This window comes from Apodemus sylvaticus, chromosome 11 (genome assembly GCF_947179515.1).
Source record: "Apodemus sylvaticus chromosome 11, mApoSyl1.1, whole genome shotgun sequence".
Classification (NCBI taxonomy): Eukaryota; Metazoa; Chordata; class Mammalia; order Rodentia; family Muridae; genus Apodemus; species Apodemus sylvaticus.
In genome coordinates, this window is record NC_067482.1 from 104,906,711 (window position 1) to 105,187,517 (window position 280,807).

Consider the following 280,807-nt stretch of genomic DNA (forward strand, 5'->3'; position numbering starts at 1 on the left):
ACTGTCTTAGGGTTTCTATTGCTGTAAAGAGACACCATGACCATGAAAACTCTTATAATGGAAAGCATTTAAGTGGAGGTGCCTTACAGTTTACAGGTTCAGCCATTACCATCATGGCACGAAGCATGGTGGGACACGGGCAAACATGGCGCTGGAGAAGGAGCTGAGAGGTCTGCATCTGGATACACAGGCAGGAGGAAGAGAGAGACATTGGGCCTGGCTTGAGCATTTGAAACCTCAAAGCAGCCCCCGCCAGCAATACTCTTCCTCCAGCCAGACCACACCTTCTGACAATGCCACTCCTTATGAGGTCATGGACACCATTTTCATTCAAACCACCACATACATGTATATTCACTTACTTTCTTCCTTCTTGTTTTAAATACAGAGAATAGTGTTCTATAAGTATTGTTTTACACTTTGCTTTTCACAGGTGATAATAATATTTCTTAGAAATTAGCCTGTGTTCATTCATGGAGATCTGATTCTCCTTTTCAGCTCTGTAGTATTTCTTTCTGCTGCTGTACTATGGTTTATTTAATTATACCACTGGGAGTTATTTTTAAATTATATACAGCATGGGGTTGGAGAGGTGTTGGAGTGGCTAAGAGTACATATCTTTGTCTTAGTCACTGTTCTATTGCTATAAAGAGACACCACGGCCAAGACAACTCTTGTAAAAGAATTTAATTGAGAGCTTGATTACAGTTTCAGAGGTTAACCCATTGTCATCATGGCTTGATGCATCGCAGCAGGCATGGCAAGCCTGGTGCTGGAGTTGTAGTAGAGGAGATGCTGGGTCTGACACGTGCTTTAGAAACCTAAAAGCCCACCCACAGTCACACCTATCCTCCAACACCTCCTAATCCTTCTCAATCCGCTCCACTCCCTAGTCTCATCTAGCAGCAAAATCACTTTATGTAGGATATGTACATTGGATTTTCATATATACTGATAAACAGTCTTGCAAAGCATCAGTGTCCTGTCTCATTAGCAATGTGAAGTAGGCATTGATTGGCATCTCATCATTGGTATATCCATTTAACTTTCAGGCAGGTGTATAATGCTGTTTGCTGTCCTTTCGCTTTGAGTTTTCCAGATAGTTAATGAAATTTAATATCTTTTCATATGGTCTTTGATAATCTTTGTGGAGAAACCCCGCTGCTCAGAGCAAAGTCTAGCATTACCAGAATGCCCCAAGCTCAGTGCAAAATGGCAGACTCCCTTTGTCAGCAGAGCTTCTCCTTCTCTGAACTTGTCTGGGAAGTTCAAAACCCCATACCCTCTCCCTGTGGAATATCACATAGCCTTGGTTAGATTACAGGTTCAGCTTCCTTTCTCCTGATAAGAACCCATTTAGCAAGCACTTGACATTCCTGGAATGACTCCCCATTGAAATAAAGCATCTCAGTACCTTAGCCTTCAGCCTTCAGCCTTTGCCCACCATGGATATCCCTACCAGCACCCCCAAAACTATGGGGACTAGGCTCATCTCAAAGTTGATCTGTCTCCCCAAAGCTGATCCCAAAATATGTTATCATTTCTGTTTATACTGACTGGCTGTCTGAAACCCTGTTCATCGACTCAGCTCCTTTCAGCCTCGTGGTCTGGTGGCCAACAATGGTGGAGGAGAAGGAAGACCCACAATTTTGATATCTTCTTTTATAAACTATGTATTGAAATATTTTCCCATTATCTGATTAACTATCCCATCTGTCAGCATTTAAATACATATGGCACCTTCCTCCATCTTTAAACATCACAAATGTACCATCTTCAGTATTTCTCACACCTGGAAGGACACACACTTTTCCAAGGGCTCTTGTAATAGCATTGAGGCCAACTGGAAAATGTAACCTAGCCTTCTCATTTAAGGACACACAATTAGCTCTGAAAAGTATTTTTCAGTTTGCAAGGTAAAATATTCTCATGTTTCAGGGACTGGATGGAGTACCTGTTTGTAGATTCATTATTCTCCCTACAACATACATGTAGACATGGTAGAAGCTACCTGGGACTTACATTTCTTTGTGAAAAGGTTTACACTGTAAGGGTCCATGATATGCTAAAGATAATACTCAGGACTTAAAAGTATATAAATACTAAGAGTGTTTTGTTCTGCAGAACCAAGTGTGCTGGCAGGTCCAATTTAAAGCACATTAAGGCATTCTAGAGTAGGTGAGTTCTATGTTCATCTGTACAGACATTCCATTACCAGGGTGTGGGGGCTTCAAACTTGCTAAGAATGTCTGGAAATTGTTACTGAGGAAGTAGCCAAGGAAGTCTGGAAAGTGCTGCTGACCTATTGTCCTTGTCTCAGGTCAGGTGGCGGGGCAGCTTCTGAGGCCTGGACTTGCCTGGAATTGCCCAGTTCTTGGAGACAGAGATTTAGGCCTAGTCTCCTTAACTGCCAATTTGAAGCCTGTCGTGGAATCAGCCTGGCTTTCTCAACACTAATAACTTTTTTTCCCCTTGAGACAGTGTCTTGCTATGTATCCTGGGATGACTTGAAATACATTGCATAGAGCAGGCTGACTCCCAACCCTGAGCCCTCCTGATTCAGCCTCCCAAGTATTGAGGATATTGGTATGTTATTGGTATGTGCTACCATGCCTGACTAATACATTTATTTAATAAATAAATGACTGTCCAAGGTTTATTTTTTATTATGTCAGTTTTACAATTTCATCTGGACTTTAACCATTTTCATCTTAACTAAATGCTAGGTCATTCATAAAACTCTTGGGGTTTGAAGCTGAAGAGATGGGTCAGGAGTTAAGAGCCCTTGCTGTGTTCCGATTCCAGAACTGAAGTTTGGTTCACAGTACACACATTATAGGGCGCACAACTGCCTGTAACCCAGCTCTGAGGCATTTCTGACCTATTTCTGTACACTGCATTCACCCACACAGACACATTCACATAAATTAAAACTGCATAAAAATAAATGTTTTTTTAAAGACAGGCTTATTAATAACATTCCCTCTAAAAGAGCAGCTGGTGCTCTTACGCACTCAGCCACCTCCCGACTCCTGACTTGGTTTTTGAGATAACATCTCTCGAAGACTGGGGTCACATAAGACTCAAGACGAAGCAGAGGCTAGCCTTGAACTTCTTGATCTCTTTCTTTCATCTCCTGAATCCTGGAATTATAGGCTGTTACCTATAGAATAGAGTCATGATGTTTGGCTTTTCTTCTTATGTAACCCTAAACTGTCATTTCTCACCATTGTCCACCTTTGACAATGACATGTCCATTCCTGATACCCATAAGGCTGCTCAGGGTCGCCCAGTGCACTGCACCCTTCTGTGTTTTCCTTCTCTCTTTCTTTTACACTGGCTTTTCCTGTGAGAGACAGGAGTGCTTTTGGTGGCTTCTCATTAAACGAGAACCTCGTTAGTCCTGCTAGAGCACACAGCACTGCACTTTCTAGTGTGTGCACCATGAGGGCTCACATAAAAAATAATAAATTGTCCTGTTCCTGGAGCCTGACTTACAGAAAATACTCCCATCATGTGTTCTGTGAGTGAACAGAGGAAAGAAGCTGGACAGTAAGCCTTCGTGTTGTTCTAACACCTTGGCTAAGACTGTAGACTGACACTGTGATTGAAGCTTGTGAGCGTGCTAGTCACAGGTTCAGACAAAGCTGCCATTACTAAAAGATCACTTTGGATTCCTTGGAATTTCTTGTTAAGTTTTAATTTCCTTATGACTTCTTAGTGGCCAGCATAATAGCTGGTGATGCTTTAGTGCAGATACACGATATCAGGTTGCTTGAAGTTCTTTGGAAATGTTGAGTAATACCAGGACATTTAATTTCTAAAACAGGTGGAATTCTACTTTCCTGCCTCTCTGGAGACAGAGATGATCTATATTGTGTGTACTCAGTCTATTCAATAGCCAGTTGTAGTCTTAGTTAGGTCTGTCTGCTGAAGTTAGTTTTAGAGGGTACAGCTAAGGAAGAAGGACATATTCCTTTCATAGTTCCACAATGCTCACACTGAATGTCTAAAAACACATGATGTATATAATGAAAAGTAGACACAGACGATATTTTGTCAAGGTGATTATTGCTCTACCATCTGCCAGATTTGCAGTTGGTTAAAAAAGAAAGAAAAGAATTGGTTTGGCAGGATTTACTCTTACAAAAAAAATGTTGATTTTTGCCAATTCTATGTAATTTGATATGCCTGTTGCAAATTGAGTTAGAGGAAAATGCTTTCACATTGTGCTCCAGGAAAAATATGACTATTGTACTTATGACCCTTGGGGTATGTGTGTGTGTTGGGGGAGGTGTTAGGTAGGACCCTAGTAAACATAGGAGACTGAGATAGCTCATTAACCAATTCATAACAACCTTTATTTAAGAGCCATCTGTGGCCAGCATTATGTCATTGATATACTATCACATATCTTAAAATAAAAGCAGGTGTTGAGATTTAACATTAACAATAGGCTGCCTTCAGAAGTTAAAATATATTCGGTGCAGAATCTGGCAGCCTGTTTACTGTACATTGCCACATAAAAAGAAAGCTTTGTATACATTTCTGAAAGGTAAAATTTTCTTCCTCATTTAGAAATAAAACCTTCCTGCATCTTGTGATCACGCCTGAATATGCCTGTACTCACAAGCTCCTTTTCAGTGTCCTGTGTGAGGACAAGCAATCTCCATAATTATGACCTTGAGGATGGCTTCAGATATGGTCTTCCTCACCCACCCCTCAAGTGTACAATTCCACACAACAGAAACCTCACCAGCAACACTTCATTCAATGTTGAATTATTTCTCTGGTTTATTTCACCACCTGTATTAATGTCTGGAACTTCTGCAATAAATTAATGCAAAGAAAAAAAGAAATAAAACTTTCACATAAATTATGTACTTTAAAACACGAATTTAGTCAATTATTAGAAAAACTAAGTAAATTTGTTGGCAGATGCTGTCCAGCTCAGTCAACATTCCAGCTAGCAAGTACACTGCTGGCCTAAGTTGGGTTTTATCAACTATAAGTAGTGGAGGGGCTATATAGATATACCTCAAGATTAAAAACAATGACTCTTCTTTCAGAAGACTCAAATTTGATTCCCAGGACCAACATGACAGCTTACAACCATCTGTACTTTCAGTCCCAGGGAATTCTGTACCTTCTTCTGCCCTTTGGCCAAACCAGCAGGGGTGCAGAGTACTCAGGCAGAAATGATGGCAAAATATCCATACACATTTTTAAGAGTTTAATCTGAAAGGCTGTGCTGCTTGGTGTGTTGGAGGTCTATAGCGGGGCTCTAAGCAGGACCCACGGTAGTCTCAGGCGTTATCTGCTCTGCAGTCTTTCCTTGGTTTCCGTTCCATTCCCTGCAGTCTGCGTCTCTAAGTTGCTCTCTCTACAAGCGATACTCTGAACAATTTCTTCCTCTGTGCTTCCCATAGGGCAAGTAAGAACACACTGAAAAATACAGAGCTCCTTTAGACGCAAGGGAAGGATGGTTAGGAGTATGAGTAAGTACGGACGGAATGGGCTATTTGCCTGTTTTCTGGGTCATGATTAGAGAGTGGTTCTGTGATTTGTGGGTACAACTCCATCCCAGAAGCCTCTTTTCTAAGCCACTGGGTGTTTCAAGGTTTTAGTAATAGTTTCTTCCTCTTGTCCCTTCAGACTTAGGTTAAGAATAGTTCCTGACATTGCTCATTACTGGGCAAGTCTCTCACTAATGTCCCCACTGTTGGGGTCCAGGAGTCGCCACACAAACACTGATCTCAGTCAGACAGGGAGGGTTTATTTAACACACACCTAAAGACTGGTTGACCAGGGCAAAAGCTGAAAGCTGTGCTCTGGACATTTCTCAGGGCTAGCTTATAAAGGCTAAAACCCCCAAACCCACAATGAGCCCATGTGCAGGTGCTGGAAGAGCTGCCTGGTGGTCTGCCCTGAGTCAAGCCATTTTATACATAATAGTTCATGATGATCTTTAATTTGATAGGTCCTATGTGAAACTTATAGTTCGGGGATTTCTTAAGATTAACAAACCTCATAACATATAGAGCATGACCTTTCTCTGAGTCAAGTTATTTTCTGTATCAATGACTGGCAGGCATATCACAGCAACAATGTGAAATGGCAGACAGGCATGGAACAAAATGGCTACAGTCATGTTGGGGGAAAGGGCAGGCCTCAACATCCACATCTCTCTAAAACATCTTTTTATTGATTCTCCTCAGTGAAACACCTTAACTAGCCTCTCCAGTTCCAAATAGAGCTCAAGAAGATTAAAAAAAAAAAAAAAGAAAAGAAAAAATAAGCACCACTAAGAGAAAAGCTTTCAACAATATGATGGCTCCTCTTTGTTAACTTCATCAGGTTGTCAATCATTTCTGAGTGGTTCCAAGACACTGTTAGCTGAGGAGGGAAGAGCTACCTTGATTGCGAATAACACTGCCCTGATGTTGGGGTCCCAGATGAATAGAGGGAGGGAATGGTGGGAGGGATAGTGAGCACCTGTTGGTGTCCCAGCTGACTCCTGTCCACATCCCTCCCACCACAGTGGACTACAGTTCTTCTTCAGTGTGAGCCCCAATCAATCCCTCTTCCCTTAAGTTGCACCTATAGCTATTTCCCTCATAGTCATGAGAAACCCAATCCCAATGGCAGGTAATGGCATCAGAAAGTGACAGCTGTCTGAACTATATCTGGTGTACCTGAATCACGGAATTCAGCTTCCAAGCAACCTGGATATCTCTGGAAAATAGCTACACAATATTGTTGAGGATTAGTTTAGTTGTTGCAGGATATTTGATCACATCGTGAAAACTAAGATTCCTGTAATTTATTGGAAAGACCTGTTTTAGCTGTGGTGTGGCTCAGCCTTAGCACACACCTCTAATCAAATAGGTTTCTGCTTGAATATTGTAAACAGGATTAAATAAAGTCAACCATAGGTCAAGAGACAGAGCAAGTAACCAGTTGACAGTAAGCGATTATAGGAATATTAAGAAAACAGAGAGTAAGAGGGAGTCAGGAGGAGAGATAGGTGCACAGGAAGTAAAAGGGAAGGAACTTCAGTTTGAAAGTGGTTTTTTGAGATGGCCTGAGAGAAGGCCTGTTGTCTGGGACCTCACTGTGGAGGAAGGGCATCTGGGTACTTTTTCTGCCTCTCTGTGCTAGCATCTTCATTGGCTCCCAGGTCTTCATTGGTAAAACTGAACAATTGGGATTTTGTTTTTTTTTTTTGTTTTGTTTTGTTTTTTTTTTTAATTTAGTCATTTGTAAAGTTAACTGGTTATTTAGGGAAACAAGTCAACCCTGCTTGTTTTCTTTGCATTTAATGCATCCATATAAGTTAGAAGTTGACAGTCTATTTTGTGGGGACCACACCCTGTCTATTGTAAGTAGACTTTAGCTATGCCTATTTCTTAATGTTGTACAGAGTTTAGTAACACAGGCCTTATGTCCCAGAGAGCCCCAAGTATTTACTAAACGGTCTTTTACGAAGAAAAGTTTTACAAAGAAAAGTGCCAACCTCTGAATTAATTGAATGATCTGTCGTTATTTCCTTTCTCCCTTTTTAGATTCAATTCTTTCTGTGTCTTTTATGATGAACATATTTGTCTTGCACACATGTGGTCACAGTAAGAAGTGACCAGTAGAAACAGCCAGGCTGTAGTGACCGAGTTTACACTCTCAATGTTACTTTACACTCAGAGGAAGCATTTGGTCCTCTACAGAGCTTACTATTCAAATTTAGCATTATTGTGGGAATTAGCATTTGATGTTTTAAATTTTTCTCACCAACAGCTGGGGAGATGGCTTTGGGGTAAAGACACGTGCCACTAAGGCTGATGACAAGTTTTGACTTCAGGAACACACATGGTGGAAGGAGAGAACTGGCTTCTGCAAGTTGTTCTCTGTCATCTACATGCACACAGACAGATCTTACCCACAGCCACTCATACTTGCACACAGAAAGAAGCAAGTGTAATCCAACATTTCAAAAAAGCTTCACCAGGAATTCTACACACATAATCATTCACAAAATGGCATTAAAATTCCATTTATTGAAGAATTCAAACTGAGCAGCATGATTTAGAAGCAAATTTAGATCATTCCTGAATTTTCCAATGATCTCCTGAGAGTAGTACAATTCACTTAAATATTATAGAAAATTGCAGGTTTTGTCAATCTGAGAATAAAAGAATTATACATTGTTTAGTTGCTTCTTAATACATTGCTGTTTTTTCCAGTTATGACCGTAAAACATTATAGTTGTAACAAAATGCACTAACTCGAGAGGCCATGCAGGGTCCCTGGCAGGAGACAGTGATGGAAAGAGGAACAGCTTCATGTGTGTAGCCTGCACTTGCACTTGAGGCCAAGCTGGTGTTTAGTCCATGCTGCACCAAGGGGCACACCTGGGTTCATGGCTCTGCCACCGAACGAGTCTGTGTGGATGTCCATGGCCCATGTTACAAACAAAGGCCATATAGAGATGTTTGTGCTCTGGGCTGCCTCCTGGGGCCATGTTAGTGTCTGAGGTCTGAGCTGAGCTGGCCCTGCCCCTCGCCTGGGCAGTACAGGAAAGCTGGCAGGCTGACCAATTCAGTTACCACCCAGACCCAGACCCAGGGCTTTGAGCTGGTCTACCCCAACTGCAAGAGCTTGGGAAGAGGCCTGTCCTGCAGATGCGAATCTGCAGTATTTCTATGATGCAGGGCAAGTCGCGGTGAGGATCCAGTATTGACAGTATAGCAGAAGCCAGACATCTTGAACCAGGTGACTCATTTGCAAGTACAGCTGTATGGACAAAAGGGTTTACTGTGTAACACGCTATGATACACTGTAGTTTCCATGGAGAGGTTTTTTTTTCTTTCCAGGGGGAAATTGCAAGTGCCCAGGGTGATTTTGCAGCACCTGGGAGATGAATGGGATTAAAGTGCATGATGTGAAATTCACAAAGAAACAATAAAAAATAAAATAAGTTTAAATATATGAAGCACAGCTCAATTAACAGAATATTTCATATTATTAGTTTAGTTTTAGAAATTAAAAATTAATCTTTAGTTTACAAAAGAAGTGGGAGTTCCTGCGAGTTTCTCCCAGCTGTGAACATCTGGGCTCTGGCCTCTGTCTCCCAGCCACCTCCCTCCAGCCATGGCCCTGAAGCTGCAATCTGCAGTCCTGCCTCAGCACAAGAAACCCAGACCAGCTGCTGCCCCGAAGCTGGAGGACAAGTCGGCCTGTCCAGGCCTGCCGAAGGCCTTACAAAGTTTCTGTAAGGCAAAGGACACTGTCAATAGGACAAAACGACAGCCACAGACTGGGAAAAGATCTTTACCAACCCTATATATGATAGGGGGCTAATATCCAATATATGCAAAGAACTCAAGAAGTTAGACTCCAGAGAACCAAATAACCCTATTAAAAAATGGGGTACAGAGCTAAACAAAGAATTTTCACCTGAAGAACTTTGGATGGCAGAGAAGCACCTTAAGAAATGTTCAACACCATTAGTTATTAGGGAAATGCACATCAAAACCCTGAGATTTCACCTCACACCAGTCAGAATGGCTAAGATTAAAAACTCAGGAGACAGCAGGTGTTGGCGAGGATGTGGAGAAAGAGGAACACTCCTCCACTGCTGGTGGGATTGTAAGATGGTACAACCACTCTGGAAATCAGTCTGGCGGTTCCTCAGAAAACTGGGCATGACACTTCCGGAGGACCCTGTTATACCACTCCTGGGCATATACCAAGAGGATTCCCCAGCATGCAATAAAGACACATGCTCCACTATGTTCATAGCAGCCTTATTTATAATAGCCAGAAGCTGGAAAGAAACCAGATATCCCTCAATGGAGGAATGGATACAGAAAATGTGGTATATTTACACAATGAAATACTACTCAGCAATTAAAAACAATGAATTCATGAAATTCTTAGGCAAATGGTTGGATCTGGAAAATATCATCCTAAGTGAGGTAACCCAATCACAAAAGAACACACATAGAATGCACTCAGTGATGAGTGGATATTAACCCAGAAGCTCTGAATACACAAGACACAATTCATATATCAAATGATTCCCAAGAAGGAGGAAGGAGAGGGCCCTGGTCCTGGAAAGGCTTGATGCACCAATATAGGGGAGTACCAGGACAGAGAAGTGAGAGGGGGTTGATTGGGGAATGGGGGATGAGAAGAGGGCTTATGGGACTTATGGGGAGGGGGGAACCGGGAAAGGGGAAATCATTTGGAATGTAAACAAAGAATATAGAAAAGAAAAAAGAAAAAAAAGAAGCAATTGAACATATTGATAAAAGTACAAAATGAAATAGACAGATTTAAAGAACAAGCCAGTGAGGAAATTTTGAAAGTAAATCAAAAATATAACAAACTCTGCCAACCATTTTTTTCAGAAGAGGTCAGAATTGATCGCCAAAATACCAATTTTTGGGTAACAACATTTGTCAATCATCCATAAGTGTCTGCACTGCTTGGGGAATGTACTGGCTGGTTTTGTGTGTCAACTTGACACAGGCTGGAGTTATCACAGAGAAAGGAGCTTCAGTTGGGGAAGTGCCTCCATGAGATCCAGCTGTGGGGCATTTTCTCAATTAGTGATCAAGTGGTGAGGGCCCCTTGTGGGTGGTACCACCTTTGGGCTGGTGGTCTTGGGTTCTATAAGAGAGCAGGCTGAGCAAGCCAGGGGAAGCAAGCCAGTAAGAAACATCTCTCCATGGCCTCTGCATCAGCTCCTGCTTCCTAACCTGCTTGAGTTCTAGTCCTGACTTCCTTTTGTGATGAACAGCAATGCAGAAGTGTAAGCTGAATAAACCCTTTCCTCCTCAACTTGCTTCTTGGTCATGATGTTTGTGCAGGAAAAGAAACCCTGACTAAGACAGGGAGGAAGATGAAGAGGCTCTGCATTATTTGACCAGAGTTGAAGTAACAGAATTTGAAGACATTAAATCAGGTTACAGATTAGATTTTTGTTTTGATGAAAATCCTTACTTTGAAAATAAAGTTCTCTCCAAAGAATTTCATCTGAATGAGAGTGGTGACCCTGTCTTCACAGTTCACTGAAATCAAATGGAAATCTGGAAAGGATCTGACAAAACGCTGAAGTCAAATTCAGAATAAGGCCCCAGGAAGAGGCAGCACGAAGAGCCAGGGAGCTTTACCTGGTTACTGACGATTCTGACGCAGGTGCTGACAAGTTGGGAGAGGTCATCAAAGATGATATTTGGCCAAATCCCTTGCAGTACTCTTTGGTTCCTGATACGGATGATGATGAAGGAGAGGCAGAAGATGATGATGATGATGATGGTGACGACGACGATGACGGCAAAGAGGAGGAAGGGTTGGAAGATATTGATGAAGGAGATGAGGATGAAGGTGAAGAAGATTACGATGAGGATGAAGGGAAGGAGAGGAAGAAGAAGGTAAGGATGGCTAGCTCAGGAGATTAATGGATCCCAACCTTCTTTTTTATTTTATTTTTATTTTTTAATTTTCTCCAGTCCCTGGGAGCAAGTTGCAGTCCTTTCCCTCCGTTCCTCTGTGCTCAGTCGCCCTGTTTCTGAGGTCTCAACATCATGGTTCTCAACCAATTTGGGGGAAAATATCTTGAGCTAAATACAACCGGAAAAGAATCTTCACATTTCTGTTCTAAATTCATTTTTATCCTTTCTTGTCTCAAAAATGTGTGGATTCAACACCACCACCAAGCTCTGTGGGAAAAACAAAAAGCCCTCCAGTTCCCTCGACTCCCTGGATGCTGGAGGGTGTTAGGCCCCTGTGGAGTACTGCATACAATTCTAGCTTTTTTCTTTTCTCTGTATATTGGGCTCAGAGATTACACTGTGTCTCTGTGTGAATATGGACAGTTAGCATTTACCAACATGTATCTGTCTGCATTCTCTTGCTTAATAAAAAGAAAAAGAAAAGAAAAGGGGGGTTATAGATGGTGAGCAAGGGCGAGTTTGAGGTGTGTGTGGGGTAGGTGGGCATCTGACAACATGGCTTCTCCTTTGGCATGTTTAATTGTGATGTTTAATGGACATCCTTGCAGTTTAAGGTGACACTTTTAAAATAAAATAAAATTCTCTCCTGATAATCACTTGAGCTCTGACACTCAATGGGAGAATCAGCAGAACCTTAGGGTTTTACTTGGAGTTGACATTCTTGGTTGTAACTTTATTTTTAATTTTTCTTTTAATTTAAATTTTTCTCTTTTCCTTCTTTCTTTCTTCCTTCCTTTCTTTCTTCCTTCCTTCCTTCCTTCCTTCCTTCCTTCCTTCCTTCCTTCCTTCCTTCCTTTCTTTCTTTCTTTCTTTCTTTCTTTCTTTCTTTCTTTCTTTCTTTCTTTCTTCCTCTTTCTTTCTTTTTGGTTTTCCCTGGAAGTAAAAGGATGCTCATTCTAAATGTTGAGGTGCACAAGTTGCTTTGTTACAATAAAATCAACATGCAAAAAAAAAATTCAATGTGTACACAAGGAACTGATGCTTTTCTGTCAGAACAGATGCTCAACAGACCTTCCAAGTTTGACTTGCATAATGACATCATGTCAAACTTTGTCTCCCTATATTTGCAGTTTTTGATACACACTTTGCAGGATGACCTCAGGGCTGTGCAGGTTGAGTTAAAAGGATTTGAATCATGTCTTAACATTTCCGTAACTGAGTGTGGGCACAGCTTGCTGCCTTGGACTTGGACCCTTGATTTTTATCTCAATTTGGCTTTTTTTTTAAGGGCCTTTAGTTCCCCGGACCTCAGGGCAGCACCTGCTCCCACTGTCACTGCCCTGTTGCCCTATGCCATCTCTGAAGGAGAGCTGCTGGTGTGCTTGGCAGTGTGCACTGGCCCAGAAGGTGGGCTGTCAGGGAAAGCACTCGGTGTGGCGGTATCTATCTCTCACAGGTATGTAGCGGAAGCTCTCAGTGTGACTCTGAACTGGGTGGGTGGAGAGCTGTCTGCTCAGCGCCACTGTGCAGAGAGTAATGTTTGGGAAGCTACCTGATGCACAAGCTTTTTAATGCTGTAAGACAGAGCTAAAGTTCAATGCCACTTTTTCAGAGATGATTGATGGACAGCCTGGGTAAATTCAAAGCTTTCTGGTGTATAAAACGTTATAAATGGAACTATTCCATCGATAGGCAATGTGTAACCAAAATCTGTCTAGATGATAGTGTGTAATTTCTGCACAGGACTCTGTTTAGTAAATACATCACTGTATACTTCAAGAATCTTACTCCAATAAAGGAACATAAAGTTTTTTTTTTTTGGAAAAAAAAAAAAAAAACCAAAAGTAGCGGAATAAAACTGAATCTAAGAACTCCTCCGAAGATAATGTTGTAAGAAAATAACCAACTGGTGTGTATAAATTAAAATTTAGAAAATCATTCACTTACAAAAATTAAAGTTTCACCTGAATTTTAGTTTTTAACAGTAAAGTAAACCCTTACTATATAGTATAAAGTATGTCTCCTCATTGTTATAGCTAGTCAACTAAGGAACGAAATGTCTTCAGATACCCTTGTTTGTAATTGAAAAAAATAATGTGTGTGTGTGTCTGTCTGTCTGTCTGTCTGTCTGTGTGTCTATATGTCTGTGTCTGTGTCTGTGTGTATGAGGCATGTGTTCACTGCTCACAAAGGCCAGAAGAAGCTCAGATTCCCTGATACTAGAGTTACAAGTGGCTGGTCCTAGGAACCAGACTTGGGCTCCCCGGAAAAGCAGGAAGTACTTTTAGCCTCTGAGCCATTTCCCCAGCCCTGCAAAAGTTTTTTAATATAAAAGTAGGGCCTCGTTTTAATTGTGATTAAAGGCACTTAGTTATTTTAATCTACACTTATTTTTAGTGCTTTAAAGTACGAGCGGTGGCTGGACAGGTGGTACATGCCTTTAAAATCTCAGCATTCTAGAGGCAGAGGCAGGCAAATCTGTATGAGTTTGAGGCTAGCCTAGTCAGCAAATAGAACTCCAGGTCAACCAAAGCTACACAAGAGACCCAGTCTCAAAACAGAAAACTTTATGTGGAAATTTTTATATGGAAATCTGCCTTTCTTCCCCTCCCTTCCCTCCCCTCCTGTCTCCTCCCCCCCCTTACTCTTTTCTTCCAATTCCTTCTCCTCACCTCCATCCTCCCTCCCTTTGCCCCTCTTTCTTTCCTTCCTCTCTCTTTCCTCCTTCTTTAAGGGGCTGGGAAGATGGTTTCGCAGCTAGGAATGCTTGCTGCTCTTGCAGAGGACCCGAGTTTGTTTTCTAGTGTTTATGTTGGGAAGCTTACAACTGCCTGCAACTCCAGTCCCAGGGGACTGGATGCACTTTTTCCCTCCTTGGGCACTACATGCACAAAATATACAAACATACATTTAGATACACACACATTCATTTAACACAGAAATATTAAAATTATAAAAATGTTATTTAAGCAGTTTTAATCATATGTGTTCCTAATATTCTAAAAATACTTCTAGAAAATTAGAAATAATAAATTTAAATGAGGACTGAAATAGATAGAGATATTGTCAGTTATTTCAAAGATTATATGACACTTATGTATACATTTAAGGTTTTATTTAGAAAAAAATTGCAGAGACTTGAGTAAGGCTTTCCTGAGGGATTTTCTTTTAATGAATTCAGTGTCCTGGGGCAAATCATTTTGTCTTCTAAATTTACTTGTAAGCAATAATCTCTAGCTAATGTCTCCTCAAGGTCATCAGCTAGTTACAAGAGCCCTCAGAAGTCACTGTGCTAAGAGCTTGTTATGATGTAGACCTTAAATCCCCCCAAAGGCCCATGTGCTAGAGGACTGGCTGCCAGTTTATTCTGCTCTTAAGACCAGTGGAGCCTAGGGCTTGTGAGATGGATTACCAGGTAATGGTGCTTGCAGCCAAGACTCACATTGAATTCTATCTCCTGGACTTACATGGTAGTAGGAAATAACCCATTTTTTAAGTTGTCCTCTGACACACACACACACACACACACACACTATCTCCTAACACAAAATAATAAGAGGATTTTTTTGTGGGGTGAGACAGGGTCTTACTAAGTAGTTCTGTTTGACCTGGAGCTTGCTTTGTAGACCACGCTGGCCTCACACTCACAGAGATCTGCCTGCCTCTGCCTACAGAGTTCTGGGATTAAAACCAGCACACATGGTAAAATGTGTAAGTTACACACACACACACACACACACCAGAACCATGCAACTATGGAAGAGAACCTTTTCCTCATTTTTCAGTTGGTCTTCTTGGTATTGTGTCATTGAGACAGAAAAACCAACTTACATAAAACTGGTGATTATTAGGATTATTTTCCTCTTTCTTCTCCTCTTTCTTTGTTTTGATTTTTTTTTTTTTTTTTGCAACAAGGTTTTGCTATATAACCCCAGAATTGTCTGGGACTTGCTATGTAGTCCAGGCTAGTATTGATTTCAGGGTCTTCTGGCCTCAGGCTAACTATCATGAATGGGAACTGGTAATCTGACTGAAAAAGATGCTCTAATGCTGTGGTGGGTTGAATGCTTGGCCATAGAGAGTGGCACTGTTAGGAGGTGTGGCCTTGTTGGAGGAAGTGTAGGTAGGCCTTGAGGCCTCCTAAACTGAGCTTCTGTCCAGTGTGGAAGAGACCCTCCTCCTGGCTGGCTGAGGAGAACAGTCTCTGATGCTGCCTTTGGATCAAGATGTAGAACTCTTCCAGCTCCGTGTCTTCCTGGATGCTGCCATACTTCTCACCATGCTGGTAATGGACTGAACTGTAAGCCAGCCCCAATTAAATGTTTTCTTTTATAAGAGTTACCTTGTTCATAGTGTCTCTTCAAAGAAATGAAACCCTAGCTAAGACAGAATCCCTGATGGAGATGCTTATTACTGAAAAGCAAGACTTAGGGGTGTGACAGTAAGCAAAGTGGAGCCCCTTAGGAGAAGAGCACGTGCCGTTCTAAACGGCAAACATATGCCATTTAGAGCACTGCAAAGAGGAGTGCTTCATTTGCCTGTGATAGACTCCTTTTGGGGAAGATCTCAGAGGGTGGATAGGCATTTCCCTGGCTAACAGGCAGTGAAGGGCAGTCTGGGGCATGCACAGTGGCACAGGTGCAGGCGATGCTATATTGAATTTGAGACTGTTTGCTTTGGACTATGTAATTAGGGCACTTGGTAAGGACAGCTGTCACTGGATTGAGAGGATTGGTCATTTCTTCTCTGTCATTTATTGTTGCAGCAATAAGTTCGGTGGTTTAAGCATATGTGCTGCAGGATAGGAAGCCCGGATGCCCATTTTACAACTGAGGGAACTGGTGCTCAAAGAAGTTAAATAATGTGACTAATTTTGATCTTTCTCTTTCAAAAATTGGGTTGGATAGTTAAAAACATATCCCATATGTGTTGTTAGTTGAGCCTGAAAACTTGTTTCTTATATCAAGGGGCTCTTTGAAAAGTCTACAAGAGACCTAATTTCTCCTCCTCTTCTTTTCTCTTTCCCTCTTCCCTTCCCTCTCTCTTCTGTCTTCTCTCTCTCCTCTTTTCTGTTATGTTTTGCCTCTGTCTCTTGCTCACTTTCTCACTCTCCTTCTTTCATAGGTCTTAACATGCCGTCAATGATAGCTATAAACTCACTCTTAGACTCACATGATCTTGTTGCCTTAACCTCTCAGAATGCTGAGACCACAGACACATGCTGTCTTAGTCAGGGTTCCTATTCCTGCACAAACATCATGACCAAGAAGCAAGTTGGGGAGGAAAGGGTTTTTGAGCTTACACTTCCACGCTGCTGTTCATCACCAGAGGAAGTCAGGACTGGAACTCGAGCAGGTCAGGAAGCAGGAGCTGATACAGAGACCATGGAGGAGTGTTCCTTACTGGCTTGCTTCCCCTGGCTTGCTCAGCCTGCTCTCTTATAGAACCTAAGGCAGCCCAGGGATTACACCACCCATAAGGGGCCCTCCCCCCTTGATCACTAATTGAGAAAATGCCCCACCGCTGAATCTCATGGATGCACTTCCCCAACTGAAGCTCCTTTCTCTGTCATAACTTCAGCCTGTGTCAAGTTGACACACAAAACCAGTCAGTACACATGTTATAATGCCCAACTTGAGAATGGGTTTGTTGACGATACAAGCATTCCTTTCATGAGGAAATGACACTGTTTCATTTTAGAAAACTTTACTGAGATGTAATTTATATCCCACGCAATTCATTCATCTAAGCTCTGCAACCCAGCGGCTTTTAAACATACTTATAGAGTTACCTGTCTACTACTGACATTGGTTTTCTGATATTTTCTTTTTCTCAGAAGAAATCCTGTACCTTCCCCCATAAACACACCTCTTCCATCCTCAACAGACATAAATCTTTATGCCTCTCTAGCGCTGTCTCTTCTGGACATTTTCATAGATGGAGTCATACAGTACAGTTATCCACTCCTTTGTGGCTGATTTTTCAGTCAGCATAACACCTTCCAGTTTCATCCTTGGTGTAGCGTCTCTAAGTGCCTCATTTTATTTATTTACCAAAAAAATTTCTGTTTCATTCACATATTCAATTGACATTTCAGATATCTCTACTCTGTAGAGAATATTAAATGATGGTGACATTCTACTTCTTATAAAAGTGATTATTTCTTCAAATCTGTTTCGGAAAAGTATTTGTTTCCAAGGAGGTTGGTTGGGAGCAAGTCTGTTACTTCCTGTAGCATAGATCACAATGCACACGGTTGTAGTAGGTATGGGACTCCTGGTCTATGGCTTGTGTTATAGACGTGTAAAGTGTGATGGGAGACTCAACTGTAGTACATAGGATAGAACTTTCTGTAGTGACTTTTCAATGGCACACTTCTACTATTTAGTATTGTGTGAAGAGAGCTGGTCAAGTAACGTAGATTCTAACAAGATGACATTTTTTTCTAATGTCTTTTCCTGTCTGATTTAATATTCTGAGAAAGGATAGATGGAAAATGTCTTCAAAAAAACAAAACCGAAAGAACTTTTAAAGAACTTTGAGAAATCTCTTCCTAATTGAAAGGAGGATAGAAAGCTTTTGGATTTCATCTTACAGGATGTTGCAATGCAAAGACTATTAAATGGTGCATAATGCACAATCTGTCTTTTGCTAGACAGAGAAGTTTCCTGATTGCACTCTTGAGATATTATAAAACATTTCTAAGGCTGCTGCTAAACTAGAGAATTATAAATTGGTAGGTTTTCAAATAAGTTCCTGCAGACTTCAGTCTGGTCTAAAGTTTCCTGTTTTTACAATTAACTCCTCATGTTTCTTTTTTGGAGTGTGTGTGTGTGTATGTGTGTGTGTGTGTATGTGTGTGTGTGTGTATGTGTGTGTGTGTGAGTGTGCAGGTGAGTGTTTGTGTGGTGTGTGTGTGAGAGTGTGTTTGTGTGTGTGAGAGAGAGAGAGAGAGAGAGAGAGAGAGAGAGGGAGAGAGAGAGGGAGAGAGAGAGAGATGGAGAGAGAGAGAGAGAGAGAGAGAGAGAGAGAGAGAGAGAGAGAGAGAGTCAGTCTTAAAGATAGACCAGGAAACATCTGGGCCATCTGTTTCCAGAGGGGAATCCAGATTTCTGTGAGAGATGGGTTGGATACTAAATGTAAACTGGATAAATAATGCTAAGTTAATGTAATGTTCCTGTTTTAACCATTCAGTCAACACTGCCCACGATGTCTTTGGCCTGATGTGCTTGGTATTAGTTCTATATGGTTTCACTTTTAAGGGAACTAGATCCATTTGTCTCACTAACATAGGTATGGGTACCTTCATGTTGTCAAGTTTTTGAGACACTACAAAGAAAAGGAAAAATGTCAGGTCTCAGAGCTCCTAAAATCCATGCTTCCATGTGGGTGCAGCCTCTCCCTCTGCACCTCCCTTGCTAAGCAAAGAAGCGTGATGAAGAACGAGTCAGCGAGAGCAGGAGGGAAAGACTGCAACCAGGGTGACTCAGGATGTGTGGACAGGCCAGGAGAATGCAAGGCTGTGCGCTGCACTACATGAATGCTGCCCAAGCTGAAGCGCCATGATTCTCAAGGCCATTCATTTGCAGATACTCCCGAAGCAGGACATTTCTTTCTGCTGTTTCAAGTGTTTAAGAATTCACATTTGGGGGACCAATGACTACAATGCTACCGCTTGCAGTATCAGACCGTCTGCCATGGACTGCCATTTCATGGGTCCTCCTTGGTTTTCTTGCTTTACATATGAACAGAGTGGGGCTGGAGAGATGGCTCAGCAGTTAAGAGCATCGACTGTTCTTCCAGAGGTCCTGAGTTCAATTCCCAGCAACCACATGGCGACTCACAGCCATCTGTAATGAATGAGATCTGATGCCATCTTCTGGTGTGTCTGAAGACAGCTATAGTGCACTCATAAAAAAAAAAAATATGAAGAGAGTGAAGCACAGAAGGTTCAGTAATGTGCCTAGGCTCACACAGCTAGCGAGTCTTGCCATCACAGACCCTGGAGTCGGGCTCCAAGGAATTATGGTGTTTAATTTAGTACATGATAAAACATGTTCACTGTTAACTTAAAATATGAGAGCTGGAGAGATGACTCAGTGGTCATGAGCTCTGGTTGCTGGTGCAGAGGACCAGGGTTTGATTCCCAGCATCCATGTAGTGGTTCATGGCTGCCTCTAACTCCTGTTCCAGGGAATCTGGTGCCCCCTTCTGACCTCCACAGGAACCCATGCACATAAGTGGGGAACAAACACATCCAAGGCAAAAATTCATACAATCAACGTAAAATAAATGTACAAAAAATAGACATCATTTAAAATATGAGTAGTCAAAGAGGATACATACTTGTAAGCACCATGCAAACATAAAATGCCTATATTGTTTTTGGGAAAAGGTGTTTTCTATTCCATTTCATCCTGGGCATGCTATGGGTATAAGGAAGAATAACATCTCATTTGCTGGAGAACTGTCATATTTTGATGGACCCACTAGTGCATAACATAAATGATTTTTAACAAATGTTTGTCACACAATTTGGATGATTTCTAAATATTTTCTCTTGTGGTTCTCAGTTTGGATATTTTTTCAATGACCAAGAAGTCAAAAAATAGTGCCTGCATCATGGAAGCTCCAGTCAGTGCCCCCTTCTGACCTCAGGAAATTCCATGTTGAAAGGCGGTTTGGTTTTATAAATATATATATATTATAAATATATAAATATCAATATTTGGTTTTATAAATATATATATATTTATAAAACCAAACCGCCTTTCAACATGGGATATATATATAAATATATATATTCCCTTATTTTATTATTATTTTATTAATATATATATTATATATATTTATATATATATATAAAATAAGGGAAAGACAGGAAAACAAAACAACCTCTTTTTCCGTACCCCACCCCCCAAGATGTGCTTTTGCCTTTTGCTGCAGCTTTCCTAGGCCTTTTAAGGGGCGAGAAAGCATGTTTAACAGAGCAAATCAAAGTGTCCGAAAGAGGATGTCTGCATCCCTCGTGTTTAAAAAAGATGGGTTTCGTTCCCTTTCCTTCACACATCAAAGAAGGCGCTCCGGGAGGAAATAAACCATAATTAGGCATGAGCGAGCAAGCAGACAGACCCGGTCCTCAGTCTTGCCCTTGCCCGCCCCCTACGCCCTGGCAACCGTCCGGAGCGCGGGCTCGACGCGGGCCCCCGCGGCAGCTGCAGCGCCCGCGCGTCCACGCTCCGCCAGAATCTGGGCGGCGGCGGGCCGGCCGGGGGCGCGCTCGCGCGGGGGTGCGCTCTTGCAGCGGTTTTCTTCTCCCACAATCCAGAGGCAGAGGCGCGGGAGGGCGGGGAGCGGCGGAAGGATACCGGCGCGGAGGGAGCGGCGCGCTCGCCCGCCAGACGGGCGACGGGTGTGCTGCGGCACTGCGGTTCCGAGGCCGTTACCCCAGCTCCTCCAGAGGGCGGCGGAGGAGGGTGGAGCGCGGCGGCGGCGGCGGAGCGCTGGGGTGTCGCTGAGACACACGGAGGCTGGCGGGGCTCCGGCAGCCGGACGGTCAGGGACACGCCTCGGAGTTCCCGGCCCCGGGCAGGGCCAGGGCGCTGAAGCGAGCACGAGACCGCGGAGGGATGCTGAGCGCCGGGCGGGCAAGGAGCGAGCCGCGCCTGAGGCTCTGAGGCTGTGAGGCTGCGGGGCGGACGCTCCCGGCTCTCGGCGGCCGGAACGCCCAGAACCGCTCGCCCAGGTCCAGCCCGGCCCCCTCGGCCCCCGCGTTGGGCTTGAGTCCTTGGCGGCCGCTGCGCTGGCCGGCTCCCTCCGGGAGCGGGGCAACCTTGACGGGCTTTTTGTCTCGTGCCCCGGCCACTCTCCGCGTCCTCCTCCTCCAGATGCCTTTTTTCTGCCCCTCCTCACCGGGTGCAGACTGCCAGCGCCGGCTGCGGCTCGGCGCGGGATTCGGGCTGGTTCTCCCGGGGGGGGCTGAGGACGGACAGTGCTTCCCCCTCTTCGAAGGGATTTTCCTCCCCTGCCAGAATGGACTTTCATTGATTCCGTCTTCTACGTTTACTGACCAGTTCCCTGGGCGTATTTGTGGTACTTCCTTCCCCTGCCCCCTCCTGAATATATAATCTGTAAAATGGAGAACGAAATCTTTACTCCCCTTCTGGAGCAGTTCATGACCAGCCCCTTGGTCACTTGGGTAAGGAAGATGTCCTTTATGGTGTATTTGGCCGTGCTATTTGTGGCTGCGGAGATGGAGGTGGGCGTTCACGTTGTGATAATCCTTCTGTTCTAGGTTAAAACGTTTGGACCTCTGGCTGCAGGAAATGGGACTAACCTGGATGAATATGTGGCTTTAGTGGATGGGATATTCTTGAACCAGGTCATGCTCCAAATGTAAGTGTTTTCTTCTTTGTCAATAACTTACTTTCTTTGAAAAATTACATACTTTGAACTTAGATTTCACGACTTAAAATTTGGTTCTTTGGCCAGAAAAAAAAAATCAGGTGGTTTAATTGGATCCTACCCCATTTTTCACAACCAAATTGTTATTCCTGTTAAAATTGGGAAACTTTATCTGTGACTTTGCCAATCCTGTCTGTTTTGTCATTTATTGTCTTGAGTGCTGAATTACAAAGTACATCGTGTCATCTTTGGTAATTTGGCAAAATGGTGGAGACAGTGAATTCTTGTCTACGATAGGAAAAAGATTTAACTGAAGTTATGTATGCATAAAGATGGTTTTTATTAACGTTTTTAGTAGAATAAATGGTTCAAAAATTGAAACTGGTGAACTAACATGTTTCAGAAGTGAAAAATTGAATTAACATTGCAATGGGTCAGGAAGACTTCTGTAGCAAACAATTTAAATATCGTTTGACTAGATGGCTTAATGTGTTATTGATGAATTATCAAATGAATATTTGAGGAATTGTTTAAAGATATTTTGAGTTTTATAAATAACTGAAGTCTTGAGAGCTGGGTTAATTAGTTAAATCTTTTGTTTGCAATATTGAATTTCTGTTAAATAGGAATGTGTTCTTTGAGATAGAAGTTGAATATTGAAAGCATATCAGTACCTAGATCAGAGTAATACAAATGACTCCATTTTATTGTTATGGTCATTGTAGTGCAGAGTCTTTATGAGTACTTTAGTGGTTGTCAATTGCTGAAGATTTAGACTTCTTGAAGATACTCCTTTTATATATATGAGAAATTAATGCAGTGTAAATACTTGTTATTAGAGTCTGTATAATATCCTGTTAATTTTACATATATCAATTCTGTATTTTACAGGAAATTATTTTTCTTTTTAGACTTTCTATTTTAAGAGGTTTGTGATGGTTAGGTTTTTGTCCCCTTGACACAAGGATCTTCAGGGAATAAAGGTAACCCTCAGTTAGAAAATGCCCCTGCCCTTTTTACCTGTAGGCAAGTCAGTGGGGCATTTTCTTGGTTGCTTGATGTGGGAAGGCCCAGCCTGCTGCTGACAGTTCTGACCCTGGGCAGGTGATCATCCTTTGTATAAGGTACCTAGTTGAGCAAGCCAGAGGGAACAAGCTAGTAAACAGCATTTCTCTGGGGTCTCAGCTTTAGTTCCTGCCTCCAGCTCCTGCTGTGACATTTTTTTCAGTAATGAACTGTTACCTGGAAGTAAGAGAAAATACTCTTTCTTCCACAAGTTGCTTTGGTCATGTGTGTATCACAGCAAAAGGAAGCAAGCCAGGACAAGGTTAGAAGTCAACTACAGAAGGATTATCCAGTGCTAACTCTGTGTGCTCAGAGGCTTGGACATTGTTTTCATGAAGTGTGTCTCTACAGGAAAGTTTTAGACCTTTTCCAAGGAAAATTTGGATATGTGAGTTAGCTAAAAATGTGTGATTTTTTTCCCCATTAGGAGGGAAAACAAGAGTGTAGACATTTTCAGGATTAGTGCATTCTTAGCAGGTATTTATGGAATTACTTTTTGTTTGAAATACCTATTTCCTAAGCAAAATGATAAGATAATTTAACTACTCTTTAGGAATGGACCCTATTATAATACATTCAGTTTTCTCCTTATGTCTCTTTATTTGCTTAATTTTAGGCAGGATAATTTGAATTTTGTGTACCAAACTAGGAAAATAACATTACTTTTTCACCTTAATGTTTTTTTCTAAAGAATACTTCTGATTTTTTGAAACCTGGTACTTGAGTGAAGAGTTAAAACACATTAGCCCTGCCTTTTTCTGAAGAGACATGGAGAAGTGGATTGGGGGTGGGGAAGTGGGGTAGGGGAAGAGACTAGGAGGAGAGGAGGGAGGGGAAATAGCAGTTGGGATGTGATATATGAGAGAAGAATAAATAATATTTTTTTTAAACTACACTATCTGTTTTCTCTTTGGCTTCACACTTTGATTTAAAAAGATATGGGTATATTTTGAAAACACTGATGTTCCAGAAGAATAGTTGCTAGGTTCTCCCTAGAATCTTGGAAGGGAGGGCCAGCTGCTTTCTAAACCTCAAATCTACTTCTGTGTTTTCAGTTCCATTTCTCAGTTTCTCTAAAAGATTTTTTTAGTGTCCTAATTCTGTTCTGAATGACCTATATAAGGGAAAAAGAAAGGAAAAGAAGTATTCTTTGCTTAAATGAATAATTTGTAAAATTGGGTCAACACAAATGTAGTTCGATTAATTATATAAGCGGTAAAGCAACAAAATACTTATTACTTTATTTATTATTTTTATGTCCAGAGTCTATATGTATCTCTCGCTGACCTGGAACCTGCTGTGTAGATCAGGCTTGCCTAGAACTCTTAGCCACCTGCCTCTACCTTTCAAGCCTGGAATTAAAAGCATACCTCACCATGTCTTACCACAATCCATTATTTTTAAGAGCTATATTTTGCCAAGTTTGAAGCAGTTGAAAATTGTGCTACATAGTTTACTCAGTCAACTGTGTGACTTAGGTACTCTATTAAAATACTAGTTGAAATTCTGTGCCATGAAAAGACTGTTAACCTAAAGATGAATCTTAATTTTAAAAAGTTTCTACATTATATTTCGTTATAGAATTTGTGAGCAAGAACCCTTTATATATGAAATGATATACATTTTTTTTTGTGCTCCTTGTACTTCAAGTTTGTTGAGCTTCTTGACTCTGGATTTCATTTTTGTCAAATTTGCAAAAATGCAGCCATTTTTCAAATATACTATATTGGACTATACAGACTACAAATGCAGTATTGTGAGTGCTGTATACAAACACTCCTCCTTTTGGAAGTCTTTTAGCATGTATGTTAGTTTCCTTAATGTGGTTTTAAAGCTTACTAATGTTCATCGCGGGTTTGTTGCTGTTGTATTTGTTTCTTTGAATAGTCTTTTGTTAATCTTTTGTTTAGTCCTACCTAGCATATATTTCATTTCAGGCAGTTTACTTTATAGAAAGCTTGCCCAGTATACCTTCCATGTTCAAATTTTTCAATTTTATCTCTTTAGATTTTTAAACATGGAATATAGATACAATTGTGTTATTTCCCGTGTCTACTGATTTTATCATTTCATTAAAATGATTTGGATTGATTTTTCTCCTTAATATGTGCTACATTTCTCTGCTTTTGTATATCCTGATGATTTTTATTTGATGTCAAACATTTGAAATTCTAACTTCTTATTGAATATTGATAGTTTAATTTTCCATAAAATACAGATATTTGAGCTTTTTCTGAGATGCATTTAAGTTACTCAGAAACAATTTTAACTTTTCAGAATTTGCATTTGTATTTTATTTTAGTTTTTGAGACAGGATCTCTTTATGTAGCCCTGACTTTTCTAGAACTTAATGTGCAGACCAGAATGGTCTCACAGAGATCTGCCTGCCTCTGTATCCCAAGTACCGGGATCAAAAATGTTTTTTGTTTGTTTGTTTGTGATTACCAACCACAGTGGCTAAAAAGTTTTTTTAGGCAATACTATGACATTGAGTCAAAACCCATCCAAGTACTGTGATTGGTGGAAACATTAACTGCTTTGTGTTGTTACCTGAAATAATTTTTGGTGCTTTCAATGGTTTTTGCATAGTTTCTTCCACTTATGTACTGACAAGAAATTACCTGAAGTCTGCTGCGATGCCCTCTGCATCCTTTTCTTGCTCAGCTCTCCTCTATGACACTCTGCCTTGCATGTTTGTTACCTCAGGCTTAGTCCCTGTCCTCAGCTACCTGGGTTACTTCCTCCCTCTTCATAAACTAGGGATCTTTCAGGCTGTAGTTGGGGTTAGCTTTGTTTCTCATCTGTCAAGGATCATGGGTTTTGTTACCTCATGTCTACTGCATGCCAGGTATGTCCAGTCCAGGTTCTTACAGTTCCTTCTCCAAATTGCTGCTACTTTGCACTCATCTGTAGTGTAGTCCATCTGAAGGACAAGGCTTTGGGGATAGGTATTTGTGAGGTTGGCTTAAAAGTATCCTCTGCAAAAGAGGAGTTGGTTGTCTTGGGTATGTATCACTTTGTTATGTGGACTTCTTGCTTAGTGGAAGTATGTGGTCCATTAAGGCCAAGAGTGGAATTCAGAGCAGAAATCTGTTACCAGCAACCAGATAAAATACTGGGTGAGATGGATGGAGAGTTCATTCAAAGGTAATTTCAATAAGTGGATACTTTCTGAGTGCTGTCTCCTAGATAATAGGATATGGTGATTTCTCTACCAGTAAAGTCCTTTACACTAAGGGGTAGAAGTAGGGCCTTTATACAGTGTTGGCCTAAAGAGGCAAATGCTGTTTTACATGGAAGAACTTTTGTAGGACTAGGGAAGTGGTTAGGTAGCAGAGTACTTGCTTAGCATATAGAAGCCCTGAGTTCGATTCCCTACATGGCAGGGGAGGGCGGAGGTGGGGAAGAGTTCCTAAACTGAACTCTGTAAAAGTTTATTAGAAATGACCAGAGTGAACAGGAAGAGTCATAAACAGTGGAAGAGATGAGACAGGAAGGCATTTTAAATGTGCAATAAATGAAAAGCACTAAGGTGTGACTAAAAGTGGTTAAACCAATAGATTTGAGGAGAATGGAAAAATGTGCAAGATTATTGGTGAGAAAACACAAAGGAAGTTAAAGGTGAAGACAAGTGTTGTAGTGAGGGCAGGCCCATTTGAAGTTTGGAAATCACATATTCACATAAGAAGAGCCAGTAGCCATGGTTGGCTAAGCAATAATCTTTAGCTGCTCAGAAACTGGAATAAATTTATCTGTAAAATTTATTTAGAATATGGGATAGAAGAAAATAGATTATAGATTCTAAAGTCAATAAATTCCTTTTTACATATATTTTAGTTTTGGTTATCATACATCATGGTTTCATTAAATCATTTTATGCATAATAAATCAAAGTCATTGCACTTTGCTCCTATTTTATTCCCCGCTATACTCCATCATCCTCATGCCTTCCCTCTGACTTCTGCCAGTTAGTTCTCCAATAATTGAATTCTTTAGTAGTAGTGTGTGGGCATTAGCTGAGGAAGAATGCAGATGGCGTCAGAGGGAGACTGATAGACTAGAGCAGAACTCAGACTTTCCCTCTCATGAACTCTTTCCACTTGAGAAGTTTTTCCATGAGCTTAGCTGTACAGTATATAAAACAGGTACACAAACCAAACATTTAACAATAAATCATTTGATAATGTATGTTGTAAAACATGATCAGTATTTTGATAGGACCATTAGAAATTCTGATTTTTATCCCAAGTCAAAATTCATTGAATGGTTTTTTTAAATGAAACTCAAATTAGCAATTTTTTTAAAATCAAACACTCTAATACAATACAACATAAAAATACACTAATTTGACACATTTTGAAGAATCACAGTAGGGAAGTGTTAATTGTATTTGTTTTCCATAATTAAACCATCATTGGTTCTATAAGAGCAGAAAGCATCTTATATCCATTCAAAACACAGACATTTATAACAGTTTTTTGAATGTGACCTCAGATGTTGTAGGCAGTGTGTTCATTGGCATTGTGTGGTGTGACAACATGCACAATGCACTGGGCGTGTTGTTTAGTATCAAGGCTGAAGTGCAGTTTCATAACACAGTGCGGTAAGTGCTGTCAGAGACATCTTGGTTTCATTACAGGTCTTACTTTGAATTAAGTTTTGAATGGTCCATATTCAGAAACCTTTTACTGTTGGCCAGATTTTTTTTTGACCCTATATTTAGTTGTGTGGCTTTCATATGAGGTTGCAATTCACATTTTTAAGAAGTTGGGCTTTAGTAAACATCTTAACAGTTTCTTACAAAACTAAACTTTGTCTTACCATATGAGCTAGCAATCCACTTGGAATTTGTCCAAATGAGGTGAAAACTTGCATTTATACAAAAGACAGCACAAACATATTTATAGGACCTTTATTCATAGTTTGCCCAAACTAAAAATAACCACAATATTCTTTGAAAGATAAATGGATAAGCTGTGTTGTATCCATACAATGGAATACTGCCAATAATTTGCAAACCCTGCGTTCAGTTTTATTACTCCAAATGGGGCTGTAACTCAAAGTTGAAGAAGTTGGGACTAGCTGTTGCAGTAAGAATAAAGTAGGTTTTAGAAGAAACAAAATGAAAGCAAGTAGAAAATTGAAGTCAGGAGGACTTTGAGAATTTGAAATTTGAGTAGTGATTAAGGCCAAAATCAGACAGTTGCTAACATAAGTTGAGTAGAATAGAATAACCAAAGTCAGAAGTGTAGGCTTGCTTTGTGTGTGTGTGTGTGTGTGTGTGTGTGTGTGTGTGTGTGTGTGAGTGTGTGTGACTTTGTTGGGTTCTTATATCTACTACCACCCTTCTAAACCTTATTCCACCCTGATCCCTTCCAACCCCCCAGCACTAGATAGGAGAAAAAGGGTTAGAGGGAAAAGGAGGTGTAGACCTTTTCAAAGTATTTTCTGCTGATTAGGGGCATTGAGTTCCTTGGGGCAAGTCCAGTGCTGATCATCAGGATACTCAGCTTCTTGTCTCTTTGCGCATGACCACTTGACAGACTGTACAGCAGGAACCAGCAGCAGCCTCCTTGGTGTGTACCTCCTGCCCTTTTCAGGCTTAGCATTTATATACCCTCTGAAAAGGTTCCTGAATTCCAAAGGTCATACACTTGCAAAACCTCTCTACAGCTGCTAAAACCATGTGCCTGCCAGAGCAAGACAAACCACAGTCACCTGCTGTGAAGCAGCCTCTTATCCCACACCTGAGATTAAAACAAAATCATAGTCACATAACATAAGTGGATTTTTAAAGACACCAAAATTCTCACTACAGAGAAGGAACTAAGCTTATTATTCTTTATGGAGTCATGATCTCTCAGTTACCACTAGATGTAGAAATGAGTATGATTAAAAATTAAAATGGAAAACAAAATAATAATTAACTAATGTAACAGTGTTACTAAACTAATTTTGTATAAAAAGAAAGGTGGTAATTTATACGTTTTTAAACATCTTTATATTGAAAAATAAAAATTTGCAGAGTATTTCAGTAGTGCTTCAGGGAAAAAATTGTTAGTGTAATCTTTTAATGTGACTTAATTTCCTAATAAAGGCAATTTCAAGAAGTTGAAATTCACTATGCTGTTTACAACATAACCATTTTCCCACAATGGACACTGAAAGAACAGGAAAGATGCTTTAGATTTAGGTGGTGGGTCTTACTTAGTTTTATATTAAAACATGGGTTATTTTCAGAGAATGAGGGATAAGAAGTTGTATAGAAATACATATTTACAAAGTCTGAATTAAAAAGGATGAGTGAGCTATAGTAAAATGCCGGAGTATGCATGGTGGGAGTAAGATCAGTGAGCCCTGAAATTTACAAGGTAGGTTTGGCTTGTGGAGGGAGTGTATTCCTAGAACTCAACACATGGAAGAATTTAGATTTGAATTAATCCTTGAAGGATAACTGGATTTGGATAATTATAGAAAAAGAAGGGTATTTTACACACACATACACACACATAAAGTTACACTAGATTATGGCAAATTTGAAAATTAGCAGAGTTTTGGTTGTATATCACAGTCATTTTAGAACTATTTGCAGTTTCTTTTTTTAATTTATTCGATATATTCTTTATTTACATTTCAAGTGATTTTCCCTTTCCTGGGTTCCCCCTCCCTGAAAGTCCCATAAGCCCTCTTTCTTCCTCCTGTTCCCCAATCCACCCCTTCCCACTTCACTGTCCTGGTATTCCCCTACACTGCTGCACTGAGCTTTTCCAGGACCAGGGGCCTCTCCTTCCTTCTTCTTGGGCATCATTTGATATGTGCATTGTGTCTTGGGTATTCCAAGCTTCTAGGCTAATATCCATTTATCAGTGAGTGCGTACCATGAGTGTTCTTTTGAGACTGGGCTACCTCACTTAGGATGATGTTCTCCAGTTCCATCCATTTGTCTAAGAATTTCATGAATTCATTGTTTCTAATGGCTGAGTAGTATTCCATTGTGTATATATACCACGTTTTCTGTATCCATTCCTCCGTTGAGGGATATCTGGGTTCTTTCCAGCTTCTGGCTATTATAAATAGGGCTGCTATGAACATAATGGAGCATGTATCCTTATTACATGCTGGGGAATCCTCTGGGTATATGCCCAGGAGTGGTATAGCGGGGTCCTCTGGAAGTATCATTCCCAGTTTTCTGAGGAACCACCAGACTGACTTCCAGAGTGGTAGTATCAGCTTGCAACCCCACCAGCAGTGGAGGAGTGTTCCTCTTTCTCTACATCCTTGCCAGCACTTGTTTTCTCCTGAGTTTTGATCTTAGCCATTCTGACTGGTGTGTGGTGAAATCTCAGGGTTGTTTTGATTTGCATTTCCCTGATGACTAAGGATGTTGAACCTTTCTTTAGGTGCTTCTCAGCCATTCGATATTCCTCAGGTGAAAATTCTTTGTTTAGCTCTGTACCCCATTTTTTAAGGGGGATATTTGGCTCTCTGGAGTCTACCTTCTTGAGTTCTTTGTATATCTCGAATGTAAGCCCTCTGTCGGATGTAGTGTTGGTAAAGATCTTTTCCCAATTTGTTGGTTGCCGTTTTGTCCTTTTGACAATGTCCTTCACCTTACAGAAACTTTGCAGTTTTATGAGGTCCCATTTGTCAATTCTTAGAGCATAAGCTATTGGTGTTTTGTTCAAAAAATTTTCCCTAGTGCCCATGTGTTTAAGGCTCTTCCCCAGTTTCTTTTCTATTAGTTTCAGTGTGTCTGGTTTTATGTGGAGGTTCTTGATCCACTTGGACTTGAGCTTAGTACAAGAAGATAAGAATGGATCAATTCGAATTCTTTTGCATGCTGACCTCCAGTTGAACCAGCACCATTTGTTGAAGAGGCTATCTTCCATTTGCAGTTTCTTAATAGGAGATTAAAGCATTATTTTGGAATATCATTTCAGCCTTAATTTACAAAAATAGATTCAGTGTGTAATTTAGTATATATATTTGATATTTAATATATAACTTTATTTAAACTAATTGAATAAATCACAGTTATTAAATACTGAGGCTACATCAGTAAATGGGTTCATTTTAAATTGTAGCAATGCTTGAAGCTGAGGTGGGGACAGGTAAGAACAAGCAAGTGGAATGGTAAGTAGTGTGGTGGTGGGAGGGTCCTAATCAGGCTGGGATTGTGATTGGGGAATGAACAGATGAAGAGCCCTAGTCAGGCAATGGATAACATTCTAGATCACATGTGTAAATGACAGTGTGAAAGATGATGCCAAGGCTAAAGTGGAGTAAACAGGTTTTTTAAAGTATGTATCTACAGAGGAAAATGTTAATTTTAAAGAAAGTGCTTAATTTGTTATAATTTGCAACTAAGAACATTTAAATGTGTAAAACATCAGTATCCCTAGTTTTCTTTGAGAATATTTCAGTAGCTATGTGTCATAGTCTGTATTGTATTGCTGTGAATAGACACCATGACTACAGCAACTCTTAAAAAGGAAAGTGTTTGATTGAGGCTTGCTTACAGTTTCAGAAAGTCAGTTATCTTCATGGTGACATGTAGGCAGATATAGTCGCTGAGAGTGCTATGTTCAGATGTTGGCAGCAGGAAGAGAAGATACATTGGACCTGGCTTGAGCTTTTGAAATCCCAAAGTCCACTTCCTCCAACATGGACACAACCATTTCCCGAAAGGCCACACTCCTAATCCCTCTCAAATAGCATCACTCCCTAATGACCAAACATTCAAATATATGAGCCCACAGAGGCCATTCCTAATCAAACCACTACCCTGCTTATTTGCACATTTCTTTAAACTTTCTAATAAAAGTGCTTATTTCACTTTCAAATTTATTTAATGAGTAAGAACTTTAAGAATGTACTATTACAATTATTCTTCAGGATGTTGGAATACTTTCATGAGTCTATTTATATAATTTATGTAAGAGACAACAGTTTTTTAGGAATTAATTTGCATTTTATAAAAAATTAAATTATCATTATTGTGGAGTTTAGAGGACAGCTTTGTGGAGTTAGTTTCCTCCTTTGCTTTTACATGGCTTGGCATTGAACTCAGATGTCAGGCTCCGGTTGTTGGTCAGCAAGCATTTCTATCTGATGAGCCATCTTGCAAACCCAGCTCATATTTTAAGTTTGTAACTAGTATCTTTGTGCTGTACTTTTAAATAATTGTGAAGATTCAAAGTTGTATCTATGCAAAGAGCTGTAAAGCTGCATTTCAGACTTAGGGCAGTACTGATTTCAGTAAATTTTACTATATTGAAAGACTCAATCAGTCTGTTTTATAAATATTCTGTAAACTGTAAGTTGTATACTTTGTTGGTTGTTGTTTTCAGAGAAAGACTCGCTGTGGAGCCCTGGCTGGACTGCATTTCACTCTGTAGCCCTGTCTGTCTTCATCGATGTCTGCCTGCTGTAGTGTCCTAGAATTAACGTATATACCCCCAGACCCAGCCCATAATTATTTTTTTTGAGTTATATTTCTGGAAGAAGATTCTGGTAGTAGTTTCATAGTTAACCAGAGGGTTGTGTTGTCTACAATAGAGAAATTTGTTTCCATACTGAATATTAAAACTTTTAAAAAGCTGGGCGTGGTGGTATATGCCTATAATATGTATTAGAATGTCTGATTCTTTTTTTGTATATATGATTTTGAGGCAGGGCCTTACACTGAGGTCTAGGTGGTTCCAAATGTTGGGATTTACATGCATGAGCTATCACACTTGACCTTTTAAACAGATATAGCCCAGGCTGTCGTCCTACTCATGATCTTCTTGTCTGTCTCCAGTACTTTCCTTACTGGCATATACTATCACAGCCAGCACACTGAAAACAAAACAAAACAAAACAAAAGGGGCGTTGTTGTAGTGACAATTTCGGAGTTTTAGTTTCTTTGAAAAACATAGAAAGATGGGACTATGTTTTCATTTTAACTCCAGGTGTGGGATGCGGGGCTGCTTCAGACTGTCCACAGCAGCTGACTATCCTTTGCCTCGTGCTCTAACAGGGGCATGATGTTCCCAGCTGTGGGTAGTTTCTTCAGTTGTGTGACATTTGGAATTCTGGGGACTTTTCAGAGGGGATATAAATGCCCCAGGAGGTGAGGTGGGTTGTTCTTGGTGTTATAGGGTTTGTTGGTTGCTGTAGGTTGTGGTTTGTTAAGCAGTTATATGCAGAGAAGAAAAAAGAAATTGGATATCCTGATGGCAGAGATCAAACTTGCTCCAAGGACTCAGTGCCCCTAATCAGCAGGAAATAGTCTAATGATAATGTTGTCCTCTTTCCCCTTATCCTTTTTATCTCCTGTCTAGTGTTAGGGTGTTGAAAAGGTGAGAAAGGGGTGGAGAACGGTAGAAGAAAAAAGAACCCACAAAGTAGCTAAAAGTTAATTGCATTCTCTATCTGGGTCTATGTCTCATGTGGATGCTCTCAGAGACCAAAGAGTGATTTGAATTCTTTTGGAACTGGACTTGTTGGCCATTGTAAACTGCCCTACATGAATGCTAGGAACTGAACCTCAGTCATCTATCTGCAAGATCAGTATGTGCTCTTAACTCTTGGGGGGGGGGATCTGACTTAGGTTCACTAGAGTCACAGAACTTAAAGAATGTCTCTCTATATAAAGGGGATTTATTGTGATGACTTATAGTCTGTAGTACAACTAACTCAACAGTGGGGAGCTGTGAATGGAAGTCAAAGAGTTTAGTAGTTGCTCAGTCCCACAAGGCTAGTTGTTTCAGCTGGTCTTCTGTAGAAGTAGATTCCAGTAGATGTGTTTGCAAGTAAATGCAAGTGGCGAAGAAGAGCGAATCTTCCTTCTTCCAAAGTCCTTGTGAAGGCCTACAGCAAAAGAAGGTGTAGCCTTCAGATTATAGGTGTGTACCACCAGGCATAGATTTAAAACTTCCTTGGTCCCAGGCTGACCTTAAACTCAGATCTGCTTGCCTCAGTCTCCTGGAATTAAAGGTGTGTACTCCCTTGTCTGGGCCTAAGAGTTTCATGGCCACTATGCCTCAAGATCTCCTTGTCAAGATCCAGGTCAGAAACCTGTGTCTTCTAGCCTCATAATCTGGATCGCAGGTGTGCCCTCTCTTTCTGGATTATAGATCATTCCAGATGTAATCAAGTTGATAAGCAGGAATAGCCATCATAGCAGCCTACTTTGTTTTCTTTTCAACATTGTGTGCATCAGTTTGGGTGTCATCAACTCATTTGAACACATTATAAATCTTGCATCACTTATAAACTAGTAACTCATTTTAGTAGAGTGGAAGTGCACCAAACAAGTTCTTTCTCTTGTAGACTCTGCTGCAACTTTGTTTCTGTATGTGTAGCTTTCCTCTAACCTGTTTCAGTAAATCATAACTTTTCAAGTATTGCACTTGTTTGTCTGGATCTTTTTGTTTAATATTTTATGTTTTTATTATATTTCTCTTTGCTTTTTTTTTTTTGCCTGTCTTTGGCAGTATTTTAATAAATATCTTTTAGGGCACAGGTTGCTCTTCCAGAGGACTTGGATTCAATTTCCTGCATCCACATGGCAGCACACAGCTGTCTGTAACTCCAATTCTAGAAGATCTGACATCCACATCCACACATACAAGCAGGCAAAACACCAATGTACATAAAATAAAAATAAATTATTTTTAAAAAACCTTTTATCTTGTCTTAAATTGGTGGCTTTATAATATAGTTAATATTAATCTGTTTGAAGTTCTTTACTGGTATGTTGAAAATGACAAACCAATTTTTATATCAACAGCCTTTACATTTGTTGTCCCTAGACTAGATCTGGAGCACATATATATCCCAAGTTACTAATGAAAACAAACCTTTCTGACTTTATCTTAAGTTTCAAGATGGTGGATTAAAGAGCAGGCCAAGAACATAAGTTGATTTGTCTAATGTAGTGGTTCCCAAGGTGAGATTGACAAAGCCCTGCCACTTTAGAGTCTGAAGGTTGTCTGAGGTCACAGTTATTTTTACACTGTTAACATGCTCCCACACCCTATGAAAGCTATGAAAGCACTGATCATGAAATAAAGGTTGGGCTCCATATGTGAGTTAAGATATTTGAGCTAATAAAGAGACTCTGCCTACAAATACATAACACACATAGATGCATACATGTGGGTGAAGGATGTCACCTTGGCATGATCAAGGAATTGTAGCACATTGTGTTTGTGGTTGATAGATTCTTCACACTACGTACTTGTAGTTAAAATTTGCTTTCACATAAAAATGATGAAGCAGTAAAGTTACTCTTCAGAGTTCAAGCTTGTCTTCTGTTTGAGACAGATTCTTGCTTTGTGGCCCAGGCTGTACTGTAGCTCACTGTAGCCCAAACTGGCCTCAACTTTATGGAGATCCTCCTCTTTCCATTTTTTTAAAATGCTGAGATTACAGGTGTAAACTGCTGTGTCTGGCCAAGCTTGTCTAATTAAAATATGTATTTTAAAAATATTTATTTATATTTTGTGTGTTATGAGTGTTTTGGGGTACATGGTGTGTGTGTGTGTGTGTGTGTGTGTGTGTGTGTGTGTGTGTGTGTTGCCCACAAAAGTTAGAACAAGGTTTCTGATTCCCTAGAACTGGAGTTACAGACAGTTGTGAGCCACTGTGAGGGTATTTCACATCCTTTGAAAGAACAGTCAGTGCTCTTAACCATTGAACTATCTCTCTAGCCCCTAATTAATGTTTAATATGTCTTTTTAAGGAAACTGTCTGAAAAATACTTGTATTACATAATGAAGTATTGTTATCTCTACGAAATACTTTATGAAATTTTGAATTGCTTAAGTCCAGATTTTGTGGGACAGTATTTTTGCTTGAAAGAACAAAGAATAATTTTCATTATTTGGGACAGACTTATATTCCCAAATGCCTTAAACCAAGCTTGTCATTGTATTTGTTGCTAAGATGAGGTTTGAGTTATGGAAAACATTAACATCTCCATATATGTCAATGTTAAAGACTTACTTATTTTTATGTATCTTGAGTGTTTTACCTCCATGTGTGCATGTGTAACATGTGTCTGGTGCCTAAGATCAGAGGAGGTTGAATTCCCTGGAACTGAAGTTAATGGATTTTTGTAAGCTACCATGTGTGTGCTGAGAAGTGGTCTTGAGTCCTTTTCAAGAACAAATGTGTGAATTTTTAAAAGGCTTCTAATAAAATGTCTAACCATTTAGAATATCTGTATAATTCAATGTATCAGTTTCTGTTTTGACACAGTTTCTCTAGATAGCACTTGCCACAAATTTGCTATAACCCAAGGTTACTTTAACTCATGGTTTTCCTGCCTCAGCCTCCTAGGGCTAGGCTTACAAGTATGTCCCACCAGGCCCAGCTGGTGTATTTAAAATCCCCTGAGCAATAAGAAGCCCACATGTATATATTCACTTACCACACTAGCTAGACAAGTGGGGCTGCTCTTTTCCTCCTTCCTCCCACCCTTCCCTCTCTCCTCTGTTCTTCCTCACTACTCTTACCCCTCTTTCCTTGCCTGTATTAATCCAGTGCATGGCATTGGACCAATAGATCTTCATTTTAAAGTAAGATAACTTACGTTTCATTAAGTATCCATATTACAACTAAATTGGTAAGACAGTACTTCTTACTGGATTTTGGGAGTATCCAATAATAATAATATCAACAGTTTGAAAGGCTATTTTATATATATATATCAGCATCTTTTTTCTGGTTGCCTATTTGCATAAAGATAGATCTTCTTTTTACACTTTGAGCAAAACAATGTATCAATACATTGAATACAGAAACAGATACAATCAAGACAAACACTAAAGACATTTACTTGTCACCTTCTACTAAAAAGTAGTTATCACTAATAGTATTATTAATAATTGTGTTATATACAATAAGTGTTGTTTTAGGTGAAGTGATAGTTTTAGAAATTGCCAGCATAATATTAGATGTATAAATCAGTTATTTAAAATGTTTCATAATTAAATATAAGTGCATTTAAAAATGTGAAATTATCACAATAATGAAAAACAAAAATTGTATACAAGTAATTTTAAGCTAAAGTGGCAGGATCAGAAGTATGCACACATGTTGCTAAAGCACTGTTGAGTTTAAGTACAAACACAGAACAGATGGGCCGAGGGGAGACATGACAGGCTTGGGGTCTGGGTAGAAGAGCATAGCGCCATTAAAACGATCAGATTTCTCTTTTCCCTAGTTACTCGCCAATGAATAAATAAAGATATAATTCTGGTTTGTACCAGCACAGATTTTAAAGTATTCATGTCACAAATTTGCCAACTTTTTCTTTATATTTTTCTTAATAATAAAATATATGTATGCAGTGGAAAGATAGCATGTTTACCTACCTGAATATTCCTTAATTGAAGCTAATGCAGCGTGTTGTAAGTAGGTCATTTATAAATAGCTTGTTTAAGACTCTGTTTTACTACTGGTAAATTGTTTTAGCCTCTTATTAGACAGATTGACCTGTATTGATAGGCTATTTGTAACTTAAACATTCTTTTTCTTCTTGTAAGAAGTACTGGTTGGCGCTGGGCGGTGGTGGCACACGCCTTTAATCCCAGCACTTGGGAGGCAGAGGCAGGTGGATTTCTGAGTTCGAGGCCAGCCTGGTCTACAGAGTGAGTTCCAGGACAGCCAAGGCTACACAGAGAAACCCTGTCTCGAAAACCAAAATAAATAAATAAATAAATAAATAAATAAATAAATAAATAAATAAATAAATAAATAAAATAAAAAGAAGTACTGGTTGATTTGCAATTATGTTGGTTTGGAAATAGCTGTGTTTGATTAGAAAGGTTCTTGTTTATGCTTCACATGCATAATGTTTAGTAGTTAATCCTATTTTAAATGCTTTTCCAAAGATAATTATTTTAAAAAAACAATATGCTTACAAAGGGGTCCTTAAAATCTTTTTATGATCATTCTAAAATAATCTTTTTACATTGGAATTATTAAATGCAGACTGTAGAATACTTTATAGGCTAAATTGTTTTATTTTAAAAACTAGAGTATTTTTAAGAATATTTTACTGAGGTGTATATATATATATATATATATATATATATATATATATATAGAGAGAGAGAGAGAGAGAGAGAGAGAGAGAGATGTAGATATATAGATATATCTACACACACAAAATATATGTTTAAATGACAAACTGCAGAGGAACAGGCATATTTATGTCTATTTAACATGCAACATGCATTCTTTACAGATTATTTATTAGTGTCTTGGGACTCTAAATTCCTAAGGACAGTAATCATAAGGCACAGTATAGTTTCATTAAATATGCACTTCAGATATATATCAGACAAAATTTCTAGTATTTGCCCCTAGAAATAAATAAAGTGGATAACATTAATAAAGCAAAAAGACTTTTTGGTTGCTTTTAAGACTTTTAAAAAAAAAAGTATTTTTACCTGGTTAAAGGTCTATAGTGAAAACCAGTGCTCCTCATTGCATCTCAGTTCAGTTCTCCAGCAAAAAAAGTTGTAGCTTTTTTTGCATACAGTATTTTTTTTTGTTACTAAGCACACACAGATGCACACACTCATCATGTATCCTTTTAGTCTTTTATTTTTTTATACTAGTAAATGATACATTTGTATTTCTGCTTACCCTGTCCTTCTAACATGGTTATACAAGACAATAATCATTATCTACATTATATTACTACTATACAATGTTTCATACACGCCTAGAGTATTCTTTTTCTTGAAGTTACTGAGATCAACATTTTTGTGTGTGTGTGATTCTCTGTAGATTCATTCTTTAATAGTAAAATATTTTTCATGGGTGTAGAACTTGAGATTCTTGTTGGGTGTTTTACCCAAGAGCAGTGTTTATCACATAAAGATCCTATCCTTGGGATGGAAGGTTGTTTTCCCTGCCCACCATATGGCAGTATACCAGGAAATTAGGCATCCTTCACATCAGAAACCTGAGCCTTAGAATTGAAAGTTTATTGCTCTTTCCACTCATGCCTAGAGGGCTTAGTGACCATCCTGTCTTCCAAGTCCAGAAAATTTGATTTTAGAACCAAGATGTAATATCCACTTATTCTAAGAAGGAACCTCAGCTCCATTTTCACAATAAAAAGCATTCAGTTAGATACAGGATAGATTGGAAACTAAAACTGTGGGGTTCAGAGTGCCTAGGTTATTTATTCAAGCAGTTCTGCTTTCTGTTAGACTTTTAACAAGTTTTCTAGATCATAGAAAATTCCTCAGATCTCATGTGTGTACTTAAAAGATTTGTAGGTATAAAGCAGTTTAAATAAAACAAAATAATTTTTCCCATTTCTTGAAGATCCCTAAAGGTTAATATTAAGTATTAAAGTAATTTCCCTTCATCCTTCCCCCCCTTTTTATCATTTTCTAGCTTAAGTTGTTGTTTTCATTTTCCCTCTAGTTTCTAAAGTAACTTTTATGTCATATCATTAACATATTAAATACAGTATTAGGGATGGTGAGACTCTGAATACTCAGGAGGCCGCGGTGGGAGGATTCGGAGTTTGAAGCTAGCTTGGGCTACATAGTGAGATCATATGTCAAAGAAACAATTCCCCTTATGGATATCTAGAATTATCACGATTGTTAAAAAACAGTTTTGCTCAGAAGCTAATTAAAAAAACAAAACAAAAAACAAAAACCTTAAAACCTAAAAGTTATGTTCAATGTAAGTTCTTAAAAAGTTTTACTCATACCAGAGCTGAAGGTATAAATAGGTGCAAAATCTTAGAAGAGCAAAAGAATGTTGAGATTCCATGTATAAAGTGCCAGGCATAAAATTTAAAAAGAAGTTTCAAACTTTGAGATCTGGGTAAATGTTTGTCATGTTCAGAATTATACTATAATGTATATGGGATTATATGCTAAGTATGTACAATATTTTAACATCTGTACATTTTCAGTGGTGATATTGAAACTTTATTGCTAGATTTAAGTACGTATATTCATAATAAAGCATCACTGTGATGAACTAGCAGGAAAAAGCAAGTACATCATCATTAGCTTAACTGCTTACTGTGAAACAGAATTGGAAGAACTCTAATAATACGATAGACAGTGATTTATTATTTACTTGGGCTTTATAGATAACATTGATGGAACCTTCCCATTGGCCTTTTGTTTTCCTAAATGATTTTGTAAAAGACAAAACCAAGAGAAAATAAACTAAACAAACTTAGTAGATCTAAGCAGATTATAAGTTTGGAATTCAGCTTTCTGATTTATATTATATCTAGGTATCAATAAAAGTTTCTAGTTCTAAACAATGCCAATGTATAAATATAAACAGATAAGAAATGTATAAAAGGCTTCAAATATATAATACAAATTTATATGAAAGATGGAAGGTGGGCTAGAGAGCTACTGTATTTACTCTGAATGCTTATGATTTCAAATAAAATTTGTGTTGTGTGTCTGTTTACCATAGGTGTATTTAAACATTTTGTTACCAGGTTTGTTTCCTAATTAAAAATACACTTTTATACACTAAGTAATAATGACCAGTATAGTAGGTATTTAAAGAATCTTCTTTTCTTTTCTTTTTTAACTTACTGACTGAAAATGTTTTGGAATTGAACACACAGAACAATATTCCCCTCCAGATTTCTGTGATTTTACCAGTGACTTCCTGATCATTTTTCTGTTTGTATTTGTTTGCTATGATATGTAATCTGACTTTTGTGACAAAGCACCATTATTTTTTATAAACAACTAGTTCTTATTGGTATTTTTACTTCAGAGACTTAACAGCTCTTCTATTTAAATTCTCATTTGCCTTGGGCCGTTTGGCTGTTCATTGTTTCCCTTGTAGTAAGCATGAATCAGTCACAGTTAAGGTTTAGCCTGTCTTAGCACTATTCAGTATTTCCTTTGCAGATGCCGTAACTGTGGTTTAGGAATCTTGTTATTCAGTGGAATAACTGTCTTCAACAATTACTCTGTGTGAGACACAAGCTTGAGTGGGAATGACTATTGTAGGTTGCCAAGTAGATTAAAGAACGACAAATTATTCATTGGTTTTAAAAAAGCAACTATTAAAAAAAAAGATAGAAAACCCTGTGTGGGATGTGTGTGTGGGGGGGGGGGGCACACTTTTAATCCTAGCACTTGGGAGACAGAGGCAGGCAGATTTCTGAGTTTGAGGCCATCCTGGTCTACAGAGCTAGTTCTCACAAACCCTGTCTCAAAAAAATGAAAACAAACAAACAAAAATTAAACCCTTGTGTAGTCAGTGGTTACTTATTTTTATTTATCCCACAATCTTTGTGTCTAGAATTATGCTATCTCCTAAAAATAAAATGTTAATAAGATACTTTGTTTCTGTCAAGAAGATTTAGGGTCAGAAAAATATAGGATAAAATTATGTTTCAAATCAGGGAATAATTATTATACTATGTCTTAGACCTGAGAGAATGTATATTCTCGAGATTTTGAATATCTGTTTTAGGAAATGTAGCAGTATAATTCTCCATATTAACATGTAAGAATTGGAGCAGGCCCTGACAAAGAAAAGTCATGGTTAAATGTGTGTTATTGATAAGAGCTGGCCATTTCAAGGACCCTAGAGCCTCAGACCATGGAGGAATGACAAAGCCTCTCGTCTAAGTGTAGATGTTGACAGTGTATGCAGAAAATGTCTTCCATGGTTTTCTCCCCTTGGATGTCTATGCCCTAAAGACTTCCTACAGAGACTGCTCTTATCAAGAGCAGCTAAACCCTGCCTTGTTTATCTGTATGTAATAACTCTACCTTCTTGTTCTGCTGTATGCAATAACCCCACCTCTGTAATACGTTCCATCTGAGCTGGCGTGTTGAGCTTTCTCTAGTTGAGAACCCAGAGAACCAACCAAGTTCTCTTGTCTGTCTGTCTGACTGTCTTTTACCCATTATCTTCTTGTTTCCCTGCCCCCAGTTAGATCTATCCTGGAAGCCATACTGGACATGGCAATAACATACTAAAAGGAGAAGGATCAGACTAGATTTCAAAATTAGACCTATATGTGGGAGTTGGGTATATCACTAATTAATAAATAGTGTTGAGGTAATTGGCTATCAATATAGAAAAGCTACAAATTTCCTTTAGGAACCTTTAAGAAGATTGACTAGTAGACAGTGTGTAAGAATCAATTTAGCTGAATTGCTAAAGAACATTACACAAAATTTGATTGTATATATAGTGATATTCTACTACCTCATGCATTAATTACTTTTCTTTATTCTGAGACCAGGATACTCAAGGATGAAAAGGTTTCTCTTAATTTATGGTTTCTGAGCATTCTGTCAATGTTTGGTCCCATGTTCATTGTGGCACTGGGGGTATGTTATGGATGATAGCTTTTTATATGTTAAAGCAGAAAAATAAACCAGGTATAATATATATGAAAGGACCTGCCCCCACTGATAGAGTTCTCCAGGCATGTTTCACCTCCCAAAGTTTTCAGAACCTCCCAAAATGACGTAATTAGCTGGGAATTATGTGTTCAAAACATGAGCTGGGGGGAAAACACTTGGGACTAAAACCATAATATTCTTCCTTATGCACCCAGTGGCACATGGTCATCTCATAATGCAAAATGCATCTAATCTCAAACACTCAACATTATTCAAATTCTCCTCTAAGACTCAAGGCAAGCATGCATAAAAAGATATAAAAGTGGACGTACTTGTTGAGAAGGGTTTCCTAAACTGATTTCCTTACTTCATTCACTTGCTTTGTTACTTTATTTGAGTCATCAGTGTATTCACCTCCCCACCCCTTATGTGGGTCTGTGTGTTTGCATTTGTGTGGGAGTAGTTTACCTATGTGTATGAATACACACCATGTCTATGGCTGGTCCTCACAGAGGTTAGAAGAAGGCGTTGGGTTCCCAGAAAGTGAGTTACAGATGGTTGTTAGTCATTCCTATGGGTGCTGGGAACCAAACTAGGGTTCTCTGTAAAAGCATCAAGTACACTTAACTGCTGAACACCTCTCTTCAGGCACTCAGTAATCTCTTTTTAAATTGGGAATTTGAAATTTTTTTTCTTATTTCAGCAACCTTACTTTGATATCTAGTGTTGAGTTGTGAACTTGTAGAGAAGTTATTCTGGGCCTCACTTTATTTTATTTTTGAGCATCTGTATCAACGTTTTTCCTAGTGAAAAGGGGGAATGGGAAGTATAGAAAAGAGAGTATAAAGAAAAAATTAGAATGAAAATATTTGAATTGTAGGTGTGAGAAGTAGTAAAGAAAGTTTTGTACAGTAGTTGAAGAGACAGTTACAGAAATAAATGCCTTCTCATACAAGATTCAAGTTAAAACCGGACCTAACAAAGTACAGCAGTGAGTGTTTAAAAAGTAAACTGAAGCTGAGCAGTGGTGGCACACACCTTGGCCCCGCGGCGCCAGGAGGCAGGGAAGGCTGACACCTCTGCATTTAAGGCCAGCTTGCTCTACGGAGTGAAGCAGCCAGGGATGTTACACAGAGAAACTCTGTCTCAAAACAACAACAAAATAAAAACGAGTTGTGTTGCAAGATATTTCCTTTCCTATCCATCCACATTGAGGCAAGAGAGGCCAGTGATTGGAGGAGAGCGAGGAGGAGGAGCTAAGGGAAGTTAGAGAGAGAAAGGAAGCCTGGGGCCAGACAAATAATAGAGCAGAGAGGGAGCCGTGGCTATCCAGAGGGCTTGAGATGTATTTCTGGTGTTTTTGGTTAACTATTCAAGTTTGAGTCATACTTGGCTGAGTACTTGGAAGGAGTGGTGCAGAGGCCTGGCAGGTAGTAGTCTTTATTACTACCCACTACAGTGTTTGTTTGTTTGTTTGCTTTTTAAGAGTAATGAAGAGAAATAGAAGTTATTGTAATCTTAGTCTTCATCCCTTCCTAATTAGGTGATGGTTTTCCCCCCATGGACTTGACTTTTTCATCAAATTCTCTACATGTGTGGGGGGGTGGGGGTGGAGAGGCTGCTGTTTGCAGTAATGCAAGCAAGTTAAGTAAGCATGTCCATGCATATGAGAGGGATTTCTGTGATCAAATTTTACTTTTGTCAGAATCTCCCTGTCTAAGATCCCTGCTTGCAAATTATAACCTTGTCTTTGGTGTTCTGAGAAATATTTTTCACAAGTTTTATTTTATTTCATGACTGAAACTCAGAAATAGTATGAAATGCTTGCTCGCCTACATTTCTGTTTGTTATTGAGAGGTCACTTCCCTTGCTGCTGCTGTACCACACTTCACACCATACCCTGAACTGTTGGTAGCTTATTCAGGCAAGTGATAGTGACTGGCGAACAGGAAGTTGCCTTTTCTGAGGCATTTTTCCTAGACAATTTGAGAAGCTCTGCTTGAGGCTCTAGGGCCACATGTCTGTCTCCACAGCTGCCACTGCCTCAGCAGTTTCCGTATATGCAGCCCATGTCTCACCTGTAACTGTATCTGTAGTGTGAAGTGGTTCTCATGGTGCCTGGAGGACCATTTCCTGGTACTTACTGCTGACTCTGCTGGCACGCGCAGCTTGGTGTCGCTAGGTGTCAGTTGGCTGCAGCTTTGCAAAGAAAGTCACATCTATGCTTACTTTCATTGGCTTGTTTTTCCGCTTCTAAAAAATATTTATTTTTATTTTATGTCTGAGTATTTCGCTTGTGTGTGTATTTGTGTACCATGTATGTTCATTGCACACAGAGAGCATTGGATCAGCATGAATTTGACTTTTTTATTAGATATATTCTTTATTTATATTTCAAATGCTTTCCCGTTCCAAGTTCCCTCCTCCCTGAAAGTCCCATAACCCCTCTTCTCCCCCACCAACCCCCCTCCCCCATTCCCCAGTCAAGTCCCTCCCACTTCCCTGTCCTGGTATTCCCCTACACTGCTGCATCCAGCCTTTCCAGGACCAGGGAACTCTCCTTACTTCTTCTTGGGCATCATTTAATATGTGAATTGTATCTTGGGTATTCTGAGCTTCTGGGCTAATATCCACATATCAGTGAGTAAATACTATGTGTGTTCTTTTGTGATTGGGTTACCTCACTTAGGATGATATTTTCCAGTTCCACTCATTTGACTAAGAATTTCATGAATTCATTGTTTTTAATAGCTTAGTATTTCATTGTGTAAATATACCACATTTTCTGTATCCATTCCTCCGCTGAGGGACATCTGGATATTTTCCAGCTTCTGCCTATTATAAATAGCATTGCTATGAACATAGTGGAGCATGTGTCCTAATTACATGCTGGAGAATCCTCTGGGTGTATGCCCTGGAGTGGTATAACAGGGTCCTCCTGTAGTATCATGCCCAGTTTTATGAGGAACTGCCAGACTGATTTCCAGAGTGGTTGTACCACTTGTACCAGTGGTACCAGCTTGTAACCCCATCAGCAGTTGAGGAGTGTTCCTTTTTCTCCACAACCTCGCCAGCACCTGGTGTCTCCTGAATTTTTGATCTTAGCCATTCTGACAGGTGTGAGGTAAAATCTCAGGGTTGTTTTGGTTTGTATTTCCCTGATGACTGAGGATGTTGAACATTTCTTTAGGTGCTTCTCAGCCATTCAATATTCCTCAGGTGAGAATTCTTTGTTTAGCTCCGTACCCCATTTTTTAATAGGGTTAGTTGATTCTCTGGAATCTAACTTCTTGAGTTCTTTGTATATCTTGGATATTAGCCCTCTGTGGGATGTAAGGTTGGTGAAGCTCTTTTTCTAATTTGTTGGTTGCCCTTTTGTCCTATTGACAGTATCCTTTGCCTTAAAGAAGCTTTGCAGTTTTTGAGGTCCCATTGTTGATTCTTGATCTTAGAGCATAAGCTATTGGTGTTCTGTGGAAAATTTCCCCTATGCCCATTTGCTCAAGGCTCTTCCCCAGTTTCTTTGCTATTAGTTTCAGTATGTCTGGTTTTATGTGGAGGTCATTGATCCACTTGGACTTGAGCTTAGTACAAGGAAATAAGAATGGATCAATTTGCATATTTTGGCTTGCTAGCTGCCAGATGAACCAACACCATTTGTTGAAAAGGCTATCATTTTTCCACTGGATGGATTTAGCTCCTTTATCAAAGACCAAGTGACCATAGGCATGTGAGTTCATTTCTGGGTCTTCAATTCTGTTCCATTGATCTACCTGCCTGTTACTGTAGCAATAGAATGCAGGTTTTAACACTAATGCTCTGTAGTACTGCTTGAGATCCAGGATACTGATTCCCCCAGAAGTTCTTTTACTGTTGAGAATAGGTTTCACTGTCCTGGGTCTTTTGTTATTCCAGATGAATTTGAGAATTGCTCTCTCTAACCCTATGAAGAATTGACTTGGGATTTTGAGGGGGATTGCATTGAATCTGTATAATGCTTTTGGCAAGATGGCTATTTTTGCTATATTAATCTTGCCAATCCACGAGCATGGAAGATGTTTCCATCTTCTGATTTCCTCCTTCAGAGACTTGAAGTTCTTGTCATACAGATCTTTCACTTGTTTGGTTAGAGTCACACCAAAATATTTTATACTGTTTGTGGCAATTATGAAGGGTGTCATTTCCCTAATTTCTTTCTCAGTCTGTTTATCCTTTGAGTATAGGAAGGCCACTGATTTGTTTGAGTTAATTTTATATCCGGCCACTTTGCTGAAGTTGTTTATCAGCTGTAGTAGTTCTCTGGTGGAGTTTTTTGGGTCGCTTAAGTACACTATCATATCATCTGCAAATAGTGATAATTTGACTTCTTCTTTTCCAATTTGTATCCCTTTGACCTCCTTTTGTCACCTAATTGCTCAAGTACTATACTGAATATATATGGAGAGAGAGGGCAGCCTTGTCTAGTCCCTGATTTTAGTGGGATTGCTTCAAGTTTCTCTCCATTTAGTTCGATGTTGGCTACTGGTTTGCTGTATAATGCTTTCACTATGTTTAGGTATGGGCCTTGAATTTCTGATCTTTCCAAGACTGTTAGCATGAAGGGATGCTAAATTTTGTCAAATGCTTTTTCAGCATCTAAGGAAATGACCATGTGGTTTTTATTCTTTTAGTTTGTTTATATAGTGTATTACATTGATGGGTTTCTGTATATTGTACCATCCCTGCATCCCTGGGATGAAGCCTACTCGAACATGGTGAATGATTGTTTTGATGTATTCTTGGATTTGGTTTGAAAGAATTCTACTAAGTATTTTTGATTCAATATTCATAAGGGAAATTGTTCTGAAGTGTTCTTTCTTTCTCTGGTGGTTGTATGGTTTTGGTATCAGCATAATTGTGGCGTCATAGAAAGAGTTGGGTAGTGTTCCTTCTGTTTCTATTTTGTGGAATAGTTTGAAGAGTATTAGTGTTAGGTCTGCTTTGAAAGTATGATAGAATTCTGCACTAAAACCATCTGGTCCTGTGGTTTTTTTTTTTTTTTTTGGTTGGGAAACTGTCAATGGCTACTTTTATTTCTTTAGGGGTTATAGGACTGTTTAGATGGTCTATCTGATCCTGATTTAACTTTGATAGTTGGTTTGTCTAGGAAATTTTCCATTTCGTCCAGATTTTCCAGTTGTGTTGACTCTAGGCTTTTGTAGTAAGATCTGATGATTTTTTGAATTTCCTCAGTTTCTGTTGTCATATCTCCCTTTTCATTTCTGATTTTGTTAATTTGGATACTGTCTCTGTGGCCTCTGGTTTATCTATCTTGTGGCTAAGGGTTTATCTATCTTGTTGACTTTCTCAAAGAACCAGCTCCTGGTTTGGTTGATTCTTTGTATTTGTTGTTGTTGTTGTTGTTGTTGTTCCTACTTGGTTGATTTCAGCCCCAAGTTTGATGATTTCCTGTCATCTACTCCTCTTGAGTGTATTAGCTTCTTTCTGTTCTAAAGCTTTCAGGTATACTGTTAAGCTTCTAGTGTATGCTCTCTCCAACTTCATTTTGGAGGCACTCAGAACTATGAGTTTTCCTCTTAGCACTGCTTTCTTTTTTTTTTTTTTCTGTTTTTTATTATTTTTTTTTGTTTTTTTTTGTTTTTTTTATTCGATATAATTTATTTACATTTCAAATGATTTCCCCTTTTCTAGCCCCCCCCCACTCCCCGAAAGTCCCGCAAGCCCCCTTCTCTTCCCCTGTCCTCCCACCCACCCCTTCCCACTTCCCCGTTCTGGTTTTGCTGAATACTGTTTCACTGAGTCTTTCCAGAACCAGGGGCCACTCCTCCTTTCTTCTTGTACCTCATTTGATGTGTGGATTATGTTTTGGGTATTCCAGTTTTCTAGGTTAATATCCACTTATTAGTGAGTGCATACCATGATTCACCTTTTGAGTCTGGGTTACCTCACTTAGTATGATATTCTCTAGCTCCATCCATTCACCAATCCTACATCAGATAGAGGGCTAATATCCAATATATATAAAGAACTCAAGAAGTTAGACTCCAGAAAACCAAACAACCCTATTAAAAAATGGGCTACAGAGTTAAACAAAGAATTCTCACCTGAAGAACTTCGGATGGCGGAGAAGCATCTTAAAAAATGCTCAACTTCATTAGTCATTAGGGAAATGCAAATCAAAACAACCCTAAGATTTCATCTTACACCAGTCAGAATGGCTAAGATTAAAAATTCAGGAGACAGCAGGTGTTGGAGAGGGTGTGGAGAAAGAGGAACACTCCTCCACTGCTGGTGGGGTTGCAAATTGGTACAACCACTCTGGAAATCAGTCTGGCGGTTCCTCCGAAAACTGGGCACCTTACTTCCAGAAGATCCTGCTATACCACTCCTGGGCATATACCCAGAAGACTCCCCACCATGTAATAAGGATACATGTTCTACTATGTTCATAGCAGCCCTATTTGTAGTTGCCAGATGCTGGAAAGAACCCAGGTATCCCTCAACAGAAGAGTGGATGCAAAAAATGTGGTATATCTACACAATGGAGTACTATTCAGCCATTAGAAACAATGAATTCATGAAATTCTTAAGCACTGCTTTCATTGTGTTCCATAAGTTTAGTTATGTTGTGCCTTCATTTTCATTAAATTCTAAAAAGTCTTTCATTTCTTTCCTTATTTCTTCCCTGACCAAGGTATCATTGAGTAGAGCATTATTCAGCTTCCATGTGTATGTGAGCTTTCTGTTGTTTTGTTGCTATTGAAGACCACCCTTATTCCATAGTGATCTGATAGGAGGCATGGGATTAGTTCGATCTTCTTTTATCTGTTGAGGTCTGTTTTGTGACCAATTATATGGTCAGTTTTGGAGAAGGCTCCATGAGGTGCTGAGAAGGAACATTTTTTTGATTTAGGGTGAAAAGTTCTATAGATATCTATTAAATCCATTTGGTCCAAAACTTCTGTTAGTTTCACTGTGTCTCTCTTTAGCTTGTGTTTCCCTGATCTGTCCATTGGGGAGAGTGGGGTGTTGAAGTCACCCACAATTATTGTATGAGGTGCAATGTATGCTTTAAGCTTTAGTAGTTTGTTTTACGAATGAGGGTGCCCTTGTATTTGAATCATTGACATTCAGAATTGAGAGTTCTTCTTGATGGATTTTTTTCCCTTGATGAATATGAAGTGTCCTTCCCTGTCTTTTTTTATGACTTTTGGTTGACAGTCTATTTTATTGGATATTAGAATGGCTACTCCAGCTTGTTTCCTGGGACCATTTGCTTGGAAAACTGTTTTCCTGCCTTCTACTCTGAGATAATGTTTGTTTTTGACACTGAAATGCATTTCCTGTATGCAGCAAAATGTTGGGTCCTATTTACGTATCCAGTCTGTTAGTCTATATCTTTTTATTAGGGAATTGAGCCCATTGATGTTAAGAGATATTAAGGATTAGGGATTGTTGCTTCCTGTTATTTTTGATGTTATTTTTATGTTTGAGTGGTTATCTTTTGGGGGGTTTGTTAAAAGAAGACTACTGTCTTGCTTTTTCTAGGGTGTAGTTGCCTCCTTCTATTGGCATCCTCCATCAGTTAATCCTTTGTAGGGCTGGATTTGTAGACAGATATTGTATAAATTTGGGAAACAATAAAAGTAGTATGAAGAGGAAAACTCATACCTCTGATTGCCTCCAAAAAGAAGCTGGAGAGAGCATATACTACAAGTTTAACAGCACACCTGAAAGCTCTAGAACAGAAAGAAGCAAATATACCAAAGAGGAGTAGAAGGCAGGAAATCATCAAACTCAGGGCTGAAATCAACCAAGTAGAAATAAAAAGAGCTATACAAAGAATCAACCAAACCAGGAGCTGGTTCTTTGAGAAAATCAACAAGATGGATAAATCATTAGCCACACTAAACAGGGGGCACAGAGACAATATTCAAATTAACAGAATCAGAAATGAAAAGGGAGTTATAACAACAGAAACTGAGGAAATTCAAAAAATCATCAGACCCTACTACAAAAGTCTATACTCAACACAACTGGAAAATCTGGAGGAAATGGACAATTTCCTAGACACATTCCAAATACCAAATTAAATCAGGATCAGCTAGCCCATCTAAACAGTCCCATAAACCCTAAAGAAATAGAAATGATCATTGAAAGTCTCCCAGGAGTGGCAGCGGCGGCGGCGGCGGTGGCGACAGTGCAATTCAGATAGAGGGCTAATATCCAATATATATAAAGAACTCAAGAAGTTAGACTCCAGAAAACCAAACAACCCTATTAAAAAATGGGGTACAGAGTTAAACAAAGAATTCTCACCTGAAGAATTTCGGATGGCGGAGAAACATCTTAAAAAATGCTCAACTTCATTAGTCATTAGGGAAATGCAAATCAAAACAACCCTGAGATTTCACCTTACACCAGTCAGAATGGCTAAGATTAAAAATTCAGGGGACAGCAGGTGTTGGCGAGGATGTGGAGAAAGAGGAACACTCCTCCACTGCTGGTGGGGTTGCAAATTGGTACAACCACTCTGGAAATCAGTCTGGCGGTTCCTCTGAAAACTGGGCACCTCACTTCCAGAAGATCCTGCTATACCACTCCTGGGCATATACCCAAAAGATTCCCCAGCATGTAATGGAATAAGGATACATGTTCTACTATGTTCATAGCAGCCCTATTTATAATTGCCAGAAGTTGGAAAGAACCCAGGTATCCCTCAACAGAAGAGTGGATGCAAAAAATGTGGTATATCTACACAATGGAGTACTATTCAGCCATTAGAAACAATGAATTCATGAAGTTCTTAGGCAAATGGATGGAGCTGGAGAACATCATACTAAGTGAGGTAACCCAGACTCAAAAGATAAATCATGGTATGCACTCACTAATAAGTGGATATTAACCTAGAAAACTGGAATACCCAAAACATAATCCACATATCAATTGAGGTACAAGAACGGAGGAGTGGCCCCTTGTTCTGGAAAGACTCAGTGAAGCAGTATAGAACAAAATCAGAACAGGGAAGTGGGAAGGGTTGGGTGGGAAAACAGGGGGAGGGAAGGGGACTGATGGGACTTTTGGGGAGTGGGGGTCCAGAAAAGGGGAAATCATTTGAAATGTAAATAAATATATCAATAAATTAAAAAAACAAAAAACAAAAAAAAAAACAAAAAACAAAAACAAAAACAAAAAAAAAAAGAAAGTCTCCCAATCAGAAAAAGCACAGGACCAGATGGTTTTAGTGCAGAATTTTATCAGACCTTCAAAGCAGAACTAAACACCAATACTCTTCAAACTATTCCACAAAATAGAAACAGAAGGAGCACTACTCCACTCGTTCTATGAAGCCATAATTATGCTGATACCAAAACCACACAAAATCCCACAAAGAAAGAGAATTCAGAACAATTTCCCTTATGAATATCGATGCAAAAATACTCAATAAAATTCTGGCAAACCAAATCCAAGAACACATCAAAACACCAATAGTCTATGTTCTAAGATCAAAAATTGACAAATGGCATCTTTTTAAATTACAAAGTTTTTGTAAGGCAAAGGACACTGTCAAAAGGGCAAAACGGCAACCAACAAACTGGGAAAAGATCTTTACCAACCCTACATCCGACAGAGGACTAATAGCCAATATATACAAAGAACTCAAGAAGTTAGACTCCAGAGAGCCAAATAACCCTATTAAAAAATGGGGTACAGAGCTAAACAGGGAATTCTCACCTGAGGAATATTGAATGGATGAGAAGCACCTAAAGAAACATTCAACATCCTTATTCATCAGGGAAATGCAAAGCAAAACAACCCTGAGATTTCACCTCACACCTGTCAGAATGGCTAAGATCAAAAACTCGGTAAGTGCTGTTGAGGATGTGGAGATAGAGGAATACTGCTCCACTGCTGGTGGGATTGCAAGCTGGTACAACCACTCTGGAAATAAGTCTAAAACTAGGCATAATACTACCAAAGGACCCTGCTATACCACTCCTGGGCATATACCCAGAGGATTCTCCAGCATGTAATAAGGACACATGCTCTACTATGTTCATATTATCCCTATTTATTATAGCCAGAAGCTGGAAAATACCCAGATGTCCCTCAGTGGAGGAATGGATACAGAAAAATCTGGTATACATATACATACACACACACATACACACACACACACACACACACATACACGAGATGAAGTACTATTCAGCCATTAAAAACAATGAATTCATGAAATTCTTAGACAAATGGATGGAGCTAGAGAACATCATCCTAAGTGAGGTAACCAAGTCTCAAAAGATCAATCATGATATGCACTCACTCTCTGTATCACTCAAAGATACAGAGAGAGACAACTGGTGGAGCAGACTCTGAGGGAAGGACTATCCAGAGACTACCCCACCCAGGAATCCATCCTGTATACAGTTACAAAACTCAGACTGTGCTTGCTGTGTGCCCACAAGTGCTTGCTGACTGGAGCTGGATGTAGCTGTCACCTGGGAGGCTTTCCTAGTGCATGAGAAATACAGAGGGGCCACCCTCAGCCAGCCATTGAACTGAGCACAGGGTCCCCAATGAAGGAGTTAGAGAAAGGACCCAATGTGTTGCAGGGGGGTTGCGGCACCACAGGAGGAACAATAATATGAGTCACCTAGTATTCCCAGAGCTCCCTGGGACAAAACCATCAACCAAAGAGCACACCTTCAGTTACCCATGGCTCTAGATACATAGGCAGTGGTGTATGGTCTTGTTAGACACCAAAGGGAGGAGAGGCCCTTGGTCCCGGAAAGACTTGATGCAGAATTGTAGAGGAATACCAGGACAGAGAAGCTGGGGAGGGTGATTGGGGAAGGAAAGATGGATTATGGGATTTTCAGGGGATGGGGGGAACCAGGAATGGGGACAACATTTGAAATATAAAAAAAGGATATATCTAATAAAAAAGAAATGTAAATAAATAAAATAACCATTAAAAGTTGACATAAAAAAGAAAAAGGAAGTAAAAACATTTTCTGATAAATTTGAGGATTTACATGAAAATATTTCTGATAATATAGAAGAGATATATAGAAAAACATTAAAATTGACAATTTTGATTAAAAATTAAAGAGTAAAATGGTACACATGAAAAACATTGTTAAATTAACTGAAAAGGGAAACATATTATGATAGAATTGAAAGATTCTATGAAAGAAACACATGATAGAATTGAAGTTTTATGTGGTAAATATTTCTGATAAAATTATAGAAAAATGTAGAAAAACATGTTAAAATTGAAGATTAACATGGAAATTTTTATATAGCTATAATAATGATAGGCATAAAAGTATTCCTAAGTTGATTGAAAGTGGAATTATAAACATTTTCAACAATAAAGTTGAAGATTTGCATGGAAAATATTTCCATGTAAAATTGAAGAAGTGTATAGAAAAACATGTTAAAATTGAATATTATTATGGAAAATTATACAGATAAAATGGTAGACATAAAAATAATTCCAAGTTGAATGAAAGTGGAATTATATACATTTTCAGGTAAAAATTGAAGATTTGCATGGAAAATAGTTCTGATAAAATTGAAAAAATATATAGAAAAATATGTTAAATTGACTATTTCATGGAAACTCAGATAAAATGGTAGATATAAAAAACCTTTCTAAATTAATTGAAGGTGGAATTAAAAACATTTTGTGATATAATTAGAGATTTACATAGAAAATATTTGTGATAAAATAGAAGAAATATATAGAAAAACCTGTTAAAATTGAAGATTATCATGAAAAATAATGCAGATAAAATGGCAGACATAAAAAATTATTAATTAAAAGAGGAATTACAAACAATTTCTGATAAAATTGAAGATTTACATGAAAAATATTTCCATTAGTCTATGTCTTTTTATTGGGGAATTGAGTCCATTGATGTTAAGAGATATTAAAGATTAGGGATTGTTGCTTCCTTCTATTTTTGATGTTGTTTTTATGTTTGTGTGGATATCTTCTTTTGAGTTTGTTGAAAGAAGAGTACTTTCTTGCTTTTTCTAGGGTGTATTTTCCTTCCTTGTGCTGGTGTTTTTTTATCTGTTATCCTTTGCAGGGATGAATTTGTGGGAAGATATTGTGTAAATTTGGTTTTATTATGGAATATCTTGGTTTCTCCATCTATGGTGATTAGGAGTTTGGCTGGGTATAGTAGTCTGGGCTGGCATTTGTGTTCTCTTAGGTTCTGTATGAGGTTTGCCCAGGATCTTCTAGCTTTCATCTGCTCTGGTGAGATGTTTGGTGTAATTCTGATAGGTCTGCCTTTATAAGTTACTTGCTCCTTTTCCCTTACTGCTTTTAATATTCTTTCTTTGTTTAGCACATTTGGTGTTTTGATTATGTGCCAGCAGGACTTTCTGGTCTGGTCCAGTATGTTTGGAGGTCTGTAGGCTTCTTATATGTTCATGGGCATCTCTTTCTTTAGGTTAGGGAAGTTTTCTTCTGTAATGTTGTTGAAGATATTTACTGGCTTTTTAAGATATAAATCCTCACTCTCTTCTATACCTATAATCCTTAGGTTTGTTCTTCTTGTGTCCTGGATTTCCTGGATGCTTTGAGTTACAAGCTTTATGCATTTTGCATTTTGCATTTTCTTTGACTGTTAAGTCAGTGTTTTCTATGGCAACTTCATCCCCTGAGATTCTTTCTTCTATCTCTTGTATTCTGTTGTGGATGCTTGCATCTATGACTCCTGAATTCTTTCCAAGGTTTTCTATCTCCAGAGTTGTCTCCCTTTGTGATTTCTTTATTGTTTCTACTTCCACTTTTAGATCCTGGATGATTTTCTTCAGTTCCTTCACTTGATTGTGTGTGTTGTCCTGTAATTCTTTAAGGGATTTTTATGTTTCTTCTTTAAGAGCTTTTACCTGTTGACTGATGTTCTCCTGTATTTCTTTAAGGGAGTTATTCAAGTCCTTCTTGAAGCCCTCTATCAGCATCATGAGATACGATTTTAAATCCAACTCTTGCTTTTCCGGTGTGTTGGGGTTTCCAAGACTTGCTGTGGTGGGAGAACTCAGTTCTGATGTTGCCAAGTAGCTTTGGTTTCTGTTGGTGGGGTTCTTGTGCTTGCCTTTCACCATCTGGATATCTCTGGTGTTAGTTGGTCTTGCTGTCTCTGGCTGGAGCCTGTCCCTCTTGTGGGCCTGTAAGCCTGTGTCTGTACTCTCTTCTGGCAGGGGCTGTGCACAGAAGGCTGTGGAGCCACCTGGCTCCCTGGAGCAAATGGCAGCCTGAAGACTTCTGTCCCAGCTGCTCCACTGATCTTATGCCCTGTGTGCTCCTAGCTCTTCCCCTCCAGAGAGAAGGTGGAGACCTTACCTCCATGCTCAGAAGTGAAAGTGCTGCTTGGAGATCACTCTCTCCTGGCATGCTGGGCACAGAAGGCTGTGGAGTCACCCAGTTCCCCAGTGCCAGGACCATTATATTTCGTCCCAAAATCTTGTATTTAGACTCTGCCTTTCAATGAGTGATCAGTATCTTTCTTTAGGTTGTCTTACTCACCTAATAAACTAGCTTATAAGTTCTGTTCTGGCCATAATCTTCTACTCTAACCCAACCATTTTTTTTTTATGTGTATGGGTGTACCATGTATGTTCTGGTGCTTGGCAGAGGCCAGAAGTTGACATTTCTGGGACTGGAATTACAGTTGTGAGCTATCACTGGGTGCTGGGAATCAAATCCCAGTTCTTTGGAAGACTATAGTCAGTACTCCTGACTACTAAGCCATCTCTCCAGGCCTAGTCCCACTTTTCAGTTTCTCATTTTTAACTCTGCTTTTCTACTATTTTTCTTTAAAATATATATTGTTTTGTTTTAATTAAAAAAATTTACACAAAATAAAGGTTCCAACTTTGTCATCTACTTCATTCATTTTTTTCTTTAAAGTTTTTCTGGGTTATTTCCTAAAGAATAGAATCCACATTACTGAGTGAGGATAAATAGCCACTTGGGTTAATAGCCTGTATTTTGACTTCTTTGTATACGTGGATTTATTTTGAGAGGATGGAATTAGGTGGCTACTTCTTCCAGGAATTAAAAAGTAACAGAAAAACAGTTACAGATGATTTGGTTTCAGATATATATACCAATTAAGGCATATTGGATATATTGATATTAGAAGCACAGAATATATAAGAAAGATGTAATTTGTTGTCATGTATCACTAATTAGCACAATGACTACATAATCTTTAAAAGAAACAGTTATATTTACTTTTAGTTGTGTTTCTCTATAATTAAAAAGTTTTTCTTCCCTCAAAATTTCTTTCAGTAATCCTAAATCGGAGAGTCAACGAGTAAATAAAAAAGTCAACAATGATGCTTCACTTAGAATTCACAATCTGTCCATTTTGGTGAAACAAATAAAATTTTATTATCAGGTAAGTCACCTTTTATTTTTAAAATAATATTTTAATAACATTGTACATATTTATATTTTAAAATTCGTTATTGAGGACTTGCATGAATGTTAGCCCACTTGAATTACATTTTTGATGTATGGTTTTTAACACTTAAGTTGAATACATATGTCAGTTGAGCATTATTTTTTTGAAAGTGTAATTATAAACATGTTCTGATAAAGTTGAAGATTTACAGGGAAAATATTTCTGATAAAATTGAAGAAACAGAAAAATGTTAAAAAATTAAGATTATCATGGAAATTATACAAATAAAATGATTGTCATAAAAATAATTCTTAAGTTGATTGAAAGTGGAATTATAAACATTTTCAGGGAAAATTGAAGATCTACATGGAAAACATTTCTGATAAAATTCAAGAAATATATAGAAAAACACATTAAAATTTACTATTTTTTAGAAAATTATATAGATAATATGATAGATATAAAAACCTTTCTAAGTTAATTGGAGGTAGAATTAAAAACATTTTGTAATGAAATCAGAGATTTACATGGAAAACATTTCTGATAAAATAGAAGAAATATATTTTAAAAAGCATGTTAAAATTGAAGATTATTAAGCTGGGCATGGTGGCACATGCCTGTAATCCCAGCACTTGGGAGGCAGAGGCAGGCGGATTTCTGAGTTCGAGGCCAGCCTGGTCTACAGAGTGAGTTCCAGCATAGCCAGGGCAACACAGAGAAACCCTGTCTCGAAAACTACAAACAAACAAACAAACAAAAAAAAAAAACCCTGAAGATTATCATGAAAAATAATGCAAATAAAATGGTAGACATAAAAAAATAACTAAATTAATTGAAAGAAGACTTACAAACAGTTTCTGATAAAATTGAAGATTTACATGAAAAATATTTCCATTAGTCTATGTCTTTTTATTGGGGAATTGAGTCCATTGATGTTAAGAGATATTAAAGAATAGGGATTGTTGCTTCCTTCTATTTTTGATGTTGTTTTTATGTTTGTGTGGATATCTTCTTTTGAGTTTGTTGAAAGAAGAGTACTTTCTTGCTTTTTCTAGGGTGTATTTTCCCTCCTTGTGTTGGTGGGGTTTTTTTGTTTTGTTTTGTTTTGTTTTTTTAAAGATTTATTTATTATATGCAAGTACACTGTAGCTGTCTTCAGATGCACCAGAAGAGGACATCAGATCTCTTTACAGATGGTTGTGAGCCACCATATGGGTGCTGGGATTTGAACTCATGACCTTTGGAAGAACAGTCGGTGCTCTTACCCACTGAGCCATCTCTCCAGCCCTGTGTTGGTGTTTTATATCTATTATCCTTTGCAAGGATGAATTTGTGGGAAGAAATTGTGTAAATTTGGTTTTATTATGGAATATCTTGGTTTCTCATCTATGGTGATTAGGAGTTTGGCTGGGTATAGTAGTCTGGGCTGGCATTTGTGTTCTCTTAGGTTCTGTCTGAGGTCTGCCCAGGATCTTCTAGCTTTCATCTGCTCTGGTGAGATGTTTGGTGTAATTCTGATAGGTCTGCCTTTATAAATTACTTGCCCCTTTCCCCTTACTGCTTTTAATATTCTTTCTTTGTTTAGCGCATTTGGTGTTTTGATTATTATGTGCCAGCAGGACTTTCTGGTCTGGTCCAGTATGTTTGGAGTTTTGTAGACTTCTTGTATGTTCATGGGCATCTCTTTCTTTAGGTTAGGGAAGTTTTCTTCTATAATGTTGTTGAAGATATTTACTGGCCCTTTAAGTTGGAAATTTTCACTCTCTTCTATGCCTATAATCCTTAGGTTTGGTCTTCTCATTGTGTGGATTTCCTCATTCTCATTCCTAGATTTCCTGGATGTTTTGGGTTATAAGCTTTATGCATTTTGCATTTTCTTTGACTGTTGAGTCCATGGTTTCTATGCTATCTTAAGCACCTGAGTTTCTTTCTTCTATTGTATTCTGTTGTTGATGCTTGCATCTATGACTCCTGAATTCCTTTCAAGGTTTTCTATCTCCAGAGATGTCTCCCTTTGTGATTTCTTTATTGTTTCTTTTTTAATTTATTTTCTATAGTCTTTGTTTATATTCCAAAAGATTTCCCCTTTCCCGGTTCCCCCTCCACCCCTCCAACCCCACTCCCCCTACTCCCCCACCTTCCCACCCCCATCCCTGTAAGTCCCATAAGTCCTCTTCCCTCCACCCATTCCCCAATCACCCCCCTCCCACTTCTCTGTCCTGGTACTCCCCTACAATGCTGGATCGAGCCTTTCCAGGACCAGGGCCCTCTCCTTCCTTCCTTCTTGGGAATCATTTGATATGTGAATTGTGTCTTCAGTATTCAGAGTTTCTGGGCTAATTAATATCCACTTATCAGTGACTGCATTCCATGTGTATTCTTTTTTGATTGGGTTACCTCACTTAGGATGGTATTTTCCAGTTACAACCATTTGCCTAAAAAAATTCATGAATTCATTGTTTTTAATTGGTGAATAGTATTCCATTATGTAAATATACCACATTTTCTGTATCCATTCCTCCATTAAAGTACATCTGGGTTCTTTCCAGCTTCTGGCTATTATAAATAAGGCTGTAATGAACATAGTGGAGCATGTGTCCTTATTGCATGCCGGAGAATCCTCTGGGTATATGCCCAGGAGTAGTATAACAGGGTCCTTCAGAAGTGTCATGCCCAGTTTTCTGAGGAACCACCAGACTGATTTCCAGAGTGGTTGTACCATCTTGCAACCCCACCAGCAGTTGAGGAGTGTTCCTCTTTCTCCATATCCTCGCCAACACCTGCTGTCTCCTGAGTTTTTAATCTTAGCCATTCTGAATGGTGTGAGGTAAAATCTCAGGGTTGTTTTGATTTGCATTTCCCTAATGACTTTGTGATTCTAATATCAGATAAAATTGACTTTCAACCTAAAGTCATTTCCTTACTTTACTTACTTACTTATTTATTCATTCATTCATTCATTCATTCATTCATTTATTTATTTATTTATTTATTATCTGTATCGGTTAGCTATTTTCATACACCACAGAAGAAGGCAGCTACCATATGGTTGCTGGGAATTGAACTCAGGACCTCTGGAAGAGCAATCAGTGCTCTTATCCATTGAGCCGTCTCTCCAGCCCCCATTTTTATATATATATAATTTTTATTAGATATTTTACTTACATTTCAAATGTTATCCCCTTATCCCCTTTCCTGGTTTTCTCTCGGAAAACCCCCTATTCCATCCTCCCTCCCCCTGCTCACCAACCGACCCTGCTTCCCTGTCCTGGCATTCCCCTATACTGGGGCATCGAGCCTTCTCAGGACCAAGGACCTCTTCTCCCATTGATGCCCAACAAGGCCATCCTCTGCTACATATATGGCTGAAGCCATGGGTCCCTCCATGTGTACTCCTTGGCTGGTAGTTTAGACCCTGGGAGCTCTGGTTGGTTGATAATTTTCATTCTTCCTATGGGGTTGGAAACCCCTTCAGCTCCTTCAGTCCTTTCTTCTCTAACTCATATTGATATTCTTGATTGTCTCAGTTTTCACTTAACTCCATCTTTTCACTTTCAGTCTTTTTTCTAGATAGAGAAGAGCAGAATTCTTCTTAATATAATAAGCTATTTTTGTGTGCTCATATTGTGTATTGATACTGTGTATTGAACCCAGGACCAAGTGCAGTATCACTCTGCTATGTCCTCAGCCCTGGAATGCATCTTTTTTAATTTAATTAAGACCATGTAAATGTAGTTGTATTATTTACTGGCTTGTTGCCTCTTGTTTTCCTCTTTGGTTTGACACAATTTTTTCTCTTTTATCCTCAGAGGTTTGGTATTTTACTGAATTGGACATATTTTTATTTGTTTTTGACATTTGTTTGTCTATCCTCTGAATTTTTTCTTCCCTAAAATCTAAACCTTTTTGACTTTTTTTTAAAAAGTACCCTGTGTAGTGTCTTCTGCAGTGTTGGCTCAGTAGCTGTGGGTTGTTTTAGTGTGTGCTGTACTTTGTTCTAAGTATTTATTCTACTTATCTTTTAATTTCAAGAGATAAATCTGTTGGATAGAGTCATGCTAAGTGGTAGTCCTTGGAAGGTGTTGTCTGTACCCTTGCCCAGGGAGGCTTTTCTGCTGAGAGGCCTTATGTTATGCTGATGAGTTTTTCTTTGTTCATCAGTTGGCATTTTCTCGTGCAGCTGTTAAAATTGTTTCCTTCTGTGGTTTTAGCATTTTGACATCATGGAGAATTTCTGTTGTGGTCATGTCTGAAAGGTTCTTCATGGATCCTGTACTGGGATATTCATGTTTGTGTTAGATTTCGGGAATTTTCTGGTATCTCTCTCTATAAATTGTTTTCTGTGCCTTAAGTTTGTGTTTTGATATCTTTTTAAATACTCACTGGAGTTCATTTTCTTGGTTGTGGCCTAAATTTCTTGATAGTTTTGGTATTGTTTTTATTTTTGTTTGTTTTTTTGGTTTTTTTTGTTTTTGTTTTTGTTTTTTGTTATGTGGATGCAATATTTCTTTTTATTGATGGATTTTTGTTTATTTGGTGTTGCTATCCACTGTAGTAATTTATGTTGTTATTGGTTTTTAAATGCATTGGTTTGTTTTTCACATGTCTGCTTTTCTGGATTCATTTTTGTTGCTTGCCCTGCTGTGTTATCTGTCTCCCTGGTGGGTTTGCCATCTGTATGCATCCTGTGTTGTCAGGGTCATGAGTGTGCTTCCTTCCTTTTCTCATCTGCTTGTTTTAATTCTCTTTGAGGTTATTGATTGGTTTTTAAACCAAAGTGGTGTGTTGTTTTACATTTTACATTTTCTATATCTTTCAGTTCATTCAATGAATTGATTATGAACTTTTAAAAAAAAAATTGTTGGTTAGAGTTTCACTATGCAGATTGGTGCATGCCTTTAAACCAGCACTCGGGAGGCAGAGGCAGGTGAATTTCTGAGTTCGAGGCCAGCCTTTACTGGGCTCTGCTAGGTTTGCGTGGTGAGTTACAGTGTGTGCTTGCAGTTCTAGCTAGAGTTCAGGTGTCCGTCCTTGCTGTATTGACAAGTTTTTCTGCATTGAGCTTTGTGGACTGTAGCTTTCCACATTTTTTCTCACTCTAGAGAATGTCTCCCCTCATTTCTGTACCCTAGATATGCTTGCATCAAAGCTTAAAGTGTCCCTCAGTTTCAGTGGGTAGTGAGAACTGAGAGGTCTTATGACTCTGTATGACAGTATTAGTGCCTCCCCAGCCAAAGCAGCATGAGACATGACAGAAGGTAAAGGTTAAGCCGGGTGGTGGTGGCACACGCCTGTAATCCCAGCACTCTGGAAGGCAGAGGCAGGCGGATTTCTGAGTTCCAGGCCAGCCTGGTCTACAGAGTGAGTTCCAGGACAGCCAGGGCTACACAGAGAAACCCTGTCTCGAAAAAACCAAATCCAAAAAAAAAAAAAAGAAGAAGAAGAAGAAGGTAGAGGCTATAGAAACTGAGCAGTGCAAGTCTGAAGTGCTGGCTTGGAGGTTAAGAGGGGTTCCTGTTTTTGCAGAGGGTCACAACTCCATGTTGGCTTACCACTGCCTCTAATCCTATTTTGGGAAGCTAATCCTCTCCTGGCTCCCATAGCCTTCTGTGTACATGTGTTGCACAGAATTCATGTAGTCACACACATGCACATAAATTTAAAATTAATATTTAAAAATGTAAAGGGATGAGGATGTGGCTTAGTTGTTGGAGTGTCTATCTAGCATACACAAGCCCTGGGTTAGCTTCTCTAGTCCCTCATAGACCAGGAGAGGAGGTACAATGCCATGAGAAAGCAAACGTAAATACAAGTGACGCACAGCATCTGGACCCAGAGCTCCCAGTCCTGCCCGGCAGCAGACCACATGTGGCAGGGAAGGAAAGTACTCTAGTGGCCACACTTGCAGGAATTAGTCTTCTTTGTTACCTTCGGGAACTTATCACAGTGTGCAAAGCCACCAGTGCTTCTGTTATTCAGAGCCTAAGGCTGCTGAAAGTTCTCACCAAGTCCAACTATCCATTTTACACATATGCCTCTCAGTGACCTCCCTTCACCTAGATACAATGGTAGGATATCTTCAGCCTCCCATGGTTGTGATGGTTCTTTGTTCTGAGGGCCTCAGAGTAGCACTCTCAAACAATAGGCACTTTCAAAATGGCACCTGGTCTTAGAACTTTGAGATATAGGTGAAAAGTCAGTGAGAAGGGAAGATAGACAAAGGATGCTCACATTGTTGACAATACAGTTTGGGAATTGGGAAAAGAGGGATGTCTAATAATCAGCCTGTTATTCACTTAACAAGCTAGGTTAGTGTTTTAGGCCAGAAAAGTAGATTATAGGGGAAGGCTGAGAAGGGGGTTGAAAGTTTCCCTTTTTCGCCTGTGATTGTACATTGCTAAGAGTAACCAATAAGTAGTCAGCTAAAGAAGGTTAGCTGATGAATAAGCATCGTTGCTGACTGGCTATTGCTTGGGTCCACAGGGCAAGATAGTAAAGACTCTAGAGAAACAAGTTAATTTATTTCTAGAAACCTTTACTGTAGTTACTGGAATCGTCACAATTCCAGCAAAATTAAGTAGTATATACAACAGTGTGGCCCTGGCTAACAGTAGGGAGTGGCAAAGTTGATTTTTTTTTTCTCCTGTACTGGGTTACCATGCAGACAAAATTGCTGACACAGGAGTTCTTCGGAATGCTGGGCTAGGACTGCCAGTGCTGCCTGCCTGGCCACCCTGTAGATTTAACTTTGGCCTTTCCCTCCCTGAGAGAGAAGCCTGGAGCCCTGCTTTTTGCTTTTTGCTTTTTGCTTTTTTTCAGATATTTGCAGTATTTACATTTCAAATGCTATCCCCTTTCCGAGTTACCCCTCTGAAAACCCCCTCTCCCATCCCCTCTTCCCCTATTCCCCACCCCCAATTTTCTGACTTGCATTCCCCTGTTCTAGAGAATCTAGCCTTCACAGGACCAATGGCCTCTCCTTTCATTGATATATGAAATGGTCATCTTTTGCTACATATGCAGCTGGAGCCATGGGTCTGTCCATGCCTACTCTTTAGTTGGTGGCTTAGTCCCTGGGAGCCCTAGGGGTACTGGTTGGTACATAGTATTTTTACTCCAGCAGGGCTGCAAACCTCTTCAGCTCCTTGGGTCCTTTCTGTAGCTGCTCCGTTGTGGACCCCATGCTCAGTCTATTGGTTGGCTGTGAGCCATGGGTATTGCGATCCACCTTCTAATGAGGATCAAAGTATCCACACTTTGGTCGTCCTTCTACTTGAGCTTCCTGTGGTCTGTGAGTTGGGTATTCTGAGCTTTTGGGCTAACAGGTACTTATCAGCAAGTGCATACCATGTGTGTTCTTTTGTGATTGGGTTACCTCACTCAGGAAGATATTTTCTAGCTCCATCCATTTGCGTAAGAATTTCATGAATTCATTGTTTTTAATAGCTGAGTAGTATTTCATTGTGTAAATGTACCATATTTTCTGTATCCATTCCTCTGTTGAGGGACATCTGGGTTCTTTCCAGCTTCTGGCTATAATTATAAATAAGGCAGCTATGAACATAGTGGAGCATGTGTCCTTATTACATGTTGGAGCATCTTCTGGGTATATGCCCGGGAGTGGTATAGCTGGGTCCTCAGTACTATGTCCAGTTTTCTGAGGAACTGCCAAACTGATTTCCAGAGTAGTTTTCCAGTTTACAATCCCAGCTTACAAGTTTACCAGCAATGGAGGAGTGTTCCTCTTTCTACACATCCTCTCCAGCATTTGCTGTCCCCTGATTTTTTGATCTTGGCCATTCTTACTGGTGTGAGGTGGAATCTCAGGGTTGTTTTGATTTGCATTTCCCTGATGATGAAGGATATTGAACATTTCTTTAGGTGTTTCCCAGCCATCTGGTATTCCTCAGTTAAGAATTCTCTGTAAGAGTTAAGAATTTGTCAGTTAAGAATTCTCTGTACCCCATTTTTAATAGAGTTATTTGGTTCTCTGGAGTCTAACTTCTTGAGTTCTTTCTTTGTGTATATTGGATATTAGCCCTCTATCTGATGTAGGATTGGTAACAACCTTTTCCCAATCTGTTGGTTGCCATTTTGTCCTATTGACAGTATCCTTTGCCTTATAGAAACTTTGCAATTTTATCAGGTCCCATTTGTCAATTCTTGATCTTAGCCATTGGTGTTCTGTTGACGAAAGTTTCCCCTGTGCCCATGTGTTCCAGCCTTCTCCCAACTTTCTATTCTATCAGATTCAGTGTCTCTGGTCTTATGTGGAGGTTCTTGATCTACTTGGACTTAAGCTTTGTACAGGGAAATACGAATGGATCAATTTGCATTCTTCTACATGCTGACCTCCAGTGGAACCAGCACGATTTGTGGAAAATGCTGTCTTTTTTCAACTGGATAGTTTTAGCTTTTTTGTCAAAGATCAAGTGAACATAGGTCACTTAAGTTTTGGGTTTTCAATTTTATTTCATTTTATTTCATTGATCTTCCTGCCTGTCTCTGTACCAATACCATACAGTTTTTATCACTATTACTCTGTAATACAACTTGAGGTCAGGGACTGTGATTCCCCCAGAAGTTCTTTTATTGTTGAGAAGAATTTTTGCTATCCTGGGTTTTTTGTTATTCCAGATGAATTCACAATTTGCTCTTTCTAACTCTATGAAGAATTGATTTGGAATCTTTTTTGTTTGTTTCTTTTGTTTTTTCGAGATAGAGTTTCTTTGTGTAGCCCTGGCTGTCCTGGAACTCACACTGTAGACCAGGCTGGCCTTGAACTCAGAAATGTGCCTGCCTCTGCCTCCCAAGTGTTGGGATTAAAGGCATATGCCACTACCGCCCAGCGATTTGGAATCTTGATGGGGATTGCATTGAATTTGTAGATTGCTTTCAGCAAGATGGCCATTTTTACTATATTAATCCTACCAATCCATGAGCATGGGAGATCTTTCGATCTTCTGAAATCGAAGATCTTGTCATACCAAGCTTTCACTTGTTTAGTTAGAGTCACACCATGATATTTTATATTGTTTGTGACTATTATGAAGGGTGTTGTTTTCCCTAATTTCTTTCTCAGCCTGTTTATTCTTTGAGTAGAGGAAGGCCACTGATTTATTTGAGATAATTTTATATCCAGCCACTTTGCTGGAGTTATCTGGTTTAGGAGTTTTCTGGTGAAATTTTTGGGTCACTTAAGTATACTGTCATATCATCTACAAATAGTGATAAAGTATCTCTTTGACCTCCTTTTGTTGTCTAATTGCTCTGGCTAGGAATTCAAGTACTATATTGAATAGGCATGGAGAGAGGGGGCAGCCTTGTCTAGTCCCTGATTTTAGTGGGATTGCTTCAAGTTTCTCTCCATTTAGTTTGATGCTGGCTACTGGTTTGCTGTTTATTGCTTTTACTATGTTTAGATATGGGCCTTGGATTCCCTATCTTTCCAACACTTTTAGCATGAAAGGATGCTGAATTTTGTCAAATGCTTTTTCTTTTCTTTTTTTTTTTATTTTATTTTATTTTTTTTTTCAAATGCTTTTTCAGCATCTAATGAAATGACCATGTGGTTTTTTTCTTTGAGTTTGTTTATGTTGTGGATTACATTGATGGATTTCCATATATTGAACCATCCCTGCATCCCTGGGATGAAGCCTACTTGATCATGGTGAATGATTGTTTTGATGAGTTCTTAGATTCGGTTTGCAAGAATTTTATTGAGTATTTTTGCATTGATATTCATAAGGGAAATTGGTTTGAAGTTCTCTTTCTTTTTTGGATCTTTATGTGGTTTTAGACTTAGCAAAATTGTGGCTTCATAGAACAAGTGGGGTAGTGTTCCTTCTGTTTTTCTTTTGTGGAATAGTTTGAAGAGTATTGGTGTTAGATCTTCTTTAAAGGTCTGATAGAATTCTGCACTAAAACCATCTGGTCTTGTGCTTTCATAGAGTTACAAAGGGGAATTTGCAAATTCATCTGGAATAACAAAAAACCCAGGATATCAAAAATTATTCTCAACAGTAAAAGAACTTCTGGGGGAATCAGTATCCCAGACCTTAAGCAGTCCTACAGAGAAATAGTGTTTAAAACTGAATGGTATTGGTACAATGACAGGCAAGTAGATCAATGGAATAGAATTGAAGACCCAGAAATGAACCCACATGCCTATGGTCACTTGATCTTTGACAAAGGAGCTAAATCCATCCAGTGGAAAAAAGATAGCCTTTTCAACAAATGGTGCTCGTTCAACTGGAGGTCAGCATGCAGAAGAATGCAAATTGATCCATTCTTATCCCCTTGTAGTAAGCTCAAGTCCAAGTGGATCAAGGACCTCCACATAAAAGAGACACACTGAAACTAACAGAAAAGAAACTGGGTAAGAGCCTTGTACACATGGGCACAAGGGAAATTTTCCTGAACAGAACACCAATAGCCTATGCCCTAAGATCAAGAATTGGCAAATGGGACTTCATGAAATTACAAAGTTTCTGTAAAGAAAAGGACACTGTTAATAAGACAAAAGGGCAACCAACAAATTAGGAAAAGATCTTTACCAACCCTACATCCAACAGAGGGCTAATATCCAATACATACAAAGAACTCCAGAGACCCAAATAACCCTATTAAAAATGGGGTACAGAGCTAAACAGGGAATTTTCACCTGAGGAATACTCAATGGCTGAGAAGCATCTAAAGAAATGTTCACCATCCTTAGTCATCGAGGAAATGAAAATCAAAACAACCCTGAAGCCAGGCAGTGGTGGCACACGCCTGTAATCCCAGCACTTTGGGAGGCAGAGGCAGGCGGATTTCTGAGTTTGAGGCCAGCCTGGGTCTACTGAGTGAGTTTCAGGACAGCCAGGACTATAGAGAGAAACTCTGTCTCCAAAAAACCAAATCCAAAAACAAAAACAAAAAACAAAACAAACAACCCCTCCAAAAAAACCCAAAACCAACCCTGAGATTTCACCTCACACCAGTCAGAATGGCTAAGATCAAAAACTCAGGGACAGCAGATGGTGGAGAGGATGTGGAGAAAGAGGAACACTGTTCCACTGTTAGTGGGATTGCGAACTGGTATAACCACTCTGGAAATGAGTCTGGTGGTTCCTCACAAAACTTGGCATAATACTACCAGAGAACCCTGCTATACCACTTCTGGGCATATAACCAGAAGATACTCCAGTATTTACTAAGGACACATGCTCTGCTATGTTCACAGCAGCCCTATTTATAATAGCCAGAAGCTGGAAAGAACCCAAATGTCCTTCAACAGAGGAATGGAGACAGAAATTGTGGTATATATACATAATGAAATACTATTCAGCTATAAAAACAATGAATTCATGAAATTCCTAGGCAAATGGATGGAACTAGAAAGTGTCAAACTTTAGGGAGGTAACCCAATCACAAAAAACACACTTGGTATGCACTCACTGATAAGTGGATATTATCCCAAAAGCTCAAAATAAACAAGTTACAATTCAGAGGCCCCAGGAAGCTTAAAAAGAAGGAAGACCAAGTGGGGGTGTTTTGATTCCTCTGAGAAAGGGAACAAAATACTCACAGGAGCAACTATGGAGACAAAGTGTGGAGCAGAGATTGAAGGAAAGGCCACCCAGAGACTGTCCTACCTGGGGATTCATCCTATAAACAGTCACCAAACACCAAAACTACTATGGATGACAGGAAGTACGTACTGAAAGGAGCCTGTTATGGTTGTATTGGGGGTGGGGGGGGGCCCTTGCCAGAGCCTTACAGATACAGAAGCAGATGCTAGCAGCCAACCATTGGACTGAGCGAGGGGTTTCCAATGGAGGAGTTGGAAGGTGGGCTGAAGGAGCCTGGGGAGTTTGTAGCACCATGGGAAATAATCCCATGAATCCTATCAGATAACCATAGACTGACTGGTCTTCAATAACAACAACAAAAAAAACCCACAAAGGGCACATACACATGGAAGCAGAATAATGCAATGATAACTTAGTCAAGGAAGAAATAAATTAAAGACTTTTTAGAATTTAATAAAAATGGAGGTACAAAATATCCCAAATTATGCAACACTATCAAAGCAGTGTTAAGAGAAAAATTCATAGCTCTGAGTGCCTCCAAAAAGAAAATGGGGAGAGTATACACTAGCAGCTTAACACCACAGCTGAAAGCTCTAGAACAAAAAGAAGCAAATACACCCAAGAGGAGTAGAGGCAGGAAATCATCAAACACAGGGCTGAAAGTAAACAAATAAAAACAAGAAGAACCATACAAAGAATCAACCAAACCAGGAGCTGGTTCTTTGAGAAAATCAACAAGATAGATAAACCCTTAGCCAGACTAACCAGAGGCCACAGAGACAGTATCCAAATTAACAAAATCAGAAATGAAAAGGGAGATATAAGACCAGAAACTGAGGAAATTAAAAAAAAAAAATCATCAGCTGGGCAGTGGTGGCGCACGCCTTTAATCCCAGCACTTGGGAGACAGAGACAGGTGGATTTCTAAATTCGAGGCCAGCCTGGTCTACAGAGTGAGTTCCAGGACAGCCAAGGGCTATACAGAAAAACCCTGTCTCAAAAAAAAAAAACAAAAACAAAAAAAACAAAACAAAAAACAAAACAAAACAAAACAAAAAAACCAAAAGACCAAAAAAACAAAACAAACAAAAAATAACCCCATCAGATCCTACTACAAAAACCTATACTCAACAAAACTGGAAAATCTGGATGAAATGGACAATTTCTAGACAAATACCAGGTAATAACATTAAATCAGGATCATATAAACCTTCTAAACAGTTCCATAACCCCTAAAGAAAGAGAAGTAGTCATTAAAAGTCTCCGAACAAAAAGTTCAGGACCAGATGGGTTTAGTGCAGAATTCTATCAGACCTTCAAAGAACACCTAATACCAATACTCTTCAAACTATTCCACAAAATAGAAACAGAAGGAACACTACCCAAATCATTCCATGACGTCACAGTTAAACTGTTAACAAAACCACACAACGACCGAAGAAAGAAAGAATTTCAGAATAATTTCCCTTATGAATATTGATGCAAAAATACTCAATAAAATTCTTGCCAACCGAATCTAAGAACACATCAAAACAATCATGTAGGCTTCATCCCAAGAATGCAGGGATGATTCAATATATGGAAATCCATCAATGTAATCCACTATATAAGCAAACACAAAGAAAAAAAAACACATGGTCATTTCATTAGATGCTGAAAAAGCATTTGACAAAATTCAGCATCTTTTCATGCTAAAAGTGTTGGAAAGATAGGAAATCCAAGGCCCATATCTAAACATAGTAAAAGCAATAAACAGCAAACCAGTAGCCAGCATCAAACTAAATGGAGAGAAACTTGAAGCAATCCCACTAAAATCAGGGACTAGACAAGGCTGCCCCCCTCTCTCCATACCTATTCAGTATAGTACTTGAATTCCTAGCCAGAGCAATTAGACAACAAAAGGAGGTCAAAGAGATACAAATTGGAAAGGAAGAAGTCAAAATATCACTATTTGTAGATGATATGATAGTATACTTAAGTGACCCAAAAATTTCACCAGAGAACTCGTAAACCAGATAACTCCAACAAAGTGGCTGGATATAAAATTATCTCAAATAAATCAGTGGCCTTCCTCTACTCAAAGAATAAGCAGGCTGAGAAAGAAATTAGGGAAACAACACCCTTTATAATAGTCACAAACAATATAAAATATCATGGTGTGACTCTAACCAAACAAGTAAAAGATTGGTATGACAAGATCTTCAACTCTCTGAAGAAATGGATGATTTCAGAAGATCGAAAGATCTCCCATGCTCATGGATTGGCACAATTAATATAATAAAAATAGCCATCTTGCCAAAAGCAATATACAAGTTCCCACTTCTTTAATCATGTTCCTATTTCTTTGATCATGATTTTCTTTAGATCTAGATGAAATTCTAGGGGCCTGGTAATAATGCAATAAAGCTTTAATCATGGCAGTAAATTTTTGGGTAGATGGATGGATACTCAGTTTCTACCTAACATTGGGTGTCCTGAACTCACTCACTATATAGATCATGCAGTCTACAGAACTCAGAGCTCTGCCTGCCTCTGCTCTGCCGACTGCTGGGTCAGAGGTATATATCACTAAACAAATATACCTCTCCTGTGTAGGCTACGTTAGCCTTCAACTTGCAGTAGTCCTCTGTCTCAAGGTTTGGGGTTTCAGGCATGTGCCGCCATCACAGCTTATGTTGTAATGTTTTAAAATACTACTTGTAATACTATACTAAGGAAATAGGTGGACATTTTATAAAAACAAAACTAAGATCCAAATTACCCTCTGGAAGGCATAAGGTAACCAATTAGAAATTGAAGGTTACAAATGTGACCCATCATGCTTGATCCTTTTAGTCTGTTAGACTTAGAAATTTAATTTATTAAAGGTGCAAAAGAGACCCTCTGTACATTTATTTCTGATATAGCACACCTACAGAAGAGTGTGCAGTTCGAAGTTATGACTTGGTGAGTGGTTACACAGTCAGCATCAACCATGCAGTTACTGACTTCTGAATATCATTTTACAGGAGACTTTGCAGCAGTTGATTATGATGCCATTGCCAAATATCTTAATCATTGGCAAAAATCCCTTTTCTGGTAAGTTTCAAGTCTGTATGATGTGATAATAATGCCTTATGTTTGTGTTCATGTTTACCAAGGCCTTGATTGTTTATCTCAGTTCTCAGGCTTTCTACAACCTCAGTTAAAAAGTTGAGGATAATATTCCTGTTTGTAAAGAGAAAAGAAGCTTAGAGGTTTTAAGTTGTTGGTGAGATGTACACACTCAACACTAAATTTTTTCTACTGTATCCAAATGGTGCTTTTTGGTGATGGTTGATTTCATTATCTCATTCTAAGCAGTGGTGTTAGAAAGAGATGATGTTGAAACAATCAAACTTGACATTTACATGCCTCTTTACTGTTGACAAAGTTGTTGACACTGTGGAATTGTTTTCTCTTTTGTTTACTAGTTCACTTTTGAAATCATATGTAATGACTCTTGGTCCTGATAACTACTAGCCAAACGCCTGTATTATTGAGCAGGAATCCAGATAAGTTGAAAGTTTTACTGGTGAACATTAATTTATATTAAACTGTATCTTAGTGGAAAGATGAGAGGATGTTTCATTTATTTAGATTATTATACTCAAAAATTGTTATTCGTTTACTAGAATTTTATTTTTATTTGTATTTTGCCATTTATGGAACTTGATCCTAGGACCTCACCTACACCAAACATTCACTGTAACCATATACCCTAGAATTTAAAATTTGAACAATTGAGTAACGAGCGGCTATAAATCATTTCAGCAAAGAACTTAACCCTTGTGGCCTACATGATATTAAATTGAATATATCTTTTCTAACCTGAGACAAAAATAAAATCCAAATAAAATGTAACATGTAAGCAGTTGTTCTCATCGAGGAAACTAGCAATTAGTTTGATTGTCTAAGTAAACAGAAAGATTAGCAAGTAAAGTATGATTATTTCTGATTCTGTATGTATTTAGTAAGTAACTACCAAGTCAGACTGTAGGCATGGCTAGCTTATGTGCTAGAGGTCCTTGTGGTTTGGTGAGATCATATAATTCATATGGCAAAGACATGTACCAAATGCTTAGACATGTAAAAACACTGTTGATTGTTCCTTAAATTGCCAGTGTTAGGGTTACAAACTGTGGTGACTGGATCAAGAAAGACCACACAGATGTCTGATGTATCTAGGGTGATGGGAGAGATTGACTGCAGAAATGAGGGAAGGACAGCAATGTCCAACCAGAGTTAAGACAAAAGCGTGTGTGTACTTGCATGTAATAACTATTAAAATTGCTCCAAGTCTAGAAGGATGGATTAATGGGAAGTAAAAGGAAGTCTCTAATATAAAAGTGTAAAATTCATCACAGGTACATTACCTTGATAGTAAAAAAATCTTTCTGAATATTACATGTTTGTGATATGTTCAACTGAATATTTAAGGCAATTTTAATTTGAATGCTGTTGACTAGGGTTGTTCTTCAGTTCTGTTCTGGACTGCTAACTTTTATTCAGTTTTTTACATATATTTTTCTTAAAATTTATTATTGTGAAATAAGATCTTACTCTGTAGCTTCAAGCTAGCCTGGAACTCATTGTGTAATCCAGTCTAGCTCACATAGTTCTTCTACTGTAGTCTCTTAAATGCTGGAATTACAGGTGTGAACTAGCACACCCAATTAAACTTACTGTGATAGGCATTTAAGGTTCTGATCCTCATAAACCTGTGCAGAAAGAAACATGTTTAAATTATACCGGTAGATGAGCTCTGTTTGTATTTTAATAAGAAAACAATAAAAAGAGGAACCGTCCCATTAGCATGTCGTTCTGTCTGCATAATGTAAAAGGCTGGTATAACACAATCAATAGGAAAGGAGGAGATGCAGTTAGTTTGCTTAGCTTCAGCTTATTATATGCACTGTTAACTCTTTAGGAGGGATATCCTTGCCTTGTCTTCTGCAATCATCACTTTGTGCACACATAAGCTACATGTGTATATTCCACCATTTGGTTACAAAATTCATCTTTTTGTCAAGTAGTGATGAGTGTTTTCTCTAGAATTAATTGTTCCAGTGTTTGAAAGAGTTATAAACAAATCTAAATGCTGTACTTACTACTGTTTTTTATTTCAGAACAAGGCACAGAGGAAGTTAAAAAGTTGCTTTTACTCTTACTTGGTTGTGCAGTTCAGGTAAGTTAAAATAGTTCTTTATATTTTCATTCTTTTAAACTGAAAGACTGGGTAATCTTAACTATGTCACCTTATAAAGAAATTATGTTGAATATTTCTTTTCTTTCAAAAAATCAGTTATAGCATTAATGTCGTGTTTTAAATGCTTTGTTCTTTTCTTTTTCTATTTAGAGGCTTCTAATGACAGATCTTTATGCATCTTCCATACGCTTCTTCTGGTTTACTTGTACAAGTTTATGCTTTAGTATAAAGCGGGATTAGCAGTGAGAAAGGGTTTGGGGCTAGAGCTATAGGTTAAGAGTATTGACTGCTCTTCCAGGAAGACCCACGTTTGATTCCCAGTACCCACATGGCAGTTCATAGCTGTCTAAAACTCATTCTCATGGAATCTAACAACCTCTTCTAGCCTGTGGGCACTAGGCACACCCCTGGTGCACAAAAATACATGCAGGCGAACCCTCACATAAAAATAAATAAACTTTAGAGAATTTGTGGGAAGTGTTTTTGTATGTGGTATTTGGGTATGTACGTGACTGGGAAGTGTGTCCATGTAGGCATGTGAAGACAGTATCATATGTCTCTTTCACTTACATTATTTCTTGAAAAAGGGTATCTCACGGACCCTGAAACTCAGCAAGTCCCAGCGATCCTGTCTCTGCCTCCCAGCACTGGAATTACAGGTCCCCACAAATACACCCAGCTTTTTGTTCAGGTGCTAGGGATCTGAATACAAGTCCTTTTGCATACTCAGCAAGCACTTTCCTAGCAGAATCTCCCTTGGCCCATTGCTCCTTTATAGATGTCCATATCAATAATGATAGCCAAGGTTTATTGAATACATAGTTTGCCATGTGTTATATTTTATATAGGTTTTTAAACAATCTTTTTCTCAAATAATATTAGCATTGGGTAGATATTTTCAGTTATTTAAAAAATTAGATAATTGTGAGTTTAGTATGCTGCTTTAATAATTACAGTGGGAAATATCTTCAACAAATTGAGATTTAGTTCTGTTTGCTAGTAGGTTAAAGAACACTGGTCTGACTTTCAAATCTACTATACTAGATCTTCCATTTAATTAACTTAAGAAACAACAGGGCACGCATGTGTGTGGGTATGGGTGTGTGTGTGGGGGGGTGTACATGAAGATACCATGACATCCTTGGGGAAGTCAAAGAACAGCCTTGTTGAGACAGTGTGTCTAATTTGCCTGCGCCTTTAATAGCATTTATGTATGTATGTATGTACGTATGTATGTATGTATGTATGTATGTATGTATGTTTCTGGAGTTCTTCTGTCTCTGCCACGCAATCTCACTATTCCTATAGCACATTATCACACTTGCATGGCAAGTACTTTGCCCATTGAACTATCTCTGAAGCCCACTACTTTTTTTAAAGAATGAATTATTTAAATGCACAGTTCTTCATAGAATGAAGTATTGGCGGTTTTGCTTTAAGATATTTTTTTTTTACTTTTGTTTTCTTGGGTTTTTTTTTTTTGGTTGTTTTGTTTTGTTTGCTTTGTTATGTAGCTCTGGTTGACCTTCAACTTGTGATTCTTGTGCTTCACTGTTCAGTGCTGGGATTGCAGATGTGCACCACCACTCCCAATGGATACAGGGCCTGCACTTGCACCTTTGTGTTCATGTTTGCAAGGCAAGCACTTTTCCAACTGAACTACAGACCTACCTATGAAATGAGATTTTTGTAAACAATTGAATTCACTAGTAATATTTCACGTTTATATACATACATTTTTGATTCTAGAATTTGTTGGCTTTCAGAACTGACTGCTTTGGAGATGTAATATTTAATTTACATATACTTTTAAACATGTATAAGGATCAATATTACTGTGTATACATATATTCAATGTATACATATACATGATAAATAATGATCAGGTCACGATTATTCATATGCCTCAATACATTTATTTTTTTGTTTTAAGGGCATACACAATCCTACTGTATTATATATGACATTACATTTTATTCGTTTATTTCTGTACTTGTATGAATTAGCAATCCCCTGTTGTAATTTATTTCTACTCTAACCCACCACCTTTCTCTTCTTAATATCCTTTCTAGCTTCTAGTAACCACTGTGGGGGCACTATTCATATATAAATTAAGTCATTACATTTCTATAATATTTTGTACATGATTGTTTATTTAACAGCCAATTAAATATTTAGATAAATATGTTGTTTGTTACTGTTGCTATTCTAATTTGGTTATCAGGTCTTTAGTTGGAGACACTTTCCTTACTCATTGATAACTACTATACAGTGCACTGCATTTAAAATGCCTTATTTGTGAGTGTTAAAATAATCAGTTTACAGTAACTATAACTGGTTGAGTATCTTAAGGTGATGCTAGTGAAGAAACAGTGACTTATAAGACTTAGAAAATGAAATGTATATTTCTTTTTAAAACTATAACAGAAAACCATAAGACAGTTGGATTAGGGTACTGAGAATGAATCTTATTACATTTCATAATAACCCTGCTATTTTTTTCTGGTGGTCTAAAAACTATTCAGAAATCAGTAATTATCAAAATGTTAAAAGGCTGGGGTTACTGTCCCTGTAAAGCTGCTCTATACATGCTATAAATATACAGTTAGAAAGTTAATTCATTTGTTCTTAGAAGACCTGTTTAATATTGCCAAGCCAAAAAAGATTAGTGTTTTTAAGCCTGTTGATCCCAATTCTATTCCTTCCAAAACTTTTCAATTCCTACTCATAACTAGAAATTGTGCTCTCCTGGTAATTTACTTTTACAAATTTGTATATCATAGTAATAGTTTAGTTTTCACTGAACATAGAACTCTAGGTAAAGTATGGATTACGTTCAGATGAGTGTATAATGACAGCAGTAGAGCATTAGAAACATAACTTGAATCAGAGCTTTGTAAGTTTCTTAATGATCAAAGAGCCAGTTTTTCTTCTCGAGAGCTTATTGTCTTTGTTGGCTCTGTAATTGGCCCGGGAGACACATCTTAGCTGGGCACAAGTCAGCACTGTCTATTTTGTATGCACCTCTCATTTGGTGCATACAAAATACAGTTGGATTAGCAGCTGAATTGCAATATAAGAGATGTAGACAAAGGCAGAGATGAAGATGTGGGTTATTTAATTCTTATTGGGAAAAGATCAGATTCATATGTTATGTTTTTAGCTAAAATAAAATTTTTAAAATGTTAACAGTAAGGAATTTCTGCATTATTCCTATTTGGTTATATATGTGTATTAAATTTTGCCTCTGGTTACTTTGTTACAGTAGAAACAAGCCAAATATTTATTACCTTACAAATGTTGAACTGAGCCGTCAAAGTTTCTTTTTTTAAGATTAATAGGATGAATATGAAAGAATAAATTGTAAGCTTGAAATAAAAATTGCCTAGTTTCTTTTCCTCAAGAAGAAAGGCAGTGTTGTTTGGTGACAGTCGAGGACTGACTGAGCATTTTGGCAGTATTCCGAATTCTGCCACTGACTCACTGTGGGTTTTGGCAAGTAACTTGTTCCCTCAGAAACAAGTTCTTGATTCTTTACTTCTCTGTTTGTAAAGTTAGCATAATAATATCCTGACCTCAAATGTGTTGTGTAATATGTTCCTACTTTAGAACTTTCTAGCATAAAATAGTGTAGATTTCAGTCCCTGGCTCCTAAATGTTTCAAAATTATTACATCTTCATTAGGTAAGTATATCTGAAAGACTATTTAAATGTAGAACAAAACCCTCAGTGTGCCATTCAAATATAATGCTTAGTGCGTTTTTATTTTTATATAGTATTTTAAGGATAATACAGAATCTGAATGGTCTCTCCCCCCTCTCCTTATTTCAGTGTCAGAAAAAGGAAGAATTTATTGAAAAAATTCAAGGTTTAGATTTTGATACAAAAGCAGCAGTTGCCGCACATATTCAAGAGGTAACAAATTATATATATGTATATATATTAATTTTTATGAAGTTTACAGTGTATTTTCTAATATTATCTCCCCAAATAGTTAGTTACAGGATGAACAAGAACAATTAAAGCTCAAATTTAAATTAACCTTTTATATTTATATCTTCTTTCTAGAGCTGGATGATTTTATAAGTGAATTTTATTATGATAGTGCTTGCTGTACATTTACTCTCACTATTGTCTATGAGGAAATGAAAATCTTGAGGAATGAAGTTTTTATCTTTATTAGGTAGCACAGAATGGGCCGGAGAGATGGCTCAGTAATTAAGAGCACTGACTGCTCTTCCAGAGATCCTGAGTTCAAATCCCAGGCTCACAACCACAAAGTTGTCCTTAAGTATATGCCATGGCACACATACATACCTCCATGTGTACACACACACAATATAATAATAATAATGATAGTGATAATAATAATAAATTTGCTTAAAATATTTAAAGTAATAGGTAGCACAGAATGAATGATAGGAGTAAGATAATAAGCTTAGTCTTTATGTGCTTTTTTTCTTAAATGAATGATCATTTTTATTGTGCTTTTATTTGAATTATACAAGTACATTGATTTAAAAATATTTATATAAAAATCTGAGTTATAATGTACTGTCAAATTATTGGTGTTTATTAAAATTTATTTTAAAAGTTGCCACTCCCATAACTATTTACTCATGAGCTTTAAAATCTCATGATGTCTTTTAAGAATTAGGCTATAGATCAAGAATTGACAAATAGGACCTCATAAAATTACAAAATTTCTGTAAGGCAAAGGACACTGACAATAGGACAAAACTGCAACCAACAAATTTGGAAAAGATCTTCACCAACCCCACATCTAACAGAGGGCTAATATCGAATATATACAAAGAACTCAAGAAGTTGAACTCCAGAGAGCCAAATAACCCTATTAAAAAATTGGGTACAGAGCTAAGCAAAGAATTTTCACCTGAAGAATTTCGAATGGCTGAGAAGCACCTTAAGAAATGTTGAACTTCATTAGTCATTAGGGAAATGCAAATCAAAACAACCCTGCGATTTCACCTCACACCAGTCAGAATGGCTAAGATTAAAAGCTCAGGAGACAGCAGGAGTTGGCTAGGATGTGGAGAAAGAGGAACACTCCTCCACTGCTGGTGAGGTTGCAAGCTGGTACAACCACTCTGGAAATTAGTCTGGTGGTTCCTCAGAAAACTGGGCATGACACTTCCTGAAGACCCTGTTATACCACTCCTGGGCATATATCCAGAGGATTCCCCAGCATGCAGTAAGGACACATGTTCCATTATGTTCATAACAGCCTTATTTATAATAGCCAGAAGCTGGAAAGAACCCAGATGTCCCTCAATGGAGGAATGGATACAGAAAATGTGGTATATACACAATGGAATACTATTCACCAATGAAAAACAATGAATTCATGAAATTCTTAGGCAAATGGTTGGAAGTAGAAAATATCATCCTAAGTGAGGTAACCCAATCACAAAAGAACAGACATGGAATACAGTCATTGATAAGTGAATATTAGCCCAGAAGCTCTGAATAACCAAGACACAATTCACATATCAAATGATTCCCAAGAAGGAAGGAAGGAGCGGGCCCTGGTCCTGGAAAGGCTTGATGCAGCATTGTAGGGGAGTACCAGGACAAAGAAGTGGGAGGAGATTGATTAGGGAATGGGTGGAGGGACGAGGGCTTATGGGACTTATGGGGAGGCTGGAACCGGGAAAGGGGAAATCATTTGGAATGTAAACAAAGAATATAGAAAAAAAAGAATTAGGCAATATATTAAATTTTACATGTGGGGAAATAATTTTAAAATTGTGAAAATCGGTAGTACTTTAAATATTCTCAGAGGATTGTATTCAATATATCATTTTTCTTAGCGCCTAGATGAGAATTTATTTAAATTTAGTTAAAATGTTTAGGATGCCATCATTAACTTCAAATCTCCTTTCTGCTTTTGTAGTTAATTTTGTACTAAAATGAGATCCATAAGCATTAACCATTCTTTGATTATCTATTTTCTTGCCTCTGTAAAGGTAACTCATAATCAGGAAAATGTGTTTGATCTGCAATGGATGGAAGTGACAGATATGTCTCAGGAAGATATAGAACCACTCTTAAAGAATATGGCATCACATCTAAGAAGACTGATAGATGAGCGAGATGAACATTCAGAGGTTAGTAAATTTATCTTATCATGAAACTTTGTTTTCTTAAAAAAAAAAAAAACAAATTAGAGAGTGATGGCACACGCTTTTAATTCCAGTACCCAGGAGGTAGAGGCAGGAGGCTCTCTGTTAGTTCAAGACCAAGTTTCAAAGCAACCAGGGCTACACAGAGAAATCCTAATTTAAAAAATAAATACCCATTCCCCAATAAACAAAACAAGATAGTTTTCTAGAATTGATACACTGTTTATTAGGAGGAGGTAATAAACCATAATCATCATCCTTTGGTATCTGTGGCACATACTGGTTCTAGGACCTAGGACTTTCTTGACATACTAAAATCACACTTGGGAGACCCAGGAAGGCAGATCTGAGAGGCTAGCCTGATCTAAAAAGTGAGTTCCAGAACAGCCAGGGATACACAGAAAAACCCTGTCTCAGAAAGCATTTTTTTAAAAAAAAGGGAAAAATCCACACATCAAATGAGATACAAGAAGAAAGGAGGAGTGGCCCCTGGTTCTGGAAAGACTCAGTGAAACAGTATTCGGCAAAACCAGAACGGGGAACTGGGAAGGGGTGGGAGGGAGGACAGGGAAAGAGAAGGGGGCTTACGGGACTTTCGGGGAGTGGGGGGGGGGGGCTAGAAAAGGGGAAATCATTTGAAATGTAAATAAATTTAATAAAAAAAAGGGAAAAAAAGATGCTAAAAGTGAATACTCAAAGTCTCTTTAAAAAAATGGTACAGTGTTTATATATAAACCTTCAAATATCTTGAATAAGTTAAATAATCTTTTATTTACCTATAATAATGAATAGTATATAAATAATACACAGATCTTTGTTATGCCGTATCACTTAGGGAGTGGTGAAAAGAAAAAGTGCAGTGTAAACGCTGGGATTTGTCACCCCTTATTATTTTTTGTCCACACTTCGTTTAACTTGCAGTTATGAAAACTACATGGTATACCAACGATAATGTCTTTCTTTTGTTTTTATTAGTGGGGGTGGGGTAGGAATTTGAAAGGAACTAAAAGAACTTCAGATTATTAGAATAAGCAAACTATTCTTTTTTCTTTTTAAATTAGTGTTATTCAGGTTTTGTTTCTGTATGTTTTTCAAATCACTCCTGTTACTTTGGCAATAGTGCAGAAGTGTAAAACTGAATATATAGTTGATGTAACTGGAAAAACCATTGCCTTGAAGCACAAGAATTTGCTAACATTCTTGGTCTGCCTGTTCGATCTCATGTTAGTGGGGAAGTGACCAGTAGCGAGGGAATTCTGCACAAGCATCCTTTTGTTTTTGTTCTTTAAACTTATTTCACAAGGTCTCTCATACCCCAGGCTGATGTCACAGTTAGGAGATAGCTGAGCATGACCGTGAATTTAATTTCTCTTCTTGCTTCTACTTCCCAAGTGCCCTGATTTTAGGTGTGAGCAACCAGGGCTGCCTCAGAGACCTTCTTGTCAAATTTAAGCAGCTGACAGATTTAGAGGAAAGCCCTTAAGCTGAGTTTACCTGGAATCCATTTTTAAACTTATTTTTATCTCATCTGTATTTGATGAGATAAAATTTAGTATCTTGAATATTACTCAGGTACCTTAAAAGCTGTACTCATAAAAATTATCAACAGAAACAGTTACAACCAAAGAAAGTTTAGCAATTCACAAAACAGTTTCATTAGTTTTATTGCATACATTATTATTATCATCAGGACTCATCATTTAAACTGCTCAAAGTTTAAAATATTCAGGTATGTTTATTTATATGCAATATGATGGTTATAATATAATTGGTAAAATACCTAAGTCTGAAAAATTTATCATTACTAATAATTTTAGTCTAGTTGATACAAACTTGGTATTCTAAAATTTGTAATTTAGGAAAAATGTATGGTGGAGGAACAAAGGAAGAAGCCAGGCCAGCAATATAAGATTTTTGTGTACTTAGTTTAACTATCAAAGAGAAATTTGGATTCATTATAGGTTTAGACCTCTTACAAGTTTCAAAAACAGTCATAGTCACTAAAAATAACTTGTACTTCTTGAACAAGTGCATCTCACATATACAATAGGAAAAACATTTATTTAATGAAAGCAAATGTATTTAGACCATGTTTCAGATAGCTAAGCAGATGATGCAGTCCTGTTAGCTGAATGGTGATGAATAGGACTGACAGGAAAACCCAGAGCTTTATGACTGTTTAAGATCTAGATACAATGCATATTATATAAAAAGAGCACTTACTTTTTATCTTTGGATATATTACACTTATGTCCCTCTAATGACAAATTTCCATAATGTCATAGCAAAGCTTATTAAGCCTCAGACACAGATACATCTATAAATATATAGGTACAGTTATGTAAGTATGAGATAGAAAGGTAGCAAATATAATTCATGTATGTTCAACCAATTTTAAAGATTTTAAAACAGGATTAAAATTGAAATCCCTTTTAAGAATTATTTTCTCAGGGATGGAGAGATAGCTCAGAGGTTAAGAACACTGACTGTTCTTCTGAAGGTCCTGAGTTCAAATCCCAGCAACCACGTGGTGTCTCACAACCTTCTGTAATGGGATATGACGCCCTCTTCTGGTGTGTTTGAAGATAGCTACAGTGTACTTAGATATAATAATAAATCTTTAAGGAAAAAAAGAATTATTTTCTCTAAATAATAAAAACCTAAATTTCTATGGAACTCACAAGAAATTACCTTAATAAAACAAAATCTTAAGCCAATTTACTTGTAAATATTGGTAAAAGTAAACCATTTTAAAGAAAACCTTGCTTTAATCAGAACATTGTGTCCTATTTGCATATTATTACATTATATTTTGACTGTGTTTAATAAAGTATAGCCCCAGGCTGCCCTGACCAGTTGATTATTGGTTTACACCACCATGGACAGCTATATTCTTTTCCTTGTTCTGCATTACTTGTATATTAATTAGTTAAATTTTTTTTACTACTTTTTCTTGTGCTAGATGAAAAAATAAAATGAAGGAGTAACAAAGAATATTTCTGGTTTATTGAGGGAAAAGTCTTCATTATTTGCAAGTAGAAATAAAGTCTACTATTAACTAAGTACTAATATGTTTGTGTAGGAATCAAATACTAAATATTATTTGTTTATTATAATACTGTTATTAAATATTAATTTTATACTTATATATCACTAATATATATTAATGAATTAAATATAATACTGACATTAAAGTCAGGAAATGTTAAGAAAAGTAAAGGTATTTAAGAAAATAGAAAAATGAAAAAAATGTTGACTCTCTAGGAACCTTTGCCCACTCTGTAGAGACTTCATCCACTATGGAGAAAACGGGCATTGTCAAAAGAGATGGGGAAATTGGGATGTGCTTCAGGGTGGGAGATAAGTATGTGTCAAGAACGTGGAAAGTCAGTCACAGGGAAGGAATTTTATGTGTTTACGTAGAAAAAGCTGTGTACACACATATCTTTGAAAAACAGGAAGGAAAAATATAGGAAAGATATTGAAAATCCTATATTGAGGAGTATATTTTGGATGGAAAACAGTTTTCTCCAAGAAGACGCCCCTCCACCCAACCCATTCCAACCTAGCCCTCTTGATTTTCCCACGCTGGGATATCTATCGAGCTTTCATAGGACCAAGGACCTCTCCTCCTCCTGCTGGCCTTCCTCTGCCACACTTTTGGCTGGAACCATGTGTACCCCTTGGTTAATGGTTTAGTCCCTGGGAGTCCTGGGGCATCTGGTTGGCGGACATGTCATTTTTCCCATGGGGCTGTAAACCCCTTCAGCTCCTCCAGCCCTCCCTCCAGCTCCTCCATTGGGGACCCCACACTCAGCCCAATGGTTGGCTGCTAGCATCTGCCTCTGTATCTGTAACTCTCTGGCAGGGCCCCTCTGGAGACAACCATAACAGGCTCCTTTCGGCAAGCAGTCCTTGTCATCCATAATACAGTCGGGGTTTGGTGACTTTATAGGACGAATCCCCAGGTAGGGCAGTCTCTGGGTGGCCCTTCTTTCAATTTCTGATCCACACTTTTTCACCACAATTGCTCCTGTGAGTATTTTGTTCCCTTTCTCAGAAAAACCAAAGCACCCACACTTTGGTCTTCCTTCTTCTTGAGCTTCCTGTGCTCTGTGAATTGTAACTTGTTTATTTTGAGCTTCTGGGCTAATATCCACTTATCAGTGAGTACATACAATGTGTGTTCTTTTGTGACTGGGTTGCCTCACTCAAGATGACACTTTCTAGTTCCATCCATTTGCCTAAGAATTTCATGAATTCATTGTTTTTAATAGCTGAATAGTACTCCATTGTGTAGATATAAGACATTTTCTATATCTATTCCTCTGTTGAAGTACATCTAGGTTCTTTCTATCTTATGGCTATTATAAATAAGGCTGCTATGAACATAGCGGAGCATGTGTCCTTATTACATGTTGGAGCATCTTCTGGGTATATGCCCAGAAGTGGTATAGCTGGGTCCTCAGGTAGTGCTATGTCTAATTTTCTGAGGAACCACCATACTGATTTCCAGAATGGTTTTACCAGCTTGCAATTCCACCAGCAATGGAAAAGTGTTCCTCTTTCTCCACATCTTCTCCAGCATCTGCTGTCCCCTGAGTTTTTCATCTTAGCCATTCTGACTACTGTGAGGTAGAATCTCATGGTTGTTTTGATTTGCATGTCCCTGATAACGAAGGATGCTGAACATTTCTTTCTTTCTTTTTTTTTTTAGATATATTCTTTCTTTTTTTTTATTCGATATAATTTATTTACATTTCAAATGATTTCCCCTTTTCTAGCCCCCCCACTCCCCGAAAGTCCCGTAAGCCCCCTTCTCTTCCCCTGTCCTCCCATCCACCCCTTCCCACTTCCCCGTTCTGGTTTTGCTGAATACTGTTTCACTGAGTCTTTCCAGAACCAGGGGCCACTCCTCCTTTCTTCTTGTACCTCATTTGATGTGTGGATTATGTTTTGGGTATTCCAGTTTTCTAGGTTAATATCCACTTATTAGTGAGTGCATACCATGATTCACCTTTTGAGTCTGGGTTACCTCACTTAGTATGATATTCTCTAGCTCCATCCATTTGCCTAAGAATTTCATGAATTCATTGTTTCTAATGGCTGAATAGTACTCCATTGTGTAGATATACCACATTTTTTGCATACACTCTTCTGTTGAGGGATACCTGGGTTCTTTCCAGCATCTGGCAATTATAAATAGGGCTGCTATGAACATAGTAGAACATGTATCCTTATTACATGGTGGGGAGTCTTCTGGATATATGCCCAGGAGTGGTATAGCAGGATCTTCTGGAAGTGAGGTGCCCAGTTTTCGGAGGAACCGCCAGACTGATTTCCAGAGTGGTTGTACCAATTTGCAACTCCACCAGCAGTGGAGGAGTGTTCCTCTTTCTCCACACCCTCTCCAACACCTGCTGTCTCCTGAATTTTTAATCTTAGCCATTCTGACTGGTGTAAGATGAAATCTTAGGGTTGTTTTGATTTGCATTTCCCTAATGACTAATGAAGTTGAGCATTTTTTAAGATGCTTCTCCGCCAAATCTGGGGGAGTCAGTATCCCTGACCTCAAGCAATACTACAGAGCAATAGTGTTAAAAACTGCATGGTATTGGTACAGTGACAGACAGGAGGATCAATGGAACAGGATTGAAGATCCAGAAATGAACCCACACACCTATGGCCACTTGATCCTCGACAAAGAGGCTGAAAACATCCAATGGAAAAAAGATAGCCTTTTCAACAAATGGTGCTGGTTCAACTGGAGGTCAGCATGCAGAAGAATGCGAATTGATCCATCCTTGTCTCCTTGTACTAAGCTCAAATCCAAATGGATCAAGGACCTCCACATAAAGCCAGACACTCTGAAGCTAATAGAAAAGAAACTGGGGAAGACCCTTGAGGACATCGGTACAGGGAGAAAGTTTCTGAACAGAACACCAATAGCATATGCTCTAAGAGCAAGAATTGACAAATGGGACCTCATAAAATTACAAAGTTTCTGTAAGGCAAAGGACACCATCAAGAGGACAAATCGGCAACCAACAAATTGGGAAAAGATCTTCACCAATCCTACATCAGATAGAGGGCTAATATCCAATATATATAAAGAACTCAAGAAGTTAGACTCCAGAAAACCAAACAACCCTATTAAAAAATGGGGTACAGAGTTAAACAAAGAATTCTCACATGAACATTTCTTTAGGTGCTTCACAGCCATTCAAGTTTCTTCAGCTGAGAATTTTTGTCTAGCTCTGTACCTCATTTTTTAATAGGGTTATTTGACTCTCTGGAGACTAACTTCTTGAATTCTTTGAATATATTGGATATTAGCCCTCTGTGGGATGTAGGGTTTGGTAAAGGTCTTTTTCCAATCTGTTGGTTGCCATTTTGTCCTATTGACAGTGTCCTTTGCCTTACAGAAGCTTTGTAGTTTTATGAGGTCCCATTTGTCAATTCTTGTTCTTAGAGCATAAGCCACTAGCGTTCTATTTAGGAAATTTTCCCCTGCACCCATATATGCTCAAGGCTCTTCCCACTTTCTTTTCTATACACTTCAGTGTGTCTGGTTTTATGTGGAGGTGGTACTTGATCCATTTGGACTTGAGCTTTCTACAAGGGGTAAGTATTGATCAATTTGCATTCTTCTATATGCTGACCTCCAGTTGATCGAGCAGCATTTGTTAAAAATGCTGTGTTTTTGCCACTGGATGATTTTAGCTTCTTTGTCAAATATCAAGTGACCATAGGTATGTGGGTTCATTTCTGTATCTTCAATTCTATTCCATTGATCTTCCTGACTGTCTCTGTACCAATACCATATATACAGGTTTTATCACTATCGCTCTGTAGTAGAGCTTGAGGTCAGGGATGGTGATCTTTTGTTGTGGAGAATAGATTTCCCTATTCCAGGTTTTATGTTATTCCAGATGAATTTGCAGATTGCTCTTTCTAGCTATATGAAGAATTGATTTGGAATTTTGATGAGGATTGATTGCATTGAATCTGTACATTGCTTTCGGAAAGATGGCCATTTTTACTATATTAATTCTGCCAATCCTTGAGCATGGGAGTTCTTTCCGTCTTCTGAGATCATCTTCAATTTCTTTCTTCAGAGACTTGAAGTTTTTCTCATATAGATCTTTCACTTGGTTAGAGTCACACCAAGGTATGTAATATTACTTGTGACTATTGTGAAGGGTTTCATTTCCCTAATTTCTTTCTCAGCTTGTTCATCCTTTGAGTAGAGGAAGGCTACTGATTTGAGTTAATTTTATATCTGACCACTTTGCTGAAGTTGTTTATCAGCTTCAGGAGTTCTCTGGTGGAATTTTTGGGGTCGCTTAAGTATATTATCATATCAACTGGAAATATTGATATTTTGACTTCTTCCTTTCCAATTTGTATATCGTTGACCTCCTTTTTGTTGTCTAATTGCTCTGGCTAGGACTTAGAGAATTATATTGAATACATAGGGAGAGAGTGGGCAGCCTTGTCTGGTCCCCGATTTCAGTGGTACTGAGTCAAGTTTCTCTCCATTTAGTTTGATGTTGGCTACTGGCTTGCTGTATATTGCTTTCACTATGTTTGGGTATGGGCCTTGAATTCCTGATCTCTCCAAGAATTTTATCATGAAGGGATGCTGAATTTTGTCAAAAGCTTTTTCAGCATCTAATGAAATGACCATGTGGTTTTTTTCTTTGAGTTTATGTAGTGGATTATATTAATGGATTTCCATATATTGAGCCATCCCTGCATCCCTGGGATGAAGCCTCCTTGGTAATGGTGAATTATTGTTTTGATGCATTCTTGCCAGAAATTTATTGTGTATTTTTGCATCAATGTTCATAAGGGAAATTGGCCTGAAGTTCTCTTTCCTTGTTTGGTCTTTGTTTGGTTTAGGTATAAATGTTGATAGAATGAATTGGATAGTGTTCCTTGTGTTTCTATTTTGTGGAATAGTGTGAAGGTATTAGTATTAGCTCTTCTTGGAAGATCTAATAGAAATACCCTCTAAACCCATCTGGTCCTGGGCTTTTTTTGGTTGGGAAACTATTAACAACTGCTTCTATTTCCTAACGACTTATGGACTATTTAGATGGTTTATCTGATCTTGTTTTAATATGGCACCTGATATGTGTCTAGAAAATTGTCCATTTCATCCATATTTTCCAATATAAGCTCTTATAGTAGGATCTGATGTTTTTTTTTTTTTTGAATTTCCACAGTTTCTGTTGTTATGTCTCCCTTTTCATTTCTGATTTTATTAATTTGGGTAATGCCTCTGTGCCCTCTGGTTAGTCTGGCTAAAGGTTTATCTATCTTGTTGATTTTCTCAAAGAACCAGCTCCTGGTTTGGTTGATTCTTTGTATAGTTCTTTCTGTTTCAACTTGGTTGATTTCAGCCCTGAGTTTGAGGATTTCCTGTCTTTTACTCCTCTTGGATGAATTAGCTTTTTTTTTTTTTTTTGTTCCAGGGCTTTCAGGTGTGCCCTTAAGCTGCTCTCTCCAGTTTCTTTTTGGAGGCACTCAGGGCTATAAATTTTTCTTAGCACTGCTTTCATTGTGTCCCATAAATTTGGATATGTTGTGCCTTCATTTTCATTAAATTCTAAAAAGGTTTTGATTTCTTTCCTTATTTCTTCCTTGATCAAGGTATCATTGAGTAGAGCATTATTCAGCTTCCATGTGTATGTGGGCTTTCTGTTGTTTTGTTGCTATTGAAGACCACCCTTACTCCATAGTGATCTGATAGGAGGCATGGGATTAGTTCGATCTTCTTATATCCTTTGAGGTCTGTTTTGTGACAAATTATATGATCGATTTTGGAGAAGGTTCCATGAGGTGCTGAGAAGGAACATTCTTTTGATTTAGGGTGAAAAGTTCTATAGATATTTATTAAATCCATTTGGTCCAAAACTTCTGTTAGTTTCACTGTGTCTCTGTTTAGTTTGTGTTTCCCTGATCTGTCCATTGAGGAGAGTGTGGTGTTGAAGTCACCCACAATTATTGTGTGGGGTGCGATCTGTGCTTTAAGCTTTAGTAAAGTTTCCTTTAAGAATGAGGGTGCCCTTTTATTTGGAGCATAGACATTCAGAATTGAGAGTTCTTCTTGGTGGATTTTTCCTTTGATGAGTATGAAGTGTTCTTCTCTATCTTTTTTGATGACTTTTGGTTGACAGTCTATTTTATTGGATATTAGAATGGCTACTCCAGCTTGTTTCCTGGGACCATTTGCTTGGAAAACTGTTTTCCAACCTTTTACTCTGAGGTAGTGTTTGGCTTTGACACTGAGACAGTGTTTCCTGTATGCAGCAAAATGTTGGGTCCTGTTTACGTTTCCAGTCTGTTAGTCTTTGTCTTTTCACTGGGGAATTGAGTCCATTGATGTTAAGAGATATTAAGGAATAGGGGTTGTTGCTTCCTACTATTTTTGATGTAATTTTTATGTTTGTGTCATAATCTTCTTTTGGGTCTGTTGAAAGAAGATTAATTTCTTGCTTTTTCTAGTGTGTAGTTTACCTCCTTTTGTTGGTGTTTTGCATTCATTATCATTTGAAGGGCTGGATTTGTGGGAAGATATTGTATAAATTTGTTTTTATCATGGAATACCTTCATTTTTCCATCTAGGGTAATTGAGAGATATGCTAGATATAGCAGCCTGGGCTGGCATTCGTGTTCCCTTAGGGTCTGTATGACATCTGCCCAGGCTCTTCTGACTTTCATAGTCTCTGGTGAGAAGTCTGGTGTAATTCTGACAGGTCTACCTTTATATGTTACTTGACATTTTTCTCTTTCTGCTTTTAATATTCTTTCTTTGAGTTTTAATTATTATGTGACAGGAGGAATTTCTTTTCTGGTCCAATCTATTTGGAGTTCTATAGGCTTCTTGTATGTTCATGGGTATCTCTTTCCTTAGGTTAGGGAAATTTTCTTCTATAATTTTGTTGAAGACATTTACTGGCCCTTTAAGATGGAAATCTTCACTTTTTTCTATACCTGTAATCCTTAGGTTTGGTCTTTTCATTGTGTCCTGGATTTCCTGGATGTTTTGGGTCAGGAGCTTTTTGTATTTTGCATTTTCTTTGACTCTTTTGTCAATGTTTTCTATGGTATCTTCTGCACCTGAGATTCTCTCTTCTGTCTCTTGTATTCTGTTGTTGATGCTTGGATCTATGACTCCTGACTTCTTTCCTAGGTTTTCTATGTCCAGTTGTTACCCTTTGTGATTTCTTTATTGTTTCTACCTCCATTTTTAGATCCTGGATGGTTTTGTTCAATTCCTTCACCTGTTTTGTTGTGTTCTCCTGTAGTTCTTTAAGGGAGTTATTTATGTCCTTCTTGAAGCCCTCTATCAGCATCATGAGCTGTGATTTTAAATCCAAATCTTGCTTTTCTGGTGTGTTGGGAGTATCCAGGTCGTCTTGTTGTGGGAGAACTGGGTTCTGATGGTGCCACGTTGCCTTGGTTTCTGTTGGTAATGTTTTTCATTTGCCTTTTGCTTAATGGTTATTTTGAGCTGTTCAAATTTTTATTAAATACCCACTTATGCTACTGGCTATTTACTCTTTGGGGTTTTTTGTTTGTTTTTGTTTTTTGTTTTGTTGTTGTTGTTGTTGTTCAGACAGGGTTTTTCTGTACAGCCCTGGCTGTCCTGGAACTCACTCTGTAGACCAGGCTGGCCTCAAACTCAGAAATCCGCCTGCTTCTGCCTCCCAGAGTGCTGGGATTACAGGCGACTCTTTGGTTTTCTTTCCTGTGTCTTTTATGCCTTTCCAACAGTTATTATCTAATTATTTTATCTTAAATGATTTCTTTTATTAAAAAAAATCTAGGGAGAGAAAAGAAAGTATTGATGTATTTTAATGTTATTGCTAAGTAGCTCATGCTTGAGCTGTTGAATAAAATTTAAAGTATCAGCAAATATGACAAAGTTAAAATGTTTTTGTTATTGTTGTTTGTTTTGGATATAGCCTGGCTGACAAACTCACTAGTTAGCCCCAGCTGGTCTCAAACTCACATTGATCCACCTGTGTCTGTCTCTGCCTCCCAAGGGCCAGGTTTAAGGGCTTCCACTATCATACTTGGCAAAGTGGAGATGCTTTTGATCAGTGAGTTTTATTTAATAAAATACGTAGTGATTAGTGTTACTGTGTATAGGTTACTGATGTGTAGAACACTAAACTGATTCTGTGTTTACCCCTTTAATTCTTAGACTATTGTAGAACTCTCTGAAGAGCGAGATGGTGTTCATTTTCTACCCCATGCTACTTCGTCTGCACAGTCACCCTGTGGTTCTCCAGGCATGAAGCGAACAGAAAGTCGGCAGCATCTCTCAGTGGAACTGGCTGACGCTAAGGCCAAGATCCGAAGACTTAGGCAGGAACTGTAAGTCTGATTTTCAGTATTCATTGAAATAATGTGGTCACAAGGATGACCTTAACAGTATGACAATAGACCAGTTGTCCCCAATTGTTAACTTTTTATTAGTGTTTGTCAAAATGAGAAAAATTTGCCCATAAGCCCAGTTCTCGAGAAGTATAAGCAGGAGAATCTCAACAGTTTATGGGCATCCTGAGGTACAAAGTAAGTGTAAACTCAGTAATAATGACAACGTTGTTTTCAAAGACTGAATTATTGGCATATGATATTACAAAAATAATTTTATATATATTGCCTACATTAAGTCATTGAAGTGCCAGTCATCTATTTAGTAAAATATTCAGAATTTATTAGCACTGAAAAACTGTACTTAGTTATCAAAGTTCATTACAGAAAATATGGTATAAATTTTACATATTCATTCTTGGGTGAAGTTGAAGTAAAAGCATGACTGATCTTTTCTGAAGGTTTTGAATTTTATTCTTTAAGGAGAACAAAAGATTTTTGATTTATGTATTTTCTTTCTTTAAAAATTGTTTTCTTGGAATTTGAGCTTCAGAATTTACATTTTAAATTTAAATACACAGTATAGTCCTTATATTTTATTATTGATTATTTAAAGTAACTTAGAAAAGTGAAATAGATATGCAAGGTAAAAAAGCATTAAATAGTCTGCTGTAAAAATTTTTGAAAACAAAAAAAATACAGCTTTCATTTGTGGATGTCTGCATTATTATGTATCTATTGAAGTGAATACGCCCAGGATATTCTATAAACAGCTGCACTAGGAAAATTAGGGAAGAGATTGCTGTTATTAGTTTGACTGGCAGTTAATGGATAGCCTAAACAGTGAACACTAGTTCTTTCCATATAATTTAGCCCAATCTTCTCTAGTCTTTAGCTGAAGCATGCAATTAGAATTGTACTGATGGCTGTGAATTCATTTAACATTTTGCATTATGTTAGAATTTAATTTTCAAAAAGGAATTTATTTGGCCTTGGAATATATTAAAAATTCAAACAACCTTGAGAAGATTGACAAAAATTGGTTTCACATGTAATGTTTTGAAAATGTAAGTGTATATTTTTAAGTGAATGAAGATACCAGATGCATGCAACAAATATATTCAGTAACTAACATTTCATCAAATCCCATATAATATTTTTAAACATGTATTCTTTTGTATATTTCTTAAGGCTGCATATAGTAAGGGTTTCTTTTGTTATAAAGGGGATAGATATTTCCTGCAGTAGATTAGCTGCAGAAATCTTGATTTTTAAAAAAAAAAGCCTAGATCACTTTAAACCTAAAGGAAACTAAAATAAATAATTAGAATATTATTTTTTACTAATATTTACTAATAGTTTTACTAATATTTAGTAACTAATACATGCTATTTATGAGTGATACCAAATAATGTAATTGATTTTTATTTATATAGTAGAAACATAACTTATGATTAGATGAAATAAATAATTCTTTATAAGTTAAACATTTTATACCATAGTTAATATTACTGAAGACTTTTTTGATCTTTCTGGTACAGTTGATTCCATGTTTTGAAATTTCTTTAATATAGTGATTATTTTGTTAAAAAAGAAAATACTTTTTTACTAAGATGTAATTCAGTATCTAACAATCCATCATTTTATAAAGTGTACAATTGAATATGATTTTAAGTTGTGCATTACATGGAAAACCACAATAATTGAATAAAAGTGTCTTTGTTTATCCTCTTTGCTCTCAGACCTTATAAGGCTAATCTCTTATATTTTCATGGTTTTGCCTGTTTTTGACACTCATATAAATAAAACATATACTATATAGCCTTCTTGTTTAGTATGATGTCTTCCAGGTTCCTCTGTGTTGTAGCATGTAACTGATGTCGTATTAAAGACAAAAGCAATAACTTACAGAAAGTTAAGGAATCAGAGCGCCAGCAAGATGAAGCTGGCTGTTAAGCTGGCAAGCCGAGTCTGGTCAGAACCTACATGGTGGAGGGAGAGAACCTTCTCATTCATGTTGTCCTCTGACTTCATCCGGACATTGTGACACTCAGCTACCCTCCTTGAACAAATGAATAAACAGGATAGGAAATATAGGGGCTAATAATTTACAAATAAGACATTTAAGTAGCACGTCTCAGTATTTGAAAAATAAAAAATAATAATGACATTTTGGCTTCTTATAGCCACCTTTTGAAAAAAATTATTGAGTGTGTTCGTGCATCATATGCTGGTGCACATGTATCCTAGTGTCTATGGAAATGAGAGGACATCTGGGAGGAGCCTGGGGATCAAACCCAGGTTGTCACACAGGAGAACAAGCACTCTTTACCTGTTGTGCCATCTTGCTGGCCATATATAGGCACCTTTATTCTCTGCTGGATGTTAATAATCCCTTAGCCGGGCAGTTTGGCAGTAGATATCAAGTACTCTAAGGATTGTATTTTCCTTTTAGAAGTAATTTCCAGACATATAATACATGCTTTTTAATAATGACTCCACTAAATAAAGCATTATTCATTATACTGAAAACTGAAACCTACTTAATAAAGTATATTTCTTTTACCTAACAGAATACCTTTACCATTAAAAATTTTGTGTGTTTTGGATCCAGGGAAGCATTTGAGCATATATAAAAGTTGGCTATGAGCCGGGCAGTGGTGGCACACGCCTGTAATCCCAGCACTCTGAGAGGCAGAGGCAGGCGGATTTCTGAGTTCGAGGCCAGCCTGGTCTACAAAGTGAGTTCCAGGACAGCCAGGGCTATACAGAGAAACCCTGTCTCAAAAAAAAACCAAATCCAAAAAAAAAAAAAAAAAGTTGGCTACTTTGTGCCGTGCATTCTATTATTAGACAGCAGAAGGCAGAAAATAGTAAGCACTGGCTTACTTTGAGAAGGCTAGTTCTCATGGAGATACATAAGAGATAAATCAGTTCAAAGAGAAAGAATAAATAAAAATTTAGATATATTGCTGGGCATGGTAGTACATACCTTTAACTTCAGCACTTGAAAGGAAGAGAGAGATGGATCTGAGTGAGGCCAGCTTGTCCACATAGTGAGTTCCTGGGTAGCCAGTATTACACTGTGAGACCTCTGTCAGTGTATATCTATGTATGTGTATATCTATGTATGTGTATGTATGTATGTTGCAATGTGTTAAACAATATGAAGTAGAGATTTTAGGTATATGTATGGCAAATTAGTACGTGTATGGTTTCCTTTAGGCCATTTTAAATGTAGAAAATAGTTTGGAATTCCTTATGAACAACTACTCATACACAGTATTTGGTAAAAAGAGTCATTCATGCTTAATTGCTATTGATTATGCAGAGTGGGAAAGGGCAAAGAAAGAAAGCGGGAAAGGGTAGGAAAGATGAAATAGAAAGTGAATATGAATAGAATATGAAGAATAGTCAGGGCAGAGGACTGGGAGGGAGATAATGGCTGGACTGTAAAAAAAGATTAAAGAATAAAAATTAAAAAAAGAAAGTATATAATAAACTATAGGATGGGAAGTTTGATATCATCTAGTCATGTATCCATAGTATCTTTTTCTTGCTTGATTCCCTCCCTGTGTTATAATTATGGTTAATAACTCCATTCACTTTGGTTTTTGTTTTGTTTTACTGTAAAATCCTGGAAATTGCTGCATACAAGCTGAGCTTGAACTCAGAGATTTATTTGCCTCTGTCTCCTTAGCGCTGGGATTAAATGGAAGTGTCCAGCAAAGATTTACTTATTTTTATTTTATGTGTATGAGTGCTTCTCTGCAAGTATATATGTTATTACTGTGTACTAATACCTGCAAAGGCTAGAAGAATGCATTGAGTTCCCTGGGAATGGAGCTACAGGCAGTTGTGAGCAGCCATGTTGATGCTGGGTACCCAACCCTGGCCCTCTGCAAGCACAGCAACTGCTCTTAACTGCTGAGCCTTTGCAGCACTCAGTTATGAAACGGTCACCTGAGTATATTAATGTGATGATCACAGATTCTGTAACTAGTACTTGTATTCTTTAATAAATATCTTTTGACATTTAAGGGAAGAAAAGACTGAGCAATTACTGGACTGTAAACAAGAACTTGAGCAAATAGAAGTGGAATTGAAGAGGCTGCAACAAGAGGTTTGTACATGGATCATTCATACTGGAGCATGAAGTAGTTGGAAATTGAGTTTCCTCCTTGTAATTTATAACCGGGATGTCACTACTTTAAGTCAAGTTACCTCATATATTTGCATAAAGTCAGTTAACTTTTTAGTACTTTTATCAAAATGCAGAGCCAAAGCTAGAAATCAAGTCTTTAGACTTTTGTCTTTACTATTCAGAATTTTCCAACATTCAAAGTAGTCCTTTTGTACTGGGGTAGTTCCTCTTTTTTATGTATTTGTCTTCTATCACTGAATTACCTAAGCTCCTCTATCAACAATGAATTGATCTGTTTATGGGTTTTGGCTCCCCCATAGTGATTATATTAGGTTTTATATATATATATATATATAATTGAAGATTAGATAGATAGATAGATAGATAGATAGATAGATAGATAGATAGAATGTTTTCATGCATTAGCCTCCCTTTTTTACATCATCCTGAATCAAGTGGTAATAAGAATTTTTTTGAGCAATAAAGAAGAAGGGAATAGAGTAGGTGGGTATAAGAGTAAAAGAGACTGGTGAAATGGTCAAATTATAAACATGTATTAAAAATGTCACAACATACTAGGCAGGAGGGGCACAAGCCTTTTATCCCAGCACTGGGGAGGCAGAGGTAGATGGATCTCTGTGATTTCCAGGCCAGCCTGGTCTACTGTGAGTTCCATGATGGTTGGGCTACACAGAGAAATCCTGTCACAAAAATGCAAACAAATAAAAAAACTAAAATATCATAGTAAAATCCATAATTTAATTAGCATGTTAAATCTTAAAAGCTAGTAACAGCAGTTTGGGGGTTGTTTTTGTTTTTTAAAGAAGTGATTAAATGTCTTTTAATCACTGTTTTGTTGTTCTCCATTTGGGTATGTAGATCATAAATGCCAAGGATTGGAGTAAGGCTCAACAGTTAGGTCTTCCCTAACTAACTTAGCTTGCCATTTTGATGTCAAGATTTATATACAAGATTATAAATTGAGACCATTCTGGATGAGTGAGCCAAGAAGTGATCATTTTTATTTCTCATGTGCTCTGGCTCTTATTGATAACAGAGAGGTGGTGTGTGTGTGTGTGAGAGAGAGAGACGGGGGTGGGAGTATGTGTGTAGTAGGTCACATATTTGAATAAAAAACATTTCTCTAAAAATAGTGATTTATTTTATATCACTTAGCTCTTCTATATACTTATTATCTTGTATTTTACCTTTAAAATATATATATTAATTTTGTGTGTCTGAATCCTTTGCCTGCATGTATACCTATGTACTACTTGAGTGCAGTGCTCCCAGAGGCCAGAAGAAAGCAATAGATCCCCTGGAACTGGAGTTAAGATGGTTTTTTAACCCACCATCTTGGTGGTAGGAATTGAACCAGGTCCTCTGGAAGAGTAGGCAGTGTTCTTAATGATTATTAGCCATTTAACTTTTAAATTTAAATTTAATTGTGAATGTTGTATAAATTAGATGTTAACTTTATTTTCAATACATTTAAAAATTGCTAATAGAGACCATTTTGTAAGAAATTGTATATAAACATTTTTAAAACCCTTTTGTACTTGGTTCAAGGAAAAGACTTAGCTTGTCTTCATTTTTCAATTATCCTTTATATACTATACAATTTTCTTTTAAAATATTTAATTTATTACATTTTATTAAATTAATGAAGTTATTTGGACAAAGAATGGATTAAAAGGGAAAGTTTATATTCAAGGCATTATTTATATTTATGTTTATATTTAGAACATGAATTTGCTTTCGGATGCTCGATCTGCTAGAATGTACCGAGATGAATTGGATGCCCTCCGAGAGAAAGCAGTCAGAGTTGATAAGCTTGAAAGTGAACTCAGTAGATATAAAGAGAGACTACATGATATTGAATTTTATAAGGCAAGAGTTGAGGTATGTTACATAATTATTCGTACTTTTTTAAAGTGTTAAGATTTGCAAAATGCATTTTATAAACAAGGAATTTAATTTAGAGGTAACATTAAGCTCTTTGAGGTGTTTATTTTAAATATCTTCCCACATTATGAAGTTTAATGATTCCTTTAGAACACTCTTACACACCACCCACCCCACTCCTACAATTTAGCATTGTACCTGTGGAACACTTTTGAAGATCATCTCTAACACTCAAAATAAAATATTTATCTCTATTAATTTCAAGCTTGTTCCCAGAAATAATGGAAAATATTTTTCTGATTATTGTTTTGTTTTTGTTTTTTCACTTTTTTTTTAGGTATTAGTGTATTGAGATCAATGAAGGCTTTGTATATACAAAGGAATTAGGAAAAACCACTTTTTTTTCTGAGTTTGACATCCCTTGCATCCATTCCTCGTTTCTGTTAACTTCCTTATTTTCAGCAAATATGGGATTTTGTTAAGTTTCTCTATGAGGATGAAAAAGAGAGTATGTGGAATCAGGAAATAAAAACAGGAAGGGTTTGGCTCCGTGGGTTGAAGACACTGCTGCCAAGGCTCCTGACTAGAGGTTAAGTCCAAGGATCTTCAGGTTGAAAAGCTAGAGCCAACCATGGCAAACTGTCCTGAGTTCCATCTGGGTGCTGTGGAATGTGCCCATACACATACACTAATAAGTAAATAATAAGTGTAATTTCAACATGGGAAAATAGGACATCTATTTGTTTTACTAATAATTCATTTATTATTCTACTGAAACTTGAAGATTCTGAGATAAAATACACAGGTGTACAAACATATACAACCATGTGTAATATGCATATTATATCTGTCACGAATGTCATTGTCTTAAAGCATGATGGTATATACCTGTAACCCCAGCTCAGGAGACTCAGATCACTGAGGCCATTCTTGAATACATAGTGAACCTTATCTCAAAATCCCGTAGAACAGTGTATTTTCTCTGGACTTTATGAAAAGTGGGCATTATTTAGCAAAATAATAATTGTGAATACAGACAGTTATCTGAGGAAAAAGATTCCTTAGATGGCTTATTTGGCATGTATCATAAGGACTGAGGATTAAGCTCGCTGTTGGTATCTTGCTACACATACACAGTGCTTGGTTTTACCCCAACAAGAAGGACTGGAAAAGCACAGCGGTGCCTGACTTTGGACCTGGCTGTCTGGAAGCAGAAGCAGGTGGATCTGTGCGGTTGGGACCATCCTGGTCGACATAGTGAATTCTAGGCCAGTCAGGCTACATAGTGAGACCTGACTGGAGGGAGGGAGGGAGGGAGGGGGGGGGCGGGGAGAGAAGAGTGAGAGATCATGCAGGGTTATAAAAAGCAGAATGAGAGGTAGACTCGAGAAGCACCACAAGTTTGTACACAGCCTGGGCTTATTGGCTATTTAAGAAGAATCTGTTTCAAAATAATGATAAATTAAATTAACAAGATTTGTTTTATCATTTATGTGAGTTGGGTCATAGTTTTGTAGTGTAAAAGCCTGTAACAAGTCAAGTTATTCCTCTATAGAGGTAAAATTTTAAGTCTCTTTCAGTCCCAGTAAGTGTTAATTGTATGAAATTTGTATCTCTGAACCCTGTGACCCACTTAAATGTATTGCATCAGTTCCCGTGAAGTTACAGTGGTATGGCTTATTCTAAAGCTTACATATTTTGAATGTATAACATGTTTAGTTCTGGGACAGGGAGTAGAAAGTGGGTGAAGCCAAAAAAAAAAAAAAAACAAAAAACAAACAAAAAACAAAAAGAAAAGGAAACATACAGTGCTGAGTACCTTTACCCCTACATGAAAATGTGACAAAAATGGTGTAGTGTGTCATTTGTAGTGATGCATTGTTATCTTTTAAGCTTCAAAAAGACAGATATTAGAACATTTCTAATTAATTTTTAAAAGCCTATTTTAAATGTTTGTAGGAATTAAAAGAAGATAATCAAGTTTTATTAGAAACAAAAACTATGCTGGAAGACCAACTAGAAGGAACTCGGGCTCGTTCTGACAAATTACATGAATTAGAAAAAGAGAATTTACAACTAAAGGCTAAATTGCATGACATGGAAATGGTAAGATTTATGGATTCACCAGTTTTCCTGGTTTCTGGGGAAGAATTTTCCATGACTCACCTAAATTCCCTGTCATGACAAGGATGGCTAGAGTTTTAGAAAGGCTTTAACATAGACTACAGAGCTCAATAATTTTAAGATATTTCCACCATTACATAAAATAAATATACAGTAACATTTTTTCTGTTTCAATTATAGATGAATATTACATACTAATTTTTGCCTTTATAAATCAGTAAATCTATTTTACAAGCATGTTCTTTAAAATGCAAAAATATTACAGATATCTGATAAAATTTATCAGTGGCCATACTATTTTGTTAAATGACTGAAATTGCTCGCGTGAAGGAACATTTTCATTTTGTCCCTAAAAATTATTTATATCCAAGAATATATGTACAAATTGAACTTGATAGGTTTAAAAAAAAAAAAAAAAAAAAAAAAAAAAAAAAAAAAAAAACGAACACAAAGGACACAGTCCTAGGCCAATGGGCAAAAAGGAAGGAACTTAGGAGAAGGTAAAAGAAGGTGAAAACAGGCAGAAGATATAGAAATTCCCAAAGAACTAAGTTTTGAAAAGATCATTTTAAAAGGATATCAGGTACATGATCAATATTGATCAGTGGTTATTACTATAACAAAGTATTGTCTTTAATGAAGAAATTTTAAGGAACTAAAAACATTCCATTTAAAATTAGTAAAAATAAATGAATAATGGATGGAAATTACACTATTTCTTAGCTTTCTTTTCCTATTGTATATAATTGAAAAGGAACGAGATATGGATAGAAAGAAGATTGAAGAATTAATGGAAGAAAATATGACTCTGGAAATGGCACAGAAACAAAGTATGGATGAGTCATTACACCTTGGCTGGGAGCTGGAGCAGATATCCAGAACCAGCGAACTTGCTGAAGGTAGTCTGAGTTTTGTTTCCTTTAAGTAGATTAATAAATGAAGATTATTTATATTTCTTTTCCCTAGCTAAGAACCCACAAGACAAGCAGTTATCTCCAAAATTATTATCTCACAGAGTAATATCTTGTTTTTTTGTTTACTTTTTTATAACTTAAAACTCAATTTTACTTGTTCCAGGAGAACGGCTTTTTAAAAACCTGAATCCTGGCCCTTTTCCGTTTAAAGTTGTATCAAATAATTCTATTATAGCTTCATTTAGTATGTATAATGTACATATGTACATTTATGTGTATATAATTTGTATATACATACATTTTTGTGTATAATAAAAATTATATAAGATAATATATAACTTTTTAGATGTATACAATTAGTTTAAAGCACAACTTCAGTTTTGTGAATTCAATAAGAGGTTCGTTAGGCAATATTTCAAGTTACTATCACAGGGGATGGAATTCTAATGTATTGATTTCTCTTGAGAACTATAGTCTTCCATTATTTAAACAGTTGTTTTATCTAGTCAATATGTTCTTTGAATGAATACAAATCAAGCTAGGATGTCAGAAACCTAGTAAGGCGGTCAATCCTAAGGGTGAGCATGTACTCAGAGTGAAGAGGGTCAGGGTTTTCACGGCTATGGCTGCTTACTTAACAAATATAAGTGAATAAATTATCTGTACCCGCTAGTTCATTGCTGGGGATAGTGAAAAACTGCTAGATAAATTTGTAACTGCTTCCTGGGTGCAGTAGCACACATCTTTCTTTTCTTTCTTTTTTTTTTATTCGATATATTTTTTATTTACATTTCAAATGATTTCCCCTTTTCTAGGCCCCCACTCCCCGAAAGTCCCATCAGTCCCCTTCCCTCCCCCGGTTTTCCCACCCAACCCTTCCCACTTCCCGGTTCTGATTTTGCCCTATACTGCTTCACTGAGTCTTTCCAGAACAAGGGGCCACTCCTCCGTTCTTCTTGTACCTCATTTGATGTGTGGATTATGTTTTGGGTATTCCACTTTTCTAGGTTAATATCCACTTATTAGTGAGTGCATACCATGATTGATCTTTTGAGTCTGGGTTACCTCACTTAGTATGATGTTCTCCAGCTCCATCCATTTGCCTACGAATTTCATGAATTCATTGTTTCTAATGGCTGAATAGTACTCCATTGTGTATATATACCACATTTTTTGCATTCACTCTTCTGTTTTACCTGAAGAACTTTGGATGGTGGAGAAGAAGCATCTTAAAAAATGCTCAACTTCATTAGTCATTAGGGAAATGCAAATCAAAACAACCCTGAGATTTCACCTTACACCAGTCAGAATGGCTAAGATTAAAAATTCAGGAGACAGCAGATGTTGGCGAGAATGTGGAGAAAGAGGAACACTCCTCCACTGCTGGTGGGGTTGCAAATTGGTACAACCACTCTGGAAATCAGTCTGGTGGTTCCTCCAAAAACTGGGCACCTCACTTCCAGAAGATCCTGTTATACCACTCCTGGGCATATACCCAGAAGATTCCCCAGCATGTAATAAGGATACATGTTCCACTATGTTCATAGCAGCCCTATTTATAATTGCCAGAAGCTGGAAAGCACACATCTTTCATCCCAGGGCTTACTAGGTAGATAGAGGTTGGCAGATTCTGATTTTGAGGCCAGCATGGTCTACATAGTCAGACTCTGACCTAAAAAAAATAAATTTGTATTGTGCTTTTTTTTTTTCCCAGACCCTTTTTAAAGTGTCTTAAACTTAAATTCATTACATTTGTTCGCAGTATATGCTTGGGTATATTATTGCTGTTCATACATTTTGTTCATTATAACTATTTCAAATTTATTCAAAATAAATGAGTTCTGCAACTTCTAAATGACACAGTATTTGATTATTTTACCTGGTTTTTTTGAGCAAATATTTTTTAAACACTTGCCAAATATAACACACCATAATGGATGGTGAGCACATAGTTATCGGGTAACAGGTAAACAGAGTACATAGATATAAGTTCTGAAAGAATTTCTAGTTTAGTGTATATAAATAGTTATACAGATAGATGTTTCATCCTGTATATTATCTATTAAAGTTTTCTGGTTTTATACTTGAGAACCTAATAATCAATTCCTATTCCTGTGAACTGACTTAAATAGTGACCTTGTGGAAGTTTATTACTTAAAGTATTTGTATAACTTTTAATTGTACTTCTATAAATTGAATTACAAAGAAAGCAGCTCAGACTTCAGTTTTCTGATACTAAAAAAGCCTGTATGTGTGTGCTTACCTATATGTGGGGACCAAGGATATGGTAGTTTAGATGAAAGTATATCATAAAACTGTAAGTGTAAAAAAAAATTAGTTCAATAAAGATGAGGTATATAAAGTCAAAATAGTATTTTCATACATTAACAAAAGATTATTGAAAAAATTCAAGGAAAAATCACACTTGTAATATGTATCTATGAAGAAGAACTGGTGGTGTTACACACCTTTAATAACAACCCTCAGGAAGCAGAGAGAGGTGAATCTCAGAGTTCAGGGCCAGCCTGATCTACAGAGTAAGTTCCAGGACAGCCAAAGCTACACAAATTAACCCTGTCTTTAAAAAAAAAGAAGGGATAAGAAGAGGAAGGAAGTCCTTGAGGAGAGAGGAAGAGACAGAGAAATAATTATCATGATGACTCAGTAGTACCTGCAACCATCAATCCTAATGACCTGAGTTCAGTCTCCAAGATCCACACAATAAAAAAAGAAAAACAGCACACACATTTTTAAGTGTAAGTTAGGCCTGAAGAGAAAGTTCAGTGGTTGAAAACACTGGCTGGTCTAGAGGAACCTTGTTTGATTCCCACTACTATATGGCAGTTCAAAACTGTCTTGAAGGGCTGGAGAGATGGCTTAGCGGTTAAGAGCACACTGACTGCTCTTCCAGAGGTCCTGAGTTCAATTCCCAGCAACCACATGGTCGCTCACAACCATCTGTAATTGGATCCGATGCACACTCTTCTGGTGTGTGTACGAAGACAGCTATAAATAAAAATAAATAATATTTTTTTAAAAAACTGTCTTGTAACTCCAGTTCTCAGGAACCTACTGTACTCTTCAGGCTTTCACAGGCACCAGGAATGCAAGTGGTTCACAGACACAGGTGCAGACAAAATGCCTATGTAGATAAAGTAAAAATAAATACTTAAAAAACTAGCTTAAAAGTAGACATTTATACAAACAAAATAGCATATTAGCGCCAACAAAAGCAAAGTAGTAGACAACTAAAGAAATGAAACAGAATAGCAAGCCCAGAAATAAAGCTATGCATTTATGCTCAACTGATTCTTGACAAACATGACAGAGAAGTGATATAGAAAATGATAATCCTTTCAATACATGGTGCTGGGAAAACGCTGTTTGATTGTAAAAGAATGACTTATACTCTGATTTCGCACCAGTGCAAACAGATGAGAGATGTAAATGGAAGACCTGAAACTATGAAATTATCAAAGAACATCATGCTGTGTACTCTAAATATTAAGTTTATTTTTCAATTAAAAATATTACATTACTAACATGAAAACCAAAATAACTTACATGAAAATGCACATTTAAGATTATAACATAAACAGTTTTCATTAATTCACAAACTTTTGTCATTCTTCAGTGACAGTTATGAAAAAGTGTATGTATTATTTCCTAGGTCGCATCATGTTATAATTGAATAAACTGTGCATAATGACCTCAGACAGTTTTTAATGCAACAAATGAGCTTGTTTTGTTCTTGTGAAAATATGTAATTCAGGTTGAACTGACAGAGGTGCTGTACTAAATGCTGAAGAACTAAAATTACAGCTATTGGAGGAGTGTTTGCCTGTCAGTGCAAGCTGGTGGAGAGGAGTGACATATTACATTGTTACCATGCTTGGAAACAATGTTTTAATTTATGAGACAAAGCTAGACTTGCAAAATGATACTAATGGATTTTTATATGTTCATTATACTCAGATTATTCACTTAAAAATTTTTTACCCAAAATGCAAAAGGTGATATCGTATTTCCAGAAGTATATTTTAACCCTTCACTAGGTATCATTCTGAACAATGTATCTGTAAGTTTACAGTTAAAATTTAAGTCATATTGTTTGTTTGAGTTAGGGTCTAATAAAGCACAGGCTGTAGTCAGACTCAACAAGTTAGTCCTTGAAAGTCTTGATTCTATTGACTCTACCTCTCATGTGCAGAAATTAGAAATGCGTGCCACCATGCCAAGAAAAAGTAATATTTGGGAGGGGGGAGTAAAAGCATCATAGACTGAAATATCAACAACAAAATGTATGACAGTCTAATTGGATTTTAAAATTCTGTGATAATGTAATAAAAAAGTACCAATGTGATATCTAGAACAAATAGTTTTTCTTTATTTATTTAAATAATAAGATGTTTTATTAAATAAACAGTATTATTTAAATAATAATACTATATCCAATTTTGACCAATATTTAAATGTGCTAGAGACATTTTCTTTTACAATGATGACTACAGATGAACAGTTGAGAAAGAGGGACATGGAAGAGTTCAATGACAACCCTACCTGCACCCCAACCCTGCCCATCTTCCCTACCCCCTAAAATAATAACAGCCTAGAAGACCTGGGAGAGAACTGTCAGGAACTGTGGTAGGATGCTGAGGTGTCACCTCCATGGTAGATGCCTTCCAGCAGGGGTGTGGGAGGGGAGCTCCAGCCGGGGTGTGGGAGGGGGGCTTTAGCAGGGGTGTGGGAGGGGGGCTCCAGCAGGGGTGTGAGAGGGGGGCTCCAGCAGGGGTGTGGGAGGGGGGCTTTAGCAGGGGTGTGGGAGGGGGGCTCCAGCAGGGGTGTGAGAGGGGGGCTCCAGCAGGGGTGTGGGAGGGGGGCTCCAGCAGGGGTGTGGGAGGGGGGCTTTAGCAGGGGTGTGGGAGGGGGGCTCCAGCAGGGGTGTGAGAGGGGGGCTCCAGCAGGGGTGTGTGAGGGGGAGACTCCAGCAGAGGTGTGGGAGGGGGGACTCCAGCAGGGGTGTGGGAGGGGGTACTCCAGCAGGGGTGTGGGAGGAGGGGACTCCAGCAGGGGTGTGGGAGGGGGGGACTCCAGCAGGGGTGTGGGAGGGGGGGACTCCGGCAGGGGTGTGGGAGGGGGGGCTCCGGCAGGGGTGTGGGAGGGGGCGCTCCGGCAGGGGTGTGGGAGGAGGGGACTCCGGCAGGGGTGTGGGAGGGGAGGACTCCAGCAGGGGTGTGGGAGGGGAGGACTCCAGCAGGGGTGTGGGAGGGGGGCTTTAGCAGGGGTGTGGGAGGGGGGCTCCAGCAGGGGTGTGAGAGGGGGGCTCCAGCAGGGGTGTGTGAGGGGGAGACTCCAGCAGGGGTGTGGGAGGGGGGACTCCAGCAGGGGTGTGGGAGGGGGGACTCCAGCAGGGGTGTGGGAGGAGGGGACTCCAGCAGGGGTGTGGGAGGGGGGGACTCCAGCAGGGGTGTGGGAGGGGGGACTCCGGCAGGGGTGTGGGAGGGGGGGCTCTGGCAGGGGTGTGGGAGGGGGGGCTCCGGCAGGGGTGTGGGAGGGAGCATCAGGGCAGGTCACACAGAGAATGTGAGCACTCCCAGGGAATTTACAGACAAATTTGACTTTTGGTTTTTGTTTGTCTGTTTTTTGCTGGGGCAGGCAGAAAGGACTGAGGGGAGAACAGGGCAGGACTGAGAAGTGAATGTGACTGGTGTGTATGATGTGAAATTTCGAAAGAATCAATAAAAATGCTGGGAAAGAAAGTTATGTTAAAGGTGCTTTCTCATAACAAAATAACCAGATATTGTTCTTTGCTTCTAAGTTGAGCACTGACTTCTTTTATCAGAAGAATATATATGAGCAGCGTGGTTCATATAATAATATGAATCAAATAATTTATAAGGATTCTTCTCTAGCTACCTTTTAATTTTTGAAGTCACTTCAGAATTTTAAGATATGGTTTTTATTTCTTGAGTTAGAGGGATCTTGTAAAATTGCAAGGCAATTTCCTACAGAACTAGAACTCTGTAGTCTCTTCAGCTTAAGCTGCATATGTTAGAAGTTCAAGACTTAACTTTGTTTCATTAATTTTTTAATTGTATCTCTTAGATAACTTAAAATTTTATGAAGTTAAATATCAGGCATAGTCAATATTTTTAATAGTTTTATTAATGACATTTTTTAATATTACAGCACCACAGAAATCCTTAGGACATGAGGTGAATGAATTAACATCAAGTAAATTATTAAAGTTGGAAATGGAAAACCAGAGTTTGACCAAAACTGTAGAAGAGCTTCGGAGTACTGTGGACTCTGCAGAAGGCACCACTTCCAAAATCCTAAAAGTTGAAAAAGAAAACCAGAGACTGAATAAAAAGGTAAGCTAAAATTTAATGTTTATTATAATGTTAATTTCTATCAATAACTTGTATTTTTCATTTATAATGTATCTTAATATTGTTGGATAAATGAACCAAAAGCATTATGGCTATCAATCAGGTTCAATAATAGTGAACTTAATTTTGGGCTGGGAATATCACTCAATGGTAGAGCACTTGCCTGGTATATAGAGTGTTTTTTGGGTCAAAAATGTGTTTTAAGAAAAACAAACTTGTTGCTGGACTCAACTTCATTATTATGTCATGTGCCTTCCTTATGGCCTTGGGTCAGTGTATCATTTTAACAACAAAGCATTAAAATATAAATCTCTAAAAGGTAAGGAATTTTTAGAACACAAGAACAATGATGTCATACCAAAAATTAGCTTTTTAAAGCTTTTATTATATATTATATCATACATATTATATTATAATTATAGAATATATATATATGAATATGTGAATATATATATATGTGAATGACTGTTTTGTCTACATGTGTTATTGTGTAGTTCATGTGTGAGGTATCTGCAGAGCCCAGAACAGAGCATCAGACCATCAGACCCCTGGAACTGGACTTACAGACAGTTATGAGTCCCCTGTGACTGCTAGGATCTCAACTCTTGCCTTCTGCAAGAGCAGCTAGTGCTCTTAATCATTTAACCAGGTCTCCTAGCACATTTTCTGCTGACAGAATTGGGTTGTGTGATAATTGTGTAATTCACAATGTAGATTTCTTACTTGCTTCATTTGTTCTACACTTAGCAAGTTTGTCTTCTGTATTTCTTTTTTCTACAAGCTTACTGTGCTTTAAAATTATTTTTTTAAACCATGGATATTTGTAAAGTATGTATATCTCATTTGAGTGGCATGTCTGCTCATGATGTTTGTGATGTTATAGAAAGTTTGTAAGTTAGTTTCTGTAACTAGTTAGAGGTTTAACAAATTCTGGTATTCTAATTATATTACTTCATAGTTTGTTTTTTTTCTCAATTTTTTTTATTGATATATTTTTTATTTACATTTCAAATGATTTCCCCTTTTCTGGGTCCCCACTCCCCACAAGTCCCATAAGCCCTCTTCCCTCCCCTTGTTCCTCCATCTACCCCTTCCCACTTCCCTGTTCTGGAATTCTCCTATACTCTTTTTTTGTTTGTTTGTTTTTGTTTTGTTTTTTTATTCGATATATTTTTATTTACATTTCAAATAATTTCCCCTTTTCTAGACCCCCACTCCCCGAAAGTACCATAAGGCCCCTTCTCTCCCCCTGTCCTCCCACCCACCCCTTCCCACTTCCCTGTTCTGGTTTTGCCCTATATTGCTTCACTGAGTCTTTCCAGAACAAGGGGCCACTCCTCTGTTCTTGTACCTCATTTGATGTGTGGATTATGTTTTGGGTATTCCACTTTTCTAGGTTAATATCCACTTATTAGTGAGTGCATACCATGATTGATCTTTTGAGTCTGGGTTACCTCACTTAGTATGATGTTCTCCAGCTCCATCCATTTGCCTAAGAATTTCATGAATTCATTGTTTCTAATGGCTGAATAGTACTCCATTGTGTAGATATACCACACTTTTTGCATCCACTCTTCTGTTGAGGGATACCTGGGTTCTTTCCAGCTTCTGGCAATTATAAATAGGGCTGCTATGAACATAGTGGAACATGTATCCTTATTACATTCTGGGGGATCTTCTGGGTATATGCCCAGGAGTGGTATAGCAGGATCTTCTGGAAGTGAGGTGCCCAGTTTTCGGAGGAACTGCCAGACTGATTTCCAGAGTGGTTGTACCAATTTGAAACCCCACCAGCAATGGAGGAGTGTTCCTCTTTCTCCACATCCTCGCCAACACCTGCTGTCTCCTGAATTTTTAATCTTAGCCATTCTGAGTGGTGTAAGGTGAAATCTCAGGGTTGTTTTGATTTGCATTTCCCTAATGACTAATGAAGTTGAGCATTTTTTAAGATGCTTCTCCGCCATCCAAAGTTCTTCAGGTGAGAATTCTTTGTTTAACTCTGTACCCCATTTTTAATAGGGTTGTTTGGTTTTCTGGAATCTAGCTTTTTGAGTTCTTTATATATATATTGGATATTAGCCCTCTATCTGATGTAGGATTGGTGAAGATCTTTTCCCAATTTGTTAGTTGCCGATTTGTCCTTTTGATGGTGTCCTTTGCCTTACAGAAACTTTGTAATTTTATGAGGTCCCACTTGTCAATTCTTGCTCTTAGAGCATACACTATTGGTGCTCTGTTCAGGAACTTTCTCCCTGTACTGATGTCCTCAAGGGTCTTCCCCAGTTTCTTTTCTGTTAGCTTCAGAGTGTCTGGCTTTATGTGGAGGTCCTTGATCCATTTGGAGTTGAGCTTAGTACAAGGAGACAAGGATGGATCAATTTGCATTCTTCTGCATGCTGATCTCCAGTTGAGTATTTTTGCATCGATATTCATAAGGGAAATTGGTCTGAAGTTCTCTTTCTTTGTTGGATCTTTGCGTGGTTTTGGTATTAGCGTAGTTTGTTAATTGGATTATTACAAAGAAAACTTGCTTTTGAAAAGTCTTGGTTTTTCTTACGGTATTAATTTCTGCTGATAGAGGAACGCCGGTGTCCCTTTACTTTCCTACCTGATGGCGGATTGTGAGCTGGTCTCACATAGCCTCCTGTGATAAAGCTAATCTGTTACTTATTTTAGTGGGCTTGGTTTTTTTGTGCTTGTTTTGGGGTTTTTTATTTTGGTTTTTTTTTTTTTGAGCTTGTGTATTTTAACATTTAAGCTATTCTTGCCTTCTGCATTTATTTTACTTAATATCTAAGTGTGGGCCTTCTTTAAAAATATTTTTGAGATTATAATATAATATCACTTGCTCCTTCCCTTTCTCTCTCTAAACCCTCCCATGTATACATCTCCCCTTACTTGCTTTCAAATTCATGGTCTTTTTCTTTAACTGAGGGGTGTATGTTCCTAAATTCATAAATATAACCTCAATCTGTATAATGCTATTTGTATGTATATGTTTTCAGGAATGACCATTGATATTGGATGGCCAATTGTGTGTTCTTCTCTGGGGAAGATTCTTTGTCCCACTGCCAATATTCCTTTTGTCTGTGAGCCTCTCTCATGAGGCCTGGTAAGCGTCTGCCACTCCGTGACCATTGTTAGCATCCTTGCTTAGCTGCTCTTTGGGCATCCATGTTGGCGAGACTTAAGTGGTGTAGTTTGTCATTTATTTCTAGGACACACAGTCTTACACCAAACTCCCTTTTGAGTCTTAGGTGCAGGAGTTGTGTTGCAAATGTATCAGTTGGGACTGCTCTCCACAATTTGATTGGCTTTCATTTTCCGTAATAGTCACTGTGTGTTGCAAAGAAAAGTTTCCATGACAAGATATGAGGACTGTTTTTATCTATGGGTATCAAGACAGATATATTTAGGATATAACTAGTGATTTTGGTAATATGTAAGAGACTGTTTTAAAACTATGTTCAGATGCCTTGGTGCTAAGGTTTCTTTCTTTCCTTCCTTCCCTCCTTCTTTTGGTAGGTGTTTTTATTTTAAAGCAAGATTTTTAATTTGCAGCTCTGTCAGACCTGTAACCCATTATATAGACTAGGCTGATCTTAAACTCACAGATTTACTACCTCTGCCTCCCCAATACTGAGTTTTCACGTGTACAGCAACAAACCCAGCACTAAAACTTACTTTTAAACCATTACTCCAAGACATTTTAGAAACAGCCATTTTTCCAAAAATGTTTCTATTTCTTTTAGTGGGAAATGAGTTTTTTTGTTGTTTCATTTAGTTTTTTTTTTTTGAAACAATATCTCACAGTGTCATCTAAACTTTCTGGGAATTCCCTGTGTAATATAGTCCAGACTGTTCTAGAACACACTGTGGTCTTCATGCCTCCTGAGTGCTTGGCTTATAGCCATTTGCTATCACACTTGGTGAGAAATAAGACAGACCACAAATTAGCATTATGAAAACTGAGTTTTTAAGATTTATTCTTATGTATATGTTTGTGTTTGTGTTTGTGTGGTGTCTGCCATGTGCATGCTGCTGACTGGGAATCCTCTAGCACTGGGGCAAGAGGGGCTGTCGTGCTGCGTGACGGACGGGTGCTGGGAGCTGAACTCAGCTTTGGGAAAATAGTGCATACCCTTAACTCCTACGCCATCTCTCTCCATCCTGTGGACTTTAATCAGACTTCCATTGAATACAAATATTGAGTCGTATAACCAAGTAGTTTATTTTGTGTATTTTTGCGGTTTGCATGGCATAATTCTGTGTTAAGTAGTATATCAAAAAATTGGCTATAAGTGGACTCAGGACATAGCCCAGTTGGTCTCACATGCATGAAACCCTTAGTGTGTTCCCTAGCACTGCACAACATGGATGATGTGATATCACAGCACTTTGGATGTAGAGGCAGGGCTACAGGAGACCAAGTCTCAAAATCATTAACAGTAGATACAGGGAGATAGTAAGATTGCTCAGTGACTAGTATATATTATATTGATGCTCCAATAATATATAAATGAGAATTTCTGTTGATGTGGAGATATGCCTTTCAAATACAAGACTGGCATTTTCAAATCAGAAACCAGCAGAAAGCTTAGCACTTAGTTGGGTACTCAAGATATTAGCTAAATTAGATGAGTTTTAAATGAACTTTTTTAGTGTAGAAAACCATATTCCACAAAGGCCTAACAACCCGAGTGTAATCCCCACAACTGAAAATGGAAGAAAAAATTCCCAGGCGTCATCTGAGCTCCACATGTGCACTGTCATAACTCCGCCTATACACAGGCATACATCACACACACAAAATTACTTCTTTTTTTATTAATTTTTTTACACTCCAGATTTTATTTCCCCCATCCACCTTCTGACTGTTCCACATCCCATACCTTCTCCCCACCACCTGCCTCCACAAGGATGTCCCCACCCCCCAACTCCCACCCCAACTGACCTCTAAACTCCCTGGGGCCTCCAGTCTCTTGAGGATTAGGTGCATCTTCTCTGATTGAACACAGACCTGACAGTTCTCTGCTGTATATGTGTTGGGGGCCTCATGTCAGCTGGTGCATGCTGCCTGTTTGGTGGTCCAGAGTTTGAGAGATCTCGGGGGTCCAGAATAGTTGAGACTGCTGGTCCTCCTACAGGATTGCCCTTCTCCTCAGCTTCTTTGAGCCTTCCCTAATTCAACCACAGGGGTCAGCTGCTTCTGTCCATTGGTTGGGTGCAAATATCTGCATCTGACTCTTTCAGCTGCTTGTTGGTCTTCCTGAGTGTAGTCGTGCTAGGTCCCTTTTTGTGAGTACTCCATAGCCTCAGTAATCATTTCAGAACTTGGGACCTCCCCTGGGCCTGTCACTGGACCTTCTTTTCCTCAGGCTCCTCTCCATTTCCATCCCTGTAATTCTTTCAGACCAGAACAATTACTACTTATTCTTAAGATATTTCTATGTAATACGTATCTTTCTGTCTTAGAGACTTGCTTTGAGAACCAATGCCTTAGATTTTCCAAATAGACTCTCGTTTTTATGCTAGCTTTTTGTGTGGTTGTGTGGTGTTTATACATGTTTGTGTGTGCATGTATACAACCTTATCACTACAATCCCTCACAGAAGCCTCTCAACAGATTCTCAAGCCCATCAAATTGTTAGGTAGCACTAAACTATCATTACATACTTCCATATGTAATAGGTAAAAACAGATTATTTAATTACCAGTAGGTGAAAAAAACTATATCCAGGAGCTTGTGGAGGAGCAAAGCTGTTCACCTTATGACAGCTGGGAAAAAAAGGAGTAGAAGGAACAGGGTCCCAGCTTCCCCCAAGGGTAGGCAGTGATGTAGCCTGGCACTTGTACTACTTCTGCAGTTCTAACACCACAGACTGGAAGGATGGTCCTTGGTTACAGAAGTGCTTGCTTAGTATGCTCAATGCCACAACACCGTGGATTTAGTCCTCGCCACTGCATAAATAAAATAAATCAATATGTAAAGTTAAAATGAAGTCCTTTGTCAGGAGGTGAGACAGACACTACTATCTTTGCCTCACACTGTGCCTTTCTCTCCTGAGTGCCAGCATTACAGGTGTGTATCACTGTGCCTAGAGTGTAAGGTCGCTGCAGGGTGTCTCCTCAGTGCTGCTCTTCCTTCTGCCTTTCCCCTTTTGTTTTCACCAAGCCCCTGTTTGCTGCCTGACTAAACTTCCATCACCACATCTCTCTTTTGCCTACCTGATCTTTTATAATGTCTTCCTCCTTTGCTACCAACATTGTCTAGGGTAATAAAATTGTGTATTACAAATCTACCGTAGTCAAGAGTTTTCTGATGATATTTGTACATCATAAGTACTTATTCTGCTAGGTTTGCTTTTGCATGTCAAAATAGAAACCTGTCTTAACATAGAAGATAAGAGTCGTGTGTGCAAATTTTATCCAGTCATTATAGAATGTTACTTGAAATTTTATACGAGATTCTTAATTTCTACCATTTGGATAGTAAAATGATTTTATCCTTAATTAAATAGTCATCTTTTAATTTGACATATTTTGTCTGTTAAGTTTGTGATTTAATTTTCTCTAGGTTGAAATTCTTGAAAATGAAATTATTCAAGAAAAGCAAAGTCTTCAGAATTGTCAAAATTTAAGCAAGGATCTAATGAAAGAGAAAGCTCAGCTTGAAAAAACAATTGAAACACTCAGAGAAAATTCAGAGAGGCAGGTTGGTGTGTCTCACTTAAGCAGTTTTTCTAAAGTAAATGTTTAAATGCCACTACAAGGACATCCACTACAACTCTGTAGATTTCAAACTAAACTACAATAGCTCCCCATTATGTATTAGGTTTCCTTCACTGTTACCTACAGCCCATCACAGTCCAAAAATGGTAAGTCATTTAATGTATGCAGCTGTTTCCAGAAATCAGCAGTATGTAAATTCTAAGTTGTCTGTCATTCTGTGTAGTGTCATAAAATCTTGTCCATTCCAGGCTGCACAAGTTCCCCGTTTCCACTCCCTGTCCATTACTACTAATTACCCTTGTGCCACATTGTTTTCATTCAAGTCACCCTTATTTTGCAATGGCCCTAAGCTGCAATTCATGTATGTCAGAGAAACTGTTAAGTGCTTCCTTAAGATGAAGAGTTTATAAAGTTTTCTTATAGGAAAGAAAAAATACACCAAGGTTTATGATACATTTACTGTGCCTAATACTAAATGATTATCATCACTGTATGTGGAAATGAAACAGTACATATAGATTGAAAGCTGTTTGCAGTCTTTGGTATCCATGCCGGATTTTGAAATATATTCCATCTGAATAGGGACGAATCACTCTGTCATTTTACATTTTCTCTACCATATACTTAGAAAATTTGAAGAAAAACTTAGAAATTTTTAAATTGCCAGTTTGCTTAATAATAATTCATTATAACTGCTCTTAAGTTCCTTGAACTTTTTAGATGTCTATAGAATAGCCCTGCAGTTTTAAAGGGAAGTTTGGGGAGGTGCACGGCACTGCCGCCCCAGTAACAGGGGCAGCGTGAGGCAGCAAGCATCTTGAGAACCTACAAGTTTGGAACTCATGGCAGGTTACGCTGTAAATTGGATAAATTTGTTTTTAGAAGTTCTAGGTCATTTTCTTGTTTATTTGTTACCCAATTAAAATTTTTCTTAGAAATGACAATATATATACATAAACACCATTGATCCACCTTGTATAGGAAACATAAAAATTATTTAATGAATATTTATACCTTAATGTCTTTAGAGACATTTGAAATAGGTTAATTCTAAACAATTTGAAGATCATCATAATTGTAAATGCTTTTTTCTTAGCCATTTCTTCAGACTGTAAAATCCCTAAAAACATGAACCTCAGTGATTTGACAGTACATATACAAAGTGGTCTTTCAGTAAATATTTGTCACATTAAAGGAGTAAGCCATACATTCTAGGATCCATGTTCTTGTTAGCTTTTGAAAGTTTAAAGACTATATTTATTCATTGTAATTTTACATTTTCTTTATTTTTTTCAAATTAGATTAAAATATTAGAGCAGGAAAATGAACATCTGAATCAAACAGTGTCTTCCTTACGACAGCGTTCCCAGATTAGTGCTGAGGCAAGAGTGAAAGACATTGAAAAAGAAAATAAAATTCTCCATGAATCTATCAAAGAAACAAGTGGAAAACTAAGCAAGATTGAATTTGAAAAAAGACAAATGAAAAAGGAATTAGAGCTTTATAAAGAGAAAGGAGAGCGAGCAGAAGAACTTGAAAATGAATTGAATCATCTTGGAAAGGAGAATGAATTGTTGCAGAAAAAGATAACTAATTTAAAGATTACATGTGAAAAACTTGAGACATTAGAACAGGAAAATTCAGAGCTAGAAAGAGAAAATAGGAAATTTAAAAAAACTTTGGATAGCTTTAAAAACCTTACGTTTCAGTTAGAATCTCTAGAGAAAGAGAATTCCCAACTTGATGAAGAAAACTTGGAGCTGCGAAGGAGCGTGGAGTCTCTGAAGTGCGCGAACATGAAGATGGCGCAGCTCCAGCTGGAGAACAGGGAGCTGGAGAGTGAGAAGGAGCAGCTGCAGAAGGGCTTGGAGCTCATGAAAGCCTCGTGCAAGAAGACGGAGCGCTTGGAAGTTAGCTACCAGGGACTAGACACGGAGAATCAAAGACTGCAGAAAGCTCTAGAAAATAGCAATAAAAAAATCCAGCAGTTAGAGAGTGAGCTACAAGACTTAGAGATGGAAAATCAAACATTACAAAAAAGCCTAGAGGAACTGAAAATATCTAGCAAAAGACTGGAACAACTAGAAAAAGAAAACAAGTCATTAGAGCAAGAGACATCTCAACTGGAAAAGGACAAGAAACAATTGGAAAAGGAAAATAAACGGCTTCGACAACAAGCAGAAATAAAAGATACCACATTAGAAGAAAATAATGTGAAAATTGGGAATTTGGAAAAAGAAAACAAAACTTTATTCAAAGAAATTAATATATATAAAGAGTCCTGTGTTCGTCTAAAAGAATTAGAAAAAGAAAATAAAGAGCTTGTAAAAAGAGCAACTATTGATATTAAAACATTGGTTACATTACGTGAGGTAAATATATTTACCTAAACTTTTTTTCTATATTTTATGTTTACGTTCCAAATGATTTTCCCTTTCCTAGTTCCCCCCTCCCCATAAGTTCCCTAAGCCCTCTTCCCTATTTACTTAAACTTAAGGCAAACATTTTTTTTATATTTGTAGCCCACATTTTATTGAACCCATCAGTAACTTGTGCCATCTTTTGTATAGTTCAGTACAATTTTGGAACTAGAACTAGAAACAACTTCTAACTTTCCTATTCAGTTGAAATTTTAAATCGTATTTTTAAGATTGTTAGTAATAAGATATTAATTATTAGAGCAAGTGTTTCTTACCAGATACTTGGCTAAGGATTCCCATGTAAGTACACAAGTAAATTTATATGACTTTTCACAACCAGTCATTTAAATACTATTTTTATCTTTCATATTAACAAACAGGTTCAGAAATATTAATTTACTCAGAAACACACAGTTAATAAAAGGATTGAAATTCTGCATTTACTCTTAGATCTTTCAAACTCCAAAGCTGTGATGGTTGAGAAGCCTGAGAATGAAAATCAGGTTTAACTTAATTTTCAACATTGAACTATTGAGAATTCTTTCATTTATGAAATTTAATTTGTGATATTTCCTGTAATATGTGATAGGTTCATACATTAGATAATAGCTTGCTTCCCCCCACACACACATAATTGCTTCATTAAAGTCCATGAGTGTGTTGGAGGTGCCCTTATGGTTTTCACGCCCTTGTTGTATGTTTACCAGGAGAGGGTTTCTCCTAGAAACTCTTTTATAACACTAGCCTTATAAAGAAGTAACAACACACACAAAGAGTTTTTTTCTATTACAAATGGATTTTTTTCAAAAAACATTTTGAGCAACAAAAGATTTTTTATTGGATATTTTATTTATTTATATTTCAAATGTTATCCCCATTCCCGGTTTCCCCACAGGAAACCCTCTATTCCATTCTCCCCCATCCCCACCCCTGCTTCTATGAGGGTGCTCCCCTACCCACCCTCCTATTCCCACCTCCTGCCCTCACATTCCCCTACACTGGGGCATTGAGCCTTCACAGGACCAAGGGCCTCACAAGGCCACCCTCTGCTGCATTTGCAGCTGGAGCCATGGGTCACTCCATGTGTACTCTTTGCTTGGTGGTTTAGTCCGAGAAATGATTTTTAAAAACTAATTTTAGCTTGTTTATAATGTACTGCTTCACTACTTTTTGGAAAGGGTCAGTCACATTTCCTGTCTGGTTCAAATTATGTCTTGTTGGGTTGTAGTAATTAGAATCTTAACTGATGTTCTTTTCTTGATACTTAAATGAGTTGTACATTCATTCTTTTTAAAATAAGGATTTAGTCAGTGAAAAATTGAAGACACAACAAATGAACAATGATCTCGAGAAATTAACCCATGAGCTTGAGAAGATAGGTTTAAATAAAGAGCGGCTCCTGCACGATGAGCAGAGCACTGACGACAGGTGAGTGGTGTGCGGGGAAGGTTCTGGAAGTGTGCACTGAAAGGGGAAAACATATTGAAATAATTAGTTAATGTATGAAAATGATGTGAACAGTCAAGATGTGACAAGCTGCATAAAAATTCCTATTTAACTTTATTAATGGTTGATACAGATTTGTTTTAAATTTCTGTTCTTTGTTAATCATAGTCTTTTAATTAGGGTTAATGTGATTTTTAAGAAGTATCCACAGAGCCCCTTGTTTCAGACTAGAGATCTACTCTTAAGAATACTGTTTTGTAGACCAGTTAGATGGCTCATTAAGTAAAAGCCAAGGTCAAGCCTCATAATCTAAGCTTGATTCTCAGGACAAACATGGTAAGAGAAATCAAATTTTGAAAGTTTTCTTCTGACCTCTATATACATGCTTTGGCGCATGTGCTCCTACACATGTGCACACCATGTGTGCACATACACACACATACACACAAACAACAACTAAAGCTGGGTAGTGGTAGTATAAATACCTTTAATCGCAGCACTCAGAGGCAGGCGGATTTCTGAGTTCATGGCCAGCCTGGTCTACAGAGCGAGTTCCAGGACAACCAGGACTATACAGAGAAACCCTGTCTCCAAAAAAACAAAGAAAAAATCATTGGGGATTAAAATATTTAATCTAGAGATATCCGTAAAATGCAGACAGCCAGTAACTGCAGCAATGAATCCCAGTAGAAAATGTCATGGGGACTCTACAGACTTATGTTTCAGGTTGAGTTAACCTGGAGTAGCTGTGAATTAAGAGTTTATCTAGACTACTGATTTGTTGTTGTAATTATTATTAGTATGGATATTTTTAAAAGACATGTTATTGTTTGCGTACATCCTGAAATCCATGAATTTACAACATTGGTCTCCTGTGCACTTCTCTTTTAATGAGTAAGCTCCAAGACATTTACAGTGCTTGTAAATAAACCGTGCTGTCGATGCAGTTGTGCTGTTAGGTTTGAACTGCTAGAGAATGATAAATAGAAAAGGAGAGTGAGGCCAAAGGTGGTTATTGCATTCTTTAAATAGTAAGGTTAAAGTCAGAAATGTTTTTCCTTTAGTTGCATGATTATATGTAGAGTGTTCTAACTATGAATATATATGGCACCTTACTGTTTTGCTAAAGTTACTATTGCACCAGGGTTTTCAGATGTAATTCTTTTTTTCTCTTTATCCTGCTTTCTTTTTTCAATATAATTGTTTCTTTGGGTTTATATTTTCAGGAATTTTAATCTGCTCACCTGAGATTTTTATTTTTCTCTTCTTATAGTACAACACTACCAGAATGGTCTAAAGCAATTCAGACATCAAAAGTTAAACACAGCTAAAATCAAACTTAGTGAATATGTTTAAAATTAATAAATAAACATTATAGGGGCTGAAGAGATGGCTTCGTGGGTAAGAGCACAGGGTGCTCTTCCAGAGGACTCGGGTTGAGTTCCTAGCATCCACATGGCAGCTCACTGCTGTCTGTAACTCCAGTCCTAGGGGATCTAATTATCCTTTTGGCTCTTCAGGCACCTGCACATGTAGCATATACACACTTATGCACATAAATAAAAATAACTCTTAAACTTTTAATTACAGTAAAAGGCAGAATGAAATAGCATTTTCATTTAAAATTTAGATTTATTTCTGTTTGGTTTTCTCGTTAGATTCGATTGGGATACTGAGATAGAGTCCCTTGTAGTTCAGACTGATTTGTTTGTGTGTTTGTTTGTTTGGTTTTGGTTTTTAAGATTTATTTATTTTCTTTATGTATATGAGTACACTGTAGCTGTCTTCAGAGACACCAGAAGAGGGCATCCTATGCCATTATAGATGGCTGTAAGCCACCATGTGGTTGCTGGGAATTGAACTCAGGACCTCTGGAAGAGCAGACAGTGCTCTTAACTGCTGAGCCATCTCTCCAGTCCCCTCAGACTGGTTTTTAACTCACTGTTCTTGATGTTCCTGCTTCCACTTCTCAAGTGTTGAGATTACAAGTGTATAGCACTGAACCCAACTCTCCGGTTCTGTAGGTATAAAAATTTGCATTAACCAAACCCTTACTTAATATGCATTCTGAAATTTCTGTGCAAGTACAAGGAATTGAGTTTGCATCCGTAGTACCCATGTAGAAAGCTATGTGAGCTGCAACCCTGGGTTGGGGAGGACCAGGAAAGCCTCTGGGTGTGATGGCTAGCCTGCCTAACTGAAAAATGATGAACTCCAGGTTCACTGAGAGACCCTGTCAAAGGACCAAGGGAGAGCAACAGGAAAAGATACTTCCTCTGTTCATTGCACACAAATGTATATACATGTGCACATGTCACATATGCCCAATTTTTAAAACTACTTAGTATTCACTCATGCATTCTAAAATATTGTACAGTAACTGAAATATTGGTATTCACATCTGTCTGCTTCTACCAGACTGTGTCACGAGTATAGCATTGTCCTTTTTTTGTTTAAAAAAAAATACTTAAGATTTTGAGATGTTTTGTTTTAGACAGTGCCTCCTTATATAGCCCTGACTGTCCTTGAACTCTCTGTGTGAGTCAGGAATGTCTGTGCTTTTCCACATGTTGGAATAAAAGGTGTATGTCACTTTGCCCAGCTTAGGTTAAGTTTTAAGTCTTAACTGATCATATAGGCTATTAAATTAAAATGCATATATATTAATACCACAGTCACGTGTGGGATAATAATGGATCCATTATCTTCTTTTTTCTGGTTTAGTCTTACACAACTAGAAGAAATATTTGGGGTTTATCTAGTCAGCTTATTTTTTGAGCATTGATTGTTTTTTTGACAGTTTAACAGTAATTCAGAATTCTGTTTACTTACTCGTTTTTGCTCTTTGACCACCGCTAAAAAAAAGATAATTTACATCTTAAACATGAATGTATTAAATAAATTGCCTCCAAAATGTTTTGATATCTAGTGACGAACTATATTACTCTTATATTATTTGTTATATTATTGGATAGTAGGTACAAACTTTTGGAATCAAAATTAGAATCCACTCTTAAGAAGTCACTTGAAATAAAAGAAGAAAAGATTGCTGCTTTAGAAGCTCGGTTAGAAGAATCTACAAATTACAATCAGCAATTGCGCCATGAACTTAAAACAGTAAGTTTTTTCTTTGTAACAATTTTATAAATACTTGGACAGAAAAAGAGAGAAAATTCAAACTTGCATGTATTTATGTTAGTATTTTATTCTGTTTCATATATCTGGTAGTATACTTAACAGATGTTTGTCACAGGGAAGTGCTAACAGTTTTCTCAGTTGTTTTCGAGTATGTAATAGTTCCTCTTACATGTGAAGGATTATAGAAGTGGGATGGACAAGAGGTGACATTATTTTATTTCAAAAAATCATCGGTTTTTAAGATACTGATACCTTCACTGTGGTGCATTTTTCCTGTTGACCCCCAGGTAAATTTTAATTTGTAATGATAGGACTGTGAAGATAACATTATAGAGGAGAGTCACAGGTGTGCTGGTGAAGCAGCTGGTCTGCTCATAAACAGTGTTCTCTAGGTCACCAGATCTGTGAGATTTGGAATTATTCAGTCAAGTTAGGCCCTGCTTTCACTCAGTGAGTGAATCGGAATATAAAGGGTTTACTATTTGTGAGGTTGGTAAGTGATAAACCATAGAATCTCATTCTGTTTACTCTTCCGTCTTCAGTCTCCTCCTTGCCCCAATACTTGTCTTTTTCTTTATTTTTTTTTCTAGACAGGCATTTTTTCTAGGTAGGCAAAGGTGGCCTTGAGCTAACCATCCTACTTCTTTCCTATGCACAGGATTATAGAAGCATCCAAACAGGTAAAGGAGATTATTGTAGTCCACACCTAGAAATCTTCTATCCAGAATAACCCAGGAAATACAAGTAGATGGCTAGGCAGTGTTCGATCTCTCCATATAATTATGTGAGATTGAGTCTTTAATTTTTTTTCATTTACTTTTGTTTGTGTTTATATACACACACACAATGGAAACACATCACACCATGCCTATGGATTTCAAAACACAACTTTTCTGTATATTGGTTCTTGGGGTCAAACTCGGGTCGTCCTGCTTGGCAGCAAACACTTTGAACGATGGAGCCATCTCACTAATCTATGAGACTTATATTCTTACCAAGTTATGGTTCAAGGAAAATGGAGTAGAAGAGAGCTGCTATGGTTTTGAGACTTGGTGCTTCATAACAGTCATTAAGTCATATAACTTCAAAGACATAAATTTAAATTTTCCAAAGTGTGCATACTGTTTATAAGAGCTGCTGCCTGTAAGAAATCTAGTGATTCTGCTTTCTATTTAGTTTTTCTTTTCCAGAAAATAGTCTTCCAATCATTGGTCTTTTTTCCTCCACAAGCATTATTACATAATAATACACTATTCTAATTTTACTGTGCTTCTAGACTAGATAAAGAGTTAATCAAATCTGACTTCCTTCTGCAGAAAGATTTTTTGCTTGCCACTTACCTGCAGCCTCTTTGCTGACATCTGTCATAGATGTTGCCGTGGAACATACACTGGTTGAGAGTTCTGTGTAGTTAAAGTAGTTATTAGTCACCTTTATGTCTTGAATTTTGTACTGTATTAGACAATGTGAGTAATAATGATATCTTCATGAAGTTATTCAGCCAGAAAATAAGCAGGTTTGAGCATAGGTTGGTTTGTGTGGTTTAAATCTACACTTGATCTTAGCCAAAAGGCCGAGAAGCGATGTGTGGTTTAAATCTAAATATTAGAGATATCAGATGACATTGTCGTCTTTAACTTCAGCCACTTTGCATAGCTGCTCTAAACTGGCTTACTCCTTTACACATGAAGTCAAATGGAACTGTACTTTTCTAAGCTTTGACTGCTGCATATTCAAAAAGGCATATAACTTGAAAATAGATTCTGAAAGTAAAAGATGAATAATATAAAGATTAAGCTATAACATAGAAGTATAAAAGATAATTTAAACCATCCAAAGGAAGGCGAAAAACAGAACAGAGCACAAATGGGAAATAAGTAGTAAAAGGGACATTTTAAACAAATCATGTAGATAATTATATTTAGTAAAAAAAAAAAAAAAGATTAAACATCCTCATTCTAAAGTAGAGATGACTATATTCAATGAAAATGCCACCTACAAGGAAGTTTGATGAAAGACGATGTACTACTGTAACACTAATCAAAAGATTGCTATTAAATAGTTTTATATCATTAGCAGCTAAAAATTATAAAGTGATCATTCTAGCTTCATGATAAAGGAAGATTAAATGTTCTTGTGTCTGGCAATAGCTTCAGACTGTGTCAGTATTGGTACAGTGACATGGAGAATTACCTGTCACAATTATAAAGGATTTCATATGAATATCACATATAAAAAGAACTTTATTAAGTCAAATGTTTATAGGTGACCTACAATGAACATTATGCTTAATGGTAAAAGAGTATTTACTTTCAGAAGGTTTCTGTTACACATTGTGTTATTGGTCTTCACATATGAGAATAAAGGGAGGAAATCCTTTTCCAGATAGGATCATATTATCAAACATACAGATAGTTTAACTTGTTTTTTCTGTTTGTCCTTTTCTATTGCTTTACCTTGCCTTACTACAGTAAAACATCAGGTCTAGATGTGTAACAGTGGGGAAGGCAGTCTCGCTCCATTCCAGGCTTAGAAGGAACGTGGTCAGTTTTTCCCTGGGAAGTAGAGTGTTGGTTATAGGTTTGTTGTGTATAGCATGTGCTATGTTGAGGTATGAGTTTGTATTCTCTTCTTATTTCTTCGGGGCTTTTATCATGACATATTAAACTTTATTGGAAACCTTTTTTGAATCTAATGAGGGGATGCAGTGAATTGTATCTCAGAATGTGTTTGGGTTACATTACTTGACTTATTTGTTTGACTTGTATATTTCAAACTAGCCACATATTCCTAGAATGAAACAAACTTAATCATGTTGTCTAATTTTTTTAATTACTTTTTAAATTTTTTTGGTTTTGTTTTTTTTTTTTCTTTTTTTCTTTTTTCTTTCTTTTTTTTTTTTTTTTTTTTTTTTTTTTTGGATTTGATTTTTTTGAGACAAGAGTTTCTCTATATAGCCCTGGCTGTCCTGGAACTCACTCTGTAGATCAGACTGCCCTCGAACTCAGAAATCCACCTGCCTCTGCCTCCCAGAGTGTTGGGATTACAGGCGTGCACCACCACTGCCCGGCTTACTTTTTAAATTTTAACTGTATGTTTGTGTGTGGGTGTCATTGGAGAGGGGTTGCGTTAACTGGTGTCTGAGGAGACCAGAAGAGGGTGTTGAAGCCCCTGGAACTGGAATTACAGACATTTGGCTGTTAGTGACTCATCATGGGTGATGGGAAATGAACTTGGATCCTCTAAAAGAACAGCAAGCTACTCTTAATTACTGAGCCATTAATTTCTCCAGCTCCATGTGTGATGTTTTTAAACCGAGAGCAGTTGAGGAATATACCTCCTTGTATCCAAAGGTATGTGCACACATGTGTATTCAAACATCTTTAGACATAAAGTTTTAATTAAAATTATTAATTAAAATTAAAATCTGTACACAAAAAAAATGATTAAAAATTAGAAATAGCCCAGTGACCCTCAGCTGGTAATTGAATAAGGAAATTTTGGTACATCTATATACTAAATGATAGTACAAAACTAGAAAAGAAAAATTACTGATTCATTTAATATAATAGTAAAGCTTAAAAATGTGCTCATAAAAATATAACATAAAAAAGATTGTACTGTGCAGTTTCATTTATATGATGTTTTAGATCATGCAAAACTAAATTTTAGTGAAAAAAAGCAAAACAATGATGTCTTGTAAGCAATAATCCTTTCAGAGTAATAGAAATACTCTAATCATATCAATAAGTTAAATGGTTATATATGTTATATTATATGTATATAACTTTTATATATTATTCTAAAAATAGATCAAAAATCTCTTATAATCAGTATATTAGTAACTATATTAGACTATACTTCCATTCTAAAAGATTACATTATCTTTTATAATCACTAAAAATTTGAATTTACAATATAATTTACAATACTAGTTTAAATTGCTTTAGACATTAACATTTTTATGATGGCATGTGTCTTTATTTTATTTTTATTATTCTTTCATCTGTTACATACAGTCCAGTTGTTATCTCCCTCCTGGTCTCCGACAGTTCCTCATCCCATTCCTCCCCGCCCCTGTCTCCAAGAGGATGTCCCCACTTGATCCCCACACCACCCTAGGGCCTCAAGTCTCTCAAAGGTTAGGTGCATCTTCTCTCACTGAGGACAGGCCAGGCAGTCCTCTGCTGTATGTGTGTTGGGGGCCTCTTATCAACTAGTGTATGCTGGCTGGTTGGTGGCTCTCTGTTGGAGACTTCTTGGGGGTCCAGGTTAGTTGAGATTGATGGTCTTCCTATGGGGTTGCCCTCCTCCTCAGCTTCTTCCTGCCTTTTCCTAATTCATCCACAGGGGTCCCCAGCTTCTGTCCATTGGGTGGGGAACAGGAGTGAAGCCTGGAGGGCAACCAGAAAGAATGGAAGCAGGAACCTTGGGAGGTAGGAGTTGGGGGGGAACCCTCCCAAATATACCAGAGACCTGGTAAGTGAGAGGCCCAGGACTCAAAGAGAGGGACCTTAGATGAAATGCTCAACAGTGGGAAGAAGGAACTTGCAGAGTCCACCTCCAGCAGGAAGGCAGGACATCAAGTGGAGGGATGATGTCGCCATCCTACAGTGAAAAACTTAATGGATTTTTAAATTGACTTTACATTGCTTTGTTGTAGTGACTATTCTGACTCAAACTTTATTCATTTCCTGTGAGTATATGAGGATTTTTATTAATGGTCTATGAGCTAAGTTACACTTGAAGAAACTATAAGGCAGAAGCCTTGAATTTTATTTCCACCTCTCCTATTTTTGGTTATCATTATCCAGTCTTATTATCAAATGTATCTTCTTGCCAAACAAACACAGAATAGTACATGCCAGACCTAACACTCTCTCATGTCAGCTCTCTTTAAGATTACATGTAACCACAGCCTTCGTGGGCATAGAAAAAAAAAAAAGACTGAAAAAATAGGAGTTTCCCAGAACACCATTAAAGCACTGGCCAAACTTTCCATCTTGGCTTTCTTTTTTTTCTTTTGCCTTTTGTTCTTGCCATTTGGTAGCTCACTAGTATTAATACTAATATACTGCTGAATTAAAGGTTCTCAAGTTTTGTACACACACTATTTTAATCATTTCTACCATTAATATAAACTATAGTGTTAGTTTTTAAAATATACCATAAATATGGGGAAGAGAAACGAACAGCTCAGTGGTTCAGAGTTTATACTGTTGGTCCAGAGGAGGTGGATCACAACCACATACTTCAGCTCCAGGTATCTGAAGCCTCTGACCTTGGCAGGCACCTATACTCAAATGCACAGGAACAAACACACACTTAAAAAATAACCTATTTAGGGGCTAAGGAAATGGCTTGGCAATTAAAAACCCTGTCTGCTGTTCCCAGAGGCCCTGAATTCAATTCCCAGTATCCACATGGTGACTCAGTTCATACTTCCAGGTCCAGGGATACTATTCCTTCTTCTGTCTTCAGCAGGCACTGCACACACATTATACTCATGAGGCAAAATATTCATACACAGATTCTTTTTTTATTATTCTTAAAAATCTAATTATAGAGAAATGTTAAATTTGGCAGTTTTGATGTTAGAAGATGATCAAGTTTTTCATATTAATAACAGTTAAAGTCTAAGTATTAGTCTTTTCTGGTGTTAATTGCAACCTACTTTAAGTCAGTTTGATGCCCAGTCAGTTTGATTAACTGAGTAATCTTAGCACTTAACAGGCTGAGGAAAGGTTTTTCTTTTCTTGACTAAGGAGGTAAAGGGTAGCCTTGGGCTACGTGAGACCTTTTCTCAAAATAATAATAAAAAAATCAACTAAAATTTAAAAACTTCCTGTAGAAGATATGTCCTTGAATTAAATACACTAATGTGACTCAAGAGCTAAATGAATAAGTCATATTTTATTAACACAGTTAATTCTAGGTAATACATTATTCTAAGAAAGTAAGATTCGTAAAGATACCCAACTTTAACCCAAAAATCTGTTGAGATTCCTTAAAAAAAAAAAAGGCTACTTAGGTCCATTTTCATTGTAAACAATAGCAAAATATACTTTCTCTCCAACCCCCAAATTTGCATTTCAACGAGCTTTTGATCACAATAATGGTAATCACACATTTATCCCATTTTTAAAATACAGTATCTATCATATTCACTGGGCCAATACAGACCCAAAGTAACTGAGAAATAGAGAGATCTAGGTGATTTGTTTTCTTTCCATTAAAATATTTTAAACAATTTTAGGTGAAAAAAAATTATGAAGCTCTCAAACAGAGACAAGATGAGGAAAGGATGGTCCAGAGCTCCCTTCCGGTCTCTGGGGAAGATGACAAGTGGGTGCGCGAAAGTCAGGAGGCCACACGAGAGCTCCTGAAGGTTAAGGACAGACTGATTGAAGTAGAAAGAAATGTAAGTACTTAAAATGTCATTGGAAAAAAATTTTCAAAAATGTACAACTGTTGGTTGTATATATCTTTGATAATTTTATTTTATACTTTCTTCTCTAGTTTATCACATAAAAAAGACAGAGCTAGATTTAGTATGCTTTGCTCCTTACCTTCTTATAAATCAGTCACAAACTTAATCAACACTCCCGCCCATCATGTCTGCAGAGCCAGTATCATGTGGGCATGCTGTCAGGTTCTTGTGTCAGCTTAGGGTGTGACCCACAGGAATATACTTAGCTTTCGTGTACCTTCGAGACTGTTGGGGGAAAGACTTCCTTCCTTGGTTGTATTTTTTACCAGGGAACCCCTTCAGTGCCATTCACAATTTAAACTCTCGCCTTTGAGATCATTACCAAATTTTGCAAAATGGGGTCTGATGGGTGGAGTCTGGTACTCAGGTCACCTTTGATCCCTTGATGTCCCGGTGAAGAGCACAAGGCTTCTCTTTAATGGTGCCAATCACTTTAATTAATAATAACAGCTCTTTTTTAATAATTATAGCTGCTGTCTCAGATCTGGTCTTATATGTAATTTCACATCCTCTCCTTCTTGTCAGTCTGTTTTTTGTATCTTTTTGTTGTGCTTATTTTTCTTTCAAATTATAAACAGAATAAAATCAGTGAGCAGTAGCCATGACACTGTGATTGCTATCTTGTTGTGATATTTCCTCCACCAAAGCAATTAGTCCATGACATTTAAGTTTAGTGTCCCAGTACATGGGCAGAATATAACCAGGTTGTGTACCACCATACAGTGCAAATGGCCTCTATCCTAGTTCTCCATAGTTATTTTTTCCAGTGCTTTTGTTCTTCCAAAATCTAACCAGATTGGCCCTTGCTTATGTCATCGTAGCACTTTTCAAAGATTCAAACTCTTGCATAATATTCTTGGATTCTAATTCCAAAGGCCTGAGGACTATATTGCCAGATTATCCCAACAGTCTCAGTTCTTCATAACAATATTCTCTATTAGTTACAAAGACACCTGTCAGAAGCAACTTAGAAGGGAAAGAAAGAAAGGTTCACAGTTCAAGGATACAGTTCATTAAGGCAGGGAAATCATACAAAGGAGCCTTAGGCACTGCTCATATTGCATCTGCAAATCAGAAAGCACAGAAATAGCTCAGAGAAAGCTCAGCACACCTCATCTTTGTTCAGTCTGTACACCAATCCACATCAGTTAACCCATCTAGAGTTCCCTCAGGGACACGCCCAGTGTTTTATCTCCTAGACAACCTAGATCCTGTCAACTTGACATTCAGTTTAATCCATTACAGTGTATATAAATGGCTTGGCTTGGCTACATGGTAAGTTCAAGTCTGGACTATATGATACTCTGTATCAAATAGCTTGTGTGTGTGTGTGAGAGAGAGAGAGAGAGAGAGAGAGAGAGAGAGAGAGAGAGAGAGAGAGAGAGAGAGAGAGAGAGAGAGAACAGGGCAGTATTCTATGTTTTTCATCCTTTTAACAGATGATTTTTAGATAGTATGATATCATCATCTATCTTAGCTTCTGTGTGTGTTACTTGTTGCTGTTTGAGACACACATTCTCTCCTTGTAGCTCAGACTGACTTGGAACTCAAAGTCCTTCCTCCTCTTGTGTCTGCTGACTGCTGATGATTTAGGTTGTTAGTACAGCTTGCTTCCTCAGCTTTGATTTTTATGGGGTCAAATCACAATCTCTGTTTTATACATTGTTGTATTATTTATATAATATAAAAATAAAGGTATCTTTGTTATCTATTAAACATACAACAAAATATTGTGATTCATTTATACCATTTTTCTATTTAGTCAATACTACATAGGAAGTGGTCAGCCTAATTATAGTTATTTTATATTTTGATGTTTTATTTCTATTATTTAGTTATGCTTTTTAGTACAAATTTAGATTTTATGAAATTTAATTTATAAGAATTAATCTTAAATGTATAAAATTCATGCCTCACATTTTATTCCCCATGACTAGTGTAGTAATTCACCCATTTAACTATAAGACAAAAATATGGCTGTATATATTGAAAAAATTGAAATCAATAAAAGTTTTAGATAAACTTTAAGTCTTTATAGTTGGAATAGAATCTTAAGTTTTATACCATGAAAAACAAAAGCAAAAAAACAAACAACAAAAGGATGTTATTATCTGTCAAGTCTCTTATGGACTACATTTTCTAATAGATGACTAAAATTATTTGTGTAATTTTGCTTTTCTTCCAAATGTTATTTTGAAAGTACATATTTTCCTCCTTTGCCCAGAATCACCATTCACTTATGTATATATTGAAGAGTTACACCTTTTTAATTGATACAGCCTAAGAAAGCATTTGACACTAACCTGCACCTTCAGCAAAGAATTTTATTTCAGCACATTGTAAAGCAGACAGAATACAGGCACAATAGTATTTTAAGGTTATAGCAGTATTGCAAACTTTTATAATGGTTTAAATATTTGCAACTTGTGATTGAGGGGGAAGATTTTCTTATTAAAGATTGTTTAAGATCATTTTATTAAATACCATTATGTGTTAAAGAAAATACCTTAACGTTCATATTTAATAAGTGTGGTATCTTTTTCTTGTTTTAAGAATGCTACGCTGCAAGCAGAGAAGCAAGCACTGAAAACTCAACTGAAGCAACTTGAAACACAAAATAATAATTTGCAGGCTCAGATTCTTGCACTGCAGAGGCAGACAGTGTCATTACAGGAGCAGAATACCACTCTTCAGACACAGAATGCCAAACTTCAGGTTGTTCCAAACACTTTAATTATATACTTAATTATATACTGTTATAGTAAAGGAGGCTAGAAATGTAAACATTTATTCTTAGTTCCTCAGAATTTAATAATGAAAGATAGATTGATATTTTTGTTTGTTTCTATGCCATATACTTACTGTAAATGTTTTTTAAATGTCAAAGCCTGTGTAAATTATTAAATTCACTCCAGTAGAAGTGAAGATGATCTTATATTTAGTTTTGAATATTTCTATTCTTTCAACAAGTTGACCCCTTGTTTTAGAGTATAACGATAATACAATATTCTTACTTCATTCTTAAAACATTCTTAAACATTTAATTATTAAAATGCACATGCTTGGTCTTCATGTGAGTCTTAGACAACTAGAGTGGGGCCTATCCCAAAAGCTGCTGCCTCTAAGTGAGATCTGTTCTTCTAGCCTTGTCTTGCCTCAGTGGGAGGGGAAGCGCTTAGCCATGCAGAGACTTGAAGTGCCAGGGTGAAGAGATACCTGGGGGGGAGGGGGGGGAGGCACCTACTTAAAGAAGAAGGGGAAGGGGATTTGGGGGATGTATAATAGAAAAGGGTGACCAGGAGGGGGCAGTGAGGAGGATGAAAAAACAAAAGTTTTTTAATTAAATTTTACAAAAAGAGAAAGAAATGCATACAGCATAGAAATTTTGCCTTTAGATTTTGCTGAAATTATTTGAATGATACCAAACTTGAAATCATTCAAAGCATCCATCTTCAATTTAGCAATGTCAATGCCAGTTCACACAGAACAATCAAGGGAGAAAGAAGAGAAGAAACTGATTGCTCCTTTTAAAGTTTTCTTTTTTTCCAAGTGGCTAATTTAGATGCCAGAAAGATCTTCCAAAAATAGTTTTTCAGGTCTAAAAATGTTAAACAGGTAACCTTAATTCTTTGGGATTATTCAAGTTAACATTATAACATTTTGTTGAAATAGCAACCTGTGGACTGGGGAGATACCTAGCTCAGTTAGTACCAAGCAGAAGGACCTGAGTTCAATCAGGTCACCAAAGCAGCCAGTCATGGTGGCAAATGCCTGTGATTCCAACACTGAGAAAGAAGCCCCGACAAGTGAGTCCCTTCAGCTCACTTCCTAGCCAGCCTTGCCTAATGGTAAGTTCTAGGCTAGGAAGAGACACTGTTTAAAAAAAAAAGGTCTAACAAATTGCCAGTAGCCGTCAGGGATACTTGCTGCCAAGCCTGGTGACTGGAGTTGAGTCCTCGCAGCCTGTACCGTGCAGCATGGAAGTAAATCCGACCTCGTCCTTTGTCTTCCACACCCATGCCACCACAGACAGGAACTCTCGTTTGCACTCACTCTCACGAACGCACGTAGTCATTCGAACTCCTAGAGATATACCTGCCTCTTCTTTTTAAGTACTGGGATTAAAGGCATGCACCACCATCTCTGGCAACTTTTTCCTAAGCCTGTTAATAATAGACACATTCTTACAGGTTGAAAATTCTACCCTTAATTCACAAAGTACTTCACTTATGAACCAGAATGCACAGCTTCTAATCCAGCAGTCTTCCTTAGAAAATGAAAATGAATCTATAATGAAAGAACGAGAAGACTTGAAATCTCTTTATGATGCTCTGATAAAAGATCATGAAAAGTTGGAACTTCTTCATGAACGGCAAGCTTCAGAATATGAATCTCTGATCTCTAAACATGGCACCCTAAAGTCTGCTCACAAAAATCTTGAAGTGGAACATAAAGACCTTGAAGACCGGTAACTTCTATCTCACTGTGCTAATTTAAAACAAATTTTCTTTGGGTAGAGTAATAAATGTTATATGTTAGACCCATCTAAGAGATAATTTATGGAAGGAATATATATAAATTTACATGTGGTATTTGTTAAGAAATTACTAATTTCCTTCTTTTCTAAAACATTTTCTTTGTTAGAACTATTATAAACCAAATATCTAACTCCTTCTCCCTCCCAGTTACAATCAGTTATTAAAACAGAAAGGACAGTTGGAAGATTTGGAAAAAATGATCAAAATGGAACAGGAAAAAATGCTGCTTGAAAGCAAAAACCACGAAATGGTAGCTGCAGAGTACAAAAAGCTTTGTGGTGAAAATGATAGGTAATGATGCATATTCGTGTATTTTACTTTTCATGCCTTATCCCTCTCCCTCTCCCTCTCCCTCTCTCTCTCTCTCTCTCTGTGTGTGTGTGTGTCTGTGTGTGTGTCTGTGTCTGTGTTTGTGTGTAATAGCATCCACAATTTAGACTTACCAGGGAATTACTCTTACACTGTTTTGTTCTTTAGGAGCAGACATTTCATTGACTGCGCCATCTACATGTTCATGTGAATAGGTGCATGTGTACATAACTCAACTTTTTAATTATCTTGAACTTGTCTTTTCTAAAAGACCCTAAATCACTAGAGCCATCTTCATCTTGATACTCTGCAGTTTCAAATGTGGTTTTCTAAAGTTATTATAACTAGATATTGTGTTCTGAAGATGTTGAATTCAGTAAGCACAATACATTGCTAAAATAGACTATGGTTTATAAAGAGGATGCTGCATTATCAGTAAAAGCACTTGAACACCATCTTGTGACAAGTTATAGAACAGAAGGGAAGAGTTATTTTATTATATACACCAAACTTTGGAGAAGATATTTACTATAAAGGTCTCATCTTGTAGCCAACCATTGCTAGCATTTTCAAATAGAACAGTTCACAGACTTCAATTGGGCTTCCCAGGCATCAAACTGTGCAGAACAACTTGGCCAAAACGAATTAAAAATCCAGTACAATTTGACCAAAATAACGTCCCAGTCTTGGAATGAATGATCTCAAATAAAGTGTTTTCTGTGTCTCTGGTCTGTTCTTGCTCACCATTTATTTATCAATGTCTGTTTCCTATGACAAGAAAACGTGTCAGTCAGTAAAACTAAAGTAAAAAGCAAGAGCTGTTTACACATATGCACACATGCACATATGGTCTTATCTGAAGACTGATAATTCTGAATTGCCTGTTTAATCACCGATAAAATGAAATAGTAATTTAATTGGTTATTTTTTTCTTTTTCCTTTTAATTAAGTGATTTTTGTAGAAAAACTGATTATTGATCAAGGAGAGACTGGCAAAATAATTTTATATTCTCTAAATATGTCTGAATGATATTAACAGAATTTTCATGTAAGAACTGTTAAAATATTTCTTAATGATTTCTAATTGTAGGTTAAATCATACATACAGTCAGCTTTTAAAAGATACTGAAATTTTACAAACGGACCATAAAAATTTGAAAAGTGTTGTAAATAACTCTAAATTGGAACAAACAAGATTAGAAGCTGAATTTTCAAAGCTAAAGGAGCAATATCAGCAGCTAGATATCACATCTACCAAGCTAAATAACCAGTGTGAGGTGAGTGTCAACAGACTTCATCATGTTTCTTCCTCAGGACATGCCTAAAAAGTAATGATTGATGTCACAGTGGCAGCCTTAGTGTATAGACCTGCTGGTGTGTGTGTGAAGACTCGACCACATGCGATTGAAAAATCACAAGTAATTAAGAAAAACTATATTTATTTCATCCTTTGTCATTAGTCATTTAAACTTATATGCCCAGATGTGTTTTGTTTATTAAAAACAGTTTTTGAACTTGTAGCATGAAGTTATAAGTGAGTGGGATGGAACATTAGTTTATAAGCATATATACTTAAATACCCAACCCAACAGAGCCCAAAATGTTGATGGCATTCATTCTAGCTATGATTTGTAAAAGTCTAAACATATTTATATAGTTACAATTCTTCTAGAAGGATAGAGTAAGGAACATGGTACTAAATCAAGTCCTTATGAAAAAGCAGAATAATTGGGTAAAACCGTAAAAAAGAAAAAAAAAGCCATATTTCTGGACTCTAGAACTAAAAGAATGCATACCAAAAAGCAAGATACTTTTATTAAAGGGAAATCTTACTCTTGTTTAGTAGTTGGCTTCCTTACCTGTGGTTTCTCTGCTTTGCTATTCTTTTTCTCCTTCCCTCCTTCACACTGACTTGATTTGGAGCAGAAAGGTCATTCATTGCAAGAGGGTGGGGAAAGAAAAGAGAATTAAGTGCAGTTTTCTTTTATTTTATGTGTATGGGAGTTTTGCCTTATATGTGTGGTGCCTGCAGAGGCCAGAAGACATTAAATTGTCTGATAGTTGTGAGCCACCAGTTGGGTATTAGAAACCAAACATGGACTCTGTCAAACCCCCATTTTTCTACAAATCAACCACATAACATTAATTTAGCAAACATGTACAATGTTGATAGTTGCTACATGGAGATAGTCACTTATATAAATTCAGAATAAATAGCCATTCTTTCTGAGTTTCTGCACAGTTTGAGAAGTTTCAAATGTTTACTTCTTTTTCCTTTTGGGCAAGGGTGGGCAGTGGTTATGAGGGACTATTTACTGGGAGCGCTGAACGAGCCCAGGATACACTGCAAACGAGTAGCATTTCTACTGGGAAGACTGACTTGATCTGGAAAAGCCGAAAAAAATCCCTGTCTTTGAGAGTCATCAAAAGTGAACCTTCAGAGAGCCCAAGGTTAGAATATTGGTTTAGGCAGATAGACCAGTTTCTCAGGACTGGTGAGAAATTGAACTGGTTCTAAGAAATGAGACAGCTGAAGTGAGTTTGGTAAGATAACACATGTCACTGATGATCTGAAAGTCTACTCAGCAAAGATCAGAGAGTATACTGGCTGATTTTCACAATTGGAATTAAATTGAAATTTAATTCCACTTGATTAGGTGTGAAATCATATAATAAGATTTGGAGAGGATAGGAATCAGGTAACCTTGGTAGGGAAGGGTGGGACTAGAGGCAGGGCAAAAGTGTCTCTGAAGGACAGACAGCTAATGCTCTGTTCTTGGAAAGGGCACTCGTGACCTAAACACATGACCTGTGGCAGAGACTGGATTATGTGTATACTTAAGTTTATTTCTCTTTTCTAACTATGTCTTTTGTCACCGTAAGGATAAATAACTGTGGAACCTCAGTGGTGATGGGTAATAACTTTCTTTTGGCTCAAGAGTGTGTGGTCATGCCGAGAAGATGCTGATACACCACTGAAAATGAAGCACAAGGGTTCACTTCTGAATCTTTAGTTAGAAGAGACTTGTAGGGCAGTTTGGTCTGTGGTCTTCTTCTGCACTCTCTCCTTTCTTGTTTGTAATTTCCCATCTTCTAGCAGCTCCAAATACACTGAGTGAAAATACACACAGTGCCAGGACTGGGGCTACCTGAGTCCCTGTCTCAAAAACAAAACAAAGCTTTAGATAGGAAAAAAATGAATTTTTTTTGACAAGTCTACCATGTTTTAATTTTATAATTATAGATAGTCAAAACATGATACAGTATTGACAGTTGTTGTAACTACATGTTTATGTATCTTCATAAGTACTATTCTTCCTGGTACCTTTTGAGAACATTTTAAATATTTACTTTTCCCCTGTAGAAGGTAGGGAGCGTAGCAGTTTATTAGAGACTTGTGTTACTTGTTTGTTATTGTTGCTTCTAATACAGATCTCTGGGCTTCATTCTAGATCTGCTGAGTCCTGGTGTAGAGGCTCATAAATGTAATCTAAAAAAATGATAACTTTTTACAATAATTTCTTTGAGATTTGTAACTTTGGCATATCAAATCAAGTTGGTGTATCTCCAATTTCTGTTGACTTTTTACAAAAAGCTTAAAATAACTGTTAGTAACTCTCAGAGTTTTATTGCTATAAAGAGACATCATGACTACAGCATTTAATTGCGAATGGCTTACCATTATCGACATGATGGGAATCATGCCGCCATGCAGACAGCTTGGTGCTAGAGCTGAGAGTTCTACATTCGGATATACAGGCAGCAGAAAATGGCATCAACACATTGCTGAGCTTCTGAGACCTCAAGGCTCACCTCTGGTGACAAGGCCAGACTTGCTAATAATGCCACTCCCTATAGGCCTATTGGGGCCATTTTTATTCAGATCACCACAGTACCAATCATTGATTAAATTATTTTACTCTCCTTGATCAAGCCAACCCAAACAATTCACAAACTTTTAAGCTTACTTGAAAACATTGCTTGGGAGAAGGATAAGTTATATTAACTACAGTGTTACAACCAGGTTCTTTACCTAAGTTATTTAATCCTTGGAGCAATATTGACAGGATAGGAGCTATCCTCATTGTATAGATTTGAGTTTTAACTAACATGTTAAGCATTTATTTCTTAGCCATTTAAATAGAAGATAAGATTTGAATGTAGCTTTTGAACAGATCTGAAGATAAAAAATACTCATCTAGGAACTGTATGTATTTGACCCAATATTTGTAAGAATTAAGCTACATCTTTATGGGCTGGAGAGATGGCTCAGAGGTTAAGAGCACTAACTGCTCTTGCAGTGGTCCTGATTTCAATTCCCCACAACCACATGGTGGCCCAAAACCATCTGTAATGGGATCTGATGCCCTCTTCTGGTATGTCTGAAGATGAAGACAACAGCTACAGTGTACTCATATACATAAATAGGTAAATTTAAAAAAAAAAATACATGTTTATAACAGGTAATTTAGCATAGTGTAATTATCGCTCAAATAAGCATTTAGTGTTCTGATCAATTGAGTCTTCCTTAAATACTTTATGTTCTGTGTAAGTATAAATAATGTTTTATATGTTTCAAATGATTTGTGTAAAATGCAAATCTGTCTTCAAAAATAAATTTTGTATCTAAACAGTTGCTCAGCCAACTTAAAGGAAATTTAGAAGAAGAAAATCGACATCTACTTGATCAGATCCAGACACTAATGCTACAGAACAGAACACTGCTGGAGCAAAATATGGAAAGCAAGGATCTCTTTCATGTTGAACAACGACAGTACATGTAGGTACCAAATGTATTCTTAAGTATTATACATTGATGTTAGTGCTGTACCTAGTGACAGAAAAAAAAAATCCAATGGCAGAAAAAAAAAGTCCATGCTCATTTTTCTTGACGTTTTTACATCATTTCAGTGTGTATTTTCATTCCTTTTCTTATGAATTTGTTTATTTACTTAATTTTTACTTATTCAGTTTACATCCCACTCAACACCCTACTACTAGTCACCCTCTCCTGCAATCCTTCCCCCATTCTCCCTCCCGTTCTCCTCTGAGTGGGAGGGGGGCCCCTAGGTATCACCCCACCCTTGCACTTCAAGTCTACGAGGCTAGGTGCTTCCTCTCCCACTGAGGCCAGACAAGGCAGCCCAGAACAAATCCTACATATAAGCAACAGCCTCCCATGTGAAGACCAAACTGTTCATCTGATACATATGTGTGGGGAGGCCCATGTATGTTCTTTCATTGGTGGTTCAGTCTCTGAGAGCCCCATGGGTCCAGGTCAGTAGATTCTGTTGGTCTTCCTGTAGAGTTCCTATCCCCTTAGGGTCTGGAGTCCTTACTCCTATTCTTCCATAAGAGTCTTCAAGTTCCATCCACTGTTTGCCTGTGGGTGGCTGCATCTGTCTAAGTCAGCTTGACTCTCAGCCAGTCAGGTGGAGCCTCTCAGCCATGCGTTTGTATGTGTCTTCTTATTTAAAATTGTTTAAAATTTTTTATTTAAAATTATACAAGACAAATTTATGGTGCTATAGTTGACTGTATAAAACTTCTATTTCTACTTGGGAAGGAGGACCTACTTAATCTTATAGTAATAAACCAATTAGTGAATTTGGAGCTCTACACAATCAGATGGAATCATCATCGTTATAATTTCTGTTCTTCTCAAACTATTGAAAAACAGCAACTTCTTTGTCACATAAGTAGTTGATCTTAGGGAGATCTTTTGGACCTAAAGATTCTCAAGATTCTGTTACCAGTCACAAAACAGACTTATGCAACACCATGTGAGACCCTCGGGACCATGCTGATTTGTGAGGGAATCAAGCCTTTTTTTGCCAGTTGGTAAATTTGCTCCTTCACATCACCAAATAGCAGTTTTCAGCTGACTAAGGACTCTACCACAGTAGGGAAGAGCTGACTGGAACAGGCCTTTCTTAGGAGTGAGCATGAGGCCTGTAGTGGTCTGCCATCAAAGAAGTAACATTAGGGAGGATATGCTGCCTTAAGAGGAATTTTCAAGTTTCTTATATTGTAAACATTCTACTAATAACTGAAATACTGACTAGAAAGCTTGTGGGTCCAGTTGTAAACGAGTTTTTATTATGAACAAGACACATACCTATAATCTCAGCATTTGACAGAGTAGGGTGAAAAAACTGCTTGAATTTACAACTTCAAGTCCAATGTGAATAAGAGAGAGATCTCATATAAACCAGGCATGGTAGGTAGCCTTTGCCTTAGACCACCCCAAAACTCTTATGACAGTCAAAAAGGTCAGAGGGTCTAGGTCATGGCTAGCTACAATGAGAGTCAAAATTAGCCTGGTCTACATCAGACCCTATCTCAAAGAAGAAAAAGGCCCCATATCTAATAAAAAGCAAAAAGTCAGAAATGTAGTACATATTTAAATTTAATGATTCTATAATGAGAAATATATCTTTAGGGCCATAAAATGTAGTAAAAACTAGGTTATCTGTGTCTAGGAGATACAAAATGGATTTTTCAAAGGTGAGACTTGAGAAAGCTGAGGCTTAAAAGTGCTGTGGAGACTGGTTTGAGGTGGTGTGCTGGGCCAGGAAAGCACCAATGCAGAAACATGGAGATGTGGTATATTATGGTATAGGACCTAAAAATCACTCTTTGTAGAACCAAGTAAAAGAACAGAAGCAATAAAGAAGTGACTTAACCACGAAGAGGCAGTTTACAAACTTTTTCTATGGTATAGAATGGAGCTGAGACCAAATTACAAGAGAGATACAATAGAAAAATTGTCTGGATTATTGATAAGGTATATCTTTACAGAGAGAGAGAATCTAAAAAGGGTTAGTTTGGGGCCCAGCAGCTCAGTCTTCCTCTCATGCTATGATTTACCTTTACAGAATTCTTCCCCCTCTTTAACCCAATAAGATAAGAAGTCTCTGATACAACACAAATACCTAGATGTTAAAATTGAGCCTTCTAACTCAGTTTTCACAGGGTGCATGCCAAGGCACTTTATTTGTTTATCTATCTATCTGTCTATCTATCTATCTTTGCAAACTTGCAAAGAAATCTCACTTGTAACTGGCCAATTTGTTCTACATCTTCAATCTTTCAGGGGAAATGTATTCCTTGACTGCCATAAGAAGATATTTTAAGTTAAGAAATCCCAAGCAAATGTAACATTCTTGATACTTGAGCTTCCTGTGCCTTGAGTTGAGGAAAGCCTTGTTGTCTTAGTTTTAACTTTCATCATCAGTTCATTTCCAGATTTCAGTAATCTTTGGTCTGTATGGTTGGCATTCAGATATTCTCTATTTTGACTCATTGAACTTAAGCTACAAATAACCACCTTAAATGTCAAGGCATTTCTAGCTAAACATCTTATCTTGTAGTTCTGGAAGGTGTGACAGAAAACAAGTATTCCTAAACTTAATGGTTCATAATGACAGTTCATCAGATAAAAGAATTGTACTGGGAGCTATGGTCCTCTGTGGTCTAGCCATTAGCTTCACAATGATCAGACTTCCCAAAGTGTCAAGACCAGACCTTAACTTTTAGGCAGCATCTGTTCATAGAGCATCTCTTGTAGACTCTACTTCACCAACCAACTCTGATGGCCTCAGAAATGTTCTCTTTATCCCTAAGCTTTAGGATATATCCTATTCCATTTGCCGAAGATTTCATATCACTTTATGGTTTTGTTTGGTTGATTCTGTTCTGTTTTAGGTTTTAGTGTTTCGTTGTTGTTTGGTTTGGTTTGAAACAGGGTCTCACTGTGTAACCCTAGCTGGCCTTAAAGTCACAGAGATCTCCTGCCTCTCTCCTGAGTGGTGGTGTTGGCTAATAATGTCATGCTTGGCCCATAATATCACTTTGTAATAGAACTTAAAGCATCTTACTTCCTACTGAGCAAAATATAAGCCTAATGTTCACTTACTGCTCCCTTGTGCCTATATTCACACTTTAGACTTCTCAACTTTCTGTTTCATCCTATGTAATATATAGCCTTTTAAATTTTTAATTTTCACATTTTCTAATTTTGTGTTTTGTGTGTAGTGCATGGACATGCACTCACTATAGCATGTATTTAGAAGTCCGAGGACAACTTGAGCGAGTTTTTTCTCCTTCTACCTTGTGGGTTCCAGGAATCAAACTCCAGTTTGATTGACAGACTGAAGGCTAGGCAGAAAAAGGACCTCTACTTCTGCCTGCTGAGCCATTTCATCAACCCTGTAGTACAGCCCTTCTTCCCACTATCCCCCATTGTTTGTTTTTAAGACAAGGGTATTGTCTACATTCCTTATTATAAGTGATCATTAATTAATTGTGTAAATAGTATTTTTGGCGTTGACAGCTTTTTAAAAGACCTTGTTGGCAATCTGTGATGTTTCTGCATGCAATAAATACTACTAAGAATATGAAATGAAGATATACCACATTTTTTGTATCCACTCTTCTGTTGAGGGATACCTGGGTTCTTTCCAGCATCTGGCAATTATAAATAGGGCTGCTATGAACATAGTAGAGCATGTATCCTTATTACATGGTGGGGAATCCTCTGGGTATATGCCCAGGAGTTGTATAGCAGGATCTTCTGGAAGTGAGGTGCCCAGTTTTCGGATGAACCACCAGACTGATTTCCAGAGTGGTTGTACCAATTTGAAACCCCACCAGCAGTGGAGGAGTGTTCCTCTTTCACCACACCCTCTCCAACACCTGCTGTCTCCTGAATTTTTAATCTTAGCCATTCTGACTGGTGTAAGGTGAAATCTCAGGGTTGTTTTTATTTGCATTTCCCTAATGACTAATGAAGTTGAGCATTTTTTAAGATGCTTCTCCGCAGAGGAACACTCCTCCACTGCTGGTGGGGTTGCAAATTGGTACAACCACTCTGGAAATCAGTCTGGCGGTTCCTCCGAAAACTGGGCACCTCACTTCCAGAACATCCTGCTATACCACTGCTGGGTATATACCCAGAGGATTCCCCACCATGTAATAAGGATACATGCTCTACTATGTTCATAGCAGCCCTATTTATAATTGCCAGATGCTGGAAAGAACCCAGGTATCCCTCAACAGAAGAGTAGATGCAAAAAATGTGGTATATCTACACGATGGAGTACTATTCAGCCATTAGAAACAATGAATTCATGAAATTCTTAGGCAAATGGATGGAGCTAGAGAACATCATACTAAGTGAGGTAACCCAGACTCAAAAGGTGAATCATGGTATGCACTCACTAATAAGTGGTTATTAACCTAGAAAACTGGAATACCCAAAACATAATCCACACATCAAATGAGGTACAAGAAGAAAGGAGGAGTGGCCCCTGATTCTGGAAAGACTCAGTGAAACAGTATTCTGCAAAACCAGAACGGGGAAGTGGGAAGGGGTGGATGGGAGAACAGGGGAAGAGAAGGGGGCTTACAGGACTTTCGGGGAGTGGGGGGCTAGAAAAGGGGAAATCATTTGAAATGTAAATAAATTATATCGAATAAAAAAAAATTAAAAAAAAAAAAAGATGCTTCTCCGCCATCCGAAGTTCTTCAGGTGAGAATTCTTTGTTTAACTCTGTACCCCATTTTTTAATAAGGTTGTTTGGTTTTCTGGAGTCTAACTTCTTGAGTTCTTTATATATATTGGATATTAGCCCTCTATCTGATGTAGGATTGGTGAAGATCTTTTCCCAATTTGTTGGTTGCCGATTTGTCCTCTTGATGGTGTCCTTGGCCTTACAGAAACTTTGTAATTTTATGAGGTCCCATTTGTCAATTCTTGCTCTTAGAGCATACACTATCGGTGTTCTGTTCAGAAACTTTCTCCCTTTACCGACGTCCTCAAAGGTCTTCCCCAGTTTCTTTTATATTAGCTTCAGAGTGTCTGGCTTTATGTGGAGGTCCTTGATCCATTTGGATTTGAGCTTAGTACAAGGAGACAAGGATGGATCAATTCGCATTCTTCTGCATGCTGACCTCCAGTTGAACCAGCACCATTTGTTGAAAAGGATATCTTTTTTCCATTGGATGTTTTCAGCCTCTTTGTCGAGGATCAAGTGGTATATCTACACAATGGAGTACTATTCAGCCATTAGAAACAATGAATTCATGAAATTCTTAGGCAAATGGATGGAGCTAGAGAACATCATACTAAGTGAGGTAACCCAGACTCAAAAGATGAATCATGGTATGCACTCACTAATAAGTCGATATTAACCTAGAAAACTGGAATACCCAAAACATAATCCACACATCAAATGAGGTACAAGAAGAAAGGAGGAGAGGCCCCTTGTTCTGAAAAGATTCAGTGAAGCAGTATTCAGCAAAATCAGAACGGGGAAGTGGGAAGGGGTAGGTGGGAGGACAGGGGGAGAGAAGGGGGCTTACGGGACTTTCGGGGAGGGGGGACTAGAAAAGGGGAAATCATTTGAAATGTAAATAAAAAATATATCGAATAAAAATCAAAAAAAGAATATGAAATGAATATAGAATATGGATAATAGAATGTATTCATCCATTGAGGGAGGGATGTCAGAACTAAATCTTTATAAATAAGTTAAGTGTCTTAATTAGGGTTTTATTGCTGTAAAGAGACACCATGACCTCTGCAACTCTTATAAAGGAAAGCATTTAGTTGAGGCTGGCTTACAATTTCAGAGGTTTAGTCCATTGTCATCATGGCAGGAAGCGTGATGGCTTACAGGTAGACATGGTGCTGGAGAAGCGGAGAGCTCCACACCTTGATTTGCAAGCAGCAGCACTTTGAACACACTGGGCATAGCTTTAGCATATAGGACCTCAAAGCCTGCCACCACAGTAACACACTTCCTCCAACAAGGCCACACCCACTTCGGCAAGGCCACATCTAATAGAGCCCCTGGCTGTGGGCTAAGCATTAACACACATGAGCCTAACCACATTAGGCTTGAGTAGTTCAGCCTACAGGGAAAGAAAGCTGTCTGCATGTAGATGTGGTTTCAAGATTATTAACTGTATCTATAATTGTTAGAAAAGTAAATATGCTACAGTTTTTGTTTATGTTTAATAAAGCATAATCCATTAGAAAAATTTTTGAGATTATAAACAGTATTTCCCTAACTTTTTATTTAGTATCTATTTAATAAAAAAAGTTGAAAAAATACATGTTGAAATTATTATAACATAGATTTCAAATAAATCCTATTAAAGAATTGAAACTTATAAGTCCTATATTTATATCTCCTTATAAATTGAAACATATAAGTCCTATGTCTTATTTAAGTACATTTAAAGGAGAAATATAAAAGAAGATCATTGTTACTTCATAATTAGATCTCATTTATCAATAATGTTTTTTGTATTTGTTTATGTTCTGGGAAGTAAGGTAATGGTTATAAAGTCATTGGATAAAATATTATGCATATTCTAAAATGTAATTTCCATTTTTATAGTGATAAATTAAATGAATTGAGACGACAGAAAGAGAAATTAGAAGAGAAAATCATGGATCAATACAAATTTTATGACCCATCTCCTCCTAGAAGGTATCACTAATCGAATTTAAGGATCTGTTTTAAAGAAAATGTTGTTTGTAGTGTCATTAAGGCTTATAATTTTATGAGGATTATTGTTTAACTTTAGACTAAGAATTCTTTTAATTCTATTAGGAGAGGCAACTGGATTACTCTAAAAATGAGAAAATTGATAAAGTCCAAGAAGGATATTAATCGGGAACGTCAGAAATCTCTAACACTAACACCCACCCGCTCAGACTCCAGTGAAGGATTTCTTCAGCTGCCCCATCAAGACAGTCAAGACAGCTCTTCAGTAGGGTCAAACTCTTTAGAAGATGGCCAAACCCTGGGGACCAAGAAGAGCAGCAGTGAGTGCTTAAGTGCTTTAAACAGATTATTGATTTAGATTGCTCTTTTAAATGACAATTTCCAATAGCCTTTTAGTTTGATCAGTGATTTTCATTTTATGTTTATAAAATTAATTGCAGACCACAATAGTGTATATGTAGATAAACCATCATTATACTAGTAAGGTGAAATATTGCAAAAAAGAAAATTCAAATAAGAGCTTGCCTAGATCTTCTAAAATGTGCTGTTAAAATAGGCAAGTCTTTCCTGTTTATTCTTCACAGAATAATTCATTATTAGGATAGGAAATAAGATTTTATTTCAATAACACTTACTCAAAATAAGGTATTTTATAATGAGCTTTTTGCTTATATTCTTCTATAGTATAAAATTGGAACAAAGTTATATTAGGGAAGTAAAAATAAATACTAATTTGAAGAGGTATTACAGAATTATTTAAAGATAACTGAAGTCTCAAAAATTATTGCTGGATACTTGCTGAAGTTTTGGTTAAAATGAAATAAAGATGGGGAAATGTAAACATATAAAGTTTTAGTTTTTATTAAACTTAGAAGTCCCACAAAATGTACCTGATATAATTTATAGACTTTGTTTCACTCACTCGTATGTGTTCTAGCTAAATAGAAAGATCAAAGTAAGAGCCTGAAAAAGTATATATTTTTGAAAAAAAGAGAAAACAATTCATTACTAAGGTTTTGAAGATGTCTACAAAGTTGGTTATTTGTGTTGTCATAAAATACTTGAAAAGCTATAAACTTTGATCACACCATTATCCGTGTCACTAAGTTTTAACGCTTACATGTAGCCAGGCGTGGTGATGCACACCTGTAATGTCAGTGTTGGGGAGAGTCCAAGGCCGGCTGGCTGCATGGAACCCTTCCTAACAAACAAACTCCAAAAAAGTAAGCAAAGGCAGCCTGTGCTTCCCTCACGGGTTGCCTGTCTCTGTGGCTCTCAAAATACTCAAAAAATTGGTACAGTGTATGGCCTTGAATGAATTTATCTCTGAAAGGAGGTAGTAGTTGCACCTGTCGCATGTATTTCACAGAACGGTTTCAGCAGCCTAGATAGTAAGTACAAAAATACAGATGCATATACAATGTACATAATAGTCTCTAGAAACAGTGTAATTCTTTAGCTTCACATAGGGTGATTATTATAGGATTTTTTTTCCATCTAGCTTTGTATCCACCTAATTGATAAATACTGGTATGGAAAGATCAAGTTTTCCTTTACAGGTGGCTAATAAGTCATTTTTATCTTCTATCTTTAAACACTATCTGTCATCCTATTAAGAAAATGTAAAGTGTGTCCTTAATTATTTTAAGTTACAGGAATATAGTTTAGACACAAACAGCCACATACACACACACAGTCTCTTTTTTTAATGTCATTCTGTCTGTCTAAAGTGTAGTCATTCTTTCTTAACTCTGTCCAGGAACATTCAGGATAAAAATCAGAAGAAAACAATATTCTTCTTTCCTACAGTTGTTCAATTTTAGATTTTGTTTCAAATAAACACAAAACTCAACAATACTAATACTGCCTTAATCTAAGTGTGCTTCAGGAAAAGAACATTGTATGTCTCCAAACATAATTACCATGAGAAGAATCACATTCCTGGCAGTTTTAAAATTCTTTTTATCCTGCCTATTTTGGAAGAATGTCTGTCTGTCTTGTCAGTAAAGCAGTCTTTGAAAAACAGCTGAAAACAGAAAAAGGAAAAAAAAGAAAAGTGTCTACACATGGCCTATGCATGCTGCAGCCACTCAGCGTTGTTTAGCTAAGTGTCCATTTTATGTTGTTTTGATTCATTCCTGTCTTGTCATTGAGGAGAGCTGTGTTTACTAAGCATGAAAAGATATATCAAATTAAAAGGCTTAAATGAGTCATGACTCTTTACAGCAGTCAAAAAAGTAGATACTTACCAACTTATCCAAAAAAGAAAAAAAAATCTTTGATTATTTACATGCTAATTACAGCCTTCTGAGAAAGAACGCAGATATTAAGGTTGTATATATGTTTTCATGTTGTTTGCCTAAATGTATGAATTCTTATTTTAAGTCATACTAAGATATAGCTTAGTTTTTGCTCTAATGATTCCTAAGAATTTCTAAGGATTGAGCAATAATCCTTTAATTCACAAAAATTTTTGTGGAGTGCTTCATTTTTTTTTTTACATAAACCCACCCACCCTATGGGCCTTTCAAAATATGTGCCCTTTTAAATTTGTTGCTTATTAGTATGTCATTTTATTTACATAAATGTTTTGCCTGCCCTTATGTCTGGTATCACATGCTTGCTTGGTGCCTTCCTAAGCCCAAAAGGGGCACTGGACACCCTGGAACTAGAACCACAGACAGTTGTGAGCTGCCATGTGGGTGATTGGAATTAAACTTGGGTCCTCTGGAAGAATAGCCAGTGTTCAAAACTACTGAGCCATCTCTCCTGGCCCCGTATATCTTTATGTTCCCCTTCCATTTTGCTTTCTTTGGGGTTCATTTTTTGTTAGCGTTCTCAGAACTTAGTGTTAACACTTATTGCTGATGTCAAACTATTCTTTTTTTCCTCCTTCTCTCCACCAACTTTTTGGGAAATGAGCCTAATATACCTGCTGTTTAATCTTTAGGAAGATGTGTTGAAAGACTGTGTATTTCCACAGTGCTGCTAAACAATGCACTAGATTTTAGTTTAAATCAGTGTTTCCTTTATTCAACATTAGGAGACTAACAAAAAATTTAAGGGTTTTTTTTTTTTAGTTTATTTTGCTTTAAATATCTGACCACCATAATTTTTGGTTGATTTATGTGTATTACCTATATATAAATATAGATATACACATATATATTATTAAAATTTTCCAGTGGGATATGGATTTTCCTAACTTATTTTTTTAAAGAAAGCCTTTAACTTAAAATGTTTTTAAAAAAAAAAAATAGATGCCTGTGAACCTTGTAGGATTCATCCTTTATAATATAAAGCACTCATAGCCTAATTTGAAAAGTTTACTTTTAAAATTTAACTAGGGAATTTGGTTTCTCCCTAAGTAATTGTAATCAGTTCCTAGTTTTATAGGACTGACTGTGCTCTCAGAATACATGTTCTTCATCATTGTCTCAGTGCTCACCAAGTACTTACAGCGCCAGGGTGCATGCCTCCTGTCCCATGGCCCTCAGCAGTGTGAGGGTGTAGCCGTAACGTAGCATACATAGCTGAGACCAGCATTCATTCCTGTCCTTAATTTCAGCATTTAACTCCCATCTGTTCTTCTCCCTTTTCCTTTCATTCCCGTTTCTGTTTTTCCTCACGCTCTGACATTAAAGTGGTTGCACTGAAAAGACTGCCCTTTTTGAGGAACAGACCGAAGGATAAAGACAAAATGAAGGCCTGCTATCGTCGTTCCATGTGTAAGACTTTATGACAGCTCAGCTTCTTTCCAATGACTACACTGGCTTCATCACTAATTTCTCACTAACTTTCTCTGGACTGTACTAATTTCCTATTTTGCAAAGTGCAGTCTTCCTTTAATATGATGAGCTGGAAGAATTTTTTTTCAAAGAAGGCATTGAAGTTGCATTATATGTATACTGCTCATACATATATATGCATATGTTTAGTAATACATGCAATATACTTGTAAATGTCCAGTGCTTTCTTAAACTGGCAAAAACAGTTAATTTTATATGCCATACAAACTTTTTTCCCCAAAGAAGTTTACTTAAGAAAAAATATAACAAACCCTTTAGCATTAGGAACTTATTTCCTTAATAAACCTAATTGAATGAGTAAATAAATAAATAAATAAATAAATAAATAAATAAAGTGGCCTATAACCCTTGAAAATGTTTGTCATTCTTTATGTAATAAATAATCTTGGCTTTCTCTTTTGAAGTGATACGGGTAATGACATAATGTTACTTTGAGTATCTCTTTCAGGTTTTTATTTATTGGTAAATTTACTTGTTTTTTAAAGATGAAGATTTTATTCAGTAACCTGCTCTGACCAAGGACTCTTTCATTTTCAATAATGAAACTGTAAAATTGCTCTCCATCTTATTTCATTCCATTTTTGTCACCACAAAACTACATTATGAAGGCTTCTAATGACATTGCACAAAAGCATGGCACTGTACATAGTGAAGTCCCTTCTGCCCTTTAAAGGCGCTTGGGGGCGTTGGGGTGGGACGAGCACTGAAATTTATCAATCAGCCTTTAGCCTCATTCCATTCAGCTGAATGCATGTCATTACTCAGATGGCCTTATAGTTACAGTCTTGGCCCATTTGCATTAATTCATAGACAAACCCAGATCATTTATACTACAAACTAGAAATAAGAACCAGTCCATTGATGACGCTGACTCATTCGCTCTCATTTGCATCCCAGCCATGAATGACCTGGTGCAGTCCATGGTCCTAGCAGGAGGACAGTGGACAGGTAGTACTGAACATTTGGAGGTCCCTGATGATATTTCAACGGGTAAAAGGAGAAAAGAATTGGGAGCTATGGCCTTCTCTACTACAGCAATCAACTTTTCAACTGTCAACTCTTCTGCAGCCTTCCGATCCAAGCAGTTGGTTAATAATAAAGGTATAGGCCGTCTGCTGTTTGCACTGTGCTGTGTAACTTTTGGCAATGGGAGTTTTAATATGACTTCCCTGTGACTTTTTTTTCCCCTAAACAACCTGAAATAATTATCAGGCATTTGTCTTTAGGCAAATGTCAAGTTATTTGAAACTTTTAAGATACTATATAAATAATCAAAATCTTTTCCAGGCCTCATCGTGTAATAAATAACTTATGGATTTACGTGAAATGAAGAATATCAGATAGAGTGGAATAGAGGCCAGGTGGTGGTGGTGCACGCCTTTAGTCCCAGTGTTTAGGAGACAGAGGCAGGCAGATAGATCTCTGTGAGCTTGAGGCCAGCCTGATCTACAGAGTGTTTTCTAGGACAGCCAAGGCCACACAGACCCAGTGTCAGGAAAGAAAAAAAAAGTGTGGAAAAGAGGAGAGAGTGGTATGTTTCCTTCTCAAAACCCCAAAGCACAACTTAAGAGAGCTACATAGAACAACCCTGGTTTTTGCTTTGCTTTGCAGAGTCATGGGGGAGATTATTTCATTGCTTCTAGTGTTTTCTTAGACAAGTCAATTCTCATCAGAACTACTATTTTTCTAGTTCCAGTTTCTGCCTCAGTCTATGAATACATTAGATCAAGATGTATTATGTATGACTGAAAAAGTTTCCATATTCTGTATAAATATTTATAATAAATTGTTTTAGTACAAAATATATTTTTATCCATTTTGCTATTTCATGTAGATGCTACATCCTTTGAAGATGTAAGTCCACAAGGTATTAGTGATGATTCTAGTACGGGATCAAGAGTTCATGGTAAGTAACGAATGTAACTCAGATGGCCTGCATCCACTACTGAGTAGAAGTGCCGAGATGAATGCTGCATTGTCTCCCAAACTCAGACTGCGGTTTCCCATCTAAGATTACTGTTTCATCTGAGTATTCTTGTCTAACCAAGGTCATTTACAAAGTATGCCTACGTAATCTTCAGGGGTAATTTTGCTACCGCTGTCATAAAAGGTTAATTTTAATATTTGTATTTCACCATTGGGTCTTATTTTAAGGATGAATACTTACAACCAAACTTTCTACAGTCTAGAGCATTTTAGATTTTTTTAATTCCTATTTGGAAAATCATGTTTTATCAAATAAAATTATTACTAGTAACAAATATATAACATGCTAAAAAAAAAAAACCTTAATTAGTAAGCATATTTTTAAAATTACCATGGAGCAATGTTAGCTGTATAGCTTCCTAGTACAGAGAAGAACAAGCTGTGTGAGGCTAAATAGAGAACTCAGCAGTTTAGGAGTCCAGGCTGCTGTTGCAGAGGACCCATGTTAGGTACCCAGCATCCATCGTATCTAACAAACTGCCTATAACTCTTGAATTCAGGGGAACTGGCACCCTCTTCTGTGCTTTTGTGTGCACAAACCCATACATGATTAAAAAAGGAGGGGGCGAGCCAGCAGAGTGGCAGCTGCAGGCCCTGGCCACGGGAGCTCAGCAACCAGAGCTGAGCCCACAGAAGCCATGCAAATGTGGACGGAGAGACAACTCCACAGAGTTGTCCTCTGGTGCACAGGCATCCATGTACATGAGAATAACTGTAATGTAATTTTTTTAATATATAGGATGCTAGGGACTAGAGAGATGGCTCAGCAGTTAATTTGCCACTCTCGCAGAGGACCTGAATTTCTCAGCACCACATGGTGGCCTACAACGATCTACAACTCCAGTTCCAGAGGATATAATGCCCTTTTCTGAATTTGAGGGCTTCAGGCACAAATATAGTATATAGACACACAGGCAAACATGTATACACATAAAATTAAACGTTTAAAAATTTAAAAAATAATGTGTGTGTGTGTGTGTGTGTGTGTGAGAGAGAGAGAGAGAGAGAGAGAGAGAGAGAGAGAGAGAGAGAGAGAGAGAGATGTTCGTAGTTCACGTTCCTGCACTTTATGGCTCTGAAGCACAGGGTTAGCTCACCTCATCTGTAGCATTTGGTGGACACTAGGGCAACATGTCATTTTATTTAATCATGGTATCCATCTTTAGAAACCATATTCAGATGGAAATATGATCTCTTTCTTTCTCCCTTTCATTATTTTAATTTCAACTGTTTTTTCAGAAGTGCCATGTTCCAAGGTATCTATGTAAAAATGTTTTTGCTTTCTAATATGTGTGACTCACTGTCTGTGAGCATGCCCAGGCTGAGGAAGTTTGCATGACTGTTTCCTCAGAGCATTCTGTGACCAGAATGTAAACTCCAGTGCTCTCAGATGGAGGTTTCACTACACTGTCTCCTGGTTTTTTTCATTTAGCTTCAAGACCAGCGAGCCTTGATAGTGGCAGAACATCCACTAGCAATAGCAATAATAACGCGTCACCCCATGAAGTCAAAGGTATGCTGTAGGTGCATCTGTTGACATGATCCATCTGGCTTCTAGTAGTGTCCACAGTAGAAGGACAGAGTGCAGCTTGGTCATAAAGCACCTTGGTTTTAGCATGAACAAGGCCCTGCCTGCGTGTAGCTCCAGAACCAGAGAGGAAGAAGTTGAAAATGGGATGATCTTTCTGGTAATAAAGTACAAAATCCAAATCGTCTATGTTTGAATCATAGTTTCTGGAATGCTTACACTTGTACATTGGGATACAGATGTATTTCAGTGTATACAAACGTAGTAAAATCAGGAGCAGTTACTTTGGTTTCAGTTCTTCCTTTTCACAGATAAAACATAGGTCCTTATTTTAAATGGCATTTTCTGCTTGACATCTAAATGGTTATCCTTAAGTTGTTTCATGATGCATGTATATTACATGTATTACTTGTATTTTAGTAATGCTGTTAGCTTACTCTGTTAACAAAAATATGTATCTTTTTTTTAAATATAAGAAGCAATTGTACCGGGCAGTGGTGGCGCACGCCTTTAATCTCAGCACTTGGGAGGCAGAGGCAGGCAGATTTCTGAGTTCGGGGCCAGCGTGGTCTACAGAGTGAGTTCAAGGACAGCCAGGGCTACACAGAGAAACCATGTCTTGAAAAACAAACAAACAAAAACAAAAAACAACAAAACAAAAAAAAGAAGCAATTGTGTGTGTTTATATGTATGCCACATAAAAACTATATGGATACACATATGGCTCGTATAAAGAGTTACCCCAAGATTGTTTTCTTTTATGTTTCAATTTGTATTCCAATGTGAGGTAATAGCTGTAATGTATTTCTCTAAAATATATTATTGCTTTTACAGATTCTGGGCTTGCTAAATACTACCATAGATAGCTATTTTCTGTACTCTAAAATTATACAACTATAATAAATGCATTTGTTCTGTTGCTTTTGGATTATAATATTATTTATCTCACTCATTTTTAATTAATTTTATAGCTTTTTATTACAGTGATCTGAAGTACATGATTTTGAGAGGAATTTTTTTGCTTTATAAATCATCAGTTAAAAACTGTAATCTGAAGCTATGAAAAATTCTGATTTGAAAATCTAAGAAAATCTTACTTCTGAAAAATAACACAACTTTACACAAATTCTTCTATGATTCTTGTTATGATTGAATCATTTTCTGTCTTGAACTGTGAGCATGCCCAGGCTGAGGAAGTTTGCATGACTGTTTCCTCAGAGCATTCTGTGACCAGAATGTAAAATTCAGTGCTACAGTTTATTATTGATAATCAGTCCTGTAAAGGACTAGTGACCACTTTTAGGAACTTTGTTCTTTATTCTATTATACATCAACCTCAAGTAAGATTTCAAGGTTATATGGTAGCAATACCAACAGTGGACATTAGAACCTGTCACATGATTCAGATACTGAGGAAGGAGTAAGCCATTTGAATAAGCAATTGAATTGAGACTTCATAGAGACAGAGAATTAAAGCACTTTTTTGCATTTAAATGTTTGGGGTTTTAACATTCTGCAATAATTTAAAATATGTCCTTTTTCCAAATTGTGAGTTATTTTAGTTACTTGAACCTGAATTGTTGTTTATTACTTGCTTTATTCATTCATTTAGTCTTCAATATATTGAATGATTGTTTAATGTGAAACTCTTTAGGATTTAACTTTGGTGATAAAAGTATATTTTTACTCTAATAGAACTTAAACTTTTTATTTGTCAGTTTAATAAGACCAGAAAGGCAGCTGGTATCCAGTTGTTATACTGAGGAACAAGTAACATAGCTTACCTAAGTATGTGTAAAATGAAGTTTAAAGTCAAGTTAGCTACTAATAGAGCTGGAAACCTGCTAACAAATATTACATAGTATTGTCTTGTTTCTATTATTGAAGTTTCAACACAGCATTTACTCCAAAAGCAGGTGCAGTTAATATCCAAAGCAGGCCACAGAGCCACAGCAGTGGAGATTTCAGTCTGCTTCATGATCATGAGACCTGGTCTAGCCGTGGTAGCAGTCCAATTCAGTATTTGAAAAGACAGACCAGGTCAAGCCCTATGCTCCAGCACAAAATGTCTGAAACAGTAGAGAGTCGAGCTCATCACAAGATCAAAGCTGGCTCCCCAGGAAGTGAAGTTGTTACTCTACAACAGTTTCTGGAAGAAAGCAACAAGCTTACCTCAGTACAGGTTGGTTCTTTATATGGTAATCTTGATTTAAATGAACAACACTAGTTAAATGCCTTGTGACTGAACCTTAGGGAAAAAAACTTTTAAGTTACGGAGTACTAAGAGATACCAACTCTGAACTGTGTAGTTCAGTTTATCAGGAGACTAAACATTGGCTATACTCTTGTCTGTAATCTGCATTATTTTGCCTTTTAACAGTTAAAGTCCTCGAGTCAAGAGAATCTTTTAGATGAAGTAATGAAAAGTTTGTCTGTATCTTCTGACTTTCTGGGGAAAGATAAGCCACTTAGCTGCACCCTGGCCAGGTCAGTAAGTGGAAAAACTCCAGGGGACTTCTATGATAGACGGACAACTAAGCCTGAATTTTTGAGAACTGGTCCTCAAAAGACTGAAGATGCCTACACAATCAGCTCTGCAGGGAAACCTACACCAAGCACTCAAGGAAAGATAAAACTAGTAAAAGAAACCTCTATGTCAAGACAATCAAAAGATAGCAATCCTTATGCCACCTTACCTCGTGCAAGCAGTGTGATCTCTACTGCTGAAGGAACAACTCGAAGGACAAGCATCCATGACTTTTTGAGCAAGGACAGTAGACTGCCCGTGTCAGTTGACTCAGCACCACCTACTGCTGGTAGCAGCAGCACTGCAGCATCTAGTGAGTACCATTTACAGCAGTGGTCCTCTGACATGCAGACACACTCTGAAGACACATCTGTGTCCGTGTATACCCACGTTAGAAATTCAAGTTCAGGAAGGCCATGTTTTCTAAACCAAACTTTTGCCACTGATAAAATGTCTAATGATACATTTGGAATATCAGGTAATGAGGGCCATGGGGCATTTACTGTGGTTCATTCATCTCAGCCATTTCTATCCCTGAACACAGAATTAGTTAGTAACATCAGTGGGTTACCTGCCAAGTCACTCACTAGAATAACTGACCAGACCTTTGCATCTCTGGATAAAGCTGCACAGAAAGATAGCAAACAGTTTTCTGATAGACCCAGGCACAGTAAGCCACAGTCCTCTGTAGATAGCAATCTTATCATTCCTATATGCCCCTACCCTGATGACACAGAAGTTGCATTATCAGTTTCAGAGGATAGTCAAACTGTTTGGTATGAATATGGTTGTATTTGATCAAAACTGCATAATATGTTAGTATTATTCATTAGGCTTATATTTTTAAGATTGTTACACAGAGTTCAGCTGTATAAAAAGGCATGTATATAAACATGAATGTGTAACCACACCAAAGTCTGCATGAAATAGTAATTACAATGTGCATTTTTGCATGCCTTTAAAACCCCACCCATATTTCTCTTTCACATCTTTTTAATGCTTGATAAAGAGCATGTCCAAGTAGCTGCATGTTTTGTTATCAGGAAAACGTGTCCAAGTCATTGTTTGGCTGCTTCTTAAAAAAAAAAATGTTCGTCCGCTCTTCCTGCTGCCTGCCTCCCTCACCCCTCTCCTTTATTTCCTGAGTGTGCACTTCGTGCTGCACACGTACAGCCTTAATACGGAAAATGTTTTTGAAATGGTATTTTTTTTGTCACTTAATCATGTTATCTGTCCTGTTCTCTTTTCAAAGAAATAGTTAATAGTTCACCTTTATTTGAACTAATGCTTCCATTTATAAAACATTGTTCAAATTTAAAATATTGTCTATTCATAAATGTGTTATTCCTAGAATTTTCTATCAAATTTAAATGTGATTTACACAGTGAGTAGGGGTGTTTGTATTATAATTTTCTTCTTGGTGTTGTTCTTTTTCTGATAAATACAATAGCTTAAGTACTTCCCCTTTATTTTTTTGGAATCCTTTAATGCAAAAAACTTTTCAAGTTTTTTTTTTTAAACATATGAGTCAAAGAGAAATAAACCAAGTTACTTATCATCTCGGGAATTTGTACTTTTACTTCAATTCACAGGAATAGCAAGACTTTTAAATGATGAAAAATTTAACTTCTGTCACTAATTTACTACTAAATTCAATATGTAAATCCTTAATGCAAACTTTTTAAAAATCAATACATTGTGCCAGAGTATAAAATTAGGACTTGTGAGCTTAAACATAAAAAAATGTACTACATAGTCTTTATTCTAAAATCTGTTTATTAAAAACATAGTCTTGCCTGGTGTATGCCTTTACCTCTGGTACTCTGAGAGGCAGCGGTGAGTGCATCTCAGTTCCAGGCCAGCCAGGGCTATGAAGTAGGACCCTGTCTAAAAAAGTTCAAACAAAAAGAAAACAAAATTTAAAAAAAAACAAACAAACATAGTCTTTAGCTCCCCATGCTCCAAAACAGTCCATACAAGATAGACATAATATCCATAAACATGGGGTCCAGTTTCATTTAGTTTTCAATTATCTTTCTGTATTCATGTCATTCTACACCAAATCAGCTTCAATCTCTCAGTATTAAAAGAAAATCTATAATCTTATTTCTACAGGATATTTATCTGTCTCAGGAATGTTTTTGTAGTTTTGACTCGGCCTAAATATTACTGATAATAACTCAGCCTAGGTAGGCACCATAAGTAGCTCTATGAGTGAAGAGATGTGTGTCTGTGTACTTAATTCACTGAACTGCTGTTGTTAATACCAGATGAAAGGGAAAATGTTCAGTTCTTTGCTTAACTAAAGCTGTATCCTTTGTGAACTCTCTCCTCTGGCACGTTCCCAGGATCACTTTACAGGTAGAGCCCTTTTGTTTATATTGCTGGCCATGTGCTTCTTTCCTTACAGCCATTCTTACAATAGTTCTGAGACAGGTGATCAGGTGAACACAAGAGCTATTTGACATATTTTAGTACCACTTAATATGCTTTCTGCATGAGTATATCATTACTTTATACTATGAATTTTTCTTGTCTAGTTGGTCTTAATACTTACGACATTTTTGTACTGTTTTCCCTTTTGTTCATATCCTACTGATAAATGGTAAGCTGAGACTGATGCAGCAGGATGACAGAAATGTTTTACTTAGCTTTGGACATCATAAAACTGGCCTTATACTTTCTACATTTAAAGTGTTGCTAATTTTGTTGATTCAAAATATATTTTAAATCATGTATTTTATAAAAGCTATATTGTTTTATTTTATGAAAACAAACTTAAAGAAGTATTTTGTCTCTTAATGTAATCCAAAGGATACACTGCATGTAAGAGAGGTAAATACTATGTCCATATTTCGTGTGGACTGTCTAAGATTGCAATGTAGAATTCTTCCAAATACAACATACTATGGAGTCAAAGTTTCATCAAACACCACTAATACTATGTTTATGGCTTTAAAATATATATTTCAAAAATAGGCTTCATGTAAAATGTCTATCAGATTAATAATTTTCCAAGTTTCAAATTCCTCTTTGTCCTACTCAGTAAGAGCTTTTTAGTTTATCTTCATGAATTTTGTTATTAAACTTTTGAGGAAGTAACATGAACTACTTTTCTCCCACAGATGTGAACAAAGTACAAGAAAGCAGAAATTCAAAAAGCAGGTCTAGGGAGCCGCAAAGCTCCTGAGTCAGTGGCCCACTGCATGGCTGTGGGCTGAGGGTGAGTGTCCTGCTTGAATCGTAATGAGAGCAGTCTCATGTGTACAAACTAACAGAATTCCGTATGACAAGTGCACACTGCACTAACAGATTACATTTTGCTTGCTGGGTTCGCTGACTTTCCCTCCTGCTTACTTAGTAAAGATTAGCTGGCTGCCAAGGGTCCTTGCCTTGACTAATTGAGTAGCGAGCCTTTAAAAAGTATTTTCTCTCGATTGAAATGTAATTTTAGCAGTGAATAATCTGAAATCTTTCATGTGGTTACAACCTCTCAGTAACTTGTAAGAATGCACTAAATACCTGTCCTGTGGAGAGCAGCGCAGGCGTTCCCTCTGGCTTTCTGTCACTCTCATCTCCATAGAAACACCTCTGTGCATGTTGTCCTTACAGTAGCTGCCCTGTAGTGTATATTCTTCTTATCTTCAAGCTATTCTTACATTTTCTTTCTTCTTTCTGTCTTTCAACAAAATACAGAGAGAAAAGTGTCCTTCAGTTTCTCAGTGTGAAGACTTTATTTCTGAAGTAACAAGACACCTAGCAACTATAGGAACTATTAAAACAGTAAGGAGATTTTAACACATCCCTTCGTGATTAGAGCAGGGAAGAGATATAAACTCCATTCTTCCTTGAATCAAGGAGCACTACTGGATTCAACTGCCAAAAGTTTTAGAAGGTTTTAGGACACTGTACAGTGCACTAAGCTCTACTGAATAAAGGACATTCTCTCACTGAGGACCGAGTGTTTTAAGGTCAAGTATTCTAAGAACAGCCTACTTCTTTCAACATTTGTTTATTATTTATCCATGTTTGCATACTGCTTCTGCTAAGTATTATCCAAAAGCTAGCCATTTATATTTAGTTGTATAAATCTAAATTAAGTGCTGTAGTATTTTGTGGAATGTACTATATATCAAGATACAGAGAAGACTGTTCTGGCATGTCAGCCTTTTTTCATTAGCAGACTGCATGTGTTGGTGTGCTGGTTATTGTTTTTGTTTCTAGAGCCAATTGTTTGGATGCACTGCAAAGGAAGCGCAATTCATAAGATATGCAGTAATTTCCATAATGAAATGCAAGAGCTATAAAAATTATATATTAATCTTACCATTTTCCCTGATAAGCTGCACTAGGTATGCACAAATGGATCCAAGATAAAAATCATTTTTCTGAAACTTTTTTTAGTGAGATGGTTTTCCAGAAAATAGCATTTAGAAGATAAAGTGATTATGGTTTTAACTCATTTCCCTTCTTTGGTATTGGGTTATGTGTGTGTGTTTTCTTAATGTGAGAGCTGATTATTGCTTAAGAAGTTTTCTTATGGCAAAATAATGTAAATAATTTCTAGGATCTACATTTTTTCAGGAACTCATTTACTATTAAGGTTGTCATTTATTACTAAGATTTTTTTCTGTTTTTGTCCTTTATAATATTATATTAAACTTGATAACTATTATAGGTAATCTTGAAATATTTGTATGTGTTTGTTACCTTAAACATTTGAAAGAAGCACAAAAAAGTAGATTTAGTTATCCCAGAGAAACATCAATTTTTTAGTAGTAGCAATTTTATATCACAGTTTTATTTTCTTATGAAGTCAAAAAAAAAAAACCACATTGCTACTCATTAAGGCAAGTTCATTATTTAACATAAAAACCAGAATAATCTTTTAAAATGAAAAAGTACTATTTTTATTTTAACAATACACTTCTTAAGCTCTTATTACCAGCTCTAAAGAACTCTTTGGAATAATTATGCATTCCTCACTGTGTACTTTACACACTGTGCATCATCACTAACCCAGTAGCCATGACAGAAGTCTCCTTCCTTTGCACCCCTATTCTCCTCTTTCTGTTTTTCTCTCCCCCCAACTCTCTGTAATAGGTCACTAGCAGGTTGTGTTTATAGCGACCTTTGGAAAGAACCGGTTGTCAATAAAAATGACAAAAAACGTTTAGTTGCTCGGAAATTAAAAGGTTAGAGACCTTGGATTTATTTAACTCAGTGCTGCCAGAAAAATAATGCTATAAAAATTAAATTACTTTGAAACTCTTGAATGAAAGGTGCTATTTAGATGTAAATACTAAGGATTTACTGAAACACAATACACATACTAAAAATCTTTTCTTTAGACTTTGCAATCTTCTTCATGACTCCTTAGATTCAAGCCTCAGATTGGTAAATGGGCGTCATGGCAGTCTAGAGACAGCTGCATGGGGAAAAAAATGTAAATTCACTGTTGGTTGAGAAGTTAAATAAGTGTAGAATTATGTTTTAGCTTAATATATAAGTGGGTAAGTTAGATTTATATTAACTAGCATCCAATTTGCACAGTTAGCACACATTCCAGGACAGTTAATGAGTGTGAGGTGACCTCTGAGAGCGAGTAGTAAAGCAGTGGGACCACTCTGTGACAGTAATTATCCTAAAACAGAACCTGCTGAGCTAACCAGCACCTGCAACAAAAGCTGAAATACCTGTAATGTAGTAATTGGAGTAGGCCAACCCTGAGGGAAAAAGAGAAAGCTATGGGAATTCAGTGATGCTGTCTGTCACATTGTTCTCAATTATGAATTGCCTTCTTCAGACAGATTCAAGAAAGGACTAGCTGATAACCACATGATTTTTTTTCCTTCAAAATCTACTTCAGAAGCAGACTTTATAGGAAGCTAAGCCAAATGGAAATGAATCCAAACCATTTTTCTAACCAAGCCTAAACCCACCTATTTGGTGCTATTCCTAAACCTTTATGAAGACTTTAAAAATCAGAATGACAGCATCAGCCCAGAGTTGTAATAGCATGCCTCCTAGCTGGCCGTGGAAATGTTTTGGTTCAAGTTTGTTTGAGTTGGTGGTTACCAAAGAGTTCACGAGACAGGTTCATGTGTCGCACCTTTCATGCAAGGCATGTTAAACGCCTACCTAAAAATCACTGTGTATATTATAGAATTGTAACCACGTCACAAATGGATGACTACAGCCTGAACTGTCTTAACAGTTTATGTCAGGAAGTAAAATCAATACTGTACCAAATCTGGAATCGTGGTGGGGAATTATGTATTCTAAATTACTTTTGTACTTTAAGTTACTTTTTATGAAAAAAAAAAGTGAATTGTCTTTCTTTTCAGCTATTTGTCCTAAGATGTATTTTTTCTTTTAGTCTTGAATATGAATAGTACAAAAAGAGCCCATTTTTAAATATAAACCTTGATATACAGGTTAAGGTATTTGGACAATGAAAACACCTTAAAAGGAATGCTTAATGGGTAATGTTGCACTTATAACATCCTTTGACAAAACCTGATTTTAAATTGTCTATTTCTACTAGGTTTTTTTTTTTCAGTGTTTGACATTGTACTCACAACTATTATTAAATACCAAATCAAATAATATGAAAAGCTGTAACATTTCCTTTAAAATTAATGCTAATAAGGGAGGTAGAGTTGAATGGCAAAACGACTTTCCTCAGTGGTGCCTGATGTCCATCACAGGAATCCATGCATGACAAGACACCATTGTTTGTCTTTTACACTTTCTTTTTCTTTGATTCTCCTTAAAAATATATATGTTGGACTAACTGATTAAAAAAATAAAAACAAAAGGTAATTTTTTAACAAAATTTTATAGTCATTTTAAAATTGTATGTTGGCCAAGTGTTACTTTTTGCCCCAGAGAACTATTTTTGGGCTTCATAGACTTTATCCTAATCATTTTGGTCAGTAAGATGTTTGGGTAGAGAGTCAGTTCTGTCAATCCTAAAATAGTTTAAGTATGTTTACTAAGAGAAAGCTTAAATTATAAAATAAGTACAGTGAGAATAACAATGATGGCTAATAATAAAATAGGACTATAACAATAGTCTGTTGCCCCCCTATCATCCCCTTGGAGTTTTGGGGGTGGTAGGAAGGGGGTACTACTGGGGATTTTACTCAGAACCTTAAGCATGGTAGGCTGGCACTTTACCACTTAGCTGTAGTCCTCCCAGCCCCTTTCTCAGAACTTCTTGTGCTCTCTGCACTCTTCTTGTGATATGAGATAAAATAACTAGGTGATGAACTGAGTACAATGATACAGGAACTATATTAAGCTAGTCAGTAGGGGTGGTTTGAACAACAGTGCTGTGGCCACAAGTTAGGTAACCACAAGGACTAAGTGACCCCCAGGCAGGTAGAATATACACTGTGGATTTGCTAGACAGTCATTCAGTGATGACATCTGCTACTGAAAATGCCATGTCATTTGAAACTTGCGAACTGTTTAATTTTGGAATTTTTCATGTAATATTTTTGGTTCATTTAACCACAGGTTACCAAAAATTCAGGAATTAAAACTCCTAAGAATGTGATAGGCTGCAAAAATTGTTTGTCTTTGTGGGGCTGGAGTGTTGTTTCAGTGGCTGAGCACTGGCTGCTCTTGCAGAAGAGCCAGGTTCCGTGTCCAGCACTGTCCATGCTGCAGCTCACGACTGTCTGTGACTTCCAGCTCCAGGGGAGCTAGTGCCTTCTCCTGGCCTCCATGGGCAGTAGACACAGCCTATAGATCTACATGCAGGCAAAACACATGAAATAAAAGAAAACCTCAAAAAATGTATTCAGTCTTTTATTTTACTAACTCGAGGCATCTGACTGTCTTACCACATCATTCTTCTGGACCCTGTTTTCACTTTCAACAAGATATCCAAGGTCTACAAATTCTAATTCTGTTCCTTCATTTTTTTGTTCATAAGAACCTCGAACTACTTGTTTAGAGATAAGAGTGCAGAGCAGGTAAAACAGCATGGAACCTCTGGGGGAAAGGTAATCATTAAGTTCATTTTGCCGTTCAGTAACACGAGTTGGTACAAATTTGTTTCTCTTCTAGATAGAACGTTATTTCTCAACGCTTGAACAGGAAAATACAGTTCTTTCAGAAACACCCCAGCTAACTGGGATGGATATAACGGCAAGAGCAGTTTGTGTGTCAGAGCCTCAGGGAATACAGAACTGACTGCACTGTTCCTAGAGTTAGTTAATACTTCAGCGGCCATACCCAGAAGAATCTCTAAAGGAACACCAAGAGAATATAGATTACAAGAGTTTATTAAATCAGCTCACCCAATTTTGGCTGGGTATTGGAACATTGTCTGTTTTACTTGTAGAGTCTGAGAACCTAGTAGGTGCAGTAGGCCTGGAGGATTCTTGAAGAGCCAGCCTCTGGTCTTCAGGCTATGTGGGCAAGTGTCAATAAAGGATGGTAGTCGCAGCAGTGGGACTCAGCGGCAAGAAGCAATGAAAGCACAAAAGCAGCACTGCTTTCCTGGAACTCCATCCAACCTGCTGTCAGAAAGTTGTGCCCACTGTGGAGTCTTCCTCATTTAGTCCTGCCTAGAAATGTCCTCACAGACCTGGCCAGAAGAGTATTTCATTCTGAATCAAACCAAGTTCCCAACCAAGACTCATCATAACAAAGATTACTAAACATATCCTAAAGTAGGATAGTAAATTAGGGTAGAGGCCAAAAGAAACTGCCTTTGTCATCTTAACCAATTCTGATGCTATAAGGAATATTTTGCCGCTGAGTTTTAAAATATAAATTTAATGGTTTAATGGCAACAATTTCTACTTCTAGTTTTTCTAGATTGAGTTTAATAAGCCAGTTGTAATGGTACCTGTCTGTGAGCCCAACATTTTAGAAGTAGAGGTGGTAGAATCAGAAGTTCAAGGTTATCCTTGGGTACACAACTAGTTTGAGAACAACCTGGCCTACGTGAGACCCTATCCCAACAAGACAAAAAAAAAATGTTTAATAAAAAGTTTTGTTTTTATTATCTCACTGGAGACAAATTCCAAGTGCAGTAAAAAGGTTTAAGTTCTTAGTCCTAGAAGGAAGCCCAGTTGTTGACATCCTGTCATGGAGGGCTGGAGACAACACTGGATCTCTCAACTCCTTGTCGTGCAGAGGAACCAGGTTCAGTTCCCAGTACCTACACGGTGGCTCTCAACTACCCTCCATTCCAGTTCCAGGAGATGCAATGTCCTCTTCTGACTTCCATAGGTACAGGCAGGCACATATATGGTAGACATATATACATGCAAGTAAAAATGCTCATACACATAAAAATCTTTAAGGTAAATGATAGTTTCCAAATTAAAGACACAAGAAATAAAAACAGCTGTCAGAATGAGTTTATTATGAGTATTAGCCCAACTGGCGTTTTGTTTGACACAGCAGCTGACTGTTAGATGTTAGCTGGACTCAGAGATCAACCTACTCTGCATGTGTCACCACCCCTGGCTCCCAATCATTTTTTTTAAAGATTTATGTATAAGAGTACACTTTAGCTGTCTTCAGACACACCAGAATGTCATCAGATCCCATTACAGATGTTTGTGAGCCACCATGTGATTGCTGGGAATTCAACTCAGGACCTCTGGAAGAACTGTCAGTGCTCTTAACAGCTGAGCCATCTCTCCAGCCCTTCCAATCATTTTTTTAATCAAAGTTTAGAATTATGGGATCATGTCCTGTAGCCTTCACAAATACGAGAAAGTCTTCAGGACTTAATCCCATGGTTGCAGCATTAGTCATTGGGTGAAAGTACACTTTCTTATGTCCACCTTCCAGAAAAGCTGAATCCAAAACAAATTTAACATCTCCATCATCACAGAAGAGCGACAAAGGTGTGACACAGCCTTGACCAACTTTCAGTTTTTCTAGCATGGCTGTTTCATCAGCAAACCTAAGACTTCCACTCCCAACTCCTAACCGCTTTCCAAGATCATTTAAATTGATTTGTCTATCATGAAGAACTGTGACTAACCAATAGTTTTTCTTCTTTTTGTCTTTAAGAAATAAGTTCTTACTATGTGCTCCTTTTAAATGTTGAATATGAGGCATCATTTCTTCAACTGTAAACACCTGCAAAATATGCAAAAGAAAAACCCTGTAAATTGCACACATACACAGTTGTACATATTTTACATGGTGGATGACTTATGACGTACTCTACTCTGAATTTAACTAGTATTCATTGTAAATGTTTTATTGTTTGGGGATAGGACCCTGAGTGCTATGCATGCTAGGTAGGCACAGGAGTTCTGAACTAAAACCTCAGCCTCCAAATACTTTAAAAGACCTAGTACCTGGAGTACTGGTACTCCAGAGTGAAGGCTGAGATCAAGAATTCAGGAAGCCTGTAATTATGCAGCAAAATCCTGGCTGGGGGTTCAGGAGGAGCCTTAGTCATCACAGTTGCAGACCTCAAGACCTCAGTTGTTTGGGCCAGTTTTCTATTCCAGTATGCTAACAAAGCCATCCAGTGTCTCGGAAACTTTGGCATAAAATTTGATGACAGTCTTTAATATGTATCTCCAGAGTACCTGAATGAAGTTCGATATACAAGGACATCAATGGGAAACATAAGACCCCGCGTTAGTACATAAAGAACATTTAAAAAAAAAAAAAAAACCTGGCAATATACACAGAATGTGAAGTATGTAAAGGTGGGGAATATTAACATGTTTCTTAAGACTAGTGTTTTTGTCATAAAATGTGTCGTGCAAGCCCTACCCTTATAATAGTTTCCAGGAAAACTGTAAATCTCCAGTATACATCATGTTAAAAATATTAAGGTATGCACTTTTGCTTATGACACGAGGGGGGTGGCGAGGCCAGAAGGCTTAGGATCCTCTGTAGCCGTAGTTTTAAAGTTTTTCTCTCAATGTGGGTGCTGGAATAAAATCGTGTCACCTGCAAGAGGTACGAGCTCCTTTTTTGTTTTGTTTTTGTTTTTTCGGTTTTTTTGGATTTGGTTTTTTTCGAGACAGGGTTTCTCTGTGTAGACCAGGCTGGCCTCGAGCTCAGAAATCCGCCTGCCTCTGCCTCCCAGAGTGCTGGGATTACAGGCGTGCGCCACCACCGCTCGGCTCGAGGTGCGTGCTCTTAACCTCGAAAACAATTCTCCAGATCCAGGGGTATATAATTTTTGTAATTATTTGGGAAATGATTTTTACCGTGCTGCAGTGGTAACAACTGTCCAAAGGAGTGAAAAACAAGCCACCTCAATGGCCTGCTGTGCCTTTGGTACCAGATACAGCCTACAGGGATGGCACTTACGCGGTGCCCTGGCTTAGTCATCTACATAAAGTGTCAGCTACCCAACCCGCTTTTAAGTCATCCGTCATCCCAAGACAGGTTTCCTCACAGTTCTGTTAAGTCCCTGCTTGGACCCAATAAACACTCGCCCGAAGACCCGCGGCCTTCCTGGGCCGCAGCCTCACCTCGGGATGCTCCACGACCTCGGTTGGGATGGCGAGGGCACCGAGCCTCTGCTCTAACGCCGCCCGCAGCTCCGAGCCTGCCATTTCCCGGCTCCGTCGGCGGGCAGAAGCGAGAGCTTAGCGGAAGTGCCGCGGCTTCCGGGGCGTGGCGAAGCCTGCTTGCTCCGCCCCGGCACGCTCCACAGCGGGAGCCACGAGTGGACAGCCGAGCGCGCCTAGCCACGCCCACAACCCGCTGAGCCTCGGCTCAGCACCCGGAGAGCTCCCGGTTTTGAGATTCGTCCCGAACCTGCGGCATAGTTGCTTCTTGCCTCTACAACTGAAGTTTGTAACTTACGACTTTCTGTTTTTCTTTAACACTTTATGTGTATGGGCGTGCGCTGACTTCATGGCTGTGCACCACGTGTGAGCAATGCCTGAGGAGGCCAAAAGAGGGTGTTCGATTTCCTACAACTGGAGTTATGGGGAGCTGTGTATGTGCTAGGAGCCGAACTCGTTCCCCTGGAAGCACAGCCAGTACTCCTGCATATTTTTGATATTAGGAAACAGTACTACAGCCAGGCGGTGGTGGCGCACGCCTTTAATCCCAGCACTTGGGAGGCAGAGGCAGGCGGATTTTGAGTTCCGGGCCAGCCTGGTCTACAGAGTGAGTGCCAGGACTACACAGAGAAACCCTGTGTAAAATTAGTCCCTCACATCCTTGCTTAATGAGGGCTCGCCTGTCGCAGATTATATACTAATCTGAAGCAGGCCATTTCAGGATGATCACCTGCTAGTATATTAGCTTGTCCCATTATGGCTTCTAACATGGAGCCATGGGTCCCTCCGTGTGTACTCTGGTTGGTGGTTTAGAGACAGTACTGTGATGTTCCTTCTATTCTTTTTTTATTGTTTGAGTCATGGTCTCATGGTACACATTCTGGTATCTAGCTCATCTTGAACACTGCCACCATCATGACCACAGGAGCCTTCCCCATTCTTGCACTCATTCTTTCATTGTTTTGTATGTCAACATGTTCATTAGACAATTGAAGCCTCCTACAGAGACAATCTTGTATCTTGCTTTTTTTAAACTCACGAACATTTTCCTATTGCTAACCTACTCCTACTTTAGTAAAATGTCATGTAGCTGGATAATAATCCCTTGTTTATTGGATGCAGAACCAGTGATCTCCAGCATTCTACCAACTGAGTTCCTCACCCTCAATCACAATTTTTAGCCACTTCCATATTGGAATACCAATCTTGGTATTCTAAATTGCTTATGAAAATAACTACTCTAAATTTATTAGCAATGAGTAAATTAACCTAGTGGACACCAACACTTCTCTGTATGTGTGTGAAGACAACTTGTGGGAATCAGTTCTCTCCTTTAACTGATGAGGTTCCAGAATCAAAGCACAAGGCTTGACAGCAAGTGCCTTTACCCACTGAGCCATCTTGCTGATCCAAACTTTAATTACATTTTTAACAGGATTTTTAGGAGATAACTTTTGGTCAAAGAAATACTTTATTGCCAGGCGGTGGTGGCACACGCCTGTAATCCCAGCGCTCTGGGAGGCAGAGGCAGGCATATTTCTGAGTTCAAGACCAGCCTGGTCTACAGAGTGAGTTCCAGGACAGCCAGAGCTATACAGAGAAACCCTGTCTCGAAAAAACCAAAATCCAAAAAACAAAACAAAACAAAACAAAAAAAAAAAGAAAGAAAGAAAAAAAATACTTTGTTTAATATGCACTTTCTGGTGTGTGTGTGTTTGAAAAAATTAACAAAGGCTTAACATTTTTGCTTTGTTTGAGGAAGGCATTTTGTTTTGTTTTGTTTTGAGAAAGTGTTTGACTCTAGGTCAAAGTGCTGGGACTAAAGGTGTGTGCCAGCCATGCCTACCACTTTAATGGTCTTTGGGCTCTTTGTTTTTCTGATTGGCAAATACCTAGACAGTTTTCTCAAGATTATTATTCCCCTCCCCCATTTTAAGCTAATTTTGTTCATATTTTTGTTCACGTTAGACCAATGGTTCTCAACCTTCTTAATGTTGCAACTCTTAATACAATTCCTCATGTTGTAGTGACCTCCAGCCATAAAATTATTTTCATTACTACTTTATAACTGTAATTTTTCTAGTTATGAGTTATGGTGTAAATATTTTGGGAAATAGAGGTTTGCCAGAGGTGTTATAACCCACAGGTTGAAAACTACTAATTTAAATAAAAATATAACTGAAATATGAGAGAAAAAAAGTAAGAGAGGTAGGCTCCTAGATTTACTTCCCTCCCTCCTTTCTCTCAATTTTTTCTCTTATTTTTAGATTGATTTTATCTACAGAAGTTTCTCGTGTAGCCAAAGGTGATTCATTTTAAGTTTTCCTAGTCTAAGTTTAGACATTTAACCTCCAGCAATGCTTTATTTTCGAGCATGATGCCACATATGTATGATCCCAGCACTTAGGAGGCAGAGGCAGATATAGGTCTGTGAGTTAGAGGTCAGCCTACACACAATTCCAGGCCAGCCATAACAACAGAGTGAGACTGTTTCAAAACTTAAAAACAATTAAGGATGTTTGTCTTAGTTAGGGTTCCATTGCTGTGAAGAGATGCCATGACTAAGGCAACTCTTATAAGGGACAACATTTAATTGGGGCTGGCTCACAGTCTATTACCATCTAGGTGGGAATGGTGCTGGAGAAGCTGAGGGTTCAACATCTTATTCTGAAGACAAACAGAAGACTGGCTTCCAGGCAGCTAGGATGAAGGTCTCTCAAAGCTCACCCCCACAATGACACACTTCCTCCAACAAGGCCATCTTAATAGTGCCCCTCCCTGGGCCAAGCATCTTCAAACCACCACAATGTTTAGTTCAGGGCTGGAACTATGGCTCATTGGTTAAGAGAGACTTGCTGTTCTTGCAGAGAACCTGCATTCCTAGCCCACATATGGCAGCAAAGTGACAGAATTGATAGTCATAAAATAAACTAAAATATTGATCAACTCTGAAAAACACTGAAGATTCTCCAACTCCTCCAGGATCAATTATTTCGACAAATTCAATCCCATATGTAAAAATAAAATAGAGCCAGGCGGTGGTGGCACACACCTGTAATCCCAGCACTCTGGGAGGCAGAGGCAGGCAGATTTCTGAGTTCAAGGCCAGCCCAGTCTACAGAGTGAGTTCCAGGACAGCCAGGGCTATACAGAGAAACCTTGTCTCGAGAAACCAAAAAACAAACAAACCAAAAAAACCCCCAATTTCTTAGCTTTTACTTTTCAGACAGTCACTACCCGGCTTTAATTTAAGGGAGACTTGCTGTTGGTAGCCTAACTGTAGGCATTTAGCAGTAAGGACAGTTGTGGAGAGGAACACTGAAGGGGTTCAAGAATCGAAGGACCCTATTGTCTGTTTTTGGTGAAAGAAAAACTACAGATCTAGACCTACCTACCAAAGGCCCAAAAATGTATGACGTTTATAGACACCCAGAGAATAGACGTCGTTGTTTGTATTAGGTGAAAGATCTTAATCTTGAGTACTAAAAGAAATAAAGGGCAGTTCTGAGAGAGGAAGGTTGAAAACTGTCCTAACCCAGACAGTACTAGTTTTTAATGGTTGCTGTTATCTTATTTCTTTTAACATATCTTTCAGTGTACTCTAGTAAATATGTTGTGTGTACATGAAATGTATGGTTTCTGCTCTCAAAACCTTAAAATCTGGCTGGCTGGCATATAACACACAGAGAGAGAAAGGGGGGGGGGATTTAATAAGTATGGATTAAAGAAAAACAAAATCCTTTGGTTACAGAATGGCCACAAAAGTTGAAAGATGTACGAAGGTTTAAAGAGTTAAGGACCTCAAAGAGGCCTGAGAAGCAGAAGCTGGAAACTAAGGGAAAGAGTGTCTGAGGAAACGACAGTGCACCCAGGCTGGAGGTCGGGTGGGATGGTGACCATAGAGTTTGAGGTTGTGGAGATGAAGGGAATTTCCAGGTGCACGCTGATGCACAGCGGGTTGGATGTTAGGTTTAGTAGGCCACGCGACATCATTTCTGTTGGTTTCTCAATGCCTGCCAAAGCAAATGAGAGCAAGGAACTGCTTACAGAAATTCAACTTCAATGTATGTTTATTAACTTGAGTCATTTTCTCGTGTGGGCTTAATGGAGATTCACATAAAAAAGATTTTCAGGAGTCTCTATAGTCATTAAGACTGATTGTAAATCTTTGTGGTAGAAAGGGGTAAAGGTAGTGAGATGGCTAACTGCATAAAAGGAGCTTCTTTCTACCAAGCCTGCGTTCCTGAATTCAAATATATATAATGTGTGTGTGTGTGTGTGTGTGTGTACACAAATAAAACAATTTTTTTTAAAAAGGAAAAGGAGTGGGTTGGCGGGCCTGAGTTTAGGGTAGACAATGGGAGATAATGGTAAAGCGTGCTTTAGGATAACAAACTTTCCTATGCCATTCCATTAATTTGTGGTAGTGCTAGATGTAAACGCGTTACCCTCAGGAGGTGGCGATGGCTGTGGTCAAAGAGGATGGACCAAAAACTCCAGCCAAAGTGAAGAAAAACAACGAAAATCATAACGAAAAACGCTTACATGACCCATACTCTCAACAAGTCATTGAAGCCTTCCCACGACCTCGTGAAATCGGTACCGAGAGTCCATACAACAGGTAAGGTCGTGGCACAGAGTTGACAACACACCTCCAGGTCCACAATGAGGGCGGGCGGGGCCAGCAGCGGAGAGCCCGCCCCGGCCCGCCCCGGCCCGCCCTTCCCGTTCGAGCTCCCTAGAGCCGCCTTGTGCCGGTTCCTTCCAGCTAGGCACACGCGTCCTTCCTGGAGATGGGGCGGGAACTGCAGCGCCCCCTCCCCGCTGCAGGCCACCCACCGGCGGCAGGCTTCAGGCTCCACGACCCGCTAGGGCCGGCCTCCCGCAGCCACAGACAACCCGGAATTCCCGGGGAAGCTGCTTCCGGCGGCACCGGAAGCACGGCGCGGACCTTTCGGAAGGGACGGACTGAGTGACGCACAGCTCTGCTGGGTCCGGAGGGCGACCTCGCCTGGGAGCTGAGTGAGTGGGGTCCGTGCGCCTGCGTGGTCGCACCCCCTCCCGGCTGTGGCGATTGTCAGCCTGCGCGCTCGGTCGCCGCTACCCTTGCGGCAGCACGAATGCCCCCTCGAGTGCGCCGTGCTCTGTAAAGCGAGAGGCGTTGGGATATTTAACAACCAAGGTTTCTCCCCAGGTTTGAGATTTGGGTTATTTTTCTGACGGGTCTGATTTCTTGATTACGTGTTGGTTTGTCTCATAGAGCCTTTCCCGTCCCATTATTCTGTGCCTTTGTCAAATCTGGTTCGCAACTCATTTAAAAATGATTTAAATAAGCTTGGCATAGTAGTGCGCATCTTTAATCCCAGCACTCGGGAGGCAGAGGCAGGCGGATTTCTGAGTTCGGGGCCAGCCTGGTCTACAGAGTGAGTTCCAGGACAGCCAGAACTATACAGAGAAACCCTGTCTCAAAAAACAAAAAAACCAAAAAACTATGCTTTCTGAACACCTCCTTTTACTCCCTTGCATGGCTAAGCAATGTATTCTCTCTTTACTTCTCCCTGTTCCCTGCCTTTAGCATCTTCTTTTGAGACAGAGTTTTTCTAATACACTTAGCCTGGCCTTGAGCTCCATATGTAGCTAAGACTGAAGACTGGCTTTGAACTTGTCATTCTTCAGCCTTTGCCTGGAGCTGCCTGTGCCACCAGGCCTGGCTTGAATTTCTAAATCTTGGTTCATTTATTTGGAATAAAGTCAAAATTTCTTTTGATCCTTTCTTGAATGTGTCTTTTAAGGTAAAATACTAACTGTATTAAACACCCACAAAGCCTCAGCTTTATCTATAAAGGAGTGAGTTTATGAATGTTTTTAACATTCATGCCGGTGAAGCTTCAAAGCATGTGTGTCATCAGTAAGAAACATACATTTATCATCTCCTTTTTTCTTTGTAACCTTGCTATAGAAAAGCTACAAACACTTCTACTTTCTTTTTACAGAACTCAGGCAAATGAGGTGCATAGGCCAAGGTGCAGTTGCTCCTCCCTGACACCATGCTGACTGGGCTTTCTGTCACCACAGCAGGTCCTTTCTCTGCTACTGTGTCGCTTTCAGCTCTCATTGCTTTCCTTCTATTTGTATTTTTCTGTGTACGTATGAAGTGTGTTTGTGTGTGTGAACATGTCACGTACATGTCATGGGCCACAGGTAGAGGTTTGAGAACAGTTTTGTGGAGTTGAGCCTTTCCTTCCATCTTATCATGGATTCTGGAGATTGAACCCAGGCTGTCAAGCTTGAAGGTTAAGTGCTTTTTCCTGCTGAGCCTTCTCATCAACTGTGTGGTGTATTTTCATGTTTTTTATTTGTTTGTTTTTGAAACAAGGTCTCATGAAGCTTGGGTTGGCCCCAAACTCACTATGTAGCCAGAGTTGGCCTTGTACTTCTGACCTTCATGCCTCCACTTCCCAGGTGGTAGTATTACAGTCACCTACACCATACTTGGCTGTCATTTCTTTCCTTTAAAAACAAATCAGTTAGGTGGTGGTGGTGCACACTTATAATCCCAGCATTCAGAAGGCAGAAGCAGGCAAATCTTTGAGTTTGAGGCCACTTGATCTACAGCATAAGTTCCAGAACTGGTAGGGCAACACAGAGAAACCCTGTCTCAAAAACAAAAAAATGAAAAAGAAAAAAGGAAAACAAAGAAGCCAGAAACACTGCCGGGAAGGCGTGGTGGCATGGGTCTGATACCAGCACTCGGGGGTGGAAGCAAAGGGGGTCATGAGTTCCAGGCCAGCGTAACAACGCGGTGCAGCCATGTCTCAGAGCAAGCAGTGCAGCGTCTCACTATGTCAGTGCCATAAATACATGTGAGGAGGATGAATTGACGTGTTCCATCGAAGCTTTAGCTTTATTCCTAATGCTGGGACCCTTTAATACAGTTCCTCATGTTGTGATGACCTCCAACCATAAAATTATTTTTTTGTTATTTCATAAGTATAATTTTGCTACTTTTATGAATTGTAACATAAATATCTGATATGCAGGATATTTGATATGCAACCCCCAAAGGGGTTGTAACCCATAGATTGACAACAGCTGCCCTATATGATTAAGGTAAATTCAGTGCAATACTCCATAATTTTTATTCTTTTTGTAAAATTAAAGAATAATCCTTAATGTTGTAAAACAACCTTGTATTCTTTATGAAGTATTTTGAAGCATAATGTAGGGGATAACGGGACCGCTCAATAGTTAGGAGTACTGGCTGCTCTTCCAGGAGACCCACGTGGTGGCTGACAACTGTCTGTAACTCCAGTTCCAGGGTTTGATGCTTATTTTGGCTTTTATGAGCATTACACCCACATGGTACACAGACATACATACAGGCAAAAAGAATGAAATTTCACTCATATAAACAAATATGTAACTATAGAGGAAAGGCTTAAAATGAACATTAAAATATTTAAGAAGAGTATGTTTGTGTTCATGCCTAGGTCAAACCTAGGTTTTTGTGCCTGTTTGGCAAGTAGTCTATAATTCACAAGCACCTGAAAAATTAAAAAAAAAAATAGCCATTTATTGTTTTTAGAAAATGTCTTATGTAACCAAAGTAGGCCACAAACTCTTCTAATGACCTTGAACTTCTAATGCTCCTACTACCATAAGCATTCTAGGATTACAGGTGTGCCATACTCAGGCAGTATTGCGCATGCAAGGCAAAGGCCTTGCATAGTCATAGATGGTCAGAATTGTACTTGGTCTCCAGGTGGTGGTGGCACACACCTTTAATACCAGCACTCTGGGAGGCAGAGGCAGGTGGATTTCTGAGTTCAAGGCCAGTCTGGTCTACAGAGTGAGTTCCAGAACAGCCAGGACTACACAGAGAAACCCTGTCTCGAAAAACAAAAAAAAAATTGTACTTGGTATAAAATTTCATCTCTGACTAGACCTTGAGTTCTTTCAGGACAGAAACCCAGTTTTATTTGTATGATCTGCATGTAGTAAATATTCATTTGATTAATTTGATATTAACAGGATTTTATTTTAAAATTGTTTTTCTAGAAGAAACATGAACCCGAAGCTACTGAAGCTGGAAAACTTGCTACAATTTCACGCTATTTGTAGGCAGTTGCACAGCCTAAGTCAAAGAAGACCCTTAGCATGGTGGAGGCCTGGGTTTGCACCGGCTTCCCCAGTGTGGACAGACCAGCTGGGCGCCCAGCCCTGGCAGACACACACGCTCATCGCCGCAGCTTTGCATCAGCACAGGCATCTTGTAACAAAGAAGGTGGCTGCAGATTTATAGCTCCTACATTATTTGATCTCAAGCCCAGGTTTATAGAACTCTATAGAGAAAACGTCTTTAGGTATTTTGTCCTTTACAGAATACTGTGTAAACCTGTGGTCTACACAGATCTGTGTGAGAACAGGAAGTTCTGTGGTTGTTTTCTAGTTGAAGAACTTACAAGAGAGTTTGCTGATAGGAATAGCCATAATAGCCCAGGCGATGGTGGCGCACGCCTTTAATCCCAGCACTCTGGGAGGCAGAGGCAGGCGGATTTCTGAGTTCGAGGCCAGCCTGGTCTACAAAGTTAGTTCCAGGACAGCCAGAGCTACACAGAGAAACCCTGTCTCAAAAAACCAACCCCCCCCCCCAAAAAAAAAAACCAAAAAGAAAGGAAAATGACCTAATTTGTTTCTTAAATTGTTCTTCCTAAAGCCAGGAGTTGAGACTCACACCTTTAGTCCCAGCACTGGGGAGGCAGAAGCAGGCCAGGATAGCCAGGGCTACATGGAGAAACCCTGCTTAGGAGTATATTTTTTCCTTTCTTCTCACTTATATGTTCTATCTTTTTAATAGGAAAAAAGATTGCCAAAATCTCGGTTGCCTCCAGTAAAAACTAAAAAGGAAGTAGAAGTATGGGTTGGAATGACTGTTGAAGAACTAGCCAGAGCCATGGCAAAAGATATCGGTGAGCCTGATTAGTTCACAAGGAAAAACCCTGGGCCTTAAAAGCTTAGGATTTTACTTGAAGTGAAAACATTAACCCACCGCGCAGCAGTGGCGCACGCCTTTGATCCCAGCACTTGGGAAGCAGAGGCAGGCAGATTTCTGAATTCTAGGCCAGCCTGGTCTACAGAGTGAGTTCTGGGACAGCCAGGGCTACACAGAGAAACCCTGTCTCGGGAAGGAAGGAAGGAAGGAAGGAAGGAAGGAAGGAAGGAAGGAAGGAAGGAAAGAAAGAAGGAAAGAAAGAAAACATTAACCCATTAAGAAAGAAAGAAAGAAAGAAAGAAAGAAAGAAAGAAAGAAAGAAAGAAAGAAAGAAAGAAAGAAGGAAAGAAGGAAAGAAAGAAAACATTAACCCATTCCAGTTAAGCTGGACTAGTGTTTCAAATGTTAAATTATACTGATTTTTTTTCATTTTAGACATTAAAAGCTCTACTCATTTCTTGACTCATTGCCAAGTGAGTGAATATGTAGGAATTTCTGTGTGGCACACACCTTTAATCCAAGCATTTGGGAAGTTTTAAATTTGAGACCAGCCAGATGTCACTAGAGAGCTCCTGGCCAGCTGGTTGTTACACCATGAGATCCTTCCAAAAAAAAAAAAAAAAAAAAAAAAATATATATATATATATATATATATATATATATATATATATATATATATATATATATATATATATAGAGAGAGAGAGAGAGAGAGAGAGATTTAGATAGATAGATAGATAGATAGATAGATAGATAGATATTTATCCCTGGATCTTGCAGAGGAGCCAGGTTTTGTTCTCGGCACTCCCATGCTGGCTTACAACCATTATATTCCAGTTCCAAGGACTCTGATGCCCACTTCTAACCTCTGTGGATATCAGACATATATGGAGGCAAAACACCCACACACATGAAATACAATTCAAATCAAGAAAATTCTAAATTCATAGCTGGGTGTGGTGGCACACACCTTTAGTCCCAGCACAGAGTCAGGTAGATCTCTGTGAGGTTAGCCTGGTGCCCAGAGTGAGCTCCAGGACAGGCCCTTTCTCAAAAGAACACTTTAAGCTCACAAAATTCCTGGACTGTTAGTGTAAATCCAGACTCTGATTTTTTTTTTTTTTTTGACTGAGGATAGTTTTACTATTTTTTTGTTGTTGTTTTCTTAAGATTTATTTTATGTGTAATTTATATTTTGCTTGCCTGCTTACCTTTGTGCCATACACATGCTGGGTACCCAGGGAAGCCAGAAACGGGTATAGAATCCCCTGAAACTGCAGTTCCAGTTGGTTCTAAGTTGCCTTGAGGGTGCTGGTAATCAAACCTGGGTCCCCTGGAAGAACGCTCTTAACTACTGAGTCATCTCTCTAGCTCTTCTCTTTTTCTATAATTTTCTGATTTCTTATTCTTACTTACTTGAGAAATTGTTTTAAAACCAGCAGAGATATCTATGGGAATAACCATAGCTTTTCTTTTTAAAAAATTATACATTTTAAAGGATTCTGTTACAACTCCCTCTCTCTTCCATTTTTCCTTCCCTCCCTCCTTCTCTCTTCCCCTCCCTCCTTCCTTTTTCCTAGCATTACAGATTGAACTCAGGGTCTGATACATGCTAGGACACAGTTTTTTAAAAATTAAATCACAAAGCAACTATGCTTGCACATGCATGTTATTTCAGCAACTCAGGAAGTTGAACTAGTAGGATTAGGGTTTCAATACCCACTTAAATGAACTCTGGACTCTATAAATAATAAATAAATAAATAAATAAATAATAAAATCACAGAGATAGCAAAGATTCATGAAAACCTTTCAAACTTATTTTACTGCATTTATATATTTATTGTGTGTGCATATCCACATGTATGTGCACTCTAGGTCTAGTACCTAGTAATTTCCTTTCACTGTTTCCGATTTTCTGTCTAGGGGACGACAACCCAGTGGTGTCCTAGGATAAAGCTCATCCACTCACCCATCTCCTCCACTGCATCCTTGGTGGTGGTTTGACGGATTCTACAGTGGCAACTGGGAAATGCTATAAACTTCTTTATTGACGTTTAATTGACAACGTCCCTGTTTGCCAGAACACCATTGAAATAAATGATCTTAGCTCATTGTTCTTCTTTTGCTTTGTTCTTGAGAAAGGTCTTACTGTGTTTTGAAACACAACTACACATTTCATTACCACCATAGATGGGTTTATTTTTACAGATTAAAACAAAACAAAGCACATTCTTAAGTGATTTATTTCTATTATTTTACCTTTCTTTTTAAGGATGCATGGATATTTTGTCCACATGTGTGTCTGCATACCAGTGTGCCTAGTACCTACAGAGGCTAAGAGAGGTCATTGAATCCTCTGGAACTGGATAGTTACAGATAGTTATAAACCAGCATGTGGGTGCAGGGAGTTGAACCTGGGGCCTCTACAACAGCAGCCAGTGTTCCTAACTGCTGAGCCATCTCCCCAGCCCAAGAGCTCACTCCAACCCTGTAAATGTGTGGTTACAGAAGACTGTGCTTTATCTCAACCAGACTGTGTGTATGAAGCTTTACTGAACACGGCCTGTGACATAGACTCGCTAGAAGCAAACTCACATTTAGACGAAGTCTGGATCAAAGAAGTTATAAAGAAGGCAGGAATGAAGCTGAAATGGAACAAATTAAAACAGGAGAGAATTCGAGAAAACAAAGATGCCGTGAGAAGGTAAGACTTGGCTTGTATTAGCCAACACTTAACCATGTGCTTTTACTCAGTGTCTTATGGGAAGATTTGCTTAGAAATGTTTTCCTTTTTTATTTTGTTGGACATATTCTTTATTTACATTTCAAACATTATCTCCTTTCCCGATTTCCCCCTCCCAGAAAACCCCTATCCCATCTTCCCTCCCCCTGCTTCTATGAGGGTGTTCCTCTCCACCCACCCCACTCCTACCTCCCCGCCCACCCACCCTCAATTCCCCTACACTAGGGCATCAAGCCTTCTCGGGACCAAGGGCCTTTCTTCCCATTGATGCCTGACAAAGCCATCCTCTGCTACAAATGCAGCTGGAGCCACCCCTTGGTTGATGGCTTAGTCCCTAGGAAGAAATTTTTTTTTGGTAGTTAAAATGGAATGTGACTATAGCATGGGCATTTATTCAAAGCACCAGAAAGTATATTCAGGTTTTAATGAAACTGTGTTAGTTTTCATAGCTTGTAGGGTGTATATATTAGTCTGATTTTTAAATTTTGATTCAGCTCTGCCCACTAATATGAAGATGTCAACTTCATAACACATAGGGAGTCACTGGCTAATATGCTAGGTTATTCTGTGTAAAAAGGGTGGAAATACTTATGTCTAATCAAACCTGTTGTATTTTGTTATCAGTAATTGCTTGTAGTGATAGCTGTGAACCAATCACTGTCATTTCTTTTACTTTTTTTATTTAATGGCTTATATTTTTTTATTCGATATATTTTTTATTTACATTTCAAATGATTTCCCCTTTCCTGGCTCCCCACTCCCTGAAAGTCCCATAAGCCCTCTTCCCTTCCCCTGTTCCCCCATCCATCCCAGATCACTGTCATTTCTGATATTTAAGAAATTAAACTCCTTTGCTGTTAATTGTAGGCCTGGGGCAGATCCAGCTTTATTACGACCAAGGTCCCCAGTTGTTACTATAATGGGTCATGTTGATCACGGGAAAACGACCTTACTTGACAAACTTCGAGAAACTCAAGTGGCAGCGATGGAAGTTGGAGGCATCACTCAACACATTGGTGCTTTTCTTGGTATGAACACAAACACTGGTGTGTGTGGAAACAATGCTTGTTGTTTGTTTTTTTTTTTTTAATTAAATGCCATGCTGTGAAATAAACAGACTCAAAGAGGATGCTTAAAGCTAATGGAATGAGCCCGGCGGTGGTGACACACGCCTTTAATCCCAGCACTCGGGAAGCAGAGGCAGGCGGATTTCTGAGTTTGAGGCCAGCCTGGTCTACAGAGTGAGTTCCAGGACAGCCAGGGCTACACAGAGAAACCTGGTCTCAAAAAAAAAAAAAAAAAAAAAAAAAAAAAAAAAAAACCAAATCCAAACAAACCAAAAAATTAAAAAAAAAAAAAAAAAGCTAATGGAATGATCATGTGTAGAGCAGTCAGCTATCATGTTGTCTTAGATTTTCTGTAAAAACAAAGTTATTTTACTGGTTTTGGTTTAATGAGCTCAACTTCTTTAATCAAGTGTGTTAAATCTCAGATGTAAGCTAGGTAGGGTCGCTGATAACACGTGAATACCAGATCCCAGTCACTGCATACTCATTCCCCTGGCACCTGGCACCTGGCACCTGGCACTGTGCTGGATGTCCACTTGGCACCTGCCTGGGTGAGCACTTTATGTGATCACAACATCATGACATAGCTATTAATATTTCTTCTAATATCTGTAAGAAGTGGGACTTCTTCAGGATCTGTAACTTCTCTAAATTCCACAGCTGGTAAATAGCAAAGCTAAGATTTAAAACCTGTTGTTATTGGGCATAATTTGAAGCTATCAACTATATACCAAATTGCCTTTTTGTGGCTTGAGATAGTTGCTGTATAGCTGCCGTTTGGTGATGTACAAGAAATAACCTTACAACTATTCATTGGTTCTCTCGCCAGAATGGAAATCAGTTGGTACATTTATCAAAGTAACTATATTCTAGAAATACAAAGAATTTTAGCATTAAATTATTACATGAAAAGAAAGTATTTTATGATTTCTTTAGGAAAAGATTGTGTTCTTCCGGTTAAAATTAGTGGAAGCAATAAAATTAAATTACTGAACTGGGCTGGTAGCACTCACCTTCAGTCCCAATGCTTCTATGAGTTCAAGACCAGCCTCATCTACATCCAGGCTAGCCAAGGCTGCATAGAAAGACCCTATCTCAAAAACAACAACAACAAAAAACCCACCATACTATGTTTAATGATGTCAAATATACCTTTATGTTAAAAAAGTAAACTGAGATACCTGGTATTCTTGCATCTCTATTTCCACAGTCTCTCTGCCTTCTGGAGAAAAAATAACCTTTCTTGATACTCCTGGACACGCTGCCTTCTCCGCAATGAGAGCCAGAGGGGCTCAGGTCACTGACATTGTTGTGTTGGTTGTAGCTGCAGATGATGGGGTAATGAAACAAACTGTGGAGTCCATTCAGCATGCCAAAGATGCAGAAGGTATGGACGGTGCTGTGCTGAACGCAGGAAGTAGGAAGCGTCTTTTTTTCTTTTCTTTTTAAGGGCTTACTACAAAGATTATAGCTGGCCATAATGGTGCATGTCTTTAATACCAGCATTTGAGAGGCAGAGGCAGGTGTAACTGTTAGAGGCCAGCCTGCTCTATAAAGTGAGTTACAAGATAGCTAAGGTTACACCGAGAAACCCTGTCTTTTTTCTTTTAAAGATATATTTACTTATTTTATGTATATGAGTATACTGTAGCTTCAGACACACTGGAAGAGGGCATCAGATCCTAATCCAGATAGTTGTGAGCCACCATGTGGTTGCTGGGAATTGAACTCAGGACCTCTGGAAGAGCAGTCAGTGCTCTTAACCTCTGAGCCATCTCTCCAGCCCCCAGAGAAACCCTGTGTTAAAATGCAACACACAAAGCAGAATTATAATTCTGGGAATAAGGACGGTGTCTCATTAGTTAAGCTGCTCTCCCAGATGACCTGCTTTTCGTTCCCAGTATCTATGGCAACTATGTAAAACTACAGTTCCAAGAGATTCAGTACCCTCCTCTGGCCTCTGAGGATACAAGGCATACATGTGATACACATGTATATAATATGCAAGCAAACACTCAAATACATAAAATAAAAACAAATAACCCTTCTTAAAAAATCTTTATTTGCTTTTTGAGAGTTTTGTATATGTTTTGATCATATTCATTTTTCCTCCTCTTACTCTTCCCAGATCTTCCCCTCTTTATAAATTTACCCAATTTTGTATCCTTTAAAACAACAAAATCCAAGAAAACCATTCAAGACCAGTTTTACTGCTGAATAAGCTCACTCCATCCTAGTTCTTTCTGAACTCCAGGGAGCTAGTTTTCCTCAGCTGCTCAGGCTCAAACTCCTCTCCATGCTGACTGATTCAATCTGGCTTCTCTCAGTTTCTTACTGAATTTCTCCATTTGTCCTCAAACTAATTCTAGCAATCTATTCTAATCTTCTGGCTCCTTCTCGTTCTCTGCTTGTTCTGTCTTCCCTTGTGTCTAGTTTGTTCTCTGCAGTCTCTAAAACTGTCTCAGTAAAGCAGTGAAGCTGCCTCCTCTCTCTGCACTGCTCTCTTACGTAGCCTCCCTTCCCTCTCTCCTCGTGAGAGTTGGGAAGATCCTATTCCGTCAAATCTTTCTGATCTATCACTTTGTCTGCCACTCTATTAGACATTACTTTCAAACATGAATGCTTCCTTCTACAAACTAACTTTACCTTCATTGTTTAGGATTAAAGGTGTATGTGTGTGTGTGTGTGTGTGTGTGTGTGTGTGTGTGTGTGTGTGTGTGTGTGTGCGCGCGCGCACGTGCGCGCTAAGGACTGAGCCAAACCACAGTTAGAAACAGGTTTGTTTTTTTTTCTGTATTTAACACAATTTCAAGGTTCACAGTGTGATCAAATACCCTGCAACACAACAGAGTCAGGCAGTGTGAGTCTAGAGTGGGTCTTTCCAGGCCTGGTTAGTTATGTGCGTCCACTGGAGGAAGAGCGAGCCAGAGCAGGTTGGTATTTCTCACAGTAAATATCTGGAAGTGAAGGAGTTTCTATTTGCACTTTTCATGATTTTTTCTTCCAGTTCCTGTTATCCTTGCAATAAATAAGTGTGACAAGCCAGATGCTGATCCAGAGAAGGTGAAAAAAGAACTCCTAGCTTACGATGTGGTGTGTGAAGAGTATGGTGGTGATGTTCAGGCAGTGCATGTCTCTGCACTTACGGTAAGTTCCCGCATCTCAGGACATCATGCACAGAGCTTCATCCATAAGAACACTTTTTTTTCTTTTCTTTTTTTTTCTTTTCTTTTTTTCTTTTTTTCTTTTTTTTTTTGAGGCAAGGTCTCTCTATGTAGTCCTAGTTGGCTTGGAACACACAGCAGTTCCTCTGCCTCTGCCTCCCAAGTGCTAGAATTAAAGCCATGTTCCACCTCGACTGGCCACTTTTATGTGGAGGCGGTCTCAAACTACCTATGGCCCAAGTGCTAGAATTACATGAGTGTCCGTCCACACCTGGTTTATACAGTGTTGGCGATCAAACCTAGACTTCATCCACACTAGATGAGCACTGCACCAACCCAGCTGCATCACTAGCCCCTTTGAATGTTTTGAGATAAAAAAGTTGTTGTAAGTGCTAGGGCCATGGCTCCATTGGTAACGTGCCTACCACAGAAGCATGAGGCCCTGCCTTCTGACCCGCACCCACGTGATAGCTGCACACAGCAGCACACAGCAGTAACTGCAGCACCGCAGCGACAAGTAATCCCTGCAGCTTTCTGGCCAACCAGCCAATCAGTGAGCTCTGAGCTCAGTAAGAGACCCTATCAGGAAAAATATGGTAGAAGTGTAGAAAGATGATTTAACTGTTAATAGCACTTTTATTCTTGCTGAGAACCCACATGACATCTCACAGCCTGCTATAACTCCAGTTCCAGCCGGTGTAATGGCCTCTGGGAAACAGGCACATACATGGTACACATACATAAATGCAAGAAAAAGAGTCATATATAGAAAAGAAAAGAAGCCTAGCTGGGTGTGGTGCACACACTTTTGATCCCAGCACATGAGAGGCAGAGGGAAGTGGATCTCTATGATTTTGAAGCTACCCTGATCCACAGAGTAAGTTCCAGACAGCCAGGACTACACAGAGAAATCCTGTTTCAAAAAGCAAAAACAAACAAAAAACCCAGATGCTGGAGGACAGTGGTTAAGAACACTTGCTGTTCTTTCAGAGGGTCTGGGTTTCATTCTCAGTACCCACATGATGGCTCACAATTCGCAGGATCCCATTTTTTAAGATATTCTTTTTTCTTCACTTTTTATTTTATTTATATGAGTACAGTGTAGCTGTCTTCAGACACACCAGAAGAGGGCATCTGATCCCATTGCAGATGGTTGTGAGCCACCATGTGGTTTCTGGGAATTGAACTCAGGACCTCAGGAAGAGCAGTCCATGTTCTTAACCACTGAGCCATCTCTCTGGCCCCAGGAGCCCATTCTTTCTTTGACCTCTGCAGCTCCAAGACTGCACCTGGTGCATATACTTACATGCTTGCAAATACTAATGCATGTAAAATAAAAATAATCTTTTCAATACAAAAAGAAATAAGAAAATCACAATTGTGGAAGCAGATAGAGGAGACAGAATTAACTAACTGGAACATGTGCTTATCAAAGGTATTAGTCAGCACCTCTAGTAGCTGCCTGTTAAAATTGTTCCTGTAAATATTTGTCCTCAGGTCAGGTTTTCTTGCTGAAGGCTTGCTGCTCCTTTTCATTTTGTAAAATTGGTTATTTCATGATTTTAATTCTTAAAAAGAAAACTGTAGCTGTCTAAGATTTATTTGATCTTCTTACCCTGACATTTAGCAATATCATTTCCTGATATGTATCACTCTGTTGTTAAAGGGAGATAACCTCATGGCTTTGGCAGAAGCAACAATTGCTCTGGCAGAAATGTTGGAACTGAAAGCAGATCCCACAGGTCCAGTGGAAGGAACAGTAATAGAGTCCTTCACAGACAAAGGAAGAGGGTAGGATTGTACTTAAATGATTATTATTGTTTGATTATTTTTGTGATTTGGTTGTATAGTTTTACTGTGTACTCTTAGTTTCTGGGCCGTATTTTCCAAAACAAAAAAAGGTATGTTTTCAAAGTATTTTATTGCACTAATACACTGCATACAAAAATAAAGTTGCCAGGAGACCACATCAACCGTCTATATGAACCTCCTCACACTTTGATGGTTAAAGTAGTTAAATTGATGTTTTCCACCCACCACTGATCTACATATTTGCATTTACAGGTAGAATAACAATGACTTGGAGTGAAATGAAGTATCAGTTGCTGGCATTTTAGTTTCTAATTCTTTGGCTTAACCCAGAAAGGTCTTTGTGATGACATTCTCTTCTTGAATGTTCTGATCGGAAGCTCAAGAGATGTCTCACTGCTGTTAAGAGCTATGAGCAACTGCATCACCCATGTGTTGAATGGGTTAAAAAGCAGGATAGGACTGAGCCGGAACAAACTGCCTGTGGCACCTTCCTGTTAGATACTCCGGTAATGCAGCCACACAGGGCTTGTCCATTCATGATCACCTTGCTTCAGTTAGCAAGAGACAGGTTCCCAGGTGTGTTCACCCAGCCTTTCATCTGTTGAAAGACTTGGGCTGCTTCTATGTCTTTTTCTTCTGCTCCTTGGCTGTTGTGAATACTTTGGTTTTATTTTTGGTTTTTGTCATAAGGACAAGCCTGAGGTGTGGCCCCACATGGTTACACACATACATCTGTAATCCTACCATTTCGAAGGTTGACACTGGAAGAGTCAAGGCCAAGCTAGATTAAGACACTGTCTCAAGAAACCACACTGAGGGGCTGGAGAGACAAGTCAGCAGCTAAGAGCACTTGCTGCTCTCTTAGAGGGTCTAGATTTAGTTCCCTGCATCTTTACGGTACCTCACAGCCTTCTGTAATTCCAATTCCAGGGGATCTGGTGCCTTCTGAGAATGCCAGGCAAGCATATGGTGGATATACATACATACAAGTGAAACACGCAGACACATAATTCTTAAACCACACTGAAAAAAATTAAAAAGCTGTGATTTCCCATGTTAAGCAAGTATATAGCATGATAGATAAATCCTTGGCCAAGTAAATGTCTTTATAGTATCCAAAGCTGCTTGAGATTTGAAAAAGAAATTAATCCTATATATATTGATCCTATATGAATATATATATATATTGATCCTATATGAATATATATAAATACTATATGAATATATAGGTGTGTGTTTGTGTGCATGTGCTTCATAAAGTTATTTTTGGTCTATTTAAGAAAGTACAATTGTGTCCTGATTATTCTTCAAGAATACTTACTTTTTATATTCATTTTAGTCCTGTTACAACAGCTATAATTCAAAGAGGAACTCTGAGAAAAGGCTCAATTCTAGTTGCTGGGAAGAGTTGGGCAAAAGTTCGACTAATGTTTGATGAAAATGGAAAAACACTTAATGAAGCCTATCCCAGCATGCCAGTGGGAATCATAGGCTGGAGAGACCTCCCTTCTGCAGGAGATGAAATTCTTGAAGTAGAATCTGAGGTATTCAAGCCTAATTCCCTAATGTTTGATATATGACGGTTTTATGCACCAGTCTATAATATTTAATATTAAATAAAAGTGCTGATATTGAAATAATTATAGTTAGTGACTGTGAAGAGAATAGTATACCATTTCAGAATCTAACTATAGTATATTTTTCAGATAAAGTTTTAAAACTGTTTCAATTCTATATAAAAGTTGTAAAATTATAAAAGGCGTGATTTCACAGATGAAACTGAACTGATTTCATAGTGGGGAAATAGAAAGCTTTTGACCTAGCAGGCACTGGCATCTGTGTCCTGAAACCTCGCCCGCGTTCCCTGTACAGCCAAGGGCCCGGGAAGTTGTTGAATGGAGGAAGTCTGAGCAAAAAGAAGAAAAAGGCAAAGATGATCTGAAAATAATGGAAGAAAAGCGAAAGGAGCACCAAGAAGCACATCGGAAAGCCCGTGAGAAGTATGGCAGTCTGCACTGGAAGGAGAGATCATATATAAAGTACCTTGAAAGAAAAGAACAGAGACTCTTAAAGCCCAAAGAAAAGGTAGAAAGGGACTCAAACATACTTCCTATAATTATAAAAGGTAATTCTTTTAAGATTTTACAACTATTTAAATGTTTTTTTTATTCTCATAATTCATTTTCTCCTTTAGTTTTATTTAGAGATGGGGAGTTGTAATCTTGCTCTCTAAGCCCATTTTATATATCTGCCTTTCACAACCAATACATTTTAAACTCTTACAGGTGACGTTGACGGATCTGTGGAGGCCATCTTGAACCTTCTGGATACCTATGATGCTTCCCACGAATGTGAACTAGAATTAGTGCATTTTGGATTGGGTGACATCAGTGAAAATGATATTACCTTTGCTGAGACATTTGATGGTAAAGATTCTGTTCACTGTATGTTTTTTTTTTTTTTAAGATGTATTTTATGTGAGTACACTGCAGCTGTACAGATGGTTGTGAGCCATCATGTGGTTGATGGGAATTGAACTTAGGACCTCTGCTCACTCTGGCCCAAAGATTTATTTATTATATGCAAGTACACTGTAGCTGTCTTCAGACACACCAGAAGAGGGCATCAGGTCTCATTATGGATAGTTGTGAGCCACCATGTGGTTGCTGGGATTTGAACTCAGGACCTTCAGAAAAGGTCTTACTGCTGAGCCATCTCTCCAGCCCTGTTGGCTGTATCTTAAACTGTGATATGATCTTAAACTTTAGATCATATTTTACATGTTTTACCTGTTTTGTGTTTGACCGATCATTGGCTAGCATTTTCCCCTGTTCGGGAATAATAATAGATAACCCATCTGTCATAGCCACTGCAAATTTGGGAACTATTGCAAGACCAACTAGTGGTCCTTGATTTTTTTTTTAAAAAGCATCATTATTGCTCTGGTCAAAGGGTGCAATTGCAGGTATTTCACCCTTTGAGTGCTCTCATCTGCTAGCAATCTGTTTAGTACTTTATACCACCTTGTAATGCCAGTTCCAGGACAGTTGACCCAGCCCCAGCCCCCTTCTAACCACCTCTGGCACCAGGCATGCCATTATACATGTAAGCAAAACATTCAAAATAAATCTAAAAAAATTTGTTTTAAATCATGAAAACATCTTTGTAAACAAGATGTTGTTTATAAAACCCAGTAATAATTTTAAATTTTACTAGTTTTCATGAAGGTCTCTACTGGAATGGAATTTACAAAGAAGGGAATAAAACCATTTGGATTGGACTTTCTGCCTCAAAGGTAATGCTTGTGCTAACAGAATTTTGTTTCTGCTTTCCAGGTGTTATTTATGGCTTTAATGTGGATGCAGGCAGTGCTATTCTGCAGTCAGCTGCACAAAAGGGAGTTAAGATTAAACTTCACAAAATCATCTACCATCTTATTGAAGATTTGCAGGAGGAACTAAGCAGCAGATTGCCCCACACAGTGGAGGAGTACCCAATAGGTGAGTGCTAACTGCTACTTTTCATACTATGGAACTATAAATAGGACCAAAAAACCCCAAAGCTTAGAGAAATATATTCACTGTCCCAATACAGTGTGTATTCTAGGAAAAAAAATGACTACCATGAGTGAGAATTCATGGTGACTGGCAAGTCCCATACAAGTTACCTTATGCCTAGAAGATACAAAAGCAAACAAAATGACTAAAAACTTGGCTCAAGTTTATACATGAACAATGCCTGTTAGAGGCTGTCACAGAGGAGCCTTTGGTTTTGTCTTAATATATTGAAAGCATATAAAATATCAAATATTTTAAAATTTCCTAACATTTTTTGGCCATATTAAAGGCCACATTTAGTTGTGAAATATTGTGTTCATTTGCCTCAAAATTTATTCCCACTTCAAACCAGTGACCAGAAAAAGGGATTGTTAAAACCTTAGTAGTCTAATCCAATCTATAATCATATTTTGTCTAAAACAGGCTATAGATTTTTCACCTAGATCAGATTCATAAATTACATGTAGTTGTCATCTCTTATAACCTATTTAATCTGGAATCTATCCTTTTGACCTTAACGTTGTTCCTTTGTAAGATCTGGTTTTGCAGCTTGGTCTATATAGCTTTACTTTAAGCTATTATGACCTGCTAAATATTATCACACTATACAAGTGTTAGGTTTTTGTTCCAAGAGCAATTTGGGAAAGTCAATTGAGGTTTCCAGAAATAAGTGGGCACAGTCAGCAACACAAACTGTTTGCTTTGTTGTTACAAATTAGTGCAGATCAACATATGACTTAGAATTCAGACATCCGCCTGCCTGTCTCCCAAGTGCTGGGAATAAAGGTGTGTACAACCATGCCTGGCAACAGTAGTTTTCACAGAGCAGAGAAATAGGAATTTCTTCAGTCTATGCACATGTGTTACCTGTGCCCCCGGAGGCCAGGAGTGAATGCTGTACTCTGTGACTCAAGTTATAGATGATCACTAGCCACCAGATAAGTGGTGAGAACCAAGCTGGGCTCCTCTGCTAGTCAGTTAATAAGCTGTGTCTGTCTCCCAGCCATTAAGTTGTCTTCTTCCTAAAGGTGAGGCTTCTATACTAGCTACCTTCACTGTAACAGAAGGGAAGAAAAAAGTTCCTGTTGCTGGCTGCAGAGTTCAAAAGGGACAATTAGAAAGACAGAAGAAGTTTAAATTAATCCGAAACGGCAGAGTTATTTGGAAGGGTAAGCAATATCAAAATCTACTCTAAATTGTACAGTCCCTGTGTAGCACGTAAAACCTAGGCATTTTTTCATAGTAGTCTTAGCTTATGCTCTAAGATAGGCTCCATCCCAATAAGTTCTCATAACACCCCACAGTTTTAAGTCTTTAGTTCCCAACATTTAAGCCCTGTATTGTTTTGTCCCCATTAACTGGGATTGAACCCAGGGACCCATACAATGCACACTAGGGAACCTCCAGACTTGCCTGCCATCTTTTGATTTTTTTCTTTATCTATCTCAAAGATAAAAGATTTAGACTACCTTTTAAAATGGGACATTTCAGAATTCCCTGGTTGGGTATAGGAGTAGGCATAGCAGGTAGTTACTTGCCACCTAAGCCCCGCAACTTTAATATCCAAAACCCACGAAGGTAGTAACTAAGCTGTCCTCTGACCTCCACAAATGCTATGGCACATGGATCTTACAGACTATATACCACTTAGATTACTTGCTATTTGTTGAATATGCTCACCATGACTTTTTTTCTTTAAAGGTTCATTAACTTCACTAAAACACCATAAAGATGATGTTTCAGTTATAAAAACTGGTATGGACTGTGGTCTTAGTTTAGATGAAGAAAAAGTAGAATTCAAACTGGGAGATCAAATCATTTGTTATGAAGAAAATAAAGTTCCAACTAAGACTTCTTGGGATCCAGGATTTTAAAAGCACATTAAAAATGGTAAATATATTGTTGTAGTTCCTTTATTTAAATACAGGGTCTTGCTGTTGTCTCCCAAGTGCTGAAATATTAACTATGCACCACCATGCCAACACTGAAAACATCCAACAGCTTATGCACATACCAATACAGTGAGTGCACTTCCTTATATTTCAGGCAGCTTTAGATTAGCACCTTGAATTTAGTTTTTATGAGACATTCTGTCAGGCCTCTTAAAGAATCAAAGGGATAAGGACATAGCTTCTTCCAAGTCTACCGGACTACAACCCCTTAAAGAATTCTGACCCATAGCTTCTTCCAAGTCTACCGGACCACAACCCCTTAAAGAATTCTGACCCAAGTGCTTTAGTACCTGCCAGGAAAAATCAAATATTGGCTTAAGACAGCGTCTTACACATTACAGTGTAACAGCCAAGTCTTTGCCATGCACCTCGCACCTCTCAGGAACCTCAAGTTACATAGCCCAAGAAATATTCTTTAAATACACAAGAAAACACAATACTGAACATGAGTTCCTGGTTTTTATTGTCTCATACACAACTACTTGTCTTCTGGTTTGTTGAAGCAGTAAGTCAGACAACACTTGCCACAGTAATGCCTGTCAAAGTGGCTGCCCATGAAGACTCCAGCGCCACATTCATCAGAAGGACACTCACGACGAAGTCGGCTAATTTTGCCATTTTCATCCACCTGAAAAAACAGAAAATTACCTAAGATTTCACAAAACATGTTTTGAAGTCTGATTCAAGTGACAAAAGCCATCTTGATCTCACAGCACTAATTTTTAATGCTTTAAGTCATTTCTCCAAATTAAAAATCCTGCTTCCAATTATATAAGCTCACTTAAGCATCAGAAGGGAGTTCACTTTCTTTTTTTTCTTTTTCCTGGAGATAGGGTTTCTCTGTATAGCCCTGGCTGGCCTCAAACTCAGAGATCCGCCTGCCTCTGCCTCCCAAGTGCTGGCACCACCACCGCCGGGCGGGAGCTCACTTTCAACAAGTCCTTCTACAAGTCAATTGCTCAGATCTTATTTTGCTAACACTACACTTAAGCAGCTCACCTTATAGTATTTTAGCACAGCCAACTTAACCTTCTTCCTCTTATGCTTATTCTTCTTGGGAGTGGTGTAAGACTTCTTCTTCCTTTTCTTAGCACCACCACGAAGTCTCAACACAAGATGAAGGGTAGACTCCTGTTAGTGGAAGATGAAAGAGCAGCACTGTAACATCAATTCCGACTCCAGCCAGTCAAAAGGCTGGATGTTGTTCTGCTTGTCTGTCATCCCAGCACTAGGGGTATCAGGGAGGCTCAGGAATCCAGTTTGAGGAAAATTGCCCTGAGCTACAGGAGACTGCTCTCCACAAAAAGGGTTGAGCAACCATCACATAATTTAAAAATTAGGGAACAGCTATAGTATACTCATCAAGTGTTAGTGGATTCACCACCTTCCCTATTTCTGCATGTTTTCCCTCAAGCAAACCTTTTGAATGTTGTAGTCAGACAAGGTACGGCCATCTTCCAGCTGCTTACCAGCAAAGATCAACCTCTGCTGATCAGGAGGAATTCCTATTAGAGGAGAAAATACTGAGTTTAACAACAAGGCCCATGCCCCATCATCTGTATCAAATAACCGCTAACAGTTGTCACTGCCTTAGAAGCAATCTTTTACCCCAAGACAGTAAAAGTCCTGGAAATAGGCTGGCCTGCCTCCTTAGTGCTGGGATTAAAGATGTGAGCTGGGCCACTGCCCAACCTAAGCTTTTTTTCTTGAAGTTTGAACATGCTTGAACATTTTATAGTCTTTGTGAATCAATAAACAGGAAGAGATTAACTTGTTAAAAGTCACACGGTTTTTTAAGAAAATGTCTTGCAGAGTTTCAAATCAATCAGATGGCCTGACACCACTGTAATATTTTACTTTCAAAAGCATGTAAACCTGTTAATCTGTTTCCTACCCTAAAAGCAAACATGTCTAGGTCATACAAGCCACGATTTTTTTCTAGTGACAACTTTACTTGCCTTCCTTATCCTGGATCTTGGCCTTTACATTTTCTATAGTGTCCGAGGGTTCAACCTGCAAGTTTTGGTATACGTAGTTAATAGCAACAGAGTAGATACATACAACAGAGTAGATACACCAAGTCATCAAATGCTAACTTTATACAAAATTTTCAATGAGATGAGCTACAGGTAATCAGTGAAGATGACACAGCGGGCAAACTACCAAGAGTGCTACAATCCAAACTCGTTCCCAGACCAGGGCGACCGCCGGCCAGGGACGCACAGGACCACGTCTGCCCGGAGAAGCGTCTCCCACTACATACCCCACATCTCGCCACTCCGGGAAGAGCAGGCGAAACCGTACCGCACCGATAACCAAACTTTGGTACTTGCTAAGCACCATATTGTCGGCTCAAAGCAAGCTTCAGAACTCAAGACTCAGACACGAGCCCCGCGGGCCTCGGCCAGGCCTCGGCTTCCCCAACGCCACCCGGCCCGTACCTCGAGCGTGATGGTCTTCCCCGTAAGGGTCTTCACAAAAATCTGCATCGTGGCGGCGACTCCACCTGCATTCGAAAAGAGACGGATGAGACCCGACGACACCGGTGAGAGCGACGCGGAGGCCCACCAGCCAGAGCCGAGCCACAGAGCACACACTCACCCACGATGGCGGATCTGAAAGGGAGAGCGGAGCGTGGCCGACAGGGTCTCCAGGCCGAAGGACCCGCCCCTTAGGCGGCCACACACGTGCCTGCGCGCTACAGCCGAGCCGCGGCTGTCCGACGCAGTGCCAGACTTGCTCGGGCGCTCGATTTCTCTACGCTCTTTTCTCATTCTGCCTCAGAATGGCCTCGAAATGTTGTGCTCAACTAAAAATGCCTCAAAAGGATTTATTATACAGCAACTAAGAGGGGCTTTCCTTTAAAGGGGGCTTGTGGAGCATAAGAGAGGTAAAACAAGTCTATCTGGGAATTGTAGTTTTACACTGCTTTCCTCTTGCTAGAACTACTTGTCCCAAGATGCATTTCCACATTTCCGGGATACCGGGTTACACAGTCTAAGCTGTGGGGTCAGGGTGAGGAAAGATTCAGGTGAGGACTTGGAGTTGAGACACAGTGGGTGGTGGGGCCTCTCTGGACAAGCCCAGGAGGGAAGGCTTAAGGGCTGCAAGGGCATTTGGGGCTGAAGGTGTCCGTCGCGCCTTAATGAGCTGGTCGGGGTATCCTCCGCCACATCCAAGGCCGCGGAAGGCCAGGCCAGGTCTTTGGAGTGCAGTGTTCTGCCCTTACAGTAGCCACTTTCTGGCCTTCCGCTACCCTTTATCCGCTCCGAAGAAGCTTTTGAGCCTCACGCGCCTCCTTAGTATGAAACGGTTAAATGTATTGGAATTTTCATCTTTTCACGTTTTAAAAACCAAACTATAAGGAGATCTGCAGAATGATCGTTTAGTCTTAAACTACAAGTTTGAGTGTAGAAAGTGTCCATGCTGGAGAAAATTGGAGCATGTGCTCTCGGAGAAACTTGAAGCTCTTAGCTGGTTGTGCCTTCTCTCAGTCCCTTCTCCACCTCACAAACCCAGTGCCCTTTCTAATGCACCCTCTAATGTCTTTTCTCCCTATCCGTAAGCGTAGGCGTACTCCATTTTCTTTTTTTCTTTTTTAATTTTTTTTTCACTTTCTTAAAAAGATGATCCGATTCTTCCTAATAATCTATGTTTGCTCTTTCCTCATTTTAATCTACTAGCTCTGCTGCCTCCAAAGTACACATTTTGGAAAGTAGAAATGTAGGGCTAGGAGATGACTCAGTAGGTAAATGTTCCATATTCAAAGCCCTGTGTTGAAACTCGGGCACCCAATTTTAAAAAGGCTGGTGTACCTGGCAGAGACTGACTACACCCACGTAACACACATATTCCTTAAAATAAGATAGGGCTTCTGGGTGGCTCCATCAGTAAAAATTAACATCTGATCTTCAGTTCCAACCTTAAGATTCAATTGGTGGAGAAAACCAGCTCTAGCAAGTTGCCCTCAGGCCTTCACAGTACCCCTACCCCCGAACTAACTAAATGCAATAAAAATTTAAAAATAAGTCAGGCAGTGGTGGTGCATGCCTTTAATCCCAGCACTTGGGAGGCAGAGACAGGTGGATTTCTGAGTTCGAGCCCAGCCTGGTCTACAGAGTGAGTTCCAGGACAGCCAGGGCTACACAGAGAAGCCCTGTCTCAGAAAAAAAAAAACAAAAACAAGAACAAAAAAAGATAGACTGATTCAAGAAGACCCACACACACATTCAACACAACGTGATCCTCCTGTCTCCACATGTATACCCACATAAACAGAAAAGTAAAAAGTGATGGTGTTATTTCACATCATTCAAATATTTCTCTTTAGGGTTAAAGGTTATCTGAGCATGTGTAGGGCCCTAGAATTGATATCCAACACTAGAGAGAGTAAAATGCGTTACCTTCAAGCATAAGGAACAAGGATATAACATAAAAAAGATAGTTTTGTCAGCGAGAAAAAGTTGGCCCCTAAAAGGACATTAATAGGCCACCAAAGGAACTTGGGTTTCTGCCAGTACTACTCAGATGTGAGCACACATGCCCCAGTCACTGTGCCCTTCTCCTGTCTTTTGACTTTGTTGTTATTTGCATTTGCATTATCTGTACTGTGTATTACCAAATTGTAAGCTCCAAGGAGTCAGTAAAATAAGTAAAAATAATTAAAATAAGTAAAAAAAAAAAAGTAAAATAAGGTCATTTTACTTTCTGCTGAATCTCTAGCAGTAAAATACTAAATAAACATCCAATAGTGATTGAAGTAATGAGTAAAACAAATTGATTTTTATATGAGAGCACTCTAGGCCAGTGATATGGGTCCTTGAGCACTTGCTGCCAAGCCTGCTGACCCAGTTTCTGGAACCTCCACTGAAGAAAAAGACGACCGGGCTTTCATGGATTGTCCTCCCACCCCCTGGCATGTACCATGGCAAGCATGCACCCACACACAGACACTAAGTGACTTTTAATTAACACTTTATAAGCATACATTGTGTATGTCTTTGCTGGGACTACTTTATGTCATCTTGTAAATTGACATTTTGTTACCCAGCTCACCAAAATTATTGTGGTGTTTTCTTTATTTTTGTATTTTCAGTTTGTTTATCTGTTTGAGACTGGGCCTTACAAGGTAACCTTGGCTAGCCAAGATCTCACTATGTAGACCAACTTGGCCTTGAACCCACAGAGGTTTAATCCCTCTCAAGTGATGGGATTAAAGGCATGTACCACTGTGGAGACTGGTGTCCTGATTCATGTTTGTGATATTTAAAGCTTGATACATTAGTTTAGATAACTGGTTATTAGCTATATTGCCAACATATCATAAAGTTAATTTAAACACTTATTCAATGCATCATTATTTATAGTAGTAAAAGTTCAATGGCTAATGGGAATGGTTAATTGATTAATGGAATCTCATACCATGAAAAACTATGCAATAAATTCTATCATTAGAACTCTTTAGAAAAAAATAAACATTGTTTTTGACACAGAATATAACTTTGTAGCCCTAGCTGGCCTCAGTTTTGCTATGTAGACCAAATTGACCTTGAACTCATAAAGATCCAACTGTTTCTGCTACCCAAATGCTAAGATTAAAAGTGTGTTCCCTGGGCCAGGCGTGGTGGTGCACGCCTGTAATCCCAGCACTTGGGAGGCAGAGGCAGGTGGATGTCTGAGTTCCAGGACAGCCAGGGCTATACCGAGAAACCTGGTCTCGAAAACAAACAAACAAACACAAACAAAAAACAAACAAGAATTTAAAAGAATACAAAACTCAACTAACTATGGTCATTGTGGGATGGATAAGTGTCACAAGGCTAGGCAGACACTGAGGTAGAGAATTGTTTGACCTTGTTTGTATCAGCAAGAAACATACACGGTCATTCCCCACATGAAAGAAATAAAATAAACCTTTTGGAAGAGTAAAATCTCAGCTACTTACTGTCCATTTCACATACCTTAAAATAATTAAAATGTGATATAAAAATTTAAAAAGAGGACTTGGGTATTTCTCAATGGTAGATTGCTTACTTACCGTGTTCTAGAGCCTGATTTAATCCCCAACATTATAAAATACATGGTGGGTTTGTTTTCTGGTGTTGAATTGAAACCTAAGAAGCTATCATTTACATGATACACATGAGAGGAGTCTGCTTAATTTCCAAAGGAAAGGGGGTTTGCTGTACTTGATGAGCGTCTGGCAGGCACCTTGTGTGGAGGTCAGAGGACAGTTTTGTGGACTTGGTTCTCTTCTCCCACCTTTGAGTTTTGGGTCTCTAACTCAGGTCTTCAGGCTCTTGCAGAAATTCAGTTACCTGCTGAACCATCTCGTTGGCCATAAGGGAGGAATTCTTAGTTGACATTTCATTTGTATTCTGGAGACTAGCATGGGCATTTTAATTCTTTGACTGAAATATCTCAATTACAGATCTCTTAAATTTTCTTCTGACACATGTTTTTAAATTGATTTTTGACTTAAGGAGTTTAGGACTACACATTAACTGATTATCATGTTTTCTTTCAGGCTTACTAAAGTTTTTGGCTTTGTTGCAAAAGAAGGTCAAGGTTTAACTTTTCTTCGGTGAACAAGTTTGCAGATTAAGATTCATGTCAGTCCAAGAAGTAAACAAACATGCAGTTCTCCCTCCTATCATTAGTAGAAATGACAAGGAGTTTTTGGAAAGCATACAAAGATACATAATTACAGAAACCAAAAGAGTGGGTTGCAACGAGGAAGGACCTGCTGATGAATATTACACCATATACCGAAACGTTTTCGACAAGGTACCATGATGCTCTTTAGTAGGGCGTGTTTTCAAGAGGTTATTTGTTAACCTAGCCTAACTGCCACCTCAGTAATATTACTTCCTGCCTGGCCACCAATTTCTATATGCTAGTTTGGGGAAGTTCATCCATTTTTGTTAAACCAGGATGAAGTGGGAAAGCACAAGTGCAGAATTTACATTTCCTGATAGCTAGGTAGGCTAATTGTAATCAGTTATTTTAGTGTAGCAAGCAGGTTTTTCTTTTATTTTTTCAATGACTGGGTTGTACCCTCTGGTAATCATTTTTACCATTTCAAGTGAAGGTGCTAATTTGCTAGATTTTGCATTGTGAACAAGAACTAGTGTTTTATGTTCTGGGTTTGTTTGTGGTATCAGTAAAATCTTGGTTTAGATATGATATGGCATGTTAAAGTGAGACCTCTTGAACCTGGTGCTATGCCACATGCCAGTCACCCCAGCTGGTAGGGAGGGTGAAGCTAGAAAATCCTTCACAGCCAGGAGTTGGCAGCCTCCATGCACAACATTATGACAAAATCAGTGAATGAATCAGTGAATGAAATTTCATCTAAACAGTTTGAGCCCTTTTAGAGTTCTAGATATGGTGGTATTCCTTTGTATCCTCCACTTTAATGCTTTTCTATATATTCAAAATGGTATCCATCGGTGTTCTATTGAGATCTGGTTCTTCTATCACACTGGCATGGCCATTGTTCATGGAGTTGTTGTAGTATATTGACTACCCATTCGTGTACCTGAGCTGGATTATTAGAGCACATAACAGGAACACGTGAGATAAAAGATGAACAGGAGCAAATATCAGGGTACTTAGTGTGGAAAGCTTTTCCTTATGAAAGGGTCCTCTTTGAGGTAGACAGGGTGTGGCTATGACAAAAAAATAAAAAAGAGCACTGTATTCCTCAGATACCTTTTCCTGGTACTTGCTGCAGAATAATGACCTCTCTAGATCACTTGTGATAAAATGGATGTCTTCCTGGATAACTTTCTTTAGATACTATTTAGCTAAACAAACAAACAAAAAACACTTGTGGGGGATAACACACCTAAGAAATGTAGCAGAGAAAAACAAGCATAATTTCAGATTTCAGAGAAAATTTTGGATCGATTACTTTTATTCAATATATATCATTAATATTTGAAAAACAAAGTTTTCTGTTTTGTTTCTTAACCTATTTAAATTTTTTAATAATTTTTGTATAGACCTAGTATTTATCAGTGATGAATATGCAAGATTAAGAAAAAGCAGCCCTAATAAAAGGGGCGTGTGCTGTGGAGCCACTCCCACCCCCTCCCAACACCCCCTCCCCACCCCTCTTCCCATCCCCTCTTTATGTCCTTTCTGAAGGCACTTGGTTTCTTTTTTCTTTTTTCTTTTTTTTCTTTTCCTTCCTTCCTTCCTTCCTTCCTTCCTTCCTTCCTTCCTTCCTTCCTTCCTTTCTTTCTTTCTTTCTTTCTTATTTGGTTTTTGGAGACAGGGTTTCTCTGTGTAGCCCTGGCTGTCCTTGAACTCACTCTGTAGACCAGGCTGGCATCGAACTCAGAAATCCGCCTGCCTCTGCCTTCCAAGTGCTGGGATTACAGGCATATGCCACCACCGCCCGGCTGGCACTTAGATTTCTTTGTTAACCTTTCTACAGCTCTTTTCCTCTGTTATTCTTCCTGATATATGATTTGCTTACATATTATTGGAAACCATGACTGAGTAGTGATGTGGACTGTTTTCAAGTTGTTTTTGACATGTTGAGAATAGAGATGCAACTGGGAGCTCTGACCTGATTTTCCTGGTGGAGGTGAATGAGTTCAGATTGCAGTACCTCAGTGGGGATGGAGATTGCTCAGTGGTTAAGGCCGTGAAGTGCACTTCCAGAAGACCTGAGTTAGATTCCTAGCACCTGCATAACTCCGAGTAACTCCAGCTCAGGGGGGTCTGAAACCTCTGATTTCTGCAGGAACCTGCACTCATATGCACATACCTACACTCAGACACACATACAATATGCACATACCTACACACAGACACACATACAATATGCACATACCTACACACAGACACACATACAAGTCATTAAAAATAGCACAGCAATAATGTCAAAATTAAGGCAAGAGTAAGGGATATATAATTAAAAGATCTACAGTTGAGAAATGTAGACGTAGTATTATATCAGTTTATGTCTCATGTATGAATTCATACCAAGTAGAAGAAAGCCTTTCTCATATCTAGGATCATAGTGACCCCATGGTCACTATGCTCGGTGGTTATTGTTTTTAGTGCCTACTCATGTTGAGTTTGCTGTAAGATGTTTATATGTCTAATTAATAATTATGTCTCACCTAAAAATAACCTGCTTAAAAGGCTTTAGATCACAATATCTTCTGTTCAAAAAGTTCAGTGCCACAGACAGAAAAATCATATTTCAGGTAATAGACTATGTCAATGCATACAAGCCCATTCTTACTTCAATCAAAAAAGAATATGATGCCTTTATTGAGACAATAAAGAAAGGCCGAAGAACTGCTTTTTATCTTCATGGAAAACTTAAAGTTTTGGCAGCAGAGCCTACAGCATTGGTGTATCACCAAAGAAGAGCGATCCAACTTGAAGCAAAGTGAGTGTGTTAATAACTAGCCGGAAAGACAAAGTGAGTGTGTCAGTAGCTAGCCGTAAAGGCGTCATGCTACTGGGTGATAATCAGGGAGTCTTTTCTAAAAAAAATTCACTGTTTTCTTTATGTTACTATCTTGAGACTGGGTGTCACATTTTAGCCAAAGCTAGCTGTGAATTCACCAGGCTGGTCTTGTTCAAGGCCTTCAGCCTTCAAGTTACAGGTTACAAGATTATACCATGCCTGCCTTTAATTAAGATGTTATTTTAAGCTATAGTTTATATTCCTTTTTCCTACCAATTATTATATATTTCAAGTGAACTATTAATTTTGCTTAAGGATTTTATGATCCCTCTTGATATTATGAAGGTACTTTTATGGTGTCATAAAAGGAAGAAAGTAATTTCATGCATGGAAGATTTGTTTGTACAAGTTCGTGATTCCCACCTGAATGATAGCACTTAATCCCATGATTCCAGCAGTAAGAAACCCACCAAGGAGAATAAAATCCTTCTTGAAAACAATTTTTAAAAAATTAGATTTAACTATGTAGCTCTGGATTACCTCAGACTTATAACAATCTTACTGTATCAGCCCCCCAAAGGCTAGTTTCTTTGCTTCAGTATGGTCTGATAATACTGCTTTCAACTTCTGTCCTCCAGAATGGTGAGAAGATAAATGTTACTTTAAGTCACCAAATGTGTAATAATTGTTGCAATAGTCCCCAGAAAAAAGACAGTTTCTTGTTTGTTTGTTTAAGCCTAGTGTGGCTGCTTAGATCTGTAATGCAGCTCTTGGGAGGCTGAAGGAGTAAGATAACAAATTCAGAGCCAAATTTAGCTACATAATGAGACCCTCCCAAAAAAAGAAAAAGAAAAGAAAGAAAGAAAAAAAGAGAAAAGGAAACTAAAAATACCTCTTTAGTTGTAACTGAATAGATGGTATTTTATGGCTAGATAACATTTATTGATTTGCATTGGGGTTTGCAATATGCTTTTATTGGCAATCTGAGAAGAAATTTTCCTTATTTGTGGTGTTTCACCTTCTGAGTGAAAACCTCATAGTGGCTCAAATTATAATTAGCCAAATAAAACAAAAATCTAGTCTTTTTTTTAATACAATGAATCAAGAGTTAGATTGGTTGTGACAAGCTTATGAAAACATTGCTTTTTTTTTTTTTAAGAATGAGGATTATTGAAAATAACTCCACAGCGATTCAATTGCAAATAGATGAGATAAGGCAGCTGAGAATGGAGTATGACAAGAAGGAAGTAAAGCTCTGTACTTCCTCCAGGCAGCTTTGGAAACCCATCCCAGGTGCAGTATCTCCTTTATAGTTCTACTTAAGAGTGATTCCCCAGTGTGTCCCATTGGCTCCTCTTACACAAACTAGTATAAGATGCTAATATATAAATACCTTCAGTTGTACAAACAACTTTAGGCAGGTCCTAGTACCCAGGACAGAGCAAACTTCACGCAATCCTGAAGGATCTGAAACTTACACTCTGGCCAGTTCACATGGCTTACAGTCGGAAGCTCTCACGCCAATGTTGGCATCATTTGAGAACTATTAGAAGTGAAAATCTGCAGAGTTGATAAGATTAGTCAATAAAGTGCTTACTGTGCAAACTCAAGGTTCAAACCGCTCTCCGATGCAAAAGCCAGTGCCTGCTCTGTAATCCAGTTCTGGGGTGGACAGAGACTGGTGGAAACAGTGGATCCCCAGAGCTCATTGGCTTAAGGAAGACAGCTGGTAATACTCATGTACACACACACACACACACACACACACACACACAAATACATTTGTGGATCTTATCTCAGACTTATGTCAGAAATTCGGTGAGTCCAGTGGGTAATGTTGTCTGGAGTTCTGATTTTTCTGATTGAGAGCCATTGGTACATTAACAACTGTAGTATATTATGTTTGCTGAATGTCTTTCATGGTAATGCCCGAGTTTACTGGTTTCATGTCTTTAATATTCTTTCTATATTTGAGAAATGGAGTATATCCTGGCTTCATGTAGAATTCGGAAAGATTACTTTGATGAACAGATTGTGACTTACAAGACTAAGGATAGTCTTGAGGATAGTAGCTCCAGTACTTAAAAGTTTTTTTTTTTTCCTCGTTGTTTATCCAGAGACAGAAAAGGTAGGTGGAAACTTTAGAAAGATGGATTTGGCCTATATTGAAGAAGCTGTGTTTTAAGATAATGAGCTATTCTATACTACAACATTTCAACCCGGGTTTTCAAATCCTCTTGCATTTGGTAATAGTAGGGTTACTTTTAAATGCAAAATAATGACTAGCAAACTCCAAATAATAACTGTGAATAAACACGTAATACACGGCACAACTTACTGCCAAGAAGAGTCATGGGGAAAGAATGCTTAAAATCTAAAAGGGTTAATCCTGAGGGTGGGGAAATTCTGGAGAAGGTGAATTTGGATGTGTCTTGCTTTTTAATGCTTTACTTTTTATTATGTCTATGGGTGTTTTGTTTTGAATTTATGTCTATGCACTACATGCATGCCCAGTGCCCATAGGGTTAGAAGGTGGCACCATATCCCCTAGAACTGAAGCTAAGACAGTTGTGGGACACCCTGTGGGTGCTAGAAACTGAACCCAGTCTTCTGACAGTAGAGCCAGCACTCTTAACCAGTGAACCATCTCTCCTGCCCTGTGTAGGTATCTTCTTATTTTTAGCTAAGATGGGTTATTTCTATAACCTGGCCATCCTGGAACTTTCTGTGTAGACCAGGTTGACCTTGAACTCACAGAAATCCACCTGCATCTGCTTCCCCTTATTTAATTCTCAGTACTGGAATTAAAGGTGTGTAACTACTCTTAGCTCTGAGTGTTTGCCGCAGTAGGAGGCCTATGATTGGACAGGGAAAAGGGAGGTGGAGCTATGAGTTGTGGAGACACAGAGCCTCTCAGCAGAGAGGGAGAAGCCAAGATGGAGGTAGACAAACAGGAAGAACCTAGACCTGCTTGGCTTTAAATAGCCATAGGTAGTTATGATATCATAAACGTTAGAATAATTGGGATTTGTCTAATCTAGTTGGGCAGCTTTTATCATTATCAGTTGGCACTGAAATTACTGTATCAGCATCTTGTGAATTGAGAATTTATTGATACATAAATCTAATTGGTTAATTATAAGCTTCAAGAGTTTTGATTTACTTGGTTACTGGAATCTGGAACCTCTAGTTACAGGGGTTTATGGCTGAAAAGGAACTAGCAGAGCAAACCAGAGCTGGGCACACACCGATCAATTGCTAGCTAGATCGGGGACTAGCTAGAGACAGGGGTGGGGGTGGGGGTGCGAGCTGGGCCAGAGAGTTGTGGCAGCTGACCTTGGAGTGGACAGTCAGTCGGTTCATGGGGCTGGCATGGCAGTGAAGGGAACTCAGGACTCCAGCCCCGCCAGAGAGCTGTGGCGCAGGCAGTAGCCCAGTGGACCTTGCTGGGGCAGAGAGTAGCTGGATGGAAGGTAGCACAGGAACTTGGTGGTCATTGTCTTAATATTTCCCACAATGTGTGTGTGTGTGTGTGTGTGTGTGTGTTGAACACAAAGGACATCTCAAGATTTGGTAGGTATCAGTGTTGGGAAAAATAAACTTGTCCCAAGTTGGCTCTTGGAGAGTAATGGAAGTTGTGGTATGAGAGAAATCCATTGACCTAATCCTCAGTCATTAGATGCTCTGGTTTATACTGAGCTATCCTTGATGCTATATAAAACACAGAAGGGGTTTGAGAATTTGCCTATTAAGTTTAGGGTTCTCAGTACCAAAATAAACAAACAAATAGATGTTTTAAAAAAAACCTATATTAGAATTACAATTTTATGATAATGGTATTTATGTTTGGTAAGGTACAAACAAGTACCTGTTAGTGTTTCTGAATTATTTTATAATACAGTAAACATTCCTACATAAGACTCAGGGTTTTTGTTTGTTTTGCTATAGGGATGACTCTCCAGGACTCTGTCAATCTGGAAGCTCTCAATAAACATAAGCAGCATCTTGACGATAAATATATAAACCTCAAACAAGACATGTTAACAATGTATGTACCAGCTCAAAAGAAAGCTGATCTAGATGAGGAAATGATTGTATTACTAAAACGGCGAGACATAGCAGAAAATCTGAACAAAGACCTGCAGTTTCGGTATGAATGTTGGTTATTGTAGGTGTTGAAGGCTTTGCCTATGTTTTCTCTCTGCCATGTGACCCTGCTCACTGTGTTGTCCATGCTCTTTTCAGCCATCAAAGACTGCAGGTTATTTCACACACACTTAATTCATGGATGAAGCAGAACATGAGAATTCCGTTTCAAGATGTCATGGAGAGAATTCGGAAAACCAAAGCTATCTATGGTAGTTTATATGTATCTTTAATTAGCAATAACAGTAGAAGACACTTTCCCGGAGGTAAAGGTTTTCCTAGGCTTAATTTTAAAGATGTGAGCAAAAATATACTTCCCTCCGCACAGGATCAGATGGCTGGGCAGTGAGAGGGGCCTGGAGCCGGACGGCTAGAGCCCGGGTCGCTGCTTCTCTTTCAGGGCCATATGCAGCCCCCAGCACCACATGGTGCTCGGAACGGTAACTCCAGGTCCAGAGCACGACACCCCGTACCAACATATGTGCATGCAGAGCACCAATGCACATGACATATAAATGACTTTGTAAAGAGAGAAGGGAAAAATGCCTCATTCTTGAGCATGAAGAAGGGGAAGGGGAGACTCACTTTAGAAGGGGCCGGTGCTGTGTGAAAGCAAAGGGAAGCATGCTGTTGGCTCTAAACATGCTTATTTCTATTGCTAAACAGGCTGATAAATCATCACAAATTGTCCTGTCAATATTTAGGTGACGACAGCATTATTGATGAGCTCTTTGAAGACGACCCAAACAAGACAAAAGAAGCCATAGTTATGCTCTACTACATAGAAAGGCAAATATCACGTGAAGTTTGGGTTTGTGTGTTTCTTTGTTTTGGGTGGGTTTTGTTGTTGCCTTTCTTTTTGTTTGCTTATTTATTTTAAGATAGCATCTCACAACCCAAACAGCCTCACTATAGAATACAGGGTGGCCTTGAACCCTTGACCCTACTATTGCCCCCCTCCTGACTTCTGGCTTGCACATTTGTCTTTTGTAGTATGAAAATTCTGTTTTAGTTAACAAATTAGAAAATAATAGAAATTCTTTTTCATCAATTTTTATTATTTTTTTCAGAAAATTGTAGACTACCCTAGCTACTTCAATCTTTTTGTAATTATTTTTATTCTATTACATATTAAGTTACTTGTTACTATATATAATATTTATTTTTAATCTTAATTACACTTTATTCTGTGAGGGTCATGGGGATAGCAGTTCTAGTACAACTTGAAGGAGTGAGTTCTTGCATAATTCCAGATTACAGACCATCATTGTAGACACTAGGAACCTGAAGCAGCTGGTAGGTAGTATTATATCCGTAGTCAGGATCAGAGAGCAGTGGACAAACGCTCTACATGTATTATCTGAGACAGATGTAAAATATTTTAAAGCATTCACCTTCAAAGCTAATGTACATGCCGCCAGGGTGGCGTGTAATCAGCATGTGTAATATCTATGCTCTTCAATCATAAGCAGTTCTCATTGGTTGTTTTGTTTGTTGTTATGGTACAAAGAAATGGATATAGGTCATTTAAAGCACTAAAGACTCTTGTTTTGTTACATAATATATTTTCCTGAGTCTAGCAGGATTTTTAAACTTTAGTATTGTTTAAAAATATTCATTACTATTATTACTTTTTATGTTTGTTGGTGTTTTACTTGCATGTATGTTTGTGTGAGGGTGTCAGAAGCCGTGGAACTAAAGATACAGACAGGTGTGAGCTGCCATGTGGGTGCTGGGAATCGAACAGTGTTCTTAACTGCTAAGCCGTTTCTCCAGCCCCCTTCCCCAAAACACCTGTTATTTTTAAGTACGCACATGTATGAATATTTGTGTACATGAATCGTGCCCACAGATACTGGAGAGGTCAGATTCCCCAGAGCTAGAGTTACAGGTGGCTATGAGCCACCCGTGCCGGCAGCCATCAAAGATGGGTCTCCCGCAAGAATAGTGTGTGGTTTAACCACTAAGCCATTTCTAGCCGAAATTTAGTATTTTTTTAAGATTTATTTATTTATTATTATATGTAAGTACACTGTAGTTGTCTTCAGACACACCAGAAGAGGGCATAAGATCTCATTGTAGATGGTTGTGAGCCACCATGTTGTTGCTAGGATTTGAACTCATGACCTCTGGAAGAGCAGTCAGTGCTCTTAACTGCTGAGCCACCTCTCCAGCCCCATCAGCATTTTGTTTTGTTTTGTTTTTGAGACAGGGTTCCTGGCTGTCCTGGAACTCACTCTGTAGACCAGGCTGGCCTTGAACTCAGAAATCCACCTGCCTCTGCCTCCTGAGTGCTGGGATTAAAGGCGTGCGCCACCACTGCCTGGCTTTAGTATGGTTTTTAATTTTTTGTGTGTGTTTGTCTGTATATGCATGCACAGGTGAGTGGGTGTACGTGAGTGTGCAGACCAGAGGCCAGGATTAACTTTCATTCTCTGTTTGCTTCCCCATCTTATTTACTGTTGAATTCACTTATTTAATGTGAGTGTACACACGCATATACCACCACTTTCAAGTCTGGTCCAAGGAAAATTTAGAGATATCAGCTCTTGGTGCCCACCTTTACTTAGGTTCCGGAGGTCAAGCTCAGGTCACCAACCTTCACTGAACCCTGAGGGGTCCTCTGCCTTGTCAGCACTGGTATGGAAGCTTTGTGCTGTGGCAGGGTGTACACCCTGTGGGTAGGCCACGTGGGCGGTGGGGATCCAGGCTCAGGTCCTCACGTTTGACTGGCAGACACTTCACAAAGCAAGCCATGTCTCCATCAGACTCCACCTATCAGTTTTCATTTGATAGGAAGACCTTTGTTAAGATTTGAAGACTTATACATTTTGCTTTGTTGTTTTTTCCACTTTATTCAACATTTGTTTGAGGGACTGTGTGACTCCTCTTCCTAAGGGATAATTTGAGAGCTTTGCTGTTTGAAGGAGGCTTACATGAATTGTTACCTCTGCTTGAGGTTTCTGAAAAGTATTATCTCTGTTTGTGGTGATGGGTATAGCTGATATACGGTGATAGCTGACCGACCAGCGTTGGCTTCTTGGATACCAGGACTACAACTGGGCTGCATGTGTGTTGGGTTATTTCCCCTGGGTCCAGTGTCTAGGCGGGTAGCTCTTTCCTGAATATCTGTGAGAAGAAAAGCTCCAGCTCACTGCAAACTCACGGTCTGTGTTCTGTGAGGTTTGTGGAGACAGGGCAGGGTCAGTGCCCTACTTAGGGTTTTACTGCTGTGACAGACACCATGATCAAGGCAAGTCATAAAGGACAACATTTACTTGGGGCTGACTTACAGGTTCAGTCCATTGTCATCAAGGCAGAACATGGCAGCATCCAGGCAGGCATGGTGCAGGAGGAGCTGAGGGTTCTACATCTTTATCCAAAGGAAGCCAGGAACAGACTAGGTATCCTCAGGCACTTAAGAAATTCTCCAAGCCCATCCCCACAGTGACACACTTCCTCCAACAAGGCCACACCTTCTAATAGTGCCACTCTCTGGGACAAGCATACACAAACCATCACAGTCAGGGTCAAAGTTCCTCAGAGGGTGAGAATTTAAACCTGAGACAAACAAGTCAAAATAACCCCTAGAATTCTAGAGATACACTGTTCATGGTACTGAATGAATAAATTTAGTTATAACTTATTAGATTACTATTTGTTTTTCATTATATCATTATACTTGATTTCTAATATTTGGGTTTTGTGTATCGTTATAATATGTTTTAAAATTCTGTGGTTGTAGGTTCAATGAATTAATCTCCCTTGGTGAATATGAGAGGGCAGCTTGTTTCGCAGCAAATAGTCCAAAGAGAATTCTTCAAAATACTGGTACAATGAATAAATTTAAGGGTAAGCAAACCTCTCTGAAATATATATCTGTATATATGCAAATTACACTTGGGGGGGGGTTAGAACAGGGTTTCTCTGTGTAGCCCTGGCTGTCCTGAACTCACTTTGTAGACCAGGCTGGCTTCAAACTCAGAAATCCACCTACCCCTGCCTCCCAAGTGCTGGGATTACAGGTGTGTGCCACCACACCCAGCTCCATTTTTTTCTTGATAGAATGAAAATAGTATTCTGAGAGGCTAGTCTTTCTTTGCCCCATCTTTATCATTTATTGTTTCCTTACCTGTAATATTAGGGGTTTCTTTTGATTTTCTTAGTTAAATTATGAAATATTTCATACATAAGAAAGCATGAAGAAACATAGTATTAATATACTCACTATCTAGATTTCATAAAATTAATTTTTTTTGTCAAACATGTTCCATATGCTCTTTTAAAGCTTTTCTTTTAGTAGATTGGCATCATAAAAAAAATACACTTTGAAGGTATGATGCTGAATGTGAAATATGAGGGCTTCATACATGCTAGACAAGTACCAACCCTAGAGATATACTTCCAGCCCAAATACTACATATAAAGTACATAATTTGCTAAGATTGACATATGTACATGCTCATCACATTATCATATATACATGCCCATGACATCATCACCACAAAACTCCCTCATGCCCATTTGCAGGTTTCCTCTTCCTACTCCACACACCTACTACTGTCTATACTCCTCCTAGACTCTATGCAACCACTAATTTGCTTTCAGCTACTATAGATACGTTATTTTTTCTGTAACTAGAACAAGCAGTAGGGGATGATATGACATCATCATCATCATGATAATTATTATTTGGGGTACAGGGTCTCAGTATCAGGGGATATGGAACTGGCGGATAGCTGGAGGAGGAAGCCATAAGTAAGTAACGCAGTAGAATATTTGCAGTAGTAATGCTCCCCCACAGCCCACTTCCATCTGACCTACCCCCAGGATGTGTCCCAGCCAGGCCGCTCCATGCTGACCAACTCAAGATGAGCGGGGGGAGTCCATCCCAGGCCTCACAAACCCTTACAGCCTGGAGACTTTCATGGGGATGTTGGTTTTTAAATTCCCTTATGTGGAGTCTGTCCTTGTGCATGTATGCGAGGGGGGACAGGAGGGAGATATTTAATTTTTTCATCTGTCATTGGAGTGATGAAAATAAATAATTGAAGAATACACAGATAGAAAGATATTAAGGGTGACCAGCAGTCCAGTCTCAATTAACCTGGAATTCCCCCCCCCATCCCCAATCTCTCAGACACCAAGCCACCAACCAGGCAGCATACACCAGCTGATTTAAGGCCCCCAACACATATACAGCAGAGGACCACTAGGTCCAGACTCAGAGAAGATGCACCTAACTCTCGAGAGACTTGGGGCCCGAGGGAGTGGGGAGGTCCGGTGGGATGGTGGTGGTGGGGAACATCCTCTTGGAGACGGGGGAGGAGGTGTGAGATGTGGAACAGTCAGAGGGAAGACCGGGAGAGAGATACAGTCTGGACTATAAAAAAAGATTAATGAATAAATTACAAAAAAAAAAGGAAGAAGAAGATACTTTCTGCTCATGGACTAGAATAAATAAATATTGTTGAGACACCATGAAGTAGCCGGGCAGTGGTGGCGCATGCCTGTGATCCCAGCACTCAGGAGGCAGAGACAGACGGATTTCTTAGTTCGAGGCCAGCCTGGTCTACAGAGTGAGTTCCAGGACAGCCAGGGCTACACAGAGAAACCCTGTCTCAAAAAAAACAAATCCAAAAAACAAAAAAAAAAAAGTAAAGCAATATTAAGATTCAATATAATCTTTAAAATTCAATAGCTTTTCATAGACATTTTTAAAGAATCCTGAAATTTATACAGAAGCATAAAGCTTCAAATACCCACATCAATATTGAGACAAGAAGTTGGAGATATATATAACACATCCTAATTTAAAATCATATTATGCTTTAATCCCAGCACTTGGGAGGCAGAGGCAGGAGGATTTCTGAGTTTGAGGCCAGCCTGGTCTACAGAGTTAGTTCCAGGACAGCCAGAGCTACACAGAGAAACCCTGTCTGGAAAAGCAAAAAACCAAAAAACAAAAAATCATATTATGAACTTAAAGTAATAAAACAGTATCCTACCAGAATAAAAACAGATAACCCCTCTCTAGCTCTTTCTGAACTCTGGCTGGCTGGTCAACTCAGTTGTTCTGGCTCAAAATCCCCTCCAAGCTGACTGATTCAATCTAGCTCCCCACCCCCATCCTTTGATTCTTCTCAATCTCTGGCTCATTCTGTTTTCACCTATGTCTAGCTTGATTTCTCTCTATAACTTCCCTCTGAACAACTCTCTTGATGGGAGGATAGGAGTTCTCTAGCTGAGTGTTGAAGGAAACACTTGAAAGACAGAGGTAAGTGGCAGGTTCTCTTGAGAATCCAGGCTAGCCTGGGCCACAAAAAAATAAATAGTAGTAGCAGTAGCAGTAGTAGTAATAAAAGAAGACTCCTCCTCCTCTCTCAGTAAAACTGCCTCCTCTTTCCTTTTCTCTCTGCACTGCTCTCTTTAGCTTCGCCTTCCTCTCTGCTTTAATGAGAGCTTGGCAGATCCTATTCTGTCAAATCTTTCTGATCTATCACTTTGTCTGCCACTCTATTAGACATTACTTTCAAACATGGATGCTTCCTTCTACAAACTAACTTTACCTTCATTGTTTAGGGTTAACGGTGTGAACTAAGGGTGTGTCTGTATTGTAGCCACAACTAGAAACAGGTTTTGTTTTGTTTTGTTTTTGTAAATAACAATCTCAGAGTTCACAGTGCAACCAACACTAGGCAACTTAGTATGACTTTTGTCTCAAAATAAAATTAAAACAGGCTGGAGGTGTAGCTCAGTGGTAGAGTGCTTGTTTAGCATGTGGGAGGCCCTGGATTCAATTCCTGATACTGCAAAACCCCTTGACAACCCAGCAACACAGGCCAGTAAAATTGAATAGAGAGCTCACAGGTAAGCCAAACAAGGATGGTCAGTCAGTTTTCACTAAGATGCCGAGAAAGTACAGTGACACTGATGAAGCAGCTCAGCAGGTAAGGCTTTGCCACCAAGACTGAGGACTTAAGCTTGTATCTTTGCTCTTGTATTTCCTGTCTTCTAAGTATTTGGGTGTGTCATTGTAAGGGGTGGGAAAGGTCTTGCTCAATTACTGTAGTAATAGCTAGCCTCAGTGTGTCCTGAGTGTGGCCATGTTGACTACTTTAGTCTTTGCTTTTTAGAGCTTGTCTTTGCTAGTGACTTCTATCTTTATCTTGTGTTGATTCCAGAAGTAGTGCTTCAGATGGCTTCTTAAAACATTTTTAAAGAATTTTAAACATGAATACAGGAAATATGTACCTCATTTCCACTCTGCCTTCTCCCTTCCTCAACTCCTTCCATGTACTTCTACTTCCTCTCAAAATCATGAACACTCGTGCTCACACACACACATATCCTATGAATCCATTTAGTGGTGCTCATATACTTGGGATTAGATAGCCTACTAAAGAGTTAGCTCATCTCAGGGGGAAACTAATTCCCTCTCTCAACAGCCATTGATGCTCTGAACTTTAACATTTCATGGATGCAGCTTCCTGTAATGTAATATCCTGGTCCTCTGGCTATTATGATTGTCTGGACCCTCTGCTGTAATTTTTCTGAGCCGTAAGGATTGCATTGTAGATGTATCATTTGAGGTCGAACACCCCACAGTCTCTTTTTCTCTGCATTTTGACCAGCTGTGCATCTCTGTAACAGTCTCCATCTGCTGTAAAATGAAGCTTCTTTGATGAGGGGTGAAACTACACTTATTTGTATGTATATGTATAAGTATTTGTAATACAATACAAATTATATTAGCTTATGGCAATAGCTATAGTAAGTCTTAGGGTTTCTTTTTCTGTAAAGATTTATTTTATTTGTATGAGTACACTGTAGCTGTCTTCAGACACACCAGAAGAAGGCATCAGATCCCATCACAGATGGTTATGAGCCACCGTGTGGTTGTTGGGAATTGAACTCAGGACCTCTGGAAGAACAGTCAGTGCTCTTAACCACAGAGCCATCTTTCCAGCCCTTAGACAGGGTTTCTATTGCAATGAAGAAACATCTTGATCAAGGCAACTGTCATAAAGGCAAACATTTAATTGGGGTTTGCTTACAGTTTCAGAGGTTCAGTCCACTGTCATAGCAGAAAGCATGCCGGCAGACAACGTGCTGGAGAAGGAGCTGAGAGTTCTGCATCCTGATCTGAAGGCAGCCAGTGGATGGAGCTTGAGCATAGGTGGACACCTCCAAAGCCTGCCCCCACAGTGGCACACTTCCTCCAACAGGGCCACACCTTCTAACGGTACCACTCCCTATGGGCCAACCATATTTCAAACCACCACATTCCAGTCCCTAGCCCCCCAGAGGCTTGTTTAAACACATGAGTCTATGGGAGCCATACTTAGCCATAACATGCAAAATACATTTAGTTCAACTTCAAACATCAGAAGTTCAAAGCCTCTTCTGAGATTCATGCAACCTTTTAATTGTAATCCTCTGTAAAACCAAAATAAAAAAGCAGATCACATAGTTCCAACATATCATGACATTACCATTCCAAAATGTCATAGTGAGGAAATAGGGTACCAAAGCAATACCCAAAAACAAATGGGCAAGCTCAAAACTCCTCAACTCCATGTCCAATGTCAGATCTCTAACTCCCTTTATCCTTGTTGACTCCTGTTTCAGATCTGACACTCCGCAGCAACAAACTTGTTTTCTTGGGCTGGCTCCACTCCCTCTTAGCAGCTTTTCTCTGCAGGCACCCTATAGCTTTGACATCTCTAAAATATTGGACTATTGGGGCTGGAGAGATGGCTCAGAGGCTAAGAACACCGACTGCTCTTCCAGAGGCCCTGAGTTCAAATCCCAGCAACCACATGGTAGCTCACAACCATCTGTAATGGGATCTGATGCCCTCTGCTGGGTATCTGAAAACAGCTACATATGCATAAAATAAATAAGTTTTTTTAAAAAATTGGAGTATCTAAAGCAATTCCAACTTTACAGTTTCCTGTTCCAATGTCTGGGATCCACACAGGATCTTCTAGGCTCCTCCAAAGGGCTTGGCTCACTTCTCTAACTCTACCCTCTATAGCACTCTAGGCTCAGGTTGGCTCCACTGTTGCTGCTGTTCTTGGCTGTCATCTTATGGTACTGGAATCTCCAACATGCCGGAGTCTTCCACTGTAACTAGGCTTCACCAATAGCATCTCATAAGCTCTTTTCATTATGCCAAGCCTCAACTTCTTTGCAGGACCCCTGTAGTCCTGGACGAACTGCAACTGAAGCTTCATCCTTCACCAATGGCTTTTCCTGGCCTCTCACAGTTCCAAGCCTCAGCTGCTTTTCCTGACTCTACGCCTTCAGAACCAGTACCACTTGGGTGATTTTTACATACTACCAAGTCCAGCCACAGCACAAGGTACAACCTTGGCTCTCTCTCAATACAGCTTCTTAGTACTCGCAGAAGATTTCACCTTAGAGATGCTGGTCTCTTCTTAATCACTGCTAATTTCTTAGTTCTAGCTAACCAGCATCAGTTGTCCCAGTTACCCCTCTACTCTTGACTCTAAAGCCAGAGCCACGTGGCCAAAGCTGCTGAGTTCTTCTGTTTGCTGGGCTGGGACATGGCCCCCTTGTTGTCTTACATTATCACCAACTTTCTGTTTTCCAACTCCTTCACTGCCTAAGCTTGGCTGTCCTGGAACTTGCTCTGTAGATTAGCCCTGAGCTCAGAGATCTGCATGGTTTTCTCTCTGCTCTCTCCTAGGACTAAAGGTATGTACCACCAAGTTGAAAATGGAAAATAGACATCACAATCCATCCCTTGTCAGTTTGACAAATAATAATATCTCCTTATGTCCAAATGAAGATAGCCAGGTCATAGTAACACCTAACAGTCTATGACTCTCACACAACTGCAATGGATGAGTTTAGCTGTGTGGGGTCACCCTGAGATCACCATTCCCTTAATCTCTTTATCTCCTTGAACATCCCACTTCCTGTGCCCCTTCACTCTTTGAACCATACACCTTGTATTTTTCCCTTTCTAAGCTTGCTATGCTTGATCAAAATGCTCTTTGTGAGAGAAAAAACGGAGGACAACATCTATGCTGGGCTTTATTTTATTTTATTTTTTGTTTTTTTTTGAGACAGGGTTTCTCTGTGTAGCCCTGGCTATCCTGGAACTTACTCTGTAGACCAGGCTGGCCTCAAACTCACAAATCCGCCTGCCTCTGCCTGAGTGCTGGGATCAAAGGCCTGTGCCACCACCGCCCTGCTTCCCCCCTCCCCCCACCCCCGGTTTTTATGCTGGACTTTTTTGAGACTTTGTCAATGTGGTTAATCAAAATCTCTTTACCTTAGCTTCAGGTATAGTCTTTGGACAAAGGCAAAAAACAGCAGCAACATTCTTCACCCAACACTTCATGAGAATGAGCTCCAGGGCAAACATCATCCTCATCACCAATGTCTTCCAAAGTCCTTCTAGGGGGCCTTTAAGTCCCACTTCCAAATCCAAAGTGCCAAAGCCTACATTCCACTAAACAAAAACATGGTCACGGCTATCACTCCATACCTGAGTCCCAAGTACCAACTTCTGTCTTAGAGGACTTCCGTTGCTATGAAGAGACATCATGACCAAGGCAACTCTTTTTTTTTTTTTAAGATTTATTTATTTATTTCATGTATATAGGTACACTGTCCTGTTGCTATCTTCAGACACACCAGAAGAGGGCATTGGATCCCCATTACAGAGCCACCATTTGGTTGCTAGGAATTGAACTCAGGACCTCTGGAGTAGTCAGTGCTCTTAACCACTGAGCCATCTCTCCAGTGCCCCCAAGACAACTCTAACTCTCTCTCTCTCTCTCTCTCTCTCTCTCTCTCTGGTCAGTTACTGCAGCACTTTTATTTCTCTTTACACAATAACTGTGTTGCTAGGGCCTAATATTCTCACTGAACATTAGAAAACCAAAATTTGTCATTTCTTAAAGAATTAAGTACAAAAAACCTTACATAAATTAAAAGGATGAATACATTTACAGGTGTCGATGGGAACATTCCCAACTCAAGGCAAGTGACAACCCATGAAGGTCAGGAGGGGAAAAAAAACGGAAGGGAAACTGGGTCCGGAAGCTCAGACTTTCCCACCCTGTTAGACTGGCAAGAAGGAGTGGTGCCTGGTGCAGGACCCCTTGCCTGCCTCAGGAGATCCTGGAAGGCTGCTGTGGGCTAACCTGCACAGATCACTGTGTGGTGCTCACAGAGATCCGCTAGGCTGGGGATTCTCTTCCACACCAAGGAAGCTCTTATGAAAGCACATATTTAATCAGGATTGGCTTGCACTTTCAGAGATTTAGTCCATTATCATCATAGCAAGTAGACATGGTGCTGGAGAAGGAGCTGAGAATTCTGCATCTTGATCTGAAGGCATCCAGGAGAGAATGGCATCCTCAGGCAGCTAGGAGGAAGCCCTCCTCCAGAGTGGGTGGAGCCTTAGAATAGGAGGAACCCTCCATAGCCCACCCCTGCAGTGACACACTTCCTGACAGTACTATTCCCTATGGGCCAAGCACTAGTCAACCACCACAGTAGGTTCACTTCTAAAATCTGTAGCCCCTCCAGCCACTGATAGTTGTCTAGATCACAAGCATGTGTTGCCTCCTATTGACTAGGAGACATCTGAGCTTCTGCTGGCTCTCGGCATTTTTTGGCATCCTTTACTTTCTGCCGCCATCTTTATGTGGCCTACATAGCAATACTATTATTTAAAATGTAGAATTTATTCTGTATCTATTGTTTAAGATGTGGAAAATACAAAGGAAATACAGAAGGCAAACTAATTCTTAACATATTTGACTCAAACTTTTCATTCATTTTTTTCTTTTTATAGTTATTGGAAAAATTAGAGGAAAGCCTCTCCCATTACTCTTGTTTTTTGAGGCTATATTTAATACCAGTCAAGCTTTCAAACGTCCTATTAATGCTGACCTAACCTTGGAGGGAATCAAATGTGGATTATCTGAGGAACGGCTTGATTTAGTTACCCACTGGGTCACCCAGGAAAAGTAAGCAAAATTAAGCTACTAACTTAATTTCAACATGTAGTTAATATGGTTGTTTTCCTCTGACTTATAATAGTTGTCATCTGTGAGCTAGTGTTTCTCGTGTGGCCTAGGCAGACCTCAAGGTCTAATCCCTCTGCCTCAGTCTCTTACATGCTGGGATTATAGGCTTGTGATGCTTCATTCAGCTAATGGTTTCTTATAAATACTGTATTTTAGGATTTACTTCAGTTGTGTTGAAATTAGTTGAAAAGTATCTAAGAAGGTCCAGTCATTGAGAGCTCAAACTAAAAGTTAACTGAGTTCACAAAATAAAAGGAGGAAAGCTGGCAGCAGATGTCAGTTAATGGCATGGACACAGAAGGATTGGTGACAGCACACCTTCTGGCAGGCATTTCTTGGGAGAGAAAAGGCAAGGACTCTGATTCTAGTCAGGCTGTGGCCTGTGTGTTATGACCTAGGAGGCAATATGTATGGGGGAGGGACACCCCATGGTTATACTGAGGAACATTTAAGCCAGTAGCTGGCTGCTTCTTGACGTAGGTGTGTTGCAGACTGGCAAGTTTGTGTTAGTGTGTGTAGGGCTCACCAGTCTAGAACCTGAGGCTGAGACAGGGTGTGTGAGGGGGAGGTCACATGGGTTTCTTAGTAATCTGGGTGCAGCTACACAGGAAAGGGCAAGAGCCAAGCAAGGAAATGGCAAAGCCTTAGCCACACATTTCCCAGACAAACTGTGCTTGGAACTGCTCCACCATGAGGGAAGGGCCCAGCCTTTCATGTCTACCAACTTGGTTGGTTTATAAAAAAAAAAAAAAAAAAAAAATTAAGCCTTCTGATTTTGAACCCCTTCACTTTTCACCCCAATAAACAGAATCTGTATTTACTGCATGTCTAATTCTGAGACATATTGTAGAGGTATTAGAATTTCATTTTAATTTTAGAAGCATTTTGTAAGATGTATAGAAACACTACTATTATATGAGCCCTGCTATTTTACATTAATTAAAAATATAACTAAAGCACAATTTTCATATAAGCATTAATTAGACATGATTTTTCTCATATGCCCAAATATTCTTTTGGCTTATGCTGTAAATTTCTGAGTAGCATTACTGCAGTAATACAGTTGATTCACTGTCGTTGAGTATAAACAGGTACATTTAAATATTGTACCAAATGAGATGATGCAGTTAAATTGTTTGGGAAGAACTGTTTCCTCAGTTTCTCTGAGTGGATAACTAGCAAATTTAAACTAATGGGTGCTGTCACACTTAGAGCTGGGTGCTGGTGTGGAGGAAGCACACAAGAAAACTTGAGGAGCACAAAGGATATGATAGTGGGATGTAGCAGCACTTTATGTTTGTACTGCTTCGTTTGTTCAGGCTGGTCACATGTGCGCAGCTAACCAGGAGCTATCTTAGATCCAAGAATAGAAAACACACACACACACACACCAGTTATTCTTAGAATGTCTTGGCTAACTTAATGACTGGGCATTCCTACATCTTCCCCTGCTACCCCAGGCCCAGTTGTGGAAGTGACCAGTGGCCACTTACCCAAAATCTCACATTGCTCGTTGGCTTTTCTCCTCTGCTACTGCATTCCCTTCTCTCTCCCAGTCTTCTGATTCTCCTGTGTCCTACCTGATTACCTGTATCCCGCAATTCTCCATGACCCGCCCCATGCTCAGCCATTGGCTACTGGCAACATTAATGATAGATCATAAACCAATTGAGGGCAAGGACCTTCAGTGTCAGTAACCATAGATTCCTGCATAAATCAAAACATTAGAAACACCCTTTACAGGGAGGCATGAGTTTCCTTTTACTGTGAATGCTTGCAAGATCTAATTATGAGCTGTGATTGTTCCCTCTAGCTTTTGCCAATGTCTGAAAAACTGTTATATTCTGCAGAATGTAGACAGACTCTAGGTAGCTTAAGAGAACATTGAGACCCCCAGTTGCATGCTGACCTTGCTTACCTGGCAATTGAATTCTGTAGGTCTTTGCAGGAGAGTTTAAGGCTTGCTTATAGACATTAAGACATTTGATCTCAGGTTTCCCAAAATTATTTCTCCAAAGGAGAATTGTTTTTGGTTTTGCCAAGCTTGAATGTGTTTAATTTCTACCACATTGTCAATTGTTTGTTGGCTTACCATTTATAGGTTATTTATGATCCATTTACAGTCTTGAATTTTCAGATATTTCAGTCTCAGCCACTCATCAACAGTTTTCTGATATGTGCTGTACTGATCTGCTTGCTTCAGGCTGACGTTTTCTGAGAAGGCTGGCGATGCTATTTTTGCTTATGGAGAGCAGCACACATACCACAAGCCCAGATGCTTGGCGTTAGCTCAGATTATCTACAATGAATGTGGGCTGCACAAGAAAGCTCTTCTTTGCCTGTGTAAACAGGGTCAGATTCATGAGGCTATGGAACATATACAACAGTCCAAGGACATTAACATCGGTAAGTAAAGAAGCCTAGTTACTCAGTCTCTCACAGCAGCTGGCATTGTCTGAGCTTAGCTTGTAAAATGCTATTATACATACTGACAGACTTCTTTTTTCTTTTTTTGGATTTGGTTTTTTTGAGATAGGGTTTCTCTGTGTAGCCCTGGCTGTCCTGGAGCTCACTCTGTAGACCAAGCTGGCTTCAAACTCAGAAATCCTCCTGCCTCTGCCTCCCAGAGTGCTGGGATTACAGGCTTGCACCACCACCTCCCGGCTATAAGAGATTTCTTATGTAAATTTTCATGAAAATAAGATAGAGTTCATTGAATTTCATGATATACATTATGCATTTTCTCAAAGGAAACATTTAATATATGGCTATTACTAGAATTATGTAGTATTAAAGACAAATTTACTTCATATGATAGACCATAATATAGAAAGGATTTAAAAAATAACTAAATTTTATATATAATAATATACATAGAGCCGGGCGTGCTGGCGCACACCTGTAATCCCAGCACTTGGGAGGCAGAGGCAGGCGGATTTCTGAGTTCGAGGCCAGCCTGGACTACAGAGTGAGTTCCAGGACAGCCAAGGCTACACAGAGAAACCCTGTCTTTGAAAAACCAAAATAATAATAATAATAATAATAATAATAATAATAATATAGTACATATATGTATTATAATAATTATAAATTAAGTATTAGTAATTCTCATTTCAGAATTTTGAATGCATAGTTTGTAATTGGGATATGATTTAAGAGAACTGTAAATAGCTGACTGGCCCTACAAGAATTATATTAGTGTTTAGATGTGAAATATGGCTATATTCTGCTTGTATAGTAAGCAAGGAGAGTGGGTCAGATTTGGAATTTATAATTAGAAAATTCTGCAGGTAATATTGTCAAAGAAATCAGTTTATAGGAGAGAAGTTTGAATAGCTATTGAGTGTAATAGAGATGGGTTAACTTTAGATGTTAAAACTCAAGATGAGTGATTTAAGCCATAAACTTGTTACTTTTCTAAGAAAATATTTTCTTAATTGTTTGCTTAATAGTTTGATTTAATTGATGCAGAATAACATTCTACACTTCCTTCTCCCTATCTTCTCTCTTAACCTCTTTTTCTTTATATGTATGTGCATGTGTTCATATATACATACACGCAGGCACACATAATAATAGATGGGGGAAAGGTGTGAATATTGGGGACCAGGTAGACTGTTCTACATTATATCATGTATAATTAAGAGAAAATGAACATCTCTAAGCCTGTTTTCTTACTGGTAATACAAAAATGGTAATATATCACTAATTCTTAGTAGCAAAGTCAATTCATTACTATCTGTTGGTTCCTGGCACACAATACATGTGTTAGGTAATACAAGGTAATCTAGTTTTACCTAGATTATCTTGTATTACATTTTAGATACAAATTACATTTATAATACTTCACAAAAGTCATAGAATTTATTTTGGAAATTATTTCTTGTGACCTAAAAGGAATATCTTATGTTGAAAATTTAGGAAATTAGCTGGGTGGCGGTAATGCATACCTTTAATCCTAGCACCTAGGAGGCAGAGGTCCCCAACTTTGAGGTGAGCCTGGTAACTAGAGAGACTTGAAAAACAAGCAAACAAAAACAAACAAACAAAGAAACAAGTAAACAGATGGAAGGAAGGAAGGAGAAAATTTAGGAAATAAATGTGAAATTTATTAATATACAACTGTAATTGTAGTTTTGGGTAGTTTTGTGTTTAGAGAGCCTATTAAACATATGAACTTCCTTTTCTGGGGTTAAAAATGGCAAAATGTTGGCACAAGATGACTGAGTAGGTGAAGAAGCTTGGTGGCCTGGACTGGCTGGAAAAGCTGACTGGAAGGTCACTCCTGGTGACATCTGCTGTCACCAGCACCAAGTTGCCTCCTAGACGCCCCCCTAAAATAAGTAATAAAAAATGATTGTATTCTGTCAGCTTCTAACTACTTAAAATAGTTATATTGAGCTTGCCTCTATGACTGATGATCTGAATTCAGTCCCTAGGTGACACAGAAAAGCCAACTCTCCCTTGTCTTCCTGTGTCACCTGTGTTCCAGTGCACACATCCACATACATGCACATACATACATGCACTCACATATGTGCACACATGCATGCATCTGCTCTCACCTGTGTACTAGTGCACACATCCACATACGTGTGCATACATATATGCATACACATACATGTACATATATATTGTCACACATATACATGAACACACATACATGCACACACATATATGCATCTGGTCTCACCAGTGTACCAGTACACACATTCACATGTATTCACAAATATAAATAAACAATTTTAAAAACCCAACTACACTGATTCATTAAAAACAGACTCTTACTATGTAGCCCAGGGCCTCAAACTCACAATTCTCTTTCCAACTTGTCCAGTGCTGGGATTACAGACATGTGTTATCATGGGCAGTTTTATTAATTGCTTCTCAAAATCTTCAGTTTTGAATTTTCAAATACTTGATATTTCTAGGGAAATTATTATTGAACTCTATTTTCTGTTCAATACAGAAAAAGAAAGATGAAATTATACTCTCTAGAAGTTCTAGATGTTCTAGAAGTTCTGTCTGTGAGAAACAAGGCATCCACATACATGCACACACAAATAATTTTTTAAAAAACAACCACATTAATTTATTACTTTAAAACAGACAAAAAAGAAAACCCTCAACCTAATGTTAGATAAAATCTTACAAAATCTCTCCAACTGTAGTATTTTTCAGATGTGAGAACAATTACAAAAATGAAGTGACAAGTTCCTGACTGCCAACCCCTGTTCAACACATCTCTGTTCCAGAGTAGTATTTAACATATATTCCCTGATATTCCTTGTTCTGTGCTGTCCTTTCTTGCTTCTTATTTTGGCTAAAGTTGAAGAGGATACTGCTGAGTTTATATTTAGAGGTCTGGGAAAGAATGCATGCGGCAGTAGATATAGGTGGTCCCACATCAGGAGAGTGAGGCTCGTTGTGCTTGCACTCACAGATGACCTGATACAGCTGATAACAGCTTGTCCCCAAATTGACTTCATTAAGTGCCTTACTGAAGAGAGGGACGGGAAGCCGCCACTCCTATCCTTCGGGCTCACTCTGCTCCATCTGTTTTCTGTGGATATGAAAAAGGTTGGCATGGGGCTGCTTCAGGAACTCAGTGAAAGTGAGAAAGGTAAGTGTGTGCACACCACCCTCCCTGTGCTCTGTCTGTCTGTAGTGTGCACTGTGGCTGTCACCCGCTGGGCCCTTGTTGCCTGTCTGTCCCTGGCAAAGGCCTTTGCTCTGTATTTGTTGAACAACAGAGAGCATGGTATGGAGAGGGACGAAAGCACTTTCCTACAGAAACCTCTTAAACACGGTGGCAGGGAACGAGCTACGCTACAGACCCAGAACAGTCACTGGTTATTTGTTTTGTTTAAGGTTGCTTTCAACTGGTTTATTGTTTTCAACAAATAATTCTCTCTCTCTCTCTCTCTCTCTCTCTCTCTCTCTCTCTCTCTCTCTCTCTCTCTCTCTCTCTCTCTTTTACACACACACACACACACACACACACTTATAGAAGAGCACATAGTTTAAAATTAAAGCCATGCATTTAGCTTCAATTGTAAAAGATAATTAAGTGGAAAGTCCAGGCATGATAAAGTTGTTTACATTCTTTTCTTTTTTATTTTCTATATTTTTTGTTACATTCTAAATGATTTTCCCTTTCCTGGTTCCCCCCTCCCCATAAGTCCCACAAACCCTATTCCCTCTGCCTCTTTTCTTAAAGGTGGGTTAAACTTAAAACAGGCTGAGTACACAGTAGGACAGCAGATTGAGTTCATAGTTTTAAATGTTCTTAAAGCATATTATTAACTTGATTTTGAGGTGTGACAAAAGTTCATTCTCCTTGAAGGCAAGATGCGTTTTCAGAAAAAAATATATTACCATAGATAAGTAAGCCCAAGTTCTGTTGTGAAAGAGATAGTAATGAGTTATTTACGGAGTTCAGGATGATTTAACTTACTTCAAATTTTCCAGGGTTAACATTAGAAGTTTGTAAATGTGAAAATTACCATGTTAGTAAGTCTGTTGGCAATGGGCTATGTTTGTTGAAGGAATTAGAATGGCAAATCTTTACTAAGCCCAATGAGAACTGCAAGAGGCAACAGTCTTAAAAAAGGTGAATGTAAGTGACCATATAAATTAGCAGTCATTTTATATGTATTTTAAATATTAATTAGCTATTAACTTTATATAATTTAATTTCCAGATTCATTATGTGCATATTTTCATGATAGTTTCTCTTAATGTAACTTTGTAGTGACATTGAGGAGCTAATTAAATTTTACATTTTCCCTTTCGTTAATTTAATATAGAAGCCTAGGCAGATAAGTTTTCAAATTGTTGTCTGAAGTCAAAGAAAGAATAGTGAATTACCTGAAAAATATACTGAGAAAGATAATTTAATATTCTAAATTTATCATTACAAGTAGTAACTAAAATACTTGATAGGAAAATAACAATTGTGTTCTAAATAAAATAGTAATGAGGATAGTAATCAAAGCAAAGTCTTTCTTAGCAACATTTCTAAGTAATGCAGGTGGTGGGTCAGACATTAGTTCCATAAACTGATGGGTACTGGGTTGGGAAGTCGCCCCATCAGTGCTCAGTTCCCAGAGCACATGACATAAGTCAGGCATGAGGGCACACATTTGTAAGTCCAGCATTGCGGAGTCAGGAAGGCAGGGCCTAGGAGGCTTGCTGGTCAACCACTGCAACCCACACAGCAAGCTTTCCGGCCAGCGAGAGGCCGACTCCACCAGAGAAGACAGATTGTTCCTAAGGATGTCACTCGTGTACACTGCTATGACCATACATCTACAATATCATATGTGTCCCCTCATAACAAAGCAAATAAATAAACAATTGATAAATACCAAAGAGAGTCACTATCAATTATCTTCCAAAAGTAAATCATACTATATTTCTCTAAAAGCAAGCCATTTCATTTCTTTTAGGAAAATATTGGTTATAGATACTAACTACATAGAATATTCTCTATTTAGAGAAAGGTTTGCTAAGGAGTTTCTTAAACCCTTGGGCAGTGCTACTAAAGCATTTATGAAACTGTTTAAAAGTATTGTAAAAACTCAAGCAGGAGGCTGTCAGCACTCGATGGTTTCGAGCAGTGCCTCGTGCCTATGAGAAGGGCTGTACGCTTCACTTTCTGAGCTCCCTGCCTTACAGCCTTCAAAACAGCTGATACAGAGGAGGTGAGTCATGGTCCAGGGTGAAGGTGATACTTAACGTTCCAGAACTTACAAGACCCAGGGCTAAGCACTCTGCTTACCCTAGCATGAAACCTCCTGGCCAGGGCCGGGTTTGAGAGCGATTTTGTTGCACTGATGTCTCTTTATTTTTGAAGGATTATCAAGTTAACAGGAAATTCTGTAACGTAATACTGGATTTTTTTTTTCCAGATGTGATCGAGCATCTTGTAATGAATGATTTATTTTGCTCCTTAGAAAAGTGGCAAGAAATAGCAAATATCTGTTTGCAGAATGGTTTTAAAAATTTGTTTAATGACATCATGTCCACTCTTCGATCCCAGGCTGGAGTTTCAGAAATTTCTGAAGATGATACTATCAACGTAATGGAGCATGTTTTTTGGTAATTCTGTATTTTAACCACCTGAGGGCGCTTGTACAACATTTTACAGGCATTGGCTAGGGAAACTGGTTTTAGCATAATTAATATAAATAAAAGTTGAGTGAGTATAAAGCTCTCAGCAGTAAATCATACTTCTTTTTTTGTTTGTTTGTTTTGTTTTTGTTTTTGTTTTTTGAGACAGGGTTTCTCTGTGTAGCCTTGGCTGTCCAGGAATTCACTCTGTAGACCAGGCTGGCCTTGAACTCACACTTCTATTATGATGTTTACATTTGATCTTGAAACACTGAAACATTGTTTCCCTCTACCATGTGGCCACTTCTTATAGCGAATGTTGAGCAAATCCAAGAGTATAACTGAATAACATGGCATAGTATTTCTACCTTAGAACAAGCTCATGTCCAAATAGACACCTTTGTTAACGTCTGATTTAATACCTAGAACTGAAAAGGTGTGGGTAATGCTCTGCCAGTATGCTGACTTTCTAAATGTCAACTATTGGAAGTTTGCTTCAATAAGAAAAGTAGAATATTATTTAAAGACTGGACATGTTGGAAAAGAAACTAGACTAGCTTTGTTCTGCTGATTCAAAGATGGCTCTATTCTTTGATATCTGTCCATTTCCATGGACACACACACACTCATTCACTTTGTATATGACTTGCTATTTACATACAGTGAAGGTCAGACGCCTACTGAAGTTTAGAATTTTGGTATGTTTTGTTTTGTTTGCTTGTTTGTTTGTTTGTTTGTTTGAAGACAGGGTTTCTCTATGTAGTCCTGGCTGTCCTGGAACTCACTCTGTAGAACAGGCTGGCTTTGAACTCAGAGATATCCCTACCCCTCGAGTGCTGGGATTAAAGGCATTTGCCAACACTACCTGGATCTATTTTTAATAACAACAAAACCCAATTCATTTCTCTCTTTCATATCATTCTAGTGGTTTTTAGATATTGAAAGAGGAGGCCTCAAGAAAGATTCTTGAACTGGTCTTTTTTCTTTTCTGTTTTTTGTTTTGTTTTTTGGATCAAGGATCATGTAACACCCACAGAGGCTTAATTCAATAATGAGTTCCTTATTTCCTATTAAAGTGAATAATATATCATATATAATTTGTGAGTCCCTGAAATGCAGAAGTAACGTTACAAGCGGTCATAACCCCGATGGTGAGCGTGAGAGGGGAATTACACCAGTCAGCGTGGAGGCCTTTCTGTGGGGAGGGCTGACTAGAGTGTATTACAGATCTCACCTGACAGACAGATAGCAGCAGAGACTGACAGCTAACCCAGCAGTTCACATTTAGTTTTATTGAGATAGCCTTACCGTGTAGCTCAGGCTGGCTTCAAACTTACCCAGGCTTCTGGCCTTACTCTCCACAGTATTAATAATAGTTGTGAACTACCAAGTTTGGCTTCTTGAATTTTTATGAGGGAAGAAATGAAGTCTTGGCACAGGTGGGCTTCATCCCAGGGATGCAGGGATGGTTCAGTATACGGAAATCTGTCAATGTAATCCACTGCATAAACAAACTAAAGGAAAAAACCACATGGTCATTTCATTAGATGCTAAAAAGGCTTTTGACAAAATCCAGAATCCCTTCATGATAAAAGTCTTGGAGAGATCGGGAATCCAAGGCCCATACCTAAACTTAGTGAAAGCAATATACTGCAAACCGGTAGCCAACGTCAAGTTAAATGGAGAGAAACTTGAAGCAATCCAACTAAAATTGGGGACCAGACAAGGCTGTCCACTCTCTCCCTATATTCAATATAGTATTTGAAGTCCTAGCCAGAGCAATCAGACAGCAAAAGGAAGTCAAAGGTATACAAATTGGAAAGGAAAAAGTCAAAATATCACTATTTGCAGATGATAAGATAGTATACTTAAGCGACCCCAAGACTTCCACCAGAGAACTCCTAAAGCTGATAAACAACTTCAGCAAAGTGGCTGGATATAAAATTAACTCAAGCAAATCAGTAGCCTTCCTTTACTCAAAGGATAAATGAGAGGAGAAAGAAATTAGGGAAATGACACCCTTCACAGTAGTCCCAAATAATATTTCATACCTAGGTATGACCCTAACAAAGCAAGTGAAAGATCTGTATGACAAGAACTTTTTCTTAAGTAGTGATTGAAAGGAGAGGGCTCAGGCCTATTGTGTGTGTGTGTTGGGAGGTCACTCAGGGGCTGGCAGTCCTGTTTCTATAATAAAGCATACTGAGCAGGTCATGGGGAACCAAGCCATTAAGCAGCACCCCTCCATGGCCCCTGAATCAACTCTGCCTCCGGGTTCCTGCCCTGTGGGCATCTGTCCTAAGTCCTTCATTGGTGAATAGTGATGTGGAAATGAGGTTGGCTCTGCCCTCCCCAGGCAGCTCGGCCAGGGTGTTTTGTCACAGCAATAGTAACCCTGACTAAGACTCGGTCTAGTCTATTATTTGGTAACATCCCCACTCCTTCCCACATAACACAGGGTTCTGGAAAGAGCCAATGAAGCAGGGTTACGCTTGTTATTAGTTCACAGTTGGAATTTCAGTTGTCCTTCTAGTCCTCATCTCTGCCTCCATCATGAACAAGAGTGAATTTGTCACCCCAGAAACTTGCAGCTTCTCCAAGTCTTTCAATATTATTCTCCAAGAGTGTTTGAAAGAGGAGAAATAATAGTGCCCACTGTTCCCTGGAAAAGGAATGCACTTGGAAGAATGTGGGATCATTTGTAAACACAGGTTCCTCAGCTTCACTGTGATGGTTTAGCCCAGAAGCTCTCTGCTGCGCAGGACTTTGTAGTCTATAGCAAATTTAGCAGCATTTGGCCTCAGTCTGCTAGATCCCATTACCACCCCCACTTCTCCACCCAGTATGGCCATCAAAAAGTGCTATAGACCTTGTCAAAGGGTTTTTGAATATTTTGTGAAAATTTCCTCAATATATATAAACTCTCTACCAATCTACAGTTAAACATGATTTTTACATGGTGATCTTTCTGCAAAAAGGAGTGAAAGATAGCAAAATAAGTGAATATGCCGTCTATGTTTTTCTCTTTTACATTATCACTGTTGCCCAGTTATACAAAACACTAAGTTAAATGCTGGCAAGCAAAGAAATAACCCACAAATCAAAAATCCAGATATCTCAGGGATGCTTGACAAAAGACAAGTAAAATGAGACACTTCTGTTGACTTTCTTCCTGCCTTTTGATCTCTGCAGTTAACTGCCCCTCTCAGTCTCTGTGCAGAGCGGTTTGTAAAGGGTGACTTGTTAGCACCCTGGAGAGACGATAGGAGACGGCTGAAACGGGAGGAATTGGGAAGCCATTTTACTGACCAAATCAAACCATTGAAAGAGGCTCTTTTATGCTCTTCTCAGGAAGACAGAGGGGATACAACTCAAAGGAAAGATCAGTGACCTGGAAGGAAATACTGCCAATGAATCATAAAGCATCTCTGTATGGAGAACCAAAATGTTTTCTGCCTTTACTGTAGTTTAAAAAAAAAAAAAAAAAAAAAAGCCGGGCAGTGGTGGCGCAGGCCTGTAATTCCAGCACTTGGGAGGCAGAGGCAGGCGGATTTCTGAGTTCAAGGCAGGAGTGAGTTCCAGGACAGCCAGGGCTATACAGAGAAACCCTGTCTCGAAAAAACCAAATCCAAAAAACCAAAACAAACAAACAAAAAACATGGGATATAAGGATTTTAAGTTATACAGGGGAACACTTTTAAAAGATTTGTTTTTAATATTTATTTTTAGTTACCATGTTTGGGTGTTCTGTCTGCACATGTGCCTGTGCACTGTGTGAAGTGTTCTGTCTGCATGTACGCCTGTGTACTGTGTGAAGTGCCTGCTGAGGCCAGACAAAAGAGTACAGACATGAGCATGGCTCAAGCAAGAGCAGTGTGTGTACCTAACTCCGGTGCCATGTCTCCAGCCCCTAGAGAAACATTTCTTCACTTGATCTTAGCCAAAGGCCGAGAAGCGATGAGAAACATTTCTTTAAAGTTTATATTCGGTAGTTTGGAAGTCATCTGTTGGACCTTTCTATTAGTGTTGTAATCTACCATGTCCAGACAGTTTTCCTGGGCTTGAAAAAAAAAAAAAAAAAAAAAAGGGAGACTCCTTTTTAACAGGGCTTTGTTGTAAGATGGTTCCTATCCATTCACATTGAGGCAGTGCGAGGCCAGTGATTGGAGGGGAGAGAGGAGGCGGTGCTAAGGGAAGTGAGGGGCAGAGAGAGCAAGAGAGGAAAGTCTGGACGAGTCCAGAGAGGGATAGGCGGATAGGCGGATAGCCAGAAGGCTCCAGACGCATTTCTCCTGTTTTGCAGACGTTAGAAGTATTGGGATAAGACTTTATCATGGTAAATTGGCTTTATGAAATTGGAACTTTTTAATACATAAATATATTTGGCTAACTATTCAAGTTTAAGAATCAAGCTTTACCGGATACTTGGAAGGAGTGGGTGCTGGTCAGAAGCATGGAATTTCCTGCCGTTTACAGAGTCTATGGTGGGGAGGAAACACAGCTGGGATGCTGTGAAAGTTAGCTGAAAGAGAGTCTCCCTGAGCAGGACACGTCCACCCGCCCGCCGGGACTTAGTGCAGAAGCTTGGTGGGGCGGTGCTCTTTATTAATTATTACCCACTACGGGGCTAAATCTGGGAAGCCCAACCCCCAATCCTCCCACCTAAAGAATGTCACAAAATCCTTGGCAAAATTACAAGTTCGACTTCCTCTCTCCAGATACTACCGGTTCTGCCAGCACCTGGGATTCCTAGAGTGTCTCTATGAAGATGAGGCATTCCTAGTATGTTCAGTTCCAGCTAATGATTTACATTCACCCTAAAAAAATCCCTTCCCACTCTCCAAGGTTCATATAGCCCTTGTTCACCACAAATAAAGAGCACAAACTGTTTCACTGAATATCATCTAAAAGAGCTGTAACACTGAAATCCTCAAAGAAGACAGCCCCACCCCCACCCAACTCTCCAGCTCTCACTGCTGAACCAAGATCTGCCTGACACCCCTAGAGAGGGAACAGAACTCAGAACCATGGTCATCCTTAAAAGACTTTCTTCTTCCCCATCCCCAAGCTCAGAGAGAGTCTCTTTATGGTCCTGGCTGTCCTGAAACTCGATCTATAGACCAGGCTAGCCTCAAACTCGGAGACCTACCAGCCGCTGCCTTCGAGTGCTGGAATTAAAGGTGTGTGCCACCATGCCCAGCTATCTTTCAAGATCTTAAGAATTACCAGTACCCTTATCTGGCTGGTTGGTTGAGGCAAATGTGGTCCTCTAAGTGAAGGAATGACTACATCGTCTCAAGATGGAAGTTGTCTGAGCAGGCCCAGCAGGTAACGATCTCTCAGTGATTAGTGGCACTCTGTGGTAAGTAACAGCTAGTGTGGAGTCAGGTGCCCTCAAACCTACGTAGAGAGGATCTGGGTTCAGGCTGTTCATTAGGGAGCTTTCTTGATGTCAGCACTGTGAAAGTGGAAGAAAGCAGGACTGGACTTGAGAAACGTTAGCTCTGAAGCAGTCCCAACAAAGCTGGATGTTTAGGGCCGCTCTGAAGGGCCTCCAGATGGAGCTGTGGGCTGGGCCTTTATCCCTCTGTGCCAATGGACCGGGCTGACACCGGAAGAAGGCCTGGGCTTGAACAGGGATGCTTAAAGGCAGTCTTCTTCCAGAGTCTTTCCTGCCACCCGAGAAGAGGGCATGCTTTGCTTGTGAAAGCGGCATTAGGGCAGATCACAGTCCACCACCAAGCTTCCTTGGTTCCTTTTTCTGTTGCAGTTCTGGAGACAGAACCAGGGCCTTAGGGATGTTAGACAGGAACTCTGCCACTAAGTGGCTCCCCTGCTCTCCCTTTCCTTGATCTAAAATAGAGATCCCTTTGCTTTGTCTGAGGTTTGCTTCCCTTTTCCTTTGACTGAGGTTTTTCTTCACGCTCTACCTACTCATTCAGGAATGATTCTGGGTTCTCATTCCCACCCAACCTTGCCACTCCATGTGTTAATAAACACAGCATTGTGACTGTCTCCTTCCTTCTCTCCTTCTGGGGAGGCAGCTAAAACGCTTCATGACAGCCTATTTTCCAGGACCTTGCAGTTTTAACATTACTCCTTTAATAGCCATGTGTTCCTCTGATAATACCTCCCAGGTGAATTCTCACAGCAGTAGGTACAGCTGGCAGACACTGCACTGGAGACTGGATTGGCTCAGGCTTTAATTTGCAAGTCCTGGATCAAGTCCCATTCCCTCTCTAAAACTGAGGAAGGCTAAGTACTTGTCTTAGTCAGGGTTTCTATTCCTGCACAAACATCATGACCAAGAAGCAAGTTGGGGAGGGAAGGGATTATTGAGCTTACACTTCCACACTGCTGTTCATCACTAAAGGAAGTCAAGACTGGAACTCAAGCAGGTCAGGAAGCAGGAGCTGATGCAGAGGCCATGGAGGGATGTTTCTTACTGGCTTGCTTCCCCTGGCTTGCTCAGCCTGCTCTCTTATAAAACCCAAGAGCACCAACCCAAAGGTGGAACAGCCCACAAGGGGTCCTCCCCACTTGATCACTAATTGAGAAAATGCCCCACAGCTGGATCTCATGGAGGCACTTCCCCAACCAAAGCTCCTTTCTCTGTGATAACTCCAGCCTGTGTCAAGTTGACACACAAAACTAGCCAGTACAGTAATTAATCTCTGTCACCCCTTCGACTCCAGCATTTAAGAATCTTTAGATTTGAGGGGTTTCCACAAAAGAAATTAGAAAAAGGGGGCACAGGCTCCTTCCGCCTTTGCTTCCTGTCTTGCCCAATCAGAATGCCTTAGTCACATGCAAGATACCGAGTTAGCCATGCTGTAATCTGAGGTGTTGGGTGACCCTAGGATCTAGGGCACTGCAAGGCAGTCAGGGCTGCAAGTTCTGTTCTGCTGCTCTGGGTTTGCCTGCAGGCTGACAGCTCCAAAGTGGGGTTAAGCTGGGGCAGCTCAGACTGCTCTGGGAGCCTTCCTCTTGTGCTGGATTCATTCTGTAGTCCTTGGTTCCTTTTTCTGTTGCAGTTCTGGAGACAGAACCAGGGCCTTAGGGATGTTAGACAGGAACTCTGCCACTAAGTGGCTCCCCTGCTCTCCCTTTCCTTGATCTAAAATAGAGTTAGCCAGAACTCTCTCTCTCTCTCTCTCTCTCTCTCTCTCTCTCTCTCTCTCTATATATATATATATATATATATATATATATATATATATATATATATACTTTTTGTTTCCTTCCACCACCCCCCCTCGGCCTTTGTTTTTGTTTTGCTGTTTTGGATGAGACTGAGCCCAGACACACATTGCCCTTGAAAGGTACTCACAATTGGGGAAGCCAAGTAAAGACTTTAAATTGTCTTTTCTGTTCCGGGCTGGTGGTTTCTTTCAGTAAGGATGGGCCATGATAAATGAGTTACAGATAAATATAGCACAGAGGAAGAAGATGAAGAGAAAGGCTAGTGATAAAGTGTTCCGAGAGCAGTGGGAGCTTGTCTGTGTAGAAGCGCCGGTGTGTGAACCTGCTCCCTGCCCTAGACCGTTCCTGCTTAGAAGCAGAGCATCAGCATCAGCGACACCTGTCCACCCGACATCTCTCCTCCATGACTCCACAAAGCATCTGCATCCAAAAAGGTCTGTTTGCCTGGAGGTCCTGAAGAGCCGAAACAGTGTCTGGTACATGCCAGGCCTTCAGTAAGCATGAGATGAAGTCATCAAAGGCACCAGTTTCGTGGTGTCCAAGAAGGTTGCAGTTACTGGAAGTTGGAGGGTAAAAATGAAAGCGTAGGAGGATCTTGGATCCGACACAGACTCTGCTCCTATTGTGTGTGTTCATTTATTGTCAAAAACTGAGGGGCAGAAGCAGCATTATTTTGAGGGAGGGGTCACTTCCTCAAAATAATTTGCAGATTACTGCTTGTGAAAACAACTCCCATACAACACACATGTGCACATGCACACACACCAAGCAACTCTTCCTTTAGACTCTTAGTGGGGCTCCACTTACACAGCAAAAGAACAAAGAACTGATTTCAGCATCTTGAAACTGAAATAGCTATTGCCAAACAGGATCAGCAGAATCATTGCGTTCCAGAAACTCGAGACCTCAGAGGTCTCTCTGTACTCTTCATGCTGACGGCAGACTGCTGGCAGCCCACACTGAGCTGCTCTATAAGGATGTGCTCCTGGGCTTCTGTCTCCAGAAAGACGGAGAGGAGGAAGGGCTAGCTACTTCTGCCTGAAACTGGAAAGCATTGAACACTTTGGTCTCATCTCCTAGAGACTACTCGGGGTATGGCCAAACTTTTCAGTTAATTAGAGCAAACATTTCTCTATCACCAAGCAAGGGAAGGACAGCAGAGTGGTCAGGGGCTGGAGGTCCTGCGGGTGTGTGAATATGTTGGTTAGGGGCCAAACAGGGAATGAGAATTTATGTTAAATGTTTAAAAAAGTTAGAAAGGGATTGGGAATGGATGCAGATAGTGATAAAAGAACAAATAAAGAATGGTTAGCGCCCAGAGACTTTTATTCACTGGAAAATAATTATTACCTTCCTAGGGGGAAGGAGACCCTGAACCTGAGTTATGAGTGGAGGGGCCAATAGAAAGAGAGACTGTGGAAGCTACCATCAACCAGGGACACAAGGCTACAGGCTACTGTTGGAAACAGGCCACCCAGAGCAGGGAGGGATTGGGATTGAGCACTCTCCCCACTTTCCCTGCTGGTACCCCCACCGGCAAGTGGCAGCTGTCAGGAGGCTCTGTATGACCAAGGATCAGGCTCCTGGAAGCTGAACCTACATAGAGGTTGGGGGGTTGAATGAAAAAGTAGCCAGTCCTGGGTGCTAGAGAAATGGCGCAGTGGTTAATAGCTTTTGCTCGGCTGCCAGAAGACCCTAATTGGATTCTCATCACCCAAGTCAGGTGGCTCACAACAAACTGTCATTCTCACTATGGGATCCTCTGCAGGCATCTGCATACACACACACACACACACACACACACACACACGCGCGCCTTTAAGAATAACCAGTTGCGCCGGGCAGTGGTGGTGCACACCTGTAATTCCAGCACTCTGGGAGGCAGAGGCAGGTGGATTTCTGAGTTCAAGGCCAGCCTGGTCTACAGAGTGAGTTCCAGGACAGCCAGGGCTACACAGAGAAACCCGGTCTCAAAAAAACCAAATCCAAAAAAAATAAAAAAATAAAAAAAGAATAACCAGTAGCATACTGATGAGTTATATAATTATTGTGTATTATTTATTATTTATAGCAAAAAGTTTTTAAATCAAGTCTCATGATAAGGGTATTTAATTTCAGTAACAACTTAAAAGGCTGAGATAGGAAGATTACAAAGTCAAGGGCAATCTGGGCTGTAAAGTAAATTCAAGTTGAGTCTGGTTAACTTATTAAATCTGTCTCAAAAAATTATTTTAAAAGATGATATAGCTTAGTAACAGAATGCTCACCTAGCGTCCACAAGACCAACACCAAACACATTCATTCCTCAGTATTATTCTGTAAAGGAGGTAGATCCAGGACTCTGAAATTCAAGAGGTTGGTAAATAGAGCACACTTATATGAAAGCATGCCAAACTGAGAGGCCAACCCTGGAACACCAAGGAGAACACAAGTCCCCGGGAGAGTAGCGCTTGTCCACCATCTTTGCACTCAGTCCCTGGGAGAGTAGCGCTTGTCCGCCGTCTTCGTCTTCGCACTCAGTCCCCCACATTTGAGTTTTCCTCCTACAAGGCGGTCACATGAGGAGCCCTGTGGGAATATCCTGGTTACTTTTCCTTGGAAAAATAACCTATGGGGCATTTTCCTGATTAATGATTGCTGTGAGAAGATCCAGCCCACTGGGTGGATGTTGGGTTGTATAAGAAAGCAAGCTGAGCAGATCACAAGGAACGAGTAGCCCTTCTCCAGAGTCGCTGCTTCCGCTCCTATCTTCAGGTTCCTGCCTTGGTTGCTTCTATGACGGATTGTAACCTGTAAACTAAAAACAACGAACACACAAAACACCTTTCTTCCCCAAGTTGCTTTTAGTCAAGGTTTTATCCCAGCAACAGAAACATACGTAGGCTAGGGAAGAACACGTGAGCTCTGCAGCTGAGTCCATGCTTGTGTCTCCAACTGCTTAGAGTTAGGAATCTCCATTGATTATTTTCCTGACTCAGTACTCACATTCAAGCTGGAGTGATGACCCCACAGTGACTGGAGACAACTACGGAGCAGGCAGCCGACACGGGCAGTAGCCTACTTTACTGTGAGGTAATCCAGCCAGGAGTAGACATTCGATCCAAAATGCAAGGTCTTTCATATAAATACTTCATCTCCCAAGTCTGTGCTGAGCTGAGCAGGGACCAGACTTTGTTGCACACTGAATCCTGCTCCTCTCAGCTGTCCCAAGACTCCATTCAGGGACGGGGAAGGGGAGAGGTGACTGCAGTGGGCGAGCACTTAGGAAGCAGCAGTCAGGAGTCAGGTTCCCTCCTCATGACTGCCACTGGCCTGCGCAGTGACTCAGCTAAGTTTTCTTGGTTTTAATTTTGCCAACTATAAACTAGACATGATTTCTCAGCCCAGCTCTAATGCCCATTACTTTTTGCAAAGATCAAATGTGATGGATGACATGTGAAAACAGAAAATGACACAGCAAGGGAGGCAGCGATGTGCTGGCTGCACACAGGTTATCAGCACTGGCTGTCTTTTCAGAAAATGCCCAGAGGGACCTGAGCCACAGCGCGGCTACGTTTATGTGCTTATTTAGCAGATGTTCCATGAGTAATTGCTATACACCAGAAGCTCATTTTCTGCCTTATGGGTTGACAGGACTCCATCCTCCACTTTCCGGTCTGACCTTCCCAGGTTTTGGTTTAGCCTCTTCTCCCTACGGACAACAGGAGCTATAGAAGAAAATGGATGCTGGTCAAAGGGTGCGAGGCACTGGCTGAAGTGAGAGTCCCCCCATTTGTCATCTCAAATTTTATTGGAATTTTTGCCTTTTTCCCTCAGGAGCTGCAGGCTGCGTTTGCCTAGGGAGCAGGGACATTCAGCATTCATGGAGGGTGTCACGGCAGCTGCATAAACTCGTCACCGGGGAGTCCATGTTAGGTTGTACTGTGAAGCACGTCTTCTGTGGTAAACAAACGAGTGTACATGGTGGTAAACAAATCCTTCCCCACTCGGTGAGGACACATAGGAAGCTGGTAACTAGCCACGGTGGGGACAGCCCTGGAGACCATCCGGGATCCACTTATCAATGCGAACTTTGTACTTCAACAACTGCCAGCCAGAAGCTCAGAAGGCCAGGCTTCAGGGGGAAAAGGCACACATGCATGGCACATTTTATTAAATTCTCTTAGGATGTTAGATTCTGAGAAAGAATCAAAGGAGCCAAGAGCTCTCACCTGGTAGAGCAGCTCAGAAGCCCCTGCCTGTCAGGAAGGGAACCCCTCAGAGCTGGGCCCCTGCCTGTCAGGAAGGGAACCCCTCAGAGCTGGGCCCCTGCCTGTCACGAAGGGAACCCCTCAGAGTTGGGCCCCTGCCTGTCACGAAGGGAACCCCTCAGAGTTGGGCCCCTGCCTGTCATGAAGGGGATCCCTCAGAGCTGGGCCCCTGCCTGTCACGAAGGGAACCCCTCAGAGCTGGGCCCCTGCCTGTCACCAAGGGGATCCCTCAGAGCCGGGCCTAGGCTGAGGCCACACTGCCTCCAGGTCGTGAGTCCATTGCCTCTGTGAAGATACAGTTCTTTGATTCCTTCTCAGGAATCCGTGTCCCTTCCCTTCCCCTCCTTCCTTCCTTCCTTCCTTCCTTCCTTCCTTCCTTCCTTCCTTCCTTCCTCCTCCCTCCCTCCTTCTTTCCCTCCCTCTTTTCCTTTCTCTTTTTCTTACAATGTATAGAGATGCTCCTGCCAGTTTGATCTTCATTGTCTCTAAGCCCCTAGACACTGTTTTGGTTAGAGAGGTCTCTTCCCAGTGCTGCAGAGTGTGCTGGGTGCCAGATTCTTGATTTCACAGGGGCTGTAATGGCTGCCCAGTCAATACTGATATTGAGACTCTCCTCTAATCACACTGCATTATGCTGCAATGGCTCAGAGCCTCGGAGAGATTTTTTTAAAATTAGATATAGTCTTTATTTACATTTCAAATGATGTCCCCTTTTCTGGTCCCCTCCCCATAAGCCATAAGCCCCATAAGCCATCTCCCCTGTTCCTCAATAAACCCCCTCCTGCTTCCCTGTCCTGGCATTCCCCTACACTGCTGCATCGAGCCTTTCCAGGACCAGGAGCCTCTCCTCCCTTTGATGTCCAACAAGGCCATCCTCTGCTGCCTATGCGTCTGGAGCCCCGGGTACCACCATGTGTACTCTCTGGTTCATGTTTCTGTCCCTGGGAGCTCTGGCAGTACTGGGTGGCTCATATCTTTGTTCCTCCTATGGCACTGCAAACCCTCTCAGCTCCTTGGATCCTTTCTCTAGCTCCCCCATTGGGGACCCTGTGCTCAGTTCAATGGCTGGCTGAGAGTGTCCCCTCTGTATTTGTCATGTACTAGTAGAGCCACCCAGGTGACAGCTATATCCGGCTCCAGTCAGCAAGTACTTGTGGACATCCACAATAGGTTCTCAGTTTTATAACTGTATATGGGATAGATCACTAGGTGGTGTAATCTCTGGACGGTCTTTCCCTCAGTCTCTGTTCCATACTTCGTATCTCCTCCTGTGGATATTTTGTTCCCCTTCTAAGAAGGACCAGAGTATCCATACTTTGTTCTTCCTTCTTCTTCAGCATCATTTGATATGTGAATTGTGTCTTGGGTATTCCAAGTTTCTGGGCTAATATCCACTCATCAGTGAGTGCATACCATGTGTGTTCTTTTGTGTTTGGGTTACCTCACTTAGGATGATATTTTCCAGTTCCATCCATTTGCCTAAGAATTTTATGAATTCATTGTTTTTAATAGCTGAGTAGTATTTCATTGTGTAAATATACCACATTTTCTGTATCCATTCCTCCATTGAAGGACATCTGGGTTCTTTCTAGCTTCTGGCTATTATAAATAGGGCTGCTATGAACATAGTGGAGCATGTGTCCTTATTACATGCTGGGGAATCCTCTGGGTATATTCCCAGGAGTGGTATAACGGGGTCCTTCAGTAGTATCATGCTCAGTTTTCTGAGGAACCACCAGATTGATTTCCAGAGTGGTTGTACCAGCTTGCAATTCCACCAGCAGTGGAGGAGTGTTCCTCTTTCTCCACATCCTCGACAGCACCTGCTGTTTCATGAGTTTTTGATCTTAGCCATTCTGACTGATGTGAGGTGAAATCTCAGGGTTGTTTTGATTTGCATTTTCTATTTGTTTTCCCGAAGCCACTGATTCTGTCTTCCTTTTGACTGCCCCCACTAGGTCACCTGGGGCGCATAACTTGTCATCAGCCTCCTTCTTACTGTCTAAGATTAAAAAGGTCTAAAAAGGTCTGAGAAGGCACTCACTGTTATACTTTGCCAGAGACAGCAATTTGGCTTTGATTCTTAAACTGTATAACACTTGGGAGTGTGCAATATGAGGAGATGAGCTGAGGACACCTTCTTACAGGAAGAGAATGTGTTAGCAATAGAGACCTGAGGATACTACCAAGACCACACCCCACCCCCGGAACGGCCTACTGTATTTGGAAGTAGAGATAAAGGTTCCAGCCACATTTTTCTTTGTGAAATTAGCACCTTATGGAAACTGCTGGGAGCATTTGGTGAATAGGAAAGGAGGAGTCAGGCTCTTGAGAAACAGATCTGAAAAAGTCTCAAGAGCAAACTGCATATTCAGTAAATGCTTCATGAGTGCATGGTATATCCCATGGGCCTGGGATGAAGGTGCAGCCCTGAAACCGCGGCATTCAAGATGCTGAGCAGGAACTTCAAGAGTTTGAGGACATAACAAGTAAGCAAATAGCAAAACACGGACTTATCAGAACTGGTGGTCGTAAATGAGACTATAGCAGCTAACAGAAAATGCATAACTGGCATTGAGAAAGCTACATTTGGAGTTTAGAGAGAATTGGCCATGATGGTGCAGAAGGTGTACAAGGGGTAATGGGCACGAGAATTCAAAGATACTGCTGGGCAGACGGAACAACCACCCTCAGTTAAGTGTTCTTCTAGTCGTCTTAAGTATTTCACTAAAGTTACTTCATGAGAAGGTGTTGCTGCAGATCGTGCGAGTCTCTCCTGCTGTGAACCTCTGGGCTCTGGCCTCCCGACCACCTCCTTCATGCCAGGGCCCCAAAGGGGCAATCTTAAGTCCCGCCTCAGCCCGAGAAACCCAGACCAGTTGCTGCCCCGAAGCTGGAGGACAAGTCGGCCTCTCCAGGCCTGCCGAAGGGAGGAAAAGAACAGCAAGAAGCAATTCAACATATTGATGAAGTTCAAAATGAAATAGACGACTTAATGAACAAGCCAGTGAGGGAATTTTGAAAGTAGAACAAAAATATAACAAACTCCGCCAACCAGTTTTTCAGAAGAGGTCAGACTTGATCACCAAAATACCAAAATTTTGGGTAACGACATTTGTCAATCATCCATAAGTGTCTGCACTGCTTGGGGAGGAAGACGAGGAGGCCCTGCATTATTTGACCAGAGTTGAAGTAACAGAATTTGAAGACATTAAATCAGGTTACAGAATAGATTTTTATTTTGATGAAAATCCTTACTTTGAAAATAAAGTTCTCTCCAAAGAATTTCATCTGAATGAGAGTGGTGACCCATCTTCAAAGTTCACTGAAATCAAATGGAAATCTGGAAAGGATCTGACAAAACGCTGAAGTCAAATTCAGAATAAGGCCCCAGGAAGAGGCAGCATGAAGAGCCAGGGAGCTTTACCTGGTTACTGACCATTCTGACGCAGGTGACGACAAGTTGGGAGAGGTCATCAAAGATGATATTTGGCCAAATCCCTTGCAGTACTCTTTGGTTCCTGATACGGATGACGATGAAGGAGAGGAGGAGGAGGAAGAAGAAGAAGAAGAAGAAGAAGAAGAAGAAGAAGAAGAAGAAGAAGAAGAAGAAGAAGAAGAAGAAGACGACAAAGAGGAGGAAGGGTTGGAAGATATTGGTGAAGGAGATGAGGATGAAGGTGAAGAAGATTACGATGAGGATGAAGGAAAGGAGAGGAAGAAGAAGGTAAGGATGGCTAGCACAGGAGATCGATGGATTCCAACCTTCTTTTTTATTTTATTTTTATTTTTTAATTTTCTCCAGTCCCTGGGAGCAAGTTGCAGTCCTTTCCCCCCTGTTCCTCTGTGCTCAGTCGCCCTGTTTCTGAAGTTTCAACATCATGGTTCTCAACCAATTTGGGGGAAAATATCTTGAGCTAAATACAACCGGAAAAGAATCTTCATATTTCTGTTCTAAATTCATTTTTATCCTTTCTTGTCTCAAAAATGTGTGGATTCAACACCACCGCCAAGCTCTGTGGGAAAAACAAAAAGCCCTCCAGTTCCCTCGACTCCCTGGATGCTGGAGGGTGTTAGGACCCTGTGGTGTACTGCATACAATTCTAGCTTTTTTCTTTTCTCTGTATATTGGGCTCAGAGATTACACTGTGTCTCTATGTGAATATGGACAGTTAGCATTTACCAACATGTATCTGTCTACGTTCTCTTGCTTAATAAAAAGAAAAAGAAAAGAAAAGGGGGGTTATAGATGGTGAGCAAGGGCGAGTTTGAGGTATGTGGGGGTTAGGTGGGCATCTGACAACATGGCTTCTCCTTTGGCATGTTTAATTGTGATGTTTAATGGACATCCTTGCAGTTTAAGGTGACACTTTTAAAATAAAATAAAATTCTCTGCTGATTATGACTTGAGCCCTGACACTCAATGGGAGAATCAGCAGAACCTTAGTTGGATGTCGAATGTCAACTTGGAGTTGACATTCTCTGTTGTAACTTTATTTTTATTTTATTTTATTTTTTTTCTCTTGTTTCCACTGGAAGGAAAAGGACGCTCATTCTAAATGTTGAAGTGCACAGGTTGCTTTGTTACAATGAAATCAATGTGTACACAAGGAACTGATGCTTTTCTGTCAGAACAGATGCTCAACAGACCTTCCAAGTTTGACCTACATAATGACATCATGTCAAACTTTGTCTCCCTAAATTTGTAGTTTTGGATATGCACTTTGCAGGATGACCTCAGGGCTGTGCAGGTTGAGTTAAAAGGATTTGAATCATGTCTTACCGTCTCCGTAACTGAGTGTGGGCACAGCTAGCTGCCTGTTGGATTCCATAGCTGCCTGCAGCTATTATGAACTGGGTTGCTGGAACAGAAGCTGAGGGATGGATGGGGAAGGGGCGAAAAGACAGAAGGGTCAGGACAATATTTTACTGATCGATCCCCCAAAACTTTAATGTCGGTCCGGCCTTTTAACAGTTTGGGCAAACCCTTCCCCCCAGACTCCGGGCTGAGTTCCGGTGGAAGTTGTCTAGCTTCTCTTGGAGGTCCTTGTCTTGACTGCTCCAGCAGCTGGGTGGGTCACCTGCTTAATTCAGAAATTCCTAGACCCGGAGGAACAATAAGCTTAACCTTCACTGAGCTTCTCCAACCTAAGATAAGATTCCTGCCTTAACCTACTTCCCTTTTATGTATTATGATGACCAATGTCAAGTACACTCTTAGCACTCCATCCAAGGATAAAAATTCCTGCTGTACCATGTGGAATGACTCCCCATTATGGCTCTGTACTGCTGCCGTGGACTTGGACCCTTGATTTTTATCTCAATTTGGCATTTTTTAAGGGCCTTTAGTTACCCGGACCTCAGGGCAGCACCTGCTCCCACTGTCACTGCCCTGTTGCCCTATGCCTTCTCTGAAGGAGAGCTGCTGGTGTGTCCTCATTGGCAGTGTGCACTGGCCCAGAAGGTGGGCTGTCAGGGAAAGCACTCGGTGTGGCGGTATCTATCTCTAACAGGTATGTAGCGGAAGCTCTCAGTGTGACTCTGAACTGGGTGGGTGGAGAGCTGTCTGCTCAGCGCCACTGTGCAGAGAGTAATGTTTGGGAAGCTACCTGATGCACAAGCTTTTTAATGCTGTAAGACAGACCTAAAGTTCAATGCCACCTTTTCAGAGATGATTGATGGACAACCTGGGTAAATTCAAAGCTTTCTGGTGTATAAAACTTTATAAATGGAACTATTCCATCAATAGGCAATGTGTAACCAAAATCTGTCTAGATGATAGTGTGTAATTTCTGCACAGGACTCTGTTTAGTAAATACATCACTGTATATGTCAGGAATCTTGCTCCAATAAAGGAACATACATTTTTTTTTTGGACTAGGGTCATTATCCTTGTTTTGTAGTGTTTTAGAAGATGCATTAATGACTGGGGTGCTGGTGCTGCTGGTATGGCCGTAATTACAGACCAAATGGGAAGCAAAAAGTTTCGTGATGCACAGCAGATTGACTCTGATGTGGATGGGGGAGGGTGTGGACCTAGAACCAGGTGACTACTGACCGGAGAGGGGGACAAAATGCCATTGTGTCCCTAAGCTATTTTTTACACCCTCTGTTCGTGCACGGTATGTGTGCTGCATAACTATAATTCAGACAATCCTTGAGTTTTTGCTTACTCAAAGACTCGGATTATAGGAGTCAATAGTAAGAGAGGGGAAAGACCTGCAGGAAGCTAGGATTCAGGAAGGTGAAGGACTATCTATGTGAGAACTTGTTACTAATTTTGTGCAATTGTTTGAGTATTTTGCTTCCTTGTAGGTCTGCAGGAGCAGTTACCTGTGAGGCCAGAAGAGGGAGTTAGGATTCTTAGGGCCTAGATCCCAGTTCCCAGGCTAACTCAGCCCTTGTTAATTGATTCAGCTTCCAAGTGGGACTAGAGGAGTTACAATGTCTACTTCCATAATAATTTGGGGGGGGGGGGTTGAAGGTAACAATTTGGTCCCAGATATTGTCACTGTCTCATAAGAATCTTAGACTGGGACATGAGCAAGCCCAACCGTCTGGGTGGCCATAAAACGGTGTATTAGGGGTTGGATAGGAATCTTCTCTCAATTGCCAAAGGGGCTCACTATCAGATGGGTCCCCTCCCTTCCTGCTCCCAAGGGGCCATGGCAAAGCTGGGTTTGCCAGCTTTTTCTGATCGGAAGGGGAAATTTTTCCTGAGACTGACTTTTCTTGTCTAGCTGATGACTGTCCTGCCTCCTCATTGAGCTATACCCCAGGTCCCTCAGGGAAGCTCCTCCCATCAGGTAGATGCAGGGTAAATCGGCCATTATACTTCTCAGTCTGTTTGCCCTGAGATAATACATGCAGTGCTGGGACTTGGAAGAGAAAGGCAAGCCCCAGCCACCCGGCTTACCCAGAGAACTTCTTTTCTGGAGCTGAGACTAGCTCAGCCTTTCTTCTCTGAGTGCTTGCTTCCTACCTTCCTGCTATCTCCAGCTATTGTTTGGCTTTTCCTTGGCTGCTTTAATGCCCTGTGCCTGTGCTAGCCTGTGCTAGCCTGTGCTAGCCTGTGCTAGCCTGTGCTAGCCTGTGCTAGCCTGTGGCTTTGCTTCTTACTCCTTACAGTCAGATGGTCTGAGACTGGACTACAACTAATATAGCAGAATCTCTCACCCCTTTGTTTAGAAGGGTCTGGATTTTGCTTTGTTTGTTCTTTTTGCTGTGTGCTAGGTATCTAACTTGGGCTGTGTGCAAGCCTGCATCTTGCCTCTGAGCTATTCCCTCCCTAGTTTATCTCTTAACCTTTGCTTTATTTTCAGAACTCACCTGAAAAGAATAAAAATAAGCAGAACTCATCCAATAAGCTTAGTTTTCCATCTTTCTGTGTGATAAAAGGGGGTGTCTTAATAAGAACAGTGGTGACTGGGTAACTTATATAAATTTGTAATTGTGGAATTTTGCCTTGAAAAACAGAGGTGAGGAGGAGCTAGGCAAGGTGGCTCATATTTGTAATCCCAGTACTTGGGAGCTGAGGCAGAGGGAGTGCCATACATTCTAGGCCAGATCCAGCTACAAAGTAAAACCATGTCTGAGAAGGGGAGGCAGCTGGGAGATGACGTAATGGATAAAACCACTTGCCGCCAATCATGATGGCCGGAGATCAGCCCCTGGCCTCCACATGGGAAAAGAAAAGAGCTAACTCCCACAAGATGACCTCCGATTGCCATTGTCATAGGTATCCTGGGCTTCTTTTGTGTCTGTCTGTCTGTCTGTCTGTCTGACTCTACAGTGGTGGGCTGGCAGGGATGCACAGGCTCAAACCCCCTCCCGCTGGGATGGAAATCACCTCAGGGCACAGCTGCCTGTGGAAGGCTTAGCTGAGGAGACTTTGCTTCTTGGCATGGTTGTCGCTGGATGATTTTTATTTTTACTGGGTGTAGAAAAAAAGAGAAGGGGTAGTCATTCCAAGATGACTGAGTAAGTGTCTGGAGAATGTCACCTGTGCTCACACCAGCCTTCTGAGCTTCTCTTTCTCCCTTTGTCCCTCTTTGCTAATTTTTTCCATAGTTGAAACTTGCTATCTGTGACACTGTTGGTTTCTGGGTAGAGTTGGATATGGCACAGTAAAGGATACAACAGTTTCTGCCCAAAGATGTCAGTGCCATAGTTAGGAAACACTTTCTTTTCCTTCTTTCCTTCTTTCCTTCTTTCCTTCTTTCCTTCTTTCCTTCTTTCCTTCTTTCCTTCCTTCCTTCCTTCCTTCCTTCTCTCCTTTCTCCTCCTTTCCCTCCTCCTTCTTTTTTTTTTTTTGAGACAGGGTTTCTCTGTGTAACCCTGGCTGTCCTGGAACTTACTCTATGGACTAGTCTGGCCTCGAACTCAGAGATCCACCAGCTTCTGCCTCCTGAATGCTGGGATTAAAGGTGTGTGCCACCAATGCACTTTCTTAAGGGCCATGTTATGCTAGCTGAAGAACCTAGACGGTCAACAACAGCATCAGAATACACAAGCCGTATGCGAGGGCATTCTTCTTAGCTCTAATGGAAGCTTCTGTATCTGTCTGGCTTCTTTGCTGCTGCATTTGGTAGCAAGTCACATAGATTCAGTTTCTCTCATTGATGTGTATTAGATTTGGAAAGAGCCCCTGCCTTACCTTGGTGTCGAGGCTTCCATACCAGCTTCCTGCTATGAGTTCTCTAGATGAAGCATTCACAGAGCTTTGGTCTAATCAAGGATGTACACACATACACAATAATATGCTTTTTATAGTATGTTAAATGTCAAGAGAATAGCTTTCTGTAATATCTCAGGAACCTTGATCTTGGTCCTGAGAGATTTCTCTCTCTCTCTCTCTCTCTCTCTCTCTCTCTCTCTCTCTCTCTCTCTCTCTGTCTCTCTCTCTCTCTTTCTCTCTCTCTCTCTCTTTGGTTTTTTGAGACAAGGTTTCTTTGTATAGTTCTGACTGTCCAGGAACTCACTCTATAGATCAGGCTGGCCTCGAACTCAGAAATCCACCTGGCTTTGCCTCCCAATTGCTAGGATTAAAGACATGCCCCACCACTGCCTGGCAAGAGATTTCAATAAATGAAATGAAGTGAGTGCATTGTTGGCAAGGAGCAGAGCTCGAGTAAGCGTTGGGGCAAGAGTGTGCCTAGTGAATTCTTGGGGGGACAGCGGGTACACTGGTGTACTAAAAATGCCAGTCAGGTACCTTCCATATGTGAGGCACATTGTAAATTCAAAGTAAGGGTGTCCCCTGCTCTTGTCCTCAGTGCCTCCATAGACCAGACTGGGAAATGTCCCCAGCACAACAGAAAGGCCTAGAGAAGCCTAATGCTAGAAGATGAAGGCAGGCCCAGGGTCCAGGAGCTGTCATCTCTCCCAACATAGCACCCGCATGACATAATCTCCGTGAAGCTGCAGATTATGTTTAAAGCAAACATTTACAAAGAGAATTGGCATGAGGAGTGTGCAGAGAACGAGTGCTTCCATGCTGAAGATTTAGAGAGCAAGATGGAAAGAGGAGAAATCAGGGTCAGCACAAACGAGCTTTAAAAGCTCAGGCTGCTGCTCTGTTTCCTGTTGTCTTGGTGACCGCGGAAGCAGGCTTCAAGCCCAGGGACTCTGCCAGGTTGGTAGATTGTTTGGCTTCTTGAAGTTATCCTGAAATGTTGCTTTGATTTTCTTTTCCCTGTTTACAGAGGAATGCCCATGATCCCTTAGATGCAGTAACAGTTAACAGACTCCGAGTTGATTTTCAAGCACAAATTATTAACCAGACAGATGTTTTGGTTCTGTGTTTCTTTACCTGAGCATGGCCACGCATGGTTAAGTTCTAATGGCTTCTCTAAGGAAACTTAGTTTGATTTATAGAAAAGCTGGTAAATAATCACTTATGAACTAAATGTAAGGCCAGCCAGACATGGTGACACACACCTTTGGTCCCAGCACTTGGGAGGCAAAGGCAGAGGTCAGCCTGATCTCCATAGAGACATCCATGCCAGCCAGAGCAACCCAGTCTCAAAATCAAGTAAACAAAAACCCCAAAGTTCCAACAATGAACATTCATTCAGATATTTTTGTTCTATGTTCAAGTCACTCTCTGCTAGCTGCGATATAAAGACTGCTTATAAAAGTCCCATCAGCATACACCATCAGGTCATTACACAGCTGAATTGAGAGGAAATCCCAGATGCTATTCTAATAGAACCGTGAAATGTCCGTGTAACGGACCAGTTCTTCAGCAGCCTCCAGCAGTCGTTTGGCTACAGGCTTCAGCCTCCTTCTCCGTAGGACTGACTTCATGATGCTGTTGCACAGGGACCCCAGAGGGCAGTGGACCAAGAGAGAGAATGACCTACATAGTGGGCCACACAATCCACTGTGATTGTGTCCTGCAAGGGGGCTCAGACCGGCTCACCTCTGATGAAGCTGGCCTTCTCGCTAAAACAAAGAGGGGAACTCAGTCGGGTTTGATCTGGGCCCCATTGTCTTCCTCTGATCAGCCAGCTCAGTGGAAAGTATTTCTCAAGAACTAACATGGGTTATACGGGAAATAGAATTTGATGGATCGCCTCCTGGAGTGGGTATAGTACTGAGGGGAACAGCTATTGGTTAAGCTCAGGAGACCCTGCAGAAGATCATAAGCTGTGGGACTCTGCCTTTTTATGTTTCTGTGCATAAAATGTGAGAATGCATGCAAGCAAGAGAGCAGGGATTGACAGGGCTGTGTCCAACATGGGCTTCTAGAGCTAGACTCAGCCACGGCAAGTTTACTTCCAGGTTACAAAAACCATAAGGGTGTCCACTTCCGGTGTGCTAGCCTCCTCCTTCCCCACACTGGGATTTCTGCCAATGTGAATCTTTTGTTACCACAGGTCCAGGCCATCAGGAGCAGGGAGCATGTTGCTCCTGGTTTTATTCGGGGAGGTGCCTCTGACTCACTGAGAGAATTGGTTGCTTTTGTACCTCAGTTTCTCCTACTGAGAAAACAAGAGGATACTTGCCTGCTGCAGATCACAAGGCTGTGGGAAAGTAACTTAATGAGAATAAAGACTATTTACTCACAGCTCATCCATTTGTGCACAGTACCATTTGGACCTGAACATTCATGGTGGAGAGAGGCAGCCCATGGTGACCTGACAAATCTTGCCAAGTGAAACCCAACTAATTGTTTCAGTCAGTATTAGTTTCTTTCTCTTTCTAAGTCATATTGCATAACAGTTGGTTCTATTTATTGAGCAACTCTCATGTGTCAGTCACTCTACGAGGCATTGTCTTTTTAGATATTTTATTTTATTTTATGGCATGAATGTTTCACCTGGACTGTATGTATGTGCACCACATGCATGCCTGCTGCCTGCAGACGTCAGAAAATGTTGCTGAATCCCCTGGAACTGGAGCTACAGATGGTAGTAAACCACCAGGTGGGAGCTTGGAACTAAACCTGCATCCACTGCAAGAACAGCAAAGACTCATAATGGCTGAGCCATCTCTCCGGCCCCTGTATTGAATACTCAAGTATGAAAGATTGGTTCTGATTAAGTACTAACCTTTCCCAATGTGGAAAACAAAAATCACTACTAGACCGAGTCCTCTAGCGCTTGTTCCAGCCTGTTCCACAGACAATCCTGTTGAATTTATCCGGCTTGTTCTGACTTCAAAATCCCCATCTGTTTCTTACTGTTGGTATTCATCTCTCTGAAGATGCATTTATCTTCCTTAAGACACAATGGCATCTTCTTTTTTCTTCTGATTTTGGCCTTATGTGGTACTGGAAGATTTAAACAAGAAAGAATTCATGAAGTTTAAGGAATTCCTCAAACAGGAGATTTTGCAGTTGAGGCTGAAACAAATTTCTTGGACCAAAGTGAAAAAGGCATCTTGGGAAGACCTTGCCAACTTACTGTTGACACATTATGAGGAGAAGCAAGCCTAGGATACGACCTTCAAAATCTTCCAGAAGATGAATAGGAAGGATGCCACTGAGAGGACAGAAGAGAGATTGCTGGACTCTCAAAGTTATACCAAGCTCATCGGAAGAAGACGCTGAGCTGTGATTGTGCCAGAAAGTTTAACATCAAAGTTCAAGATTTCTTTAAGCAGAAATTTACCCGGGATGACTGTGATCGTTTTGAGAATCTTCTTATATCAAAGGCAACTGGGAAGAAGCCACACATGGTGTTCCTGCAAGGAGTTGCGGGAGATGGCAAGTCACTGATGTTGACACAGTTAATGCTTACCTGGTCAGAAGGCATGGTGTTTCAGAGCAAATTCTCCTACATCTTCTACTTCTGCTGTCAAGCTGTGAAGAAACAGAAGAGAGCAAGCCTGGCACAATTGATCTCCAAAGAGTGACCTAATGCTTCAGCTCCCATAGTGGAGATCCTCTCCGAACCCGAGAAAGTCTTATTTTTTCATCGACAGCTTGGAAGTGATGGAATGTGACATGTCCAAACAGGAATTGGAGCTGTGTGATAACTGCATGGAACAGTTTGCTCAGGAGGAAGATGTTCACCGAATCCTCTTTCCTTATCTCCACTACCCCAGAGACTTTTGAGAAAACGGAGGACATCATTGAGTGTACAATCTGAAAATGACAACAGGATTCAATGAGAGCAATATTAAGATGTATTTCTGCAGCTTGTTCCAAGATAGGTACAGAACCCAGGAAATCTTCAGTCTGGTGAGAGAAAGCAAGAAGCTATTCACTGTATGTCAGGTCCTTGTGCTCTGCTGAATGGTGGCTACTTGTCTAAAAAAAGAGATAGAGAGGGGAAGAGACCCAGTCCCCATCTGCCGACATACCACCTCCCTGTATACTGCTCACATATTTAATTTGTTCATTTCCCAACGTGCCTGTTCTCCAAGGAAGAAAAGCCAAGACCAGCTGCAGGGCTTGTGTTCTCTGGCCGCCAAGGCCATGTGGACCGACACATTTGTGAATGGTGACGAGGATCTCAGGAGAAATGGGATCATGGACTCTGACATCCCCACACTGTTGGACATAAGGATCCTTGAAAAGAGGAAGGAATCTGAAAAAGAGCCCCGTGGATGTTAACCGTGTAGAGACACTCATGTTTACGTTTCTATGGAAAGTCGAAGTCCAGTGGATTTTGGGGGGGCTGTTTCGTCTTTGGCCTTTTACATGAATCAGAATTTTTTTAAAAAAAAGTGAGAGGTGTCCCAGGAAATAAAGCATCAGTTGTATCAGTGCCTGGGAACCATAAGAGTCAATGAAGACCTTCAAGAACAGATAGATGGCTTGAAGTTGTTTTCCTGTCTGTTTGAGATGGACGATGAAGCCTTCTTAGTACAAGCAACGAGCTGTATGGAACAGATTAACTTTGTGGCTAAGGATTATTCTGATGCTGTTGTTGCCACCTACTGCTTGAAACACTGTTCTACACTGAAGAAACTATCCTTTTCTACCCAAAATGTCCAGAGTGAAGAACAAGAACACAGCTATATGGAAAAGCTACTCATCTGTTGGCATCATATGTGCTCTGTGCTAATAAGTAGTAAGGACATCCACGTACTCCAAGTGGAAGATACTAATCTCAATGAAACAGCCTTTTTGGTCTTGTATAATCATCTGAAGTAGCCCAGCTGCATCCTTCAAGTGCTCGTGGTAAATAATGTGACCTTCCTGGGTGATAACCACCTGCTCTTTGAGTTGATTCAGAACCAATGTTTGCAGCACTTGAACCTCAGCCACATATTCCTGTCCCATAGTGATGGGAAACTGTTGTGTGATGTCTTGAACCAGGCAGAGTGCAACATAGAAAAGCTGATGTTAGATAGCAGCCTGTAACCTTTCACCTGATGACTGAAAGGTCTTTGCCTCGCATCCTGATAAGCAGCAAGATGTCAAAGCATCTTAATTTGTCACTTAACAACTTGGACAAAGGGATATCCTCTCTGTACAAGGCTTTGTGCCACCCAGACTGTATTCTGAAGCACTTACTGTTAGCCTACTGTTCCCTCAGTGAACAATGTTGGGACTACCTTTCAGAAGTTCTTAGGCAGAACACAACCCTGAACCACCTAGACACCAGCTCCAATGACCTGAAGGATGAGGGGCTGAAGGTTCTCTGTGGGGATCTCACTCTCCCAGTGTCCTGATATCACTAAGTGGGAGATATTGTCTCATCACCACCAGTGGTTGCCAGGACATGGCTGAAGTCTTGAGGAACAATCAGACCCCGAGGAGTCTACAGCTTTCAAACAATAAGATAGAAGACGCTGGTGTGAAGCTCCTGTGTGATGCTATAAAACATCCCGACTGCCACTTAGAGAATCGTGGACCGAGAGCCTGCACTCTGACTGGTGCCTGCTGTGAGGACCTTGCTTTTACTTTTACCCACTGCAACGCCCGCCCTGTCGGGGGTCAGCTTGCTGGAGAACACCATGGATCACAGTGGGTTGGCTATGCTGTTCCGGGCTCTGAAACTGCAACAGTGTAACCTGCACGTACTTGGACTTCGAATTACTGACTTTGATAAGGAAACCCAGGAGTTCCTGGTTGCTAAGGAAGAGAAAAATCCATACTTGAGCATCGTAAGCAGTGTGTATGGCAGAAGCAGAAAACAGGGTGGACATTTTGGTGAAGGAAACATGGCTGTATTCTGACCTCCAAACTGCCTCCAAAAGAAAGAGAGCAGGATCCTTAATTTGACCACTGGATACAAAAATTACAAACAGGTCACTAACATTCCAAAGAGATATAGTTTCTTTACTCCGCACACCCCCGACCCATTCAGATGGGTTTTGCAAGATAGATGTGGCTTTTTGTTTTCACTACAGAATCAAACAGGCAATTCAAAGACAGTTATGGTAAAATGACTACCTTATGACAGGTTTCCCCCCACACTGGTATCTGAAGCATCCAATAAAGTCTTTAATGTATCTTTTTTTTTTTTTTTTTTTTTTGAGACAGGGTTTCTCTGTGCAGCCCTGGCTGTCCTGGAACTCACTCTGTAGACCAGGCTGGCCTCGAACTCAGAAATCCACCTGCCTCTGCCTCCCAAGTGCTGGGATTAAAGGCATGCGCTACCACTGCCCAGCTTAAATGTATCTCTACTTTTAAAGATAAAAGTATCTTTAAATGTTTTGGAAATCTCTTAAAATGAGATTTGCCTTTTGGTGGATTACTGAACCAGGCAATAATGGTGCCCTAGAAAGTTGTTGGGGAAATGGATAATGGTTGGAGAAATGCTGATGGAAACTGTTTTGTGTTTTTTATTAAATAATAATTTAGGCAAGAATGAAGATTGGTTTTCCTTTACACACGTGGAAAATGGGGGTTGGGGTCTAGGCAGTCTAATAAAGTGAGAGACTAAAGGATTCTAAGCCAGTTCTATGTGGCTCCAAAAATTATCCCTTTCTACTGAGTTCCATTGGCTCCTGGATTTACTGCTGACATTTCTGAGGGCAAATGACTGCAGGCCGCCCTGGAGAGGCGGCCTCTAGAAGGAAGGCTGCAGCTGAGTTCAGTCCCTGGAGAGGCGGCCTCTAGAAGGAAGGCTGCAGCTGAGTTCAGTCCCGGAAGAGGCAGCCTCTAGAAGGAAGGCTGCAGCTGAGTTCAGTCCAGGAAGAGGCGGCCTCTAGAAGGAAGGCTGCAGCTGAGTTCAGTCCCTGGAGAGGCGGCCTCTAGAAGGAAGGCTGCAGCTGAGTTCAGTCCCTGGAGAGGCGGCCTCTAGAAGGAAGGCTGCAGCTGAGTTCAGTCCCGGAAGAGGCGGCCTCTAGAAGGAAGGCTGCAGCTGAGTTCAGTCCCTGGAGAGGCGGCCTCTAGAAGGAAGGCTGCAGCTGAGTTCAGTGCTAAGCAGCTGCCCTCTCTGCATTACAAGGCGTCACCTTTCTCTGCCTTGGCGGCAACATCATCTGAAACTGAACTCCCTTGTCTGTGGAGAAGATGATATGTTTCTGGTTTCCAGCCAGCTCAGGAAATGAAAGGTTTGTGTGAGACACACTGGTTCCAGTTGGGCCCTTCTCCCCCACCCTTAAACTCCAGGAATGAAGCGAGTCCCTCTTACACCCCCATCTGACTAAAATCTGGGAGGAAAGGGAAGTTTTGGATTTCCCAGCATGTAGGCTGCACTTCCACCAGCAGAAGACCCAGTTTCCTGTAATGTGACTTACCTAGAAGCTGTTAACTCTGCCCCAGTTCTTCTTACCACGTGTATGTTTACCCACGTGGTGATGTTTTCAGACAGTGGGTGTGGTGGTTGATGAGTTGAAACCTGTCCTGGTTATGCACTGAAACTGGCTTTAGAAGTATTATTACTTGCCTAATGTGGTAGCTTGCAAAACAGTTTCCATGGCTCTCAGCATAGCCAGGCCTGCACCACCATGTATCTGTTCCTGCAAAGGTTTACCATTCAGAAACAATGGCTTGTTTCTAGATCTGGCAAATGCTACCCCAATATAATTATTCAGTGCCTCCTAAATAACATTGCCAGGTGTTCTAGATTCTATCAAGTTGACAATCCTCACTGCTGTCACACTTGCTAACTGTACTGCAAGTACAGATTGAAACTGCAGAAAAAGTCTCCAGTCACAATGTTATTGCCAGGATCAGTATTGATCTAGGTAGTTCTCTCAGTGGCTGAGCTGCTGGCAGCCCCTGTAGTGACTACAGTAACAGCCTTTGGTAACTGGTTTTATTGATGCATTCCAGGACTCAAATGCCCAGGACTTTAGAAAAAAATTCTGTGTCATGTGATCACCAGTAACATTGCATGTGTGAGGGCTGTTCCCATCCACCTGTTTGTGGTAATTGCCACCCTGATGATTGTTTAATGTAAACTTGTTCTTGGTGAAACCAGTGTTTCTTGGTTACATCTTTAGCCATCACAGCACAAGAGGTTGGCTACCAGCTGTCTTAGTTTCTCTGACGAAAATCACTTCAGCGAGAAGGGCTTTACTATAGTTCACAGTTCAAGGTACCATTGTCCACGGTAGCAGGGCAATTGGGGGGTGGCGGCAGCTGAGTCCCGTTGATCACACTGCACCTGCGATTAAGAAGCAGACAAAAATGAATGCATTCAAGCCAGTGCTTAGCTTGATTTCTCCAGTTTATATATTTCAGAATTCCGTGCTCAAGGAATGGTCTCTCACCCACAGTTGAGATGGGTCTTCAACAAAAACAGACAAAAAACAAAAACAAAAATAAAACAGTCAAGATAATTCCCCATAGGCATGGCTAGAGGGCCATCTTCCAGGTGATTCTAGATTCTGCCAAGCTAACAATTCACACTTGTTAACTGGATTGAAATCACAAAGACCCAGAAATATGCTCCAATCAGCCTTGCCATGAAAAAATGCAGGTTTCACCCACTAAAGCCTTTCTTCAGGCTCAGACATCTAGTTGGAAGTCGATGTCTGTCCACTGTACGCTCTTGCAGGCTCTTCTGACAAAGCCATGAAGAGCCTTTCAAACTTTTATCTGAAGCTGTTCTTCTCTTAACACCAGGTGTGTCAGGCTCTCTGCTGATGCCAAGGCTGTAGTGAGAAGACTTGGTACTCGGTTTTCTGAAGCTCACAACTGATTGTAGAAGTCAGGCATTGAATTGCAGTTTGGATCCTGGAGAGGTGGCTCAGCAGTTAAGAGCACTCGTTGCTCTAGCAGAGGACCTGGATTCAGTCCCCAGCATCCACACGACAGCTCACGCTTTCCTGTAACTCCAGTTTCAGGTGATGCAACACTCTCATCTAGACATATATGCAGGAAAAATACCAATGCATGTAAGAAGAAACATTGAGAAAATTTTTTTTAAAAAGGTAAGGAAAAGAGCATGTTTACAAGGGCTGTTAAAATCTCAGTATTTAGCAATCTGAGACTTAACTCTGGGGTAGCGACCTCTCTGCAGTATCATCTCAGAATCTCTTTCCCATCTAAGGTAAAGCACATTACACCCTAGGTGAGGAGGTAGCAGTGAGCTCAAAGGTTTAGTATTTTAAGTTCTTCTGAGTCGTGTAAAATCCAGCAACCACAATGCATGGAGACTCAGGAATTGAAGACTTCCAGTTTTTCCCTTGTTTCCCCGAACTGAAGTGTAGAAACAGAATCAGGTGGAAGGCAGCCTATGGTCTTTGCAGATAGAATCCCAGAGGATGGTAGCAAGGAATTTCACACAGATACATAGGATATACATAAAGATTGAGCAAAGGGACCAAACAATATGACATTGACCAACCCCAGGGATTCTAATAGGGATAGTCATCTTTTCTTTTTGGCAGTCCCTTCATGTGTCTGATTGGTAGTATGTAACCACCTCTCAAAATGATTTAATTTTAGTTATATGTCCATATATCTATGTATGCATTGAGGGTGTGCCTCAGGAGGTCAGAAGAGGGAATTGGAGACCCAGGAACTAGAGTTACAGGCAGTTGTAAGCTGCCTTACAAGGATGCTCGGAAATGAACTCAGGTCCTCTGGAAGATCATCCTAACCACGGGACCATCTCTCCACTTGCTTGTTTGGGACTTGTATCTCTCAATAATGCAGATGAGATAAGGGCTATACTTACTCTTCTACTTATATAAAATCTTTAGTCCACAGAGAGTGAGTTTTATTAATAGAGATAAGTACTGATGGTAACTAGATGATTAAATGGTTTAGGTGGAAACCAGCTGCCCAAGGTGGATGGTTCTATAACTGCTGCTCAAGACACTAAGTAAAGGTAACTCTTCATAGTGCTGTAGAATCGCTGAGCATTGGGCCTGATGGAGCTCATCTGCAGCTTACCACCTCACCCACAAGTGTCCCAAATTCAGGACAAGAACTCAGGCACACCTGCAAAGGTATGAGCTATACAGTACAGCCTAGAGATGCTGTCCTCCAGCTGGACTGTAAAGGCCCTGGGCGTTTTATTGAAAGATATATGCCACAGAAAGAAACACATGGGCTGGAGATGGCTCTGAGCTTATGAGCACTTGCTCTTTCAGAGGACCTGAGGTCAGTTTCTACTACCCAGGGAGATTTCTAGGCTGTTTTGCCTGAAAAAAATTTCTTCTTTTATAGCCTGTACTTTTCTGTTAAAACCTATTGCTGCTTAAATACTGCCATGTACGGCTGTGGAAAGGTTTTTTGGTTTTAGAAGCTGCGATGATTACCTCTAGGTGTTCACAAGCCCACTAATCACTCTAATAGAACCCTAGCTCTTGGAAGGGTTTCTTTAGGTGACAGTTTGCAAACAGCCTCTAATTAGCACATGGGTTAACTATCACTTTAACACTGTTTCCCTTCTGGGAGCCTTGAAGGCCAGTGTTGTGATAGAACAGTCAGTCAGCCTTGGTGGGAATACAGGATATAAAATTCAATATTACTGACATGAGCAATAAATAATGATAACCTATACGTACTTGGTGTAATTCCTGACAATTATCTCTTGCTGTATCTTGCCTCCCAGGCCCAGGAAATTTTGAGAATGAAAATCACATTCTAATATTTTAAATTCTGGAAAACTCTGGTAGGCTCATAAACAGTGTACACCCTGAGTACACAGTGTTCTCGAAATTAATTTAAAATTATTGTTTGATAACTTCATACACATATATATTTTGATAAAACCCCTAATTCTCCTCTTTTATTTCCTTGATATTTCTGAAATCCTTCTTTATATCTCATTTTACTACTTTTGTGACTTAAAAAAAACCCTACTCTGCTTAACAGTGGTTGTCCCATGTGCACAGTGGGTGTGGGGTCTTGACTGTGGTTGTCCCATGTGCACAGTGGGTGTGGGGTCTTGACTGTGGTTGTCCCATGTGCACAGTGGGTGTGGGGTCTTGACTGGATCATGGGCAGCTTACCGGTGGCTTTACTTATGAAGCAAAGCCACTCCCACTCCCCCAGCAGCAGTTCGCTACCAACAGCTTCTCAGGGAGGAGTGGGAAGCGTGTGTCCCTCCCCCTTCCATGATGGGTTCCTTACTGTGTCAGAAAATTGTAGTGGCTCATGAGTTCATGAGCGCAGTGCCATCCTGTGTTTAGAAGAGAACATTTGTTTGTTGAGCTGTGACTGTAACATGGAAGGACACATGTGGTTCAGGACACAGACCTTCCCCATGTGGACACTGGGCCATTCTCTTGTTTACAGAATCATGAGTTTTTTAGATTGGAGGAGACTGTTGAGTTGAGCTAGTCTGCATTTTCAGGTCTTTTAGAAATCCAGCATCTCTGACATACATCATATTCCTTGGACACGTGCTGCACACCAAACTCAGCCACGGGATAACCAGGATTCTTTTGGTCCAGGAAGGCATGGATTCGGCAAAATGACACACAGATTAATATTGTTAAAGACAAGCTTTAACACGATGGGCAGGAATAAAAATATTCCCAGGACAAGAAGGGCTAGCATGACCAAGCCCTTGCTATTCTTAAAGCTTGACCAGGATGGAAATACTGACTTCAGGCTATGGATAGTTCTGCCAGCAATGTTGGCAGCATCGAAGCTCAGTGAAGCAGCATTCTTTAAATTCATAATCTCAGTATGCAAAGCTAAAACATCTAGAGAGATGTTGGAATTATGCCAAATACCCTGCAAGTGTTTTTGAACCCTTTCCCAATTATAGTGACCATCATTGTAAACTTTAGAAGTAATGCAAATCCATTGGTATTTAGCATGGCACTCGAGATGACTTCTTACTTTTAAACTCTGGACCTGCTCTCCAATAATTTGAATGGTATCATAAGGAGCATCAATCTGTTTCTCCAAACGCCTATCTAAGTCTTATTGCATGCTCAAAACATTAGTAACATTTTTACTAAATGATTAACAAAATAGCTGTCTTAACCTCTTGTGTCAAGGCAACTGCAGAGGCAGTGGTGCGAGCTATCAATGCAATTAAAGCTGCTATGCCAGCAATAATCAAGCCCACTGCTCTCTTGCTTCTGCTTAGAGCCTGACTCACTTCCTCCAGCACCTGCAAGCTTTTTTCAGAATACCAGGGTCCTGGAATATTCACAGGTAATAAGACAAAAGGCTGGTTGATAGACCACCATAACAGACATGCCAGTTTCCACCGCACTAACACAATTAGAAAGTCTACAATCAATACAACTTACATTAAATACTGTAGAAGAAACAAACGTAATTTTAACATGGCCAGTTAATAAAAGATTGGGAGCGTTAACACAAGCACTAACACTTGTTTGAAATCCTATCCTGTCCCAATCTTATCTATTGCTGACATAACATCATAGAGAACTGCAGCTCACGTCCAATTTTGGAAAACAAAACCCAATTTTAAACAATGCATTTTCTTTAAAATCAATACCAAAAGCAATACTTTCACACTACAAAGTTTGGCTGCCAGTTCTTACATATGAATGCTTGACAGTGCAACTTTTGATAACTCATTAAAGAAATACTGTTTTAAATCTTATCCCTTAAAAGTCCAATTTCTAGGATAAGAATTACAGAAAATATTATCCCAATTTAGAAGTATCTTTTGAGGCCTGATTTCCTGAGCTGGGTCATGCCACGTGTTGCTATTTAAAATGACTCCAACCCTCAGTTACCAGTTTTAAGCTAACTTTCTTTACCAAGGTTGCACTTTTTAAATCATACCCACTAACTTATAAGCTAACACTCTATAACCAAGACATGCAGGAAATATTATACCTTTAAAACCAATCAGAAACAAAATGAAGCGGCTACACACATCTTATAAATTTGAGCAAACAAAATTTTTACGTTTTCTAACTGTAATTTCAAGAGAGGAGCTCCTTGTCACCTGCTGAACCCAATAATCACAATCAGGGAGATTTTTGTAGGAAAAACAGCCACCAGCTCCCTTACCACAGAAGCCGAGAGCTTCTGGCCCCTTTAAGATCTGTTTGTACAGAGAAGCTCCTGTCAGGGCCTCTCAGCTGTGCCAGACTCCTAACTTCAGGTGCCGGTCTCCAAAGGCCGATTGAGACTTTTTATTTATTTTTTCTGTTTTTTTCTTTTTATGAAATTAGCTAAAACTAAATCTAAGGGTGAACAACCAGCAGATAAAGTTTTAACCATTTTTTCTTTTGAACATGAAACACAGAACAAACAATCAAACCACAAAACGAAAACGCAGACAACATAAAAGTCAGTTTTGATGGACATGGGCAAATTGGTGCGCCAAGGACATACAATAGACAGAGAGGGAAGAGAATTAGAGGTTCTGAAGGGATCCCAATATCCTACCTAAGGAACCCAGAACCAAGCATTCCTCCAGTAGGAGCCAGAGGAGGCAGGACATCTCCCGACCTCCTTCTCGGTGTCCATCACTGTACCCCACTTTCTGGAGCTCCAATGTTGAGGCACCACCTGACCAAGCCGGCTCAGTCAGTCAACGGGTTTTCCAGCGCAGGAGTGAGGATTGAAAAGAGACAATTAGACAACATTGAAGTATGAGCCCAGTCGGTTCTGAGACTGAAGGGCGGTTTAATAATCCATTTTTATACCAATTTAATTACATGCGGGAATGAAGGTCAATAGTAGTAAACACAAAATTGCCAAGGCAGTAAGCAAAGTCACCAGAGCCTGCTTCCTGTCCAAGCCCAGAATCCTGCCTGAGCCTGCTTCTCTCCTTCCACCCTAAGATAAGAATTCCTGCCTTAACCTACATCCCTATTATGCCCTAATGTCAGATTCCTGCTTGAAGCTCTTGTCCTTGGTCAATGTCAGGCTACTGCCAGGCAGCACGGCACCCCAGCAAGGCTCTCCACAGACACGTGGTTACGTGAGCCTGTCACATCACTCTCCACAGACACGTGGTTACGTGAGCCTGTCACCTCACTCTCCACAGACACGTGGTTACGTGAGCCTGTCCCCTCACTCTCCACAGACACGTGGTTACGTGAGCCTGTCCCCTCACTCTCCACAGACACGTGGTTACGTGAGCCTGTCCCCTCACTCTCCACAGACACGTGGTTACGTGAGCCTGTCCCCTCACTCTCCACAGACACGTGGTTACGTGAGCCTGTCACCTCACTCTCCACAGACACGTGGTTACGTGAGCCTGTCACCTCACTCTCCACAGACACGTGGTTACGTGAGCCTGTCCCCTCACTCTCCACAGACACGTGGTTACGTGAGCCTGTCCCCTCACTCTCCACAGACACGTGGTTACGTGAGCCTGTCACCTCACTCTCCACAGACACGTGGTTACGTGAGCCTGTCCCCTCACTCTCCACAGACACGTGGTTACGTGAGCCTGTCCCCTCACTCTCCACAGACACGTGGTTACGTGAGCCTGTCCCCTCACTCTACACAGACACGTGGTTACGTGAGCCTGTCACCTCACTCTCCACAGACACGTGGTTACGTGAGCCTGTCCCCTCACTCTCCACAGACACGTGGTTACGTGAGCCTATCACCTCACTCTCCACAGACACGTGGTTACGTGAGCCTATCACCTCACTCTCCACAGACACGTGGTTACGTGAGCCTATCACCTCACTCTCCACAGACACGTGGTTACGTGAGCCTGTCACCTCACTCTCCACAGACACGTGGTTACGTGAGCCTGTCACCTCACTCTCCACAGACACGTGGTTACGTGAGCCTGTCACCTCACTCTCCACAGACACGTGGTTACGTGAGCCTGTCACCTCACTCTCCACAGACACGTGGTTACGTGAGCCTGTCACCTCACTCTCCACAGACACGTGGTTACGTGAGCCTGTCCCCTCACTCTCCACAGACACGTGGTTACGTGAGCCTGTCCCCTCACTCTCCACAGACACGTGGTTACGTGAGCCTGTCCCCTCACTCTCCACAGACACGTGGTTACGTGAGCCTGTCCCCTCACTCTCCACAGACACGTGGTTACGTGAGCCTGTCCCCTCACTCTCCACAGACACGTGGTTACGTGAGCCTGTCCCCTCACTCTCCACAGACACGTGGTTACGTGAGCCTGTCCCCTCACTCTCCACAGACACGTGGTTACGTGAGCCTGTCCCCTCACTCTCCACAGACACGTGGTTACGTGAGCCTGTCCCCTCACTCTCCACAGACACGTGGTTACGTGAGCCTGTCCCCTCACTCTCCACAGACACGTGGTTACGTGAGCCTATCACCTCACTCTCCACAGACACGTGGTTACGTGAGCCTGTCCCCTCACTCTCCACAGACACGTGGTTACGTGAGCCTGTCCCCTCACTCTCCACAGACACGTGGTTACGTGAGCCTGTCCCCTCACTCTCCACAGACACGTGGTTACGTGAGCCTGTCCCCTCACTCTCCACAGACACGTGGTTACGTGAGCCTGTCCCCTCACTCTCCACAGACACGTGGTTACGTGAGCCTGTCCCCTCACTCTCCACAGACACGTGGTTACGTGAGCCTGTCCCCTCACTCTCCACAGACACGTGGTTACGTGAGCCTGTCCCCTCACTCCCCACAGACACGTGGTTACGTGAGCCTGTCACCTCACTCTCCACAGACACGTGGTTACGTGAGCCTATCACCTCACTCCCCACAGACACGTGGTTACGTGAGCCTGTCACCTCACTCTCCACAGACACGTGGTTACGTGAGCCTGTCCCCTCACTCCCCACAGACACGTGGTTACATGAGCCTGTCCCCTCACTCCCCACAGACACGTGGTTACGTGAGCCTGTCACCTCACTCTCCACAGACACGTGGTTACGTGAGCCTGTCACCTCACTCTCCACAGACACGTGGTTACATGAGCCTGTCCCCTCACTCCCCACAGACACGTGGTTACGTGAGCCTGTCACCTCACTAGCTCATCCCGGTTATTTGACCTTTCTAGTTCTTACAACAACAATCTATCAACTTTTGACCCAAAACTGACTTCTGTTTTTGCTGTGAATTGACTCTTCACACTACCTCTGCTCACTTATTTTTAAATTCAAAACATTCGTTTTTATTACTTTTAATTAGATGTTTGTGTCTGCATGTGAGTATATATGCACATGAAGGCTCTTGGAGGCCAGAGGTGTTGGTTGGATCACCCTAGAGCTGGCGTTGTAGGTGGTTGAGTCACCCAACATAGATACTAGCAACTGAACTTCGGTCTTCTACAAAAACAGTACTTTTGTTTTTCAAAATTACTTTATCTACTTTACATCCTGATCACAGCTTCCCCTCCTTCTTCTTCTCCCAGTCCTCTTGTCCTCCCCTTCACCTCAAAAAAGGCTCAGAAAAAGGGAGGCCTCCATGGAGATCCACCCACCCCAACATAGCAAGTTGTAATAGGTCGGGGTGCATCGTCTCCAACTGCGGCTAGACAAGGCATCCCAGCTAGGGGAAAAGGATCCAAAATGGGATAAAATCAGATATAGCTCTCTCTCACACTGTTAGGAGTCTCACATGAAGACTGAGCTACACACGTTACATTTATGCAGAGCAAGGGCCTGGGTCTGTCCCATGTGTGCTCTTTGTTAGGTGACTCAGTCTCTGTGGGCCCCTGAGGGTCTGTGTTAGTTGATTCTGTGTTTTCTTGTGGTGTGCTTGACCTCTCTGGTTCTTTCAATCCTTAGCCCCCCTCTTCCATAGAATTCCCCAAATTCTGCTTAATGAAGAAGAGTACTGTTTAATAATCACTAAGCAGTCTCTTGTCCCTAAGGGAAGCTGTATAACAGGCACTGTTTCAAATTTTTATCACTCAGAAGAGGCCAGGTTTAACAGCTGAGCGTATAATTGTCTAGCTGCCCCTCTTTTACATTTATTTAGCTCTAGCTCCCTTCCACCTCTCTCTCTCTCTCTCTCTCTCTCTCTCTCTCTCTCTCTCTCTCTCTCTCGTGTGTGTGTCCCACAGTGGACATATGCATATATAAAGGTCTGAGGACAACTTGCAGGAGTTGGTTCTTTCCTTCCACCATGTGGGTACTGGCAATATAACTCAAGTCACTTATTGGTCCTAACATAAAAATCTGGAGATAAGATCATTCATATCCAATGGAAAAATATCCTTGAAAGAATAGGAATGAGGGCTGGAGAAATGGCTCAGGAGTTAGGAGCAATGGATATTCCTCTAGGGGACTGCTGTTCAAGTCCCAGGATCTACAGCGCCACTTACAACTGTCAGTAATGTTAGCTCCAAGGGATTCATGGCCCCAGGCACGGAAGTGATGCACATGTATATGCATGCAAGCAAAATACTCAGACAAATAAAGTAAATACATCTTAAACAAAAGAACAGGGATAAGCTGGGCATGGTGACATATGTTCCATCCTTATAGCTAGAGGCAGAGGTAGATCACTGTAAATTTGAGGCCAGCCCGATCTGTACAGACAGTCCCAGGATAGTCAGGGCTATTCTGAAAGACCTGTCTCAAAACCAATCAAACAAACAAAAACAGAGGGATGGGTTGTAGCTCAGTATAAAGAACACACTCAGCATATCTCAAGGCCCTGGCTGGGAAGGAGAGGGAGAAGGAGAAGGGGAGGAGACATGGAGGAAAAGGGTATGTGACAAGGGAGACGTGACTTCCAGCCACCGGTTAAAGATTTCTAAAGATCCAAAGATGACCAGCAACTATCTCTTCTACTACAAGATAAAAAAAAAGGGGGTAGGGTATAAAGCTGGGTCTCCCTCAGGGCTTTTAGAAGGAACCAATCCCAACAATCCCTTGACTTAGCAGTTTTAGCCTTCATCAAGTATAGGAGAAAGGTTCAGTTGCTTTATTTTTAAGATTTATTTATTTATTTATTTATTAATTATATGTAAGTACACTGTAGCTGTCTTCAGACACACCAGAAGAGAGCATCAGATCTTATTACAAATGGTTGTGAGCCACGATGTGGTTGCTGGGATTTGAACTCAGGACTTCTTGAAGAGCAGCCAGTGCTCTTAACCCCTGAGCCATCTGTCCGTCCTAGGTTCAGTTGCTTTAAGCCATCTAGATTGTGGGTGATTTGTGAGGGCAGCCCTGGAAACTGATACAGTACTGATTTGAGTGGACTTGGCAAAGACCAGTGATCTGAGCACAGCAGCCCACTTCACTGTCCTTCCACAACCTTGCCTAGGCTAAGACCATGAGGCTGAGAGACTTTGAGGAAAACTGTGCTGGACCATGTGCTGCCAACTACCAATCTTGGGATTCCTCTCCCTGAAGCCTGGGACTTGATTATACCAGATACCATGTAATTCTTATCAGCAGGGTGAAATAGGAGAGCGGCCACCCAGCCAGGGGACCACCGTGCTGGATGCAGAAGGTGAAGAGGGGACTCCCTGTCATGTTCCTGTCCCCGTGTCTTTACTGCAGTGAAGACCTCTCTGTCAATACATTTGTGTCATGGTTCCTTTCATGTACTTGGCTTCATGGGCATCTCCTTCTAGCCATGGAAAAGAGCAGGCCAAGGCTTCCACATGGAGGCGTGGAACTCATGGGTGGACAGGGAAGGAGCAGGAGAACCAGGCAGAGAGACGGATAAATGATGGGAGACAAGTGGGAAGGAGACTGAAACAGTGCAGGATCTCCATGACCAGGAAGCAGCTATGGGCTACAGGGACAAGCAGCTGGAGGAGAAAGCTCTCTTCACTTCAAGAGCTCCTTCAGAGGCAGGTAAAGTGTCTCCCCAACCACATGACAGGAGCAATAATACCTGCGGACTGTGAAGAAAGGTCCCCACCTGGAGCCTACACATTCAGCAAGAGGTGGTTTTGAGGAAACTGTCTTTCACCATAACTGCCCAACATAACAGGGCTTTGTAATGCACTGAATGACTGTGTCATCTGCAGTACAGCAGGGAGACAGCCTCTCTTTTGTACTGCGCCGTGGCCCTGTAGCCTGCTGGGCCAGTGGAGCCTCTTTGTGCCCATCAGCACTTTGGAAGTTGGTTCTTAGGCACTGGGCAGTCTGAGTTTGTGGGTGTAACTGCTTGGTTGTTATCCTCAAGAGGACCTGGCACTTCCACAGCAGGCCCGTCCTCAGCTGATCTGACATACCACATTTGCCTTTTGATTTGCACACAGAAAATGAATTTCCCTCCTTCCCCTCGCTCCCAGAGCCTCATCAATTAGAGCCACTTTGTTCTTTGCATCCTTCTGCTGACCAGTTTGGGAACTGGTGAGCAGAGAGAAGAAAGGGAGGTTGTGTTTGTGGGCAGTGGCACTGGAGGGCCGGCTGCTAATGAAGGCTCCCTGAATGGTTCGATTGTGCTGCTGTTTATATAGTTTTGATTTTAATTTGCATCCGTACCAGGCTCGGCTCCCAAGAGTCATTCAGCCGGATTTGGAGGCAAACCTGCCAGCTTACTGGCCAGTGGGAAACTGATGTGGGCCTCCCCTCCCCCTACTTTTATCATGTGCTGTTAATTGTTTATAGATCACGGGGAGGAAGAAAGACTCTACAGAACCAGAGAAGTTTCTTCTCTCACATGACTGGGTCATATGAGATGTAGCTTTTCTGTTAAAAGGCTAAGGTTAGTGGTGGGGAGACAGTGTCAAAGAGCCAAGATGAGTCTCTTGAAGACAAGAGAACTCTACTTTCTCCTCCAATGAATGCCCATTCCTTATTTTCTCTGATTTCCTGAAACATGCCTGCAGACTTGGACTTAAGAACCAGTTCTAGCCCACTATTCTCTTTGTAATTAAATCACAGTTAGTACCCAAGGCCCCATACAGTGCAGTAATATGGGCCTTGCTGACGCCACTCTCAGTTTCCTCTCAAGTGTTTCCCATCACTGTAAGCTAATTCTACCCCACGATTCTGCTCAGGCCAGGGCTCTGCCTGGAAGGCCCCTCCTGCCTGTCCAGTGTCTCACCTCTATGTCTCAGTCCTCCTGAACGCTCCAGCTTACCTTGTCTCAGTAAAATGTGCCCCTTGTCTGCAAACAATCGACAAGACAGAATAAGGAGTTTATCCATGGTTTATGCTACCAGAGGCCAAGATGATTCCAGAGAGAAGCAAGGCAACTGAAGAATGAAATTAAACCTCAGTTTCTCTAGCCAAGGTCTAGAGGAAGAACACACCAGTGTCTGCTACCAAGGAGCCCAAGGCTGGCAGCTCAGAACTGGATGTGCAGCCTGCAGAGGTACTGGACACAAGGTGAGCTGTGATGAACATGGACGTTGCTGTCCCTCTCCAGCCTGTATGACCACCACTCCATCTCTAACCTACCTCTCTACAGTGCTAGACTAGAACCTGCTTCCTGCAGAGGGTACCTCTATGCCTTTTCCAGCACTCAGAAAACCCTTCCTCCACTGGCTTGGTGAAATCGTATCCTCCAGCCCCAGCACAAGTTACATCTCCAGGAAGTGCTTCTCAAGTTCCCCAGCCAGTAGGTGCTTGCTCCCCACTTCTCTGAAGCCCTCCATGGCTCGCCCAGGCTCTGCCTGGCTTCTCCTCTTGAGCACTAAGGACTGTTCGACAGCGCTGCCCCTGCTGCTAGACTACCAGTTGTTATGGCTACGCCTAGTGAAAGCTGGAGTCTTGGGGTAGAAATGAAGGAGACGGTCTGTGTTTTCCCTCTTTGGACCTTTCACCCTTTGTCGCCACAGTTCCCTGCTATGTACTGGGCCCAGGGTCACAGGTGACTGAATAAAGTCATGTTGGTGAAAAATTGGACACAGAAAAGTGGGGGACATAGTACATAAGTGACATGTGCACTGACTAACAGAATGTAATGTAATCTGGGTGTGACAGCTCATACCTATAACCCTGCACTTGGGGCACTGAGGCAGGAGGATTGCCCCAAATTCAAGGCCAGCTGGGGTTCCAAATCGAGAGTCTGTTTTTTTAAAAATGGAAATATTAATAAAACATGAGCCACATTTCAGATTTTTCAAGTAGCCAGCTTTAAACTTCAAGAGGCAAATCCATGTTCATACGGATGTATATAGTGGACTCAAACAGGAAGCTCTGCCATCGTCTCCTAGGCAGGAGTACTCACGGAATCCTGGAGGACATAAGAATCTAGGAGGGGAACTACCTTCCCAGACCCTCTGGCTTCTTAAGGGACAGAGAAGAGTGTGCTGCTGAGGTCTCACTGGGCAGTGACTCCAGAAAGCAGAGAAGGAGAGTCTGGTGGCCACACTCCCTTCTCAGACGCCCTTTGGACAGTGTGGCCTTCTGCAGTCAGGCCTTAGAATTATAAATCCCGGTCATTTATAGCACACAGGAGACAGAGATGTCCCGAGGGTTTAACAGGGACCCTGGGACAGGTGGCAACTGCTCTTGTGAATGTAAGAAGGTTGAATGGAAGCTGAGCAAGAAAACAGAGACAGCTGAAGCCACCAACGTGTGAGGGAAGAGGGAGGACTCCATGGGGCAGAGTGGCAGCTTGCTTGACTAAAGTTAGTCATGTCTGCTGCCTCAGAGGACCAAGGTTTCTGGCAGTAAAACAGCAGCGAGAAGCTGGCTGGCAGGCAGGCTATCTTTTGCACACGCTCATCAGGCTTTCTTCTGTAAGTCTTTCCTAAAGGGATATATACCACTGTAGTTAATAGTCACCAATGTGGTCTTCTATTTTTAAGCCATACAATGTCTCAAATAAGAGTAAGGATCAACATAAACATGTACATTAATAAGCTGAAAAGGTTCTGATTGGGCAAATATTTAAAAATTATTTTATACAGTTATAAGGTACAAGAGGTCTTAATGTTCTCACTTATGACACAATAGTACACTGTTGTCCTCACCACCTAGCTTAAGGAGCAGTATGAGTGCAAACTGACGTCCTCAAATGCCACCCTGTCCCCCCTCTCCCTAGCTGACTCTCTCTTCTCCATCTCCCCCATTCCCCATTTGTTGTGTTAGAGATCTAACCCATGACCTTACATACTCTAGGCAAGCATTCTACCACTGAGCTATGCTCCACCTCTGCTTGGGACAGGGCCTTATTGTGTGTCTTAGGATGTCCTTGAACTTGTTGAACTGCCTCAGCCCACCAAGCAGTAGATTACAGGTGTCCACCATTGTGGGATGGATGGATAGATTAGATAGATGAGTGATCACGCCTTACTATGGGAACTGTTTTAGATCATGATAGAAACTTTGAAGTCTAGTGATTAGCTGTCCAAGCTTACCAGGTTGTCTTAGTTTGGGTTTTATTGCTGTAAAGAGACACTATGACCAAGGTAACGGTTATAAAGGTAAACATTTAATTGGCAATGGCTTATAGTTTCAGAGATCTAGTCCATTTTTATCCATAGCAGGAAGCTCGGCAGTGTGCAGGCAGACATGGCGCTAGAGGAGCCAAGAGTTCTACATCTAGAACCAAAGGCGGCCAGAAGGAGACTGGATTCCACACTGGGTGGAGCTTGAGCACAGGAGACCCCAAAGCCCACCCCCACAGTGATGCACTTCTTCCAACAAGACCACACTTCCTAATAGAGCCACTTCCCATGAGACAAGCATGAGTCTATAGGGATCCCATGAGTCTATAGCGACCAAACCTATTTAAGCCATCATGCCATGAAAGTCAATGTTGCAATTCCAGTTTAAGTCTCAGCCTTAGCACCAGGAGTTCATATATAAACCCCACTATCAATGTTTTTCCCTAAGTTTGAAGGTAGGCGTGAAGCAAAAGGGCAGATTCCTGATTCTTCTGCCTTTTGTATTTAGTGTAGGCACAAATAAGGATTGCTGGCCCTGGCAAAGGCTCTGTGTTACCTACACTACTTCAAATGCTAATTTCATCCAAAAACACACAGACACACCCAGAAATAATGCTTAATCTAGGATCCTCCCCACCCTTAAAAGAGAGTCTCACTAGACTGGCTTTGAGCCCACAATTTACCCACCTCTGCTGGAAGACAGGCCCGCCCACCATCCCACCATCACCTGTAGGTTTTGTGGTTTTCTTTTTTTTTTTTTTTTTTTTAGATTTGTGGAAGAAGAGTAGTTTCTTTTTTTTGGTTTTGGTTTTTCGAGACAGGGTTTCTCTGTGTAGTCCTGGCTGTCCTGGAACTCACTTTGTAGACCAGGCTGGCCTCGAACTCAGAAATCCACCTGCCTCTGCCTTCCAAGTGCTGGGATTACAGGCGTGCGCCACCACTGCCTGGCAGAAGAGTAGTTTCTTTGTGAAGAGGAATAACATGAGAATAAACATTTCCATTCTTGTAACCACTGGATCATTCTGGGCTCGGCATTCAAGATGATGAGAGCCTCTAACCCTCTGTGGAATTCAGACCTCATGTAGAAGAGTCTAAATTAAACAGAATGACAGGACAGGAATGGAAAGTGCTACAAGGCTGTTACAGACAGCTGAGACAGCAGCAGCAGCAGAGACAATTTTCCTCTCCTCGTTTCTTCTTTCTTCCTTCCTTCCTTCCTTCCTTCCTTCCTTCCTTCCTTCCTTCCTTCCTTCCTTCCTTCCTTCCTTCCGTCCTTCCTTCCCTCCTTCCTTCTTTTCTCCCTCTCTCTCTCTCTCTTTCTTTTTTTAATGTTTTTTATTGGGTATTTTCCTTAATTACTTTATTTATGTTGTCCCCTTTCTCAGTTTTCCCCCTTCCCAGAATCCCCCTCTCCCATTCTCCCTCCCCCTGCTTCTATGAGGGTGCTCCTCCACCCACCCCACTCTGACCTCCTTGCCTCAAGTCTCCTACACCGGGGCATCTATCGAGCCTTCATAGAACCAAGGACCTCCCCTCCCATTGATGCCTGACAAGGTATTTCTCTGATACATATGCAGCTGGAACCATGTGTACCCCTTGGTTGATGGCTTAGAACCTGGAGGCTCTGGGGGGTTCTGGTTGGTTGATATTGCTGTTCCTCCTATGGGGTTGCAAACCCCTTCAGCTCCTTCAGTCCTTTCTCTAACTCCTCCATTGGGGACCCCACACGCAGTCCAATGGTTGGCTTCGAGCATCTGCCTCTGTATTTGTAAAGGCCTCACAGGAGACAGCCATATCAGGCTCCTTTCAGCCAGCATTTCTTGGCATCATTTCCCCATTTGTACGTTTCAAACAATGGACCCAATTTACTGTAATTAGGTTCTTTATGGATAGGTAACTTAAGACAGGATAATTACCCAAGTATTTAAGAACAAAACATAGCTGTTTGTAATTAAAACATCCTCCCTCTCCCTAATAAATTTCCCACCATTACATATGGCACCGTGACTCCTATGGAGGAGTAGACAATGTAGACAGGAGAGGAAAGGCTATGCTCAGGTCCATGTGTCCATCTTGACTGACTTCCAGGATACAGCCGAAAGCCTCCCAGGGTCTCGGGTCTGACTTCGTGCTCCTTTGAAATTTCTTCTTCTCTTACAAAAGGATATTTTCTCAGGCCCAATTCCTCTGGACACGGCGTATTTTCCCCCAGCTCCTCTCCAGGATTAAGGCATTTGTTGGCCCAGCTGCCACTGAATTGGCAACTAGTGATTTCATCAGCTATGTCTATCTCAGATGTTCTCTTAGCAGAAGTCCAGATAGATGAAGTTATAGCCTCTTCCCAGAGATTTGAGGTGACAGGTCCATGTGGAAGTCCACAGACCCACATCCTTTCTGCATTTAAGGACATTTCTGTAGGGTCCTTTCAAGCCAATTCCCACGACAGTGTCACAGCCCAGCTTCTCTCTCTGCTCAATCTTGCCTTCCCAATAGATGGTGTTCTGAGAGCCTCAGGGCCTCTTCTTCCCCGGAAGCCTGACCTGAAGAGCATCATCAGTTACTTTTAGAACTTACTAGAAGCAAGAGGAAGTAAGAACTAGAAGTAAGTTACCCATAACCGACTCAGTCGCAAGGAGACGAGAAAAAACTGACACTACTCAAAGAAATAAACAGAATCAGGAAAGAAATGAGATTCTTCAGCCAAACTTCAGACTGGAGGAAATGATGGGGACAGGTGAGTGCCAAGGTGGGGCTGTCTTTCTCTCTGCTCTGTCCAGTGCCCAGCCTGGCTTCTTAGACCCCTGCAGGGAAGGCAGCTGGAATGAGCTCTACACGCGTGGCTTTGAACACTCAAGAGCCATGATAATTTCTTTTACCTTTTCATTTTGAAATTGTACAAGTGCCAGGCAATGGTTAAGAGTACTGCCTTTCTTTCCTAGTGCCCTGATTCCATGTTTGCACAAAGCAGCTCATGGAGCCCTGATTCCAGGGGATCTGTTGCTCTCTTTTGACCTCCCTGGACATCAGACAAACATGTGGTACACATACATATATGGACACAAAATACTCATACACATAAAGTAAAATAATAAATATTTTTTATAAAAGCACACACATTTTAAAACTTGATATGCTTTAATTGTCCTCCAAATTCCTAAGTCATGTCAGTCTCATGACTGATACCCAGTGTGAAATTGAATATAAGAATTATTAACCTTCTAGTATTTCAAAAACCTTTTGTTTTAAAATTTTGTTTATTATATGTTTCATTATTCTGAAATTTGGATTACTATATCATCTGGGTTTTAGTGTTTTTTTTTCATAACTTCTGGAATGGGAATGCTCTTTTCCCATTTTTTTAGGAAGTTCTAAACATAGTATTTGTCATTCCATGCACGTATACAACGTATCTTGATCATCACCAGCTCCACCTCCTCCCTTCCTTGAATCCCCCCAACACCTCCCTTTACGCCATCATCTCCTCTTCCTCCTTATTTTTCTCTAATAACAATGGAGAACAGTTAGTGTTGTCTGCAAGCACATGGATGAGGGGCCATCCACGGGAGCACAAGCAGCCTACCATCAGCCACAGTCCTTGAAGAAAAATGACTATAGCTAAGCAGCCATTAGTTCTAATACATCCTCAGCTAGGATGGAGACTCACGTCCCTCCGCCATCCATACTGGAATGTTGACTGCCCCAGTTTTGTGCTGGTAGCCATAGCTACTGTTAGTTGGTGAATACAATAACCATGTGTCCAGAAGATGACATTTCATGGCATCTCCTCTCCATCTGGAGATTTTATATCCTTCTCGTCCCCTCTTCTTTGATGTTACCTGAGCCTGGGAGTGTGTCTCACTTAAGAATGAGCACTCAATACTCACTCACTCTTAGCACTTAGACCGGTGCCCACTGTGAAATAAAGCATCTCTATTCAGGCTGCGACCCAACCCCCAACAAACCCCTTTATCAAAATAACAGTTGCCGGGGCATCCCTATAGCCTATGTCCTCCTGGGATTTTGAACAGGTTTATAGCACCAGGCAAGAGTTTCCTCCTGTGAACCCCCAAGTCCAATCATAAGCATTAGTTATACCTGTAAGAGCCAGGCCACTGTTGTACCAGTTGGTACATCTTGCCTGTCAGTGTCATAGAATGCAGGATTCACTAATGGATAATATTATTAATAACGTTATTCCTCCAGCAGAGTTTGTAAAACCTTTAGGCACCATGAAAGTTACTAGCTAACAGGGTGTGTGTGTGTGTGTGTGTGTGTGTGTGTGTGTAGGGATTCTCCCCAGTTTCAGTGTGCTGAAACTAAAGTGTACTTTGTCTTCAGTAATAGGGTCTTACAACCTTGATATATTAAGCACCAAGGGCAATGGTCATAATGTGTGCTTTTGGTTTTGTTTGTTTTTGAGACTGAATTTCTAACTGTCCTGGGACTTGCTCTGCAGACTAGGCTGGCCTGGAACTCACAGACATCACCTGCTTCTCTTCCTAGTAAAGTGTGTGCCACCACCACCAGGTTTTGTTGTTGTTGTTGTTGATGGTGATGATGATGTTCTTTGGGGGAAGTCTTAACTACTAGAATCTAGTTGACCTTTGGAACTTAGAAAAGAAGCTGAGTCTGGTGAAAATGTTGTGGGGGACTTAGAACTCCACATTCTCTAAATTTTAGAAGAATACAAAGGGCCTTCCATGTATAAAAGGGTGATTCTAGAGTGAAGCCTGCCGTGTCAGAGTTGGCACCCTGAATGGAGCTGAGTAGAATGGACTTACAGGTCTCTGGTTGGGTCCCAGCTCTGCCCTTTAGCAGCTGTGGGACTGTTAGTGATCTTCCTGAACCTTTAATCTCCGCCTCTGTGAAGTGGGAATTTTAGCTTGATGGGTTACTCTTCCCACCCCCAGCCCCCCACCCCCCAGACAGGGTTTCTCTGTGTAGCCCTGGCTGTCCTGGAACTCACTCTGTAGATCAGGCTGGCCTTGAACTTAGAAATATGCCTGCCTCTGCCTCCCAAGTGCTGGGATTACAGGTGTGTGTCACCACCGCCGGTGTGTGTGTGTGTGTTACTCGTAAGACAGATGACTTACATTGTTCTGGTTGTTGGGTAGAGACAGGAAGAGGAGAGTGTATTCAAGAAACTCTTGTTAAGCAGAAAATGGCACAGGAAACAACCTAGCTGTGAAGCTGTATGGCCATGCAAGTTGGGGAAGGTTTAGTGGTGGTGATGTTGGGGAAGGTTTAGTGGTGACGATGTGAATATAACCCTATTTAACTGTTTATGAAAGCGGCTGAATGTGTGGACTGCAGTGGGACTTTTCAGTCTCGTTTTCCTGGGCCCTGTTCCGCCTTTTCTGAAATCAGCGGGTCACCACCTGGGGCAGGACCCTTGCTCCCAGCTGATGCTGACTCCCTTCCCTTTGATTTAGCCTCATTTAGCCTCATATACCTGTGGGGATTTATCCACTGCTGAGATGCTAGCAACTTTGACACATTTACCTGGGGCATTAGACCAGAGATCACCACACAGGATTCAGGTGAGAAATGGCTGTTTGAGCCTCAGTGTGTGCTATTCTCAGTCCCTTCTTGAAAATTCAGGCTTTGTCTATGGTGTATCTCCCAAGGAGTGCAGATATGGATGAAGGACAGGAGTCTAGAGTGATCTTCTCCACCAAGCCTCACTGCAGAGTCTATCAGAGAAGGCGGGTGGTTCCATTGAGGCCCATGGCAAAATCCTGAGACTGGCGTCTGTGTTGGTTTTGTCTTTGTTCAACTGTGGGTGAGCACAGTGAGTAGACCAAGTCCCAAGTCCGTCTCTGAGTGGACCATTTTATTACCTAAGGCCAGCTGCCTGGTAGACCACCTCTAGAGAACAGCCGAGGTAGACTGGGTCCAGTACACTGTGCGAATGGGCCATTGATCTAAAATTCAGCAAAAAACCTCAGTTAAAGGTATCATCTCCTGAAAATATCTTATTTTATAGTGTAATAGGAATGACTAAACAACATAGAAAAGCAAAATCTCCTCTGACAAGAATATGACATCTTGCTCATCAGGCTTTTTCTGGTTGCTTGTTTGCATTCTCTTATCAAGGCCGAAGCTTTATCTTGGCAGCTTCCTTTTCAACTGAGATCACTGAAAGTGATTTTAATTACTCTTGGCAAGAGCCGGATTCGAAGGATGTTTGGTAGATCTTAAGGTACAGGAAAGTCTGAGTTTAACTTGAATCATAAATGTGTGCAATTGTGTTTTCATGTTTCAGCCTTTCTGTTAAGAAACCCAGGCAAGTGGCTTGTTGGCTGCCCCACACCTTCAGGTTCTGAGTACAACACCAGGCCTGGCCACAGAGTGAGACCTGAAGACACGGAATTCACAGATGATGATTTCAAAAGAGAAGGGAAGGAAGAGGGGAACAAACAAGCAAACCACAAAAAAGGCTTCACTGTTTGTGTATAATTAAAGACGCCTGCTTAGGCGAACTTGCTTTATCTTCTGTGGCATACAATGCATCTTAGTTTTATTTTTAGCCAGGGTCTCTGTAGGCGGCCACATTGGCCATGAGCCCTGATTCTCTTTCCTGAGGCTGCCACTACTCTGCCTTTAGATTGTATTTCTTGCTAAATTTGCTCATGTGAAGTTTCAAGTAAAAACAGTAGTGTTCTTTCATTTTAATTCCCTTTTTAAGCCTGCATTATGGCAACAACGTATCAGTTTCTGAAACCTGAAAATCTACAGTCTTCAGAGGACTCTACTGACTCCCCTAGATTTATTACAGAGTCGGTACAAATGCTTTTATTTTGTAGTAATTAACCATGCTTACTTTGAACACTGGAAGTTTCTGCCCCATTGTTCACACTAGGGATCTTGAGAGTTATTATTGGTGCAGATGAAGCAAGTATATTCCTGAGGTATTCTGCTTCCCTCTGTTGCCCAGGAACCATCACGTAAACTCCTTTCCCTTTCCTGGGAGAGTGGGGGTAGGGTGGTCACTGCTGCCACACCCCACATACAGGTCCCCATCACCAGTGGGGACTCCTGCCAGCTCTTTATTCACTGTGCCCCACATGCCTGACTCCTTGTCTTTAGCTCGCATACCTGTCTCCCCACCAGCCATCAGATCTCACTTATAAAACACAAGTTTGAAGGGAATCTATTAAGAATATCAAAATAACAGATTAAGATCATTCAACCAAAGGTGGAGTTCACTCAAAGCTGAGTCTTCGTGACTATGCAGTTTGTGGGCTACAGAGCCAGCTTTGACTCAGGGCATGTGTTCAGATTTTTGTGTGTCATCTTTGTATTGCAACTGGAATGCAGTCTCAGTCAGGGGACCCATAAAACTCTGGATATGTTCTAAAAATAGAAGCTGTGTGCCTCGTGTAAAAATGCAAGTATCTTTCTGATAGACAGTTTGGAGGGCTCATTCTTGAAATTCTTATTTTCTTCATCCTCAACTCAGGATCTGGTGACCTTGGCCTTGAGAGAGGTCACTCCAGCTTGTGGAGTGACCATTGTCAGGTACCAGCTACTCATCTCACTGACGATGCCCTGGTGTCTGTGCAGAGGGGGTGGTGACACGGGCTTCAGTGCACCCAACAGAAGAGATGAATGGACAATGGACAGAACCCAGACCTGTTTTTATGCCTAGGCAAGACATTTGTTTTGACTCTAAATAAGTGTGCTTTCTTCATCCTTACACTCAAAATCCCTGACGACATTAGTAGGATTTGTTTCTTTCCAGGGTTCCGAAATAATAAGACATGTTCACCTGTTAAGCTACAGCCTTGGGAAGATTCTATAACTATTTTTTATCATTACAAAATCAAATCATATTTTTAGATATGTTGATTTAGAAAATAAGGATAAATGAGAATAAAGCAGTTCACAGCTGTAACTTTGATCTTAAATGACTGTCCCAGCCCGGGTGTGTAAGGCTTAGTCCACAGTCGCTGCACTGTCAGAAGGTTGTGGCGCTTCAGGAAACAGGGTCCAGGAGAAGTGTTGGGGCGGGCATGGCCTTAGGGGGATTCTAAGCTCTAGTCTCTTGTTTGCACCCAGTTCACGAAATGAACGGCTTTCCTGTGTCCCCACCACACTGCTCCAGCTCTCTGCGGAGCTCCGGAAAGGTGAGGCAGAATGAACCTCCCCTTCTCTAAGTCGGCTTTGTTGACTTTGACTTTGTTCCTTTCTTCACTTTGTTATAAGGACAGGGACTAAAGCTTCAGACAGACACACCCTCCTGATGGGGACAATCAGGTTAACTCAGGCAGGAGCTTCAAACTTCCTTTTTAGTTTTCTAACTTCCTGTTTGTATCTCAGAAAACAAATAGTGGGATACGAGGTTGACACAATAAGCACTCACAGATCCAAAACCTTTAATGACTAAACAATTCTGTTTTATCCTATCTGCTTCAGACTGTTTTGTATAAAAGAAGTAAAATATTACTGATAATTGTCCTCTTGGTCCTCTTGGTCCCTCACCTAAATCCCATTTCCCCCTTTTCAAAGAATAACTTCTACTTTCAATCTCAGTCTCTGCCCCACTCCCTCCTTCTCTCCCTCTCCCCCTTTCCCCTGTGAGAGCCAACCCTCCAGCCCCTGTGAGAGCACTCTTGTTGTTGTTTTCTCTTCATAGTATTATTCTTAGCTAAGAAAATTAACCCTATTTTGAAGCCAAAAGATAATCTCCTATGTAATTATATGAAAATCTTCACTTACAGGGAGGGTGTTTAATCTCTCTACAATTTCCTTTGATAGAAATTAATTTTGTTATTTTTCATGTGGAATCACCCAATTTCAATAGCATTTATGCAAGTGTCTTCCTTCCTCCAACTAATTTCTCATTTATTCAGTCAACAAATATTGGCCAAGTCTTCCTTGTGTATCAGGCACTATTCCAACACCAATGATAATGCAGGATAGAGGGAGGACTGGGAAAAAGTCCTGATATTAAAGAGACATTCCGTGGCAGTAAGAGAAACTAGCAAGTGTATAGCATGTCAGATGGAGATGCTCTCTAGGAAGACAAGCGCAGCCCCCAAAAGAAAAAGGGTTGTGTCAGGAGTCTCAGCACCAGGAATGTTACCACTGTCAACAAGATATCTGTGTGAAGACAGCACCCGGGTGAGAGGGTGAGGATGTGGGTGAACGCAGGGAGGATGGGAATTCCATCTGAACTCTCAGAGTTCAGTGCAGATGGTGTGCTGTCTGAACACTGCCAAAGAGCTACACAGTAAGCCAGGAGAGCCTAGAAGCAGAGGAAGGGAGAGAATTAGGAGCTGAAGTTGCAGGGCCTCGTGAGTTGCTGTCAGGACTTAAGAGTAGGAATGTTGTGATCAGAAGAGACTATTGTCAAACCCGCCATCATTGTGATTGCCACACTGACAGAGAGGCTGGAGTACCTTTTCAACATTCTATTAAAAATTTCAAAATCATACCTTTAATCCCCGTAGGCCGATCTCTGTGAGTTTAGGACCAGCCTGGTTTACATAGTGAACTGCAGACCAGCCAGGGCTACATGGTGAGATCATGCCTCAAAAAAGAAAAAAAAAAAACCCAAACATTTATTTAGTGTATTTGTGTGCTTGTACGATGGTGTGGTGTGTATGTGGAGTTAGTGAAGAATTTGTCAGAGCCAAGTGTCTTCATGGGGGTCCCGGGGATCAAACTTAGGTCATCAGCCTTCATTCCGCTTTCTCTCTCTCTCTCTCTCTCTCTCTCTCTTTCTCTCTTTCATTGCTTCTTTTAAATAAAATAATATTTATTTATTTATTTATTTATTTTTGATGGTGCAGTAAATTGAGTCAAGGGCAAGACAGGGTCTCACTAAAGTTCTCAACTGGTCTTGAATTTGCAAACTCCCTGCCTCAACTTCCCAAGTACCTGGAATTACAATCAAGCCTGTGCCACCACGCCCAGCACATCACTCATTCTGCGCAGATGTTGTGGAGTACTATCGAGTGAGTATAACTGTCACCTGAACAGTTGGGGCTCCACTGTGCTACTGGGTCAGCTGGATGCATTTCGGCCCCATCCATACGTGGTTTGGGGAGGTACCAGAGCACTAACTGAAGATTCCATCTGCGCAGCTATGGGGAAGTAGCCATCTGTCCTGGTGGGGACTCGGGGGTGTCACTGCTCTACAGCCAGTAAGCAACCCCCACTTACTATAAACGATCCCTCACCTATGCTCTCTGAGTCAGCCTAACAAACTCATGGTTTCCCAAGTTGAATTTTGGAGAAATTGTATTTTGATACATATATCATTTGGTGCCCCTTCTGAGAGGCAAAGATATGTTTTGAGTCTCCTCAGAAATAAGTTTGCAGAACACTAGGGGTTAAATGTGCCTAACCAAACCCCTGTTGATATAAAGATCAAAGAGGACTGGACTTCCCTGACGGTATTCCTGGTGAATATCATATCAGTGTCAACAGAAGAGCCAGGGATAGATAGCCAAAGTACAGTTATAATGGCACCGTTGCATGAACAGGTTTACCATACTTCCCAAAGGATTCTGGGTGCTTTGATGGATACTCTCTGGCTATAATTATTTTTTTCCCAGGCTTTTCTGTTCCAGAGACTGAGAATGAATTAAAACGTGAGCCAGATGGGCAGATGTTAACTGAAGGCTAAAAGGAAGAAGATGAGATGGCCTAAGGCGGACATCTTTTGAGATCCTAATAGCATGGACTTCACAGTATCTCTCAGTGGTCGTTCACTGTCAGTTGTCATTTTAGGTTTCATTTGTGTGCGTGGTTCCTGGACCTTTCCCTAACATTTGCAACATGATAACCAATCTGATTGCAGTTAACTTTCCCGTAAACTCAGTGAGAGCAGGGGCCTGGTTGGTCGCCTTGTTTCCAGTCCCACACTAGAGGTTTGCAGTCTGTGTTTGATGAATGTTACCATTCACAAAATGGTTGCACATTAACACGTGTGGAATTCGCAGCTGGCCCTGGGTGCTTGACTTCATCTGCGGGAGTAGGCATTCTATGCTGTACTTTTGTGTTGGGAATGTGTGGTTGTCTGGCCCCCTGGGAAGTGCCCAGCTGTTTGGTGGCCTCCTGTGTTTCCTTGTTGGTTGAGTTATCCCCAAGGAAAGACCTGGCAATCGGATGCAATGTGGGCAGCAACAGCCGCCGTCTGCCTGAATCTCTGCCTGGCTGCTGGCTTTCCTCCACAGCTGTTGACAGGTGCCTCCCACACGGTGGGGGCCCACGGAGCCCTGCCCAGGGATGGCATGGCTCCCTCCCTGTTGTGCTAAGAATAACAACACTGTATTCTTACTCGTACCCAGAGTTTCATGCAGACATTTCCTCCTGGACTTTGGAATGAGAGTCAAAAAGTAGAACTGCTGAAAATGTATTCAAGTTAATGTGGTCAGGCCCAAGTTTTCTACTGTTCCCTGCTGATCTTCTGTAGAGGACAAGAAGGAGAAAAGATACCAGTTCAAGGCTGAGGAGAAGGCCTCTCAGGAACCCTGGGTAGAGGGAAGGCGGTAGGGCAGAGCCCGACGTCTAGTTTCCTGGTGTCCCCTGGTGGCACCCGTAGTTTCTTCCCAAATTGTGCACACCTTGGATAGGCAGAAAGAGTGCTGGGAAAGCCTCTTGGAAGAGCTGAGTACAAACAACCGGAAAGTTGCGTTTCTTCCGAGAGCATCTGCTTCCGCTGCCTGAGCCAGGCTGTTCTCTCCCTGGGTGCGGCCGTGCAGTTCTGCCCTCCGCAGGGACTGCCGGGCAGGGGCTGCAGGGTAGGCTCTGAACACCGTGGGCAGTTCAGGAAGCACATGGCCCACACCAAACCGCGGGATTGCTTTTAACAGCTACATGCAATGATTGTAACAAAACTAGCGCTGAGAACACAGATGTGCTTTGGGACTCCCACATGAGCCTTTCTGCACCTGAATCTAGTGAGTGTCTGGGAGGAGGGAGAATAAGAAACCAGCTAAGGCTACGCACAGAGAACACTTGCCTAGTGTCTTCCTCAGTGTAGCATGGCTGCGAAAGTCCTGGGTTCTGTGTCCAGCACTGCCAGAGAGAAGATGTCAACTAGTCAGGAACCTGGCCTCCTCCATTTCTGTAAAATTATGGCTTGACAACAAGGTCAGTCTTGTTTTCTCAATAGTCTCCTGTGACAGGCGGGAGGAAGGAGGCAGCTGTTCAACCGCTTGCCCGGGATTTCAGTGCTCCACCTGCTCACTAGCAAGGCCATGCTGGGAGCTCCCTGGGCAGCTGTCTGCTTGTCTCACCAGCTTTTCATCCTCGGTCACCATTGCCTGGACCACTTGCTCAGCTATAATGGAACGTGCACATGGGTCCAAGTGGGGCTGGTTACTCTGCACAGAGAGAACACGAGTTCCGTGAACAGTGCCCTATCAATCCTGGTATTATATTTATTCCTCCTGTGAGGCCTTTTGCTCTTATCCAGTAAATATGAGGGGTGAATCCAGCCAGGAATCACATGAGCTCCTTGTTCTTAAACTCAACACCTACTCAAAGGTTTTCAGATGCATTCATTTAAAACTGCAGATTGCCTTCCATTGGACTGTCATCATTAGCCAAGTCCTACTATACAGAGACCAAGGCTGTAGTTCCCGGTGCTGACAACCAAACTACTTTGGATAACTGTAAGAAATGAAATGTGACTGTGCTATGATGAGTCAGGGTCAGGAAGCTTTTAAGGAACCTCAGCCAGAGTCCCTGAAGGTCTAAAACTTGCTAGACCATAGCTGCCTGCCAGGACCTGTCCTCCCGGGTCCTTCCTACCCTGCTGCATCGTCTGCCTCCCCACACAACAGCCTTGCCAGCACCTTTGTTTCTAATTTTAGCTGCTGTTTTGCATTTTGTGTAGCATCTTGAGAAACACAAATGCAGACTTTAAACTGCAGAGAAACCAGACAGTTGCTTCTCAATAAGATGTCCATATTTGGTGGGTGATGGAAAGGCTGAGGAGGAGGAGGAGGAGGAGGAGGAGGAGGAGGAGGAGGAGGAGGAGGAGGAGGAAGACCAGAGCAGAACCATGATGCTCTCAGAATCCCTCACCTGGAGCCTCTCTGTCCACTTGGTGCACAGTCACAAGGTGTCAGAAACCATTAAACTCCTTCCTGACTTGGCAAAAACTGCACTTGATATAGATCAGTGGTTTGCACCCTTTCTGATGCTGTGACCCTTTAGAGTTCCTCATGTTGTGATGACCCCCCCAACCATAAAATAATTTTCATTGCTTCTTTATAACTGTAATTTTGCTATCGTTATGAATCATAATGTAAATATTTTGGACATAGAGGTTTGCCAGAGGGGTCACCACCCACAGGTTGAGAACCACTGATATAAATGTTTTTGTGTGTGTGTGTGTGTGTGTGTGTGTGTGTGTGTGTGTGTGTTGAGGGATGGGAAAGACTCCATATATAATCCTGAACTAGATTCAGTAATCAGCCCAAACTAGAAGTGGGGCAGAAGCTCATAGCATAAGTCACATGGAATGAATCATTGGGTGTCTCTCAAGGTCAGGGACCTGGCAGCTTGTTAGAAATTTACTGAAACAAAACAAAATGATGGTAATAATACCTTTGCTGTTTTGAAACAGAACACACAGAAAAGTGCATGGATTACATAAGAGGAATCTTACAGACCTGAGTGAGCTAAAGTGAAAGGGACTGATTGTCTTAGCGAGAGTTCCTATTGCTATGAAGAGACGCCATGACCACAGCAACTCGTATAAAGGAGAACTAATTGGAACTGGCTTATGGGTTCAGAGGTTTAGTCCATTATTGTCATAGTGAAGCATGGTAGCATACAGGCAGGTATGGTGCTAGACTATATCTGGAGCCATAGACATAGAGCAGAAGAGAAACACTGGACCTGGCTTCAGTTTCTGAAACCTTAAGTCAACCCCCAGGTACACACTTCTTCCAATAAGGCCAGCACAGCTCCTAATAGTGCCATTCCCTGTGACTGTCTTAGTTAGGGTTTCTTTTGTTATGAAGAGACACCATGACCACAGCAACATTTAATTGGGGCTGACTTACAGTTTCAGAGGTTCAGTCCATTATCATACTGGTGGGAAACATGGCATCATGCAAACAGACACGGTGAGGGAGTTGCTGAGGGAGTTGCTGAGAGTTCCACGTATTGTTCCAAAGGCAAACAAGAGAAAACTCAAAGCCTACCCCAACAGTAACACACTTCCTCCAACAAAGCCACACTTTCTAATAGTGCCAAGGCCAAGCATATTTAAACCACCACAGAGACCATTTTCATTCAAACCACCACAGGGATCCTTGTGCCATTTCTACCTAGGTCAAGGAGTATTGCCAACACACCAGGAAATTCCTTCCCAGTAGAATTCAACCCCTTTGTTCACCCAGCAGTAACTGAGTAATGTGGTGATCATTTTTTTCTCAGTTCCATTTTTGCTTTCTAAAAATGCATCCCTCCCAACCAGACCCCCTTCCCCCTTCCACGCCTCCCCCCAGAACTCCCAAGGACTAAGCCACCAACCAAGGAGTACACATGGCTCCAGCTGCATATGTAGCAGAGGAGCGTCAGGCATCAATGGGAGGAGAAGTCCTTGGTCCTGTGAAGGATCAGTAGATGCTCCAGCATAGGAGAATCGAGGGTGAGGAAGCAGGAGTAGGCCGGTGGGTGGAGGAACACCCTCACAGAAGCAGGGGGAGGGAGGATGGGATAGGGGGTTTCTAGGAGGGGGGAAACCGGGGTAAGGGGATAACACTTAAAATGTAAATAAATTTAAAAAATAAATTTAAAAAATGCATCCCTCCATAGCACAGGCTAGGTCTTCTGTGCTGTTTAGCTTGTACATTATCTAAATGGAATTGCCAAGACTCTGAAGTTTTATACTGATTTATTTTAAAATATATATACAGTATTTGGCTTAAACCTAGGGACTCATGGGTAAGTACTTTATTACTAAACTCTAGCGGCAAACTCTACCTTTTGTTTTAATACAGAGAGTCTAACTAAGCTGCCAGGTTAGCTTCGAGCTTCAGTCTTTCCTGCATTTCCAGGCCTAGGCCAGCAGACTCAGCTCTGTCTGTTTGTTTGTTTGTTTGTTTGTTTGTTTGCTGTCAATACTTTGTGAGACTTCATTAAGTTTTCAACACAGCATTCTTGCCCCTTGTAGAGTTTTCACATCCCCTCACTTTCTAGACCTCAGAGAAGCGTATTTCCCTCTCAATTATAACAACTGAAGGTAAACTTGTAAGTGCAATGCTTCTTGAGCCACCCCCTGCCTCTGGATGTTGCTGGGTCCGATCCTGGCTGCAACTGTATTTTCTCTGCCCTTTTGTGAGACGGGTGGGCATGAGCACCCTTCATAGGTGTGTGTGGGTGGGTGGGTGGGTAGCTTCTTATGTGGCCAGGGTCCTGCCAACTTCCTGTTCTACGTAATTAGAAATGAAACTGGTTTGCAACTGGAGAATGTTAGGAATGACTTGCCTGACATCCCAGCATGTGTAAGGCAGAGGGAGGAGGAGGAAAAGGAAGAAGAGGAGGAGGAGGAAGAAGAGGAAGAAGAGGAGGAGGAGGAAGAAGAGGAGGAGGAGGAAAAGGAGGAGGAGGACTACTTGCAGATTGAGATCAGCCTGGGTTGCATAGGTCCAGGTCAGCTCAGGCTAAAGAGTAAATACTGTGTCAAAACAAAACACAAACAACATCAACAAAGGAGAAAACAAAAACCAAAACAAACAAACAAACCAGGATGAACCTAAAAGTCAAGAAAGTAGAGTTTTTCAAAGTCAAAAAGACAATTAAATAGATTGTTTACCTTCTATAAGGAACATAGCCAAACTGGTATCTTGATTTTAACTTGCATTAGGTTAGATTTTTAACAACACTTTGGTTTATTTATTTACTTAATATGTATATGGGTGGGCACACTATACATGTGGGGATCAGAGGGCAATTTGGGGTGCTCAGTTCCCTCCTATTATGAGGGCTCTGAGGATCAAAGTCAGGCTGTCAATCGTGGCAGCAGTGGCCCTCACCCACTAAGCTAGCTTGTCTGCCTGTTGTACAGGGGATAGACACAGTCATTAAGGTCATGACTGTGTGTGTTTTAAGTCATCAATTTGTGGTCACAAAAGCAATAGAAAGCTACTGTGCACAGTTTAACTGATATGGTAAGAATATAATTTGGTAGGGTTTTTTTTCTCTTCTGAAAACTGGATGAGCCACTTTAACTTCAATTTTTACAAAATAAGCGAATTGTATTATACAATAAATAATTCCTTAAAATTTAAAAGATAATATAATTTGGAAAATAAAATCAACTATGAAGGGGGATCTTTTTATTTTTCTCTCCCATTCTTGAAGAATGGTTCCAATTCATGTGTAGGAGTTCTTGTGTACATGCTAGTGTGGGATAAAGAGTGAGTGGGGAAAGAGTTAGGTCCTCTCTTCAACCCTCCTTTATGCTAGCTGTCAGACAACATACCCTCCCAGGAGGTGGTGAGTGGGGCCTACTACCCTTCAAGCTATGACCTTTGCAGCTAGGGAAACTTCAGAGGGCACGCAGCAAGTTTGCTTATCATAGGTAGCCTAACTAGGTATGCTGCCTTCCTGTGCTTGTCCTGCTGCCTTTCAGGGGACATCCATCACCAGGTAATGACTTTCAGGCCTCCTTTCCCCCCTCTAGCTCTAGCCCGTCTAGAGGAATAATTTTTCTCTATATACTGACTCACCCCCGAGCTACAAGGTGAAGGCGCACACACATTTACAGCACAATGTTCGTTCTGTCACTCACAGACTGGAGTCTTCCCTCACACCAGCC

General features: G+C 39.9%; 5 protein-coding genes and 3 pseudogenes across 17 annotated transcripts; 6 read left to right on the forward strand and 2 right to left on the reverse strand.

Moving 5' to 3' along the window:
• Positions 1–9,144: 9,144 nt before the first annotated feature.
• On the forward strand, positions 9,145–11,446 carry LOC127696814 (protein SET-like; annotated as a pseudogene).
• Positions 11,447–21,276: 9,830 nt separating this feature from the next.
• Positions 21,277–161,970, forward strand: Ccdc88a (coiled-coil domain containing 88A). 10 transcript variants are annotated; one of them, XM_052199652.1, is made up of 33 exons: positions 21,277–21,651; positions 21,748–21,848; positions 56,604–56,712; positions 71,300–71,369; positions 73,439–73,497; positions 77,350–77,433; positions 79,506–79,646; positions 90,880–91,052; positions 95,094–95,175; positions 96,940–97,098; positions 99,061–99,207; positions 99,980–100,124; positions 106,329–106,513; positions 113,109–113,246; positions 114,565–115,635; positions 116,984–117,111; positions 120,105–120,246; positions 126,524–126,688; positions 129,311–129,472; positions 130,948–131,225; positions 131,443–131,586; positions 132,695–132,881; positions 136,239–136,384; positions 143,013–143,105; positions 143,229–143,443; positions 146,768–146,851; positions 147,830–148,033; positions 148,767–148,838; positions 150,351–150,431; positions 152,360–152,628; positions 152,827–153,286; positions 156,099–156,196; positions 161,053–161,970. In XM_052199652.1, exons 1-32 carry the CDS (start codon positions 21,589–21,591, stop codon positions 156,161–156,163), a joined length of 5,622 nt encoding a protein of 1,873 aa, XP_052055612.1. In that variant the 5' UTR covers positions 21,277–21,588; the 3' UTR covers positions 156,164–156,196; positions 161,053–161,970. The 10 variants fall into 10 exon arrangements, with proteins under 10 accessions (XP_052055612.1, XP_052055613.1, XP_052055610.1 ...); XM_052199653.1 differs by lacking the exon at positions 161,053–161,970 and adding an exon at positions 160,498–160,773; XM_052199650.1 differs by lacking the exon at positions 161,053–161,970 and adding an exon at positions 156,670–159,532.
• A 364-nt stretch (positions 161,971–162,334) lies between these two features.
• Positions 162,335–164,580, reverse strand: LOC127696704 (prolyl-tRNA synthetase associated domain-containing protein 1). Its single transcript, XM_052199656.1, has 2 exons — positions 164,451–164,580; positions 162,335–163,089 (listed from the first exon to the last, which is right to left on the reverse strand). The coding sequence occupies exons 1-2, from the start codon at positions 164,532–164,534 to the stop codon at positions 162,664–162,666; spliced, it is 510 nt and encodes a 169-aa protein (XP_052055616.1). The 5' UTR covers positions 164,535–164,580; the 3' UTR covers positions 162,335–162,663.
• Positions 164,581–169,233: 4,653 nt separating this feature from the next.
• On the forward strand, positions 169,234–187,725 carry Mtif2 (mitochondrial translational initiation factor 2). Of its 3 annotated transcripts, XM_052198499.1 has the most exons (14): positions 169,235–169,683; positions 172,548–172,773; positions 173,347–173,458; positions 176,016–176,187; positions 177,094–177,254; positions 178,504–178,680; positions 180,301–180,440; positions 182,124–182,248; positions 183,609–183,813; positions 184,142–184,394; positions 184,555–184,695; positions 185,605–185,769; positions 186,855–186,995; positions 187,528–187,725. In XM_052198499.1, exons 2-14 carry the CDS (start codon positions 172,555–172,557, stop codon positions 187,698–187,700), a joined length of 2,184 nt encoding a protein of 727 aa, XP_052054459.1. In that variant the 5' UTR covers positions 169,235–169,683; positions 172,548–172,554; the 3' UTR covers positions 187,701–187,725. The 3 variants fall into 3 exon arrangements, with proteins under 3 accessions (XP_052054460.1, XP_052054459.1, XP_052054461.1); XM_052198500.1 differs by lacking the exon at positions 186,855–186,995 and having other exon boundaries at positions 169,234–169,683; XM_052198501.1 differs by lacking the exons at positions 172,548–172,773; positions 173,347–173,458.
• Positions 187,726–188,218: 493 nt separating this feature from the next.
• Positions 188,219–190,406, reverse strand: Rps27a (ribosomal protein S27a). The gene is made up of 5 exons (XM_052198502.1): positions 190,220–190,406; positions 189,737–189,791; positions 189,198–189,283; positions 188,778–188,909; positions 188,219–188,406 (listed from the first exon to the last, which is right to left on the reverse strand). The coding sequence occupies exons 1-5, from the start codon at positions 190,265–190,267 to the stop codon at positions 188,257–188,259; spliced, it is 471 nt and encodes a 156-aa protein (XP_052054462.1). The 5' UTR covers positions 190,268–190,406; the 3' UTR covers positions 188,219–188,256.
• Positions 190,407–190,761: 355 nt separating this feature from the next.
• Clhc1 (clathrin heavy chain linker domain containing 1) lies at positions 190,762–221,631 on the forward strand. Of its 2 annotated transcripts, XM_052199408.1 has the most exons (12): positions 190,762–190,809; positions 194,305–194,564; positions 197,003–197,190; positions 198,371–198,504; positions 201,160–201,361; positions 201,457–201,569; positions 202,062–202,146; positions 205,103–205,209; positions 213,197–213,371; positions 215,635–215,837; positions 218,875–219,054; positions 221,345–221,631. In XM_052199408.1, exons 2-12 carry the CDS (start codon positions 194,388–194,390, stop codon positions 221,536–221,538), a joined length of 1,758 nt encoding a protein of 585 aa, XP_052055368.1. In that variant the 5' UTR covers positions 190,762–190,809; positions 194,305–194,387; the 3' UTR covers positions 221,539–221,631. The 2 variants fall into 2 exon arrangements, with proteins under 2 accessions (XP_052055368.1, XP_052055369.1); XM_052199409.1 differs by lacking the exons at positions 190,762–190,809; positions 194,305–194,564; positions 198,371–198,504 and having other exon boundaries at positions 197,112–197,190.
• Positions 221,632–235,614: 13,983 nt separating this feature from the next.
• LOC127696815 (protein SET-like) lies at positions 235,615–237,813 on the forward strand (annotated as a pseudogene).
• A 461-nt stretch (positions 237,814–238,274) lies between these two features.
• Positions 238,275–247,633, forward strand: LOC127696816 (NACHT, LRR and PYD domains-containing protein 4C-like; annotated as a pseudogene).
• The last annotated feature ends 33,174 nt before the right edge of the window (positions 247,634–280,807 follow it).

Bases quoted from the DNA above. Each gene is read 5' to 3' on its own strand.
- Rps27a (XM_052198502.1), bottom strand. From the start codon at position 190,267: ATGCAGATTTTTGTGAAGACCCTTACGGGGAAGACCATCACGCTCGAG. The intron at 189,284-189,736 runs GCAAGTAAAGTT...CTCCTCTAATAG, and splicing joins CAAGATCCAGGATAAGGAAG to GAATTCCTCCTGATCAGCAG. The intron at 188,910-189,197 runs GTTTGCTTGAGG...TTCCACTAACAG, and splicing joins CTGACTACAACATTCAAAAG to GAGTCTACCCTTCATCTTGT.
- Clhc1 (XM_052199408.1), top strand. From the start codon at position 194,388: ATGTCAGTCCAAGAAGTAAACAAACATGCAGTTCTCCCTCCTATCATT. The intron at 197,191-198,370 runs GTGAGTGTGTTA...TTTTTTTTTAAG, and splicing joins GCGATCCAACTTGAAGCAAA to AATGAGGATTATTGAAAATA. The intron at 202,147-205,102 runs GCAAATATCACG...CTGTGGTTGTAG, and splicing joins ATGCTCTACTACATAGAAAG to GTTCAATGAATTAATCTCCC.
- LOC127696704 (XM_052199656.1), bottom strand. From the start codon at position 164,534: ATGGCAGGCTCGGAGCTGCGGGCGGCGTTAGAGCAGAGGCTCGGTGCC. The intron at 163,090-164,450 runs GTGAGGCTGCGG...CATATTTTGCAG, and splicing joins AGGTCGTGGAGCATCCCGAG to GTGTTTACAGTTGAAGAAAT.
- Ccdc88a (XM_052199645.1), top strand. From the start codon at position 21,589: ATGGAGAACGAAATCTTTACTCCCCTTCTGGAGCAGTTCATGACCAGC. The intron at 73,498-77,349 runs GTAAGTTAAAAT...TCCTTATTTCAG, and splicing joins TACTTGGTTGTGCAGTTCAG to TGTCAGAAAAAGGAAGAATT. The intron at 117,112-120,104 runs GTGAGTGGTGTG...ATTATTGGATAG, and splicing joins GAGCAGAGCACTGACGACAG to TAGGTACAAACTTTTGGAAT.
- Mtif2 (XM_052198499.1), top strand. From the start codon at position 172,555: ATGAACCCGAAGCTACTGAAGCTGGAAAACTTGCTACAATTTCACGCT. The intron at 173,459-176,015 runs GTGAGCCTGATT...TATCTCAACCAG, and splicing joins AGCCATGGCAAAAGATATCG to ACTGTGTGTATGAAGCTTTA. The intron at 180,441-182,123 runs GTAAGTTCCCGC...CTGTTGTTAAAG, and splicing joins TGCATGTCTCTGCACTTACG to GGAGATAACCTCATGGCTTT.